General features: G+C 48.9%; 12 protein-coding genes across 31 annotated transcripts; 5 read left to right on the top strand and 7 right to left on the bottom strand.

Annotated features, from left to right (window-relative positions):
- The first annotated feature begins 3981 nt into the window (after positions 1-3981).
- Positions 3982-6215, top strand: ORMDL3 (ORMDL sphingolipid biosynthesis regulator 3). Its single transcript, XM_022557993.3, has 3 exons — positions 3982-4168; positions 4884-5035; positions 5461-6215. The coding sequence occupies exons 1-3, from the start codon at positions 3995-3997 to the stop codon at positions 5594-5596; spliced, it is 462 nt and encodes a 153-aa protein (XP_022413701.1). The 5' UTR covers positions 3982-3994; the 3' UTR covers positions 5597-6215.
- A 76-nt stretch (positions 6216-6291) lies between these two features.
- On the top strand, positions 6292-28217 carry GSDMB (gasdermin B). Its single transcript, XM_089901828.1, is given in 10 exon segments — positions 6292-9467; positions 12751-12914; positions 14719-14893; positions 15616-15714; positions 16422-16458; positions 17611-17636; positions 18367-18705; positions 19310-19347; positions 19455-19581; positions 20018-28217. Coding segments are annotated over 10 exon segments (1434 nt in total). The 5' UTR covers positions 6292-9182; the 3' UTR covers positions 20162-28217.
- Positions 23387-33031, bottom strand: ZPBP2 (zona pellucida binding protein 2). Its single transcript, XM_022558147.3, has 8 exons — positions 32650-33031; positions 32453-32518; positions 31092-31217; positions 30271-30432; positions 29388-29606; positions 28740-28822; positions 27347-27527; positions 23387-26311 (listed from the first exon to the last, which is right to left on the bottom strand). The coding sequence occupies exons 1-8, from the start codon at positions 32696-32698 to the stop codon at positions 26217-26219; spliced, it is 981 nt and encodes a 326-aa protein (XP_022413855.1). The 5' UTR covers positions 32699-33031; the 3' UTR covers positions 23387-26216.
- Positions 33032-36644: 3613 nt separating this feature from the next.
- On the top strand, positions 36645-123965 carry IKZF3 (IKAROS family zinc finger 3). Of its 5 annotated transcripts, XM_022557771.3 has the most exons (8): positions 36653-36808; positions 58609-58662; positions 61045-61146; positions 93506-93766; positions 94685-94852; positions 97581-97697; positions 107094-107210; positions 117035-123965. In XM_022557771.3, the coding sequence occupies exons 1-8, from the start codon at positions 36802-36804 to the stop codon at positions 117736-117738; spliced, it is 1530 nt and encodes a 509-aa protein (XP_022413479.1). In that variant the 5' UTR covers positions 36653-36801; the 3' UTR covers positions 117739-123965. The 5 variants fall into 5 exon arrangements, with proteins under 5 accessions (XP_022413481.1, XP_089757328.1, XP_022413479.1 ...); XM_022557773.3 differs by lacking the exon at positions 107094-107210 and having other exon boundaries at positions 36645-36808; XM_089901202.1 differs by lacking the exon at positions 97581-97697 and having other exon boundaries at positions 36650-36808.
- Positions 123966-132946: 8981 nt separating this feature from the next.
- GRB7 (growth factor receptor bound protein 7) lies at positions 132947-141674 on the bottom strand. Of its 2 annotated transcripts, XM_022558081.3 has the most exons (15): positions 141427-141672; positions 137145-137301; positions 136877-137030; positions 136537-136693; positions 136289-136410; positions 136119-136196; positions 135680-135817; positions 135233-135343; positions 134939-135037; positions 134562-134642; positions 134333-134449; positions 134107-134167; positions 133893-133980; positions 133695-133788; positions 132947-133473 (listed from the first exon to the last, which is right to left on the bottom strand). In XM_022558081.3, exons 1-15 carry the CDS (start codon positions 141488-141490, stop codon positions 133327-133329), a joined length of 1668 nt encoding a protein of 555 aa, XP_022413789.2. In that variant the 5' UTR covers positions 141491-141672; the 3' UTR covers positions 132947-133326. The 2 variants fall into 2 exon arrangements, with proteins under 2 accessions (XP_022413789.2, XP_089757327.1); XM_089901201.1 differs by having other exon boundaries at positions 132947-133788; positions 141427-141674.
- A 5121-nt stretch (positions 141675-146795) lies between these two features.
- ERBB2 (erb-b2 receptor tyrosine kinase 2) lies at positions 146796-171407 on the bottom strand. 10 transcript variants are annotated; one of them, XR_016389002.1, is made up of 29 exons: positions 168553-170263; positions 167973-168013; positions 164919-165070; positions 163793-164006; positions 162916-163050; positions 162563-162631; positions 162263-162378; positions 161996-162137; positions 161005-161124; positions 160613-160739; positions 158462-158535; positions 158282-158372; positions 157857-158056; positions 157373-157505; positions 157196-157286; positions 156345-156505; positions 154790-154837; positions 153314-153452; positions 153109-153231; positions 152741-152839; positions 152273-152458; positions 151983-152138; positions 151791-151866; positions 151345-151491; positions 150872-150969; positions 150485-150673; positions 149947-150199; positions 148972-149805; positions 146796-147469 (listed from the first exon to the last, which is right to left on the bottom strand). XR_016389002.1 is itself a non-coding variant. In XM_089901199.1 (28 exons), the coding sequence occupies exons 3-28, from the start codon at positions 165051-165053 to the stop codon at positions 149450-149452; spliced, it is 3678 nt and encodes a 1225-aa protein (XP_089757325.1). In that variant the 5' UTR covers positions 165054-165070; positions 167973-168013; positions 171100-171201; the 3' UTR covers positions 148791-149449. The 10 variants fall into 10 exon arrangements, 9 of the variants coding, with proteins under 9 accessions (XP_089757325.1, XP_089757320.1, XP_089757319.1 ...); XM_089901199.1 differs by lacking the exons at positions 146796-147469; positions 168553-170263 and adding an exon at positions 171100-171201 and having other exon boundaries at positions 148791-149805; XM_089901194.1 differs by lacking the exon at positions 146796-147469 and having other exon boundaries at positions 148791-149805; positions 153151-153231; positions 168553-170264.
- MIEN1 (migration and invasion enhancer 1) lies at positions 146981-148292 on the top strand. The gene is made up of 4 exons (XM_022557855.2): positions 146981-147114; positions 147218-147315; positions 147679-147755; positions 147843-148292. The coding sequence occupies exons 1-4, from the start codon at positions 147026-147028 to the stop codon at positions 147924-147926; spliced, it is 348 nt and encodes a 115-aa protein (XP_022413563.1). The 5' UTR covers positions 146981-147025; the 3' UTR covers positions 147927-148292.
- A 9452-nt stretch (positions 171408-180859) lies between the features above and the next one.
- Positions 180860-195548, top strand: PGAP3 (post-GPI attachment to proteins phospholipase 3). 4 transcript variants are annotated; one of them, XM_089901191.1, is made up of 9 exons: positions 180986-181096; positions 181640-181688; positions 182329-182426; positions 183227-183379; positions 191181-191243; positions 191926-191987; positions 192303-192439; positions 192714-192918; positions 193068-195548. In XM_089901191.1, the coding sequence occupies exons 2-9, from the start codon at positions 181640-181642 to the stop codon at positions 193129-193131; spliced, it is 831 nt and encodes a 276-aa protein (XP_089757317.1). In that variant the 5' UTR covers positions 180986-181096; the 3' UTR covers positions 193132-195548. The 4 variants fall into 4 exon arrangements, with proteins under 4 accessions (XP_022413937.1, XP_022413935.1, XP_022413936.1 ...); XM_022558227.2 differs by lacking the exon at positions 181640-181688 and having other exon boundaries at positions 180863-181096; XM_022558229.3 differs by lacking the exons at positions 181640-181688; positions 192303-192439 and having other exon boundaries at positions 180860-181096.
- On the bottom strand, positions 195193-197481 carry PNMT (phenylethanolamine N-methyltransferase). The gene is made up of 3 exons (XM_022558231.3): positions 196756-197481; positions 196031-196238; positions 195193-195906 (listed from the first exon to the last, which is right to left on the bottom strand). Exons 1-3 carry the CDS (start codon positions 196955-196957, stop codon positions 195465-195467), a joined length of 852 nt encoding a protein of 283 aa, XP_022413939.2. The 5' UTR covers positions 196958-197481; the 3' UTR covers positions 195193-195464.
- Positions 197482-198734: 1253 nt separating this feature from the next.
- TCAP (titin-cap) lies at positions 198735-201593 on the bottom strand. The gene is made up of 2 exons (XM_022558235.3): positions 199827-201593; positions 198735-199580 (listed from the first exon to the last, which is right to left on the bottom strand). The coding sequence occupies exons 1-2, from the start codon at positions 199934-199936 to the stop codon at positions 199187-199189; spliced, it is 504 nt and encodes a 167-aa protein (XP_022413943.1). The 5' UTR covers positions 199937-201593; the 3' UTR covers positions 198735-199186.
- Positions 201594-201756: 163 nt separating this feature from the next.
- Positions 201757-226333, bottom strand: STARD3 (StAR related lipid transfer domain containing 3). 3 transcript variants are annotated; one of them, XM_022558225.3, is made up of 15 exons: positions 226214-226333; positions 212063-212334; positions 209063-209140; positions 208603-208680; positions 208443-208496; positions 207927-208044; positions 207635-207733; positions 207360-207415; positions 206900-206992; positions 205113-205175; positions 204851-204946; positions 204390-204469; positions 204196-204300; positions 202972-203065; positions 202309-202525 (listed from the first exon to the last, which is right to left on the bottom strand). In XM_022558225.3, exons 2-15 carry the CDS (start codon positions 212282-212284, stop codon positions 202421-202423), a joined length of 1341 nt encoding a protein of 446 aa, XP_022413933.1. In that variant the 5' UTR covers positions 212285-212334; positions 226214-226333; the 3' UTR covers positions 202309-202420. The 3 variants fall into 3 exon arrangements, with proteins under 3 accessions (XP_022413930.1, XP_022413932.1, XP_022413933.1); XM_022558222.3 differs by lacking the exon at positions 202972-203065 and having other exon boundaries at positions 201757-202525; XM_022558224.3 differs by lacking the exons at positions 202972-203065; positions 226214-226333 and adding an exon at positions 214355-216303 and having other exon boundaries at positions 201757-202525.
- A 516-nt stretch (positions 226334-226849) lies between these two features.
- Positions 226850-235102, bottom strand: PPP1R1B (protein phosphatase 1 regulatory inhibitor subunit 1B). The gene is made up of 7 exons (XM_022558233.3): positions 234992-235102; positions 233270-233330; positions 232962-232984; positions 232431-232506; positions 229104-229301; positions 227714-227833; positions 226850-227621 (listed from the first exon to the last, which is right to left on the bottom strand). The coding sequence occupies exons 1-7, from the start codon at positions 235070-235072 to the stop codon at positions 227572-227574; spliced, it is 609 nt and encodes a 202-aa protein (XP_022413941.1). The 5' UTR covers positions 235073-235102; the 3' UTR covers positions 226850-227571.
- Positions 235103-243181: the final 8079 nt, after the last annotated feature.

The raw sequence follows: 243181 nt of genomic DNA, 5'->3' as shown, positions 1-243181 counted from the left end.
CAGCTGACCAGGGGCTGGGACTCAGAGTCTTGGCTATTCATCAGGTCGTCTTCCCAAGTCCTCTTCCAACTTCTAATGTGGGGAGGCCGAGGATGTGACCTGGCCCAGGCCAGCCTGGGTCAGGTGTAACTGAGGAGCAGACAGGCTGTGGACTGCATTCTCTGCCCTCCAGACTCTCATCCTAAGCAACGTTGTGAAAAACCCGCTTCCAGGAGGGCCCAGCACCGGCTGAGCCAGTCGATTTCTGGCAGCGAGGTGTAGATGAAAAACTCTGACTTGAGGTCAGAATTTCTGGGGAGGACCCAGCCGGGGGCTGTGGCAAGCTACTTAAAACTCCAAGTTTCCTCGCCAGCAAAACCGGGCAAGAGTAAACCCCACAAGCAGCGCGCAGACGCCGAAACAGGCCTTGCTATGCGCCAAAGCGATACCATCTGATCTTTGTTTCTCTTGCTATTGAAAGCTCCGTGCGGCCCCAGCGAGGCCTGGGCTGGAGCGGGGGTTAAAAAGAAAAACTACAACTCCCAGGAGGCGGCGGGCGGGCCGGCGCTGGGCGGTGACGTAATGGGGGCCGGCGCGGGTCGCTGATTCGGCCGGAGCTGCTAGCGGGGTGGCTGCCGCCGCGGCTTATTACAGCTGCTGGAGCAGCAGCGACCCTCGCCCCCGGGCACCCCTCCCGGGCCTCGAGCTCCGGCCGCGCACGGTGAGTTCGGACGGGCGGCTTCGGAGTGGCCAAACCGGGAGCCTCCTGGGGCTAGAGGCGGGACGGGAAAGGAGGTGGGGGCTGCTGGGGAGGCGCCCGTGGCTGGAGGGGACCGGGACAGGGTGAGCGGAGGTGGAGGGGGTGCGTCAGCCGAGCGGGGGGCGGGGGGGGCGTGCATCAGTCGAAGGGATGCCCAAAGGGGAAAGTGCGGGCGGAGGCCCGGGATGGGGCGTAGAGGAGGAGTGCTCGGTCTGGGGGTGGGGGGCGGGGAGAGGCTGGGCTTCGGGGATAAAGGTTTGTTCGCTTCCAGGGCTGGGTGAACGCGTGGGGGTGGGGGTGGGGCTCCGGACCGGGCCAGGCTCCGAGTGCGAGGTCCCAGGCTGGGGAACGGAGCGGAGGCTCCCCACTTCGGCTTGAAATCCCACTCAGAAAACCCAACAATAGTGAAAACTCCGCCTCCTCGCTTCACCCTCTTCCCGTGCTAGTGTGGGTTCCCTCCTGTACTCGCCGTTTTTCCATTCCCACCGCCACCCCGACTCCGGGAGGCAGAGCCGGAGCTGCGAGGTGAACGACTGTGGCCCTGCGGGTTGCGGGGTGGGCGGAATGAAAATGGCACTGTGGCGTGCTGCCAGGGACTCCCCGTTGGGGTCCAGGTTGCAGGCTTTGTGCTCCTCAACCCAGAAGGCGAAAGATTTGCTGCCCTTACTTGGGGGAGAGATTAGGAAGCGCTCACCTGGCTGCTGGCACTGTGGCTCGGCTTAGGTGTCTGACAGACTGGCTAGGCAGAGATATTTGTATACGGAGCCAGAGGGGAAGGGAGGGAATTAGTAGGAAAGAGTTACCAGCAAGAAAGTAGTTAACAGAACAAAGCTGCTGCAGGCTCTGGTTTGAGGCAGGTTGTGAAACCACATCAGGGACTGACACAGGCAGCCACCTGCCAGCTGCCAGCGGTGGCAGCAGAACTTTTCAGGCTCAGCGGCTGTGCGCCTACTCTATCTCCAACAGCTTCTTCTCTCCATTTCTCCCCTTCTGGGCCAGGGGCAGTTGGTTATTTCACTAGCAGTGGTTATCTGTATCCTTAGTCACACAAAAGTCTCAAGAGTGCTTCTTGCTTCCAGTCTTTTTCTTAGTTTATTGACCTCTTCTGTTTTTTTCTTTTTTTGGGGGGGCCTCTTTTGGGGGGGTGGGCTTCTGAGATGTTTTGTTCTCAGGGCACTTAGTGTTCAGGTTTCAGGAAGAAGCTTCCCAGGGTGTCATTTAAGTCATAGGTCTGGGCCCCTCCCAGACTCATCAGGCTTCGTTGGATGCCCTGATACAGCCAGAAAGGAGTGTAGGATGATCTGGAACTCAGCAAGGCTCTTAGCACTCCTGGACAAAACACTAGGGAGGGCTAGAGGTCTAGCTACTGCTACACCCTTGAGGGTCTAGGTTAGGGAGAAGTGGGGAGGGGTAGCAGTTTCTGGTCAACTTGGGGAATTCTTTCTCTCTCCTTCGTCAGTAATGAAGTCCTTCAGAGCCCTCACTTCCTAGCCAAGTCTCCCCGACCACCCTGTCCACCAGGTGGCGGCTTTTGTGCAGTAGGTGTCCCAGGAGCTCTGTTAGGGTAACTGAAGCCCTAAGGCCCTGGGAAGGTAAACACCTGAGTCACTCCTGGTTTTCTAGTTCCTTGGGTTTCTCTTAGGCCCAGTGATCCAGCCTAATGGGTTGAGCTGGTGGGCCCCAGGAGCATCGCTACTTTTGGATGCACCCTGGGCCATCTCATGTGTTTGTATGTTGGGAAAGTGTGTTGTGGGTCACATTTCCCCTGAGGTCTTTAAGCTTGGAGCCATCTGAAAGGAGGAAACTTGTTCCCATTACCCTGGAAGTAGGGATCTGATTCTTGAGAATCGGCTCCTTTGCAGACTCTGTGATCTTAGCCAGAGATAGAGGGCAACCGATTCTGAGGGGGTTTGTTGCAGCAGGGTGAGGGAGGTGACCTTCTGGGCACTTCCAGGATGCCCTCATCTGTATCCCCAGGAAAGATGGGGCTGTTATCATGGTGATGACCTTAGGGTCTTTATCAGGCAGGATCTTCCCTCAGCTAGGGAGGAGAGCCAGTACAAAGGTGCCATCTGTCCCTACCTCCTGCTGGTCACAGGGCCCTCAGGGATCTGGGGACAGCTCAGCTCTGGACATGGGGCTGCTCGTTCCCCTCCTTACCTGCATCCAGGAATGCAGCTGGGCTGCATTGTTTCATGGGCATCAAGGGCAGCCCTCCTGGTTCCTCCTGCTGCAGGGCTTCTGCCCTTAGAGCTGGGCAGGGGAAGGCATGGTGCTAACTTACACCTGGAAACAGGTGCTGGGAAAGGAGGCCCAGGTGACGATGGGTGGGCAGACAGAAAAGGGGGGGGGGTAGGAGAGAGGCCACAGGTGTGGTTTTGTATCCCTGGGAGAGGTACGTTGATGTGGGCTCCAGCCACCCGTGGGAGCTGTAGATGTTGGCTATGTTCTCTATCCTTGCCTCTCCTCTGGTGGGGAAAAGGGCCCTGGTAGTTTGGCAGCAAAATGGGTGGCATCACAAGGGTTAGCCTGAGTGGCTGCCAAATGGATAAAACATCTGGATGGGTTGTTTTGTGTCACCAAGAAGGCAGCTTCCAGGTCTGGGCAAAGTTTGTCTCTAGTCTGTTTTCTCTTTTCTTCCCTTTCCCTCTCTTTCTACCCTGCCAGTCATACCCAGGATTGGAGAATTAGGGGAGATGGGTAGAAGCAATGACCCCCAAATATTTTATCCACTACTGACTGTTCTCATCTCCTTTTATTCCTTGTAACGGGAGGGCGGGGGGCTCAGGGGTGGAGGTGTCTTAGACCCTCAGCAAGACGGAGTCCAGCAGGGGTTATGCTGAGTGATTCTTAGGGCACAGGCCTCTTCTCCCCTCCCCTGGGCTTCGTGGGAAGAGGACCCTCTGGAGGGTGAGATTGCGGGATGGGCAGTGGTTTCTTTACTCTGGGGCTCCATGCCTCTTGATGACCTATCCACCCAGGCAGTCCCAGTGCCTGGAAGGGCACTGTCCTGATTGGACTATGTGCGGAGCAGCCTGGTGTTTATCCCAACCCAGCAGTGAGAAATGAATAGAGTTAAGTCTGCATGGACTTTCTCTGGCCGTCTCGCTTGAGAATCAAAACGGTAGACCTGCTTGGAGTTCTTGGGGAGAGCAGAGCCTCCTTCCCTGCAGGATTTGGAGGGTGTGAGAGGGCAGGGAAAGTGGTGTGACCTGTCTTACCTGTGCTGCTTGTTTGCAGAACCGTGGCAGCAGGATGAATGTGGGAACAGCACACAGCGAGGTGAACCCCAACACGCGGGTGATGAACAGCCGTGGCATCTGGCTCTCCTACGTGCTGGCCATTGGGCTTCTCCACGTCGTGCTGCTCAGCATTCCCTTTGTGAGCGTCCCCGTCGTCTGGACCCTCACCAACCTCATCCACAACATGGTGAGGACCTGTTGCTGCCTGCCTTTGGTGGGGCTGGGGAGGATGGGAGCGCGCCAGACGTGGGCCAGACGTCAGGGTGACGTGCTGACGGCACGTGTCACCAGAGCCCAGACGCCCACCCTCTTCTTTCTGCCCCCCTCCTCTTTATTGGAATAAAATCTGCAGATATGTCCACTCCTCTAGGATGGGGTGACTTGTGGACCTGGAAGATGGGCCACGGAGAGCTGAACTAAGGGCCCTAAAGAGTCCAGGGGATCCAGGTCCTAGCCTGGGGCAGAAATGCCTCTTTCCCGAGTTAGGATCTCAGAGCATCTTTTCCTCTTGCCCCTCTCTGCTCCCTCGCTACCTGCTTGCTCCCTGGTATTCTTTTGGTGGGCAAGCAGGGGCCTCGTTCCTTCCCATCTGCTTGCCCCCTGCCAGCTGGCAGGCGCAGGGAGCCTAGCCCTGGGCTGGAGGGGTGGCGTCTCCATGCTGACTCTGTGGCTGACACCTCCCCGGGAGTTCTCCTCATGCCAGGCTTGCCCTCTCACCCGGTGGGTCCCCTTATTTTCTGGCCAGGCTCCCAGCTCCTCCCACCTGACCTCCAGCCCGCATCCCCCTGCCCAGCGGAGGGGGTTCCAGATCACCAGGAGCCCACGTCTGTGACTGGGGCGGAGGAGCTGAGCTGGAGGGCCTTTGGCCTTTTGCATCCTCTAACAAAGGCCCCTCCCTCCAGGGCATGTACATCTTCCTGCACACGGTGAAGGGGACCCCCTTTGAGACCCCAGACCAGGGCAAGGCGAGGCTGCTAACACACTGGGAGCAGATGGACTATGGAGTCCAGTTCACGGCATCTCGGAAATTCCTGACCATCACACCCATTGTGCTGTGAGTGCCTTAGGGAGAGGGGGACGCCAGCAGGAAGGCCAAGGCCTGGGGGACCCTGGGGCCCTGCAAGGCTTAAACCCCTCGCCAGCTGTGGCTCTTGGCATAGGAATGAGCAAAGGAAGGAAGGTTGGGGTGTGCCTGGGTCTTACACTGGGCTCAGGTTGTGCCTCCCTGGTCCTGTCTTTCCTCGGTTGGGGCTTTCTTCCTGCCATTGAGTTTGGCCCATGGGCTTGGGGTAGAGCAAGGGGACTGGGTCAGCAGGGGCTTCTTCAGCTGCGCGGATCTTGCCACCCTACTTCTGTTCTGGGGGGGTCTTTCCCATAACTCCTTGGCTGTCAGGAATCTGCCTCCCCCGACCAGGGAGTGAGGGAGAAAGGCATCTTCCAAACAGCGTCTTATACCTGCCCCCAACCTTCCCCACCCAGGTACTTCCTCACCAGCTTCTACACCAAGTACGACCAGATCCATTTCATCCTCAACACTGTGTCCTTGATGAGCGTGCTCATCCCCAAGCTGCCGCAGCTCCATGGAGTCCGGATTTTTGGAATCAATAAGTACTGAGGGTGCAGCCCCTTCCCCTGCGTGGGATGGCAGGGGAGGGGTAGAAGCCTGTGCTGTGACGCTGAAGACAGAAGGAGCCGCTGGGTACCGCCGGAGCTGGGGGTTGAGCCTCTGGGCCCTAGTTTCCCCCTCACTTCCCACAGTAGCAGACTTGAAGTAGTTTGGGGTGGGCCCCCCCCCGGGGCTCTGACCCCTCCTGATTCTTTTGATCTTTTCCTTTTGCCTCATGGGGGTGCTCCTGGAATGGGCTGGGCTCCTGGGCTGAACACAGACCTATGAGGTTGGGACAAGAGGCCAGGGAAGCCCCCTGCTCGCTTGCGCCTCCTTGACCTGCTAAAGCACTTTAACCCCTGTGAGCAGGGCAGAGGGAACGGTACAGCTTCTAGTTTGTTTCACTTTAATTCTTAAGTCTTTAGGATGACACTTAGTGTGTGCTTATATATACGAAAGCAGTTGTGTGAGAGTGCGTCATCCCTCTGGGTAGAGAATTGTCTAATTCAAGTCAGACAGCTCCCGTACAGCGCCCCCCAGGGTACTAGGTGCGGGTGGGGAGGGTAAGGAGATGTGGGGGGATGGGGCTGAGTGTGCATGGCCTGGTCCCAGAGGTGGGGGGCCAGGGCTGCAGCCTTCTGGCCCTGGTGGAGGTGGGGAGGGGGCTGGGGGCAGGGGTGGGGAGGGTGAATTGAGACTGAAAACAACGGGGCCGCAGAGCAGTGGGGGTTCGTGTAAGATGCGGGGTGGGGTGGGGGGGGAACAGACCCAACCTCATTCTTTGGGAAGCGGTCAGGGAAGGGGGCAGTCTTGGAGGGTCACTTACCCACAGCATGGTGGGGGTAATGGGAAGGGAGGCTGCTATGGGTTTGAAGCTCCTGGGTTGGCATGAGGGGGTGGAGATGGGTGGAAGGGGCCTGTGCGTCATTGTAAGCACAGGTCCAGTTTGACGCCCGTCTCTGCAGTGGTGTGAGGGCCGCGGGGACATGGGACAGACATGATGAATGGTGGAGCCCTTCTGCAGCCCTTCACCCGGTAACCTCCTTGTGCAGACTGCGCTGGGGCGGGGCCTCTCGTGTGGCATGCACCTTTGGGGCCATCAGGCCACCTCCAAAGGGGTTTGGTGGGCTGCAGAGTCCCGCATGGTCCCTCTCAAGCGGGACAGCGGCAGGTGCAGGGAGTGACCTGCAGGGGCAGGAAGGAGCCGCCTTCTCCCCTCCCCAGCCTGACTGGGGTCCGTGTTACTTCTGAGAAGGTGTGGGTGCCAGGGCGCTGAGGGAGCGGTGGCAGCGGAGGTGGTGGCGTCACTGGCCCTGTTTTCTGCATCCTGGTCCCCCCAACCCCCGCCCCACGTATCATAAGGAACTTTGACCTCAAAATCTTTCTAAGCAAAGTGTGAATAGGATTTTTACTCCCTTTGTACAGTATTCTGAGAAACACAAATAAAGGACAGTGTGTTCCTATTTCCCCTGAGTTTGGCCTCTGCTTCCTGGAGGGGGCGGAGACGGGGCAGTGTGGAGCATCAGTCTGACCCTCTGCCTGGATGGTGGGAGGGCCCCTGGGACCTCTGCTTTTCCTGCTGCCTCCAGCAGAGCAAGCTGGAGGGGCTGGCGGGGAACTGGCAGAGGCAGTAAGCTGGCCAGAGAGCAGCATTTTGCTCTGGGACTTCGCCTGGCTGGTCCTCAGACAGAACTTACACCTCTGGGCTTCAGCCAGGCTGGGCTGGCAGAGGGATAGCTTGTGACATGGCCAGGGAGGAGGTCAGTTCAGCAATGGCTTCATGTAGAAGGCAGAGCCCCAAGGGGTGCCCAGTCCTTTCCTCTGAATTCCTGCCCTGTTTCACTTCTCTTCCTTGCTTTGGAGGGCTGCATCTCCTCCTGGCCTTTGTGTCTTCAGAGGAATCTTCCTGCTTCCTTCTCCCCACCATAAGCATGAGTGGGAGGGAATAGGACTTACTGAGGCTCACATGGCCAGGAGAGGGAGGAGTCTTTACAGCACATTCAGTGCAGTGTCATCTGTGTATATCTGTCATCTGTGTATATCTGTCGTCTGTGTATATCTGTCGTCTGTGTATATCTGTCATCTGTATATCTGTCGTCTGTGTATATCTGTCACCTGTGTATATCTATCATCTGTGTATGTCTATCATCTATCTCCCACCTGCTCCCTGGGTCCAGGAGGAGGGAAGGGTTGGTTTCTTACCTTTGGCCTGTCTGCCTCCACCCTAGCTATAACGTGGCTTATCTAAAAGCCTGAGAGGTGGGGCACTTAGCTTTCCAGTTTTTTTTGTTTTTTTTTGTTTTTTTTTCAATTCCTGTATTATAATTTCCTGAGACACAGTGGCCAGGAACTGTGCAGAGATCTTACACAGAGGGGACTCTTTCAACCTCCATTTTTGGTGAGTAGCTGAGGACAAAAAAAGGTGGGTGGCCCCTGAGATGGACTGTGGGCCCTGGGCACAGCCTTTCCATATACCCAGATGAATTCCTAGGTGGGGAGTGAGTGGAGAGTTGGCCACCATGATGGGGGCAGGGGCAGAGAAGGGAGCATGGGTGAGTAGGTGCCTGGGCTAGCCAGAAGGGACTTAGGGGAAGGTGGCCAGGAAGACTGTGAGGGGTGATCTGGCCTCAGGAGGGTGACAGAGGAGCCTGAAGAAAGGGAAGGAGATGCGGAATGATTGATGGAAGGGGAAAGAGTAAGAAGGATTTGGAGGAAAGAGAGCCCGAAGGGTCCAATGTGGTGGGGACACAAGAGCTGCTGCTGAACAGAAATGGGGGAGGAGCAGCTGTGTCAGGCTGGCCCCGTGGTGGGCCCGTGGAGGGTCCCGCAGGGCAGGCAAGATGGAGACAAAAGTAGACCAGGAGAGGGTGAAGGGGAGAGTGGGTGGAGGGAGATGCCCCAGGCGGGGTTTTGGGATTCATTTTGTTTTACCAAGTATAAGCGGACCTTTCAGAAGTTGACCAGAAACTGAGGAGACAGGACTTGGGGGTGGGGGGCTGTCCAGAGCACCTAGCTCCAAGCCACTCTTGAGTACAAAGGTAGAGTACTACCTTTTCTCTTTTGTTTCCTTCTGAGGCCAGTTTATGACCATCTCACTGGGAAATGGTTGGTAGGGGCAACCATCCAACTGCCTTGCAGAACAGGCAAGTGGGGGTGGCCCAGGGGTCAGAGTGAAGCGAGTCGTCTGTTGGGGTTGGTAATGTGAGGTTCGGCAGTCATGCCCCTCATCTCTTCCTGGCTTCTCTTCATCAGCACTGGTGAGGGTCTGGCTGGGGATGGTGAGCCTACCTTCCCACCCATCGGCCCCTCTGAGCAAGGGGCAACTGCTGTGGGAGATGCAGAAAACAGATCTCGCTTTCCTTCTGGGCAATCGCCACTCCAGCTTTCCTCCAGAAAGTTTCCACAAGGGGCAGAGGAGAATCCAGCATTTGTGATGGCCATCCCACCTTAGTGTGTAGTGACCACCACACCTTCTGGAAACAGGGAAGGCAAACTGTTCTGGTTGGCCTAGAACTTTTGGATCTTTCTTGACCCCAAGCTGCCAAAGGTAGAAGATTTAAAAACCTGAACCAATATTTCCCTCCCCCAAACTGCAATGGGCTTCCTTTTCCCAGTTGGTCCAGGTACCATGCTCGTGGTATTTGAGAAAGTCGCAAGAGCTGTGGTCCAACACATGGACGCTGGTGGGGATATGATCGCTGTCAGAAGCCTCATTGATGCTGACAGATTCCACTGCTTCTATCTGGTGAAGGAGAGGAGACGTTTCTTTGGATACCAATATGATAAGAGAGACCTCACCCTGTAGGACATCCTGGAGATGGACAAGGGTGAAGGGCTGTTTGATAAGCTGGTTCCTGGGCTCCAAGTTCCTCCGTATGAGGTGGGTGAGAGACTTTGTCTATGCCTACGCTACCCCACTGTCAACACCCCATTGCTGTCAATGAGGTCAGCCAGTCAAAAAAGGAACCGTGGTATTTGTATGTACACGTCCATACACCTCAATTAAAGAAATGTACGGGAGAGCTGCATGGGGAGAAGGGAATAGGGGAAATGGAAATTTATTTTTATTGGAAACTCTTCTTTAATAGTCGTCTTTCCTATTTTTTTTCCTTTGTAAATAATTCTCTTTTAAATTAGCCGAGGTCTTCTCATGTGTTTATAATGTTTATCATTTAAATGGATAATTAAATGGAGGCAATTAGCTTAGTGGTTAGGAAAGGACTCAGGCTTTAGAATTGGGGGCATCTGCCTTCGAAACCTGGCTCTGCCACACTTACCAGCTGGGTGACCTCTGGACAAGTGGTTTTATCTAAGTTTGTTTCCTCGTCTGTCAACTCAAGAAGACTGTTGCAAGAATCAAAAGAGATAAATTACATAAATCATTTACCACAGTGCATGCAAGAAGGAGCATTCAATAAAAGTTCGCCTCAATCATTCTACTGGTGGCGGTTATTATTATTATCCCTTCCTGTTCCTGGAGATCATGGCTGAATGGGAAGTTGCTGGTGAGCAGAACTCTTATGGGCTCAAAGGCCTTAGTAGAGAAGTCTGTTCCATCCCCCTGCTTCCAAGCTCAGCGACTCCTGGGGTTTCTTGGGTTTCAGAAGCCCCAGGATAGGTGTTGATGAACCCTCACTTGGAGACTTATTGCAGCATCTCACGCCTCATGGTGAGGAGTTTTACAGCTCAGACATCTCTGCCAAAGCCCATTTGGATCTCACCAAGAGATGGAAAAGAATTCTCACGACACCAGTGTATAGTTTTAGAGCACCTGCCACGTGCCTGGTACTGCTGTTATGTGACCAAGAGCAGTGCACAGAATACTCTGAGGTGGTGGGCTTTTCCACAAGTGGGGTTTAAGTAAGCAAGGGACTTTAGGAAATTTTCAGATTAGTATTTTTCAAAGACTCTGAGTCAATTCGCTGAAACGAGAATTGCCAAGAGTCAATTTACTAAAAGCTAATTGTCAAAAAAAAAAAAAAGACAAGTTCACTGGAAACAGAAGAAAACTTTAAAGCAGGACTAGAATGTTTTGCAATGATCATCTTACTCCCCAGGGGGCAGGGGCAAGTTTAATTATGGAAAAAAAAATTTGACTAAGTCAGTTAACTTGCTTTAAGGGAAAGTCTATCTGTTTGCATAAAAAAATTCAGAGGGAGAGATGAAACCAAACTAAAAAAGTCCTTAAGAATGAGGTGAACTGGTCATTTAAATTGATTTTCAGCAACTTGGCCTGCTCCCTTTTCAAACAGATTATTATTTTTTTAACTAGATGGTGTACATCGTTGTTTTTTGTTTTTTTTTTTAATTAACTAAAGTCCATACTTTATTCAGATTTCCTTGATTTTTATGTAGTGTCCCTTTTCTGTTCCAGGATCCCATCCAGGACATCATGTTACATGTAGTTGTCACGTCTCCTTTGGCTCCTCTTTGACTTGCCTTGTTTTGGATGGCCTTGACAGTTTTGTTTTTTTTTTTTGCGGTACGCGGGCCTCTCACTGTTGTGGCCTCTCCCATTGCGGAGCACAGGCTCCGGACGCACAGGCTCAGCGGCCATGGCTCACGGGCCCAGCCTCTCCGCGGCATGTGGGATCTTCCCGGACCGGGGCACAAACCCGTGTCCCCTGCATCGGCAGGAGGACTCTCAACCACTGCGCCACCAGGGAAGCCGCCTTGACAGTTTTGAGCAGTAGTGGTCAGGCATATTGTAGGACACCCCTCTGATTGGAATTTGTCTGATTTTTTTCTTATGGATAGACCTAGGTAATGGGTTTGGGGGAGGAAGACTGCAGAGGTAAAGTGCTGTCCCCATCACATCATATCAAGGTTATGTACTATCAACATGACTTATCACTGTTGATGTTGACCTTGGTCAGCTGGCTGAGGTACTGCCTGTCAGGTTTCTCCACTGTCAAGTTACTCTTTCCCCCTGCCCCTCCTCCATACTGTTTTATTGATTGGTTGATTGATTGCTGCACCGTGTGGCTTGCAGGATCTTAGTTCCCTGACCCAAGGATTGAACCCATGCCCCCTGCAGTGGAAGCCCAGAGTCCTAACAACTGGACCGCCAGGGAATTCCCCCATACTGTATTCTTTGTGTGCATAAGGTTTGATTTTTCTTTCTCTCTGATAAAGTACCCACGAACTTTTACGTTACTCAAGAAACAATTGGGCCCTGAGACATTAGCGTCCCACACACAGGACTGATTTCAGGCACTATTTCTAGGTCTGTCATAGTTCCACCAGTTTCAAAATGCATTTCTTCTCTGTAAATCCGGCCCTGCCCCCCAAATCCAGCAGTAGAAGTTCTCCCTGCTCTGTAGGCTCAGAACTGGGAGGTCTGAGAGAAGGACACGCAGCCTGGCAGCATCTCCACATATGCTCCACTAGCTCCAGGGCAGCAACTGACTTGGAGTCCACGCCCTTATGCAAGGCCTTGTGCAAGGCCTTGTGCAAGGCTGGGCAGAGTCCACTTGGGTGGGCAACTTTCCAGACTTGCCTCACTTCACACCTGCACAGTGCACACAAACACAGAGACTGAACTCTGCTTAACTTTTATTTCCCGAAGGTCAGGGCCTCCTAATTCTTTCACTTTACTTTTCCTTGTCTCATTTCAGCCTCTCAAATAGTTATATAGGACTAGCTCACATTTACTGAACATTTAGTATGTGTGCCAGGCACTTTGTTAAGTGCTTAACTGCATTAGTTTATTAATTTCCTCAAGCACGGGAAGTAGTAGGTACTAATAATATTTCTCCTTCTATAGAGACTTCCCTGGTGGTCCAGTGGTTAAGACAACGAGCTTCCATTGCAGGGGGCACGGGGTCGATCCCTGGTTGGGGAACTAAGGTCCCACATGCTGCAGGCCATAGCCAAAAAAAAAAAAAATTCTCCTTCTATAGATGAGGAAACAGATTCAGAGGTGATGTGACTTATCCAAGGTCATTTGGTAAGAAGGTGGCAGAGTGGGCTCCAGGCATGATGACTTCTGGTGAGAACAGCATTGGCTGGAGAGCCACAGCTGGAAGAATTCCTCAGAAGGGAAGGGGATCGTGGAGGGGAGCCCAGGACGGGGTGCACCAGGGAGGATTTTCTAGAGAGAGATCTTTTGGGGTCAGCCTCAATGTGACGTTTACCTTTCTCTTTCCAGGTCAGAGGTTAAGTCCCAAGTTATGGACAGCGTAGACTCAAAGGGAAGTTTGACAGTGAAATTACCCAAAGAAAAAACACTTGACATGGGAATAACATTCTCCAGGTCCCTGGAGCAGGGCATCGAGTTATCAAAGACCCGGATACTCCAGAAATTCCTGGATTCCATTAAGAACAAGTGAGGCTGGATGCGGGCAGCAAGGGGGAGGGAGAGAGGGAGAAGCCCATTTTGGGCACCAAGAGCATCTGAGGTGGGGGGCCCCTGGCTGGTGCGGCCTCCCACTCCCTACTCCCAGCTCTCCCCATCCCACTCCTTCACTCAAGCATGCCCTCCTCTTCTCCACCCTCAGGAAGCCTTCTCATTCTTCCAGAATCAGCCTCCAGGAGCCCTTCTTCTGAGGTCCTCAATTCACTTATTTCCCTGTTGTCCTCCGGGGTGATTGATTACTTGGGCTTGGACCAAAACTGGCTGGTTTCAAGAGGCCACTGTCCTCTGTTTTCCTATACTGTGCTGCTCAAATCTGTGTTTTGTTCCTGTTTCACTCTGCCTTGCGGCAAGCCCGTGGTTTCCATGTTCCCTCCCCTCACTGCACTCAGAACAACTTGTGACCAGGGACTGACTTTACTAACCTCTCTGTTTATCCCCAGCACATGGTAAGTACTTGGTAAGAGAGCTGAAGTGAAGCCCAATGAAATCAAAGCACCCCCGTTGAACATTTCCTGCACAGGAAGTGCCACCGGCCCACCCCACCAGGGTGGCACCAATCAAGTGCCACAGAAGTTCTGATAGCTGAGGGCATGGTCCTTCCAAGGGACTTAGAGGGATATCACCAGCCTTCCTCCTCAGCAGTCATGTTGTGGTCGGTATTGGTGTCTCCTTCCCTAGCTGCAATTGTTGGAAAGTGTGGATGGGTCGGGGGAAGGGGCCCCACCGCTCTCCTGGGCTAGCCCTCCCTGAGCACGGTGGATGCCTTTTGTTTTTCCTTTTTAATTAAAAACTGAAAGCCTTGCAGTGAAATTGTACTGGTCCTTTGATCTACCCCTACCCATCACGGTATTGCTAGGGAGGGGGCTTCTGCAGTTTTTCTGAGGGAACTCAATTTTTCTAGCAAGCCTGTTGTTTCTAGAGTGAAGCTATGTGGAATGTGTAAATAGAGTTGTGGGGGGGAGGGTAGGTAGAGGAAGATCTGCTCAGGCAAGGATGTAGGACTTTCTTGGGGGTCTTTTGGTTGCAAATACCAGAAGTTCCATCAGGTAGGGAGGGAGGGAGGTTTATACATATATTTATATTTGGCTGCTTGGGGTCTAGTTGCGGCATGCATGCGGGATCTAGTTCCCTGACCAGGGATTGAACCCGGGCCCCCTGCATTGGGAGCGTGGAGTCTTAACTGCTGGACCACCAGGGAAGTCCCCCATCAGGCTGTTTTAAGTCACCAAATGAATTTCTTTATGGAATCAGAGATGCCTCATGGACCCCCAAGGGTGGACAATTCAACCAGGCCCCAGAGACCAGTGCAGGGAGCTGGAGCCCCTTCTCAGAGAAGGGGGTATTGTGGACTGGGCAGATACCTATCTCAGTGCCATGGGAAGGGCACAAGCTTTGGACTCATACACACTGGGGTTTGTATCCCAGTTATACACTTATTAGCTGTGTGAACTTGGACCATTCACGACCTGTCTCTAAGCCTCAATTTCGTCATATGAAAAACGGATGCAATCCTGCCTACATCATAGCGCGGCGGTGAGGGTTGAATGAAATGACGCGTGAAGTATCTCACAGTGCTGGTACACTGTAATCTTCAAGAAATGCTAGCGGGTTCCCTTCCCACTTTGCACCCCGTTCCCGCCCACAGTGGGTAAAGTGAACTGGGATGGTCTTCTGGCCTCAGAGGCACTTAATCTCAAATAGAAACGAGCTGCTGGAGAGGGAGAAATGTCCCTGGGAGGTGGGGCCCCTCTCATTGCCCCTTTACTCCCTCCAGAAAGCTGAAGAGGAGTAAAGAGCCCCCTATGTTCCAATCAGTCCAGGCGATGAGAGAAGACCTTTATCTAGTAACGGAAACTCTGAAGACGACAAAGACTGTAATCCTGAAAAGTGAAAAGCAATATATTTTTTGGGACCCGATGAAATGTTTTGGCCTCCGATATGAACACAAGGTTAGGATCCTGGGAGGTGGGGACTGTGGGAGAGCCAGCTCAGCTCACCCACTGCAGGTCAGGGGCTGCCAGCCCAGCCTCCGCACTCTTCAGCTCTTCCTTTAGACCTCTCTGAGCAGTCTTGCCTGCTCCTTGGCCTTCTTACGACTTCTCTTCTTGCCCCAACAAAGTCTGTGTGGCATCACTCAGCCTCTCCCCTGTTACTCTTTAGTGGTGCTCTGTCTTCATTTGCTTCATAGCGCTTCCCACGGTTCATAGTTACTCGGGTGTTTTTTGCTTGTTCATTGTCTTCCTCCCTTTCCAGGAGGCAGGAGGGCAGGAGCCATGATGCCTGGAACAAAACGGGCATGTTTTGTCCTCTATAAGTTTTTTTTTTTTGGTCACGCCACGCGGCTTGCAGGATCTTAGTTCTCTGACCAGGGATCGAACCCGGGCCCCTGGCAGTGAAAGCGCCAGGTCCTAACCACTGGATGGCCAGGGAATTCCCCATAAATATTTGTTGAATGAAGTGGAAACAACATGAGTTTTGGGGTCAGATGCGGGTTCAAATTTCAGCTCTACTGCTGTGAAACGGGCTCATCTGCTGACCCTCTCAGAGCCTCGGTTCTCTCATCTGTAAAATGAGGATAAAAATGTCTACCTCCCAGGATTGTTTGGGAGATCAGGCAAGATAACTATGTCAAGCACTTAGGGATCAATCAACCTGAGCTCGTTTTTCCTAGCACCAAACGGAAGTGACCATCACCCCTGAGAAGGTCCTGGGCTATCGAGTAAAGCAGCCAGTCTTCCCCAACGCAGAGATTATGGGTAAGCAAGGCCTGGTGGGGCGGGGTGGATGGGGGAGCCTGAACACATGAGTAGGGTGGGGGTTGATTCAGCTGGGGTCTATGTCAGCCTGGAGGGGCCCTGGTGAGCTAGAAGGTGGGGGGAAGTTCCAGGGAATGAGAAGAAGGGTGATGAAGGGTCCTTGCTCAGACACCACTGACCCAGGGTTTGCCCCAGCATGACACTAATTCTTCCCTAGAAGTGTTAACTCCCATCTCTCTCCTAGTATTTTTTTTTCTGTTGGAGGGCAGAGTGGGAAGGTTGGGGAGAAAGAGGACCTTACAGAGAGAGAACTGAGCTTTATTTTTTAAAAACAATTTTTTATTTTTTAATTTAATTTTTAAAATTATTTTTGGCTGCATTGGGTCTTCATTGCTGCACGCGGGCCCTCTCTAGTTGCTGAGAGCGGGGGCTGCTCTTCGTTGTGGTGCGTGAGCTTCTTATTACAGATCACAGGCTCTAGGCATGGGGGCCCCAGTAGTTGTGGCTCGTGGCTCTAGAGCGCAGGCTCAGTAGTTGTGGTGCATGGGGCTTAGTTGCTCTGCGGCAGGTGGGATCCTCCCAGACCAGTGTTATGAACCTGTGTCCCCTGCATTGGCAGGTGGATTCTTAACCACTGTGCCACCGGGGAAGTCCCAGAACGGAGCTTTTTGATAACTGGTCTTTCTCTCTTTCTCTTTTTACAAACTGGTTTAGGTATTAGGTTTTCTCGGGCAGAAAAGAAAAATCCTTTCCAGAAGGTGAGTGAGCTTCTGGGCCTCCTGTTCATCATTCCAGAATGGGCAAGGATACTATTTTTAAAAAGAGGATAACAAATGGCCTGGGATTATAGAGTTCTTAGTGCTAAGAATGTAATAGGATGCACCCAGGTGGGAACTGTGGTAAGGGCAGGAGAAAAATCTGCCTGTTGGAGAAGTAGGTTGGATTGCATGTTGACCTAGGGTTTCCAGGCTCCGCCAACTTTGACTTGCTCTGTGCAGGTCAGTGTGCTGGTTCCTGGGCTCACAGCCCTTACTGAAGGGTTACTGGCCTAGGAAGCACACTTGAATTGCCTGGTCAGTTCTCACACAATAGCACTAGCACTGAAAGGAGCACTGGACTAGGAGTCAGACGGTCTCAGGGCCTAGTCCTGGCTCTGCCACTCACTAGCTCTACAGCCTCCTGAGCCATGGTTATGCTGACATTAAAATGAACTAGGGGGCTTCCCTGGTGGCGCAGTGGTTGAGAGTCCGCCTGCCGATGCAGGGGACACGGGTTCGTGCCCTGGTCTGGGAAGGTCCCACATGCCGCAGAGCGGCTGGGCCTGTGAGCCGTGGCCGCTGAGCCTGTGCGTCCGGAGCCTGTGCTCTGTGGTGGGAGAGGCCGCAGCAGTGAGAGGCCCGCGTACCGCGTGGCTTCCTCTGGAATTTCAGAGTCTTTCCCTGAATCCAGTAAGGGTTGTTACTGCCTAAAAGGCCTTGTGAAGGAGTAGAGAGAAGTCTAGATGGAGCAGAAAATTCAAGAAAAATTTCTGGAAGTTGTAGAAGTTGCAGTTTCAGTCCTGGCAAGGTCTTGCTAGCTCAGAAGAGACTAAAGTGCCATAACAGAGGAGTCAGGGGATAGATTCCAGTTCCTGCCCTGATCCAAACTTGCTGAGCGGCCCTCTCTGGGCTTCCATTTCTCCTTCAATCATCTAGGTATAATCCTATACCTGCTATCTCTGAGGGTGTAGGAAGGGGTCTGTAAATATAGTGCTTTGTCATTTACACACAATGATGAGGATGCAGGCTCCCTGGCATGGGCAGTGAGGGCTCAGAGTCCAGAATTGAAAACTTCCACCACTGGGACAAGAAGGTCCACAGGTGGGTGGAGGTAACCTGAAGACTCTCTGAGATTATTCTTCCTCTTTGCAGAGAAAGATGGCGGTTCATCTTGGTTAGGTAAGGATGGAAGCCAGCTGTGTTCAGGGTAGCTACACTCCTCACTCTTGAGCCCTCTGGCCTCAAGAAGTGCAGCTCAGGTGGGGCAGCTGAGTGCGTGTGAGTGTGTGTGCATATGTGTGTGTGGCAGTGGAGCTTGTTGGGAGGAGAGGGGTAGGACAGTGCCCAAAGCAGGTTTCAACTTCAGTCTGGAGAGTGCATCTGTCTCCTCTAAACACAGTGATTCTCATGAGTTGTAGACATCACCTGGGGGGAACTTTAAAAGTAGTGATACCTGAGTCCCACCTCTAGAAATTCTGACTTAAGTGATCTGGGGGTGTGGCCTGGTCTGGGCATCGGGTCTGGGCACTCCCCAGGGGATTCTCATGCACAGTCGAGGCTGAGAACCACTGCTCTAACTTCCTCTAAATCCTCACTACTCCTGCTGGGGCCCAAAGCTTGCACTTTGAATGGAAAGGACGGCATAAGCTTTGATTTCCTGCAGATGGAGAAGAATTGGGGGTTGGTATAAGACTGAGGGTGAGTTGGGGAGGTGGAAGTGGGGTCAGCGGGAGGCAATGCTGGTGGGCGTCTGGGAAGAAGGATGTTTTAACAGGAAAAGACTAGAAGAAGGGAATATACAGAGAGGTGGTCTCCAGAAGAAAGATAGATAAAGAATGGCGTCTGGGGAGCCTTGGTAATGGAGATTGCTAGGCTAGGTGGGTGGGGTTCTTAATTTCTGCCTCTACTGGGAAGTCCTTGAGTCTGGAGGATTTCCCAAGCGTGAAGGAGAGGATGCAGGACATGGTGCGAGTCCTCCAGAATCCGACTGAGGAGCGAAAAGAGGTGCTAAGCTGCTTCACCAAGTGCCTCAGCAAGGATGAAGAGCTGCAGGATCTAGAGCGAAGAGTAAGAGGCCCAAGGAAGAACTGGGGCAGAGAGAGGGAGGAGCCAGTGCGGAGACAACCTGCTATAATGGGACTGGGCTTATCTCCCCCATCTCCCGGTCCTAGGTGTCTGAGGTCCGGCGCTCCGGGGAGCTACAGATGGAAGGCCCAGCAGGTTCTGTCATGCAGCCTTTTTAACGCTGCTGGGATCTTTTTTTTTTTTTGAAACAATGAATTTTATTTTTTTTATACAGCGGTTTCTTATTGGTTATCTACTTTATACATATTAGTGTATACATGTCAATCCCGATCTCCCAATTCATCCCCCCACCCCCCCACCCCCGCTTTCCCCTCTTGGTGTCCATATGTTTGTTCTCTACGTCTGTGTCTTGATTTCTGCCTTGTAAACAGATTCATCTGTACCATTTTTCTAGATTACACATTTATGCGTTAATATACGATATTTGTTTTTCTCTTTCTGACTTACTTCACTCTGTATGACAGTCTCTAGGTCCATCCACGTCTCTACAAATGACCCAATTTCGTTCCTTTTTATGGCTGAGTAATATTCCATTGTATATACGCTGCTGGGATCTTGATGGAGGAGCACACAGAAGCCATTTCGGATTTCTTGGATGACTTGATGGGTGAGGAGGGGTTTGGATGTAAGCTGGTGTGGAGGAAATGCTGAGCAGAGGGGCCTGTAGGGAATCAAATCTTGGGAGGAAGGGGGTATACACTGCCTTTTACATTTTGTGAGGCATAGAACTTCACACTTCAGACACTAGCCATCTTTCCCAGGCCAGGGATTGAGGGACAGCCTCCTCTTCCCCTACGACCTCCTGCAGGCTAAGAGGAAAGCAGGAGCCCTTTGGAAGAACCTCCATCTAGCACTCCTTGGGGCTCTCTGGAACTTCTGATGCTTGTCCCAGCTCTCACCAGACAGTGAAGCCCCGTCCCACTATGTGCCTCGCCTCTCTACCAGCCACCCTCCTTTTTGCCCCCTGAGCTGTCTGAGGAGGGGCAGCTTGTTGCTGAGGCCCTAGTTAAGGGGACCCCGCCCTTTTTGAAGGACAAGGTAAGACAGCCTGGGCTGAGGGCCCAGGTCCTAGTGGAAGTGAATGCCCGTGCTCTCAAGGATCCAGAAGTCCCAGTGACCAGTCCCTTCCTACTTCATAGTCCTCTGCCAGCTGTCTGTGCAGCTGGTTTGTGGCAATTCCCCGGATATATAGTTTCCAGGACAACTTAGGATGGGCTTTTTAGGCTCTGTTGCTTGCCTATGGGCAAGAAAGGGGGTTGGAAAACTGTTAGTCCCAGGAGGGCAGTTGGCCCCAGCTTGACAGATCAGCAGTGCCTGTCACTATGTTGAGAGTTTGAGGGTCTCCAGGCAAGAGTGCCGTGGTGGATTGCTACGTCTGCCATGGGCTCAGGATTAAGGAGTGCGGCCAAATATTTGCCATTTCTGGCATATTTCCTTGTTTCTAGATTTTACAGTCTGGTGGGTTTCCTTCCAGGTGGAGCCTATCCTGGAGCAGAACCAGGGTGAGCAGCCCCGTGACGTGGGCTGTGACCCTGAGGCACGGACTCTCTGTGCCCTCTACATTGTTGTCTCCATCCTGCTGCAGCTGGGTGAGAAGCCTACCTCTGTGTCTTCCTAATACCATGTCAGCTCTTTTTTTAAAAATAACTTTATTTATTTATTTATTATTTATTTTTGGCTGCGTTGGGTCTTCGTTGCTGTGCGCGGGCTTTCTCTAGTTGGGGCGAGCGGGGGTACCCTTCGTTGCGGTGCACGAGCTTCTCACTGCGGTGGCTTCTCTTGTTGCGAAGCACGGGCTCTAGACGTGCAGGCTTCAGTAGTTGTGGCACACGGGCTCAGTAGTTGTGGCTCGCGGGCTCTAGGGCTCAGGCTCAGTAGTTGTGGCGCACGGGCTTAGTTGCTCCGCGGCATGTGGGATCTTTCCAGACCAGGGCTCGAACCCGTGTCCCCTGCATTGGCACGCGGATTCTTAACCACTGTGCCACCAGGGAAGTCCCTCCTGTCAGCTCTTTAAGCATTCTCCCCACAAGCCTCTGGGTGCTCCCCTCCCCAGTCCATTCTCACCATCCCTATTCCCAATCACCAGAATGATGTCTTTAAAACAAGCCGCTATTTTTTGATACATCCCATTCACCATGATAATGTCCAAAACTCAGCCTGGATTGTATGATTAAAAGTGGCAGATTGATCATATTAATTTCCTCTCCCTCTTGAAATCTCACTAAATGACAATAAAGCGATGGAAAAGATAGAAACCCACAGAATAAAGAGAATTGGGCAGCAGATAAGGGATTTCAACACATCTTTGGAAGCAAGGAAGCAATTATAGGAGTGTAAGCTAGGAGACATGGGACTGAGGGATGCGTAGGAGTGTAGGAGGAGACTGCTGGTTTTCATCATAAGCCTTTTAGTTCTATGTAACATTTTTCAAGACAATGTAATTAAAAGCAAAAGAAATATATATTTGTTGTAAAGCATTTCAGATATTTCTCAAAGTCAAAGGTAAAGGCACCCTGTGATCTCCCTTCTCCCTTTAATATAACCACTATTAACACTTTGGGGTATGTGAACATTTTTTCTATGCAGCAGTTTTAAAAATGGTAACTTAAACATTAAACTAGGAATGATATAGCATACATTTGTTTTGTATCTATCTTTTGAACTAGTCGCTTTCACATTTAAATTTGTAAAAATATTATATGCAACAGGAACTCTCATAAGTGCTGTCGGAGTGTAGCTTGGTCCACCACTCTGGAAAACTGTTTACCAGTATCTACTAAAGCTAAACATATACCTATGACTCAGCAACTCCACTTCCTTGGCATATACCCAAGAGAAATGAATGCACGTGTTCACCATAAGATTGCATGTACAGAAACGTTAAAATAAGAGCCCCAAGCTGAAAACTATTCAAATGTCCAATAATATTAGTATGGATACATATATTGAGGTACACGTATGCAATAAAAGAGAACAAATTACTGCTACACATAACAACATGGATGGTTCTCACAGACAGAATGCTGAGCAAGTGAAGCCAACACAAAAACACATGGGTCTTCTGAGAAGTAGGTGCCAAAATGGAATCAGATATGCAAGGGACTTAATAGGGGGAAAGCCCGTGAAGAATAAAGGGAGGGAGCAGGAATCGGCATGGCAAACCTTCAAATCACAATGACGGTCTAAAACTTGGGAATGGAGAGGAGGAGGGAAAGACTAAGTAGAAAGGGTCTCAGGTGGCAGCACAGTCTGAGGGTCTCAGCCAAGCCAACCTGAGCAAAGGTGGTCTGCCGGAGGGCCCCCCATCAGGCAGAAGGGCCAGGCTCCAGTACCTCATACTCAGCTTGTGGCTGGATGTAGCCCCGGGGAGCTGGGGCTCAGAAGACAGATCTACAGCGGGGTAGGCTAGAGGTTCTCAGTCAACTCTGCTTCCCACAGCAGGTTCTCCTAAAGAAAATCCGGGTGGTACCCTCCGTGGCCACTACAATACTGTATGATTCCATTTATATGAGGCTCAAGAACAGGCAAAACCAAGCAATAGGGGTAGAAGTCACAATAGTGGTTATCTTAGTGGGGACAGTAGTGACTGGGAAGGGGCATGAGGGAATCTTCTGGAGTGCTGGAAATATATCAAGATTCACTGAGCTAACATTTAAGATCAGTATATGTTACTATAAGTGTATTATATTCAATACATCAATAAAAGTCTTAAAAAAACACACAGTATATAACTCCATGTAAATGAAGTGAAAAACAAGCAAAACTACATGATGGTGGTAGATGTCAGAATAGTGGTTATCTCTGGGGCTTCCCTGGTGGCACAGTAGTTAAGACTCTGTGCTCCCAATGCTGGGGGCCCGGGTTTGATCCCTGGTCAGGGAACTAGATCCCACATGCATGCTGCAGCCAAGAGTTCACATGCCACAAATAAGGAGTCCACATGCCATAACTAAGGAGCCCTCGAGCTGCAACTAAGGAGCCTGCCTGCCACAACTAAGACCCAGTGCAGCCAAAAAAAAAGAAAAAAAAATAGTGGTTATCTCAGTGGGTGCAGTATTGCCTGGCAAGGGGCATGAGGGAATTTTCTGGGGCACTGGACATATTTTATATCTTGATCTGGATAGTGGTTACATGGATGTGTAACCACGTTTACATGTGTAAACATTTATTAAGCTAAACATTTAAGATCTGCGCACTTTACTGTGAGTTTTTATCTCAATAAAAACTTTAAAAACATAATATATGCACATGAGGACATATTTGAACAGTACAGAAGAATATAAACAAATTAAGTAAAAGTTTCCTTTCAAACCCCTGAACCCTATAACCTAGTCCCACTTCCTTGAGACACCCATATTAACAGTTTTAGTTTTTATTACAACTAAACATGATATTCTTATATTTATTCTTGATTTATTAATTTTATTTATTTTTTAAAGGTTTTTTTTTCTTTTTTTGGTTGCATTGGGTCTTTTTTTTATTTTTATTTTTTAATTTTTTTTTATTTTTTGCGGTAAGCGGGCCTCTCACTGTTGTGGCCCCTCCCGCTGCGAAGCACAGGCTCTGGACACACAGGCCCAGCGGCCATGGCTCACGGGCCCAGCCGCTCTGCGGCATGTGGGATCTTCCCGGACCAGGGCACGAACCCGTGTCCCCTGCATTGGCAGACGTACTCTCAACCACTGCACCACCAGGGAAGCCCTTTAATTTTTAAAAATTTGTTTTTTGACGTAAGGTAGATAGCTAGTGGGAAGCAGCCGCACAGCGCAGGGAGATCAGCTCGGTGCTTTGTGACCCCCTGCAGGGGTGGGATAGGGAGGGTGGGAGGGAGGGAGACGCAAGAGGGAAGAGATATGGGAACATATGTATATATATAACTGATTCATTTTGTTGTAAAGCAGAAACTAACACACCATTGTAAAGCAATTATACTCCAATAAAGATGTAAGAAAGAAATTTTGTTTTTTGGCTGTGTTGGGTCTTTGTTGCTGCACGTGGGCTTTCTCTAGTTGCAGCGAATGGGGGCTACTCTTCGTTGTGGTGTGCAGGCTTCTCCTTGCCATGGCTTCTCTTGTTGCAGAGCACAGGCTCTAGGGGCGTGGGCTTCAGTAGTTGTGGCACACAGGCTCAGCAGTTGCAGCGTGCGGGCTCCAGTAGTTGTGGCGTGCAGGCTCAGTAGTTGTGGCTCGCGGGCTTAGTTGCTCCATGGCATGTGGGATCTTCCTGGACCAGGGATCAAACCCGTGTCCCCTGCATTAGTAGGCGGATTCTTAACCACTGCACCATCAGGGAATTCCCTGCATCAGGTCTTAGTTGCGGCATGCAGGATCTTCCTTGAGGCATGCAGGATCTTTCGTTGTGTCGTGCGGGCTTCTCTCTAGTTGTGGTGTGCAGGTTTTCTCTATCTAGTTGTGGTGTGTGGGCTCCAGGGCACGTGGGCTCTGTAGTTGTGGCACACAGGCTTAGTTGCCCCACGGCATGTGGGATCTTAGTTCCCCGAGCAGGGATGGAACCTGAGTCCCCTGCAATGGAAGGTGGATCTTTACCACTGGACCATGAGGGAAGTCCCTTGATTTATTAATTTTATTTTATTTATTGTTTTTTTTAAGATTTTTTTTTTGATGTGGACTTTTTTTTTTTTTTGCGGTACGCGGGCCTCTCACTGTTGTGGCCTCTCCTGTTGCGGAGCACAGGCTCCGGACGTGCAGGCTCAGCGGCCATGGCTCACAGGCCCAGCTGCTCCGCGGCATGTGGGATCTTCCCGGACTGGGGCACGAACCCGCGTCCCCTGCATCGACAGGCGGACTCTCAACCACTGCGCCACCAGGGGAGCCCGGTCAACTGATTTTTGACAAAGGAGCAAAGGCAATTCAATGGAGGAAGGATAGTCTTTTCAACAAATGGTGCTGGAACCATCCATATGCAAAGAACATGAAACTATATAATTTCTAGAATACAACAGGAGCAAACCTAGATGACCTTGGGCTTGGTAATGAGTTTTTAGGTATGACACCAAAAGCATGATCCATGGGGAAAAAATTGGTAAATTGAATTTTACTAAAATTAAAAACTTCTGCTTAGTGAAAGACACTGTGAGAAGAATAAAGAGACAAGCCACAAAATGGGAGAAAATATTTGCAAAACACATATCCGATAAAGAACTTGTATCTAAAATATACAAAGAACTCTTAGAACTCAACAATAAGAATGACTAATCCAATAAAAAAAATGGAGAAAGATCTGAACAGTAGATATACACATGACAAATAACATATGAAAAGATGCTCAGACCAGATGTCACTAGGGGATGTAAAACTAAAATGACAATGAAATATCACTATATACCTGTTAGAACGGCCAAAATCAAAAACACTGAAAATACCAAAAGCTGGTGAGGATGAGGAACAACAAGAAACACATCCATTGCTGGTGGAAATATAAAATGGGAGACCAAGTGGGGACACGGTTTGGCAATTTCTTACAAAACTAAACATAATTTTACTATACAATCCAGTAGACATGCTCCTTCGTATTTACGCAATTGATTTGAAAACTTAGGCCCATACAAAAACCTGTACACAAATATTTATAGCAACTTTATTCATAATCACCAAAAACTGGAAGCAACCAAGATGTCCTTGACACACCCATATGATGGAATATTATTCAGCAATAAAAAATGATCTATTAAGTCACAAAAAGACATGGAGGAACCTTAAATGAATATTGGTAAGTGAAAGAAGCCAGTCTGGAAAGTCTACATACTGTACAATTCCAAGTTTATGACACTTTGGAAAAGGCAAAACTATAGAGGCAGTAAAAAGATTACTGGTTGTCAATGGCTCTGGGGTAAGGGAGAGAGATGAATAGGTGAAGCATAGGGCATTTTAAGGGTGGTGAAACTATTCTGTATGAAACTTTAAGGGTGGACACATGTCATTATGCAGTTGTCAAAACCCATAGAACTGCAGAACACAAAGAATGAACCTTAATATAAACTATGAACTATAGTTGATAATAATGTATCAACATTGGTTCATTAATTGTAACAAATGCATCACACTAATGCAAGATGTTAATAATAGGGGAAACTGGGGAGGGATGAGGGTGTGGGCTGGAGTGGGTATATGGAATTCTGTATAATATCTGCTCAATTATTCTGTAAACCTAAAACTATACTAATAAATTCTATTATTCTAAAAACAAACTGAAAGCAAAGACACCAAAAGAAATAACTTTTTTGGTTCTAATTATAAAGGTAATATATATGCCTTTATATAAGAGTGATATCAAACAAAATAATACATGGAAAGTACAACGTTTTTATTATATTATACTTTGCTACTTTTCTTTACCTTAATATAGTCTTAGGTACACGGAAACAGATTGTTTGTAAACAACAAAACATATTTCAATAAAACTCATCCACTCATACTTACACTTTCCTTTGCACACTGGAGATATTAAATGCCTTCTTAGAAATGCCATGTCAACTACCTTTTTAGGGTTTCTAAAAGGTATGTTTTCCAATGTTTTGGTCTTACTGATCTTACTTACTGGAACTATCTATGACACTCTGGGATGTGAACAAATCATCTTATGTTCGCCACCTCCACAAGCAAGTAACAATGCTTTCACCTCTAGTCTTCACGTTGCAGTTTTTGTTTGAAGTTTTATGGGCAAGATGTAGCTCCGTAGATTTGGATAGAAACGCAGGTCTGACATGTAACATCAACATCAGGACTGAAAGTCCCAGGACCACAAACCACTGCAGAGGAAAACACAATGGAGTAGATCATGATAATTTCAGTTAGAGGCATCTTATACCAATAATACAAATTGCCATTAATGTCACACCATTGACATTCTATATCTATGTTATACTATGAGTAATGTTCAGCCAGTTAAGGTGTGGAAGATTATTATGAGGTTTTTTCCTTGGCTGCACTGAGCGTGTTGCAGGATCTTAGTTCCCTAACCAGGGATTGAACCCGGGATTTCACGGAAGTGAAATCGCAGAGTCCTAACCACAGGACCGCCAGGGAACTCCCCATTTATAAGTTTTAAACATTGTTATCTGATCATCTTAAAGACAGAAAAGAGTTAGAATCTTATCTTTTTCCTTTAGCATCAGCATTTTACAGTGTCTTCTGCATTGCTTCATTTATGAGTTCCTATTTCTTGTTTTCTAGTTCCTATTTACAATTTCTAGGCAGGACCATTTTGTTTTCTTTCATAGTATAGTAGCTTAAGTCAGAAGGGCTTCCTTGGTGGCGCAGTGGTTAAGAATCCACCTGCCAATACAGGGGACACGGGTTCGAGCCCTGGTCTGGGAAGATCCCACATGCTGCGGAGCAACTAAGTCCGTGCGCCACAACTACTGAGCCCGCGAGCCACAACTACTGAGCCCGTGCACCACAACTACTGAAGCCCACACCTAGAGCCCGTGCTCCACAACAAGAGAAGCCACTGCAATGAGAAGTCCGCGCACCTCAACAAAGAGTAGCCCCCACGCACCACAACTAGAGAAAGCCTGCACGCAGCAACGAAGACCCAACGCAGCCAAAAAAAAAAAAAAAAAAAAAAAACTACAGAAATATTTTGTAATACAAAAGATTACATTAGCAGAATTCATATACATGAAGATAAGTATATTTAGAAATTTGGGCTTTGAATTTTTACTTCCCTTTAACTAAACATATTTTTTTGGTAAAGAGAACCACTATAAATATTCAACTGAATTATGCTAAGTGAATTCTGACTATATAACCTAAATAATTAGATATTTATATTTTATAATTACCACAACAGGTAGCGCAATTGCTGTGGAGACCTTCATTTTTTCCAAAGCCTGGACGACAGCTATCTATTCGTACTATCTGAAAACTGTGGTCCACAAAATGCATAGCTGGTAGAGTTTTATTAAAATCATGGTTGAAAATATATGCTTGGCTCTGGAAAAATTCTTCTATTCGATTTCTTGCCTAAGATTAAAAACACCAGAGAGAAGTACAATTACTAAACTATGAACCAAATTTCTCCTCCTGTATCAGAGGCAATGAAACGTAATACAAACATGCCATTGCTTTACACAACAGATGAATTCCCGAAAAGTTGCATGTTAATACTAAAATTAGTTTAGCCTTGACCTTATAGATTATTGTCAATTTTTATGCACAACAGTTAAGAAAAACTAAATTGAGGTTAAAAAGCACTTGTTTTGAATTATTTGCATCATGTCTATTCCATATGTAGATAACCGGGAGTTCATTATTTCTAATTCCAAAAAGCCAAGCAAGGGGCTTCCCTGGTGGCGCAGTGCTTAAGAATCCGCCTGCCAATGCAGGGGACACGGGTTCGAGCCCTGGTCTGGGAAGATCCCACATGCTGCGGAGCAACTAAGCCCGTGTGCCACGTCTACTGAGCCTGTGCTCTAGAGCCCGCGTGCCCCAACTACTGAAGCCCACGCACCTAGAGCCTGTGCTCCGCAGCAAGAGAAGCCACCGCAATGATAAGCCCGCACACTGCAACAAAGAGTAGCCCCCGCTCATCGCAACTAAAGAAAGACCACGCGCAGCAATTAGGACCCAACACTACCATAAATAAATAAATAAATAAATAAAATTAAAAAAAAAAAAAAGCCAAGCAAAATGGAAACCAAAACTTTTCTCTAATCAGCATTACAGACTAATGGTGTAAATTTTGTTTTATTTTTTGAGCATGGGGCTTAAATAATAACTAATAATAACCCATAAACCATGCACAATATTAAGGGTATGCGCTCAGGGATAGAGGGGGAGAGTGAAAGGATTTTTTAGACTATGTCCTTAGCCTCTAAGGAGGCAGAGGAGAGAGCAACTGTTTTGATCAGTACAGATACAATTTTGGAAGAACCACTGTTTTAACCTAGGTTGACATGATTGTAAGGTGGTTCTTCAAGCTGCTGCTTAGTTACATTTGGAGAACAAAGACCAGTGATCCATCCTTCTGTCATAGGAAAAATACATAATATTAACCTGGGGAGCTATATAACATTCCAGATGTACTCTTCCACAACAAAACATTTTTAAATAGCCAAGATTGCAACAATCTCAGTTTATAAAACTGAAACCAAAAATCAATAATACTTCATATTTCAGTTTTTAAATAGCTTTGTATACTATTCAAATACTTTCCCCTTACACTGAAATTCTCACCTGGAGGATATTATGGTTAGTGTTATCTTGACAGTCAACAGACTCATTGCATTTACCTTTCCACCCTGGTGCAAAAGGATTAACTGGAGGGGGAAAAATAACATTTTCACAGAAAGATTCCAAAAAGTTCCAAACATTCCAATAAAGCTCCAAATGCTGAATTCAGTATGCATGTGTGCATGTGTTTAATCTATGTAATTCTAGTGATAAAGTAAAGGTGCACAATTTGAATGATTTATACATTATGATTTCACTCCATCTGGGGGCTAATGGAGGTAACTACAAGGCTTTAAAATGAATAGTAATAATTCTGGGTTGGTTTGGTTTGGTTTCTCCCTTTTGTTAAGTTCTCAAAAATACAATTTAAAATTCTATAAGAAGTTATAAGTTAAATATTAGCTGCATAATTAAAGCCCATATTTATAAAATGATATTAAGTTCTAAAAGACAGGCAACAATATATCATAGTTGAAGGCAAATAATGTGTTAATTTTTAAAACCACAACCAGGTTAAGACCAACAACATACTTTAGTGCTTAACAAACATTTAAGACCTACTATTTATAAGCTTTCTATAATCATATGGCAATTAATTTTGTAATTAAGATTAAACACATAAAATTAAAGAAATATTAAAACTTTTTTTACCTTGAAAGGCTATAAATAGCTCAGGAATGAGGCCATGTTTTGGGACTTTAACAAAATGGCATTTATATGATGGTTCTATGATATGGCATGACAAATCAGAGATTAAATTATCCAAGATTTTCTTCAGCAGTCTAAAAAGCAGATCATTATACTTTCCTACACAAGATTTTGTGGTAAAACGTACAGCCATCTGATATGAATAGTCAGGTTCCCGGTAGGCTTTAAAAAAGATGAGAATAAAACAATTGTGCCTAGCATTAATTTCCAAATAACATGTAATAGTTAATCCCATCAATCTTGCAAACCAGCACAGAAACTTAATTTATCTAATAAAATGGGTTTTTGGGGGGTATTTTATTTTTTCTAATAAAATGTTTTAACAGTTTGTCCTCACAAAAGGATATAAAACGAATAACTTTAATGAAAAAGGTTATTTTCATCTGATATATTACCCACTCAGTACAAGAGATTGTATGGTTTCTGTGGGCTGGCTATATATGTAAGTTAAAAGGATCAAGAAAAAAATAAGACTTTGATGGTGAGGGTCTTAATTTACAGAAGTGTTGCTGTCAGCACAGTCCAATGAAAAGGATCATTAATTTGCTTTTATGGAATTAAACATAAGTTTTTAAATTACCTGGCAAAGTTGTGATAATGTAGATTGTGCCTGCATACCTACAGTGGGAAGTGGGAGGCTGAAAAAGGATTATTTAGGACACACTATTTTGATGTCAGTTTAAGAGTTTGCCTAGTCAAATACACCCAAAATACTCTATAAGTCATAATGATTATATATAAGACTCATTTTCACTAAATGAAGAAACCATATACTTAATTCTGATCCATATTAAATGTTTAAGTTAAAATGTGCCTATATTCTTACCAAAGATCATAAAGTCATATCTCTGCTTTACTACCTTTTCTTCTTGGGTTTCTGCTTTGACAGTCTTATAAGAAAGAGTGCATGTGTAAAGTCCAGACAAAGGCTCCAGAAAGTCTTTCACCATCAGCTTTCCTGTTTTGGTTATATTTATTTTATTATTTCCTAAACAGAAAGAGTAAATTGCTTGGTATTTAACATGTAACAATTCAAACATTATTTAGTAAACTTGGCGTTACAAATAAATACAAAAATTTAAAAATTAATGGACTATTTTAACTTCAAGAATTCAGCAAAATCGTAACTCTGTCATATTACTCAATGGAAAACCACATGAGATAAGTACACTTTTGAAATATATTTTGGTTTTCTTTAATTCATTTCTTGGCATCTAATTTCAATTGATTTATGCCAGTAATTCTGTAAGTGAGATCACACTGCCTTATAGTTCTATGCAATTTCTTCACATAAGACAGAAATTAACAATGCTCATATTATAAGATACCCTCCTAACATCGTGAAAAATTACATTATTAGTTACCTCATCTCCTATCACAGGTGCTGCAAGGATAAATTTTAGGTTTTATAAGAACTTCTGAACTAATACAGCTTTGGGAAGTAAGGTACAAAAATTACTGCTTCAGTTTTTGCCTAAGGAGAAAATAAGGCACAGACCAAGATATAATATGATTGTCTAAATATGGAGTAAGTGAATCTGTAGTTAAAATTAAATTTCAATTTGTTCATTCCAATAAATGACAGCGCTTTTCTTAAAAAATGTTTGCATCATTAAGAAAAGAAGATATTAAAATCGAATAACTTACCTGTTAATGGCTTTTCATTAGGCCCAACCCATAAGTAGGTGGGGTCCACTGTTTCTTTTTCAGTGCGTTTCAAATCCATACAGACAAGGATTGGGCTATTGTGATGTAATTTTACATATAATTTCACTGTGACAAAAATAAAACAATATATAACTACATTATATAGCAAAATTAAATTAAGAAACACACTTCCTACCATTTTTTCCCAAAGTTACTTTGATTAGTTCTTTTTGGATTTCACTATTTTAAAAATCAGCATATCATTATAACATTTGGAATGCTAAAGTCCGTTCTGCTTCTCATAGATCTTAAAACTCTAGACTGCTACAGAGTCAATATTTTGTTTTCTGTTTTATTATAGTGTTGTTTATAAAAATGTACATAATACATTTTATTTTTTTAAATATTTATTTATCAATTTATTTTGGCTGTGCCACGTCTTAGTTGCTAAAATGTGCATAATACATCTTGATGTACGGATTCAGAACTAACTAGAATAAAAAAAATTTGAAGGGTTAGTGGAATCAAATTAAAGATCAGAAAAGGATCTTTTGGTTGCAAAACTGTTTTAAAGATGATCATTGTCATCCGCAAGGCAAACATGATATTTAACTATAAATTTCCTCTGTTAGGAACAATAATTAAATGGGACAGACAAGGAAGATTTTCTGCAATACCTATTCTGTTTCGGATTTGATGGAAGCAGCAACAATGTGCTTGGAACAAATACAGTCCCACAAGATATTAATTTTAAAGCCTACTGAATGCCAGGCTCTGAACATATAAAGAAGACAGCGTCCTACAATTTGGTGGTGGCAGGGAAGGGGAGGGCTGCCAAACACGGAGAGATTCCAAAGCAGACCAATGCTATGAACCGGCCCAAAGTTATCTAAAATGAGCCTTGTGACTAATTTTCCTTGGCGAGTGTGAGAAAGTTTCATCACAGTGACAAATGACATTTGAGCTGAGCCGTAAAGGATATGTAGGAGTTCTAGTTAACAAGGGAAGGGATAAGGGCATTCCAAACAGAGGGACTTCCAGCCCCGGAAATCACTCCTCTGAGGGGGCCTCGCATGTTGCAAAGCAGCGGGGACACCTGGAAGTGAGGTGGCATCAGAGAAAGAGATCTGAATGGAATCTTAGCTCCTACCGAGCTATGCAGCTTTAGGTAAGGTGATTCAACTGAGGCGTAGTGGCGTCGCTGTAAGGATGAAACGATGCAACAACCTTTGGGAAGTGCAGAGCACACAGTATACGTTCAATAAATGTTTGTTCCATTTCCCTCCTCGGGAAGAACCTTAGCAGAGCCACGGAACCCCGGCTCTTCGGGCAGACTCTGCGAGTGAAGAGGTCCTTATTACCTGGGTGTCCCGGCTTGCCATAAATGAAGCCTTTCTCAGTGCGCTCGGAATTACGCTGCCATCCAACTGCGGAGGAAAGAAACCACTGACTTTTTACGTAGAAGAGAAGCCAGGGCTCAGAGTGGGGCGGGGCGGGGCGGAGGAGGCAGGACGGAGAAGATGGGAGAGGCCAGGGGACCTGGCGGGAGGATCCCCACCTCCTGTGAGGTACCAGAGCACCGCGGAGAGCAGGACCCACGCTCGCATCACGGCTCAGGGCCTAGCGTCGTGGGAGGGTTAGGCGTCGAGGAGCGGGCTCCTTCCTACCTCAGCCCCAGCGCAACGCCTCCCCATCTCTCCTCCACCGAGAGGAGCAAACCGACGGGGGTCGACTCCCCTAACTGTCCGACGCTACAGCGGGAGCGGACGCGCAGAAGAACGCTCGCGTGAACCGGGGCCTCGCGCGCGTGGGCCGAGCTGGGCGCCTGGGCGGGGCTGGGGGCGGGGCGCGGGCAGAGGGCAGGGCCTTGGGCAGGTGCGCGGGAAGCGAGCGCCCCGCCCCCTCGCGCGCACGCGGCTGCCGTCGTGCGGATGGTTCTGATGCTTCGCGCCTGTAGTCTGGCGCCGTTCCCCCGCGCTGTCGGTGGCTCGGTTTTCTCTGAGCAATCCCTGAGAGAAGAAAAGAGTAGAAGAAGAAAGAACGTAAGGCTTCGCGTTTCGGTCACTTCCTTAGTCTAGGGGCTGAAGAGATCGACGAGAGGAACATGGTGGTCCCAGTGGGATAGGGCGGGTAGGAATGCGATTACATGAGGACCTGAGGAGGGAGAAGCTTGTGAAAATTTACACTTCACAGGAAGCAGAGAGCCCCACGTGGTAATTTCCTATGCCTTTCTTCTCATGAACTGTCTGAAACTGTGTGCACAGTCTTTTTCAAACTCTTAACACCCAATTTTTACCCAACTGTGTTCTACCCACAAAATGAAGAACCGCTAGTGCACCAATAAGGCGTCTCCAGGCCTTCACACTCTAGAGGAACGTTTAATCTTCATCTTCAACTTAGAGTATCACACGGTGTTGAGAGACCCCACTTGCAAATGTGTCCAGGGTTGTGAAGTAAGACTGTTTTAAAGAAAGGGCCCAATTGAAAGGCGAGATCCCCAAATGCTTTTCCTGAGGGGAGGGATGCTAAGTCAAGATGAGCGAGCTCCGAAGGGGACCATGCCAGCGTCTTTGATGGTTCCTTCTTGGCTACTAATTTGATGGCCTGGAATGCCCTGTGTGTTGTCTGTTTCTTAGCAGCGGGACACCCTCAGTTGTGGTTTTGAGTAGGCTGGTGGGTAGAGAGCCCAAGGTTCAGACAGGGTGCAGAATGATTATTTGGGGTGAGATCAAGAGTTTTCAGTTTTATTTCCTTTGAGCCGAGTCAGTACTTGGGCTATCTCAGATGGTCTGGGAGCAACCTTTGTCAGTGATTTCAGTTTTAGTCACTGTTAATTTTACCTACATAGCATAAGCCATGAAATGTGATTCGGTGAGTCAGATCCACCCATGTCAGTTACCATGTCTAGATTCATGGTTTAGTCTCAACTGTACCCTTCTTAAAGTGATGATAATGAAGACAAATTTAGGCATCATCTCTGATTCCCTGGAAGTTTATCATTTCAGTTTTAGTCAAAGTACATTATAAATCCACAGTGTTTTATTACCTTCCCAGTTATAAGTAATTGATCCTTGTAAGCGCTGTGTGATCAACTTTGAATACTATGAGAAGACACCTAACCAAGTGAGTAGTAATTTGTTCAAAGTATCCATCCACTCTTTTAGAATAGTTTTAGATTTAAGGAAAACTGTGAAGATAGTACAAAGAGTTCTCATGTACACCCACCTATTTCCTTGCTATTAACATCTTACATTAGTTATTGTACATTTCTCACAGTTAATGAACCAATACTGATACCTTACTAAATAAAGTCCATACTTGATTCAGATTTCCTTAGTTTTTACCTAATGGCCTTTTTCTGCTCCAGGATCCCAGTCAGGATCCCACATTACATTTAGTCATCAAGTCTCCTTAGGTTCCTCTTGGCTGTGACAGTCCCTCAGACATTTCTTAGTTTTGATGACCTTGACAGTTAATTACAGTTTTTATGACATTGACCTGACCTTAACTGGTCAGACACTTTGCAGAATGCCTGTCTATTGGACTTTTTCTGCTTTTCTTTTTTCATTATTAGACTGGGGCTACAGGTTTATGGGTGGAAAACTACAGAGGTGAAGTGCCATACTCACCACACTGTATCAAGGTACAAAACTATCGGCATGCCTTATATCATTGTGGATGTTACCTTGATCACCTGGCTGAGGTAGTGTTTGTCTGGTTTCTGTAATATAGAGTTACTCTCCGCCCTCTCCCTTTTCATACTGTGCTCTTTGGAAGGATGTCACTATGTGAATCCCACTTTTTTTAATCTTTTTTTTTTTGGCCACGCCACGTGACTTGCAGGGTCTCATTTCCCCGACCAGGGATTGAATCCGGGCCACAGCAGTGAAAGCCCAGAATCCTAACCACTAGGCCACCAGGGAACTCCCAGACGTGAATCCCACACTTGAGGAGTGGGGATTTATGCTCCACCTCCTTGAGGGCAAAATAGCTGCATAAATTATTTTACCTGTTTACTTTTTATCTATCCCGTTAAGTGTCATTCTCTTGAGTCTGAAATACTCAATACTGAACTAATTATTTACCAAGTAGTAACACATTCCATTGCTAAGCATAAAGAACATTGTAATGGAAACTAAACGTTTTCTAAAACTCTTTAATAACCAAATAACTATTCATCCTTACACCATCCCTGTGAAAATTTACAGTTCCTCTTCTGCTACTTTTGATGTGCTATTTTTGCTTTTAGAAACTAACAAACAACAAATTTCCCCTTTCAATACTAAAATTAGACCTAGTGTTTAGAGTATTTCTCTGAAATTGATATTATCCTGTAGAACTCCAACCCATACGAGCTATAGAGATGCTATCGTGGTGCCATGATCTTAAAACAAAGCCAATACAAGTTATTAACTCATTTAAAAATTATATACCTATATCTATATCTATACATATCTCCTATACCAAGGCATATTTAAAATAAACTAAAATTCATAAAATTACAACATGCGTTCTTTAACTGGTAAGTGTGGCTTTATTCTGATATGGCCTGCTGACGCACAAACTCCCAACCTTAAGTCTCAAATATATTTATATATATCAACAACGTAAGTTTCTAACAAGGGTGAAAGTGGTCTTTCTGAGGATCATTTACATGTTGTCCAGTTCAGCACACTGGGTAACTTTGAGGACTCACCTGAACAATGTCCCTTCGACCTCAGTGTGAAGAAAAATTCTGTTTTTGAAAAATTATGTGGTCACTTCCCCTTTCCTCTCCCTATAGTCAAGTGCGTGCTTGACCTCTATAAAGTGGGAAGGATGTTGGGAAAAGATGTTGACTCTGTGTACTAACATCTTTGAGTTAATTTTACTCTTATTGTGTCTCCCCAACCCCAACCCCTTAGCGCTGATACATTATATACGTAGTTTTGTAAGCTGTTTCAGATCCTATTTGGAGGAAGGCAAGGTAGCAGAAAATAAACACACATAAATAGAGTGTGTAGTATTTTGTGAGTGGTGGCAAATAAACCAAGCAGTTCCCAGAAGGGAAAACAAAGTGAGAGAATTGCTTCCAAAAATGAAAACGTTGAGCTGATGAAAGTGCCAAAATACTCTGGAACTGTCTCAGAAGTTTCTGAAAACTTGGACCAAGAACTTTTATTATGTGAAATGAAAAACTGAAGAAGTAAAACATAATACATCGAATGAAGTGAATTCTCATCGATGGCACTCATGGCTATCATCCCTGAATCTAGACCCAAAGTTCCAGATTTTGCTCAATTTAAGACAAACCTCTTTTATACTTGAAAGGAATCAATCCAGATCCTCCCTTCCGCCATGTGATATTACTCTCCCATCCATTATCCTTCCAAAATAGACATTCTGAGACAATTTACAGTCGCACCGTTTCCATCCTATCGGGGTTCTTGGCTTTGACATTCAAAAGGAGGCTGGAGGCGCGGTAGGTACCTCCGGCGCTCCGCGGTGAGCGTCCTTTAAAGCCGCCGCCAGCCAGCGCCGCTGTAACCCCGCGCACCGGCCGGTCGCCGGCTCCTGTCCCTTTCAATCTGCGCCGAAGCGGCGGCCGGATCCCGGGGACTCCCCGCGCTGGGAATCTCCCGCCAGCTGCGCGCTGCGCCCCGGCGACTGCAGGAGCACGTGGAGAGGCCGGGTAGCCAGACCGGCAGCTCCAGCCCAGCCCCGCGGCGAGATGGAAGGTGAGCCTCCAGCCCGCTTCTTTTCTAAAGGGTCTTTAAAATGCTCTACCGGTGCACGCAGCAGAGAGAGTTCCTTCTGAATCTCGGTTTTGCTTCTATTTATTTCTTTTGTCAAAAGTAAATATGAGGCATTTCGGAGGGCAAAGCGTGTCGGTTCTCATACATCTCTCATTTGCTCCCCTTCCCCCACCCCCCAGCTTTGGACAGTGATAAAATTCTCCACAATTTTATTTCTTAGGGGTTGTCAGGGGTCGACTCTAAGTCTGCAGAGGAAGAGTACTTATGGGGTGTCCCTGAAATGGCAGCAAACCTGAGTTGGAATAACTAATCCTTTTGCATGATTTTTTCGTCCATGGTTTCACTGTCTATTGGAACTAGGCTAACCTGAGTAACTTCTTTAGAATGAAAGGTGACTTTTTTCTTCTAAGGGTAAAGGCTGTCATATGGGAAGGTAAATTTTACAGTGTTGGCGCTTGTGGTTCCCTTGGAACTCGATCTTCTAATGATAACTTCTTTACTCAAAGCAAAAATCAGGCTCACATTGTTTCATTTGAATTAATTTTGAAAGTCATAAAACTATCCTCGCTTCTTAAAAATTATTCACTATGTACTTCCTTGGGATAATTAAAATTTCACACTACTATTGTAAACTTTCCAGTGGTCTGTCTTTTCAACAAGTGTTTCTAAAACCTTGAAAATGGCAGACGCATCTCAAGTTGGGGGGAGGTGGTGACAGAAAATCAGAATTTGTGAGAAATGTATTCATTCTATTATTAAATGAGATACTGACACGTGATTAAAATGTTAACTTGATAAATATTACGAATAGCATGGACATTTTCTTCATAATAATCGAAGGCTCTCTTATTGCCAATGAACCTTCATCTTTGGCAGCTTTAGGTCTAGGGTATATGAAGTTATTAAAACTTGACTGAATGCTTTAGGACATGAGATAAATATTGTTTCGCAGTATAATTGAGTGCAATACTGTGGTCTTAAATCCTCAATTTGCACGTGGGTATGTTTATAATTTTTTAAAACTGACTTGGCCCTTATGTACATTTTTTTCCCTCTAAGTAGAATGCCAAATGATAAGTCAATGAACAGTATGTATGTAGAAAATTTTAAATGACCATTATTGAATAATACTTCATGTTTTCTCTTATGCAAAACTCTCTCTGTTTTAAGTTTTTAAAAATTATCAAGGTTTAAAAATAACTCTGAAAAATTTGCACTTTGACTATTTGAAAAATGGTTTATGATGTGTAATTTTTAACCTGTAAAGATTTCATTGGCCAAGAACAGGAAAAAAATTAGGTTGCTGTACAGTATGAAAAAATAATTTAAAAAATTCTCATGCTTTAATTATTACAAATGAATTGCTGAATTTGTTTTTGTGAAGTTATAGATCAATACTTTAACACTATTTTTTCCTAGTCTTAATCATTTCACTTCTCAAGAATAACATACAGAATACTGTAAGACAGTGGAAACTGGAATGTTTCTCTGTAAATGTTAAGACTTCCGAATTCATTTATTTAATGTGAAATAAAGAAATTATTAACTAAATAGCATAATTTAAGATATTAAAGCCCTAACAAAGGCTTTTAGATAAGTCTGAATAAGAAGGGAGTGAAAACTTGTATAGAATTTGATTTGAAATGAACAGACTATAAATGGAAACATGTAGAATATAGAATTGGATCAGTGATAAGTTGTGAGTTTAGATGAGGAGATTATATTAATAGGTCCATACAGATAGATGTTATATGGTATGCTTAATGCAAAAACTTCAACACAAATCAAAAAATAAAATTAACAAAAAGGTTAGTGATGTGAATTTGGCTATTCTAATCAGGTCCTTGAGGACCAGAGTATTTGATGTAGCAAAATATCTGGTCCATTATAGCCACCCAAGATGGGCTAATCTGGCTCATGTATTTGATACTTAAATAAAGTACTTTCATATTATCTTGATATTTTGGTCTTAATCTAGAATTTGACCTATAGTGTATACCTCTCATTTCTTGGCAATATAAGCAAGTAGAGCACTTTATGGAATACTTTTATTTTCTGCCTAATTTGGGGGCCAAATTAATATGCTATAGTTTATTGTGAAATGTGAGGCTATATAGTCAGTCATTCCTTCAGCATATAAAATCCTTTTTAAAAATTCATTCATTTTTTCATTCATTACCAGACATTTATTGAGAGTTTTATGTGTGACGATGTCAGATGAAATAAGCTTTTGAAATAGAAAGCTTGTCATGTAAAAATGAAAAGACAATGCATATAATAAATCAAAACTATAATTTTTTTCTTTTCTCACAATTTGTGATCCTAAATATTTTCTATCCAGAGATTCTTTATGTTACTAAATTTTGTTATTTGTGCTGTAATAATACCCCTTCTGTCTGATATGGTTGAGAAATGGGTGGTTCACAAATAATGAATTTTACAGGTATTGGCATATTTCTCATTTAATATGTGACCTTTTATTTCAACAATATTGGATAGAAGTCTTTCTAAGAGTATTTATTACACAGCCCCCTGCTTTGTAAACAAGGTCCACAAGAGAAAACTTTATCTTGGTGACCCAGGCTCACTATTTTGACCATCAGGTAATGTATTGTTCTATAGTATTTTCTCACGGGGTTTTGAACTGTGTAGAGCTGAATGCCCCTACACTAAATATTCCCAGGTTACTGTGTAATTTTTGTTTCCTTCTTGATGTCAGCTTCTCACCACATGACTTTCGTGGTAGCCATTTTTCATTTCTGGGTTTCTTTCTATGCTCTGGATGGTTGGGATTTACAGAGATATAGCCTCCAGATGGTAGAGTTTACTAGCCCTGTATTATGAACATGTGAACGTTGAAATGGTAAAATTCAAAGGAACAAAAGCCCCAGAAAGGCCATGGGGTCCACGTAGAACATAATTTTATAAAATTCCCATTTGTGCTTCCTATAATCCAATATGCTATTTCACACTTCCATGTCTTTGCTAAAAATTTCACCCCATTCTTTACCTAGTTATGCCTACTCATCTCTCGAGACTCTTCTGAAGCATTATCACTGTGAAGGACCTCCTTCTCATGACTTTCCCTGGTGGTCATTTTTTTGAAAAGTGGTCACCACTTCTTCTGGTGGTCATTCTACTCAGTCCTGTCACCTCCCTCCAGCTAGGCTAAGGACCTTTCCTTACTGTGCATACTTCTGCCAATTGTATTGAAATTATTTATTAATTTAAGTGTTTATTCCCCCACTGGTCTTTAAGCTTCTGAGGGCAGAAACTGTGTCTTATTTTTGTATGCTCAGTGCTAAGAACAGTTTCTGGTTCATAAAAGACCTTCAGAGTTTGTTGCATTCAGGTTTTAAAATGGTGCTGAAAAGTAATTTTCATGTTTATTGTGATGCCTTTTATTTAATTAATTTTTGTGAGTAAGGGATTGGTGCTAGCAATTCTTTGTTAGAACTCAGAAAAATTTTAAAGTACTTAAGTGGTATAACAAAAAGAGAAAACTTAGAAAAAAAATGTTATTGGTTTTTAGGCTAGAATATCACTTAATGCTAAATCTTATCTTTACATCAGCCGGTTTCAGGATCACATATTAGTCCATTAAAATATGGATCAGATATGAGGGGAAACTTTCTTTCTCAATCAATAAGATATATAGATGGTGCTATAAAATTAGCATACACTTTTCCAGTGATACCTTTTTTTTTTTTTTTTAAATAAATTATTTATTTATTTTTGGCTGTGTTGGGACCCTGCTGCTGTGCGGGGCTTTCTCTAGTCGCGGCAAGCGGGCGCTACCCTTCATTGCAGTGTGAGGGCTTCTCATTGTGGTGGCTTCTCTTGCTGCAGAGCATGGGCTCTAGGCACACGGACTTCAGCAGTTGTGGCACGTGGGCTCAGCAGTTGTGGCTTGTGGGCTCTAGAGCGCAGGCTCAGTAGCTGTGGCGCACGGGCTTAGTTGCTCCGCGGCATGTGGGCTCTTCCTGGACCAGGGCTCGAACCTGTGACTCCTGCATTGGCAGGCGGATTCCCAACCACTGCGCCACCAGGGAAGCCCCCTCCAGTGATACCTTTATTAATACATTGTTATAAGCTTGTCATCAGTGTATAAATGTATATATTTACACTTACTTAGGACTAAAAGATTATTGGTAGATCTTTTATCAGACACCCGATATTAATAGGCTGCTGACTCAAGCTGTAGTTCTAGACCATGTATGAGAAGAGCTGAGTGATTAACACAGAAACCGGCCTGTAGTAAGTGCCCAAGAAATGCTTCTTGGGTGTGCTAAATACTCATTAATTATTGTGAAAAGAGACTCTAAACATCACAAGGACATAGAGTATACTCTGCTATCAAGCCTTTTAAAAATACAGCTCTCTCATTAACTGGTACATTCATAGTAATTAGAAATCATAAGGATGACCCTAAGGCCTTTTGAATCACTTTTTAAAAAGGATGAAATGATGGAACAATAATCATATTTCTGTTATATGTGGATTATTTGAAAAGTGATCTATATATAACTATTAATTATTATTGCTATATAATCTATCAAAATATTTTAATCCCCAGTGATCCTGAATGAGATCATTTTTTCAGCCTTAATTGAAAACTGCTTTTTGCATCCAAAATTAAAGTTCTTAGAGTCCAGAGTGGTGTAGGGTAAATCGAAATAATTTGGAGTTGATACCATTATTATATTGGATATGTGTCCCATCTAGGAAATATAAAAAACTAAGTGTTTAATAAGGGATATGAAACAGAATAAAAGCATTTTTGGAGCAGTACTTTTTACTCATTGTCAAAAATTCAAAATCAGCTTACCTGGCAGCATATCACAAATTGTATTTATTAACAAGTGTTCTTAGAGATGACATTTTTGGCACATCAGGTTATTTGTAGGTTTATAAAAGAAACTTTTGTAAAATAAGAGAAATGGAAAACACTTCAATAGCATCACTGATGAAATAGCACGTAACAGTATTTTCTACTCTTAACTCTTAATTATCTAAGGATTATTTATCTAGGTTTCTTGCTTATTTTGGTCATTAGTACACCTGTAGCCCCATCTAGACTGTGAAGTTCCAAAGTGTAGGGATCTTTTTATCACCAGTGATAACTAGTACCCAGCCTGGTCCCTAGCACATAGTAGGACTGTAGTCATATTTATTGAATAAATTAATGAATGAGTTGCCTGTGTGTTTGGTCATTTGACTATTTATTTGTTCAGCTTTTATGGTAAAGATAGTGAAGAAAATAGTGACATGGAAACTAGTTAATTTTGCTGGTTAATTCGTCAGAGGTGCTGTTAAAGGTTTGATAGAAGAGTTTGGAATGTTGGATAAATCCCACAGGATGAACACTGTTATCTTTTTCTAATCCAATATTGGCTCTACTCTGGGCAAAATGATGTAGTGAAATCTAACTTTTGGGTTTGTTTAAAAATTTTGCTACATTCTTTGCAGTGTTACAGTGAAGCACTGCAATTCCTACAGTAAACTATTTCTTCACAACAGATGTGTTGCTTCTTAAAGTTGAGCATAACATATTTTACTTAACTTGAGTTCTGTATCACAGCACTATCAGTTTATTTGCAAAGTATTATCTATTTGAGAGACTATTGACATAACAGAATATTTGGCACATCTGAACAATTTTACAAGGGCAAGTAAGCACAGGAAAAAATATACCAGTGCAGAGCCACAGTCTTACTCATGTCACACTTATAAATTTTTAGTATTTTCAAAGCCTTGGTTAAAAAGTTTTATTTTTAGGTCAGAATATAAATTTTTATTATTTTTTAAAACTTTTTTATTTTTTATTTTTTTGCGGTACGCGGGCCTCTCACTGTTGTGGCCTCTCCTGTTGCAGAGCACAGGCTCAGCGGCCATGGCTCACGGGCCCAGCCGCTCCGCGGCATGTGGGATCTTCCCGGACCGGTGCACGAACCCGTGTCCCCTGCATCGGCAGGCGGACTCTCGACCACTGCGCCACCAGGGAAGCCCAGAATATAAATTTTTATATGGATAATCCTCAGTGCATTAATATTTGCACTGATACGTAATGCGTAAATGATACGCATGAAAGTCAAATGAAATTTAAATCAAGCCTCTGATGTACATTTGTGGTGCTATCTACACTGTATACAAGCATATAATCAACTATTAATAAGCATTACCAAATGGTTCTTTAATTACAGAAATAAAGGCAGATGATGGGAAAAATGATTAGTTGTTAAATATTAGAAAAATTAGTTTTTCAGACTGTAGCTATTATATTTTACATCAGCTATGATACAACTCCACGTCTATAAAAAATATTTATAGGTTGGTGAGCATGATCTTTTTTTCCTGTCCACAGAGTCTATTTTTTTCCTGTACATATTTGCTCATGTAAAATTATTTAGGTAAGAATATCACTAGAGAGACACAAGAGGGAAGAGATATGGGAACATATGTATATGTATAACTGATTCACTTTGTTATAAAACAGAAACTAACACACCATTGTAAAGCAGTTATACCCCAATAAAGATGTTAAAAAAAAAAGAATATCGCTAGAGAGACCACTGCTAGGTCTACCTAGCTGTTGACCCTTTCCTTCCTTTGCCTCAGATCAGTACCTGGCAGCCTTTTAGGAAGCTGTTCCTCATTCTAGGTTGGAATCTCTCTCTTTTCTGAAACTTAATAATATTTTATGTCATCTAATGACTGCTAGAACCTAACTGCATTTTATGTACAAACATAAAGTATTCTTGCATGGTTTTAATACAATCTAAATTATTTAAGAATGCAACTACTATATAAATTAAGAGAAGATGATTCTTTCTTTAGTTCGGAGCCGAGACTTTTGCCATCATTGATGCTGCCTGTATCTTGCATTTTTTGTCTCTTGCATTCATGATGATTCTATAAACATATCTGACCACCTTCTTATTATGTCTTCTAGAATAATTGTTCTGGTACATTTACATATTAAAATAAAGATTATTTTATTATCATTTATTTCACCTTTATGTTACAGTTAGGGCTTTATTTTTAGAAAACTTGGATAGGTTATATTTAATTTACGATAGTAAAGAGGTATTATAAAGTATTTTTTCTAAAAGAGGGGGCACTTGGTCTTGGTAAGGCTGAGAACTACTCTAAGTTTATTATACTACGAGAGCCAGCCACAGCCTGAATAAGATAATGTGTACGAAAATCACCTTGTATCTATCTACTAGACACAAAGTTAGGGTCTGTTTAATTCATAACTTATTTACAAGGATCTTTTAGACCCTTGCTAATCTGTAAGTATGGTCTATGGACCAGCAGCATTGGCAACATCTGGAACATGTTACAAATGCAGAATCTCAGGCCAGACTTGCTGAATCAGAATCTGCATTTTAACAAGATTCCTAGGGCATTCTTGTGCACACTGACGTCTGATAAGCATTGCCCACAGTTTGAAAAGTATTAGTGAAACTTATTATCACTCTCATAGCACATGTTGGATTAGTAGTGCATCATCTTTATATATGTATTTAGAATATATTTTTTATTGTTTAAATGCTGGTTTTAAAAGATAGCTGAGCAATGAAGTTTTAGAACATTCAATTTTGACTTACCTTGTAATACAACATTTATAACACAATATAATTCAAAAGCCAGAAATCTTTATTCATTCATTCCTCATTCAAAAATATTTATTGAATGCCTGTTATGTGTCATGTATGCAAAATACTGGCAATACAATGGTGAACAAGACAGCAGTGCTTTTGCCCTCATGGAATTTACAGTCAGTTGAAGAAGATAGGTTCCCAAACAAATAAATCTCCAATGAAATAATTAAAATTATTTGAAGTGCTATGAAGGAAATTAAAAAGTGCTAAAATGGAGAATAATGGTTGGTGCAGGGTTGGTGAACCTCTCCTCTGAATAAAAGGTCTGGCTAGAGTTAGAAACTTGGTTATCCTCAGCCCATAGATGATATTTAGTGCCATGGGAATGATTAGGATCACCTAAAGAGAGAATGTATTGTGAGAAGGGGGCTCGGGCTTGAGCCCTGAGAAGCATCTTACTCAGGTGGCCAGATAGAGGAGGAGGGGCTAGCATGAGAGGAACAGCACAGCAAGACCGGTGAAAAACCAGCAGAGTGTGGTGTAACAGAAATTCAGGAGAGGAGAGTGTTTCATGAAGGAGTGGGTGGTTAGCTATGTTGAATGTTGCTGGAAAATCAAGTAAGGTGAGGACAAAAAGTGGGGGTTGGTTTTGGCAACATAAAACTTGCTAGTGACCTTAACAAAAGTGTTTTTTTGTGTAGTTGTGGGGATGGAAACCTAATTGAAAGTGGGAATGGGAATAGAGGAAGTAGAAACATTGTTACAGACCATTTCCCCAGAAGTTTAGCTAGAAAGTAAAGCGGAGAAATAAGTGGGACTGTTGCTGGAGAGAAATATGGATGTGGATCGAGAGATTTTGTTTGTTTGTTTTTGTTTTCCAAAGATGAATGGCACAAACTATCTGTAGTCTAAGTTTAGTGAAAAAAAAAATCAAAGATCAAAATTGAAACATCTTTTTTTAAATAAATAAATACATTTATTTATTTATTTTTGTCTGTGTTGGGTCCTTGTTGCCTCGCGTGGGCTTTCTCTAGTTGCGGCGAGCGGGGGCTACTCTTCGTTGCGGTGCACGGGCTTCTCATTGCGGTGCCTTCTCTTGTTGCAGAGCATGGGCTCTAGGCGCACAGGCTTCAGTAGTTGTGGCACGTGGGCTCAGTAGTTGTGGCTTGCGGGTTCTAGATCACAGTCTCAGTAGTTGTGGCGCACGGGCTTAGTTACCCCGCGGCATGTGGGATCTTTCCAGACCAGGGCTCGAACCCGTGTCTCCTGCATTGGAAGGCAAATTCTTAACCACTGCGCCACCAGGGAAGTCCTGAAACAGATCTTGAAATCTCAATTATCAGGAAAATTTGATTGAAGAATTATATATCACTGAAGATATCTTCATATTTATTTGGTACATAACATGTAAATAAATTTCCTGTCAGAATTTTTACATGGCAACCATTCAGTGGATGGTTGGTATAGATATAAGGTATAAAGACGCTATAGAAGACTCATGAGAAACCCTTGAAATTCAGACTTTTTTTTTTAAGTGGGAAGATACTGCTATAATTGCAATTCTAAGGTTTGGGATTTTTTTTTTTTTTGGCCGTGCTGTGTGGCTTGCAGGATCTTAGTTCCCCGATCAGGGATTGAACCCCGGGCCTCAGCAGTGAAAGCACCGAGTCCTAACCACTGGACTACCAAGGAACTCCCCTGGGATTTTAGATATTTGAAAATGTTTGTGTTCAATAGATTTTTTTAAATTAAGGAGTAACATATGATGAAGTATACCTTTCTTACATATATAGGTTGATTAATTTTTACCTATATATATTTTTACCTATACTCCTTCTAGGTCAAGATATGAAACATTTTACACCAGAAACTAACACAGCATTGTAAATCAACTGTGCTCCAATAAAATAAATTTTTAAAAAAGCTATGGAACATTTGCATCACCCCAGAAGATTCCCTTGTGCCCATTTATAAAACCTCCCTTGGGCTTCCCTGGTGGCACAGTGGTTGGGAGTCCGCCTGCCGATGCAGGAGACGCAGGTTCGTGCCCCGGTCCGGGAGGATCCCATGTGCCGGAGAGCGGCTGGGCCCGTGGGCCATGGCCGCTGGGCCTGCGCATCCGGAGCCTGTGCTCCGCAGCGGGAAAGGCCACAGCAGTGAGAAGCCTGCGTACCACACACACACACACACAAAACAAAAAAACCTCCGTTTACCCTAAGTAAAACACTATTCACACTTCTGTCGTCATAGATCAGTCTTCCTGTTCTTGAATTCCATATAAATCATACAGTAGGTACTTTTTTGGTGTCCGGCTTCTTTTGCTCAAGATACCTTTGAGATCCATCCATATTGTTACATTTATTAGTAGTTCATTCTCTTTTATTATTGAATAGTATGAATATACCACAATTTGTTTATACATAGTACTGTTGATGGCCAGTCGATTGTTTCCAGTGTTTATCTATATGATGAACATTCTTATACATGTCTTTTGGTGGACATATACATTCATTTCTCTTGGATGTGTATCTAGGACTAGCATTTCTGGGTCATAGGGTAGGTGTGTATTTAGCTTTGATACATACTGCCAAACAGTTTCCAAAGTGTTTAGAGACAGTTTACCCTCACACTGGCACTGTCTGAGAGTTCCAGTTGTTCCACATCTTGTCAACACTTGCTATTGTCAGTCTTTTTAATTTTAGCCATTCTGGTGGTATTTCATTGTTTTAATTTGTATTTTCCTGGTGAATAATGATGTTGAGTACCTCTTCGTATGTTTATTGGCTATTTAGATATTCTCTTTCCTGAAGTGCTGCAAGTCTTCTGTACATTTTTTTAAAAGTTGGATTGTTTGTATTTTTCATACTGATTTTGTAGGCATTTTAAAAAAATTTTAGAAACGTAAACTTTATCAGATGTGTATTGCAGATATTTTCTCTTATTTATTTTCTCAATCTATTTGATAAATAGAATTCTTGATTTTTTTTTTTTTTTTTTGCGGTACACGGGTCTCTCACTGCTGTGGCCTCTCCCGTTGCGGAGCACAGGCTCCGGACACGCAGGCTCAGTGGCCATGGCTCACAGGCCCAGCCACTCCGCGCACGTGGGATCTTCCCAGACCGGGGCACGAACCCGTGTCCCCTGCATCGGCAGGCGGACTCTCAACCACTGCGTCACCAGGGAAGCCCAGAATTCTTGATTTTAATGAAGACTAACTTATCACTTTTTTTTCTTTTGGGATTAAGTGTACCTTATGTCCTGCTTAAGAAATCTTTGCCTATCCAAAGCCATGAAAATATTCTCTTGTATTTTCCTCTAGAAATTTGATTGTTTTAAGTTTCACATTTAAGTCTATTACCCACTTCAAATTGATGATTCTTGACATCATAATAAGAACATCATAACTGTTTTTGACATCAGTTATTTTTTATCAGAAACTAGGCATTTTACAGTTACAAAATGAAAATCTTACTTGGAATATGTTGGATTCAACCACTTATGCACAGTTTTTCAAAGTATCAATGACATGAAATGCCCATTCTTCCTTTTCTCTCTACATGTTCATTTGCTGGCATGTGATATCCATGCTAAATATAAATATACTTATTTTTCTACAACTTTAGAGTAACTGACCTTTCAAGGAAAGTAACACTAGATATTGAATTTGCTGTTTTAGACCTGTGCCCCACAGTCTATAATTTCTTCACTAGAATTTAATCTAGGGAAAAAATGGAATATTTTGTAAAAAAGGGTAAGGTAGGAAGTATTGAAATGGTAACGTGGGCTGTATTTGATTTGATGCTCTTAGACAAGTAGTCTTGATGTTTCTTAACCTTTACCTTAATCCAAGAAGGAAGGGAAGGAAGTATTTCATGGCTGGAGAGACTACTCTCATTTTAAGGCATGCCCCCCTTTTTCTTTTTCTTTTTAAAATTATTTATTTATTTAGCCCCCCTTTTTAATATCTTCCTTTCCTCTCAGTCATAGTCACTTGATGTGTTTGAAATTAATTGGGTCTAAAATTTCTTCTAGTTCTGACTTTCTTCTAAGATTTATAATCTGTATAGGAAAGCACCTTAAAACATTATTTAAATTCTTTGAAACAAAGGTGAAACTCAAGAAAGGAATCCTGCTTCTCTTCATAATGTGCCGCTGACATTGTACCTTTGGACACTTACATGATTTTATATTTTTTGTCATTCTTTGTGTCTTAAATTTTGTTTGTAAAATGGGGAGAATAATAAATGCCATTGCACGTGTTTATCTTCCAGAGATGCTATGAGATAATACGAAATCTCATTTGCACTCCTGGGCTAAGTGCTTGATGCCACATTTTTGGAGGACCACAGGCAAACAAAACCAGGTTCAGAAGAAAGCTGTCACCATGGTTAGGGAACTGAGTGGTAGCATTTGCGTAATAACTTATTCTGGATGTTCCCAGAAAGCTGAACTAGGACCTGAAATGGACAGTTTAAGAAATTTGAGTTTCACTACATTTAAGGAGGAACTTTTTAAACCATTAGAGTTTTTCTGAAATGGAAAGGTATAACTTCTGTACACTTGGAAGTGTCTAAGCAGAGACTTTACAACCCAAATAGGGAGATATTGGAGGAAATTCAAGTATCAAATGGCAGAGGAAGGAGAGGTAAGGTAGTTAAGTTACCTACTCCAATTCTAATATTCTAATTTCATTGGTTATATGGATCATTTTTTTAAATTATTATACAGAACTGTTCTTGTGACGGTAAGATTCCAGGTATGATTGTATGTGGTAGTAATAAAGGGAACTCATGAAGGATCTTTCAGAAATAGTAGCTAACACTTCTGTGCCACATTTGTCATCCTGAATGTGCATGTTTCAATTATGAATACATTTTTGTAGTCAGCGACTCAGTTTCCAAAGCTTTTTGTTAAAAAGTAAAAGTGGACATTTTAGGTTTTAAAAAGAGGTATGGGGATAGAGGAATCAGTTTATTGTTATGAAGGTAAAGGAGAATGTCAACATTCAGAGACGGCTTTCTGGCAGCTGTCAGGCACCAGTGCTGCTGACAGCTGGCAAACTCAGTACATGATTCTTTCTGAGATTGACATTTTGCTCTCCTTTAGCATCTACACTTCCTACTGGGAAAACAGACCCACAAGTGGAAATCTGATCTCTGAAATTAAGAGTAGAATTGTATTAGCTGGTATTCTTAATTGAATGATGATTTCTTAAAGTATCAAAATAAAGACAAGTTTATAACCATTTGAATTAAAAATATGGTTGCCAATTTTGTTGCTAATGTAAATATTTGATTTTGTTGGTAGATAACATATTATTCACATGTGAATTTTGACAAAATCTCAATTAACCAGACTCCTGCCATTTCCAAGTTTAAATTTTGTTCGTAATCTACCCCTTTTCATTTTGCAACACATAAAATACTAGAATCTCAGAGAAAAATCTTGGTATCTTTTAAAAAGAATTCTAACTAGTGAATTTTTAAAAATAGCATCTTTGTTGAAGGAAAGAGAATCTGAAGGAATAAAAACAAATTTGTAATTGTCATCTCTCAGTAAGCATGTCATGAGGATTGTTTTCAATTCTGGAAGAAAACAATTTGAGATTGCTAGTAAAGCTTTGAATTTACAGAGTGCTTGGGATACAACAAAAGAAATAACCTTTAACTTTTACAGTCTAATATATTTGTGAGCTGTGTCAGTAAGAGACTAGTTATACCTTTCACAAGATTTGTTATTTAAGAGGTAAAGTGAAAAAAAAAAAAAAGAGGTAAAGTGTCAGTGGAAAACACTAATGATTTAATTAAACCAAAAATATATCAGGAGTTAGTTATTTAGTTACGGGAAGAGCAGGGGGGCAATTGATATGAAAGAGTGTTAACTAGGGTTTTCTGCTTGATTGTAATGTTGGCTTTTAAATGAGGTAAGAAAAATGATTTTACCTAATGATATCAAAAAATCCCAATGTATATGCTGAGTTTATATTTGTACACATACAAAGATACATTTTAAAATATTTTATCTGGATGTTTGGCATCATGTGGGGTTTTTTTTAACCCTCTGAAAAGTCACATTAATTTTTTAATCAGTGAAATTTGTAAAATGCTTTGTATGAAGGGTGCTGTTTAGATCCTTTATCTTTTTGATTACTGCATTAATGGAAAATGCTTTTGCCTGAAATTCCAATTGCAGGAGTTTTGGAAATATTGATAGAAGATGGTCATTGTTAAGCTGTTTCCTAGTATAATATCTTTAGAATTTTGGTTGATATTTAGTTTTTATACATGGTTTGATCTACTTGTTTTTTCCTGATCCAGAGTTTTAATGTTTGTTTTAAATAAATAGCTTTGCAGTGAGTGGTAACCCAAGCAGCAATGAGATATCCTAAAATCTAGAGCTGTGCTATTCAGTAGAACTTTCTACAGTGATGGAAATATTCTTTATCTGTGTTTTCCAATATGAAAGCCCCTAGCTACGTGCTCTGTTGAGTACTTAAAATATGGTTGGGGGGACTTCCCTAGTGGCGCAGTGGTTAAGAATCCGCATGCCAATGCAGGGGAGCCGGGTTCGAGCCTTGGAACGGGAAGATCCCACATGCCGCGGAGCAACCAGGCCCGTGAGCCACAACTACTGAGCCTGCGCCCTAGAGCACGCGAGCCACAACTACTGAGCTCGTGTGCCACAACTACTGAAGCCCGCACGCCTAGAGCCCGTGCTCTGCAAAAAGAGAAGCCACCACAATGAGAAGCCCACGCACTGCAAGGAAGAGTAGCCCCCGCTCGCTGCAACTAGAGAAAACCCGCGCGCAGCAATGAAGACCCAACGCAGCCAAAAATAAATAAATAACTAAAAGACTTAACCTTTAAAAAAAAAAAATCTTAAAAAAAAAAATGTGGTTGGGTAACTGAGAAACTAAATTTTTAATTTTTATTAACTTAAATTTAAACTCAAATTGGCACATGTAGCTAGAGGCTATTATATTGGACAGTTCAGTATTAGTGCTAGTATTAATAATAGATTTAGAGCAGGTCTTGGTAAACTTTTTCTGTAAAGTACCAGATAGTGAATGTTTTAGGCTTTGCAAGTCATATAGTCTCTGTTACAAGTACTCAACTCTGCTGTTGGAATACAAAAGCAGTCATAGACAACGGGTAAATGAACGGATTTGGCTGTGTTCCAATAAAACTTTATTAACACTGAAATTTGAATTCCATCTAATTTTCAAGTTGCATGAAACAGTATTCTTCTGATTTTTTTCAACCATTAAAAAATGTAAAAATCATTCTTAGTTCACAGGCCATACAAAAGCAGGTGATAAGCTATAGTTTGCAGAACCTTGACCTAGAGTGTTTATAAGTAGCAAGGATAGAGATATAAAAATTCATGTGTTAATTCAACAAATTTATTGAGTGACTATCACAAATGGGCACTATTTTGAGAGCTGAAGATACAGCAAAATAGCAATAAAAATTACAATCAACATCCATGTTTTCATGGAGTTTACATTCTGGTGGGGGGAGACAGATTTTAAAAATGAACAAATGTATGTCAGGTGGTGAAAATGAAATTTTTTAAAATAAATTTATTTATTCATTTTTATTTTTGGCTGCCTTGGGTCTTCGATGCTGTGCAGGGGCTTTCTCTAGGTGCAGTGAGTGGGGGCTACTCCTCATTGAAGTGCACGGGCTTCTCATTGTGGTGGCTTCTCCTGTTGCAGAGCTCGGGCTCTAGGCGTGCGGGCTTCAGCAGTTGTGGCATGTGGGCTCAGTAGTTGTGCGTCACAGGCTCCAGAGCGCAGGCTCAGTAGCTGTGGTGCACGGGCTTAGTTGCTCTGCGGCATGTGGGATCTTCCCTGACCAGGCCTTGAACCCGTGTCCCCTGCACTGGCAGGTGGATTCCCAACCACTGCGCCATCAGGGAAGTCCGAAAATGAAATTTTATGAAGAAAAATAAAGAGAAAAGAAAGTGCCAATGGAGGATGACATTTTATTATAGGGTAGTCAGGTAAAGCTTGTTCAATAGGGTGACTTTTGAGCACACACCTGAATGAAGAAAGGAAGTGGGCCACGTGGCTATCTAAGGGAAGAACATTTTGGTCAGAGGGAAGGGTAAAAGCAAAGGTCCTGAGGCAGGAGCATGCTTTACCAATTCAAGTAAAAGGAGAGATGTAGAAAATTGACAATAATTGTATTTCAACAAAATTAACCCACTTTGGAATTCTTCCATCATTTGCATCAGATATGTATAAATACCAGTAAAGGGAACTATATTTCTATCAAAAGCAATATAGGGACCTTTCCTTCTTAGCTTTCTAGAGCATTCTTTTTGGAAAATAGTTTAAAACTATGTAGACTGCCAACACATTAAAAAAGACCCCAGTAGACCCCATCATGGAAACTTTTTGAAGTTGTTTTTGGACTGAAGTATGAAGGAATTACAAAATGATCCATTAAAAACTGTAAAACTTTTGCTGCACTTAGAAATGTTTAACAGGTTTCTGGTCTTCAGATAGGAATTCCTTTACCATCTGTTCACTACTGGACTTCATATGTTTATAAAGACCTTTGAGTTCAAGGGGGGAAATGCACTTCAGTCTATTTTGTCCTTGTCTTTTAAGTATTTTTTAGCACCTAAGAAGAACATCCATGTAGCCTGATTATAGATGGCTTTAATGTCTCCTTCAAGTTCTGAATACTCAGATAGTCAAATCTTTTTCTCTTGGAAACTGTACTCAGTTCCTTCTGGTGTTATTTACAGCACACAAAGACTGCTTGAAAAAATATTGAGAGATACTTAAATGTCACAGTCAGAGTTTAAAAGGTTCAGGGGACCAGGACCTTTTTCCTTTAGGTCACCAAGTCAAAAGCCATCTTGCTCTGTAGTAACTAAAAGGTGTTTTCACATGAAGGTTGTTCATGTGAAACTTTTGAGCTAGTTTTCTTTCTTTTTTTTTTTTTTCTGTTCAGAATCCCTTTAGTGTGCAGTTAAAGGTTTCACAGTTAGCTTTAAAAAAAAAAAACTTAAAAAAACCCACTATCAAACTTACAGAAAAGTTGCAATACTGTACAAAAAACTATTTTTTTCCGGAAATTTTGAGAGTAAGTTGCTGACATGAAGCTCTGTTACCCTTGAATACTTTAGTGTGTGTTCTACCTTCTCCCACATAACCACAAAACAACCATCAAAATCAGGAAATTAGCATTGATCTATGACTACTATTTTAAAAAAACATTTATTTATTTATTTGGCTGTGCCGGATCTTAGTTGCGGAATGGGGGATCTTTGTTGCTGGGTGCGGGATCTTTTAGTTGTGGCATGTGAAATCTTAGCTGCGGCATGTGGGATCTAGTTCCCTGACCAGGGACTGAACCTGGGCCCCCTGCGTTGGGAGCATGGAGTCTTAGCCGTTGGACTACCAGGGAAGTCCCCATGACTACCATTTAATCCTCAGACCCCATTCAGATTTCTCCAGTTACTTCTATAACGTCCTTTACTTCAGGAGGATTCAGCTCAGAATCATACATTGCATTTAGTTGCTACGTCTCTTTACTCTCCTTCAGTCTGGAATAGTTTCTCAGTCTGTCACAACCTTGACACTTTGAGGATTACAAGCCAGTTATTTTGTAAAGTACCCTCAGTTAGTTTGTTTTCTCACGTTTAGATTCATGTTGTGCATATTTGACAGGAATATCACAGAAGTGATGCTGTGGGGGTTTTTTATATATAAATTTATTTATTTATTTTAGGCTGCGTGGCGGCTTCGTTGCTGCGCGCGGGCTTCGTTGCGGCGAGCAGGGGCAACTCTTCGTTGCGGTGCGCGGGCTTCTCATTGCGGTGGCTTTTCTTGTTACGGAGCATGGGCTCTAGGCGTGCGGGCTCAGTAGTTGTGGTGCAGGGGCTTAGTTGCTCTGCAGCACGTGAGATCTTCCTGGACCAGGGCTTGAACCCGTGCCCCCTGCATTGGCAGGCAGATTCTTAACGACTGCGCTACCAGGGAAGTATGATGCTGTGTTCTTTTCATTATCAGTGGGCACATAATTTTCATTTGTCCCATTACTGATGATGATCACTTTGCTCAGTTACAGTGGTGTCTACAGGGCTCTCCACTATATAGTTTCTCTTTTCATGTTTGTAATAATAAGTATTTTGAGGAGAAGCACTTTGAATCTATATAAATATTCCATTTGTTACTAGGCTTTCAACTTACTAACTTTCTTATTAATGTCAATATGGACTCATGAATTTCTGTTTTTCTTCAATGAGTTATAATCTAGTACTATCATAATAATTTTGATGCTTCCTTGTCTCAGATTTGGCGAGTGGAAACCCCTTCAGAATGATTTCTATATCCTTTTAACATATCCTCTTCGTTCTGTGAGCACTTCCTTGCTTTCTGGCACAACAAAATGTTCCAGTCTCACCTGTACTTTCCCTGCCCCAGGCTTGGAGTCAGCCATTTTTCCAAGGAATCTGGTTATTTTAAGTTGAGAATGATATTTAGAAGTTAATATCTATATGCTAGAAGCTGTTGTGGTGTCACTGCTCCCAGGTGCTCTCAGTGGACAGGGCTAGAGACTATGTGTATGTATGCCATACATATACACACATTTACATCTATATTTTGTATCAATTGATATACAGTAGAAGCCATGTGTTCCTGCCAATACTTGCATTTCCAATATAGGACCACAGGTTTCCATATTTGTAACTCCCTTCTCTGACAGAGAAAACCTGGGTCTCATTATCTGTTATTATATTTTTCTTATTTGATCAATCCTCCTTTATATAACCAGTCATCCATCGCCACTGCCATCTCCTCTTCAGTGAAGATGCTTTCCTTGCCTCATTTGGGTTTTGACATTCTGTCCTACAGCCACTGATCTATGTGGACACCCTTTTCAGCTGTTGGTGTCTGACATCCCAGTGCAAGGCTGCACCTAATATGTGGATGCCCTCTTCACCCCACTCAAGTTTGGACACTTTGCACTGGACCGCATCCATGCACACAAACTCTCCTCACTCCATTTGGGCTCCTTGGTGCCAGCCCCCACTGCCCCTGTGCAGGTACCTTGCTCACCCTGTTTACTCTCTGAAACCGGAGCACCCCCAGGCATAGATGTCCTCTTCACTATGCTCAGGCTGTGACTCTTCATGCCAGGCCATCACTTACTTGGATATCCTCTTCATGCCTCTCAGACTGTAACACTCCAGGCCACGTAATTCTCCCGCCCTTCTTATCTGTCTCAGGCTCTGACTTCCCATGCTGTCTGCCCTTCATATAGAATCCCTCCTCATTTCATTCTGAATGCCCACCACACACAGGCACATTCTTCATGCTGGTTGGTCTCCAGCAGCCTGCCTAGCCTGTCCGCATTCCTTGTATAGATGTTTCTTTCACCCATCTTGGGTTTTGACCCCACATAGCAGGCTGCCCCTTTGCTCACTTTAAAAATATTTGTATTTTCCCTGCCCTTATGCTTTGCTGCTAACATTTAATGGGTGGTGTGTTAAACTTTTAAAATTAGATAGAATGTAAGTACAGTGACTACATTTTTCAAAACAATAATTGGAATATGTCTGAAATATAGTATAGAATATTTGAAATCAGTGCTATCCGGAGCAGTTTTGGGTATATGATCACCATTAAAATAAAGAGCAGGGACTTCCCTGATGGTCCAGAGGTTAAGACTCCGGGCTCCCAATGCAGGGAGCCCAGGTTCGATCCCTGGTCAGGGAACTAAATCCCGCATGCCGCAATTAAGAGCCCACATGCTGCAACCAAAGATTCTGCATACCACAACTAAAGATCCTGCACGTGGCAACGAAGGTCCTGCATGCCGCAACTAAAGACCTGGTGCAGCCAAATAAATAAATAAATATTTTTTTAAAAAAAAGAACAAAGGAGAGTTTCAATTTCTTTCTTTCTTTCTTTCTTTCTTTTCTTTCTTCCACTAAGGTCAGTAGTTGCAGTGCATGGGCTCAGTTGCCCTGTGGCATGTGGGATCTTAGTTCCCTGACCAGGGATTGAACCCATATCCCTTGAATTGGAAGGTGGATTCTAAACCACTGTGCCACCAGGGAAGTCCCAAGAGTTTCAATTTCTAGTAATAGAAGAGTACCTCCTATTGAACCAAACTTCCAACAGATAACAATTATAGGTTCTGGACAAAATATGAAAAAAATCTGTTACCTGTTACCAACTTGTTTTTATGGCTTTTTTGCCCAAGGGCAGGCCCCAGTTTTAGCATCAGGGTGACCAAAACTTGAGTAGATAATCCACAGTTTTACTAGCTTAAAAAACGATAGCAATCACAACAGTTGGGAGGCAAAGAGGGAAATCCTAGAATGGAGAGGGCAGAGAGGGCTTTTTGTGTATAAATTCTCTGGCTGGACCAAATCTTTAGCTAATCCTTGAACTACACATGTATGGGTCATACCCTGAGCAATCCATCAGAGGTGAAAGTAACTGAGTAGAGATTTACACTTCTGCAAGAGTGACCAACTTGTCCCAGGTTCCCTGAGGCTGTGAAAGTTCTGGGGTCTGGGAAAATCCTCAATCCCAAGTATACTGGGACAATTGGTTATGCTAGCTGCTGCCCACCACAAATGAAACAGAATTTGAGTTTAACTACATGCTTTAAAAAGTAAAATAAACAAAGAAAAGATCCTATATGCTTCAAAAGAACATAACAGACTCCAGAAATTCTGTAATATCTTTATAATGTCCAGGGTACAATCCAAAATTATTAGGTTATATGAAGAAACAAGAAAATGTGACCCATACTCAAGAGAAAAGGAAACCAAAGATGACTGAGCCCAAAGTGACAGGTATTGGACAAGGATCTTAAACAAGTATAATAATTATACTCAAAGATGCAAAGGAGGGCTTCCCTGGTGGTGCAGTGGTTGAGAGTCCGCCTGCTGATGCAGGGGACGCGGGGTCATGCTCCGGTCCGGGAGGATCCCACATGCCGCAGAGCGGCTAGACCCATGAGCCATGGCCGCTGAGTCTGCGCATCCGGAGCCTGTGCTCCGCAATGGGAGAGGCCACAGTGGTGAGAGGCCTGCGTACCACAAAAAAAAAAAAAAAAAGATGCAAAGGAAAATATGCTTGTAATGAATTAACAAAAAGGAAATCTAGCAGAGAGACTAGAAAAAAGAACAAAATGGAAATTCTAGAACTAAAAATTACAATATCTGAAATAGAAAACTCACTGGATAGGCTTGACAGCACATTAAGATGAGATAAGAAAGAGTAAGTGAACTTGAAGATTTATCAATAAAAATATTCAATCTGAGCAACAGAGGAAAGAATTTTGGGGGGGGAAAGAATAGAATCTCAGGGAACTGTGGGAAAATATGAAAAAATCTAACATACATGTAAATGAAGTCCTAGAAGAAAAGGGGCAAGAGAATGGAGGAGAAAAAGTATTTGAAGAAATAATGGCTGAAAATTTCTCAGGTTTGGTAAAAAACATAATTTTACACATAAAAAGTTCGGTGGACCCAAGTGGGATAAATGCGGATAAAACCACACCTAGACATATCACAGTCAAACTGCTAAAAACCAAAAGTCAGGAGAAAATCTTGAAAGCATTCAGAGAGAAAGAATACGTATATATAGGAAGACAACAATACAAAATATCACTGACTTCTCATCAGAAACAACAGAGGATAGAAGATAGTGGAATGCCATCTTTAAAGTGCCAGAAGAAAACTGTCAACCCATAATTCTATGTCAAGTAAAAACAACCTTTAAAGTTGAAGGCAAAATAAAGATATTTCCAAATAAATGAAAACTAAGAAAAGTTGTCATTCATACAGCTGCCCTACTAGAAATGCTAAAGGAAGCTCTTTAGACTGAAGAGAGACAATACCAGAAAGGAACTCAGGTCTTTATGAAAAAATGAAAAGCACCAGAAATGGTAAGTATGTGGGTAAATACAAAGTACTAATTTGTTCCACTTAATCTCTTTAAAGTATAATTGCTGCATGGATTCCTTTTATTCTCCTTGAGGCATATTTTAGGGAGGATATAGAGAAAGGATTAGTCCTGCTCTGAAGAGGAAATCAGCAATTAAGTCTTCCAAAATAGTATCCTTATTAAATTTAGAGTGCCCAAATCTGAAAAAATTTACTCTAAGTAGCTAATATTTGTAATCCTTTTCTTTTCAGATATAAAACCAAATGTGGAACTGAAAAGCACTCAAGAGCAGTCTGTGCCCACAGGTAACATCAGGTCTTTCCACTCTGAAAATATACCGTTACTGAATAGACCAAAGGAAGAGGAATATTCTGATTGCAATAAAAATGCTATGGAAATGTGTTGGGGGAAAAATGTGGTTGTCTCTTCCTGATACAAAAATAACATATCCATTTAGATCATATAAGTTCTTTGGCATCACAGAGCCAAACCATCTACCTAACGTTAATCACTGGTTTTTTATTTTCTTTTCACATTTTTTCAACTGATTGGTTTGAATAAAGACAGTTTTTGTTGAACAATATAGTAGCTGTTATTTGAACAACTTGTGCTTTTCACTCAGGAACAGTGGTCAGCAAACTTTTTGTAAAGGGCCGGAGAGTAAATATTTTAGACTTTGTGGGCCATATATGGTCTCTGTTGCCTATTCCTCTTTATGTTATTTACAATCCTTTAAAACTGTAAAAACCATTCTTACCTCCTGGGTCCATACAAAAACAGACCATGGCTAGATTTGGCCTCAGGCCACAGTTTGCTGACCCCTGCTCCAGAATAAACTATAAACATTTAAAGTAATCTATCTCCTAACAATAACTTCTGTGTTTTCTCCATTGATTAACTCACTTTGTTTGAATCAAAGCTTTTGCTCTATTACAAAATTTACCACCTAAGTGCCTTGTTATATTACTGTGAGTTGTAACCTTATGTTTTTGGGGTTTTGGCTTTTTAAATTTTATTTATTTATTCACTTATTTTTGGCTGCATTGGGTCTTTGTTGCTGCTCACAGGCTTTCTCTAGCTGCGGCGAGCAGGGGCTACTCTTCGTTGTGGTGTGCGGGCTTCTCATTGCAGAGGCTTCTCTTGTTGTGGAGCACGGGCTCTAGGCACGTGGGCTCGGTAGTTGTGGCACGTGGGCTCAGTAGTTGTGGCTTGCGGGCTCTAGAGCGCAGGCTCAGTAGTTGGGGCGCATGGGCTTAGTTGCTCTGTGGCATGTAGGATCTTCCTAGACCAGGGCTTGAACCCGTGTCCCCTGCATTGGCAGGTGGATTCTTAACCACTGCACCGCCAGGGAAGCCCTAACCTTATGTTTTAATTGAACCTGTACCTCATATTAGTTGTTCAGGCGTGCACTTTACGTCCGTTATTTCAGGCTTGAGAAAAGTAAACTATTTAGAGTCTTACTGTCTAAGAGTATATGTTATAATATGCAGAAAAGATAAATTTTACCTATAAATCAAAACCTGAGTCCACGATGACCACATTTTCAGGACCTCTCAGTCATGGATTTTATGTAATATGTTTCCATTTTACTCCTACATGCCAGTAAAATGTCCTGCTCCATGTGTTCAGTCATGCCTGCAGCTGAAAGGAAGCCCCTGCAGTTTCTAATCACCTCTCTTATTTCAGCCCCTCCTTAGTGCCACAGGATTCAGTGTCTTTATTTGTTGTATGTAATAGATTCTCAGCAAATATTTTATTGAAAATTGGGAAGGAGTTTGATAGCAAGCGGGTGTATTTTCTGTTCATTTCTTTTATCATCTTTTTGTTAAGCTACCATGCTTATATGTGAAATAATTCCAGCTACGTCATGCCTTCTTCCTTACTTCTAATATTATCAATATTTATTGTACAAAATTATATTTTTGTTAAACTTGATTTTTAGTAAGTTTGCTGTTTATTTAACCATGCTTTTATTATGTCTACTGCCTTTTATGTAGGACCTCCCATAACACGTTTTTTCCCCCTTAATCTCATGTCCAAGTCTACATTATAGGCCTGAGTCTTGCATTATAGTTGTGCATTTGTTTTATCTACATCTGTAGTGTATAAGCTCCTTGAAGACAGGAATTATAACCTATTCATATCTGTAGCCTTGTCAACATTTAGTAAATGTTTGATGAAATACAGGAATTTGGGGGCCAATATGCTTTCCACAGAATCATATTTATAATGTGAACAGAAAGGGAAAATAGGATTTGGTACAGAAGCTTACAGCCTTCCTCTCAGGAAAGCATCTTTCCCAAATTGAGTTATGCCAGTAGTTTCAGACTCAGTATTTCTCATCACTATATGTTAATATTTCTTGGTCTTAACTAGCAATAGCATCCTACTGAATATTGTGAGATATACCAAAGGAGAGAGAATTTCAATCCAAAGGAACTTGAGTGCATTTTAACTCAGGTGAAAGAAATAGTCAAGAAAATGATGTCTAATGGAAAGGCACATGAACCTTGGGCATCTTTCTAAACCTCAAGAGTTTTCACATTTATCTTACTTGGGTGTATGTGAAAGCGATATTGTCTATCACTAAGGGATTGGGTGAAGCTGAAATAGGAGTCTTACTTAATACATGTTTATAAAAATCCTTTAAAGTTGACTGCATAGTTAAAATTCTTCTTATCTCCTAGAAGGTTCGGTGCTTTTGCATGACTACGATTTAACCAAACCTCATGAAACAGAAAATGTGGATGGTACAGAAGGCCCAGCCAATCAAGATGAAGACATAGGAGGTGAGCCGTAGTGTATAGACCAGAAACTAAAGATATCGTTCAGGCTCAACATGGAGAAGAAATCAGGAAATCTCCGAGGAAAACTTGCATTTGTGGGTTGAGTTGGAAGGAATTCAGTTTTGTTCACTTTACAAATATTTACATTTAATAATTTGCTACAGGATATCAGCAAATTTTGAGAATTTAAGGTGCTTATTCAGTGTTCAAGTTATACTAACTTCTTTTTTTAATTTTTTTAAAATTAATTTTTATTGGAGTATAGTTGATTTACAATGTTGTGTTAGTTTCTGCTGTACGGCAAAGTGAATCAGTTATACATACACATATATCCACTCTTTTTTAGATTCTTTCATTACAGATTACTGAGTAGAGTTCCCTGTGTTATACAGTAGCTTCTTATTATCTATTTTATATATAGTAGTGTGTATATGTCAATCCGAATCTCCCAGTTTATTCCTCCCCCTCCTTCCTCCTCGGTAACGATGTTTGTTTTCTACATTTGTGACTCTATTTCTGTTTTGTAAATAAGTTCATTTGTACCATTCTTCTTTAGGTTCCACATATAAGTGATATCATATGATATTTGTTTTTCTCTGTCTGACTTACTTCACTCAGTACGACAACCTCTAGGCCCATCCTTGTTGCTGCAAATGGCATTATTTCATTCTTTTTTATGGCTAATATTCCATTGTATATACATACCACATCTTTTTTTTCTTCATCTTTATTGGAGTATAATTGCTCTACAATGCTGTGTTAGTTTCCGTTGTACAACAAAGTGAATCAGCTGTTTGTACACATATGTCCCCATATCCCCTCCCTCTTGAGCTTCCCTCCCACCCTCCCTATCCCACCCCTCTGGGTCATCACAAAGCATCGAGCTGATCACCCTGTGCTGTGCAGCACCTTCCCACCAGCCATCCATTTTACATTTGGTAGTGCATACATGTCAATGGCACTCTCCCACTTTGTCCCAGCTTCCTCTTCCCCCACTGTGTCCTCAAGTCCATTCTCTATGTCTGCATCTCCATTCCTGCCCTACCACTAGGTTCATCAGTACCTTTTTTTAGATTCCACATACATTCGTCAGCATATGGTATTTTTCTCTTTCTGACTTACTTCACTCTGTATGACAGACTCTAGGTCCATCCACCTCATTACAAATAACTCAGTTTTGTTCTTTTATGAGTGAATAATATTCCATTGTATATATGTGCCACATCTTCTTTATCCATTCATCTGTTGATGGACATTTAGGTCGTTTCCATGTCCTGGCTATTGTAAATAATGCTGCAGTGAGCATTGGGGTGCATGTATCTTTTCGAATTATGATTTTCTCTGGGTATATGCCCAGGAGTGGGGTTGCTGGATCATATGGTAGCTCTATTTTTAGTTTTTTAAGGAACCACCATACTGTTCTCCATAGTGACTGTACCAATTAATACTCCCATCAACAGTGTAGGAGGGTTCCCTTTTCTCCACACCCTCTCCAGCATTTATTGTTTGTAGACTTTTTTATGATGGCCATTCTGACCAGTGTGAGGTGGTACCTCATCATAATTTTGATTTGCGTTTCTCTAATAATTAGTGATGTTGAGCATCTTTTCATGTGCTTTTTGACCATCTTTATGTCTTCTTTGGAAAAATGTCTATTTCGACCTTCTGCCCATTTTTTGATTGGGTTGTTTGTCTTTTTGGTATTGAGCTGCATGAGCTGTTTGTATATTTTGGAGATTAATCTCTTGTAGGTCGCTTCATCTGCAAATATTTTCTCCCATTCTGTGGGTTGTCTTTCATTTTTTAAATAATATGTTTATTTTACTCTTTTCCATCATAAAAATAATACATGTTCATGATAGAAAGTTTGTCTGGGATATTTTCCACGAATTCTCCAATTCTCTGGACACCAACTGGGCATCCAGCAATTCAATTCAATTCAATTCTTATGCTAACTTCTAGAATTAGTGCAGAACCCACAGGTTAAGGGCTCAGTCCCACAAGACTGCCCTCACTTTAGACACCACTTAAAAGTACCAGGTCCCCAAGTTACCTGAACTTCTGTCCAACTTGACTCCAAATTCGGGATTTCCCACAACCACCTCCGCCCTCAGGTTTGATAATTCCCTAGAATGACTCACAGAACTTAGGAAAGCACTTTACATACCATTACTGGTTTATCATAAAGGACACAACTCAGGAACAGACAAATGGAAGAGGTGCATTGGGCAAGCTATGGGATGGGAGGGTGCAGAGCTTCCATGCCCTTTCTGGGCACACCACCTTCTAAGCAGCTTGATGTCTTCACCAGATGCTCTCTAAATCTTACAGTTCAAGAGTTTTTATAGAGCTCAATCTCCAGTGCCTTTCCTGGAGGCTGGTGGGTGAAAGTTCCAGCCCTCTAATCACTTGGTCTTTCTGGTGACCAACCCATCCTGAGGCTATCTAGGGGCTGCACCTTAAGTCACCCCAGTAGCATAAACTCAGGTGTGATTGAAAGGGGCTTGTTATGAATAAGAAAAGACACTCTTATCACTCAGGAAATTTCAAGGGTTTTAGGAACTTCGTACCAGGAACCTGGGACAAAGACCAAATGTAGTCTTTGACCATGAATTTCTTATAGCAAATGCATCACAGAAGTCAAAACATACTGGCACATTACGAGAGTCACACTCAGTCACTAATTAGTCCAGTGCATCGTCAGCATATGAAAATGTCTTCTAGGGTGAGAGCACTCAGATTTGCAGGCTTCCATTTGATCTTGTCAGGCTCCAAATGCAGGAGTGTCTCAGCAATACATGGCTTCATCTTTTCAAGCATCTGGTATAACTAAGCTAAAACACAATATTATTCCCTTGCCCTGAGTCTCTATTGAGATTGTAATATAATATTGGCTTTCCTTCATTGCATAGCCCATTGATTCATTCCTTTGCCCTCAACTACTATTCCTCCTTCTCTCCATTTATTTATACTTAAACTTTTCCACCTTTGGAAGGAACTTTAGATTCAGCTACTGTCATGTTCTAGATTTCAGGCAACAATACTAGTCTAGTAAGTGCCTCCCCTTCAGTTCACTTCTATTCATATAGGGTAGAGTTACTTAGGTACGGAACTAGTGGGCTATTTTTACCACCAGGCAGTGGCTACTTTCAGTGTTAACCTTGATTTTGCTAAATGGAATGAAGACATAACCTGCCTTATCAGGCCTTTAGGAATTCTGACATAAAGGTTTAAAACTATAGTTACAGTTTCTTGCTTAGAAATCATCCCTGTTTCTGGCACTTGTAGTTGTATCCCTGGTCCTGTGACTACAGGGCATCAGATAGGAAAGAGAAAGTTGAGGTATGTGGAGAAGAAAAAAAAGTATAGTTATCATACCAGTGTCCTCTCTCCTTGGAAAGAATCATATAATCATACCATGATCTTCCTCCCATGGAAAAAATTGCATAGTCATACTAGCAGCCTCTCCCCACCGTCTCTTCCCCAGATCCACCAGAAAAACAGAGGAGTCTATCTAGTGGGGACAACACTGCCTTAGCTCCTCTAATGTTGAGTGTGGACACACACTCTTTTTCTTTTTTTTTTTTAAAATTAATTAATTAATTTATTTTTGGTTGCGTTAGGTCTTCGTTGCTGTGCGCGGGCTATCTCTAGTTGCGTTGCTGTGCGTGGGCTTCTCATTGCGGTGGCTTCTCCTGTTGTGGAGCACCGGCTCTAGGCGTGTGGGCTCAGTAGTTGTGGCACATGGGCTTAGTTGCTCCGTGGCATGTGGGATCTTCCCAGACCAGGACTCGAACGTGTCCCCTGCATTGGCATGCGGATTCTTAACCACTGCGCCACCAGGGAAGTCCCTGAACACACACTCTTGAAGACATATAAACCAACCTTTCATGCCTACATTTCCCCCTGTTTTAAACAACCCACGTTTCAACTGCTTGTTCCAATTCTCTATGAAACTATTATTCTGAGGAGAGTATCTCTCTGCCTACTCATTATTTGATATTATTAGCTGTAAAGTGTGCCCCTTGCTCTGAATAAATGTGATTTGGTGGTCCAGATGGGTACAATATCTTCTGTTCTGGTTCTTTTATAGTAGTTGTACCATTTGCCTCTACCACCAGGTAAGCAAAGCCCAGTCCAGAGTCAACGCCTATTCTATCAAAACCCATTTGTAGCCCCACTGGGGCTACTGACATTGGTTCAGAGTAACCCACTTGCAAGCTGTGTGTGGGGTCTTCCCCCTGAGGAATCCCCCCCATAGCCATCTGCACCCTCTGTTTTTCTTGTTGGCATAATGAACAGTTCTTGTTGGCATTTTGAGCCTCAGAGGGTACAAAAGGAATATGTGCAGATTCAGCCCTCTGCACTGCTTTGGTCCCCAAATGTCCACTTATTTCATGGACCCAAGTGGCCGCCTCAAGCTGATACCCCATAATATCCATGGATGATTGGTCATCATCTAATCATGGAAGGGGTTTCTTCTGTTAGGCATCAACCTGTCCTACTTTAATGTACCCGTCCAATTCCCATAGTGATTTCCATAGGGCTATGGTCCATATGGACATCCTTTTAGTAGACCAGACTTCCATAGCCCTCTGCTTATCGGTATGGCCAGACCATTGGCCATCACTTATGAGTCAGGTAAAAAACAAAACATAGAGGCTTTCATTGTTGTTCGATTCTTCCATCCCTGTTAGGTAAACAGCATGTAATTCATCCCACCAAACTGATTGGTTTTTACCTTCTTCAGTCAGAGTGGTAGTCTTCCAAACAGGATATTGGCCATTTACCTTGGAACTGCCATCCATAAACCAAGCAGCGTTTTGTTGGTCAGTCAAGAGCTGTTTATAGGGCACTGTCCAAGTGACAATAGAATCTGGCAGCTCCTTACACAGTTCAAAAGTCAGTCCTAGGAGAAAAGAGGCTTCCTGCTTGTGAGTATCTCCTGCTTACATTCCCCTTGTAGCACAATCCTGTATAAACCATTGCGTTTTATTATGGAACTCTTCTGGGCATTGCCCTCCCCATTAGAGCATTTTTCTGACATCTCCTAAGACGTCATGGGTGTTTCAGATATTAAGATTATTTTTTGTCCTGCAATCATAGGGGCAGTTTCAATTAATGTCTGATATCAGCCTACTAATTGTCCCTCAGATAGAAATTCTCTATTCCATCCTCCCCATAGTTGTCACTGGGAAGCACTCCCAGGCTTTTGCCGTAAGCCCCAACCTATGTTCTACGTAGAGCTATGGCACAGAATTTGTCCGCACCAGCACTCCTGCTTCTCTTCTACACTGCGTGGACTTGGGCAATCTTATCCATCCTCATTTAGCATGTCCAATGAATATCGCTTGAAGGATAGATTTACATGCCTCCTGTTTTACACAGTAGTTCCCCAGTCAGACACAATATCCATACCCATAATACATTCAGGTAAAAGAGGTACAACCACTTCGCATGTACCAGTTTTCCTCCAAACTTTCACCTTAATCAACCAACCCTTATATTCCTTTTGTAAAAAACTGAAGTATAGGGCTTCCCTGGTGGCGCAGTGGTTGAGAGTCCGCCTGTCGATGTAGGGGACACGGGTTCGTGCCCCGGTCCGGGAGGATCCCACATGCCGCGGAGCGGCTGGGCCCGTGGGAAAAAAAAAAAAAAAGTAGAGGAACTAGCAGGGAGTCCTTTTGGTCCACCCAACTTTCTATATGGTCCACCCAACTTTCTATAGTGCTGTATTAAGACCGTTGTTTCAACTCTATCACTGTCCATTTTATTTATCCTATTTCTTGATAACTATCTAAAGATTTTCATCCTGCTGAAATGAGTCCCTTAACTCTCCCCATTCTTTTTCTTCTTTATTTTGGCCCTATCAATGTTTCCTTTATTCATCTTACTTCTTGATAACCATTTACAGTTTTCCACCTTGATGGGACAAGTCCCTTGACTCTCCCTTCTGCCTCTCCTCATTTTCTTGTTAATTAACCTAATGTTTTTATTAGCATCTGAAAGACCCAAGAGAGGAAGCTGAGACAGCAGATTCAATAAGGCTTCTCAGACTGTTGCTTGATTTTGAAGCAGTAATATTAAATGGGATGCCCATGCAAAAGAGGTCCCCTGTTCTGTGTTTTCTTAGATTCTGTATTTGTCTTTTTGGCATCTATTCATTCACCTATATTTGATGCTTTGATGTTTGGGGACCTTACAGACCCAGGGAAAGACTGTCCTTCCCAGGGATAGCCAGTTCTTAGAGACAGTAAAGGACTTGGCCAGGAGCATGCTTTTCCTATATAAACCAACCAATCCAGACAGAGTCCATACCCCCCAACCATCTCCTTATCTAAATCTCATGAACTGAACTAATATTTCCCCTGTCTGAAATCAATCCAGGGCCAAGTAGCAGACAACTAGAGACCACTCCTGTGTCCCAAAGCCTGCTGGAATTATTCAAACCAGGCAGTCCTAAACTGTTTATCCTGCCTGCCTTGCCTTTTCTCGGAAACTCCAGTGAAGGCTCTAGCCTAGGATTTTCCTTCCTCTTTTCTGCATCCTGACTGACATTGGTGCTTCACCCTGTGGCCCTGTGTGGTATAATAAAGTTCTTATACCACCTGTGTGGTGACCCCCCTCTATGGACCCTGTGAGTATAATAAACTTCTTCCTTCCAGACCTTGTTCCCATTTCCTCCTGTGGCTGCACCAACTTTACCATACTATATACCACATGTACACGCTTAGAACACCCCCTGAATGCACAGCATTTACCAAGACCTGGGTAAGAGGCATATTTAGTGAGTGACTATCTTGGCTATCATAAAGCCAGTCCCATATGGCTTACATATGAAACATATCAGCCACTTCATCTGGGTTGTTTTACTTGGCACTTATAGAGGGAGTTGGACAGTCCTCTTTCTCGGGTAAACAGACCTCACAGTGGCTTTTATCCAGTCAACTAGGCTGGCCATTCCCTCAGGAGAAACGTGCTGTGTTTGTGGATCATGTATAGTCATCTGCCATTGTTCCATAGTGAGCTGTGGGTCCTGGGCCAACCCAGACATGCTCTTCCGCTCTGCAGCGTCCCAGACCAAAGACAACGCCCCTCAGTTAGTCACTCTCACAATCCGTGTTAGTAAAGCTTCTTCAGGAAGCTGATGATACTGATTGAAAAAATAAGACAACTCCTTCACACCCTACCCCCTGGTTTCAGTAGTTTCTTGGTTTTGCCTTCCCTCCACATGAACCACCTTCCTGGTGACCAGAAGTCTTAGAGATACTCTCTACTGTTCTCACATAATTTTTCCTTTTGGGGGAATCTTTGAGCCTAGTATCTGAAGCACAAACCAACTGAAATCTGACCTTGGTTTATCATCAAGGTCTGACTCAGAACTCTCTTTTCATTTCATTTTGGCTTTGCAGATAACAGTAACCAAGGAATTGTACATTTCGCTTTTCTCTTAGTAGTTTGCATTTCTACACATATCCAGTGAGTCAACTTCCCAAGAGTTGGATCCACCTCTGAATACCCTTGGTAACTTTACTTTTAGTAACTGATCAAAGCACAACTGCTGCTCCATAACACGGGTGACCATGTAGCCAGGGATCAGAGGTTCTTCATCCCTTGCTTTTTCTTCCTTTTTCTTCCCAAACCATATGTTTCCATGAGCCAGGACTGCTCTAGCAAATCCCATTCATGACACCTATTGTGGGATGTTTCCAACACCAACAACTGATTCTTCAGACACCAATTCACCATCAATTCAATTCTGCTGCTAACTTCTGGAGTTAGCGCAGAACCCACAGGTTAAGGGCTCAGTCCCACAAAACTGCCCTCACTTCAGACACCACTTGAAAGTACCAGGTCCCCAGGTTTCCTGTACTTCTGTCCACCTTGACTACAAATTCAGGTTTTCACACAACCCCCACTCAGATTTGATAATTTGCTAGAATGACTCACAGAACTTAGGAAAGCACTTTACATACTATTACTGGTTTATCATAAAGGACACAACTCAGGAACAGGCAAATGGAAGAGGTGCATTGGGCAAGCTATGGGATGGGAGGGTGCAGAGCTTCCATGTCCTCTCTGGGCACACCACATTTTCAGCAGCTTTGTGTCTTCACCAGAAGCTCTCTGAATCTTACAGTTCAAGAGTTTTTATAGAGCTCAATCTCTAGTCCCTTTCCTGGAGGTTGGTGGGTGGGGCTGAAAGTTCCAACCCTCTAATCACTTGGTCTTTCTGGTGACCAACCCATCCTGAGGCTTTCTAGGGGCTGCACCCTAAGTCACCTCAGTAGCATAAACTCAGGTGTGATTGAAAGGGGCTTGTTATGAATAACAAAAGACACTCTTATAACTCAGGAAATTTCAAGGGTTTTAGGAACTCTGTGTAAGGAATTGGGGACAAAGACTAAATACATTTTTGTGTTTTACCACAGCTTGGAAAGTTCATAGAAGTAGAAAGAAAAAAGAAAAACCCACTTCTATCCTACCACCCAAATATAGTCTGTATTAGCATTATGGAATACTTCCAGGCTTTTTTTTGGAATTTTGAGCACTATATTTATATTAGCATTGCAAACATTTTATACTAATATTTATGTTGCTAAAACTTATCACTATTGCTTTGTGAATATCACTCAGATCTCATCTTAATGTCATTTCTTCAGAGAGAATTTCCTTGACAACTCAGTTATTTTAATGCAGTAGGCTATTGTAATTCTCTGCATGGCACTTTGCAACGGGTAATTTTGGAGTTTTATTTGTTTATTGTGTCTCTCCCTCCACCCTTCATGAGCCAGGATCTTGAGTTTTCTTTTTCTCTCTAGGTATTTGCAACACCTAGAATAGTACTTGGCCCATAGTAGATGTGCAGTAAATATGTGTTTCGTTAAAAAAAAATACACACACACACACACACACAAACATTTTTTTCCTTAAAGGAAGAAAAGAAGAAGACAAAAATTGTTTCTCCAGATCTTCTTCTTTTGTCTTAGATCCTTAAGGACCAAGAAACGGAGTTCTATGTCTAAAACTTCTGAGACTCAAATCACAGCTTCAACTAATATTCCAACTCTGCCTAGCTATACATTAATTTGTACCAGTTCTCAACCACAGAGACTGAAAAATGCTGCCTGGCACAGGATGTGGTCATTTGTGCTGAGGAAAGGCATATGGTGTTCTACCAGCTTCGTGAAACTTTTTGAAAGTGACATCCATGGAGTCACACTCAGAAAGAGGCAAAAGATAACTGTGCCTTTGGCTGGCATTCTTCTGAGTTTAGGGTTTCTGAGTTCTACTAGTAAACACCATGAAGTTTAGGTTTGAGATGATGATCCCTATACAACTTTTGGTCTGGGAATTTATAATTTATGTTAGAATTTGTTCTGAGTTCAGAAGTAGCCTATGAGTTTTATGTTTTCAGGTAGTCGGGGGAAAAAACAGATGAAATACTCAAGTATAAACAAGAAACCAAATAATTACACTCAACAATAGGAATTTGAAACAGATATTATTAAAAGCCATGTGGTACAGCACTACTCTAGGAATCCATACAATAAATTCCTGGCCTCTGTGTTTTGACCCTGCTCCAGAAGTGCTTCCAAAGGTCATCTTCAACTGCTGTGATGCCTATGCCGTTTCTATCACCTTACCTCCAACTACATGTCATTGGATTAATGGGATACCTGTGTATTTTTCTCAGTTGTTAGGGGTCTGGTAGTGTCATGTAGTTCCTGGTAGAGACTAGACGATACAATCAATCATCCTAAATAATTTGGAAAAGAGAAGAAACAGTTCTTTCTGCTAAGCCTGACTTAGAAAAAAGTGAATAGGCTAACTTTAGCATTGAAAGATTAATTCACCATTTCATGATTAAGCTCCAAACTGATTACTGTACGGTACTGTAATGCTCGCACTTAATCTGGGTCATATATCTGGGGAAAGGTTGTTACCAGGCCCCTGCTTTTTCAAAAGAGATAATATGATCAGTATATACAAATTATATATGCTAAATTATGAAATAACAGAACTGAAAAGTAGCATTACCTGGTAAAAGTTATATAATAATGTATCTTAATATGTATTAAGGCACTTCTGCCATATTCAGCATAGGGAAACATTAAGACTAGAATTAGGATTATACTTTTAAAGGTAGTTAGGGAAATTTAGGTATAATATAATAGTGATCATAAGTAACTTTAAAGTATGCTTTAGAGGATCTTAGTCTGTTTAAATTTAATGGAAGCATTTTTTTTTTTTTTTTTTTGCTGTACGCGGGCCTCTCACTGTTGTGGCCTCTCCCGCTGCGGAGCACAGGCTCCGGACGCGCAGGCCCAGCAGCCATGACTCACGGGCCCAGCCGCTCCGCGGCATGTGGGATATTCCCCGGACCGGGACACGAACCCGTGTCCCCTGCATCGGCACGCGGACTCCCAACCACTGCGCCACCAGGGAAGCCCTAATGGAAGCATTTTTTTTTTTTTTTTGGAAGCATTTTTTAATGTCCTCTAAAACGTTTTAGAAACTAAGACCAGTCTTGGAATGTTTTAAATTCAGAATAATTGCCGTCATGTTTAATTTACATATTTAAACATATTATGTGCATCTTTGTAATTTTTCAACTCTTAGAAAATTATCTTATAGAAAAATTAGAAACACTCACTTAATTTTTCTCTAGTGCAAAGGCAGACTAACTTTTTAGAGGGAAAAATCTTTACCCAACTAGAATTGTTGTTTGAGAAGCAAAATAAAATATTTGGAAAAAAACTTTTTAAAGGTATAAACATTTAAGTTAAATTTACTTGTTTCCCATAAGATAAAAAGATATTTTTGGACTTCCCTGGTGGCGCAGTGGTTAAGAATCCGCCTGCCAATGCAGGGGACACGAGTTCGAGCCCTGGTCCGGGAAGATCCCACATGCCGCAGGGCAACTAAGTCCGTGTGCCACAGTTACTGAGCCTGAGCTCTAGAGCCCGTGAGCCACAACTACTGAGCCCGCATGCTGCAACTACTGAAGCCCGTGCGCCTAGAGCCCGGGCTCCACAACAAGAGAAGCCACCGCAATGAGAAGCCCACACACCACAATGAAGAGTAGCCCCTGCTCGCTGCAACTAGAGAAAGCCCACGTGCAGCAATGAAGACCCAGTGCAGCCATAAATAAATAATTAATTTTTTAAAAAAAGATATTTTTATCTTTTTTTTTTTAACAATATATTCCTAGGAACCTAGTGCAGGAGTTGGCAACTCTTTTTGCAAAGCGCCAGGTAGTAAATATCTTGGACTTTGCAGGCAACACGATCTCTGTTGCAGCTTCTCAACTCTGCTGTTGTAGTGTAAAGCAGCTGTAGCAGATCCAGAAATGAATGCATATGGCATTCAATAACTTTATTTATAAAGACTGGCATTAGTGGTAGAATGCAGGGGTGATTAAATGGTTGTTCACTGTAAAATTCATTCAACTTCTCTGTATTTCTGAAAATTTCATAATAAAATCTTGAAGGGGGTGAAAAAAGCAGAAAAAAAAAAAAAGACTGGCAGTAAGTGGGTCAGATTTGGCCTGCAAACTGTAGTTTGCCGACTCCTGGCCTAGAGTATACATTTATTGTGTGATGACTTAAGAAAGCTTTTGGTCCTTGAAAGGAACAAAGTTCATGTAAGCATATCAAAAGGGCATCAATGGGGAGTCTAACACTATTATTATTTTTTTAAGATTTATTTATTTTTAGCTGCATTGGGTCTTAGTTGCGGCATGCGGGCTCTTCATTGCGGCGCATGGACTTCACTCTAGTTGTGACGGGCAGGCTCCAGAGCACGTGGGCTCTGTAGTTTGTGGCACGCAAGCTCTCTAGTTGAGGTATGCCAGCCCAGTAGTTGTGGCGCACGTGCTTAGTTGCCCCGCGGCATGTGGGATCTTAGTTCCTTGACCAGGGATCGAACCCGCGTCCCCTGCATTGGAAGGCAGATTCTTTACACTGGACCACCGGGGAAGTCCCTAACACTGTTATTTTTAAAATTAGAAAAATATACATCACTAACAGCCCTGTTTATCACACACATATACTGTGGGTATATCTCTGTGCCACTATAACATATAAATTAATTGGTCACAAATAAAACCATATGTGGATTCAATGTTGTGTTTACCACTTAGTTGGTTCCTCCTTTCTTCCTGAAAATTTAAACCTAGTAGACTGATGCACTGGAGATATTTAAATCAACTCCAGTTTGTTTCCTCCATGAGGCCTGCTTGCACTGTCCCAGCTCCCCCAAGTGTGGTATTAGAGCTGAGTTTTTGGAGTGTGTTTAATTAATACTTACTTAAGCCTAATTATACTCTATCCATCTGGAATTATTTGTGCATGACAAACTTTCACCCCATTACATTACAAACTTTTTGAAAAAAAGAGCCCTAGTAGCCCACATTCACATCTTTCTAAAAATACCTACCTAAGAAGTGATATAACCCACCTAGATTTTTGAAGAGGTTGAGAGTTCTTTTTCCAGCCTGGTCATTGACTCCTATGAACAATTATTATTTCTCTTCTTAGTAACGACCAACTCTAACTGTTGTCAGGCGGGTCTTGAGCAGTAGGAGATAACCCAGGGTTCTCCAAGCCTTTATGTTTGTTTAGCATTGAGTGAGTGCTGAGAGTATCATAGGCACCTCACTGAATACGGAGGATATTGGGACTTTCCTGTGGGATGCAAAATGTCACTGAGATCCTGTAATGTCAAAAGCAGGTGTTAAAGCAATTTTAAAACATATCATGAGAGGGAATATCTTTATGGCTTGTATCTGGCCTGTGTTCACAGAGGAACAGAATAAAATAAAGCCTCTGGAGATCAGGGTTAGAGGTAAGATGTGTTTTAACAGTAGTGTACCCAGGGATATAACTAGATAGAGATGACACACCAGATGGTGGAATATCATCCCAGCGGGGCCCTGTGAAAAAAGAAATGCAGTTAAAGGCAGAATGACTGAGGTAGAACCTCACAGCTTTTTGTTTCAGTCCTTCTTCCTCTGAAATTGGATCCCCATCTTTGCCATTTCCCACTTAAAATAAGGAAGGAAAGATTCTGTCATTTGCATGTATGTTTTGAGTTTTTGATTCGCCATGAATATGCTGATGGCATTGCTTTTCTTCTTTGAATAATTAGGGAATATGAATTTGGCTATCAACACCCTGCGTTTAACATGATACTGGCTTCCATCTTTCAGCATTCCTAACAACCAACCACCATCTTTTTCTACTTACACTGGCAGTTTTTTCTGGAGCTACTACTGGGCAAAAAGTACACAATATATCTCAATATCCATCAGCTTCAGCTGTTTACCCTGCTTAAGTTGCACATTTACCCTTTGTATTCGTTTTCTAGGGCTTCTATAACAAATTACCACAAACCGGGTGACTTAAGCAGCAGAAATATATTCTTTCACAGTTTGGGAGCGTAGAAGTCCCCAATCAAGGTGTCAGCACCACCACGCTCCCTCTAAAAGTCTCTAGGAAAGAACCCTCCTTTGCCTCTTTCTAGCTTCTGGTGGCCCCCAGCAATCCTGGGTGTTCCTTGGCTTGTAACAGCACAACTCTAATCTCTGCCTCTGTCAACACATGGCCTTCTTCCCTGAGTATATCTCTGTATGTCTTCTCCTCTTCTTATAAGAGCACTAGTCATTGGGTTAAAGGCCCGCCCTCATCCAGGGTGACCTCCTCTTAACTTATTACATCTACAATGATCTGATTTACAAATAAAGTCACATTCTGAAGTTCTTGACAGACGTGAACTTTGGGGATACATTCAGCGCACTGCACCCTTCATCTTCAAAATCTTTACAATCGAATATCAGATATACCTGATTCTCAATGTGAAATAGATTTCTTTTTAATTAATTGTACAGTGGTGATCAATTAGTGTATTTATTTAATTACTCCTTGTGTAAGAGTTAGGATTGTGACTGATTCCATGAAAAAAGTTGAATCTGATAATTTTTTGAAAGGAAGGCCTTAAATTTTCTCTATGCTGATACCTTGTGTGATGCTTAGGTCAAAGATAAGAACTTTAATTAGAAAGTTTGCTGAAAAAATAATTCTCCCCCCCTCAGGAGCTAGAGCCCCCATCCCCAGTAGTTTTCCGTGTCAGGGTCTCAATATCTTTTGAGGTGTACAACTTTTTTGCACTCATGAGAAATACAAACTATTTTGGTGCTTCTGAAAGTGGGGGGAAAAAAACCAAGCCACATTTGTGGTTTATGGATGCTAATTACTGCTACATTTAGATATGTGAAGGAGGGTCTATGTCTGGAGGGAGCTGGGAGAGACTGTCAGCCTTGCCTAGGCGCTCACTGAGGTTCCAGCGGTACTGCTCAACACACGCAAATACATGCTTCAAAAGGAAGTGCCGTTTTTTATCAAAATATTACATCTCTCAAGCCCAGATCAAGACCTGTCGCTCATGGGATGCAGGGGTTATCTTACAAAATCAGCAGTGCTTTGCTGCAGAAGTTCACTCACAGGGGATTTCTGTAAATGCTCACAATGGGCAGAGAGGCTTCACGGCTCATACTGTGTCAAACGAGTAAGTTCTGTTGGTGATGAAACCCAGACACCTCTCCTTGACTTTTTTTTTTTAAACGAAAAACACCCGGATTCTTTTTTTTTTTTTTAAACCAAGCTAAGTGGCACAGTGAACTAAAAGGAACTTATAGGAAGATATTTGGCATCTGCGAAAAAGGAATGTACAGTTGTAACAGTTGACAGAAAAATAGGTCTGCCTACTGTCCTTAGTGGGTCCTCCAAGATTCTTTCCCTTTCCTTTGGCTTTCTTTTAACCATGGAGCAATAGTACTGGTGCCTCCTTGGGGTGGAAGCAAGATGAATGAAATTTTAAAAAATGTAGATTCCAGTCCAGTTGGTTAGCAGTACGTGTGAAACACCCATTTGTGCCTGCTAACTCTCATAGCATCTACTCTTGCCCAGTGAGTTTGGCCACTCAAACTAAGTTTGGCACCCAGTATGGTGAACCGGGCCATTGTGTACCCTGGTACAGTTTGGTAACCACGTGAATGCACCCTGCTGAGGGGTAAATGAGGAGTTCCAGTGGTGTGCCAGAGTCAGCTCATAACCACTTGTTAAATTTTCAGTGAGCTGGCTGACTTCACATTGATGGCTTGGAACGGGCCGTGGTATTTATACCACTGACATTAGCAAATGCTACGGAGAAGAACTTCCTCACTTCTGAGTGGGTTTTTAAGCATTTACCAGCATACCACTGGACTGAAGACTGAATGAAATCCTGTTCTGGCTCACTAGGTCACCATTTTTCATGATTCGTCAGAGGGTTTTTTTTTTTTTTTTTTTTTTTGGTAATTTGCACAAAGGAGAATAGTGTTGGAGAAGAGTAAGTGAGATATCTCTACAACATAGTAGGCACAATCCAGAAATTTTATCCTTAAGGTATGGGGGGTCACATTATTACAAAGTTAATGAAATATAGGAGGTTTTTGGTAGCTACTGTTACAAAAAGCACAAAGCAACAACAGTGAAATTTAGACTAGACACAACTGACCACACATTAAACTTTAAAAGTCTCAAATAATCATGAGGCAGTTACTTCCTACCTAATCCCATAACATAAGAATTTTAGCTTGCTCCTATCAGAGAAGGGAAGAAGAGTGAACAGCTGGAGGCAATCACCAATCCTGTTATATTCAAATTGATATCAATACATATTGCATTGTGGTGAAGTCTTACTCTACTTCATTGATCCCAAAGAGTTGATGACATGGCAAGGACAGTCTTTTTTAATCTCATTCTTCTTTTATGCTAAAGTTTGGGGTATACGGTAAATGCTAAATATTTACCCATTTTTCTTTCTGCCTTTCCATCCAACCATCCATTTATCCATTCATCCCCTGCACTGTTCCCACGTGCTCACTAAATAATTGTCAATTGATTAAGTAAAGTGAAAAAGAACATGTGAGTACATTTTGGCCTTGAGGTCTTCTTTAGCAGTGTTCTTCAAACTGGGATATGGGGAGACTTTCCAAGGATTACATGGATGTGGATAATTTTAAGAGAATCAATCTCCAGGTCTTCACCTTCATTATGTTCCCTTTCCTGAAGCAGGTCTCCCCTATAAGGCTGTTGTCTTTGATGTTCTTCTTTCCCACCTCCCTTTTCACAGTGATCCTTTTCCACTTTGTAAAAGAAAGGGACCTCTCTCTCCCATCCCAAATTTTACTTCTTTGCCCTAAAGTGTAACTACTTCCAGGATGCCAAATAAAGGGTCAATTAGATAATTCCTCTTATCAAAGTTTCATAAATGCTTGCCCCCCTCCATCCATCTCATTTAGAGGTGCATTCCCAGCAAGTTTTACTTTTTATATTTAATAAGTATTGATCCAGATTTATAGCATACATATATTGTTTTCATCAGTTGTACGCTAATAATTGTAATGATAACTCAATCCCAAAGAATTTTTAACACATAGCACTTCATAAAAATATTTTTATTTATAGTTGTTTTTCTTGTAGAGACATATGATAGGATGAGCAATAGAAGACTCAAGCATAAAAGACTAGCACATAAAGGTAAAATTCTATGGGAAAAGAGAAATGGAAATAGAAGTTCAAGGAGAAATTTTCTCACTTTTTAAAGCTTATTTATGTATTTTTAAATTTATGAGGGAGTAAATCAAATCACTATTATTTATATTCCATATGCACCCATTTGAAAGGGTGCAATAACAGTTTTCACCATCATTATTTACAATGAACAAAAATGTGTTTTTGTTTTAAAAACTTTTAACTTATGATAAGAAATTATAGATGTCAACTTAATAGCCACTTAATGTCCACTATATACAAGGGAGAAATATAATTTTTCAAAATTCTTTTGAGAGTACTCAAGCAAAAAATTTGAAGACCAGCCACTGTCATGTACAGTATATAAAATGTAACATAAGGAGCCTTCAATTTAAGCCTGAACCTATTTAACGGCCTAATACAAACTTGATACTTCAAGGTTTGAGAAACCTCTCAAAACTATGTGAAATTTTGTGTTTATTGTTATGTGTGCATTTTTCTACGTACAGTATAGTTCTCAAAGAGGTAGGTCCACAACCCAGAAAAGACGAAAAAGCCCTGACCAAAGTGTATAAAGTCTTAAGGCTTCTTGACTTCGCTGTTTTTGTTATAGTTTATTTGTAATGGTCTCTATGCTTTTAACAGAAACAATTTTGGTTCATTTCTGTATGTGTATAAAATAATATATACTAATTATGAAAAATCATGAAATGGGCACAATCCCCCTTACTTCACCACCAGCCTGAACCCTACCCTAGGCAACCTTTTAATTGTATTCCTTGTTGATTCAAAAGCCTTTCCTTTTTTCTTAATTTTGATAGGGAATGTTGGAAGTGCTTCATCCATAGAAAAATGCTGGGTGGCGATTTGGAATAGACATCATTTGCCCCTGACAATTCTATGTGGTTTCTTCCAGCATTTGACACCCAGCCATCTAGCAAATAGGCTGACATAGTATTCAGGCTTAGAATTAGGAAAATTACATTTGGAAGTGACTGACAGCGCAGTAGTTTTAAAGCTTCGGATTTTAAAGTGTCACACACAGAGCAGATGAATGAAGATGTCAGAGCCAGGGCTAAAGGAGGACTCTGGTAATCCAGCCCTTGGTGTATAACCTTCAAACACCAATAAACAAGATTATCTGTATTTAACATGTGACCTTTCTCATTCTGACTGGTAGGTCCAGATGTTTTCTCATTCAGCTGCCTGGTTGAAATCTGCTTTTTAACCGACTGCATTTCGATCTAGATTCGAGGTTGCAGAAATGACAGTCTTGAAAACTATATTCTTCAGTGAGTGATGCTGTCTAAACAGTAACATATGGAAATCCATGTTTTAATAATTAAAAATAATTTGCGACCTTACCCTTAATAGATTTGTTAATTATGTCAACTGAATAAGTAAAAATGGGATCGCAGTAGATAGTTCACTATATTAGTCAGTCTGGTGGCATTAAAAACGTTGACAGGATTTGTTAGAACCAGGCTTTTCTGCACCTGCATCTGCAGAGGCAGAATTCCCAGTCATGCCTTTGTTACCCTTTGTTATTCCTCAAAGAAGTTCATAGCAGCCCTAGAGAAAATAGGAAAGGCTCTTTATTAGCTTCTCTTAAGTCACTCTAGGCTTCTGGCCATACTTCTCACCCACTTTAATGTACCTTTATTACCTTTTTTCGTTGCTTGGAGCCCAGAACTATTTCTGGCATTTTTGTATGAACTCTTACTCACCATTAACTTGATTTTCCGGTTCTAGTCCTTCAGGTTGTACTAGTTCTGTCTCTTAGACTATATAGAAAAGATAACTCTTTATTTCCTTCTTTTCTTATGGGAGAACTAAACTCTCACATTCTTGAGTGAACCCTCAGAGAGCTTCCCCATGTGCTTTGTACCACTGCTAACCTGTAGGTCAGGGACAAGTGCTCATTAATTAAGTAATAGTCATAGCCTAGTAAAGCACGCTAAACCATTAACAGAATAGAAAGTGAGACATAAAAACACATAAAAAGACATAAAAGCACAAAATATGACAAAGAACTAATACAATTAGAAAATCTGGATCTTTATGGATTTTAGTACAATTTAGAAAGAGAGCAAAAATCAGTAGTTACTTAGGTGTTCTCTGAAGTGGATAACTATAGGAGATGTCCTGTGAGGCCAACTCTTACATTGATTGTTTTAGCCTCTTTCCTACTGCCAAGTAGCAGATACAACTTGTGTTTTTAACAAAAAATTTATTTAATTCTTTGAAAAGGGCATGGAATTAGTTACATAAGAACAAAAGGAGTTAAAGATAGTCTTATGAGGATTTGTCATATGAGTTTAATCATAGCTCAAAAGCTACACTTGTCACGATGCTTCTTGTAACAGTTGGTGAATGAGCTGCTAAACTCTCCCCTCTTGAGACAGTCAGTATCAGTGTAGCTGGCTATCAGTTGTTGGGTTGTTTTTTTTAATCCTTATAGTGTTCTTTAAAAAAAAAAAAAACAGCTTTAGTGTGGTTATGATTTACATACCTTTAAGTGTCCAATTCAACGATTTTTAGTAAATTTACAGAGTTGGGCAACTAGCACCATGTTTTAGAACATTTCTGTCACCCTAAGAAAATTCCTTGTACCTGTTTGCAGTCAATCCCCATTATTACTCCCAGCATCAGGCAACCACTAATTTGATTTTTGTCTCTATAGACTTACCATTTCTGGACATCTCATGTAAAAGGAGTAATAAAATATGTACTCTTTTGTTCTGGCTTCTTTTACTTAGCATAATGTTTTTGTTTAAGTTTCTCTATATTGTTGCATGTACCATTACTTTGTTCCTCTTTATTTCTGAATAGTATTCTATTGTATTGATAAAGTACATTTTGTTTATTAGTTCACCAATTGATGGATGTTCTGATTGTTTCCATTTTTTTTGGCTTTTATGAATAATCCTGCTATGAGAATTTGTGTACAAATCTTTTTTTTTTTTTTTTTTTTTTTGCGGTACGCGGGCCTCTCACTGTTGTGGCCTCTCCCATTGTGGAGCACAGGCTCCGGACATGCAGGCTCAGCAGCCATGGCTCATGGGCCCAGCCGCTCCGCGGCATGTGGGATCTTCCCGGACCGGGGCACGAACCCGCATCCCCTGCATCGGCAGACGGACTGTCAACCACTGCACCACCAGGGAAGCCCTGTGTACAAATCTTTGTGTGGACATAGGTTTTCATTTCTTTTGGGTAGATGCCTAAGAGTGGGATTGCTGGGCTGTATGGTAAATTTATGTTTAATTTTATAAGAAACAGTCTATATTAGTTATTGATTGCAATATAACAAATTACCCCAAAACGTAACAGCTTAAAACATTACAAAGCTATTATCTCAAGAATAGAGGCACAGCTTATCTTGGTCCTCTGCTTCAGAGTCTCTCATAGGCTGCAATCAAGGTATTGACCCAGACTGTGGTCTCATCTGAAGGCTTTAGTAGGGAAGGATCAGCTACCAAATTCACTCATGTGCTTGTCAGAATTCAGTTCCTTGAAGGTTTTTGGACTGAGGGACTCATTTCCTCACTGTAGCTTGGCCAGAAACTGCCTTCAGTTCCTTGCCATGTGAACTGTCTAGCTTACTTCATCAGAGAAGCTCATGAGAAGCATGAGCGTGCATGCAAGAGAATGAGAAAAAGATGGAAGTCATATTCTTTTATAGTATAATAACAGAAGTGATTTCCCATCACTTCTGCCATGTTCTTTCAATTAGAAGCAAATCACCTAGGTCCAACCCACATGCAAGGGGAGATTACACAAGGATATGAATACTAGGAGTCAGGGATTATTGGGAGCCATTTCAGAAGGCTGCCTACTGTATTGCCAAACTTTTCTTCCAAATGACTGTACCATTTTTCATTTCCACCAGCAATGTATTAGGTAGAGCTCCATTTCTCCACATACTCGCCAACACTCATTATTGTCTGTCTTTTTGCTGATAGCCATTCTAGTGGGTGTGAAGCGGCATCTCACTGTGGTTTTAATTTACATTTCTCTAATAACTAATGATGTTGAATATCTTTGCCTATTGTTCATTTGGTTAATTTCTTTGGTGAAATGTCAATTCAGATCTTTTTAACATTTTCAGTTTAGGTTATTTGTCTCATTATTGATTGTAAGAAATTTTCATTTATGAATCATGCCTTTGGTGTCGAATCTAGATTCCAAGGTCACAAAGATATCATGTCTCAGCTAATATGCTAGGCCTTTATATACATTATTTTGCCTAATTTAATTACAGTAACAACCTTGTTAGGCGTAGATGTTATCACTGTTGCACAAATAAGAAAATTCACGGAAGTCAAGTGACTTGCTGAGATCACACAATTAGTTAGCACAGCTTGAACCTAGATTCTGTCTTATACTCCAAAGTTCATGCTCCTTCATCAGAACTTTTCTTTAAAAAGATATTCAAACCTATTTTCTGTGGGCAAAATAAGAGTGAAATATGATATTGTTCCTTTCTTATAATTACTAGTACCCATTCTGGTGCTATTTGAATACTGTTATTAGAAACCTCTATTTGTGATCATTGGAAGTTGCCTTTTTAAATAGAAAGGGGCATGTACTGCAGTTTGTTGCCTAGATTCCATCCTCGTTTCATTCTGCCAGACAATATTCCCTCCACAGTTTCTGGTGGAGCTAGGATGCGGTTTTGCTTGCATTCTTGAAGTGTGTCACTGGGCAGCTGTTAAGCAGTTAACTTTACCCCCAGGGACGAGCATGTTCCAGTGACAAGATAGCTCATTCCCTTATGTGCTTTTAACGTTGTACATTCACCTAGGACAAGTCAGTGCTGAGTTCCTTCCATTGTTTCTTAGTGCTCTAATTCCATTATTTGAAAAACAGAGAGAGGGGAATGGAGGAAGCAGAGAAGAAGAAAAGTCCAAAGAATATATAGCAGATGGTAAATTTTATATTATTTTGTACATATTTTGTTTTAATTAATTTAATGTTTAAAAGAGCAAGAATCTTCTAATTCTTAAGCCTTATATTCATTTTCCTCTCTTCCAAGAATCCTTTATACCCTTTGAGTCTGGTTGATATACTTTAAGTTAGAAATACAATTTATTATTTTCTTCTGCTGTGGCCTAAGATGCTAGCCTTAGGCAAAATTACAACCCGTGCAATATTTTGGAAACATCTCCAACCTTAATTTTGTACTTGAAGCAAAGAACAAATAATTGTTTACTCCTTCCTTCCTCCTTGCCTTCTTTCTTTCTTCCTTCTGTTCATTTGGTAAGCAGTCGCTGAACTATGTGCCCAACAGAGTGCTAAATATTAAGGGCGCCAGTGGAATGATACACAGACATTGACATCAAGGAGTGGCTACACAGAGAAGAAAATGGGAACTACCATAGGAGGAGCAGACGTGGAAAGGAAGTACAGAAGATAGAAACAGTGAGCTAGGTTGAGTATGAAACAAGTATAAGAAATCCAAGAGGTGATTGGAAGTACCTGTTGGGCTCAGCAGGGAGGACTGGCTGGAAATAAAGATTTGGGAGTCATTAGCAACAAAAAGTTGGATCAGGAGAATATGTAAAGTGAAAAAACAAAAGGTTCAAGAAACAGACCCCTGGAGACCATTCACACCTAGGAGGCAGAGAAAGAGGAGTAAACATGGAAAATAAATTAGGTAGGAATAGAACCAGGAATGAATAGAGTGAGGGAAGAGGTTCAAGAATCCGGGACTGGTCAGTGGCATTCTGTTCTAAAGTAGCAGAGTAGGAGGGGCTGAAGCCAGACCACACCAGGCAAAGAAATCATCTGGAAAACTGATCATCACTGTAGGCTTGGGACTTTCTCTAATGTATCATGAGGAGAAACTCTACGTACTACAGCTCATCTTCAGACTGTTGTAGACAAGTTGGGGGGTGATACAGCAAACTGACTGACTTCTTCCTTGGCTGGCCTTCTTGTTATCATTAAATTGGTCCAGGCTGCCCAAGGAGTTCATTCATTTATTCATTTATTCATTTATTCATTCAATACCTACGATAAGTGGGCCCTCTGGAAGGTTCTAGGGAACACAAAAGTTCTAGGTTCTGGCCCCTGCCTTGATGATGCTTCTGATCTATATGGGAAATAAACATGTTACTGTTGTACAGTTGACATAACACATACGTGTACTATGTATACCAAGAACTACTTATGCTCTGCATATATATAGAAGACATTTTCATTCCTTCCCTTACCCATGATCCTGAGTTTGGTGTTGTGACAGTCAGAATGTTTTCAACCAATTTAACTGTATTTGGATGACAATTTTTGAATTTTTCTAAGAATTATGTTTTAATATGCCTGAAATTTTTTAAAAAATTTATTTATTTTATTTTGGGCTGTATTGGGTCTTCATTGCTGCCCATGGGCTTTCTCTCTAGTTGAGGCGAGTGGGGGCTACTCTTCGTTGCGGCACATGGGCTTCTCATTGCGGTGGCTTGTCTTGTTGCAGAGCACGGGCTCTAGGTGCGCGGGCTTCAGTAGTTGTGGCTCACGGGCTCAGTAGTTTTGGTGCACAGGCTTATTTGCTCCGCGGCATGTGGGATCTTCCCGGACCAGGGATCGAACCCATGGCCCCTGCATTGGCAGGCGGATTCTTAACCACTGCGCCACCAGGGAAGCCCTATGCCTTAAATTTTTAAAATTGAACTCTGTTAAGAGAAAGATAGAGTGAATATTCTATACAAGAAAATTATGAATGAGAAGAAAGTCTTTTCTTCTAGATTTATAAATGAAATATCTACCAGGTACATATTTTAGTCTATCTCTAGTATGTTTAGGCAACATCCAAAACCTTAACCTCTTTAAACGTATTTTCAGTCAATATTTTTCAATGGATAACAGTTCTTTCTCAGAAATATAAAATAATAAATACACAGGTCGATCAATAGAAAAATTCATAGCTATAATGGACAAAAATGAAAAAATATACTTGTATACTTTTTTATAGTTTAGAAGGAACTTCCACACATCATGTTTTTCAGTCCTCACAACTCAAAGAATTCACCTGGCCTGATGATAGCTGAAGAGCTTAGCCCAGCTGATCAGCTGCAACCATACCTACTGCTGATATGTAGTGTATTCCTGTTGTTAAAAGTAATAAATCTCCTCTTGTTCTAATGGAGAAGCAAAGAATCGCACTGAAATTATTAAGCAAAATGATTTTTACTATTATGGCAATCAATGAGCTATTTGATAGTCAGATAATAAGACAAAGATTAATGTCAGTAAAATTGAGGGTGGTTTCTTTGCAGCTGAAACTTTCTTCATGTTTTCATGCTAATGCTCTTGAATTTGAAGTGACATGATTTACTGATTACCAGTTTAGCTTCTTTAAGGGCAAGTTTAAAAGTCTGATAAGAATACATTTTAATAAGAACTTAAACCAAATCAAATATTGTCCAAACTGCTACCTCTTATTTCATCGCTATTGAGATATCAATATTTTATCTCTTATTAGTCTGATTCACATTTTCCAATTTTTTCCTAATTTTAAAATAGTTGTGTTAAAGTTACTAGATGTCTATCATTTTAAGTTTTAAAAGAAGAGAAAAATGAAAACATAATGGATACTATAAATCAATGACAAAAAGTTTTGTTTTCATTGAAACTTTATAATTTTACTGATTAGAAAATACTAAAACTTCATATTCTTTAGTTCTCAAAATATCATTGGTTTTTCTCCCTTCTCACTTTACACAGAAAAATGTAAATTAGAAAATGAAAATGACCCATAATTTCAGTGTTCTTGTTCGTAATACAAAGAAGGCATTGTGGGAAAGGAGTACAGACATTAATTTTATAAGAAAAACTGTTCTAGATAATCTGTCTGTGCTATATTGGGTGATAGCAACAAACTCTGTAGACTAAATACCTACAATACATATATCTCCCATTTTGCTCTTTAGTGCTTCAAGCTTCTAAATCCTATTAACAGCTGTCAAAACTTGGTAAACTATTTAGATGCTTTCACAATTTGTTTAATTGGTTACTTAGAAAATGACATGCTAGAAAAGCCCATTCCCCCACCCTTTCTTTTAGCCTGGCTGAACATCTGTAGCATTAGGGCCTCATTATCTCTGAATTGGCATAGCAAATCGGTGGCATCATTAAAATGCCACATTAAGATGATTAAGCTTCTTTGTTATCCAGTTGACTTTTGCTTGTGCTGAGGATTTCATGGTTATGACCCCCAATCCTTGTAAAACACTTAAACAACATCACCGTTTTGTGTCTTCCCTGTCTAACAGTCGCTACCTGGTTTTGTCCCTTCTCACAGTATCTTTGGCAAACTTGAAGCTATTACTCCAGACTTTGTCCTGATTTAAATTGGATTCTGAGATCTCATAGTTCAGAGTGGAAATTCAGAACCTGCTTTTTACACTGGGAAGTTCATACTAAAAACATGTTATCCGAGACACCCAAGTTGCCTGTTCTGTTTGCCATCTTTGATAGGTTCTTCTCTCCAACTGAGCATTTTATGTGCCTGTAAAACAAACTGAGGCACAGTTGGCTGAGACTGCTATTGCCCCTGAAGGATTTAGCTGTTGGATCCTTTCCAAGACCCATTGTTTTTGCAATGTCTCAGGTGAAACCAAAAATGTCTACTCTGGAGTGCAAACCTTTCATGTGATAAGCATCACCCCAGGAAATGAGACCATGTGCCTCAGCCCCGGTGAGCCAAGCCTTTGTTCTTTTCAGCCTACAAAATTCTCTCTGGGGTGTGTGTGTGTGTGTTAGTGTGTCATCTTCCTAAGAGGCCTCCAGAACATAGACAAAGATGGGAGCAATTGTACCCCAGAGTAGCTCTTTTAGAAAGAAGTTCAGCTTAATCTAATTTTCTGTGGGTTAGATGCAATTTAGACATCTTTTCCCCCCTCTGGGAATGTTTAGCAATTACCTTTATCAGCAATTTGTGGTTTGGTATGTTCTTTTCTCCACAAACTCAGTTATAAAAAATTTACTCAGGAAGCCTTTAACATTTTTTGTTATGAAGTATATCATACATAAAAAAGGCAAATATAATTACATGTATAAAGAATAATAGCAAAACAAGTATCCATGGACCCACCACCTGGCTTAAGAAATAAAATATTGCTAGTGCCTGTGAAGATTCTTGAGAGTCAAGTGGCAATTTAAGCCATGTGTCTAAGAAACCTAATATATTTAATAAGAGACTGGAATTTACAAAACTGAAATGGGAGATTATTCACATTACAAAAGGTCTGTTCACTGTACAGAAGACTTCAGGATGCTGTGGGGGGCCTCTCCTCAAGTATATTCAAGTATTTCTTGCCAGATCTTTAAGACTTTCTGCCTTTATTAACAGTTCAGGTGTTGCCAGTCACTGACAACTGAAAAATTGAGTAAAAATGAAGATAAACATCTCTGAATGTATAATGTAAATCTGTGGAACAATATTATTGGTTTTACATGTAATGTTTTATGAAGACAGAAACAGGAGAATTTTTTGCTAGTTTAAGGTATCTAGGAAGACTTCATGGAAGAAATGGCATTTAAACAGCATCTGGAAGTTTGAATAGAATGTTGATGTGGGGAAGGGCATTTTAGGTAAAGGAAAGACTGGAGAAGAGGTTTGGAAAACTGCAGTTAGTAAGATGGCTACTGTGCTTCTCAAACTTTAATGTGTATAAGAATCCTTGAGGATTTGTTGAAATGCAAAATCTGATCCAGTAAGTCTAGGGTGAGGCCTGAGAGTCTGCATTCCTAACAAGCTCCCAGGGGATGCTGGAACTGCTGATTCAAGGACCTTACTTTGAGTAGCAAGGTTCTAGTCTAGAGAGAAGGATGATTCAAGGAGTCTAGTGAGAAATGAGATGATCAGGTCGGCTTGGGGCAGATTCTAGACAGGTCCTTGAATGTCTCACTGAGTTTGGACTTTATTCAAAGTAAACAAAATGAAATCCTTGAAAGTTTCTGAACAAGAGTTTTACTACTATAGGATGATTAATCTGGCAATAGGATATAATCTAAAAGAGAGGTCACATATACCGTGGACCAGTTAGGAAGTTAATGTAGTGGTATATTCATGTATTAAGTATTTATTGTGTATGTACTTTATGCAGAGCACTGTGTCAGATTCTAGAGCAGCAGTTCTCAAACTCCATTGTGCATAAGATTTGCCTAGAAAACATATATATTTTTTAACATCTTTATTGGAGTATAATTGCTTTACAATGGTGTGTTAGTTTCCGCTTTATAACAAAGTGAATCAGCTATACATATACATATATCCCCATATCTCCTCCCTCTTGCGTCTCCCTCCCACCCTCCCTATCCCACCCCTCTAGGTGGTCACAAAGCACCGAGCTGATCTCCCCGTGCTATGCAGCTGCTTCCCACTAGCTATCTATTTTACATTTGGTAGTGTATATATAAGTCCATGCCACTCTCTCACTTTGTCCCAGCTTACCCTTCCCCCTCCCCGTGTCCTCCAGTCCATTCTCTACGTCTGCGTCTTTATTCCTGTCCTGCCCCTAGGTTCTTCAGAACCTTTTATTTTTTTTAGATTCCATATATATGTGTTAGCATACGGTATTTGTTTTTCTCTTTCTCTTTCTGACTTACTTCACTCTGTATGACAAACTCTAGGTCCATCCACCTCACTACAAATAACTCAATTTCGTTTCTTTTTATGGCTGAGTAATATTCCATTGTATATATATGCCACATCTTTATCCATTCATCTGTTGATGGACACTTAGGTTTCTTCCATGTCCTGGCTATTGTAAATAGAGCTGCAATGAACGTTGTGGTACATGACTCTTTTTAAATTATGGTTTTCTCAGGGTATATGCCCAGTAGTGGGATTGCTGGGTCGTATGTAGTTCTATTTTTAGTTTTTTAAGGAACCTCCATACTGTTCTCCATAGTAGCTGTATCAATTTACATTCCCACCAACAGTGCAAGAGGGTTCCCTTTTCTCCACACCCCCTCCGGCATTTATTGTTTGTAGATTTTTTGATGATGGCCATTCTGACTGGTGTGAGGTGATACCTTATTGCATTTCTCTAATGATTAGTGATGTTGAGCATCCTCTCATGTGTTTGTTGGCAATCTGTATATCTTCCTTGGAGAAATGTCTATTTAGGTCTTCTGCCCATTTTTGGATTGGCTTGTTTGTGTTTTTGATATTGAGCTGCTTGTAAATTTTGGAGATTAATCCTTTGTCAGTTGCTTCATTTGCAAATATTTTCTCCCATTCTGAGGGTTGTCTTTTTGTCTTATTTATGGTTTCCTTTGCTGTGCAAAAGCTTTTAAGCTTCATTGGGTCCCATTTGTTTATTTTTGTTTTTATTTCCATTTCTCTAGGAGGTGGGTCAAAAAGGATCTCGCTGTGATTTATGTCATAGAGTGTTCTGCCTATGTTTTCCTCTAAGAGTTTTATAGTGTCTGGCCTTACATTTAGGTCTTTAATCCATTTTGAGTAGAAAACATATTTTTAATGCATGTTTCCAGCCCCCACACCCCCAATTTTGGGACCCCCAAAATTTCTATTTTAAAACCCCACAACCTCTCGTCTTACAGATACAGGTGAAGCAGTGTCATAGGGGATACTGAGTTGAAAACAAAACAAAAAGCAAATAACAAACCTGTGTAGCTTCTGACCTCAGATAGCTTACATGTCCATATGGGAGATGAGGTGCACTTACAAGTAACTCAAAGAACGAAGGAGCCGATTATTTTGCAGCCAGGGGGATCAGGGAAGGCATAGTAGGGGGAAATGGCACATTAGTTTTGCCTTAAAAGATGTGTAGGATTTGGACCCGTGGTGATGTTGGGGTAAGACCTTTAGGGCAGTGGAAATAATAAAAGGAAGGATACTTAGAAGTTGTTTAGTTTGGTTAAAGATATCTCAGTATTCAGAATCAACATTACAAAAATTGTTGGGGCCAGATATTGAAAGGTCTTTTAAATTCTTTGTTTCTGAGTTTGGATTTTATTTTGTTGGCAGCAGAGGATATTGGAGAATTTGGACAGGGTCATGATATGACCAGAGCTACAGTTTACAAGAACCATCTGGTGGCAGAGTATAGCATGAGCTGGAAAGGAAAAAGAAAGGAGACAGGGAGAACAATGTAGAGGCTACCACAATAGGAGAGCAATCAGGGTCTGAGATTTGGGATAATGAGTGTGTAAAATAGTGGGGAGGAGAAGCAGATTGGAGAGAGGGTACAAAAATAAAACCAATGGGTGATTAAACGTGGGGTGCAAACAAGAGGAAGGAAAGATGACTGTAAAGATTCTAACCTGAATAACTATGAAGATACCTAGGAGGCCTTTGGGAACAGAGGACTGAAGAAGGGGAGAGAGATTACACCTGGAGATACATATTTGGTGATTAATCATGTAAAAGGCTAGTTGAAGCCTTAAGAGTGGATGAAATTGCCATAGGGGAGGGGGTATAGAGGGAAGAAAAAAGGGGGTTAAGGACAGTATTTGGGAGGCAGAGCTGGGGGAAGAGCTAGAAAGAGGCAATCAGAAAGGTGAGGAAAGAAGGTACAGTTTCACTGAAGAAGTAGAAATACAGAAGAACAAGGAGTGGAGGTCAACAGTATCAAGGGCTACAGAGAAGCTGGGGAGAATGGCACACAAAAGGCCATTAGATTTAAGAATCAGGAGTTTATTGATGATCTTCAAGGGAGCAGATTCAGTGAATTATGGAGGCAGAAGCCAGATTACAGGGAATTTTATATCAGTTTTGAGATCGTAGAGACAGTAAGCACAGATTACTTCTGTATGAAATCTATCTAGAAAGGAATGTTGAGAGAGGATGAGTTTAGGTATGATGGGATGAGAGGCTAAACTAAATTGCAAAGGGAATAGAAAAGAGGAGTTGGCATCTAGAGAACCTGAGGACGTAGAATCTATAGGACTTGGAGACTGACTTGATGTGGAGATTGGACAGAAAAGGATTCCAGTTTCAAGACTTGGAGAATGCAAGAAGGAAGATGCCATGTGTGACTATAAAGACATCATAAGTTAGCAGCAATTTTGGGTTCAAAGATGACAAGTTTGATTTTAGATATGTTTCTTAATGTTTTCAAGGGATACTAAGTAGAATGCCCCCACCTTTCCTCTGCTCCAATAAATTTTCCTCCCAAGGAAGAGAATGAGTCTCTCAGTCCTTAGAGCAGACTAGTGTCGTTTCTGGTAGTTTTGGTGGACTATATTTGGAGACTGGGTGCTAAGCCCAATAATCTCTCAGGAATCCCTTTTGTATCTTAGATACTAATGTATTCTAATATTCAGCTCTGTTTATTTTCACATGGTAAACCATAATGAATTGTTGATCCCCAGTAACCATGAAGAGAGGACATCCAGTTCTTTTATCTAAAACTGGTAGGACTCCAAGGGCAAACCAATAACTATACCAGGAGCTCTTTTGGTCCGCTAAGTCCCAGGGACTTCCTTAATGCCCTGTCCATGTGTCTGTATGCGTTCCCTTAGAACCCTGGGTCTCAAATACTGTCTTCCTTGTTCTATGGCTAAGTCCCAAATGACAAAAGCCAAGAATTTGTTTTGAGCCAGGTCGGGGTAGTATTGAGTTCTAGGTCAAGCCCATTAAAGCCAAAATCCTGAGAGAAGGAGCAACCCTCTCATGTCCTGTGTTTTCAGAAAGACCCGAAACATTGATCTTACTAGTTTTTAATTGTCACTGACCACAGAATGGCCTGAGTCTGTTCATATTAACATTTACAACGAAAATGAAAAGGATCCTTCTCTGCCGGCCCTTTCTGTATGCTGTTTCTGGTTTTCAGTAGCTGAAGTTTTCCGTTGAGTTTCTTTTAAACGCCTACATGCAAACTAAAGAGCATTCAAGCTTTGGTGGGATATCACCCACAGCTGGAGTGATGGAGGAAGGGAGGAGGGTACAAGCCTCAGGTGCATCCTTCTCTTTCAAAAAAAAAATTGTTTTTAAAGCAAAAACCACTTAAGAAAACAAATTCCATCTGAAAGAGGCAAGATGTGTCCAGAGAAAGAAGGGAATGAATCTCTCTCCATTCCCTTCTCATCCGTTTCCCGTAGGAAACGTATATCAATTCATGTATAATCCAGATGCATAGGATGGGCAAATTTGAAACACGTTGGATGTTTCCTGTAGCCCTACATTTCTTATAATCACAGAGTGAAAGATTGTGAACCATGAACCGTGATGAGAAGCAGTGGAACAGTGTTGCAGCAATGGCTCCTCTGTTGGTGGTTAGGCCCTGTCTTGCTCTATTAAGCAAACACAGTTAATATAGATGAAAGGTAACCTTGATAGAAGTGAAAATTGAAACTTGAGTGGAAGGTAGCAAGCCAGGCACAGCTGCAGTTATACTTCCTCCTATGTGGCAACAGGAGCTGCACTTACTGGTGTTGTTTGGAAGGGATGTCGTTTTTTAAAATATCTTTTCTTCAGCGTGTTTTGGCTTTTAAAGTCTAACCCCATTGATGGGGGAGTGTGGAATATGATGGTAAGGGGCATATTAGACTTGATGTGTCAGACTGTGAGGCCAAATCCAAGCTCAGTGTTCTAAGCACAGTTAATCTGCTATTAACCGGCTGTGTAACTTTGGACTACTCACCAAAAACGTCTCTGATCCTGGATTTCCTTACCTGAAAATCAAGGGTTGGATTAGATGATCTCTAAATTCCCTTCGAGCCCTGAAATTCCATTGGTTTGTGATTCCTCATGGAGCATTACAATTTCCAGTTTCTAAGAATGAATTTTTTTTAAGTAAGCATTTATGCAGCGTTATACATATATGAAAAAATCCCCTGTAAATATTTACTGTTATTATATCAGGCAAATATTTAGGTTTTCTTGGTATCAGTACATAAATTTACCTTCTTCATTTCTTATGTTCTTCAGCTTAAGAGTGCTGCACCTCTTTTTGAGATAGTACCTGATCAGCCAACTCACTTTGACCAGCCCCACCTCTCCTATCCCGTCCTACAATTCTAGGACCTCGAGTTTAGCCCTCCCTAACTTGGGTATAGGTGCCCTTCCCCTTGCTTAGGTTGAGCTTCATTTACCTGTGTCAATGAAAATGACTCCTTAGAAGGTTATGTTAAAGGATTACTTCTCCTTTTATCTTTCTCAACACTATTTCACTAGTACTGCCAGCTTCCTCTACATTCAGTGCTCTCTCTTTATCGGTTCCGAGAGAGAGAGAGATAAGACTCATTTTAGCAGTTGGTATACATGGAAGGGGAAGAGGCAAAGCATGGCTTAAAATCAGAAAAAAACATGTTAACTATTCAACTCTCAGTCTTAGTGGCATAAATTGGATGCAATTGAAGAATTAAAGCAGCATTTTCTTCTTGAAGCCAAGGAGAACATCACCTTGCCTTGTAACTGCAACCACCAAAAAAGTACTAAATCTGAGAACCTTTCTCCTCCCCCGGTACTGGAGAAGAATTGCTCAAAATGTTTTTTTCATAGTCGCTTTGAAGAGTCATAGCTAAAATCTATTCTCTCTAATTTTCTGGATGGCCTAAAACACTGTCATCTCTTTGTGTGCGCGCGTGCGTGCGCGTGTGCGCATGCGCGTGCACGTGTCTGTGTTTTCCCCTGACTATGGTTCTGAATTCAAATAACGCGTGATCATCCTAATGGTATTTTCTTGTTTTGTGGATGTACAATATTGTTAGCTTCATTTGGTATTTAATTGTCAGTTGTGGGTCTCTGCTCTCTGAGCTGCTTTGATAGCTCCAAAACCAATCATTGTTCATTTCTTGCATTTTCCTCCCTGCAGATGATTCAATGAAAGTGAAAGATGAATACAGTGAAGGGGATGAGAATGTTTTAAAGCCAGAACCCTTGGGAAATGCAGAAGAGCCTGAAGTTCCTTACAGCTATTCAAGAGAATATAATGAATATGAAAACATTAAGTTGGAGAGACACGTTGTCTCATACGATAGCAGCAGGCCGACCAGTGGCAAGATGAACTGCGATGTGTGTGGATTATCCTGCATTAGCTTCAATGTCTTAATGGTTCATAAGCGGAGCCATACTGGTAAATAGTCTCCTTTATCCATTGTTCTGAAAACTGTCCTAATTCAACCACATGAGAAAAGAAGTGGTGGTATTTAAGACTTACTTTTGATTACTTTCATTGATTTTTGCTAAAATTCTGATGTATCTCTCCCTCTCTGTATTTCCATTTACCCAGTGATTTTTATTCCTGCTTCATGGTGCATTTGGCAAACATATTGCAAATGCTATGAATAAAAGAAGACTGTAGAGAGCACTGTGTTCTAGGTCAGCCACATATTTTTCTTCAGTTAATAAGTGGGAGTTAAATCGTGTGATATGCTTTTTAGGCGTCTTTCATATATTTTTGCATAACTTTTAAAAAAGCAGATCTCACTGTATTGAGTTCAAATTTGGTAGATGAAGGGACATAGCTTTTATTAACAATTTTAAAAAATTTATTTTCGGACAACAAAAAGGCAGTCAACAGAAATGCATACAAACATAACACTCCCAGTGAGCCCAATAGATTTCATCTGACATCGGATATGACGACTTTAAAAAGCATTTCTTGAATTAAAGAAAAAAAACGCTTCTGGCTCTTTATACCTTGTTAGGACTTCAGTCTGTGACTCTTTTTACAGATTGAGATTACATTCAAAAGGAATGCTAAGTAATGTAAAAACTTAAATCTAGAAAGCACTTCTAAAGCTACTCTTATTTTTTTGCTCTGATCCAAGACAAGATGCCTCAAGTAGCCTTGCTAGGTGAGTGATTTTTCTCTTCTGGAGAGAAGATTCCATAAGTAAGTCTTAGGCTTGCCTTGAAATACAGCTCCCATCTTATCCCAATATGAACAGAAACTATCTAAAAAATGAGCTTTTGCCATAGGCATCTAATCTGTGCATATGTTCCGCCACTTGCTGGGTGATCAGAAATCTCTTTTTTGTCCTTTTTAAAGGTGAACGCCCATTCCAGTGTAATCAGTGTGGGGCATCTTTTACTCAGAAAGGTAACCTCCTCCGCCACATTAAACTGCACACAGGGGAAAAACCTTTTAAGTGTCACCTCTGCAACTATGCATGCCAGAGAAGAGATGCACTCACAGGTCATCTTAGGACACATTCTGGTAAGTGAGAGCAGTGAGCATTCCATATCTAGTAAATGTGTGTTCCTCAGTGCCCATTGCGGAAACTAGAAAGAGTTAAGTGTGGAGGTTTTAATCCGTCACTCCGGTTCTGAAGGGTTACAACAGCAGAGACCTCTAGGGCTAATTGCACTTCCATTAAGGCATTAATTGCTCTCCGTCTGGCTCAATGGGGTTGATCATCTCCGTACCATCTTTGCGCCCCTAGAGAACATCACAGTCAGACAGGAAGAGCCTGCCCTATAAAAATGCTTTTTTAATTTTTGCAAAAAAAATTATAGCCATCAGTATTTTTATGGTAAACTTTATTAAAATATTATTTTCCTAAAAATATACACACATACTTTTCATTCAAAAGTCTGGATAAAGCAAATGATGTACTGTTTGTAAATTATGTAAAACTGTAAACTGGGTATGACTCATTGTTGGGGGTTAGTTTTGGCTAGTCTGGGCTAAATTGGGGAGTTTTGGCCATTCTGGTCTAGATTTCTTTTTTTGCATTGAGATATAATTGACAATATAACATAGTATTAGTTTTAGGTATATACGAGCTAAATTTCTTAAACCCAACTTTCTTCTTCATCAGCCTATTTATTTTTAGTCTCTAAAAGATGAGCAGCAGTAAGAATTCATAAAAAGCTATGTTCTGTCTTGATGTTTTCGCTCCTATTTTAACCACGGAAGATACATTTTTTTCAACATTTAGAATTTCCCTCCTAGAAAAATAAAACTGAGTTTATTTTCAAATTTGGGACCTCATGTTCTTGATGTTATCTGACAAAATTTTAATTGAAGAAAAAAAAAGCTTTGTTTTTATGTCAATCCACATTCTGCTTTGACGAAAACCCAGCCCCAAACCCGCAACTGGTCACAATGCAGAGACTAAGGATTAAACAAATCAGCCCCAACGAAACCCACCATGAGAGATCATAAGTGGCAAAAGAAGGGTTTCTTTTACAGCTCATTGTTCAAAGTAATGAATTACGACTGAGTTTGGTCCAAAAACTTAGAGTAGTTCTTTTCTGTTGCTTTTTCCAAGTAAGATCCAACAATAATAGTCATTTTTAAGACAGATTCTAGAAGACCCCAATTTATGCAGAAACTTAACATTCTTAGCCCTAACAGAGCTGCATTTATTTTAACTTGGGATTCCATAAGGATCTTTTAGTGCTTTAAGTCCCAAAGGCACTATTTTAAACCGAGCAAGAGGATTAGAAAATAAAAAAATCTCAGTCCCTAAAACTCTGAAAAATTCATGGGGTACATTTCATCGACAAGTCAGAAAGGCTAGCCCCGCACACAGAATTGAAGTTATTACTTACATAATTTAAAAAATAACTCATTTGGAGGAGTTAGGAGGTTAAAGGTGGCCTGAATTGTATGGATGAACTTTTGAGGAAACTTTTGCTTTATCTTAGAAGTTAAGATGAAGTCATTTTGGCAATTCCTTCTTATTTCTATTATTCAAAACTATCCTCAGGGGCTTCCCTGGTGGCGCAGTGATTGAGAATCCGCCTGCCAATGCAGGGGACACGGGTTCGAGCCCTGGTCTGGGAAGATCCCACATGCCACGGAGCAACTAAGCCCATGCGCCACAACTACTGAGCCTGTACTCTAGAGCCCGTGAGCCACAGCTGCTGAGCCCACGTGCTGCAACTGCTGAAGCCCGCGTGCCTAGAGCCCGTGCTCCGCAACAAGAGAAGCCACCACAATGAGAAGCCCGCGCACCGCAACAAAGAGTAGCACCTGCTCGCCGCAATTAGAGAAAGCCCGTGCGCAGCAACGAAGACGCAACACAGCCAAAAATAAGTAAATAAATTTAAAAAAAGAAAACAAAAACTATCCTTAGCTGGTTGGGTCAGTTTTTATTGATTGAGCCCAGACTTTGCTATAGCCACTGAGCAAGGACAAGCTACATTTATCGAAATATGCCAGTGCTCTAAAAAGACTGAATGACTAACTCCCACAAACTACAGCATTCTTTACTTACAGCCAGCTGGATGTCGCAGAATGTGGGATTTCTTCCTACTTCATTCTTTTTTTTTAAAAATATTTATTTATTTATTTATTTATTTATTTATGGCTGTGTTGGGTCTTCACTTCTGTGCGAGGGCTTTCTCCAGTTGCGGCAGGCGGGGGCCACTCTTCATTGCGGTGCGCGGGCCTCTCACTGTCGCAGCCTCTCTTGTTGCAGAGCAGAGGCTCCAGACGCGCAGGCTCAGTAGTTGTGGCTCACGGGCCCAGTTGCTCCGCGGCACGTGGGATCCTCCCAGACCAGGGCTCGAACCCGTGTCCCCTGCACTAGCAGGCAGACTCTCAACCACTGCGCCACCAGGGAAGCCCCCTACTTCATTCTTAAACCACACTAACCTCCTTGAAAAATAAAAAGTTCCTATTTTTATTTTTTTCCTGAAGAAGCAAGATTGGATCGGGAGCCAAAACACTATGCTCCATGATAGTCATTAAATCCAAATCCTTTCATTTGTGAAAAGACCCTATCCTTTCAAAGAATAACATGATAGTCAATCATAGGCCATAACCTTATTTCAGTTGACTAAATTTAAAAGTAATTGTAAGTGCACAAGTATCCAAATACTCTGGCTTCTCTCAGCAGTCTCATTCCTAGTGGACAGTTTTCACAGGGCCCCAATACACCATTTGTTCTATAACCCCTGAGGGTCACTGAGTACCCCTTGTGCTCTCCTTATAGTTGAGAAACCCTATAAATGTGAGTTTTGCGGCAGGAGTTACAAGCAGAGAAGTTCCCTTGAGGAGCACAAGGAGCGCTGCCGTACATTTCTTCAGAGCACTGACCTGGCTGAGACTGGTGAGTTCATGCAACACCCGTTCTGCACATGTTTAGTGAGCATCCGCTGTTCTAGGTGATAGGATACAATAGTAGACAAAAATACAAAAAATCCTGCCCTCCTGGAGTTTATATTTTCATAGGGAAAGACAGACTAGAAACAAAGAGAATAAGTACCCTACACAATAGAAGGTCGTAATTGCTACTGAGAAAAATAATGCAGGTACTGGGGGCTGATGGTAAATCAGGAAAAACATCAAGGAGCTGACGTTTTAACAGACTTAAAAGCATAAGGAGAGAGCCCTGCAGATAACTTGGAAATAGCAAGTGCAAAGGACCTGGGCCTTGAATTTGAAGAAGTATAGCTAGCCCTTTGTGGCTGGAACAGAGTGAGTGGTGGGACATGAGGCCAGAGAGGAAATAGGAAACCAGCTCTTATCAGGCCTTGTAGGCCATTGTAAAGACTTGGATTTTTCTCTGAGTGAAATTAAAAATCTTCAGAGGATTTTGAACAGAGAGGTGACGTGATTGGACTTCTCATTTGAAAAAAAAATCACTCTACTTACTACTGAGGATAGGTTGTATTTGGGATAAGACTAGAAATTGGGGAGTCCAGTTAGAAGGCCATTGCAAGAATTCAAGCAAGGAAAAATTGTGTCTTGGTAATGGTAGAGGTGGTACAAAGTGTTTTAACTCTATACAGTATAGTTTAAAGATAGAACCAACAGGATTTCTTAACAGATTGTTGTGGGATGTGATGAAGAATGCAGTTGCCGTTAACTGAAATGGTAAAGATTGAGGGTAAAGGCAGTGTGAGGGGTGGCTAAGGCAGAGTCCATTAAAACCAAAAGGATTTTCTTTGCGCAAGGCCGCCAGATCATGTACTTGTCAACTCATATGATTTATTGTGATGCTTATGTTTTGTTCTGGGAATTTCATATTTTATTCAGTGTTTTGAATTACATGCCTAGTGACAATTGGTTGAAACACTGGATGTCTTTCCATGTATCAGTTGTGGTTTTATTTCCTTTCATTCTTGAGTTGAAATAACCTGGAACTTTTTTGTGTCACATCTCTGCAGTTGTCCTTTGACCCATATAGTTGACCATCAGCCTGGTTCTGCAGCTTGGATTGCCTGATATTTTTATTTGTTTACTCGAACCAGTTGCTTATTTAGAGTAGGTATAAACCCTCGTGGGATTTGGTGTTTGACAGCAGTAGTTGCAATTGAATAGTTTGAACATTCTAAAACAGAAACATTACAAAAAAGTGACAGAAACAATGTGAAACTCAGGAAAAATGCAGTGCAAATCATGAGTAGTTTAACTGTACCCGTTTTGAGTGAGAGGAAACTTTTGTTTTAGATAAAGCCTATTTTATGGTGTTAGGAGCTGGCCAACTGAATTCTGTTGGTTTGCACTGCTTCTGCTTTTTATCCTGATGGCATCTTTAGTTTTATCAAGGAGTTGGATTTCCTCCTTATTTCTAAAAAGAAATGTTTACTCTTAAAAAAAAAAAACTTGGGTTTTGACGTCTTAAAGCAACATGCTTAAGGTTAGTCAGGCAATACCTGGGCATCTTTACTTGACGTTCCATTTCAGACAATAGACAAAGCTCTTAATGTGAGAAATTCTCAAGTTATGAAAATCTATTATATTCCAAATAGAATCATCGGTATTTAAAGCAAGAAGGATTAAAGAGAGCATTTAATCCCACCTGTTCATTTTATTTTATTTTTTGACATCTTTATTGGAGTATAATTGCTTTACTATGTTGTGTTAATTTCTGCTGTATAACAAAGTGAATCAGCTGTATGTATACATATATCCCCATATCCCCTCCGTCTTGTGCCTCCCTCCCGCCCTCCCTGTCACCTGTTCATTTTAGAGGTGAGGATATTGAGACTCATCAAAAATTCAGTGACTTACTTAAAAATCACTAGAACTTTTGTTGTTTTCATGATTAGCTATTTTTTTTATTTTCAAAGACATATTGGGACATAATTCACATACCATTAAACTCACCCTTTTAAAGTGTACAATTCAGTAGTTTTTAACATATTCACAAAGTTATACAACCATCACCACTCTAATTTCATAACATTTTTGTCACTCCCAAAAGAAGCCCTGTACCTATTAGCAGCCACTCCTGTTCCCCCTCTCTCCAGCCCCCAGCAACCATTAATCTACTTTCTGTCTCTGTGGATTTGCCTATTCTGAACATGTCACGTGAATAGAATCATATAATGTGTAGCCTTTTATGTCTGCCTTCTTTCACTCAGCATAATGTTTTCAGGGTTCATCCACGTGGTAGTACTTCATTCCTTTTTATGGCTGAATAATATTCCATTATATGGATTCATTGCATTTTATCTATCCATTTATCAGTTAATGGACATTTGGTTTTTTTCCCACTTTTGGAAAAATGGCTTAATTAGCTATATATATTTTAAAGGTTATGTATTATCTAGTTAGCAAAAGTAGAGTAACACACATACTAATAGGCACATACATATGCATATATGTCTTGATTGTCCTGGAAGCAGGGGAAAAATTGAGTAAAATATCCTCTATGAACAGTAAGTTCAAAATTACTGATTTTGAAGTAAGGTTACCACCTTCCTTCCCATTCCCATGACCTTTTTTAGGAATTTCATATTAGAAAAGTATCAAAAGAAATGTTTTCACTATCTTCAGTGGTATAAGGCGATTCAGGAAATACTGAAATACGGAGGTTGAGTTAATTTGCATTTCATAGGCTGGTTTGATGGATCCATGCAACACACTTCAAGTCTCAGCAAAAAAATAAAGGGTCAACTAAGTCAGCAACTTTTGATTTTTTAAAAAAACAAATATGTCGTTATGGTGGTTTCAGGTTAGAAAATGTATAAAGTCACAGCTTAATCAAATATAATAAATACTGCATGTCCTGTCTATCTTTGATATTTCAAATAGTTCTCATGATTTTTCCTGAAATCCAAAATATAAAGAATGTTTACTCAAACACAAGCCAATCCTTTAATTATTGCCACAGCTCCCTACGTGGTTTCCATTTCTGTTTCCTTCTTAAAATTGGGAGTCCCAGTCTGGACACAGTGCTCCATTTTGAGCCTGACCAATATAGTGTCACCAGCGGTACCTCCCTAGCTTTTATTTTATTTTTAAATTTATTTATTTTATTTATTTATTTTTAGCTGCGTTGGTTCTTCATTGCTGTGCCCGGGCTTTCTCTAGTTGCAGCGAGTGGGGCCCACTCTTCGTTGCAGTGCATGGGCTTCTCATTGTGGTGGCTTCTCTTGTTGCAGAGCACGGGCTCTAGGTGTGCAGCCTTCAGTAGTTGTGGCATGTGGGCTTAGTAGTTGTGGCTCACGGGCTCTAGAGCGCAGGCTCAGTAGTTGTGGCACACGGGCTTAGTTGTTCCAAGGCATGTGGGATCTTCCCGGACCAGGGCTCGAACCCGTGTCCCCTGCATTGGCAGGCGGATTCCTAACCACTGCGCCACCAGGGAAGCCCCATCCCTAGATTTTAAAGTGATGATGCTGCACTGTGGATGTGGCACTTATTCATCAAGGGCTTATTGTAAATTGAAGTGCAGCCTAGAGTGAGAGCCAAGCCTTGGGACAAACCTGCCCCAGTCAGGAAGCAGGTCTTTATGGAAGCAGAACAAATGAATAGGCCTTGGACTGGAGACCAATCTGCAAAAGAAGGTCGTGTTGGGCAACAGGACTTCTGGCCTTGCTAATCATTTTCTTTTGTTCAGATAGCATGCGTTGGATTCTCATGTGCCAGGCTGTGTGTCAGAGCTGTTTATAAAGATGAGTGAAGGTTAAGCCCCTACCCTTAAAGTATTCACAGTCCAACAAGGGACCGGGTACTTGATCTGTTAATATAAAGATCTAATAGAGATACATGTGATAGTGTTACTTCAGTCCAAGTTTTTATACCAGACATCATCAAGATACTCTAATCCTGTCTTAATGGAGTATATATGAAAAGAAGAATGAATATAGACGATCACAGATTTCATTTTCTCATTAGCTTGATCCTTATTCCAGAAAGGGACTAACAGCTGGTATAGAGATTCATTTAGCCTCATTTCACACAAATTATGAATACTTGGAGTGGGACATATTTTTGTATGACAATGAGTTCTAGTAATAACAAGATTTTTAAACTAATTGAATAATTATATTTATTTATGAATCTAGGAGTCAAAACCTTTTATCTTCATTCTCATTGTTGCGGTTGAGATAATACAAGTATGAGAGTTTCAGAATAAATTTATATTTTTACCAAATAGCAGTCCAAAGAAAAAGCTTAAAGTGTTTTAAACGTCTCTTTTCCCAACAGATTATTAGAAAATCAATACTAACTCAACAAGTAGTATTCATTCTACTTGCTCAAAAAGGCAACAGTTTTATGTAACTTTTTTGTTAGAACCTGCCTTGCTCTTTGATAGCAGTCTCTTGTTAGACAATTCTTATTGCATAATAACACCCCTTTGTTCCACTCTCCATCAGTTACTGGCTGACCACACCATAGAAGAAACAGGAAGAAATGCCTCTTATTTGAGATCCATTTAACACTTCAAGATCTAATGAAGGATTTTGAACAAAAACAAAAACACAACGAATTATATAGTTAAATCTGCAATCACTTTGAAATAGAAATGGCATCATGCAGTTAGCTAAAACCCAGACAAACTATTAATATTTTTGCAGAGATTAAAGGTAGTAACCTATTTTGTAATTTTGACTTCGTATGAGTTTTATTATTTATTTTTTCAACATGTCATTAAAATCATTTTGCTAATGAAAATGGGTATATCCACTATATACTAGTAGGCACGTAACATGAAGGGGAATTGACCCCGAATTATAGTCCTACTCCCACTGTGCTCACTCATGAACCAAGTGTGCAAATTGTCCCTTGCCACCGTCCCATATTCCCCACACCCACCCCTTGCAACACTAAACTGCCAAACACCACCCAGGAACGGATTTCCTATTTCGTCATTTAAACCCATTATCTTGTTCCCTTACTATCTTGCCAAACTGGTTTCCCTCCACTTACATTCTGAGATGTGATGTGGCAAGATAACAAGTCTAGACTATTTGTATAAATAGACAGTTGGGTCTTAAAGTTGAAGCAGAGGACCAAACGCCAAGTCCTCTTTTTTCTTTTCCCCCTTTCAGTGTACTGCCTAAACTCCTTGTAATCCCAAAGAGATTGGCTTGACTCCAAAGCATTTCTTTGTGTTTTAAAGGGTGTTCGTTTAGTACAGCAGCTGTCCAACAACTGCAAGGCACAAGACTGAGAGTTTGGGAAAGAAAATGAGAGTATACCATAGTCAGTTGAAACTTTAGCCTTTGCCTAACTTGCCAATTAGAAAACACAGTTAACTCAGTAAAGATGAACTTAATCTCTAGAGTGTGTTCACATGTACAATGAGGATTGGGATCTTGGAGCTGATATTTTGCATGAATGACCCTGTGGGTGGGTGTGGGTAGATGGCAGCCCTCTAGATTAGTAGTTTCAGAGGATTCCTTTCAATCCAACCAGAGTTGTGGAATATGGGAAAGTCTCCACCCTTGCCTCAAATTATCAGTCTCTCCATAAACACTCCAGAATTTTATCTTTTTAAATGTCAGGCATTTGGTCACTGATTTCCAGAGTAAGATTTACCTAGAAATGACTGTCATGACAAGCTTGGTGAGTAACCAGGGATAAAAGATGATGTTATCTCTGAAGGTTGCCATTTAGTGACATGCCCCAATTATGTTATTTAGGTCAGTGTATCCCCGCTTTAGCCTCCTTCCAAATATAGTGTGTATAGAGTATGTGTCCTCAGAAAGATGCTTGTGGTAATTGATGGTGGCTTTGGTAAAATGTAGGGAGATGCTGAGAGCCGAATGGGAAAACTAAACTGGCAGCATAATGCTTGCAGCAAGTACTGGGACTGACGAACAGATCTCCGGGTAATGATGGGGCCGTTGGCGGAGTAACTAAAAGACTTAATAAGAGCAGTGGTAAAATGGGGATAAAGTTAAAAATTCCCAAAGTACTGTTTTTCATTCTTGTTTTACTATAAATCTTTTTTGATAATAACTACATGGGGTAGGCATGGGGGTGGGGGAGGACCTTACCTGGCTTTAATGCTCTCAAAGTTGCTGGAACCAGAATGAATGTTCCTAGTCAACGCACAAACTTAGCTGCCTCTCTGATGCTTCTAAGAAAAAGCCTCCTTCTAACAGCCTCAGGAACTTATTTCAAATCCCAGGCCTTTGTCTTTCATCTCTCTGCTCTTGGGGCTCTGGGTAGTGCCACATCTGGTGGTGGTTTGTGTGAAAGGAAATAATATGTATAATAGTTTCCTGTTTGGTCATTTAAACCTATCCCTGTGCTGGACAGAATTTAACCCACTTCACTCAACAGCAGTGTTCTGTCACTAAAGTGCCCGTTATTTACAACGATTGGTCAGCTAAAGTCGCAGTGCTTTACCACTGGCCCCAAAGCTGCCCAGTTCCCTTATTCGGACCCTTATTGTTTTCATTTACACAAATAGTGTTGTTATAGCTTAAACTGAAGGCTGGGATTTATTTCTTTAGAGCATAGAATTATTTTTGATAAGAAACTCACAAAGTCTAGTAAATATGGTCATTGTCATCATTCTCTTCTCTTATTCATTTTTGGAGCCATTATTCTTGAATTTTTAAAACACTGAGCTTTATAATTTATTGTGTAATGACTGTCAAGGAGTTTTAAAAAAAACAGAACCAAAACCGTGCCAATAATAAAATGAAAAATATTTAATACTTTGAATTCTCTCTTTCTGATTTGGCTTTGGTCTCCCACCCTGGCCATTCTTGATAGTCTTGCCCTTGAGGTCTTTCTTTCTATCTATCTATTTATTTATTTATTTTTGGCTGCGTTGGGTCTTCATTGCTGCTCATGAGCTTTCTCTAGTTGTGGCGAGTGGGGGCTACTCTTCGTTGCAGTGCACGGGCTTCTCATTGCGGTGGCTTCTCTTGTTGCAAAGTACAGGCTCCAGACACGTGGGCTCAGTAGTTGTGACTCACAGGCTTTAGAGCACAGTCTCAGTAGTTGTGGCGCACGGGCTTAGCTGTTCCGCGGCATGTGGGATCTTCCTGGACCAGGGATTGAACCCCGTCCCCTGCATTGACAGGTGGATTCTTAACCAGTGTGCCACCAGGGAAGTCCCTTCCTTGAGGTCTTTTTTTGTCTTTCATTTACTTCAGAGATGGCCAGTTTTATTCTCTCTGGGCATGTCCATTTACGATACTGAATATCTGAGAGACCATGGAACTTGTGACATTTTTTCTGTATATCGGAATCTCTTCACACAGCAAACTCTTCAGCTACAGAATGAGCACTGACAATTCCTAAATCTGTGTATGTATTTGGGGGAAAAAAGTCCATTCTGTAAAAGTCATCACTTGCTTTTTACTCTAGTCACTTAAGCTGATTTTTCAATTTCTTCTTCCTTAGAGACATTAGGAATGTACAGATACTTCATTTTAGCTTGGACACCCTGAAATGCTTATGATAAAACAGAGGGAAATGTTGGTAGCATCACGACATGTTTGCTTAGGGCAGGGGTGAACAAAACTATGACCCTCAGGCCAAATGTAGCCAGCGGCCTATTTGTGCACAGGGGTTTTTACATTTTTAAAGGTCAAGGAAGAACCAAAGAATATGGAACAGAGACTGTACATGTCCCACAAAGTTTAAAATACTTACTATCTATCTGACCCTTTACAGAAAAAGTTTACTGATCCCTAGCTTTGGCTAGCATCATGTGTTAACATTTAAAGCCTTGTATTTAGAGCAGCTGGTATCTCTTTGAACTTCAGACATAAACTCTTATTGGGTATTGCCTGATGTACCAGACTAAATTGTACTATATTTATTCCAATTTACTATTTAGTTGATTCGATGTTGGCACTATTTATATATTCTTCTAGCGGTTCTCAATTCTTGCAGCATCTTAAAAATCATCTGGAGAGGGGCTTCCCTGGTGGCGCAGTGGTTGAGCGTCCGCCTGCCGATGCAGGGGACGCGGGTTCATGCCCCGGTCCGGGAAAATCCCACATGCCGCGGAGCGGCTAGGCCCGTGAGCCATGGCTGCTGAGCCTGCGCGTCCGGAGCCTGTGCTCCGCAAGGGGAGAGGCCACAACAGTGAGAGGCCCGCGTACCGCAAAAAAAAAAAAAAAAAAAAAAAAATCAATCATCTGGAGAGCTTTAAAAGTGCTGTTGCCGGCCTTCCCTGGTGGCGCAGTGGTTGAGAGTCCGCCTGCCGATGCAGGGGACGCGGGTTCGTGCCCCGGTCCAGGAAGATCCCACATGCCGCGGAGCGGCTGGGCCCGTGAGCCATGGCCGCTGAGCCTGCGCGTACGGAGCCTGTGCTCCGCAATGGGAGAGGCCACAACAGTAAGAGGCCCGCGTAACGCAAAAAAAAAAAAAAAAAAAAAAAAATGCTGTTGCCTAGGCCCCTACACCAGAGATCCTGATTTAATTGATCTGAAGGGGGGCCTGGGCATGTGTGTCTTCTATGCTCTTAAGGTGATTCTAATGTTCAGGCAGGTCTGAGAACAACAGACCTATACCACTTAAAGGTCTATTTGTGGATTGACAATTGGACCATATTCTTAGGCGGTTTTTATTCACATTTTTCATTAGAAATATAATAAAGATGCATTATACAAATTGTTCTTTAATTTCAAGACAGAAGTGTTGCTCAGGGAAATTTTAACTGAGACAGTTTTGAAATGTGAAGAGCATATGAAACAGATAATGCAGAGACCAGAAAGATATAATTTAAAAGACAGGAACTGAAAGGAGCATGCTGGAAAAAAAAGAAAAAGAAAAAAACACTCAGAATTTCAATACACAAATCACTGAGTAGATTTCTCGCTGTCTGGGTAAGTGTATCTATTTTCAAAAGTGCTATTAACATAAACATAGCAGTAAATCTGGGGCACCGGCCTTTTTTTTTTCAAAGTTGTTAAGAAGAATTATATCAGTCTGCAGGTGTCACATGCAGTTACTCAGAATCAGAAAGAAGGCTGATCGGGGGTTAGAAGATCTCCATCTATCTATCTTTTTGCAACCAACCACGTCCAGGCTGTTTATTTAATACTTCCTCTTGCTAATGAAGGTACTGGTTGGGGATGGGTTGGGCTTTCCCATGTCGGCATAAGACTGCAAGATTTGAATGTGCCCTGGTGTTGGCTTCACTGACCACAGCAGGTAACCCAGGCAAGAATCTGAGCAGTAATAACAGGTAACAACAGAGTTTGCATCAGACCTCTGACACTTTTCCTTCCAGTTTATTTCTTTTTCTCTCCATTTGTCAACGTGTTCTTTTCCCTCTTCTTTTTTCATTTTTCCAAACCAGCAAGTGCGGAGGCAAGACACATCAAAGCAGAGATGGGAAGTGAAAGAGCTCTCGTTCTGGACAGATTAGCAAGCAATGTGGCAAAGCGAAAAAGCTCAATGCCTCAGAAATTCATTGGTAAGAATACAACCCTTTTTCCTGCTGCTGTTAGCAGGTAGTTTGAATGAGATAACATAGGATGCTTACTACACAGGCCCTTCCTAGTTTAACCTCTGTTAAAATAAGGTAATTGATTTTCCATTGTACAACTTTTACTCTTCAGGATTCATTGTGGTAACTAGAGCAAATGATAAAATATTTTAACTAAAGAATCTTAACTACTGAAGATGGGATTATTTGGTATCCAATTTCTTAAATGAAGTTGGTGTTAAAAATGCTGTTCCTTCCTCTTTATTCCGAATGACATATGTTCCATGGGAGAGTTTGTGCAATTGATACCAGTAAGATGTTCAAGATAGCATTTTTGTAATCTTTTGCAACTATGTTTTACAACTTGGTTCCCTTATCACGCTCAAACTTTTTTCATGCCCTAAAATGTATTGCCATATTTTCTTGAATTTGATTGAGAATTGGTTTTAAGAGAAAGTGGTTGGGAATGCATAGATTTAAATAACAAGGTTTGATTTAATCATTTGTCTTACTGGAGTTAATTTTTATACCATTGGTTTTCACATTGTCAAAAAATACAGCAAGAATGAGATGGCTAAGAAATAATTATGTCCATTAAAGTGTTAGGACTGCCAAATGGCAGAAATATTGTGTTGAATTCTCCCAGATGTTTACATAAATGTGACTATGATATTTTAAATAGATTTGTATTTGTGAAGTAGGCAGCTGAATTGAATGTATTGGTTTTGCTATAAATTGAAAGTCGGTGATATTGAACAAAAATAGTTATCACACGAAAATAGACCTCCCTCAACACCAGTAATATTTTAGAAACCTGTCAGTCTGTTTTTCCAAAGCTACTTGCTGCTGCTGTTGATTTCTTACTTCAGTCCTTTTGTGTTTATTCTTTTCAATAGCTTTTACAGATATCAGGTGCCTGCCTGGTTTTTAAATCTGGTTAAATTTTATTCTGGTCTAATTAGTTTTTTAATTTTATGTGAATTATAGAGATATATTGAAAGAACCCATATATTTCAAAGCTACCTAGCTTGTTTTTGTTTTTTTTAACATCTTTATTAGAGTATAATTACTTTACAATGGTGTGTTAGTTTCTGCTTTATAACAAAGTGAATCAGCTATACAAATACATATATCCCCATATCTCCTCCCTCTTGCGTCTCCCTCCCACCCTCCCTATCCCACCCCTCTAGGTGGTCACAAAGCACTGAGCTGATCTCCCTGTGCTATGCGGCTGCTTCCCACTAGCTATCTATTTTACATTTGGTAGTATTTATAAGTCCATGCCACTCTCTCACTTCGTCCCAGCTTACCCTTCCCCCTCCCCGTGTCCTCAAGTCCATTCTCTACGTCTGCGTCTTTATTCCTGTCTTCCTAGCTTGGTATTTATACTTATTTATTTTATGTTGTTTGACTGAGAAGTTATTGTATTCTTTTAGTCACTTTAAGAATAAACTGTGTCAGACTAAAGTTGGTGAATTTCATTTCAGAGAGACCCTATCCTCTTTACCATCTTCCCCCTCCTTGGTGAGAAATGTCAGGGGGCGTGTGGTGACTTCCATATGGGGTTTAGGCACAGTGGACCAATTGTGATTCCAAGACGTTATCTTAGAGCATTGCTCATACCTCTTTTGAGCTGTACTTATGTGAAGAGGTTCTGACTGGCGTACAAAAGGAAGCTTGGATTGTTATTCTATGCCATGAGTGTAATTTAATTTGGGGGATGTTTTGGCTGTAGAAATGGCTGCAGCTGATATGGGTGGGGAGAAACATGGGGAGAAATGGGAAAGAAAAAAAATGTAAAGTGACTTAATTTCAATCCAGTTATGGTCAATGCATGTTGGTCTAAGAGAACTAAAATATGAGAGAAGGTACTTAGTCCACATAGTTGCCCTAAACCTGTCCTTGAGCTAAAGCCCTACTTAATAAGATAAAAGTTGCTTCGGTATCTTCATGGGTTTAAAAACACATGTTTCACATGTCCAAGTCCATGCCATTTTGCTTATTGCATAGGGGATCCATTCCATTTGTTTATTACCATTGTGACCAGAGGATTTTCACTCTTTCATTTCCAGACTCAGGAGAGGTGCTGATCTTGTAGGTACTGATCTCTGTCATCTTCTGAACCATCATGTTCTCTCTGAGATGGAATCAGGAAACCCAGTAGAGTTAGCTCTTGATTTGAGCTGAGGTAGCAACTTCTGGACTTTGGGGCCCTGAATAGCTGGGGGAATTTTTGTTTTTTTTATAAATTGTGGTAAAGTGCAGTAGGAAGAGCACTGGATTAGAAGCCAAAAGACTGAGGTTGTGATTCCAGTTCAGTCATTTCTTAACTGTGTATGTTTAGACAAATCACGTAACCTTTCTGGGCCTCTGTTTACTCACCTGTGAAATGAGTAGACCGAACAGGTGATGAAGTGATCGAGAAGGTCCCTCGCAGCTCTACCATTCTGTAAGTCTGCAAGATGAATTATAAAAGGCAGCAATAATGAGCACCACTTTTTGTTTATAAACCTATATGTATAACTTCAGATAACTTTTTTCTCAAGGTTGTACAGATATGGTATGTTATTTTATGTTATAAACCATGGTATATAATTTAGGAGGTTTTTTTTTAGGAAGATGTCATTTAATCTGAGAATCTATAAAACAGCTGCATTAGTTCAACATTTATGTATTTTACTTAGTACATTACTACTTATTCATTTGCTCTTTCGTCCATTCATTTATCATGCAAATGGTTACAGAGCTCCTGCCATGTACGTGATATTCTTGTTCCTGAGCACTGTTCTAATCCTCTAGCATTAGCTTATTCCCTGAACCTTAAGAGATTTTTTCAAAACTAAAAGAAACCCCTTCAATCATTTAACTGAATCCACCTTTTGATAGAAAATAGTAATATCAAGGGGAAAATAAAGGAACATTATGACACTGTGCAGTATATGGGATGAAGTGATATAAAACATATGGGGCTAATGTCTCCCCTCCTTCTCTTCTCTCTCCTATATTTCCTTTCCAAGGCATCATTTTCTGAAAAGATTCAGCTGCCAGGGAAATGGCAATGGGTAAAGTGTGAAGGAAGAATGAGTCACTCCCTTTAATCCTTGTTGACAGTTGCACAGCTTGGCTTCCCTGACCTCTTGAACTATGAGGGTAAAGGTGAAATTATACCATCAGGTCAGCCTGTTACTTTCCTAACAGGCTTGAGATAATTACCAGTAGATAGCATTTTTCATCCATTAGAGATGAACTGAGGACGAGGGATGGATTGGATTAAGTCTAAATGCATTTAGAAACACAAAAACATGCCTCTGTTGAAGAGTAGGAGAAAAATGAAATCTCTTTTTTCCTAGTTCTCCAAGAAATTTTGAATCACTTTCTATAAAATAGGAAATAAACTGACACACATTCATTAGAAATCAGCACCTTTACGTCATCAAAATAATTCTTTTTAGTTGTTCTTTCCAAAGGACAAGAAGACCTTACTTTTAGCACCTAAGCCCTTTAGGGATTGTCTTTTTTCTGAATCTTATTCTCCTGTTACAAACTTGCTTGACTATGCTTCTAACTAGGCCATCTTCAAATACTTGGCTCAAAATAGAGGCCAGATTTCTCTCCTGAAGGGAGGAGGAAAATGACTACATTTCTGCATATTTCTTTCTCTGATTTTCATTCTTTCTCCAAAAACAGATGTGTTATTTAGACCAAAGTGGTTACCATAGCATCTCCCTATTTTTTTTAATTTCATGTATTACTTTATTAAAGGAAGTTTTCATGTTGAAAAGAACATGAAAAAAGATCTCGCTCACCCCCCCGGTAAACATGTTGTGAGGTTTTGACACTTCAGCAAACACTGTCGGTTCTCCCTGTGAAGTAACTAATGAGAAATTGTCTGCTTTGGTTAACAGAGCAACAGGAAGCAGTTTTAATACCTGTTTCTAAAAGCAAAAAGTATCTTCTCCCATCCCTTCCCAAAGGGCCAAAATCCCTAATCCTATAAGCATCAAAAGTCATAACGTTTTTGAGCTTGAAGGGATATTAGGAACCACCCAGTGAAGTTCTTTTACTAAGGAGGGAAGGGGGAAGGGAAAGATGGAGAGATGCAGCTAGTAGGTGACAGAGCAGGGCCAGAGCCTGGGTCTATAAAGTGCTGCAGTCCAAGGCCCTCCTCCCCCAGAAAGTCACCCAGAGCAGTGCATGTCATGTGTGCTACACAGGAGCTTTGGAAAGGGAAGGGTCTAGTCATTGAAAGCTGGTGGAAGAAAAAGCCTTGAAGAAGGGCAGTCATTCTCTCTTAAGGGTGTGTTTTTTTCTTGAGAAAAGATCTGTGGTGACTCCATCAGGGCAGATGACAACCAAATAGCACTTCACGGTGACTCACAGAGGACAAAGGCTTCTGCAGCAACAAAATGTGGTTTCCAGCTCAGTTTTCCTCTCTGCCACCCCCATGGCTCTCTCTGTTCTCTCTCCTCCTTCCTGCTTCTCGTTCTGTGGCTTCCTACCCTCTGCCTTCCTCCTCCTGGAAGAGGTGTTATAGCCACTTCAGTCTCATTTAGATTGAGATCAGAGCCATTGTCATCATCAGATATTCCATTTACCCTGATTACCTGCCCTTTTTTGGGGGGAGGATATGTGCTTGGAGTACGAGTAATCGATGATACATGGGAAATTGTATGAAGGCATCAGCAGATACAGTTAAATGACTTGAAGAAATTTAAAGGCTTAAAGAAAACCCCAGTATTTCACATTATCCCATCATGATGACTGTAACCTCAGAATTGTTATTTTTCTAATGTTCAAATAATTTCTCCTCCTCTTCAAAAAATCTTTCAATGGCTCCCCATCAGAATAAAATCCAAACCACCCAGGCGTTCTGAGTCTCTCACAATCTGTCTCTAAGTTATCTTTTCTGAATGTATCATTTCAGCCGACTAATCTTTTAATTCAGCCAATAATGAACTACTCCCACTTCTTTGTAATCCTTCTTTCCATGCTCACTGTCTGGAATGCCCTCCCTCCCATCTGCCCCCTAAACCTCCACGTGGTCTACATTCCCATACGTGCCTGAATTCTCTCTCTTCTCTGTTCTCCCTCTGCACTCAAGGCGAGTTTAACAGTCTGCTTTTTGTGATGTGTGTAACTGTCCCCACCACCACCACTACTACCACCTCAGATTTCAAGGAGACTTTAGAGGAGAGGATAGATTAATATTTGTCCCATGTTACGTGGCATATTTGAGACATGGTCCGTATTTTTCTCTCTCCACTCTCTTGGCTACTCTATACTTTGTTCCACCACATAGTATTAAGGATACTAATTTGTAATGAAATTGTGTACATACTACATCTCCTCCTGGATTGCAATGAAGTTTGTATTCTTCAAAACACTTAACATGGTGTGAGGCAAATAACAATAATAATGACAATAATAATAATAATAGATCTACCACTTATTGAGTGCTTACATGTGCCAGTACTCTGTTAAGCACTTTATGGACATCATGACAACTCTGTTCATCACAGAAATTTCTTGAATGCATGCTACTGGTCCATATGCAACAAAGCACAGTTGCGTTTCTACTGCCTATGGGAACCATCCCAGCAGAGAATCTGAAGTCATTGCTAGTGGTGGGGTTGTGCAGCCATGGGCGAGGTAGCAGCCAGGAAACAGCAGTTAATGCTCAACCATATCCTGAGGTATATGGGCCCTTGGATCACATCCTGGTTCTCCATTTACCAGCTGAGCAACCTGAGCAAGTTAATCAACCCGTTTGTGCTTTAGGTCCTTCGTCTGACTAAGAGATGATAATTCATCTTAGGTAAAGTGAGACAATATGCAAAGTACCTAGGACAGCACTGGGTATATAGTAGTGGCTCAATAAATAGTAGCTATTCTTCTTGGTATTATATATAAGGCACAGTGCTCGGTACTGTGAAGTAGAGAAGTAAACAGGTTAGAGTAGTGGATCTTGTCCCTCCATCCCAAAGGCAGAGGTCTAAATCCACATGCTCAGCTAAGGTCCCTTTTAGCTTTAGGCTATGATTCTGTACTTTCAAGTTGGCACTTAGAAGCCAACAACCATATGCCCTCACCACATTGCAGCAATTCAGGTCAGGCAGTTGCTCAGTTCAGAGTTACCAAAGCCCAGATGGTAGGGATGGACACCTTTAAAAGGGATCACAGGTAGGGAACGGCCCAACCAAGTAGCCTTGGTTTCTAAACTTAGGACCTGTTGTCGCCATTTGTATTATCATTGGAAGAAAACCTCTAATTCAGCCCGAAGCTTCTCTCATTAATCACTCAGACGTGTGTGGTACGATTTTGACTAGAAGCTGGACTAGAAGCTCTGTGCAGGTTTGGGAGCAGTTACACTTTTGTGGTTTGAGTAACCTTTCTTATGAGTGTATTACTAAAGAAACGTGAGCTGTTGGCTTTTCAATTACTGTAGCTTACCCCTTCTGAGTTTCACACACATTGAGTCATCGTGTCTACAGGTGACTGATAGTCATCTGCACTAATCAAGTTACCGTAACTCGGAGATGAGGGGACCTGATGAGTGCAGGTTGCGTGCACGTGAAGATCTGAGGCTCTCCCATCTTCTTAACAATGAACAGTGGTCTGCGTTAACCACAGAACTCAGTCACATATTTCCACTCATCCAGGGGTTGATTTTCCTCTTATTGTTTTGCCTCTTACGACTTCAGCACTCAGCTGTTTTCTGACATGTGCTGCAGGTGGATAGATTATGAAATTGTAGGCCTAGTTAAGTAAAACCAACTCTTGGGAGAAGAGAGAAAAGCAGAGCTTGTGATGTGCCTGCCCCACCTCGGAAGCTTTCTGGAGTCTCTCTGTTAGGCGAAAAGATTAAAAAGATTTCCAGGGACCCCCGGTATTTGGGGAACTGAGTAGAGCCAACCACACTGGAAAATCATCAGTAACCTTGAAAAGGCCAGGGAACAAAGTTCATCACTTCTGTGTCACTTTCAGGGGAATGAATATTTGTGACTTTAGACAGCTTTCATGTCCTCAGTCTCGTTCTTCCAAACAGCTCTAATCAGAGACTTATCCAATCTGGCAGTTGAAAAGAAGAACCGTTGATTACTTTGGCAAAGGTCTACGTTTCTGTTCCTTTTTATTGAGTTGCCAAGGTACGGTGATTTTCTGTGCATATTTTTTCTCTCAGGTATTTGTCTGGAAACTGTCAGGTTGGCCTTAAGGTAGTGGGGATACAGGACAAATCTATCTGATTAGATTGGATCTTTTAGCAGGTCTTCTTGTCTCCAGTTTCTCACTGTTCTGGTCCATCTTACACATTGCTGTTACATTAATATCCTGAAAATAACATTTTGACCACAAGCATCTCTTGCTCAATGCGGTTTGTAGAGGTTTGCCGTTTGTCCAAATCTAAACCCTACGGTTGGTTATTCAGAATGTCCATCATTTGGTCCCACCACGTGTTATCTTTTTTCAGTATCTCCTAAAATGTTGGAGGCAAAGTGCCAGGAGGCTCACAGAGCATTTGAAAACCTTGATCCACATGGCAAGAAAGTTATTTTCTTTTTAGTTCTCTTTCAATCTTCCTGATTATACCAAGGAGAAAGATTTAGACGTAATTAGATGTTAATTGTCTTCAACACTAATCACACACTTGGTAATCTCTATTTTTAGCAAAGAGAGAGGGGATCTTTGTCTCCAGGTACTTACAGTATCTGATCAAACTTTAATTTAATTGTCTTTATTTTTCATGGTTACCTTATATTTGTGGCAAGTGATTCTGGTTTTCTGTTTATGTTAGTGATATAAAGTTTCCTTAAAAAAACAAATTTCTTCAGCAAAAAAAGAAAGGAAGGAAATGCGAGCTGATTCAAACAAAATTAAAAACCCTAACATTTACCAAGTGCTTTCTATGTGCCAGGCACTGTTCTAAGCGCTTACCAATTGAGGTAGGTACAATTATTACCCCCATTTTACGTGAGGACATGGAGCCATAGACAGGTTAAGTAACTTACCCAAGGTCACACAACTAGTCATGATGAGGCAGCATCGAATCCACACCATCTGACTCTAGAGTTCGTGCTCTCAACCACCACACCACCCTGGGGTATGAATATTGCGGAATGTGGAGGGCTGAGTGAAGTTTGAGAAATATTTTCTTCCACACTTCTTGATATTTTGCTCTAACCAGACTCTCTTACCCCTCCCAGCCCATGTCTTGGACGGTCCCACGTGTCTGTCTTGATTCATGCTCATCCCTCAATTAGGATATCTCTTCTACGTCTCTGAAAATCTAAGTCCTACCAGTTCATCAAGACCCTTCTCAAAATTTAGGTTTTCCAAGAATGTTTTCCCTTCCACAAGTACTCCTGAATTTTTTGCGTTCCCATAACACTTAAATATACAGTTTGTATATTTACAAACCACCCTGCCCTTCCCTTTTAATTCTTTTTACAGAAGACACGTCACCCTCCCTGCTTAAACGCCTCAAACATGGCATTTAAAATAAAATCAAAAGCTTCCATAGAGCAAGGCAGCCCTTTCTCAACTTTTAGCATTTATTTTTCTCCAATTCCATCTAGCCAAGTCTTATTTCTCTCCCACTAGGTTGGAGATACCTCAAGAACAGAAACTGGTTCTTCCAATCCTTTTTGTTTTCTTCTGTTTTGTCTTCCCCGAAGCCTTTACTGTATGGCAGTGATACGTTCTGGAACCACAACATGCCTAGGAAATGTTAGGGAAGAGAGGATACGGTTTAGCAAATCTCTCAGAATCAATGTCTACAGAATGAAAAAGCATCAGCAATAATGTTAGCCTCACCTCCAGCCCTTGACACATCTTCCCCGCTTTCTCTTGCCTCTACCAGCCACTCACCATTGAGCACATCTGCCATCATTGAAGATCCCGCTCCTGCCTTCCCTGTGGCCAGAGAGCCTCTGTTTTCTAACACACAACACCCACACGCCCTGAAGGTGGCTAAACTCTGTTTTCAAAATTTCTCAGCAGTTTGACATGAGAAGTAGGAGAGGGTGACCACAAGTAAATTTTTCAGTTAAGTGTGAGATAAGTACTAATGATCACACATGTATCAATGATACATCTTTTCAAGCAAAAGAAGAATAACACACTTTATGAAGAGGGTGAAGATCATGATGATCTTTCATCAAGAGAAAGCCTTTTCTAAAACTCTCTACATTTGAAGCTCTTTTATTTAAATCTCAGTCAGTCTGATAACTGACGTGTCTGGGAAGTGGTAAGTTGGAGTTTGGGGGGCTATTTTTTCTGCCTCTGCAGCTATTTAAAAAGCTGCCGAGGCCAGAGCATCCCCACTTTTTGCAGCACTTCCGGCCCCCGGCTCCCTAGTATTACAAGCAGAAAAGGACAAGCAAACTAAGAGTTCGGGGATTGACTGCGTCTTCAGAGTTCATGGACAATAGAAGTGCAGAGGTCCCCATGCTCCTGCACACTGTCAGCTGCCTTGCCCCCTCTTAAGCCCCCTCCTGGTGTTCTCTTGCTTCTTTTCTCCAGGGTTCCCTTCTGACATGAGCAGTGGAAACAACTCACATTGTAGCCTCAACTTAGTGACATCTCTGACTCTCCCTTTTGCCTGCTGGTTTCAGGTATTTTGACTGTCCAAGCATGTGCTGTCAATCACTGTCCCCTGAGGCTTCAACACCCGTGTGGGACCATTCTGCCTGGGCTGAGTGTTCTTGAACAGGCCACTTGTCCTTCCTCACTTTTCAAGGACTCCAGAAAATAATTTTACAAACTCTCTGCCTTTGTGTTGTTCCTTTTGTCACTCTTTCCTTCCCTTGTTCTAGGTGAGAAGCGCCACTGCTTTGACGTCAGCTATAATCCCAGCTATGTGTATGAGAAAGAGAGTGAGATGATCCAGACCCGAATGATGGACCAGGCCATCAATAACGCCATCAGCTATCTTGGTGCCGAAGCCCTGCGCCCCTTGGTCCAGACACCGCCTGCTCCCACCTCAGAGATGGTCCCAGTTATCAGCAGCATGTACCCCATAGCCCTCACCCGTGCCGAGATGCCGAACGGTGCCCCCCAGGACCTGGAAAAGAAGAACGTCCAGCTGCCAGAGAAGAGCCTGCCTTCTGAAAGAGGCCTCTCCCCCAACAACAGTGGCCACGACTCCACGGACACTGACAGCAACCATGAGGAACGCCAGAATCACATCTACCAGCAAAATCACATGGTCCCTTCTCGGGCCCGCAATGGGATGCCACTTCTGAAGGAGGTCCCCCGCTCTTATGAACTCCTCAAGCCCCCACCCATCTGCCCAAGAGACTCCATCAAAGTGATCAACAAAGAAGGGGAGGTGATGGATGTGTACCGGTGTGACCACTGTCGAGTCCTCTTCCTGGATTACGTGATGTTCACTATTCACATGGGTTGCCACGGCTTTCGTGACCCTTTTGAGTGTAACATGTGTGGCTATCGAAGCCACGATCGCTATGAGTTCTCATCTCACATAGCCAGAGGAGAGCACAGAGCCATGCTGAAGTGAAGATCTGGGCCCAGAGATGATTTGCACCTGAGCATTCAACATCATTTTTAAAAGCTGATAATACCCCTCGCCTAACAAATCACTCTCAAAACAAACTCAGTTCCAATCCCCTTTTCATGCCATTTTAGTGTCCAAAGGATCACGTTCACATGGGCAGCAGAGAAATGCTGTCCCCATTCAGAAATTGTTTGCAGATATATCATGTTACTACTTTTGTGAAACCTTTGTTTTCCCATCAGGGACTTGAATTTTATGATATTTAAAAGCCAATGAAGCATTTGGTCATTGTCTTTTGCAGCAATAGACAGGCATTCTTTGGAGTCTGTTGCCAACCAGAAGAGTCCCCTGGTTGTGCTGCATGAGACATTGTTTCTGAGATACATCAGCCACATGTGGAAAAAGACTTTTAGCCATATGCCCAGGTCCACAGAGAAGAACTGCTGGCCAGCTGACCTTGCTGGGAAGGCTTGCCCTTCTGCACTTCACACAAGACTAAAGGGTTAGGATATAAACCTTCCATCGCAAATTATAGTCTAACAATAAGGAAGAGAACAGCCATAAAATGTTACCAATAACTGAAGCCCCTAGTCTCCAAGCATCAGATCCACTTCTTATCACACAAGCAAAAATAACCCAAGTTTTCTGATGGTACTTCTGCTTCTACTCTTTACCCTCCCGTCTCCAATTAAAAGCTGCTTTGAGTCAAACCATTCATGCACAGGAGAAACTGTCTCTCAGAAGAACTAATGGCTTCAGTATAGACTGTCATGGGAACTCCAGGAGGTTGTCCACCGTGGGTGATGGCATCCATTTCCTGCTATCTTGAGTGGCAGGCTTGGTTCTGAGGCGGGGAGTTGTTTAGCAGCAGCACCCAGGGATGGAGGGAAGGAGGAACAACCACCTGAAAGTTTTTCATCTCCTTCATGGAATATTGGTGGACAAACCCAAAGCACACTGGCCAATGATTTTTTGACCAAAAAAATACCAAAGAATCCTGAAAGTATGACTTAGCCTCCCCCTCCCCACAGGAAAGGAACCGAGGATGACCAGGATCAGAGCTGAACTTCAGGATGGAGTGAGAGGGGAGCACCTCTGCTGGCAGGATATCCTCGATCAGGCAGGTCGGAGTGCGGGGGGTGGTTTCCCAACCCCCATTTTAAATGGAGCTGTTGTATTCCACAAGGATTCCCGAAAGTCTGACCTCGGTTCTGCAGATGTGTCGGTCATCTTTATCATTAATTATGGGAGACATGCTATCAAGGAAAAGTGATGTAATAATTGTAAAAGTAGGGCTTCCCTGGTGGCGCAGTGGTTGAGAGTCCGCCTGCCGATGCAGGGGACACGGGTTCGTGCCCCGGTCTGGGAGGATCCCACATGCCGCGGAGCGGCTGGGCCCGTGAGCCATGGCCGCTGAGCCTGTGTGTCCGGAGCCTGTGCTCCGCAACGGGAGAGGCCCGCGTAACGCAAAAAAAAATAAAAAAATAAAAATAAAAAATAAAAAGTAAAAGTAGCACTGGAATGAGGGTCACAAAATCTGCTGATTCCATATTTGCCACTACTTAGCCAAATGACTTTGGGCAAATCACTTAACTCTTAAAACTAAGTTTCCTCAACCATAGAACTAGGAATTGGATTCAGATGTTCTCGAAGGTCCTTTACAGCTTTAAATTTATGTGATTATGCAGGAACCACAATTATTTTTTTAAACCTCTTAATGTATGGGTATTAAGCAGAAGAGTATGTATATGAATATACGTTTCACATTTCTTTGGTGTGAAAATGGAAGTATTGTTAAGTTTTTCCTTTAACCACTGAGTTGTGGTGTGAAGAGGATGGTGGAGAGGAACAAAAAACAGGAAGGGATTTTGATCTTGCCCCAGAGTGTACACACAAACGGGCACCTGCAGCTGCTTGCCAAAGCCTTTTTTTTTTCTTTTTTCTCCTTTTAAAGAACCTATGTTAGGGAAAATAAATTCGCTTCCAGGAACAACTTCATGGAGCCTGTTTACAAATTAAGAGTCAGCTGTGTGAACATTTCTACCGGAGCCAAGAATCCACAATTCCTGGTGGATTAGCGTTTTATGTATCTGCCTTGATATTTCGAAAGGGCTTTATGCATTAGGCTCAAACTCAACTCGTTTATGTGCTGCCAGTAATTAAAATGTTCCACCACAGACTGCACAAATGGTTTATCCTTCTTTGTAGCATGGCGTCTGTCTCAGGAAAAAAGATCTTGTGAAATTCCATGGCAACAGTCCCAACACGTTTGAGATTTCAGCTAAAAGACTAGATGTATTTCGGTGTGTAGTCTTCAGTACCTCACTGTGTTTCCGTAATCCTGGACTCCAAGCTACACCACGTTGCTTATACCCATTGTGAAAGAAGAGCTGCTTATTATATTCTTGAAATATCACACATCATGTTGACTCTTCAGGGGACAAAAGAAAGAGCGTTTGGAAGCAAGGATTAGTAGGAGAGAAAGCTAGGGAAAGCAAGCGTGTCTACCAGATTAGTGGGAAAGTCTTTAGTGAAGAGACCAACTCCTGCACCTTAAAATAGTGAAACTAAGGCCCATCCCACCAACCTGGGAACTCTGTAAGTATAACCCTCCTTTTCTCTGTGAGTAATGGATTTTCTGAATGATTTCCATTCTTCTGAGGTCAGTTTTCTGAGTGGGGCGACCACTCACACAGGCTGCACTTTCGTTGTCGCATTCTGAGCCTGGACTGGGACATGTCAAGTCCAGAGAAAATGTATATGTGGAAACTCCACATTCTTAAATCTTGAAGTTGAAACAGGTGGTATGTAGTGGTTCCCACAACACAGGTAAACACTTACTTCTGCAGGCAATCCTTATTCTACTTAACCCCCTTGCTGGGGGTGGGAAAGAAGGTAAAGGAGAACCTTAGCAAGATGCCTAGAAAGGAGGACCGAGGAGGATTCACATCTGACCCTGCTGGACGGTGAGGTCCCCTGGCCCCTTCCGACAGCACGTTTCCTTTCTCAGCCAGAGTCCCTGTGAACGTGAGCCTCATAGGTCTTCTCTCTCCATTTCCCACCAACCCTCTTATTAGCCAGGCCCCCACCACACACCCAGGAGATCAAAACCTGAGGAACAACCAAACCCGTGAAAAGTTCCCTTACAGCCAAGGTGGCAGAATTGGGATGAGGGTGGAAAAGGCCGAGAGCTGGCTCTCCAAATGTTCCTTATCGCTCTTTGAATTGTTGCATAGGTGTTCCTCCTGGCAGAGAACCAAACAGAGGTGTCTCCCCCATTACCCTCCACCAACACCACCAGGAAAAAGAGAGATGTTAATAAATCCACCAGGCTTTAGATTCCCTAAGTCATTCTCCCAAAAAGATGTATTAGCCTTGACACAGAGAAGCTAGCTAATCAGATGCCTTGTTACCCGTTCTGAACTGTTCCTGACTCAGCTTCTGACCTCGCCAGCGACAAAATGTCTCACCTTTTAAATGCAAGGCTTAACATCTTGCCAGACCCAGAAGTAAAGCGACCTCAGATTTCTTTTGCAAAGATAAATGTTTAAAAACACAAAATTTTACTCAGTTGAAACGCTGTGTTATTAACAAATCTCACGTCAACATAACATGTTTTCCAGGTAGCCTCTGTATCACTTTTCTTACCCTCTGCTTTTTTTCCTCCTGCTACATGTGAGATTTAGAATGTTTTCAGGGGAAAAGCAGTACTTCTGATATATATCCCAGGACAGCCAGTAAGACTGTAATGGAAATGTTAAATGTTTAGTGTTTGAAGTCCTAACTTTAAAGTGTACTCCACTACGAGTAGGTACGTTGGTCTCTAGTGGAGATTTGGAAACTCTGTGATACTTAAGGTTTGAGTTCTCAGAGTGCCCCGGCTCTTTGACAAAGACTCAGAATTAGGAGTTTGAGCTCAAGAAGAGAAAAGAAAGTGGAGTGATGAAACTTCTGTCCTAGAAAATAGAATTAGGCTGTGCAGAAGACAAGAGATACACAGTGATCTCTCTTATCTTTTAAAGAATTAGGAGCTATTTTTGTGCTCAGACAGAAAGTATAGTTCAGAGAATCTCTATAGGCAGAGTTCAGAAAAGCAGAATGATTTGGGATTTAAGTGCCTGTAAAGAGGACAATTTTGACCTGAAACCAAATGCTAAACCTGGGTCATCCCAGGGAAAGGACTCTGTTCTCTAAGCCTAACAGACTGAACAGTTCTGAGAATGAGTGAACCCAGGGTCGGAGACTGTGGACTTGGAAGAGCCTAGAAGAGAGGTGTAGGCTTTCGACTTGTATGAGCTCATAGCACAAGACTGTACCTCTGTTTACCCAAGCTGTATATAGCGTGTCCCACATCATGCCAGCAACATGAGAAACAGGGGCTTCCCTGGTGGCACAGTCATTGAGGATCCGCCTGCCAATGCAGGGGACATGGGCTTGAGCCCTGGTCCGGGAAGATCCCACATGCCGCAGAGCAACTAAGCCCATGTGCCACAACTACTGAGTCCGTACGCCACAACTACTGAGCCTGCGTGCCACAACTACCAAAGCCCGTGCGCCTACAGCCCGTGTTCCACAACAAGAGAAGCCACTGCAATGAGAAGCCTGCGCACCACAAGGAAGAGTAGCCCCCACTCGCTGCAACTAGAGGAAGCCCGCACGCAGCAACGAAGACCCAATGCAGCCAAAAATAAATAAATAAAATAAATAAATTTATAAATAAATAATGAATTTTTAAAAATTAAAAAAAAAACATGAGAAACAGGTCTTTGAAGAAGCTGGAGGCAAGTTTCCTCTGAATATTACAATATTGGAGTGTCTTATAGGCTGATATTGTTATTTGAAACTGGAATGTTAATGTTTTGATTTTTAAAAATGTAAGGACATAACAATATCTACCTCCCAAGGACGTTGTGAGGTTTCATGTAATTTTGTCTATTAGGTAAAGTTACTCTTGTTTTTTGTGTGCGTGGGGGCAGATTTTGTTGGATGGTTGCAAATTTTCCACTATATGTACTGTATCTGGATTTAAAGACATGGAAAATATTCAAAGACCATACTAGGACCATGATAGTAATTCACTTGCCAATGAAGGCAACTGATCTCTAACACACATGTTTCCTTCATGTTGTTTTAATGCCTAAGAGTAAAGAATATGCCGAGCCTTAGAACCAATGTTTGTGAACCACATAGTACAGATACTTCATGGCTTTGAAGCCAGGGAAGTAGCCTAGCTTTGCTCCCTCACCGTCTTACGAGCCCTCAACCATTAATTCTTCAAGCAATTTAGAGTTTCCTCAAATGGTTCTCACTGTCCATCTCTCCATCCACCCCACTCTAGCAGCCTGGAGAGCAGTCCCATGATGCCACCCGCCTTCTCCCAAGCCCATGCCATGCATCTGGGGGGCCTAGTTCATTTTCTGAATATGGGTGCAGCTTTGCTTCACCCTCTCCTAAAAAGACTGAGAACAGACATTTTGACATGTTAGGAAAATGGGGCAGCCTTAAAAATGACTGATCCCATTGCCAATGACTCATTTACACAAGGACTTTTCCAGGTTAGCAGACAAGGTCCTTTTCGGTGGGCCTGCTTCTGTGGGTTCACAGAAACCAAATTACTGTGGGTTGCAAAGAATTAGCAGGTCATTTGAAAAGCAGACATCCCTTCACCCAGACTGTGGTTTTGCATGCTCAGGTTCTCAGTCTGTGAGCTTTGGTGAGGGATCATTTTGGCTACTGGAAAAACCATAGTTTATTTTAAATTTCTGGTTGCCAAAGCCAACACACGTGTGGTCTGTGGATGACCCTTGTCTGCAGAATGAGGGGGCGGGGGCGGCGCAGAGAAGGGAACATGGTTTGGGGCTCAGGGTGGCCTTCCCACCAGGAGTGAGGGAGAGAGAACTTGCCTAGTGGTTTTGACACAGCCTGTGCTCACAGCACGCTCATCTGGGTTTCTCAGAAATGCCCTCCCTGCCCAGCAGTGACCTTCTCTCTTGACTCCTCTCGGATTTTACCTGGAGTCTGACCCCTTGGAGCCCTGTAGTGCCCTACTCCTCTGTAAAGACTGTGTAAAGAAGCAGCTTCTGAAATGTAGCAATGCTAACCTTGCCAGAACCGTAATGAATGCATTCCCGCATCACAAACAACCCTGCTGATAGTTTTCAAAGTTTCTTTGTTATGTTTGATTTTTACACTGAAAAATAAAAAAAAAAATACTGGTGTGTTTAAAATTAGTCATTGTGCATGCCTATCATTTGTCGTTGCTGCTGTCAGAAAATGGAATTAATTCTGCCCCTCGGAATAGTTTCTTAATTTAGCCCCTCTGGCTCTTTCTTAAAGTTCAGATACCTAGATAAAGAGAATTATCATTGAAATAAAACATCTTGCCTGATGCCTTGCCGAACCTGCCGTTGGTATCCTGCCGCTGGCCCCCATGTCCCCATGGTCGGGTTCTGGTTCCACTGGCCCTTAGTTCACTAAGGGGATCTGAGGAGGTCGGGGCCTGGACGTGACAAGCTCGACAGGTTTGGCACGGTGTCTCCCAGTTCCAAGACACCAGCCCGCCTCCCTCCCAGCTGGGATCCTTCCTGAAAGATAGGCAAGTCCTGATTTTTCCATCTCTGGGGTCTCAGAAACATCCACACTGGGAAACTCAACTTGCAGGTGAACTGGGCCACATTGGAATGTAGTCTGTAGATACTTGGAGGCCCAAGCCTCAGGCGCTGGGGGGAACTCCTAGGAGAATGGCATCGGGATCACGTGGCTCTCTTCCTGTCTTGATATCCTCTGTTCTCTCTCAGAAGAGGTCGGAAAAGAGTGTGGGGGGTGGTCTGGCCTTCTGCTTAGCCTCATCCAGAACACCTTACCTTTCCCCTCCTCTGTGGAAGAGGCAGGAGGAAGACGTTCCTGAAGTTAGGGTCTAGCAGATGCGGGGCTAGGTCGGTGGCAGCTTTCACTGGCTCTGTCTTCAGCACGATCCCTCCCTTCAGCACCACTAGACGGCCCTGAGACTCTCCAGCAGGTTTTCCAGTCTCAGCGCTAAGGCCAGGGAGAGAGGAATGGCTCTGCAGCCTGCCTGTGTACTGGAGCATTAAATACATTCGAAAATAGCCCCTCAGGAGCTGATTTTCAGCCTTGGAGAGGATGGTCTGTGGCCTTCCCCATCCTCCCTCCCTTCCCAAAGCAGAAGCAGCTCAGAAAAGAGGGAAGCAGGGAGACTCCTCTGCTGAGGAGAGAGCTCGGCAGCTGGCTGGGTCTGGGATTGGGGCTGAATGGGCTTCCAGCTTGACGATAGCTTCCTTTACTAGTTCTTGGCAACTAAGTGGATGCTTTGGGGGTGGGGGTGGGGCTGGCGTTGGAGGCCTCCCTACACCTGCACCCTCCTCCTCCCCCATCCCTCAACACAAGCAGGCCATTCACCCAGGCTGCGCTGCAAACCTCCACCTGCAGGCAACTTCCACCCGAGGGCAGGCAGGGGGACAAGACCTAGCTCCCTTCCCTCCCTCCCATCTCCTAGAATCCAGAGTCTGAGGAAGAGTGGCGGGGGGCGGGGGGGGGGGGTAGTTCTGGGAAGGCCGGGAACGCTGAGGACTGGTAGAGGAGGTCCTGCAGCCAGGACAGACACAAGGTCGGGCTGCAGAGCATTCCCGGTCAGACAGTTGTTTGCATAAAAGCCAAAAGCCACTGCACCTGGGGTGGGGAGGCCCTCTGGGGAGGTACTCCCTGGCTTGGGGGAGAGGGGGGAAGGAAGGTGTCATGGAAAGTCCCTGAAGGACACGGGGTGTTGAATTTGCTGCGGTTTTGTTTTTAACTCTGTCTTGACCTGTGAAGTAGGCAGCTGCCTCCCTTCCCCCCAAATAACAGAGCTTCCCCCAGAATAACAGGAACATACCCAGGGAAAGAGCCTGCAGTGGAAAGAATGGAGGTTAGAGGGCCTGCGGGTGATGTAAATTGCCCCCCTTCCCCAGGACTGAGGGGGCAGGAAGCCCCAGAGCAGCCTTTTCCCATCACCTCGCCTTTCCCCTCAACCCCCAGCCCCCCAGGCCCCCTGGCCCAGAAGAACTGCCTAGTCAAATAAACCACAGCCCCGGGGGTGGATGGGAACTAGGGGGGCAGATGCCGCCTCCTCCCCCAGGCTCATCCTTCCGTTGTCTCAGTCCCTGTGTTGCCCCCACTGGAATCACATTCTCAGCACCTCCACCTCCCTCTCACAAACCTTATCTGCCCTCCCTTAGACTCCTGTGTGTGTGTGTGTGTGTGTGTCTGTCTGTCTGTCTGCATTGGGGGAAAACAGGCAGAGTCAGTGAATCCAGCAAAGCTCTGTAGTCTCCGTAAAGCAAATGCTGGCCTTGTGCAGACTCCAGCTGAGTACTTGGACTCCTGGGTGCCAGTCCCAGCCCTGCCACTCTCTGGGTGACCCTGGGCACTCTGCTTTCCCTCTCTGCGCCTTGATTTTTTCCCTGGAGTCAGGGATTTCTGAAGTTCTTTCCACCAGAGACAGCCTGGCCTCAACCCCACTGCTCCAGCCAGACCTTTCCCATCATCCAGAAACAAGAATAGGAGAGAAAGAAGGTTCTGTCCCCTCTTCCTTCCCTCTTTGGGAGGGAGGTGGGGCGCTGAAGCCAGGGTGATGGCGGCCTATGATTTTCCCAAGTGGTCGTAGAAAACCGTTCTATAAAATTCCAATCCCGGCCCACAAGCTGGGGGTGGGGAGTGGGGACAGGGACGGACAGTGGAAGGGTGGGAGACTCTGAATATGGGCAGTGAGGTTGGGTCTGAGCCCCGGGCCCCTGTCCTCTGTCAGGACGTCCTCTTCGCTCTTCGTGGACTCAGACGCCAGATTCCCTGGTTGGGGGTGCCTGGGAGAGGAAAGAGAAGGCCGGGTGGAGGGGGGGAAGGAGTGCGGTGCGCGGTGGGAGTTGAGGGGTGTGTGAGGGGAGGGGCAGCGGCACTTCTGAGAAACAGCTCGGCGTCTCAGCAGCCCGCAGCCTAACCCCCTGCCTGCGGCTTCACAGCTCGCTCCTCCTGCCGCCCACGCCGCTCGGGGCCTCTCCGGGGGTCGGCAGCCCCCGCGGAGGCGGCTGCTGCTGGGGAGGAGCGGTAGCTCCGGGGACAGCGGAGTGTAACCCATGGGGCGGGGAGGGGGGACGGAAAATGAAGGAAGGCGTGGGTCGCGTGACACCCCAGGAGTAAAAACCCATCCTTTACTCGGGGTCCTGAGCGCTGGACCTCGGCGAGCCGTGTGTCCCCCCTCCTCCCCCAGCCCAGGTACTCTCCCTTCACACCCCGAGCAGGATCCAGAAGTGAAACTGCTCAGGGTCACAGCCCAGCGCCGCCGCTGCGCCCCGCCCCGCCCTTCCGGGCACTGAAGCCTTGCAGGATCTCCTAGCGCTCGGGCGACTGCAGGGGAGGAAACTGGGGGAGGGGAAGGGGAAGTGCCCCGCCGGGCAGTCTGCAAAGCGAGGCCTTCTCCCCTGGGGGTGCCCGCTCGTAACCACGAGTGGGAACCTCGAGAGGCGCGGACCTTAACAACGGGAGCCGAGGGAGAGGCGCTTGCACTTCCCGCCACCGCCACTGGGTGTCACTGCAGCCGCGCGGCTGAGCCGGCTCGGGGCGGCCGGGAGGCGGGGGAGAGGGTCCCAGGGAGCTGGACCACCGCGCCCGCGAGGTCTTCCCTGGCCTTCGCCCCCGGAGGCCCCGCGGTGCTTGGATGAGGCGCTCAGACCTCCCTCCACCCGCCTGGTCTCTAGAGGCCTTCGCCCAGCCCACCGACTCGCAATGAAGAGCAAACTAATCCCCTTGCCCCGCGACGGATGGGCTCGTTGCTGTGGCGCCGCGCGAGCCTACTCCCGCTGGCCCGGGGATCGACGGCGCATGTTCGGCGGCTTCGGCGGGGCCGGGTCAGCTGAAAGTCAGGCACCGCCCCCCTAAGCGCACCCGCTGGCGAAGCCAGCGGGCCTTTCAGCCTCAGAGGCGGAGGGGGCTCTGTCCAGACAGGTGCCCGCAGCTCCGCGACAGCTCGAGCCCGTCGGCGCCGGCGACCGCGTGCAGGCCGGGTCGTTCCTGGGGGGAGAGGAGAAAGGAAGGGCTTGCGGAAGGTGCAGATCACCTTGCGCACGTGTTGCGGAGCCAGAGCGACTGTGGGATGGGTCTCCAGCTGCATCCTCACTCCTACTCACCCAGCCGCCCCTTCCCACCCCCAACTCATCCCTTAGATGTCTGGGACGGATGGCTCAGCTTGGGAGAAGGGAACCAAAAGGTGGGAACCTGTATCGGACTGATGGATGTAAGAGGAGAGGGAAGAAAAGAGATAGCCTGGAATGTCTGGTAGGAATGTGCACTTCTACACTGTCTTGGATCTAACTCAGGGTGCGCGTTGGGCAAGTAAATGCAGAGGAACACGTCCATCGGCTGCGGGTCTGTGGGGGTACAGGTGGCCCGTTCTGTCCCCGTGTACAGCTTCCCCTCACACTCCAAGGTCACAGGGCCCAGCGCCACTACAGAGACCTTAGAGGGATCCACGTGGCGGCCCTAACAGAGTGGCATTGGCTTACCACTCTCCCTCAGTCTCCCCAGAACCACAAGATAAACCCAATCCGAGTAAAAACAAACTGCTTACCATGAAAACACAGCTCCGGCTAAACAGCCCTCCAGGTGCCTGGGAAAGAAAAACCTGCCCCTTCCTTGGGGTGGACGCGGCCCTGCAAGAGGACGCTAGAAGCCATCATAGCTCAACCCACATGAGATTGAATTTCAGGCCTCATTAGGGCCTGGTACAACACAACCCTTCTCAGCCCAAATGGTACCACTTCCCAACACCCCTCCCTTCCTGTATGGAGATCATGAGGGACCCCTGAGCACCAGCCTCAGCCCCCAGGATCACCCACTCCCCTGTGGTTCTTGATGCCAGTCTGCAACATCAAACTCCCCCAAGATACGATTCTCTCTTTTGCCTCCTCTCCCAACTCCCTGCCCCAGCTGAAAGCTCTGTCTGAAGAGACTGCTGCACACCTCATGCCCAAGCCCCAAAGCTGAGGTTCTGCTACAGACCCCCACCACTCCCCAACCTCTGTGCAAGTTGGACCAACCCCTGACCTCTCTGGCTCCTCTTTTCTGCCTGCTGGACCAGAGAGGTGGTTCAGTAGTGGAAGCCTTTTTTTTTTTTCAAATACACCATGAAGCCGAACTCCCAGATATAAAGGCAGTGCTCCCTCCAAATCTCCCCAACCTGCCCCCAAACCCCTGCAGAACACTTGAAAAGTGCTCATGTAGACATGAGCAAAGATCCAGAAGAAAGGATCTTTCTGAGTGTCCTTGGGCTCCCCTGCCTCTCTCCTTTCCTCCCTCCCTCCCTCCTCGGTGTGTCTGGCACTGGAGCAAGAGGAAGGAGCCAGACAGGGTCACTGACCTGAGGTGGAACCCTCAGGCCTGCACCAGGAGGTCCTCCGCTCATGAACTTGGAGGCTGCATAGATTTCATTGACCAGGATGTCTGGGGAGCAGGGAGAGAATGAACTGGCCAGAGTTTGTCTGTCTGGATGACCCTCCCAGGACATCCTAGGAGAGAAGGGCTCCCCTAGAATCATGCCCACCTTTTCCCAGAGTCCAGAAAGTTGGCACCAGCCCTCCCTGCCCTCCATACCTGAGCAGGCAGGGAGGCCAACCCTGTGGCCACACCCTCCTACAGGCCCAGTTGCTGCCAAGGACAGCTCTGCACCTTGGTGCCAGGCTCATAGCAGCCACACTAGCTCCAGGAGCCGGTGTCTATGACGTACTACAGGCCTTTTAGGGCCAGCTCCCTGCGTATGGCCCTGCATCACCCTCTCTCAATGCTTGCGTCCTCAGCAGGGGGAGATATGGGGAATTTCCTTTTCTTTCCCAAAGTCTTTTACCGGTTTCTGAAATGTTCTTTAACAAGGACATTTTTTTAAGATAATCAAACCCAATAACAATATCGAAAAGATATTATCTGAGGCACTAGCCCCTACTTCCTCTACCTGCCCCGCCTCCTCCCACCAGCCCAGATTTCCTCATAACCACAGGCCTCCGCTATCTAGCACTGCAGCTCTCCTTGTCAGTCCCTTCCGCTGTCTGGCCTCTGCGGGTCACGCTGCGTCCTCAGAGCTGGGGAATCTTGCCCTGGTCTCTCTGTGAGCTGAGGGGCCCTTGTCTCCCGCATTCTCAACTGCTGCCTCTCCTCCAGGAAGCCAGCAATCTCAGCCACTCACCAAGGATGTCCAGCTGCCGATTTCCAGTATCCAGCTCAGGGCTGAGCCAGCTGCTGCCTCTAAAGGTCCCCAGCAGTCCAGGTCCCTCATAGTGACACTGAGAAGGAAGGGGGCAGAGAAAAAAGGACAGGGCAAGGAAGGACTGTGTTCACCACTTGCAAGATGGGCTGAGTCTGACCTCTGTCCCTAACTGTATCTATGACCTCGGGGTGGGGGAGACTCTCTTTGAACCTCAGTTTCCCATTTATAAAATGGGAATGATCTCTGTCTCACATCCTCCAATTAGCTGATTGACATAGAAGGGCTTTGTCTCCTGCCCTGTGTCTTAGGCTGTGAGGGGACACTGTGTCCTGTTTTTTGTTTGTTTGTTTTTAAATAGAGCTTTTTTTTTTTTTTTAACATTTATTTATTTTTTGGCTGTGCTGGGTCTTCATTGCTGCACCGGGCTTTGTCTAGTTGCCGTGAGTGGGGGCTACTCTTCATTGTGGTGCGCGGGCTTCTAGTTGCGGTGGCTTCTCTTGTCGCAGAGCACGGACTCGAGGCATGCGGGCTTCAGTAGTTGTGGCTTGAGGGCTCTAGAGCGCAGGCTCAGTAGTTGTGGCACACGGACTTAGTTGCTTCGTGGCATGTAGGATCTTCCCAGACCAGGGATCGAATCCGTGTCCCCTGCATTGGCAGGCGGATTCTTAACCACTGCGCCACCAGGGAAGTCCTGTGTCCTGTTTTTATGCAGCCTAAATCCCTGGACATGCTTAAGAGGTGACTCATTGTAACCCCTTTACTCTCACCCTGGCCTGGACCCCTTGCACCCATGCTTCGGAAGTGGCCCTGGGCATCCATGGCCAGCACACGGCCAGTACCAGCCAGCTCGAGCCCGAGGGGCAGCCACTGATAGGATGGTTCTGGGAACCGTGGCAGGTAGCAGGTGGCAGGCAGCAGGTTGCACTGGTCCCTGCCTCCTTAAATCCTGCTAAAAAGAAACAAAATCTGCACCCCTCTCACACCTGGGCTGCAGTAAGTTCTTCAGGGTAAACCCCGGAAGGTTCCAGGCTGAGGATGGATGAGGCCTTTCTGCCCACCTCTGTCTGACAGGCCTGGCTCCCCAGCCTGGGATTAGCCAGGGTTGGGGATGCTTCGGTCACGAGTGGCTGCTGGAGCTGCCAAGCCTGGCCCAAGGGCTGGCTGTGGAGGTTGGTCCTTCTCAAGGTCACCTCAGGACAACACCTCCCATCAGCCAGAGGGCTGCAGAGAAGGGAGGGGGCTCTCCAGGGGAGGACCCCCTACAGGCCACTTGGGAATTCCACCTGGAAGTCAGCCTGGCAGGGGCAGGGGAACGGCCCAGACCTGGCTCTCCCACTGATTTGGGGCAGTTCTCCTCGAGGAGGAGTCAGTTTCCTCACCTGACAAATGGGATCCCACCACCTCATGCCCAGCCAATCTCAAAGATTTGGGGAGAGATCCTACATTAAAATTTTTTTTAATTATTCTAGATTTTCAAGCTTATACAAAATTAAAGAATAATTACCCAGCTTCAATGTCAACTCATGGTCAACCTATGACTATACTCACACTCTCTCCCCTAACCTCTGGGTTATTTAAAAAACAAAGCTGAGACATCATTTCACCCATAAATACTTCAGAATGAATCTCTTAAACGTATAGACTTAAAAAAAAACAAAAATACCACAATACCACTATCACCCTTTAAAAAGTTAACCATAGTTCCTTAATATTACCAAATATCTCATCAGAGTTCAAATTTCCCCCAATTGCTCATAAATGCTTCTTCCAGTTCTCTAGTTTGGATTTGAATCAAATAGGTCAACACATTACATCTGCTTGATAGATGTCTAAATTTCTTGAAACCTAGAGAGTCCCCATCTTTTCTCTTGTAATTTTTTGTTGTTGAAGAAGAAACTGGGTTATCTGTTCTGTAGTTCCCCAATCTGGATTTTGGTAATTGTATCCCCATGTGTCATTTCACGTGTTCCTCTCTTCCTTTTATTTCCGATAAACTAGTCATTGGATTCAGGGAGCTTGATTTCTTGGCAAAAATAATGACCCGTTGAGGTTCACACGTGTGGAGGGAGGGTCTATCTCTTTGCGATCTGAAGATTGAGCAGGAGTTCAGGTGTTACCAGTCTGATACCTTTCTTATAAAGCTCCCCCATCATGTAAGAGCTGAAACTATAAAACTCTTCGACAAAAACATAGGCTGGTATGGGCAGTGGGCAGAGGCCAGACCCTGCAGGGTCCATCGGGGCTTAAGTGGAGGCCCGGGGAACAGGCGGAGTGATATTCTGGAAAGATCACTGGATGTTGAAGGACAGACTGGAGAGGGAAGCCAGACCCAGAGGGCTGAGTGCTGTGGGATTCCATTTATAGGACTTTCTGGAGGGCGTAGAACCAACTGTAAGGACAGGCAGCAGACCTGGGGTTGGGGAGGAGGGAGAGGGTTGACAGGGCGGGGGGTGGGGGGTGCGTCACAGGGACCTGTTGGAGGTAAGGTAACAGAGCCATTGTGTGACTTGGTGGTGGTAGATCGTGCGTTTCTCAGGATTCCTTATCTCGCCAGGTAGCCCAGGACTTGCCAAGGACACGGATGCTGTCTGACTCATCTCCAGCTCCCAGGCCCTGTTAGAGTGACCTCCATAGCTTTAGGTCCTGTCAGGAAACCTCACCTGGATGACAGTCCCCTGTCCATTCATTCATTTAACAAGCAATCCTTGGGCACCCACTATGCGCCGGGCTCCATGCTGGGCACCGGAAACTCTCAGATGACCAAAAGAGGACCTCAAGAAAAATCCAGGTTTCTAAGCAAGGACTGGGGGATTAGTGGGGAGATGGGATATACAAAAAAAAAAAGAAACATCCAGGCTTGGCCAGCATGTGGCCTCGATCCATCCGACACATTCTCAAGGCCTTGACTGGTGCCCACCTCTCCTCTCTACTCCACCTAACCGTGCCTTGCCAGACAGAACTCACCCCTGTGAGTACCAAAAAATAATCTTTATTGTCACTAGTATAAAACAGAGATCAACTGGCCTCTCAGTCTGTACAAAGTGTGGAGTGTAAAGACCACCGGGGCTGCCCCCATTTCTCCCATAATGCCCTGCCCCAGAGCAGCGCCATGAAGGGGAGATGCCCACCCAAGTGCCTTCCCTTAAGGAGAAGTTAAGGGTGGACCGGGCGGGGAGCACTTTCGGCCTGAGGGAGGCCAGGAGCAGAGGAGGAAACCGGGGTGGGGGAGCCCCCAGCCATTCACGATGACCCTGGCCCCACCTTCTGCCCCCTCTGCGTCCACCCTAGGAGCGGAGGTGGGTGGGCAGCGCGGAGTGGGCTGAGACGCAGGCCTGCCTGTGTGGTGGTCAGAGGGCCACGCGGGTGCAGCAGTGGCGCAGCAAGCAGGGCAGGATGCCACGGTTCAGCTGGTGGAATTCCACAAGCTGCAGCAGGTCGGTGAAGCGAGTCTGGCCCTCGTCCATGCTGAAGTACAGGCGCCCCTCCTCCTCGCTCTGGGGTGTGGCCATAGGGGGTGGGAGGTCAGGGAGGGGCCCGGGGCCGAATGAGCTCCCTCCTGGGCCAGGGCTGAGGTCCCCACAGCTTGAGCAGGAGGAAGGAAAGAGCGGGAGACCCCAGGCACACTGGGGGCCAGCGTGGGGAGGGGGCCTGGCGAGGAAGGCAGGTTGCTGGGACTCCTGCATCTCCACTGCAGCAGGAACCTGGGACTACTCACCGGCATGATGAGGTAATGTTTGACTTTCTGCACATGGCACAGCGAGAGGACAAAGCCCTGCGGGTTCCGCTGGCTCTCTCGCACGAGGAACACGCTGCCAGGAGACAGGGCAATATTACCCGAGGACACACGGCTGCCACCTTGACCCACGTCTCTCTTGTCCCCGGCGCTGCTGCCCTGCCCAGCCCTGCCCCTTACCCGTCTACCAGGCCCTGCTGCCCGATGAGCCGCTGGCTCTCCTCGCGGGAAATGCGTCCGTGGAACCAGGGTTGGGTGCGGTGGATGGCTGGGGTGAGGAGAGGCAGAGGGGCGGTCACTCCAGGGCGGGGACCCTCATTCTAACCCCCCCGTGAGGAATGCGCAGAGAACCCATGGCAGTCCCCACTCCTGGGGACGGCGGGCCCTCACCCACCTGCACTGAGGCTCGTGCCAGAGCTCGGGGTGGGCAGGCTTAGTCGGTGGTTCGTCTTCTTCTGCAGAGCAAGTGAGGGACACGGGGGGTCAGGGCGTGGCTGGGGTATTACCAGCCCCTGAAGAATACAGAGCCTCTTTCCGCAGCTGGGGGCCTCCCCTCTCCCCTCGCTTTCCTCTTCCCACTCCATGGAAACCCATGTGGAGAGTAGGTCCCCAGAACAAACCCTCCAGGCCTGGGCCTCCTCCAGGGCGGCACTCAGAGCTTCCCGGGGGTTCTCGATGACACGCCCGGCGTGGCCAGAGAAGTCCATGGCCACCAGGGTGTTGTCTGAGACACTCCTCTGCAGATTGGACAGGGTGGGGGGATGGGTCAAAGCAGGACCCAAGTATCCCCAGCACGGGGCCTGGGTGCCTCCCCCGTCTCCCCACACTAACACCCCTGGGCACACTCACCAAGGGCGGGGAACCCACACAGGGTGGGCGCAGGTGGCGGCACAGTGCCTGCTGGTAATTCTTATACAGCTGCACCCCATACTGGGAGGTGGAGAGAGAAAGGAGGCCGGAGGTCAAGCAGGTGCTGGGAGCTGGGCGGTGGCACCGCCCCCTACCCAGACCAGAGCTCCCCAAGAGCAGGGCTACATCTCTGCCCCTGGATAAGGGGCTTTCCTGAAGCCAGAGCTGAGACTCCAGCCTTGGACCAAGGATTCTGAGAGCAAGGTTGTGATGCCCCCTCATTCTGGAGCCTTCCTGAGGGCAGAGCTATAACTCCTCCCTCACCCCAGGGACCCCCAGGGCTGGGCCAGCCCCCCAAGCCAGTGCCAGGACCTCACCTTGAAGAGGCGGAAGGCGGCTAACCAGCAGGTGCGACTCTGTTCATCCTCACTGCAGAAGATGCGAAGCCCCTTGTGGCCATTTCGAAGCTTGTTTGGCTGCGGGGAGAGGAAACTTGCTGGTCCTATATCTGCCTTTAGGACCAGAGATCGTCTCCCGTCTCCCGTCTCCGTGGGGCAGGGCAGGGTGCAGGGAGAGGAGTCTGGAGGTCCCAGAGGGAGCTTAGAAGCCCCAGGTAGGATCCTGGTGCTTAGAAGCTCCTGCTGTCTCCCAGACCAGGCCAGGCTCTTCACCTTGATACAGAAGCCAAAGTCCGTGGGCATCCCGTAGAGCTTGCGGCCCTGGGTCACCACGTACACGTTGGACTCGTTCACATCCGCTACACACTGCAGGTGCCTCGGATCCTGCACAGCACAAGTGAGCAACACTCGGTAAAGGCAGGCCCCATCCCCACCACTGCCCCGTAAGCCAGCTGGGGAGAATTCTGGCCCAGAGAGGAGCAGAGAAGTGCCCCAAGTCACACAGCACACAGAAGTAGAGCCAGGACTTGAACTCAGTTCACCTGCCTCTCCCACTGCTAACTCCTGAGGTAGGTAAGTTGGGAGGGAAAGAAGAGCAGCTGTGGGTCTCAGGGCCTAGAGGGGGGAAGGTCCAGGAGTTCCAACAGAGAAGGGGCAGCTCCTAGAAGGACCAGGGATGGGGTATCTGAGGGGCTGGGGCTGTCACCCTCAAGACCTCACCTTGGAGGTGCCCTTGGTGGAGTAATAGAGGCCAGACCGGCGTAGGAAGCAGAAGAAGCGTTTCCAAAGCTTGCGTCCTGACCCCCGTAGCTGCAGGAAGCCCTGGATCTCTGGGAAGCTGCCTGCATTCAGGAAGTTCTGAGGCCAGAGGAGAGCAGGGTGAGAGGCCTAGAGGTGGACAGACACACACACACAGACACACACACACACAGGGCTTCCCAGGACCTGCCTTTATGGCAGGAGGTGCATCACATACATTTATTGTCTTCATTTAACAAAGAAACTGATGCTCAGGCAGAGAAAGTGACTTGTCCACGGTCACTTAGGGCTGCGCTGGGCTTTCCACCCCAAAGACGGAAGGCACAGGCTTAAGGGCCAAGAAGCACTGGGCATTCCTGCGGAGTCATGGACATGCCGTGAAATGGGGGTGTCCCCTCACCTGGATGAGGTCTTCGTGGGATATGCCCGTGTGTGCGTCCAGACAGCTGGAGACCATCTTTTCTGGGAACAGGGAGTGCTGGGGGAGAAAGGAGCCAGGAGTCAGGGACTGAGGGTCCAGGGTGGGGATCGGGGTGTCCCAGTGCCCAGACCCCACACACACACACTCACTGGGGTGTTCTTGAACAGCTCGTACTTGGCAAAGTTCTTCCGGAAGAGAAAGCGGCTGTCTCCGCCGATGGGCCAGGCAGCCTGCACTTCCGCCACCGACTCATGGTCCTCCAAGACCCGCTCTAGGGTCAAGGGCAAAGAGCAGGGGTCAGTGGAGACCAACGAGGCCTCCCGGATGGGCCACCGGCCTAGCCCAAGGTGTGAAGCATTGACTCCTGGGCCAGGCAGCCCCCTGCACCCCAACTCACCCAGTGCTAGGTGGGGGTGGCCCTCCACCAGCCCCCAGTTCTCGTCACTCAGGGCATGAGATCGCTGCACCAGCATCTCACACACGTAGCGAGCCGTGGCGCCCGCTGCCACCTCCACTGACCGGCAGGCCCCATCTTCACTGTACACCTTTATGACCTGTGCCCCAGGAACGGCAGAAGACTCGGGGAAGGGCAAAGGATGGTTCTTTCCCGTCCCCCGTCTGCTCTACCCTCAGGGATCCCTGACCAAATCCCCCCACCTCCTCCGGGGCGGCACTGTGTCCACCCCTGTCCCATAGCACCCCACGCTCCCTGCCTTCTTTTTCCCAGGACAACTCACATGGGGGCAGCTGGTGTCTCGAGGGAGCAGCCCCCTTGCACTGGAGGGCCCCCCAAGAATGGGGGTCTGTGAAGGAGGACTGCAGAGCTCGGGGAAGGGGTTGGGGATGGAGGGTAGAGAGGTTGACCGCAGCTCCTCCTGTCGAAGAAGTTTCCTGGGCGGTGTAGGGGGAAGGAGTGGGGAGTGAGGAGTTGACTGCAAGCTTCTGTGCGTTACCCCGGCGCTGACCACTCCCCCCCGCCCCCCCTCAGCCGTCACCCCATTTTACCTGCCGGTCGGAATGGACAGAGGCTGGGACCTCTTCACCTCCCCAGACAGAGGAACATCGGGAGGTGGGGGAGTCCCAGGAGGGGTCCCAGGGGCCAGGTACAGGTCTTCTGAGGAGCTGCTGAGATGAGGTGGAGACAGACCCAGCTCCATGACATCTGAGGGAGAAGAGGGGGCTGACACAGCTGCTCCTGTGCCCTTGTCCTGGGGAGAGGGGCCAAGAGGACCCAGACCTCCTGACTTCACCCTGCTGTCAAGGTGCCCCCCAGAGTTTACACAGCACCTCCTTGCTCCCCCCTAACTGGCATTCCCTGGAGCCTTTGAGGAAGGGTAGATTGTGCCCATTTTAACACAGGGGACACTGAGTTCCTGAGAAGGAAGCATCGTTGCCCCATCACAGGCAAGCCAGGGAGTGGAACCCGGTGTTTGGGCTCCAAGTCCAGTGCTCTTCCTTAGGCCCAGGTTGTCCAGGGGAAGAGCTGTGAGGGTCCCCCACCACAAGACAGGCAGCGGCAACAGACTCCATGACGCACGGACGGTCTGGGGCTCAGCGTCTCGGCGTCACCCTTTCTGAACGTGGGGCACTCACTCCTCTGGGCTCTGCCCCAGGTTTTTCCAGCGCTTTGTTGTCAGAGCCTGGTGTGGCAACGCCTTCCCAAGTGCCGAGTGATGCACGGAAGGGGAGAAGGAGGTGCGGAAGGACGGGAGCCAGGAGGGCAGGAGGCGGGCTCAGCTGCTGTGGGAGGGAGGAAGCTAGCCTGGGGGCCCTCGCCCTAGCAGCCCCCAAACCTTGTGTGCCTTCCCCAGGCCCCTCCTCCTGCCTAAATTTCTTAAGGCCTCAATGCCAAGCCACTTCCTCTGAGAAGCCTTCCTGGATTTTCCACATTCAGACTGAAGGGCTCCCTCTCCACACTGTGCTGGGGCCTCTGCGCCAATTACTGTGCACCTGTCTTATCCACCCACTGGTCTGAAGATGCCCGGCCACCCCAGGCAAGGCCAGGGTCTTACCCGTGTCTTATCACCCACAGGCATCCAGGACGAGTAAGGAGAGAAGAGATGAGGCAAAGGTGCCCACTAGCGGGTAGAGGCATTGCAGGCCCCTCCTCCACAGGAACCAAGACCCTTTTGACTGGGCTGAGACCTGGGAGGACCTGGGAGGACTCACAGTTCAGCCCCCTACTTGCTCTCCAGACACTGGGCCGGTGCCGTTTGGTGCCTAAGGTACCTGGGATTGACCCCCCGCCCCCAGGATGAGGCAGGTCCCCAACCCTTAAGTGAGGGCGTTAGGAGATCTGGGGGACAGGTGAGTCAGGGTGGGGTGGGACAGCACTGCCTGGGGCTCTCCATTCAACCTTGACTCACCTGCACAGCTTCCTGACTTAGGAGAAACACAAACAACCCTGCCTCTACCCACCCCCTCCACTCCCCCCCCAACCTACTGGCCTGGGAGGAACGGGGGAGGGGCCGGGAACAGGACGGGGGAGGAGGAGGATGTGGGGAGGGGGGCGCTGAGGCTCCTCTGACATCATCTCCTCCTCCCACCCTTGGCCTAACTCCAACTCCTCCAGCACAGGTGGCACCTGCAATGGGCCTCAGTAGCCACCACCCAGCCCAGGAGCCCCCTCACCCAGGAGGAAGAGAAGAAAGGCCTGGCCTGGATTCAGAAGCCCATCTGGAGTGGAGCTGACCTCTCAGGGGTGCCCCTAGTGCACCCAAAGTAACCCAAAGAAACATGCAGCGCTCCCTCTCCTGTCTGGGGCCCTCAAGACTTTCATTCTGCTGCTGCTGCCCACCCTTAGCACCCAGGACTCAGCTGGCCCATGGGGCTCATCCTCATCAGCCCTGGGGGATGAGGGTCCTTCTAATTAATACACTCTCCTGGCTGTCCTGGCCAGAAGTGTACTCAGGAACAGGAGTAGAAAGTCAAGACACACAAGAGGACAGACACAGACAGGCAGACAGGGGAAGGCCAGGAGAGAGAGAGCCAGGGGGGTCCTGCCAGGAAGGGGAAGACACACCCACCATCGAACATCCAGAGACGCCGGCACATCAACACTCCACTCGCACCCGTCTAACCTCTGGCAGCCAGCCCTGGTGACTTCGTTCTGAGGAGGACTAGGGGAGGGGCTGCAGGGGCTACCTCCACCAGGAAGCCAGAGACCAACAGTGCGGTGGTCTGGGGCCCAGAGGACTGGGTCCTCCCCCATCCCAGGGGGAAGGGGAATCTGGGCAGCATTTGGAAGGGAAGAGGGTAGATTTAAGTCAGACTAGAGTCTGGCCTCTGTGGGCAGGAAGGCTGACTCAGGATGGGTTTAGCCTTCAGATTCCTCCATCCTGCTCTCCAGACCCTTCTAAGGCAAGACAGGAATGGGGCAGTGGGGACCAAAGAGAAAAGGGAGCAGAAACGGGGTCCTAGCTGTCCGGCTTGGGCAGCCTCCACCCCCATCGCCAAGAGAGCTGAAGCTTTCAAACTGGGGCCCTGGGAAGGTTATATTGAAGAAATCGACCCCCCAAATCAATCTGTCCCCTCATTACTGCGAATCCCATTGGTGGCTTCCCCAGTAGCCTCTCCGGCCCTGGCGGCTCCGGCCCCACCCTCCTTCCCGTCCTCCAGGCCTTCAGCCTCCTTGTTTACTTCCTGAATCTTGCCCCACCTGGCTGGCCCCGAGGGCGGGTGGCAGGGCCCAGTAAGAGGCCCGTAGAAAACAAGGCCACCTTCGGTACTTCCCAGGGTAGGGGGAGGGGTTGGAAGCGCCGGGAGGTGGCGGGAAGGCCCCGGCCTGGCCCAGGACCCCACGCCCCGCCCCCATCGGGTTTTAGTGGGGGGGGGGGGGAAGGCTTTACCCGTGGGGGAGCCCTTAGGGTGAAGGCCCAGGTGAGGAGGCGGGAAACCCCTAGATGACCCGGAGCTGGGGGGAGGGCCACGGACCCTGAGGCCCCGCCCACTCCCTAACTAGGGAAAAAACGCCCAATGGGAGTCCGGGGGGCAGCTCTTTTAAAGTTTAATTTGGGAAGAATGCTGGAGTGTCTGTGGAGTTAATCATTACAGGCTGCTAGCCTTCACGGGGGGCCTCCCCAGCAGGATATCAGGGGGAGAGGGGAGAGCAGAGTCCAGGACAGGCAGACCAAGAGGGGGGCATTCTTGAGGGGCAGTGGGGTTGCAAGGCCTGACAATGGCGGGCAGGTGCATTCTCCATCCCCAACGTGCCAGGGAGACCCAGACTCGGACCGGGTCTTTCCTCAGCCTATTCAGACAGACGAGGCAGCCCTCCCCGCCCCGCACGCACACCCACTCTTCCCAGGCCCCCCCGAGCTGCAGATGCCCCAACATCTAGACCTCCAGCCTGCCAAGACCACTTCTTTCTGAAGCCAGAAGAGACCACCCCACGTCCCCCGGGACTGCCCCACCCCCACCTTCCCACCCGAGGGCAGGACCCCCGTGTTCCTGAGTCAGGATACAATCCAGAGAGACGGAGCTCTAGCAATTAAGAGAATCCCTCTCCTTTACTGCCCTCCAAATTGGTGGGTGCTCCGCTGCCCCCGCGGGGACGTCTGTCTTTAATAAAGACTTGGGGGAACTCAAACTGGGGTCAAGTCAGACTGAGCTAGGGAGAGACTTGGGGCAGCTCCCTCGGTATTCGGACTCCTCTCCTAGCTCTCTTTCTGGGAATGTGGGGAGGGGCTAGTTTCAGCAGGAAAGCCGCGTCTCCAAGGGGAGAGAATCTGGTATCTTGCTTCCCCGACCCCATCAGCTGGTTCCTGAGTGTGTCTGGGGTAGGGGAGGTTAGGGAGAGGGAGATGCGGAGAAGGACGAAGGACCAGGCAGAACGGGAAATGAGCATAGGGAGAGACTGGGGGTAGATGGTGAGGAGGGGGCGGGATGGGAGACTGGAGAGAAAGAGAAAGCGAGGCCGCTAGAGCGACACAGCAGGAGGCCAGATCTTTTTCCTTATTGATCCTGCATCTGCCGGTGCTCCCCGACCCCAAGATGAAGTGCCCGCTCTGGTCCTTACCTGGACCCTGGGTGTTGGTACACCTGGCTGGGGCCACCGGTTTAGGGAGGGAGACTCCAAGCCCTTAATTACCTGTCCCCCTCCTGTCCCCGCCCTTGGCCTGACATCACTGAGGGGGGAAGGGGAGGGGGAGCCAGGCGGCCGCCCGTCCTGTCCACCTGGGCATCCGGCCAGCCAGCTCCTGGCCCTGAGACTGGCACAGCCTGGGGCCCTGGTGCGGCTGGGGGGTGGGAGCAGGTTGTCGTCTGGGACCGATCTCGGTCCCCTTACCTGGAGAAGCCCCAGCAAGAGTAGCAGGACACAGCGTTCGAAGTCCGGCTCTATCTAGGAACATCAGATACCTGAACTTGATTTCAAATCTGCTCCCTCTTCTCTACAGGTGGTATGAGGGTGTCCTGACTGGACAGGGCAGAAGTGGGGGCAGGCTGAGCTCTGTTGTCCAGGCTCCTGGCCCAAGGAAACAAATTATCCTGGGCAGGTGGGGGCGGGGCCTGAAGGAGGGGCAGGGGAGGAGGAAGCACAGGAGGAGGGGCGGGGACTCCCTGACACTCTACACTGGCTGGGATTGTTTTTGTCCTTCTTAGCAGGTGCCAGGGGAGAGACAGTCGAACTGAACTGCCTCGAGAGCGAAGATCTAGTATTCTCATGACCTGGGAGGGAGAGGCTGGGGCCTGGAAAGTCAGGGAAAATGGCCCAGCCCACTCTTCCCCATGCCCCTCCCCAGACCTGGTCTGTTCATTGGCCAATTTAGGGGGCCTGTCTGCTGCTCAGGGTCCTACCCCCCTGGAGCAAAGGGCACTCTGCGAAAGAGGGAAGCCAGCCAGAGGGAGTCCAGCAACATGGCCTGTCCCTTGACCTCCAGCCACAGTCTGGCCACCCAGACTGCACCCTGGCCCCTCAGAGGCACCCAGCATATATCTTCCCTTCTAAGCAAAGTCCAGGGTCTCAGCTTCCCCTTCTAAAATCGAAGGGGTTAGGCAAGGTCTCATAGCGGGAGGAGTGATTTGGGGAAAGGTCTGGCCAGGTGCCAGGGGATTCCCCTTAGCGCTCTCCTTCTGCACTAGGCAAACACAAGGGTGGAGAGAGGGCCTGGAAGGCCGAGATCAAAGGCAGCAGCCGCCTTCCAGCCCAAGTGGGTGACAGTGGGTTAACCAACAATTCATAGGGGTGATAAGAGGTCTGCCCTGGGGGACCAAGAAGGAGTGGCTCCAGGCTCAACTTTCTCCAAACTGTGTTTGCCTTGGAAAAACCAGTACGAGCGGACTAAGCAAAGATGTGGGGGAGGGTCACCCGGGCCACTAGACAGCTTGTGCAAAACATAGTAGACAACTCACTCAATCATTCCTTCAACCACTCAACTAATATTTGTTAAGTACCTAGTATATGCCAACCCCATGCTTGGCACTGGGGATACAGTGAGCAACAAAACAGACCCCACCCTTATCTTCATGCAGCCCAATCAGGGAGACTGGTGTTAATCAAAGAATCACACAAATAATAAGAAATGACAGGAGAGGGCTTCCCTGGTGGCACAGTCGTTAAGAATCCGCCTTCCAATGCAGGAGACACGGGTTCGAGCCCTGGTCCGGGAAGATCCCCCATGCCGCGGAGCAACTAAGCCCGCGAGCCACAACTACTAAGCCTGCGTGCCACAACTACTGAGCCTGTGCTCTAGAGCCCACGAGCCACGACTACTGAAGCCTGAGCACGTAGAGCCTGTGCTTCGCAACAAGAGAAACCACTGCAATGAGAACCCCACGCACAGCTACAAAGAGTAGCCCCTGCTCGCCGCAACTAGAGGAAGCCCGTTCGCAGCAACAAAGACCCAACGCAGCCAAAAATAAATAAATTAACTTTAAAAAAAGAAAGAAAGAAATGACAGGAGACAACTATGCTGGGAGAATGGCTTACCCAGGGAGTTAGGGAAGACTTCTCTGTAGAAGTGACAATTGAGCAGAGGGGAAGTTGTATGGGGCACAGAGATTTGGATTGGTGGATGGGAAGTGGGGGGGGGGCACCTTTCATGATGATGGAACAAATGTCAAAGCCCTTGACTAAACGGGACAGAGCATGCGTAGGCAGAGTGGGGTGGAGAAGGAAGGAGAGGAGGCCACACAGGGGCAGCTGGGCAGGTGTGGAAGGTGTGGGGAAAGGCTTTGTACTCAGCTCTGTTTCTCAAAGCATGGCCTGTGACCACGGCCTCCAAATCTCCCTAGGCTTGTATAAAAAAACAGATCCCTGGGCCCCTCCCCAACTACTGAATCTCGGTCTCTGGGGCCAAGACCCAGGAATGTGTGGTACTGACAAGCCCTTGGGTGGTTGTTCTGTAAACCGGGTTTACGAGCCATCCATCCTGTCTGTCCAGACCAGCAGGAACTATGGGCAGAGGCCAGACCCTGCAGGGTCCATCTGGGCTGAAGTAGAGGCACAGAGGAGCAGGCAGATTTATATTTTGGAAAAATCACTCTGGATGTTGGAGGATAGGTTGGAGAGGGAAGCCAACTCAGACTCGGAGGGCTGAGGGCTATAGGATTCTATTTATATGACTTTCTGGAGGGGGCAGAATGCTAAGGACAGAAAGCAGATCTGGAGTTGGGGAGGAGGGAGAGGGGTTGACAGCAGAGGAGCTTATGAGGAGGTAATGGAGATGCGTATATCTCAGGTGGACGTACAACAGGACTCACAGAACTGTACACTCAAGAGGATGTGTATTACTGTGTATAAATTATACCTGAATTTCTTAAATAAAAAAAGAAACAACAACAAAAAGGAATAGATTTATAGATCAGTAGAACAGAATCAAGAGTCCAAATAAAACCCCTTACATTTCTGGTCAATTGATTTTTTTTTTCTTAATATCAACTCTTTACTTATTTATTTATTTTTGCCTGCGTTGGGTCTTAGTTGCGGCACGCATGCTCTTCCTGGCAGAGCATAGGCTTCTCTCTAGTTGTGGCGTGCAGGCTCAGTTGCCCTGCAGCACATGGGATCTTAGTTCCCCGACCAGGGATCGAACCCAAGTTCCCTGGTTTGGAAGGTGGATTCTTAACCACGGGACCACCAGGGAAGTGCCTGGTCAATTGATTTTTTTTTTTTTTTGTGGTAAGCGGGCCTCTCACTGTTCTGGCCTCTCCGTTGCGGAGCACAGACTCCGGACGCGCAGGCTCAGCGGCCATGGCTCACGGGCCCAGCTGCTCCGCGGCATGTGGGATCTTCCCAGACCGGGGCACGAACCCGTGTCCCTTGCATCGGCAGGCGGACTCTCAACCACTGCGCCACCAGGGAAGCCCTGGTCAATTGATTTTTGACAAAGGTGCCAAGACAATTCAATGGGGAAAAGGATAGTCTTTTTGATAAATGGTTCTGGGACAACTGAATATCCACATGCCAAAAGATGTGTTTAGATCCTTCCTTTATACGATGTACAAATATTAACTCAAAATAGGCCATAGACCTAAATGTAAGAGCTAAAACTATAAAACTTCTAGAAGAAATTATGCAGGAAAATCTTCCTACCTTGTGTTAGGCAGAGATCTCAGATGCAACAGCAAAAGCACAAATGACAAAAGAAAAAATTTATAAATTATACTTTACCAAAATTTTTAAACTGTGCACTTCAAAAGACATCATTAAGAAAATTTAAAAAAAAAGAAAAAAAAACAAACCTGTGGAAGACTGGAGGAAAATAATTGCAAGTCGTATGTTTGATTAGGGACTTTGTATCCAGAATAGCGTTGACCCCTGAACAATACAGGGGTTAGGGGCAGCAACAACCCCTGAGCAGTTGAAAATCTGAGTATAACTTTACAACCAGCCCTCCCTATCCAGTTTCCATCTACAGATTCAATCAACCTTGGATCATGTAGTACTGTATTACGTACTTTTAAAAATCCACATATAGGGCTTCCCTGGTGGCAGAGTGGTTGAGAGTCTGCCTGCCGATGCAGGGGACACGGGTTCGTGCCCCGGTCCGGGAAGATCCCACATGCCATGGCTGGGCCCGTGAGCCATGGTCGCCGAGCCTGCGCGTCCAGAGCCTGTGCTCTGCAACGGGAGAAGCCACAACAGTGAGAGGCCCGCGTACCGCAAAAAAAAAAAAAAAAAAAAAGATTTGAATAAGTGTTTTTCCAAATAAGATATATGAGTGGCTCATAAGCACATGAAAAGGTGCTCAAGATCATTAGTTATTAGAGCGATGCAAATTAAAACCACCTCACTCCCATCAGGATGGCTATAATGAAAGAGACAGACAACAAGTCTTGACAAGGATATGAGGAAACAAATTGTCATATATTGCTGGTAGGAATGTAAAATGGTGCAGCCACTTTGAAAAACAGTTTGACCATTGCTTAAGATAAACATAAACTTTCCATACAACCTAGCAAGTCTACTCGTAGGAATCTACCCAAGTAAAAACACATGCACATACAAAGACACTTACATGAACATTCATAGCAGCATTACTCAAAACAGCCCCAAACTGGAAACTCAAAATGTCCATCAACTGGTATTGAACAGATAAATAAAACAGTACATCCATACATTGGGATATTACTCAGCAACTGAAAGGAACAGACTACTGGTACATGCTACAGCATGGATGAACCTCAAAAACTTTAAACGGAGTGGAAGAAGTCAGAAGCAAAAGACTGCATATTAGTTCATGTATAAGAATATCCAGAAGAGGCAAGTTTATAGACAGAAATCAGATCAGTGGTGGCTTAGGGCTGGAGCCGGGCGCTGGATTGACTGCAAGTACACAGGTGGGACTTTTTCATGTTGGTGGAAATGTGCGGTGATGGCTGCATAACTCTATAAGTCATCGAATTGTTTAAAAATGAATGTGAGGATATTATGGTGAGACTCCAAGGAGAGTAGAGGCAGGGAGACAGCCTCCATTTCTAGAGTTACAAGATGGGAATAAAGAAGCCAGCTCTGTAGCGGGGCTAGGATGAGACGGGGAGGTGCAGGAACTGGATGCATGCGATGGCAGCACAGAGCCTGCGAAATCGAAGCATCAAAGCCTAAGGTTCCAGAAGGCGGAAGGCTGGTGGCGACTGCCCAGACTGTGCCTGCAGTTTAGAGCTTAGGAGAAGTACCTGAGTGTGTAACTGTGGAGTGGTTTAAAATACCATCAGTGGGACTTCCCTGGTGGTGCAGTGGTTAAAAATCCGCCGGCCAATGCAGGGGACACAGGTTCGAGCCCTGGTCTGGGAAGATCCCACCAGCCGAGAAGCAGCTAAGCCCGTGCGCCACAACTACGAGCCTGCGCTCTAGAGTCCTTGGGCCACAACTATTGAGCCCACGTGCCACAACTACTGAAGCCCACGCGCCTACAGCCTGTGCTCCGCAACAAGAGAAGCCACTGCAATGAGAAGCCCACTTACTGCAACAAAGAGTAGCCCCCGCTCGCTGCAACTAGAGAAAGCCAGCGGGCAGCAACGAAGACCCAACGCTGCCAAAATAATTAATTAAAAATAAAATAAAATAAAATGCCATCAACTAGTGAGAAATGGCAACTACTCCATACCATCAGCCAACCCCAGGCCCTGGGTCCGCTTGCCCCACTTTCTCTTCCTTTTGTAAACTGGAAAGCGCTTTGCAGTCTAAGACACGTCATTAGATTAAATAAGACCGTGAAGTCCAGCGGACACTAGGTGCGGGTCAAGTCGGGCGCTGAGAACGCAGGCCAGGAAAGTTGGTCTGGTCCCGTCCTCGCAGCCTAGCTCTCCAGCTGGTGACAGTGTCAAAACAAAGCAGCAGCAGCCGCCTGAAGGGGGCGCCCGGATGTAACGCGCGGCCCCGCCCCGTCACGTGCCTGCGGCGTCGCGTCACACCCGGAAGCAGCTGCTGTGGGGAGCCGGCAGTAATGAGCGGGGAGACAGGGCCGGCGTCCGCAGCGCCCCCTCCCGGGGAGGTCGAACCGGGCAGTGGGGTCCGCATCGTGGTTGAGTACTGGTGAGGGGCTCCGGCCAGTGGGGGAATCCGGGCCGGAGGAGGGTGGGTCCACCGGAGGTACCGTCCCCGAAACCCAAGCGGACCTCAGGTATCTTCTCCCTAGTGAACCCTGCGGCTTCGAGGCGACCTACCTGGAGCTGGCGAGTGCCGTGAAGGAGCAGTATCCTGGCATCGAGATCGAGTCGCGCCTGGGGGGCACAGGTGAGGCCGCAGAACACCTGCTGAGTCAGTGTTCTAAACCCCAGCTCTACCACTTTCTAGCTCTGGCACTGGCTGTTTTATATAGCGCCCAGCAGTGTCTGGCACATAGTAAAATGTCCGTGTAACTTGAGTGGGGGGGGGTTACAGATGAAGCCTGTTGGGAAAAATGGGTGAGGCTGAAGTGTAGGGTTGGAGGGGAGGGAACCCTCTATTGAGTTAGGAAGCCAAGTTCAAAGGAAGCGGATGGGGCCCGTGAAGGACATGAAGGAGGAGCCTGTGTTAAGTCTAAGGAGTGTGGAGGGCCTCCCCTGACTTTTGCCTGTTCTCAGCATACAGTTCATTCATCCGTTTATTTAATACCAGGGGCCTTTGAGATCGAAATCAATGGACAGCTGGTGTTCTCCAAGCTGGAGAATGGAGGCTTTCCTTATGAGAAAGATGTGAGTACTTGCCATGCTGGGAAGACCCCTGGTTCACCCTGACCCTACAATGAACGCATCGTCCCATTCCACATCTCTGCCTTCTAGCTCATTGAGGCCATCCGAAGAGCCAGTAACGGAGAACCCCTAGAAAAGATCACCAATAGCCGCCCTCCCTGCACCATCCTGTGACTACACGTGATTCTGGGTTCCTGTTCTCTTCTGGGATCCAAGCCTTGGTCACCCCTTTGGTTCTGCTGAGGGCTCCCTACTGCCTCTTTCACCTCACTTAGCTCCCCATAGCTAAGAGACCCTGGCCTCCGCTTTGCCCCTTTGGGTACCAGGAGGGTTCTGCGGTCTTAGGGGTGAAAGAGAAGACCCTCTCCGTGGACATTTCTACAGCCACCTTATACCCCTTTCCCAGGATCAGTGCCCACAAAAACCTGCTCCCCTCTCTAGCTTAGCCATACCTGTCAGATGCTACCATAGTTCTAATTTATTTTCCACTGACCCCAGGCAATGTCAGCTGTTGGCAATAAAGTGGCACTGCAAACACCAGTGCCCACTAGTGTGTGTTTTTATGTCCAGTTTGGGACTGTGGGAAGGGAGGAGAGGGAGACAGAGGCCAGCCCAACCTTTATACCACCAACGTGATCGTGCTGTCTGGGTGGGTTTTTTCTGGATAGCTACTTCTAATTCAACGATTTCCTTGCCAAGGCAAGGAAAATGAGTCACACAGTAGGCACGGCCTCTTCTTTCCTCCATCCTTCCCCGACTACCCCTACCTACAGGGAGGAAATCACCCCATTCTGGTGGGTGGCCTTAGGAGTTTCTCTTTTTCTAAACAAGAATGATCTGGTCATCAAAGGGCTCTCAGGTCAGAATCCCAACCAGTTTCCCCCCAACCCAGGAGCCAGGAAACTGGCAGTAGGCTCCTCATTCAAGCTTTCTGAAGATTCCTAGCCAGTCCCTCCAGGCAAGATGAACTGAATGTAGGTTAAGAGGTGAGCAGTAAAGGGATGGCTCAGAGCCACCCCAGACATAGGCTTGTGTCCAGCTGTTTTCCAAAATATATTTGCAAATGGAGAAAGTGGGTATGGAGAAGGGACATTCCTCCCACAACCCCAGGGACTGCCCCCCCCAACCCCGCTTCCACAATACCCACTCTCCACCGAGTCCTTATTTCATCTTTAAAAAAATAATAAAACAACCAAAAAAACATAAGTAAACACAAAACCAGAAAAGCACTCTGTACAGGGACCGGATCTGGGCGCTGCCTTCCCCTTCTGTCCCCTTCTTCTTAGGGGCAGAGCTAGGTCTCAGGGAGTCTCTGCTCTGGTTCCTAGACACCCTCTTGGGGCCTCTTCCCTTCCTAGGCTCAGCTTCCCTGTCCTTCAGTGTCAGGTTCTGGAAGAAGTCAGGCTGGGCTGCTCCCGCAGGTAAGGAGACTGGCTGTGGCATCCAGTGGACCCTGGTGGCTGGGCCAGGGCTCCAGCATCAGTCAGGACTCCCCAGTGCCGCCCCCTCTTCCAGCCAGGCTGGGCGGCTCTCAGCCACCTACGAGTTGGAAGAGGAAGGAAGATTGCTGGCATGGCAGGCCGCCCTGGATGTGATCCAAGGGCCCTCTCCCTGCCTCGTCCCGACGCGGGCCGTAAGTCAGGCCTTCCACACTCCCTGAGGGGCCAGCAGGGCCTCAGCGGCCTGGGCCTTTTGGCTCATACTGGCATGTCCAGACCCAGGTACTCAGGGTTCTCTGCCGTAGGGGTCCCTTCAAAGGTGCTGGGTGGAGATCCCCGCTCTGATGGGTCCTGGTCCCAGTAATAGAGGTTGTCAAAGGCTGGGCTGAAGGCCGGAGAAGAGTGGGACTGAGGGGCAGCCCTGCCCCGGGGTGCCAAGTACTCGGGGTTCTCCACGGCAGCCCCAAAGGCAAAAATGTCTTTGACAACCCCATTCTTCCCAGGGGAGAGAGTCTTGGGCCTTTCCAGAGTGGAACCGGCAGGTCGAGGAGGAGGCCGAGGACCCTCTAGGGGTGAGGGGGGCTGTGGCCGAACCTCTGGCTGGTTCACGTATTCTGAAAGGACAAGAGAACGAGGCTTGTTAGGGGGAGGAGCCCGTGTGTTCTGGGTGCTGCCCCTGCCCCCATAGTGGGCCCTGGGCTGAGCACCCCCAATCCCCACCTCCCAACCTCTCAGCTCGGGCCTGGACTCCATACCGGGCTGGGGGCTGCAGGTCAGGGGGGCAACGTAGCCATCGGTCTCGGGAGGAAGCGGTACTGTGGGGTCCTCGCTGTACCGCTGTAGAGGGCTGGAGTCATGTTGGGGGAGGTTCTGCAGCCCCTTGGCTGCCCCCATTCCCAAGTCGCCGTCAAACACATCAGAGCCAGCCCCTTCGGAAGGTGCCAGTGGAGACCTGGGGGGCTCCTCCTCCGAGGGCTCCAGACCCAGCGTCAGCTCACCACCGCCACTCTGAGGACGAGAGAGAAGGTCATGATGGGGGTCATTCATGATGGAGACTCCACGGGAGGTGACAGGGTCACAAGAGATAAAAGGAAGTTGCCTTCGGGGTTTGACACAGTCACTGTGGCAAGAGTGGGGTCACAGTTGGAAAGCAGTAGGAATCCTTCTTGGGGATATTGGGGTCTCCTCCATGAGAGGTGATGGTTGGGGGACATTGGAGAAAGGGACTCTAGTCCACTGGGGTCGGGGGAAGTAACCAGACACACCCACCACACTGTGACAGGGGGCACTGACCCTGGTGGATGTGCTGCGGTGCCTGCGGTGGGCTGTGCCCCCAGAGCCCGGGGCAGGGTCTGGGCAGAAGAAGCCTTGCTGGGGTACCAGGTACTCCTCAGCATCCACCAGGTCCCCCATGTCATCATCCTCCAGCAGTGAGCGGTAGAAGGTGCTGTCCAAGGGGCTGGTAGGGCCCAAGTCTTCATTCTGGGGAGGCGGGAGACAGAGCGTGGCAGCCCCTCCCCAGCCCAGCCTCCCGAGGGAGGCTCAGGGAGTACCAGAGGTCTGACGAGTCAGGCAAGGGCTGGGCTTGGAAGCCTGGGACCCAGGAATCGTCTCCCTTTCCTCCCTCTAAGGGAGAGTGATCTTAGCCATAGGCAGGGATGGCGTGGAAAGGCCCAGTACCTGGATGACCACAAAGCGCTGGGGGTCCCTGGCCATGCGGGAGAATTCGGCCACCAACTCCCGGAACCTTGGCCGACATTCAGAGTCAATCATCCAACCTGGGGGTGGGCAGGAGTCCAGCATCTCAGTTCTGGCTGCAGCCTGTGTGCAGAGCCCCTCACCCCCACCCCCGGCCTAGACAACCCCAGTTACTAGAGTCCAAAGCCCTCAGGTGGTAGAGAAGAGGTACCAGACTCGGATCCTGAGGGAGAACCTTTGAGAATCTCTACTAGTTTCCCCTTTTTATTTTGCATTAAGTTTCTTTCTAGCTGGTCCTTGATAGCTCCTCTGGACTGGTACTGTAAAGGGAAGTGAGACCCTTTTGAGGCTGCATTAAACATATCCTGCTCTTGGCCCCCTCCCATGCCCCTTGTAGGCCCCTCCACCCAGGCCCTCCCACTCCTCCAAGCAGCCGACCCAGCTCAACCACGCACATTTGACCATGATCATGTAGACATCAATGGTGCAGATGGGGGGCTGGGGCAGCCGTTCCCCCTTCTCCAGGAGGTCAGGGATCTCCCGGGCTGGGATCCCATCGTAAGGTTTGGCCCCAAAAGTCATCAGCTCCCACACAGTCACACCTGGGGCAGAGACGGGGTCAAGAGGTGGGGGGACCAGAGGGAGCTTTAGTGTACTGAGCCCCAGAGGCTCTATCCAAGAGCCTGGCACCATGGGGGAAGGAGGGGAGGGATGCAGTGTCAAGGGCAGGAGATACCCAGTCTTTCCGCAGTCCCTGGCAGACTGAGGCACTGGCAGCCCCTTCCTTCCTTCATGCTAAAGTGTCCATTAATTCGCTCCATCCCAGCTCTCATCCTTCCACCCGCATCCCCCCCAGGGCCACGGCTCTGTGTCCACCCTTCCAACCCACCCCATCACACACCATAGCTCCACACATCACTCTGGTGGGTGAACCGCCGGCGGAGAATGGACTCCAACGCCATCCACTTGATGGGCACCTGGGAGAGCAGAGAAGGAAGTGCTCCAACCAGGTGTGGTGGGGAGGTGGCCGTTCTGAGTTCTCCCAGGGGCCAGACCCCACTCCCCCTTGCTTCACTCTGCTCCCTCCTCTGACCTTGCCCCCATCCGCATGGTACTCTGTCTCATCAATGTCCAGCAGCCGAGCCAGCCCAAAGTCTGTAATCTTGACATGGTTGGGACTCTTGACCAGCACATTCCGGGCAGCCAGGTCCCTGTGCACGAGCCGCACATCCTCCAAGTAGCTCATCCCCTGGGGTCAGAGGCATCTGTGTGGACCTCGCTCTGCCAGAACTCTCCCAGGAAACCTCCTCATCCTAGCTCTGAGTGGAGACAGAGGCTTGCTCCCAAGGGCACCCGCAGAGCCCCGGCCCCCAAAGTGCATACCTTGGCAATCTGCACACACCAGTTCAGCAGGTCCTGGGAGCCCAGGCGCCCGCGGTGCTCCCGGACGTGGTCTAGGAGGCAGCCATAGGGCATAAGCTGTGTCACCAGCTGCACCGTGGATGTCAGGCAGATGCCCAGAAGGCGGGACACATATGGGGACCCTACACCGGCCATCACATATGCTTCCTGGGAGCAAGGGTACACACTGAGAGGGTATGGGAAACCACTAGCCCCCAAACCACCACACACCCCTCCCGAGGGCTGAGCCGTGACTGGGGACCCTCACTCAATCCAACCCCATTCGTCACAAACCAGAACCATGGCCCACAGACTCAGGAGGTTAAGAGTAGAGATCTGGGGGATCACAAAGTGTCTCCTAAAACCCCAGTGAAAACAGAGCCCACAGCCCACACCTGCAGCCAGGGGGTCCCCACTGTGCTCCCAGCTGGAGAGGGTGTAAGGGCTTACGTCCAAGATTTCTTTGTTGGCTTTGGGGGATGTGTTTTCCCTCAACACTTTGATGGCCACTGGGATTTTCACATTTTCCCCATCGGGGATCCAGATGCCCTGGGCAGAGAGAGGAGGATGTGAGCAGGAAGAGGGTGGGCCAGATCCAACCTGCAGTCGTCCAAGGGGTCACTACTTGTGCTCCCAATCCTTCCCCACCCTTGGGCCAACCCCATTATTTAGCAACAAACTCGCCATTTCAGCCCACTCCCTATCCCCTTATACGTAACCGCCCCCAGCCCCTGGCTGTCTCCCAGACAGAACCCTCGTCCCCGCCCTGACCGCATCCTCTGGGACCGCCCACCCAGGACTTTGGCCCCACCCCTGACCTTGTAGACGGTACCAAAAGCTCCGGATCCAAGCACCTTCACCTTCCTCAGCTCTGTCTCTTTCAGGATCCGCATCTGAGCCTGATTTGGCATGGCTCCGCTCGGTGTCAGGGGCTCCACCAGCTGAGGTGAAGGGGTGGTGCGTCAGTGCCGCGGGCCGGGCTGCAGACCCCAAGCCACGCGAGAGGCCCTCTAACCGCCTCACCTCTGTCTCCTGCAGCAGCCTCCGCATCGTGTACTTCCGGATCTTCTGCCGCCGCCGCTTGACGAGGATGCCGAAGACCAGCCCCACGACGACGACCAGCAGAATGCCCACCACAGCGGCAATGATGGACGTCACAGGGCTGGGGGCAGGAGCCAGGGTCAGGGATTGGGGACCAGTCTGGGGCAGGAGGGATGGAGGGGTCCCATGGAGGGGCATGAAGGTCACTGGCGTTTGGAAAGGGAAGTTGGAAGGGTGACGTGCAGGCTCCCGTCCTGTTTCACCTACTCAGAAACCTCCCTCTGCTCCTTACTGCCTCCAGGATGAAGTCCAGACTCCTTGCTGGGCATTCAAAACCCTCTCCACCCACATCTCCAAATTCTCTATGCTCTTGCCCAGGATTCTCAAACTTCCTGACAAAAAATCACCAGGGAGCTTGTCAATATGCAAGAGTCTGGAGCCCTACCCTCCAGAGATTCTGATTGTGGTATGAGGTGGGGAATGTGCACCCAGTGATTCTGATATTCTAGCCAAATTTTCCACCCATAGGTCATGATTTCCACACCTCCCAGCCTTTGTTAATTCTACCTGGACCATCATTTCTGCATGAGGTCATCTTTCAAGACTCAGCTCATCCTGGGATAGAAGGATCTACTGGGTGCTGACCCTACATCATTGTCATCCTTGCCCCCTTCCCTTGCTTAGCCAAGGGCTGGCACATCACAGATCTCTAATGAACGCTTGTGTCATGGACAAGTGCTTACCTAGGACATACTCCAATCTGTTTTTCTCCCCAAAGCCCTTCCCGAAACACCCCACTGCCTAGAAATCAAGTCCAGTGATGGCAGTGATGGACATCACAGGGCTTGTGGCCTCATAGTGAGGGAGAGCCTATGCCCTCCAAGATTCTGCCCTAACCTGATTCGGACTTCACCCCTTACTCCCTCCTCTGAGCTTACTCAGTGGCCCACCACAGCAGAACCTTCAGCAAACACATCCTAGATTGTCCTGACCCCTCTCACCATGCTGCCTGGTTGCTTTCCTCCTAATGCAAGTGACATACCTGCCCCTCTTTCAAGACCTGGCTCCCATGCCACCTCCTCCTTGAAGCCTCCCACTGACCCCAGGTAAGAATTCATTGTCCCATCCTCAGTGCTGCAGTTGCGCTCTCTTCTCAACATGCCTTGAGTCCCAGGGAGTTGCAGGCTGCCTGTGTCCCTTAGGAGACCCCTACCTACTCGAGGGTGGGGAGGTGCTGGGTGTCTTCGCCATCTTTTCCTGTTCCCTGCCCCCCAAGCATCCCGAGCAGGTCCTCCGTCCACTGGTTGAAGCTAATTGAAAGGAGGGTCCTTAGTGGAAGAGTGGGCTGGGGAGGGACATGTGTCATGTCAGGAGACCCCCTCCCTACAGCAGTGACCACTCAGGGGCCGGAGGGGGACTGAGGGGCAACATGGGATGTGTCCTGGGGACCAGGCTGACCTGGCTCTCTGCTCAGTGGGGCAGCCCTTGTCATCCAGGTCCACACAGCTGCAGAAGAGAGAGTCCTGTCAACAAGGCTGGGAACCACCTCTTGCACTCACTCAGCCTCACAATATCCCCAGAGGTGGGTGTAGCTGGGTTATGATCCCTAATTGACAAAGGCAGAAACTGGGCTCAAGGTTACCAGGGCTCTTTCTACCACCCCACAGGGGAGGCCTTCTCCAATCTGCAAACCTGCATCCCCTGCACCTCCCTGTCTTGGGTAGGAAGTGGGGGGCACCCAGAGGAGCATCAAGTCCAAAAGCTTGGCTATCCCCTCTGTAGAGGATGCCAGGGTAGTAGTTGGGCACAACCTGCACCGAGGACAGTTTGACAATACTGTGACCCAGCAGTTCCACCTCTCAGGATAGACCCTAAAAATGCCAACACCTGTACACTAGGGGGCATGTACAAAATGCTCACTTGTACATGGAGCTCAAGTGCAATAAACTGCACGCCCCCCCACCAAAAAAAGGAGACAAGTTCAATGAATATCCCTCGAACAGGGACATGGTTAAATAATACTACATCCATATAGCAGATTGAGTAGTTAAAAAAAAAAAAAAAAAAAAGGAGGTAGGTTCATGTGCACTCACAAGAAAGAACCTCCAAGATACATAAAGTGCCGGGACGGAGGGGAAGCAAAGTGCAGAACTATATGTAGAGTACTATCCTGTTTACATTAAAAAATGCACACACACAAAAACCAAAACTGATTATATGTGAGTCAGATGAAATTGCTGAGAAATAGATGAGCTAGATGAAACTGCTGTTTCTTGATCATTTTTGACTTCCCAAAACAGCAATCTTCAACCTAACATAAATGTAAAATGCATTTATGTAAATGTGTAGAGCACACCAGAGTGATCTGGTGGTTCTCCCCAGGGAGGGGAGGGTGGGGGACTGGGTGGGTGGGGGAGTGGATGAAAGGGCACTTCTGCTTTACAGTGTTTATACTTTGATACTGCTGAAAATGTGTATCACAAGAATGTATGCATGTATTCCATGTGTAATTAACAACTAAGTGAAAAACATAAAAAGAACAGGGCAGATCACTGTGTTAGGACATGGAAAAACATTGCAAGCAAAATTGCAATGCTGAGTGAGAAAAAGCAATTTCCAAACAATATGTATGGTCTATGATCCCATTTTGGTAAAAAGAAGGATATACTAGAATGTGCACAGATAAAAACTGGAGAATAATAATAATAATATATAAACATATACTTTATGTTATAATAATAATACGTATGCTAGTGTGTGCATAGATTAAAAAACTGGAGGAAAAACATTGCAAGTTATTAACAGTGGATAGAATTGCTAATACTATTCACTTTCATGCTTTAATTAAAAAATTTTTAACCACGTGTTACTTTTGTGGTCAGAAAAAAAAGATATGAAAAATTAAGGGTCTTGGGGTAAGCAAAGGCAGAGTTGTCCCACTTTTAGAATAAGAGCCCCAGAGAGGGTCCTGGAACGAAGCCTTTCTTTCCGTGGAAAAGGCCCTCAGACTCACGAGTGGGTGCAGTTGATGGGGCATGGCTGGCACATGCCCTCCTCATCTGGGAACTTCCAGATGGGCATGAAGGAGAGGTCAGGCTTCACACCACTGGGGCAGCGAGCCACGCAGAAGGGAGGATCCTTGTAGTGGGTGCAAGCCACACACTGGTCAGCCTCCTGGGAGGGGAGGAAGGGTTTGTGGGGGGCTGGCACCGACACCCCCAGGGCAGCAGGATCAGGCCCTTGGGTCCCCTCTGTGCTTCCCTCAGTCACTCAGCAGCACTGTCCACCTTGCTCCTGGGACAGCCCCATACCTGCTGTGTCTGCTGCCCCTGTTCTGCACCCAGCTCCCCACCTTCAAAGCTTGATCCCCAGGCCTGGTGGGGTGGGGGGAGTGTATTACCTAAGGTATAACAGCAAGTAATAATAGTAGCTAACTTGTGAAGCCTTTTTCCTGTGCTCGGGCACTGTGCCAAACCCTATTTTGAGTTAATTCTCACTGCATCCCAATGGGGTAGGTACTAGTATAACGTTCATTTTACGAATGAGCCAGTGCAAGTGGGGCCTGGATTTGAATCCAGGTCACCTGATGTCTAAGCCCCCAGGTCTAACCACCTTAGCACAGCCACGGCCAAGGGCACAGGCTTCCCTGGGCCCTTTGCATGGTCTGAAGGGCCTCAGCGTCCGCAACTCTTGCTGTCCCCAGCATCCCAGCCACCTTCCACCCTCCTACCACCCTCCTACTGTTCAGGTCTGGGCTTGGAGTCCTCCCCAGGGGTATTTTACTGGACTTGGCCAGGTCCCTGGCAGCACCCCCAACCCTGCCCTGCTTCCCTCCACCCAGCTCTGAGCGCACCAGCACCTCACCGAGCCAAAGCAGGTCACTGAGCCATTCTGGGGCTGACACTCGGGGTGGCACGGAAGACAGTACCTGTCCTTCACGTACTCCCGGGGGAGCCTGAGGAGAGGACGGCCAGTGAAGGGGTCTGGAAGGAGCCCCTGTGCACCCCCCAGCCCGGCCGCCCCCTCCTCTGCCCCGCATACCCCTGCAGTACTCGGCATTCTTCCACGCACTGCTGGCCCCGAAGGAACTGGCTGCAGTTGACGCACTGGGTGGGCCCTGGACCCCAGCAGTGCCCGTGGGCACACAGCGGGTAGCAGGCCAGGCCCTCGCCCACTGCAGTGAGGAGGAAGGGGTCAGAGGGGACTCTCAAGGGAGACTCCAGGGAGCTGGGGGAAGAGTCTGTGGGCATGGCTCTGAGCTGGAGAGGTGGGGATAGGTGCCACGCAAAGCAGGGAGAGAAAGAGTTCTGAGGTTCCAGGAACAGAGAGGAAAGGGAAGGGAGGGATGCCAAGACAGTGTGGCAGGACCCTGCTAGAAGCCATGCCAAGAGGCCAGGCCAACCAGAGCTATGTCAAGGATGGTGCACCAGGGACGGGCAGTGCACACGCACAAGTAAGTCCCAGACTGCTGCTGCCAGAGGCCCGTGGGCACGCCTGAGCAGCAGTGCTGGGCTCCCTGTCTTACCGCACTCGACCTCTGGCCGGTTGGCACTGTGGAGCAGGGCCTGGTGGGGGTTCCGGAAGAGCTGGTCCCAGGGCACCGTGTGTACAAAGCAGAGGCGGGCGTTGCGGTGGATGAGGGCCAGCCCACTGCCCAGTTCCCGCAGCGAGCGCAGCCCCAGCCAGCGGATGCCCAGCCCTTGCAGGGTCAGCGAGTAGGCACCACTGTGGGAGGGGGAGTGCTCAAATGCAGGGGGGCAACGCACCACTGACCCTCCCCCCTCAGCAAGGGCTGCGCTCGCCTTCCTCCTGTCCCCATCACACGCTGCAAACTTCCATGGGAATGCTGCTGCTGGAAGAACCCCCATTCCCCCCCTACACGCTCAGAGCTTCTCCCGGGCCTCCCGGGGCAGCTCCTCCTCCGTCAGGCCTCCCTCCCCTGGTGCTCACTCATGCAGAACTCGTCCCCGGATTACTCGCAGATTCTGGAAGACGTGGAGGTCCGGCAGGCTGTCTGGCCACGCTGAGATGTACAGGTAACCTGCAGACACAGGGTGAGGCTAGGGGTGCGGGGACAGGACGAAGACCTCCCAGCCCCATCGAAGCAGGATTCAGAGAGACAGAGCTCACCTGTGATCTCCTCCAGAGACTCAAATACTCTGAGCTGCTCAGGCTGTAGGGGGGCAGTGTTGGAGGCTCGGTCCCTAGAAGGAGGATTAGGAGAGGGCCAAGAAGGGGGTGGGTAAGACCCCCCTCCACGAGCTGGCCCTGCCATCCTCCCCAGCCTCCCCTCCACTTAAACCCGTTGCCCATCGAGCCCGGCTGCTCCCATCCTGAACTTCAAAGCCCAGGCCCTGGCTTGGCAAATATCAAAACAATATTTATATCCTTTGATCTAGAAATTCTACTTCTAGGAATGTGGCCTAGAGAGACACTGGCCCCTGTTCCCAAAGGCATGTGCAAAGGAGAACTGTTTGTTCGAGGGAAAATAAAAAAACTAAGGAAATTTAAAAAATTTTTTTTAATTTAAAAAATTTTAAAAATTTTAAAAATTAAAAATTTTTTTAAATTAAAATTTTTTAATTTAAAAAAATTTTAATTAAATTAATTGATTCATTAATATTTTATTAATTAAATTTTAAAAATTTTAATTAAATACCTAAACATCAGTAAATGGGAGCTATTAAATATAATCCTGATCTATCCAGACTACACACGGAAAACTAACATTCAGGAGCGTGTAGTGTCTGCTGGGCACGGTTACAGCTTTACAAATATTAACTCATTTAAATTTTATAACACCTTATGAGGGCGGGACTATTTTTGCCCCCATTTAACGGATGAGGAAACTGAGACCCAGCAAGAAGGTCACATGATTAGTAAGTGGTAGAAGCCAGGTCTCAAACCCAGGCAGCCCGGGCTCTTAGCTGCTATTCTTTGCTGCCACCTCTTCCACAGCTGTGGAAAGAACAAGGCAGCTGGACATGAACTAACTGTCATAACCGGCTCTCCAAAGCCAGGGGCAGACAATATTCACAACAGGCTCCCATTTTAAATCAACCTTTCCCCCCAAATTACTAACACTACGTTTCTCTGTGCGTGTGTATCCGTATACGTATGAATGGTCTAGAAGAACACACACAAACTGTTAAGAGTGGTCTCCTCTAGAAAGGGGAGTAAAGGTGGAGAAAGTGTTGAAGGGAATGTTCTCCTTTTTTAATACATATTTTTATTGAAGTATAATTCACATACAATAAATTGCAGATTTTTAGTGTGGAGTTTAATGAGTTTCGTCAAATGCATTCACTCACCTATCCACCAGCCCAACTGGTATACAGAACATTTCCATCACCCCAGAAATTTCCTTTGTGTCCCTTTCCAGGCCCTCACCCTGGCGCAATCACTGTTCTGATTTCTCTCACCACACAGTGGTTTTGCCTATTCTAGAGCAGAGGGAATCATACAGTGTGGACTGTCTCTTGTCTGACTTATTTTGCTTAACATAATGTTTTTGAGACACATTCATGTTGTTTCACGCATCAGTAGGCCATTTCTTTTACTGCTGAGAATTTCACTGTATGGATATACCACCTTTTACAGTTGACCCTTGAACAACGCCTGGGTTACGGCACCAACCCCCCACAAGTCGAAAATCCAAGTATAACTTTACAGTCAGCCCTCTGCATCCATGGTTCCAGATTCAAGCAACCCCGGACTGTGTAGTACTGCCGTACGGATTTATTGAAAAAAAGTTCACATTTAAGTGGACCCACGCAGTTCAAACCCGTGATGTCCAAGGGTCAGCTTTATTGATTCCTTCAGCTATTGATATACATTTGCATTATTTCCAGTTTGGGGCCATTATGAATAAAGCTACTATGAACTCAAAGAGAATTTTACTTTATCTGGATGGTGTGACCTCCATACAAGTGCATGTTCATAGATAACATGTCATTTATGAGAAAAATCCCAGGAATTCCCTGGCAGTCCAGGGGTTAGGACTCCTCGCTTTCATTGTCAAGGGCCTGGGTTCAATCCCTGGTTGGTGAACTAAGATCCAGCAAGTCGCGCGGCGCGGCCAAAGACAAGCAAACAAAAAGAAAAACTCCCCCCTCCAAAGTCCCTGCTGGTCTTCCACCTGCTTCCTTTGCATCCCTGGCCTCCCACCTCTGTCTCCCGCCATCCCCGAGAAATGCTTCCACTTCTGGGGCCTCAGGATTCAGTGACTGCCCTGATGCTGCCTCAGGCCATGTGCCCACCCTTAACTCTGAGTATCCTTACCCCTCAAAGCTCTCCGGCAGAAACGCCAGGCTCCCAAAGATCTTCTTGCAGCCAGCAAACTCCTGGATGTTGGCACTGGTGACCGCCCTCACCTCCCGCAGGTGTTCCATGCCCAGACCATAGCACACTGTGGGGAGGGGGGCAGGGGGGCACCTCAGCCTCCACATGGAGCACCAGGAATTCAACCTCCTGGGTCCTGTCCACAGTCCCCTCCTGGGGCCCCATGCCCCCTCCTCACATTGGCAGAGACATGGGGGAGCTTGTGGGAGTGCTCAGGGGAGGGCCAGGGGCAGAGTCAGTGGGAGAACAGGACTGGGTCCCAGGAGGGTCTGAGGGAGGGTGGCACAGCGGGCTAGGCCAGGCTGGGTGTGCAGGGGGCGGCCACTGGGTACCTCGGGCACAGGGCTTGCTGCATTTCTCACACCGCTGGGTTCCATCCTCAGCTGTCACCTCTTGGTTGTTCAGGGGACAAACCAGGGTGCAGGATCCCACGTCCGTGGACAGGTAGTTGTCTGAGGAGATCAAGATCGTCTGTCCACGTGCCCTGGCCTTTCAGCACCGCCCCCCACCACCATAAGCTGTGTGACCATGCCCAGGGAGTACAATAAGAATGATATCAACCGATACCGAAATGCCCTTACACCATATCTGAGCCCTGGACACTCGTCCACTCCTCACGACAACCCTGTGCGGTAGGCACCGTTAGATTCCCATTTTGCCAAAAGGGAAACGAAAGCACAGAGTTTTCTGTTTAAATTCCTTAAGGTCCCTGTGCTAGTAAGTGGAGGAGCCAGGATGTGAACCCAAATGATCTAGCTCTACACTCCGTACTCTCACCCACCATGGGGAGGGTACAGCCAGGACCCGAGAGCCCACTGCTGTCTCCTGTGACAGGAGGAAAGAGGTCGCCAGGTCTGAGGCCAGTCCCTAAATGCCCATCAGTAAATAGGGGAGCTAGTAAATAAAACTCTGATCTATCTAAAAATCAACATTTAGGGGTGCTTAGTATTGGCTGGGCACAGTTATAAGAGCCTTGCAAATATTAACTCATTCAAACTTTATAACCACCTGGTGAGGATGGGACTATTTTGGCCCCCACTTAACAGATAAGGAAACCGAGACACAGCAAGAAGGTCACGTGACTAATAAGGGGCAGAGCCAGATCTCAGACCCAGGCAGTCTGGCTTCTGTGCGTGGGCTCTTAGCTGCTATTCTGTACTGCCACCTGCTCCACTGCTGTTGAAAGAACGAGGCAGCTCAGTACGAACTGCCGTGACCAGCTCTCCGAAGCCAGGGGCGGACAGTGCTCACAACATGCTTGCATTTACATAAACCAAAGTCCCCAGCAAAACTACTAAAAGTACGTCTCTCCCCGGCACTCACAAGGACAGGTGGTCACGCAGCTGGCGCCGAAGGTATAACGGCCCTCGGGGTTGGGCATGGACTCGAAGGTGTCCGTGTTGTAGGTGACCAGAGCTGGGCAGTGCAGCTCACAGATGCCACTGTGGTTGAAGTGGAGGCAGGCCTGGGGGACAGGCAGCTGGTGGGCACTGGGCTGTTTTGCCCTGGTGTGCCAGAGGGTTAAGGGCAGCACCAGGCGGGACGCCCCTCCCCTTGCACCCCGAGGGCTGGGGCGCCGGGGGCACGTACCAGACAGTCAGAGTGCTTGGGGCCCGTGCAGCCAGCAGCACACTGCTCGTGGCAGCAGTCGGTGGGCTGCGGGCCCTTACAGCGGGCACAGCCGCTGGCACAGACGGTTCGCGTCACTGTTGGGCAAAGGGCAGGATGAGGGCTGGGCGGCAGCCTAGGCACCGGGCCCCTTCACCAGCATCACCTTCTGGGGAGACTTCCTGCCTCAAGGAAGATGCCGAGGCCCGGCACCCACCCGCCATGTCACCTTTATTCCCACCCAGCCCCTGCCCCCAGATTCTGGGCCTCCCTATAACTCACAGCTCTGACAGTCCTTGGAACTTTCTCCCCAGCAGTGGGGAGCTTTACAAGCTGGAGAACAGGGTGGGCCTGGGGAGAGACACAGAACTGCAGTGAGAGAGACAGAGACCAGGAGACAGAACGCACAGTGAGCGAGAGACGCAGGCAGGAGGAGAGGACTCCAAAACCGGAGGCACGATCTGGAAGCAGAGGGAGACAGGGCAGAGAACCGCAGAGATGAAGAGACACAGAGAAAGAGGAAATGGGTGGTGTTAGTGCAGCGGGAGCGGGGGCGTGGAGTAAGCCAGGAGTTTGGGGTCGGTGCGCTGCGTGAGAAAGAGAGGCGGCTGCAGGCGGCGAGGGGCGTGGCTTACAGGCCCGTGAGCGGTTGGTGTCTATCAGCATGAGGGCCAGCTGGTTGTTCCTGTGGAAGATGTCCTTCCACACAATCGTGTCCTGGTGGCAGAGCTGGGGGTTCCGCTGGATCGAGACCCCTCCCTTCAGGATCTCTGTGGGGCGGGCAATAATCAGGTCACCTTCTGACCTCCCTCGGGGCCTGCCTGCCTTCTGAAAGGGGGGTGGGGCTCTTAAACACGCCCCAGGCTCCTCAGGGAGCCGAGGAGACTCCTTCAGCATCTTTTAGCCCTACCAACACCACCCCACACGTGAACAAACGGAGATCCGGGGCGGAGTGAGCTGTCCGTGTCACCGTCTCCTCTCCTCCACCTCTACTCTGTGCACATTGCCTAGCAGTTAAAAGAGAATGTGAAATCCAGCCTCACCACCACTAACTCGCTGTGTAACCTCAAGCAAGTCACTCATCCTCTGTAAACCTCAGTTTTCTCATCTGTAAAACGAGAATAACACTGATGCTTCCCTTGCAAGATTAAAGCACGACTGAAATGGGGTTATGCAGGTAAAGCACCAGGCACTCAGAGTCTGGGACACTGTCAGCTCCAAGGCTGCCACGTACAGTTACATAGGTTGTTCACTGTACGTGTGCATTCAGCCAAGAGGCGGGCAAAAACCCAGCCTGCGTCCTATCAAGCTATGTGGGCTGGCACAAGCTGTGACTTCCTGGGAAGAAGGGAAATCTTTTTCGAATCCTCACAAGGGCGCCTCCCCTAGCTCCACTTGCATCCATCCGGAAGGGACCCCAGTTCTTATTCACACGAAGCATCCCCGTGGCTGACAGGGGCCCTGGTCAGTTCTCAATAACCAGCAGAGAGTTTCAAGGATAAGGATGACCACCTGTGAGGCTTCGCAGCTGCAGCTCCTGCAGCCCTCCCGGAGCAGCGCGTGCAGCAGGGGTGGCACTTTCCAGAAGGCCTCCGTTGTCCAGCACGGCCAGGGCATAGTTGTCCTCAAACAGCTGGGTGCCTCGCACGATCCGCAGCCTCTGCAGGGGGACCTGACTCACTTGGTTGTGAGCGATGAGCACGTAGCCCTGCACCTCCTGGATCTCCTGGGAGGGAACAGGGTAGGGTAGGGCTAAGGCAGGTCCAGGCCCTGGACCACTACCACCCACCCCTCCCCCCAAGGCCTCCTCAAGGTTACCCTGTGCTCGGGGATCTTGGGCAAGGCCCCCAGCCACTGACCAGTCCTGCTCCCTCAGGCATAAAATGGAGATCAAGGCCACTCCCCACATCCCCGAACCAGATTCTAGTACGATCAAGAAAGAAAATGGCGGGGGGACACTCTAATCTGTAAGCAAGCGCCCCACCCTCTCTGCATCTCAGTTTCTTCATCTGTAAAGGAAAGGCCTGGACGAGGTGATGTTTGTGATCTGACAGACTAAGCATCGCACCTGAGGCCCCGCTCCAGGGCACCATGGACACAACGCAGAGGCTGGTTTCCATTCTCTCTCCTGCTCCTGACCCTTTCACATACATTTTCCATGTGATTTCAAAATGGGCCCCCCAGGGAGTTCAAGCATGTCTGTTGCTCCCAATATACAGATAGGGAAACTGAGATCCAGTGAAGCCAAGGGCCTAGACCACATTCACATGGCTTGTCAGTGGCAGAACTGGACCAGGAACCGGCCAGCCCTTGCATTACTCCGGGTAGGAGGGGGACAGTGGCTGGGGCAGTTGGACAATGGAAGGTGATCATGCTGGCAAGAGAGCAAAAAATTTAGCAGAGGAACGGGTGCATTCCACCCAGAGATGTCCACGGCCAGCCACGTTGTAGAGAAGGAGTCAACTGGTCTTGCAGTAGGATGGATGGGGGTTAGACAACAGAAAGGACTTCCCAGTTGAGGAGCCACAACAAAAGAGGAAATATAGGGTGGGGAACACTCTTCTACAACCCATCTGCAAGCAGAGGGCTCAGCCCAGCAGGAAACAGGGCCTGGCTGGGTTTTGCCCATGGGCCTCACCTGCAGGAAGGAGAGGCTAGCATTAGCGGGCAGGTAGGTGAGCTCCAGGTTACCCTGCACCACCTGACAGCCCTGGTAGAGGTGGCGGAGCATGTCCAGGTGGGTGTTGGGACTGGCCGGCAGCCGCAGCTTCATGTCTGTGCCAGTGCACACTGTCAGGAGAGAGAAGATGGGTCAGAGGGCGCTGCCCAGTGAGCTTTGCCAACCTGGCCACCTCTGCCAACCTACTCGCCAGAGTCATGCCACCGCAGACAGCGAGAAAGCACAACGGAAGGATCCCTCCTCCCGTGTCCCTTGTACCCACAGAACGTGCAACAGCAAAAGAAAGTTTGCAAATTTGGGAAGAGGAGGGACATCAGGGGAGAAGCTCCCCTGACTCGGCCCATCCTGAGCATCCAGAGGGTGTCTCGCTGTGCCAGCCTTAGGGAGCTTGCCTGTTCGATCCGGAGTGTTGGCTGGCAAAGAAAGCCTCCCTTTGTCCCAAAGGCACAACTCAGGGCCAACGGGTAAAAATCCCCCAAGAGAGGCAATGATGAATCATGAATCCTCTGGATACCCCTTGACCCTCTCCCGAACAAACAACGCCACCCACGTGCCAACCTCCTGGCAAGGGATATCCACCCCCGCAATGCCACCCAGAAAGTGGGGAAGGAGGGTCAGCTGGAGTCATAGCTGGGGCATGGGGACCACCAGGGTCCTGGTCACTGCAGGGACTTCTGGAATTCCCCCAGGCAGAGAAAAGGAACATCAGATGGGCATCCGGACCCGAGCTGCACATGCTGAGCCAGAGTGCCGCCTACTCCAAAGGCTCCTACGCTGGTACCTCACCCTTGCCACCTCCTCAGGGCAAGACTCCAGAACCAGCTGGCAGAATCTATGCCACGAAACTCCTGCCACAAGGGCATTACGTCAGCCCTGTGTACCTGCCTGGTGCCAACCGCCAGCCAAGGGGCGTCAAGATGAACTGCCGCCCAGTCCACCTGGACCCCAGCCCAGTGTCCCTGAGACCAGAAGTACTCACTAAGCCCAGGGATACTAGAAGGGGTAAACTACCCCGGGTAAGGGGGCGCTCTGGGCAACGGCCGGCACCATGCTTGCCAGCAGTGGGGGAGATTAAAGTGCCCAGTTAAACCCGTTTTTCTGCTCTGGTGAGAAGATGAATCACCTGGCACATCTTGCCCAGGAGGGTGTGCCAGGGGGAGGTGGGTGGGGTGCACCCCCAGATCCACAGGTGCCTCAGCTGCCCAGTTCCTGTTGGTCCCCACGCCACCTCCCACGGACCACGTGCAGATTCAGGGGGACAGCACAGTGGCTGACTTTGAGGTCTGATCCCCTGCTCTCCCAGCAGCTTGGAGCCTAAGGTCAAATCCTGGGGGGTAACAAGAGATACCCCCTGCCTCCAGAAATCGGGGGAAAGGCTGGTGGGACAAGCCCCCAGGGTTCTGGCCTGGGCCAATGGCCACTAGCTGGCAGCCTCCCAGGAGCACCTAGAGTGGTCTCTGTTCCCACCCCTCTGGCCAGATAGGGAAGGAAGCAAAGAGGGAGGAATGGGAGGACCCAGAAATAGAACTCAAGGGTCCCTCCCCCCAGACTCCCAAGAGAAACAGGAGCCGGGGATGGCAGGCCAGGCCCAAAATAACGCCCGCGGCCAGGACCTCCCCCAGCCTCAGCAGCTTCAGCTGCTTTGCAGGCACAGCTGTCTCCAGGCCCAGACCCCAAGGCCCTGGCCCAAGCCGGGGGCAGGGGCCCGTCTCCACGCCCTGTGCCCTCTGCCGCCTCGAAGGGACACCAGCTGCAGTAGCCAGGCAATAGGAAAACAACAAGGGAACGCTGGGCAGGCACTCCGGGTGGAGCCTCATCCTCCAGAGGCTGCGACTACAACCTCGGTCTTGCAAAGAAGGAAACTGAGGTTGCCAGGGGTTATTCTCCCAAGATCAGAAAGCCTGTGAGCAATAGAGGGGGGATTTGAACTCGAGTCTGCGCCGACTTCAAATCCCACATTCCTTCCACTAGACCTAACTGCACACACACCCCTCCCCACACCCTGTTCAGAGGTAAATACACACCAGCTCTGTTGATGCCACTGATTATATTATAGGCTTCGGGCAGGGCCGAGTGGCTGAGCTGGGTGGGTGGACCAGAAGGAGCAGCAGCCCCGCCCCACGAGTTTGTTTGTGTCTGTTTTTGAGTCTGATTCAGACTAAATGTTTGCAACAGGTGGTAAAGTTGGGACCCTGAGACCTACTCCCAGGGAGCTGGAGGCTTGGGGGCTAATACCCTCCAACCTGACACCTCCTCTACCTCCACACCTCCCTCCCCCTCCCATCTCCTCACTCATCTCCCCCTCCCCAGTCCTCGCCATGGTCCCCATATCCACTCTGCCCCTCACTGATTTTCTGGGGCGGGGGTAGGAGGTCCTGTTCCACACAGGGGAGCGCTTTGTCTCTGGAGCACCTGTCCCTCGGGAGCCTCGCCCTCCAGATCTCTGGGGCAGTCAGTGTGACCGGAGCCAGGGCCACAGTGAGCCCTGGATAAGTGTTTGCGGGATGAATGAATGAATGAATGAATAAATGAACTCCAATCAAGAGTCTCCAAACCAAAAGGGACCAGTTGAGGTCACCATGTCCAGCCCTCTCTTCAGAGGCTGGTCACGGCCGCCATGTCCCTCTAGCTGGGTGTTAGTGGTCAGGTCCCAGCTCTGGGGGGCTCTCAAGTGGGTTCTTTCTTCCCCACCAGGCTTCAGCCCCAGCTGCCTCTCTCGCTCACCAGCACGAAAGCCAACACTTCCTTTGGTTTCCATGAACACTACCTGCATCCCCAAAGCTCACCTCCCCCAGACCCGTGGGGCCAGAGCCCATTCCAGTGACACCAGGACTCACCCACCACACACGCCTGGGGCCGGGGCTCGGGTCATTAGGCCACAACCCTAGCTGGGCCACTCACGGTGTGACCTTGATCAAGTCCCTGGATCTCAAGGGCAGAGGTCAAATCAGATTCACCTCTACGTCCAGCAGTGCCGGTGACTTAGCAGGCACTCAATGAATATTTACTGACCTGACCTTGACTGTGAGTGGGGGATGATGACAACTCTTACTCTGCAGAGAAATTACATGAGAGTTAAATGAGGTAATGAATCAAGAAACAGTCTGTAAACGTGACAAGGCTTTGTAAACAGAGCTGGGGCAACACAACATTGGCTATAATAATTCTCCCACTCCTTAAGACAGCACGCACCCCTCACCCTGTCTCGGCTCTCTTCCCAGGGGTGGGGAGGAAAGGTGGCCTATTAAGAGATAGGGGTGTCACCCCAGAGGGGTTTCCCACAGGGCAGGGAGGGGGATCTCTTTCCAGGTCACCCCAGCACCCAGGGCCAGGCACAACCAGCCTGGCCCTACACCAGCTCCCCAGCCCCAGCCCGACACTGGTCCCTCCCTCACCCGTAGCCCTGTAGGTCCCACTGGCCTCTGGCCTGGTCCAGCCCTCAGTCCCCTGCCATGCCAGGAGGGCCCAAGAGGAAGGCAGACACGGGCTGGTACAGGGAAGGAGAGGACTCCAAAGCCAAGAGGGAACCTGGTGGGGGGCGAGGAGCAGCTCACCCTCATTTTCTAAAGCCTAGATAAGGGAGGTCATTCACCTAAATAACAAAATAGCACCTCTACCGGAGTCTGGCCACCTGACTGCCCCTGAGGCTTTGCTTAACCGATTCCTGTCGAAGGGAATAAGACTTTGATCAACTCTTAATGCCTCCTCGTCAGAGTCTAAAAATGCCCTGGACATTACTGGGTCGCTGGGAAGCCTTGGCTAAGTCACTTCGTTTCTTTGAACTTCAGTTTCCTCATCCATGCACCTACTTCACAGGATTGTCGCAGAGATGAAATGAAACTGTAATGGATGAGAACCAGGCAAATAGGAAGCACGCTGTACTTTTCTAAAAGTTAAGGCAAGAGAAGATCATAGAGCAGGAGTCCGGGTAATTCCAAACCCAGAGAAAATTAACAGTGCTCTGTGTTTGACTTTGTAATACAATGTATTTTCTCTTTCGGCATTTGATCCTATCTTTCAATTATTTTTTTTCTTAAATATTAAAATGAGGTTACTTTCCCTGAGTATAGCAAAAAGAAGGAGGCTGTTGGGAGAATCATTCAGGAATTAAACTATGAGCTCTGCAAGATGTGTTTGCTGCACTTTACAAAACCTTGACCTCTAAGAAAAGAAAATCCCAACCCTCTGGGCCTTCCCCATCTCCCTTTCCCCCACATGCCTGCACCAGCCCTCAGCCCTGGCATATACCGGGCGTGCTAGAGGCAGCTGAGTTGGGCTCTGCCGTTTTAGCCATTCCCCTGCACAACACACCCAACACCTCTCTCTGCACCCAGCACTGCAGGCCGAGGGGTGAGGAAGACCTGAGAAGCTCCCTGTCGATGGCGGGAGAACCGACCCCTCAGATCCCAGCACTGCAACAACCCGGCCACCCTCCCCCTGCTCGACTCCCAGGCCCAGGTGAGGAGGGCTGCGGCTCAGCCTGACAGCCCAGCCTCGCCTGCCTCACCTCACGCTTCTCAGAAGGTCAGGGGTGAAGACACCTGCCTGGGAAACAGGGAGGGGAAGGGGAGGCTCCTGGGAAAGAGGAGCCTCCTTCCTCAGAGAGAAGGCTGCGCGGGGGCACCTCCCGCTATTCACAGCAGCTCTTGAGGGAGTTCCTTGAGAGGGCAGAGTTCAGCAGGGAGACTGCCGTTTGGTCACACAAAGCCCAGACACACAAACACACAGACCACACAACTCAAGAACACCCTAGTATAGACATCCCTCAGATAACACAGCAGAGCTCTGACAGAGGGGGCCCTCGGGCAACACACAGACAGCCCGACACCCACCCCTTCTCCAGACTCCCTGATCCGTGAAGACCACCCACTACTCCTAGAACATTCTCATTCTGTCTTCTCCACAACCGGGCGATGTAGGGAGCAGCAGCGTCCCCCCAGTGTTCAGGGTAGATGAATATAGTGATTTTGAAGCTGTGGTTGGGGGTTGCACTGCCTGGGGTCCAATCTGGGACCCACCAATTACTTGCTGCTTACTTCACCTCTTGAAGCCCGGGTCTTCAAGCCTGGAAAATGGGCACGCTAGTTAGGACTTCTCTTACAGGGTTGTTCTGAGGATGAAAGCAGGGAACCCAGACAAAACACGCACAGCACCTGGTACACAGTGTATTTCTAGTACGCGTTAGCTTTCACCGTTATTGCACCCAGACGGACAGATGGGGCAAGACACACACTGCACCCCACCCCAGCACCCTTCCCCATACACAGCACAAAGGAAAAGGCAGGACAACCCGGCCCTCGGCATACCCGCATCTGGCCCCGTTCCTTACCCTCCCCCTCCCTCCAAGTGCCCAGGAATCCCTCAGAACCCTCCCACTTTATGCCCCAGACCAGGAAGCCCACCGCCACCCTCCGTGACCCACGCTCTCCAAGTCACAAAGCACAGAGTCCCTAAGTCGGCCCTAACGAGACTTGTTCAAAACAAACGTCTCCCCCTTCCCCCACGCCAGTCTCCGGCGTGAGGCAACTCTGCAGTCAGACTGGCCACCCTCTGCTCCCCGGCTCTGGCTGGACAGGTTGCTTTCCCCACCTCCCCCCTCCACACCCCGATCGTGCCAGAAGCTGGAGTAACTCAACCCAGTCGGCCGAAAGGGGGCGGGGAGGGGGCCGGGCAGAAGGGACCCCCAGGAATCCAGCCCAGTCCAGTCTGGAGGCGGAGGCTGCCAACTGGAAAGGCTTTGAGAGAGGCGCTTGAGGGGGCTCAAGAAAGGGGAAACACACACACACACACACACACACACACACACACACATACACCCTGCAATACACCCTTTGAGGGAAACTTTCTGAACAATTGCAGAGACCTCTTTTGACAAGTTCCGGAGCCGTCGCGGGGTCTGCAAAGCACAAGTCCCTCGAATGGGACGTCTAGAGCCGCTCCGGTGTAATCGCCCCCCTGCCCCACCTCCTCTGGTCCCTCCGAGCCCGAGGGCTGGCGGCTCTGAGCCCCCGGACTGTCCGAAACTTCGGGTCGGGAAGCTCCGATGGCCCCTCTGTTCCCGTCTGACCAGGGATTTAGACGGGGGTCCCAGGCTGCACGGGCCCGTCGCCGCTCCCTGCCCTCCCCACCCCAGACCCACCTTGGGTGCCCGCGTCTCCGGGGGGCAGGAGGGCGAGGAGGAGCCCCCAGCGGCACCAGGCCGCCAGCTCCATGGTGCTCACTGCGGCTCCGTCCCCATGGCTCCGGCTAGACCAGGCGGCGAGGGCGCCGGGCGGGCGAGGGGAGGGGGCCGGGCGCTCGCGCCGGAAAGAGCACCCAGTGCAGGGGCGGCCGGCGGCCTCGGGGGGTCTTCTCGGCTCTGTGGGCACGATGGAAGAGGAATCTCAGCTCCACAACTTCATTCCTGTACTTCCTCAAGGCAGCCCTCCTCCTCCACCCCCTCCTCCTCCCGTGATTGGGAGCCAGCGCACTCGCAGCTCGTCCCCCCCCCGCACCCCCTCCAACCGCATTCCAGCAAGTCCCTGGGAGTGGCAACTCCCAGCTTCACTTTCTCCCTCTCTCCGCGCAGGCCTGGGTGGCGTTGCTGCCAGCGCGCGGACTCCAGGGTTGCCCGCAGCAGTTCTCACCCGTTTCCATGGAGAACCCCCCAAAGCAGAGGAGGGTGATGGCGCCCCTCCCCCGGGAGTCCGGGGCAAACGCTTTGGCCTGCCATTCTTAACTTTCTTTTAAGTCGCAGGTTTTATCTTAAACATTCCTGGCCGTTTGCATCCTACTCCATCCCATGCCTATTTGTTTTAATATCAAATAATGGTTTTCCTACCGCATCCTCAGGTAAAAATGTTAGTTAAGTAGGGGGATGTGTTGCGTTTAACCTGTGGCTTCCAGGACTCCCTGACATACCTTCTCGAATCTTCTAGATATCTTTTCCAGTCTGAAAAGCATGCTTTTAAGGGGGTCTACAAGTTTGGGGAGAGAGTCAAATTGTAGAAACCTACATCTCAATCCTTCAAAGAACATCCTTGTTTCTTTACGGGGCACTCAGCACCCAATTCATCCAAGGTTCCTTCTCTGTCCCTGGCCTTTTATTAGTCTGCTTAATTCCACCTCCCCACCCTGCATTCCACCTTGAGCTCCTGACCCAGTTACTAAGACCCGGTCGGGGGTCTCGTGCGGGTGGGGATGGAAGGAAGGCGTGTTTTTGTTGGAAATGCCAACAAAATATTGCACGAGATACACTTATCCTAACAAATTATTTGTTGTTTATCTGAAATTCAAATTTAACTGGGCATCCTCATTTTTATTTGCTAAATCTGGCAACTCTAGTTGGAATGCTCAGCCCTGAGCATGTCTGTGCTGGTCAAGAGGGGATCAGAGGCACCTACTGGGGGCTGCAGAATGAAGGACATTAGCATCTCAAACTGCTTCCTTATTCCTAGCGTGGTTCTAGACAGGCACTTTCACAGTAGGGAACTTGAGAACACGGCACTCTGGGATCAGAATGACCTCGGTTCAAATCTCAACTCCACCACGGGTTAGCTGTGTGACCTTACACAAGCGACTGGGCCTCTCTGGGTCTCAGTTGGCTCACTTGTAAAATAGTATCTGGCACACTGTGCTAGGGGTTAAAGGAGATAATACTCCTGAAGCTCTAAGCACAGTACTTAGCACACAGTAATTGCTCGAAAAGTGGTCTCAGGTATAGTTATACCGGGACAGATCCAGGTTTTGTGAGACCTGAAGCTTATGAAATTTGGGGGACTCTCTTTAAGAAAAGGAAAACAAAGTTATAAATACAAAATTAGACACATAAATGCAAATGAGGGGCCTGAAGCTTACCCCTCTTTAACACCATGGTAAGCCCACCTCTGGCTCTAATCAGTGATGATCAAGCTGCAGGTCAGTATCCATTAGAAGGTTGGTTGTGAAACCAATTTCAATGATCAGGACAAGTCTGTCTTTCTTTCTTTTTTATTTTATTTATTTATTTAGTTAGGTTTTTTTGTTTTTTTAAATAAACTTATTTATTTTTATTTTTTATTTTTGTCTGTGTTGGGTCTTCGTTGCTGCACGCGGGCTTTCTCTAGTTGCGATGAGCAGAGGCTACTCTTTGTTGCGGTGCACGGGCTCTAGGTGCGTGGGCTTCAGTAGTTGTGGCACGCGGGCTCAGTAGTTGTGGCTCTCAGTAGTATGGCACATGGGTTAGTTGCTCCACGGTATGTGGGATCTTCCCGGACCAGGGCTCGAACCCGTGTCCCCTGCATTGGCAGGAGGATTCTTAACCACTGTGCCACCAGGGAAGTCCCAGTTAGTTAGTTTTTGAGAAATAGAATGGAATAGAAGATCGACTACAGGTAAGTGGGATAAGGACATGTGTGTCCTGGGTGATGAGGTACAATGGATTTATTCTTTGGATTATAGTCATAAACGTTCAAGAAATACTGCTGTGTATGGGGACACAGTGGCCCTTCAGGATGGGCATCAATATCTCTACTTTCTCTAGGGTTAGAGTTAGAGTTAGGATGAGGGTGAGGGGCAAGGAAACGGAGGCTCAAACATGTTAAACAATTTGCCCAAGACATTCTCAGAGCTAATGAGGGAAATAGGTGAAAAGCCAGCAAAGCCAGCCCCTCACCTTCACCCCATCACCCAGCCCAGGACCTAGTCAAGGTGCTGCTCAGACGCGCAGCCTCTCAGCCCTTCAGGGAGAGGAGACGCGCTCTGGCTCCAAGAGTCACTTGCTGGTCGCACACTGAAGGACTTGCACTGGGCACCCAAACTTGAGGCTTCAAGAGACCATCAGGGTCTTAGAGTCAGGGTTAGAGATGTCCTGTCTCCCCTGGGCCCCATGTTCCCTGCCATTGTGTTGGGAGGGCTTGTCCTGTCAGGAAAGCTGCTGTGATGGCATCCTTTCCTGAGTCCCTTACTTGGTGCCACCGTCTGTCCTAGAGCCGCACTCCTCATCTCACTGAGTCCTCTGGCGGGGTGTTATCTTTCCCCATCTTGCAGAAGAGGAACCCTTGGATCCCGAGGTAACTGAGCCATGAGACTTTGGCTTTATCCATTTGGCTCCAGAGCCCGGAATCAAGGGTGCATGAACCCACCCTCCCTGCGGGTCCCTGCACAGGAGTCAGAGGGGGGTCCTCCAAGAAATCCGGGCAACTACTGGTCCCTCCCTCCACAAAGATCCCGCCTCCCCACCCCCTACTCCTGCCTTGGCCAGACAAGCACACCCTCTCCCGCATCCCAGATCCCAGCAGGCAACTTGGTCTGGAGACAATGCTCAGTCCTAGATGGCTGCTTAGGGAGGGCGGAGCCAGTGGGCATGGGGGCTGGAGTGGGGATGGGGGAGGAGCGGGGTCAGAACTCACGCCCCTGGAGGAGGCTCCAGCGGGGCTGAGTTTCCCAAAGAGAATGAACCCATTCAGAGCCAGGAAGGAAGGGGAAAAAACCTTGTCTGGCATTTGACAAGAGGAGAGGAAGGGGGGCAAGGGTGGGAGCTGCTGATTCGCTTCTCCCCTCAACTGCCCCTCCAGCAGGGCCTGCCAGGAGAAGCCAAGGAAAGGGGATATCTGAGGGACAAAGGCGGGGGTGGGGTGGGGTGGGGGTGCCCTCAGGAGGAGAAGGGAGGGGGCCAGGGGACTGCCAGGGTTACTGGAGGAGCCTAAGAGTTTGCCTGAAGGGTCCGGTGAGGGACCCAGGGAGACAGAGACAACTGCAGAGGAAAGGGGTGGCAGGACATAGGGCAGCCCCCCAGAACTGCCTGAGACGGTCTTTGGGTGGCAGGTACTGGGTCTGCGGGCAGTGGAAGTGACTACTGGCACTGAAGAGGCAGGAAGGGGCTCTGGCTTAGGGAGGTGACCTCAAGGGGTCAACAGGCTGGGGTCTGGAACCAGCGACCTGTGAAATACCAGTCAATCATTGACCAGCCCCTGAGACTGGGGGCCCAGGAGGCCATGTGTGTGTGTGTGTGTGTGTGTGTGTGTGTGTGTGTGTTGGCACCAGAGTCTCCTCCTCTCTGCCTACCTCACCAGCCAGACTGCGGTCAGAGGATTGAAAACAAACAGAAAAAGGGAGGAGATGAGGTCCACAGTCCGAGGTCCAGGCCACAAACTGGGGCCTACCCCACAAGGCCTCTAGTCTGGGGCATAGTTTGTTGGGGAAGTGTCTGTATTAATTAGTTAGTTGGAAGGAATACCCTGAAAGTAGGCACAAGGCCTCTCTGGGGCCACCATAGAGTAATCTAGAAGTTTCTGATAAGAAAATCTGTCCTTCCTAAAGGTAGCCTTTTCAGAACACTTGCAACCTAACCTCTGGGAGGCCCCTCTGTGGGCCCAGGATTAGCCCCAGTCCCCAGAGTTTTACTATAATTCAAAAAGGAGCAGAGCCCAAAGGGCACACCAGACACGTTAGACCCTGAGCACGCTGGTTGCCCCCCTCAGCCCGTCACCCTCATCTCAGGAATGCAGGCCCAAGGCCTGCGTAGTTTGCCTTCCTCCCTCCCTAGGCCGCTTGTGCTCTTGCCTCACCTGGCTTTAATGCACGTGCATGAAGCACCGGGGCCGTCCATCTCGGCCTGTGCGCACACAGCTGTCACGGTTTGTGATCCCGTGTCCTGTGCTGTCGGTGTGTTTGTGCTGGCTGCTCACCATGTGTCCTTACTTTATCTGGGGGGTCTGTCCTCAGACAGTAGCTGGGCCGTGTGGCCTTCAATAAGGCTTCACCTTGCCATCTGAAATATGAGAGAGTTGGACTGAATGGTCCCTGGTCACAGTGTTTTAGGATTTGGTGTGGGGGTCGTGACCCTTTCAACCCCTACGCTTGTCTCTTGAAAGCCCCATTGAGTCATCTGTTAGGCAGATTCCAGATTCCTTGTTTCACAAGCACTGGGTCTTCCTGCTCCATTCAAGCCTTCAGGACCCCAAGCTCACCCCACTTGCTGCTGTAGATACAGACCACTGGGGTGTGAATGAGGACACTCTTGCCTCTGGCTTTTGGTTTGGGGACGAGGAGGCTAGGAAGCTTCCAGAAGCATAAAGCTAGGGCAATCATGAAATCCTGATTTGGGAGGACAATTCCAGTTTCAGATGATTTCATTCACGGAACCCACATTGTTTATGCCTCCCTTTCTTTGCCCTTTCCACCCAATCATCTTTAAGATCTATCAATTCCCGTTCTAATACATCTAAGCTTTTCCCACCACCAGTCTAAGCCTCTGTCAGTTCTCTAGGCGAAAGCGCTGGCCTTTGATCTTCGCTCTACAGCCCTTGCCCCCTTTCAACCTGCCCCCTTTTCCCCAACAATACCAAAGTAAAAGTTTTACTATAATTCAAAAAGATACACGCACCCCATGTTCATAGCAGCACTGTTCACAATAGCCAAGACATGGAAACAACCTAAATGTTCATCAACAGATGAATGGATAAAGAAGACGTGGTTGGGCATCCCTGGTGGCGCAGTGGTTGAGACTCTGCCTGCCAATGCAGGGGACATGGGTTCGAGCCCTGGTCTGGGAAAATCCCACATGCCGTGGAGCAACTACGCCCGTAAGCCACAACTACTGAGCCTGCGCGCCTGGAGCCTGTGCTCCGCAACAAGAGAAGCCGCGATAGTGAGAGGCCCGCGCACCGCGATGAAGAGTGGCCCCCGCTTGCCTCAACTAGAGAAAGCCCTTGCACAGAAACGAAGACCCAACACAGCCAAAAATAAAATAAATAAATAAATAATAAAATTAAAAAAAAAAAAAAAAGGCGTGGTACGTATATACAATGGAATTCTACTCGGCCATAAAAAAGAACGAAATAATGTCATTTGCAGCGACATGGATGCAACTACAGATGATCATGCTAAGTGAAGTAAGTCAGAAAGAGAAGGACAAATACCATATGATATCACTTCTATGTGGAATCTAAAATATGGCACAAATGAACCTACCTACAAAACAGAAACAGACTCATAGACATAGAGATCAGACTTGTGGTTGTCAAGGGGGAGGGGGAGAGGAGGGAGAGGGATGGACGGGGAGTTTGGGGTTGGTAGATACAAACTATTACATTTAGAATGGATAAACACCAAGGTCCTACTGTATAGCACAGGGAGCTATATTCAATACCCTGAGATAGACCATAATGGAAAAGAATAGTAAAAAAAGAATGTGTCTCTGTGTATAACTGAGTCACTTTGCTGTACAGCAGAGATTGCCACAACACTGTAAATCAACTACACTTCAATTAAAAAAATAATAATAAATAAATAAAAGTAATTTTTTTAAAAAGTAAATGTTTTAATCATAAATCAGATCATTTCATTCGCTTTGGTGCTAAAACACCTCCTAATGGCTTCCCATTGCCTAAACTCTTCCCTGTGACCTGAGACCTTCTAGAATCTGGTCTCTGGCCTTTGTTTCAGTCTCACAACCTTCCACCCATGCAGCCTTCTTTTCTATTTTTCAAAGATGACAAACTTGTTCCTGCCTTAGGGCCTTTGCACTGGCTGTTCCCTCAGCCTAGAACAATCTGCCCCCAGGTGTTAGCAGGGCTGGTTCCTTCTGGTCATGAGAGTTTCAGTTCAACTGTCACTTTCTCAAAAAGTCTCTGACCACCCAATCCAATGTAGCCTCTACCTCCCTCCCCACTCCCTTGCCCTCCCTCCCTCACTTACGTTATCCAATTATATAACTCAATGCTTGTGACTACATGAAATTTTTTTTTTTACATTTTCTCTTTCTTTTTAACTGATGACATACACAGATGGCACAAATTTTTCAAAGTACAAGAATAAAAAATGTCCCTCACTTCCCTGTCACCCAGACACACAATTCCCCTTCTCTGCAGAGGCAACAATTATTTCCACTTTCTTATATATCTTTCTAGATACAGTTTCTAAAATAACAAACATAATATATACTCTTATTTTTCCTCACATGAGGTGATGTGTAAACACACACACACACACACACAAACACACACACTGTTCTTATACTTACCAAAACTATCATGAAGGCTTTTCTATGTCAGGACATTATAAATCTGCCCCATTCTTTTTTATTTTTTTTGCTATTGAAAATAATGAACAATGCTACTATGGACAGCTTTGTACTTACCCCATTTTGCACTTGTGTAGGTATACCTAGAGATTGTGTAGATATACCTAGGAGAGAAATTGCTGGTTAGAGAGTCTATGTAAATTACCGGGTTACAGGGTATGTATATTTTACACAGTGCTAAATGATCCTACATAGTGATCATACCAATGTGCTCTTACATTAGCAGTGAAATTATCTTAGTCTTTTATTTGGTACTCATTTGTTGTCTGTCTCCCTCCTCTGACCATGAGAAGGATGGCACCTAGTTCATCACTGTCCCCAGAGACTTGCACATGGTAAACTGTAATACATATTTGACGAATTAGGAACCCTCATTGTAGCCTATCCTCCCATTTTTATTCTAAGAATACGGTCAGTTTGCCTATGAGCCCTCAGCACACTATAATGTTTGCTTTGTCTTTCTCCTCCCTGGACTGGGAAGTATTTCTGATTCACCCATTTTTTTCCTAGTGCAATGGCTGACACCCAGTAGGGCTCAATAATCCTGAGTTGAAGGAATGAATCAATGACTTTGCAGGCTGTGACTCACATAAGAAACCAAATGCAAGGTAGGAAGCAGATTAAGCTGAGGGGGCTCTGTGGGGAAGGAAAGGAGGGTCTCTGTGTTGAAAAGTGGGGAGATGGAGAAGCCTGGTAATTGTGTAGGGCTCTTCTGGCAGGCAAAACTCTCAAGAGATGTCCCAGAGAAACAACACCTCATCTCCCACCAAGACAACATGACAGATGTCTCCACCGCCCTCTCCACCTTTAACATAGGATTGTTTTCTCCATCAGGTAGCCATGAGTTTTCAAGGACCTATGAAATGTCTGAGACATGAACAAATTTTCAATGTTAGCTCCAAAATACGATAAGAAAACTACAAAAAAATTAATATTTATTAAAAATGTACGAAATGTAACACTATGTCAACTATTTACAGCAACTCAATTCAACTATATATAGTTACTTATAAATTTCTTTAATGTGGGTGTTGCCACATTTTAACATGTTTGATATAATATAGGATGAAGCTTCCAAAATTGGAATCTTAAAAGTTTTAAAAGAGCTCTATTTCTACCTTGGTGTTCTCTCAAAGGGAGAATTCCTGCTTTGTCCATATTTCATCCTCTTTAATTCTAAATTTCCTCATCTTTAAATGGGGATCCTCATAAAAAGGTTCATCCAAGCATTATAGTAAGGACAAAATAAAATAATGTATTATAAAAGGAATGATCTATCACACAAAATTGTAAATAAACTATACTTCAATTAAAAACTAAAAAATAAAATTTTAAGATTAAAAAAAAAAAATGAAACGATCCATCAGATGCAAAGTAGTATTAGCACTCTATTGTTTTCCATCAGCTCCTGGAGGGCTGAGTGGTTGTTTTGTTCATTTCAGCTTCCCAATCAGTATCAGCTGGGTGCCCAACTCCAGGGGACACTATTCATGTTATATTTAACTGGAAGAAACACCATTCACAGAAAATATAATGTGAATGAAGCACCCCTGAGCGCCATTCACAGAACATACAATATGAATGGTGCCTCCTGGAGTTGTGCCTTGCCACCTTGGTGCTAGGGCTAAGTGCTCAGGAAATGTTTGCCAAACGAGTGAATGAACAGAATCCAAATCCAATTTTACTTCCAGCTCATTCCACCTCCCAAGATAAAAAGTTGACCAGGGGTGAAGAGAGTGGAGAGGAGGAAAGGCAGTCATTAATCTACACACACACTAATTATGCATCTAGCTACAAGGCGTCAATGCGCCAATGAGACGGGTGTGTGTGTTTGTGCTGGTGGTAGTGTGGGGAGGAGGGGTGATATTAAAGCGAGTGTTCTATTCCCAAAGATCCTCCTGTTAATTTTTCTTGAAACAGGACACCTCTCCTATCTCAGCGTGGTCTGAATCACACTGGTGATTTGACAGCCCTGGTTTGGCGCCCAAATTCTTACGATGAATTACGTTGTTCATTTACTTAAAAAAAAACAACAAACACAAAAGCAAAAACAAACAAAAAAACAACGCGTTCTTAGCGAGTGCCTACCCTGAGGTAAATTCTGTACTAGTGCTGGTAGTAGAGTGGTAAACAAGACAAAGAGACCACTGTGTGTTATAGCACCCTCCAGGTGTTATCACCCCCAGAAGTAGTGTTTAAGTTGAGACTAAAAGAATCAGCAGGAGTGATAGCAAGAGTGATACAGACGAGGTAGAGCCACGGGGCTTGAGAGACATGACCCCTTGAGGGGAGTCTGGGGCAGACGAGTGAGGGAGACCAGTAGGCAGGGGCCGGATCGTGCAGGGCTTGTGGAGTTATGATTTTATCTTGAGGCAAGTGGGAGCCAGTATTTTATGAAGAAGGATGACATGGTCAAATTTGAATTTTTGGAAATAGAGCATGGGCTGGAGGGGTATAAGTAGAAGTAGGGGGATGTGTTAAGAGGCTAATGCGGCTGCCTCGGCGACAGACGATGATGTCTTTAACTAGGGTGGCGGTGCCAGTGAAGATGGAGATAAATGGACAGTTCCGGGTACATTAGGGAGTGGAAACCCGACAGGGCTGGGGACAGAAAACTAGCCCTACCTGAAATAAAGAGGCCCTGGAAAAGAAAGAAGACGGATGTTGATAAGATACCACTTTATTTTGTTTCTTAACCCACCTGGTGTCTCCCCTCCCCTAACCCTGACGTCTGTGACATGCAGATAACATTAAGGCGAGGGGCGGGGCAGGCGCCCAAAAAATTCCGGGAACGTTTATTTAAACTGCGTTGGACTTCAGCGGAGAGTAGATGAAAGAACACAAGGCACTTCCGGTTACTCCGGAAGTGAAGACTCCTAAGCTCCTCCGCCGGCGGAGGGCCAGGGTGAAGGGATGGCCGGGCGAACGGTGCGGCTGGTGCTGCTGGTTGGGGCAGCCGCACTAGCAAGCGGCTCCCAGGGCGATCGCGAGCCGGTGTACCGCGACTGCGTGCTGCGGTGCGAGGAGCGGAACTGTTCGGGGGTCGCACTGAAGCACTTCCGCTCCCGCCAGCCAATCTACATGAGTCTAGCAGGTAAGCCCCACCCCGCGATAGGCCCCGCCCATTGGACTTGCCCTGCCCCTTTCGACCCCGAAGACCACTCTGCAATCTGTACCTTAGTTCCTCCCCCGGGTCCGTTGAGAGTGTGAGTGGAACCCCAGAGTGATTAGATAGTCTGTCAACCAGGAGCTTCATTTACTTTTTATTTAGTCAGTCAAATGGGCATTTACTACCTCCTGGGTACAAAGACCTGGAAGGACACTGAAATCAGACCAGGGTCCTGACTTCGGGGCTCACAGTCCCCAAGGGGACTTTAGCCTTCTCAAGTGCAAGGGAGAGGATGATTTGAGCCCCAAAGGACTCTTAGACTAAGTAATAGGGAGGAAGGAATCGTTTCTGGCTTTGAGGAGGTGGGGGCAGTGATTACCTTGGAACATTCGAGAGGAAGGGCTTCTGGATGGATGCATTAAATCTAGGCCTGTGGCCATAGTGGGCACTTACTTTGTGGCAGGTGTCAAAATAGTTATTTTTCACAACAACCCTTTGAGGTCAATTCTCTTAACCTGATTTTTGCAGATGGGGAGACTCAGAGAGGTTAAGTGTCCTGCCCAAAATCATACAGCCAGTAAGTGGTAAAGTGGAGTTTTTAGTTCTGGCCTGTTTGACTACACGTTTCTTCTCTTTACTATCCCTTTGCATACCAGACAGAAAGAACAGAGAGTGGAGGCCCTGGACAGATATGGACACATCCAGCAGCTTGGTTTACTCAGCGAGCAGCGTGCATGAAAAGGAGTAGTGGGAAATAAAGTTAGAAAGGGAATATGGGGCCTTAAAAGTCAGACTGAAGAATCTGGGCTTCGTTTTCATAGATGGGGTGTAAAACGGCAAGGGTTTCTCCCTGGTGAGTGAGAGAAAATCCTGTGTTCAGGAAAGGCAAACGTAAACCCAGGTATCCACAGATGAGTCCGTCAGATGCCAAAGTCTCCGTCTTGGGTGAAAGGAAAAGAGAAGAAACATCTCCACTTGCTCACTGTACACTCCTATCCGCTAAAACACACACACACATGCACACACATGCCTTTCCCTTATGTATATTTTACACCATCTCTCATCCATCCAAGCGGGAAGCTAGAATTTTCCGATTTCTTCTGGTTCTCTCCAACCTGCAGGACCTCTTGGCCTGTGTTTGAGTTTGGGCCCCATTCGAGCTCTCTCTGTGCCTCCCTATGCTGGGGAGTTCACCAGGCCATATTTATCTGTTTCAGGCTGGACCTGTCAGGATGACTGTAAGTATGAGTGTATGTGGGTCACCGTTGGCCTCTACCTCCAGGAAGGTCACAAAGTGCCTCAGTTCCATGGCAAGGTGAGTTGGAGGGTCAGGGTTAGGTAGATGATGGGAGTAAGATGCCTCTAGTTGGACCACGCTGTCCAAGCAGGCCAGGGTGTGGGGTGATGAGTGTGTGTTTGGGGCAGGTACCTGTTTTTCTCAAAACATGCTGGTTATCATCAGATGGGAACAATGTGTCCTGCCTCTGGATTTGAGGTAACAGGATCTGGGAGGCTTTGGAGTCTCCCCAGGGAGTGGTCCTGGGCTGTTTAGGGTGGTTGAGATGCCCACCTTGCTACAAAGACAAATTCCCTGAGCATCCCCCTGGCACACTTTCTGTTGCTTCTTCAGTAGGAGTCTGGATTAAAATAATAATACCCCCTCAGATTGCCCAGCGAGACACAGCTTGCTGATGCCTTTTGATCCAATATGATCCTGTTCTAGAGTGTTGAGGTTGGCAAGAATTATTCTCCCCAGTTTGTCACAGAGTAAGCTGAGGCTCAGAGGGCTGTGGTTAGTGGTAGAGGAGGGATTAGGACCTGTGTCTTCTAGATGGCAGGTCTGTGCTATTTCCACCAGGCCATACTGAGCCATCCACACTGCCCGGCCTGGTCTTCCCAGTGCTGTGAGTGCTGGCCAGGACAGAGGGATAACGCTCAGCCAGGGACTGCAGGGGAGCTTGTTGATCTGAAGAGGGACTGCCCCTGAGGCTTTGGCCAAGGTCCAGAGCTGCGGAGCCGGCCGGGGGCCTGGTGATGCAGCAGGTCAAGCAGAGGTAGGTTGGACCAACTGGGCATTGCTTGCTCCTCAGGCCCCTCCGTATGTTCCTTTTTCAGTGGCCCTTCTTCCGGTTCCTGTGCTTCCAAGAACCAGCTTCTGCTGTGGCCTCTTTCCTCAATGGCCTGGCCAGCCTGGTTATGCTCTGTCGCTACCGCACCTCCGTGCCAGCCTCATCCCCTATGTACCCTACCTGCGTGGCCTTCGCTTGGGTAGGTAACCTGGCAGGATTCCTGCTCAACACCCTCACCCAGGAATGAGGAACTCTTAGATCCCCATTATCACCCACCTAGCTTCCCCTCTGTTTCCAGGGTTAAAGTTGCAGCTATGGGATGGTCGAGCCTGGGGAGAACATGGAAGGTACTGAATCAGGCCTTCCCTTTCTAGCAGAGTCCTAGGTCAGGCTGTTTGAGAGAGTGGGAGAGAGGAAAGAAACATTGTTCTTGTCCTGAAGCAGGAAGCTGCTGAAACACCCAGCAGGGCAATTTACAAACACAGAAGGGAGATGGGTGGTAGGGAGCAAGCGGGGACCACAGGTCTTTCCAAGGACCCCTCTGGAAGGTTCAAAGCACTGTCAACCCCAGCTGAGGCCTGGAGGCAGTAGCAGCCACAGCACTCCATCTAGAGTTCAGTCTGGTCTTAGACCATCCCTGGAGAAGCTGAAATATGTTCCATCTGAGTATCCAGAGAGGGCTGTGAGCTTCACAGAATGGCTGGTCAGAAGAGCCAGCATCCAGAGCGTGGAGCTGTGTGAGAAGCAGGGACTGTGGGGCAGGAGCCACAGCAACCTTGGGGGGAGGGTGTGGGAGGAGGAGGTGGCAGTGGATGTCTCTAGACCAGAGCTACCACTGGAAGCCTCAGGGAGACAGCCCACCCTCACTCACCTTCCTGCCATCAAAGCAGCCTCTTGTTCATATATCGAGCGCCTGCTCTGTGCCAGGCACTTTGTTGGGTGCAGGAGATCCACAAGGATATAAAAACAGACGGGTCCCTGCCCTCTGGCACTAATCACATAAGCACATGATTGAATGTAAAAGGACAGCTGTGAACAAGCGCAGTGGAGGATAGATGGGTGCTGCTGTCGGGGTGTGCGATGGGGTCTAGACCAGTACAGGGCAATCCAGGGAAGCCTTCCCTGAGGAAGGGGTATGTGAGGTCAAATCAGAATGATGAGTGAATGTGCACTGGCAGGACAGACTGCAGGTTATACGAGGACCTGAAAGGCCAGGAGACCGACCAGGCAGGAAGCTGGGAGGGGGTGTGAGGCGGGTGGGCAGGTGGGCAGCAGGTGGAGCCTGGGGATGGATGGGGATGGAGAGCCTGGAAGGCACAGTAACACTTTAGATCTCAACGGTCAAAGCCTCATGAAGCAATGAGGGTTGGAGAAAAGGGGCTTCGTGAATAGATCTGCTATTCTGGCTACTGTGTAGAGACCAGGTTGGAGCGGGCAGGAGTGGATGCGGGGCCTAGTTGGTAATTTTAGCATAGGGCACAGTAGCGAGACTAGAGAGGTGGCCTGGGTCTTGGGAAGGAAGGTATTAAAGAGAAGTATGTTTGAGCTATGTTTTGGAGGTGACATTAAAATTTTTAAAGTGTATTTATTTTACAAACAACTACATAGCTGTTACTGTGTGCCAGGCACCGTTCTAAGCGTTTTATAAATGTTAACCTTGTTAATACCATAACAAGTTTATGAGGTAGGTAGTATTATTGTCCCCAGTTTACAGATGAGGAAACCAAGGACTGGAAAGGTTAAGTAATCTGCCCCGGAGCCAGGGTTTGAATCTAGGCATCTGGCTCCAGAGTCTACACTCTTACCTTCTTGGCTGTGTTGATAACCTAAGATGGGAAGAGAGGAATCAAGGATGACCCCTGTGCTTCTTAGGAGACAGTGATAGAAACTGTGGATGCGGTCACCAGGGGGGGAACTTGGTGAGAAGAGAAGGGGTCTAGGATGGAGCCTCGAGGAACCCCAAAACTTAATGGCTGAATAGAGGAGGATGAGCCAGCAACAGAGACAGAAGGAGTGGCCAGAGGGGGAGGTGGAAAATGATCCATCGTGTGGTTGGGGGAGCCCTGGGACAAGGACAGGAAGGAGAGAGTAGGCCATACTCCTGAATTCTGCTTCAGTCAAATAAAATGAGACTGAAGGCCGCCCCTAGATCTGGCGACCCTGAGATCTCTGAGGACCTTGGGGAAACTGATAGTGCTGGGGTGCCGGAAGTCCAGGCCAAACCCCAGACTTGAGGGACGGGGATCGGAAGCAGGGCAGCAAGGAGGCTGCTGAGCCTCTGGGTGATGTAGCTCCTCCCTAACACTTCCCATTCAATAGACGTTAATAATTTTTATCAGTTATGGAACACAGATTACGTGACGGGCATGGTCCTCAGTTCTGTACATACATTTTCTCACTTAATCCTTGTAATACCACTGTGAGCTTTGTGGAAGGCTCAGGGGGGGAAAACCTGCCCCAAGTTAACAGCTAACAGGGTAGTGAATAGTGAAGACAGGCTGGCACCCAGGGCTGTCTGGCTCCAGGGCCTGAGCACCTAGTCCCTCTCTGGGCTCGCTCCACGTGCTGTGCGAAATGCTTATGGAGCATCTGCCGTGGGTGGAGAAAGAGGTTAGCACTTGTGGTAGCTGAAGTCCCCGCCCCAAGGAGCTAAGCCAAGTGGGAGGTCCAGGTCCTGCCAATCTGGGCGGCAGGATGGAGGCAGAGGTGAGGAGGGCTCAGGGAGAGAGCTTTGGGAGCTGTGAGGTGGGGAGATCATATCGTCTGGGGGAGAAGTCTTTCAGGGAAGCCCAGAGAGGAGGAGAGGCTTCATCCGGGATTCGTAGGCCTGGTCAGGCTTAGACGTGTGCACATGGCAGGAGAGGAGGTTAGATTCCAGCCTTCCAGGCTGGGGGCACAGCAGGAGCAAAGGTGCAGAAGCTGGTCAGTGTGGGGCCTGGACAGGCAACCTTGGGAAGGTCAGCCTGACCACAGCGTGGCTGGGTGAAAGGGAGTCGAAGGGGGTTAAGATGAAACAGAGAGGGCCCCAAGTGCCAGGCTGAGAGGCAAGGACTCTTGTGTAGGCAAGGGCCTGGCATCAGCCCAGCCTGTCACAGGCATGGGTGGGATAGAGCCACCACTTCCTGTTTTAGGCCTCACACAGAGAAGGGAATTTGGTCCTGGCCAAGAAAGCAGGAAGGGTGGGGAAACTGAGGACAGTACACCCGTCCCCTTTCCCTTGGGGTTCTTCCAGGGACACTGCTGCCTGGCTCACCACTTTACCGCCCCCTCGCCCCTGCCCCTGTTAGCACAGGACAGCCCCGCCTGATCTCTCCGAACTAAACTCAGAGCCTCCCTGGGTGGACATGCTGGTCTGAGGGTCCCAGCGTTTGTCTTCACGACACGTGCCAGAGGCCAGTGGTCACTTCACAGCTCTTGCCTTGATCTCCCTGTTTCTTGGGTCTTTCATCTCACTGGCATCTGCCACTCAGCTTCCTTCTTGGTGAGGATCATACCTCCCAGGTGTACCCTGCAGTCCAGCGTGACCAAGGACCCTTAGGAACAGATCAGGAGATGTTAGGTTGAGAGGGGACAGATACCTGGGGCCTGTGTCACAGGGCACCTTACGGGATGTGGTGTCCTGGGACATGGGACCCCCTTCACGCCACCAATAGGCCCTTGAGGGACAGAGTCTCAGTGCCCACACTCCCTTTGATGATCCAGTTTGGATTTTACACTTGATCTTTAGTCCTGTGTATGTTTGCAAGCGCGAAGGATCCCAAGCTCTGTGGAGGGTGTGGCAGTGGACTTTGTCCTGGGCTGGGTTTTCTGGAACAAGTGGGGCTCCTGATTTCTGGTGGGGTGGGGTGGGAAGGCCCACGCACCTGCTCCAGCTTAGGTCTCGGGGAGGGGAGTGGGTCTCAGTCTTTTTCTCCGGGAATTAGCAGAGCTAATGAAGCTTTGGCACAAGAAGTCAACCCCTGCCTTGGCATTTAGACCTGGACTTAGGCTGGGCAGCAGCCAGGCTTTGGAGGAGCCTCCAAAACTCTGCCCTCCACAGACCTTTGACTTCATGGAATCAGGGGCCCCTGCTCTGTGCCAAAGCTGCCAGGCCAGACCCGTGCTCTGCCCTTCGTCCAACAAGGAAAGGCCCTCAGGGATAGAGGTGCGGCTGAGGGTGCCGGGAAATCCCAGACTGCCTCTGCAGGATGATTCAGGGAGGTGGGCACTAACTGTACCCTACCTCTGCTGAGGGAACTGTGAGAAGAGACAGGGTAAGCCCACAGCAGAATGGTGGCTAGACTTCAGGAAGGACTTCCCTACGGTCAGACAAGAGCCAATGGAACAGGCAATGGCAAGAAATCAAGGGATTTTTTTTTTTTTTTGCGTTACGTGGGCCTCTCACTGCTGTGGCCTCTCCCGCCGCGGAGCACAGGCTCCGGACGCGCAGGCTCAGCGGCCATGGCTCACGGGCCCAGCCGCTCTGCAGCATGTGGGATCTTCCCGGACCGGGGCACGAACCCGCGTCCCCTGCATCGGCAGGCGGAGTCCCAACCACTGTGCCACCAGGGAAGCCCAAGGGATCCTTTTTGATGGTGGAAAAAGCCCCCCTTCTCTAGTCTCCATCCACTTCTTGCCCATTCCTTTCTCAGGAGTGAACTGGGGCCGGCTTGCCCTGCCTGAGGCCTCTGGGGGGGCCCAGGATGGCAGCAGGCATCATATTTAACATTCTGCCTCCCCCACTTCTGAGACACCGAGCTATTTAAAGACCCACTTGTCCCCACCTCAGTGGTGTCAATGACAGCCCCGAGCACTGGGGCTTAGTACTGGGGTCGAATTCCTGACAGATCTGGCTCACTTGGCATCCAACCAGTTTCACGGCTGTGATATTTTTGTCTCAATTTTCCTATTTTCCAACAGACTGAAACAGCCTCCTGCTCTCCCTCTGCCCAGCCTTCCTTGTCCCTCACCAGTTCCACCCTCGTTGGCAACCTGCCCCGCCTCCCCCTTTCCTCAGTGTTTACACAAAGCTCTTGGCGTCCATCGCCCTCCTGGCCTGTCTGATTGACCAGTTATCCCCCCGGCCCCCTCATTCTACTCAGGCTTGGCTGAGGAGTCTGGGAGCAGCCGTACACTTGGGCTGTCCCTTCCTTCCACGGCCCTCTGTCCCTTCGCTTGAGTCTTGATGACAAACTCAAGTGAAGAGAAGTAGCATCTTTTCGGTGCATCCTGGTGGGGTAGTGGCTCAGGAGCAGGGAGGAGGGGCCTCTTCCTACAGCTGAGGCATCTGCGTTCTGGAATCAAGAGACCCTGGGGCCCTGTGGTTTGCCCTGGAACATTGTGACCTTTGCGGGGGTTGGGGGGGTGTCAGGTGAAGGGAAGTGGTAAGGGGTCAGTCGCTGGACATGATGAAGGAAACTGACATTTCTGGGTCACCTAGCATGTGCCAGGCCACAGTAACAGCCACCACTTACTGAATGGCTTCTTTGTGCCCTGTATTTTGCAGACATCGTCCTCACAGCCCTCTTACGCAGTGGATGCTATTATGAACCCCGTTTTGTAGGTGAGGCAGCTGAGGCTCAGAGAAGCTGTTATTTGTTCAAGATCACACAGCTCTTTAGGGGCCGAGGCAGGACTTGAACCCAGAGTCCATCTCCTTATGGAGGCTGCAGACATCCTGCCCCCAGCCTGGAACTATGGGATGAGCCTAGGCAGTTGTGGGGAGACCACCCCTTCTTGGCCTAGACCTCCCTGGCCAGCAGGGAGAATGGGAGGCAGACTTGGGCTCTTTGGCCTCAAGTCTGTGAAGTGGTGTGAGGATCCCACACTGGTCAACTAGGTGGGGAGAAGTAACTCCTAATGTTTAACCCTGTTCCTGGGCGCTGTGCTGTACACTGTACTTGTATTGCTCATTAAATCCTTATCAATACTATGATTATTCCCATTTTACAGATGAGAAAACCGAGGCACAGCAAGGCTAAATAACTTGCCCAAGGACACACAGGAAATGCAGAGGCAGGATTTGAACCCTGGCAGTCTGGCCCTAGGGCCTACATTGTTAATGACACTATCTCCCAAATCTGTGGAGAGGGTCAGAAGAGGAGCCCCCCATAATGGGAAACTCCCCAGGGGAGAGGGGACTTTTCAGGGGTGCAGAGTCCAGGCTTCAGGTGGGTCTCTGTAAGTGGAAGGCCCCCTGGGGAGGCAGTTGGACAGGGAACCAAGCTGCCCCCAGCCCCAACCCATAGAGCTAAGCCCTAGCCCTGTGCATCCCCCCCAACCCCCAGCCACCACTTAGTTCAGTCCTCCTGTCACCTCCCCCTTCCTGCCATGGGTGACAAGGAGGCCTGGCTGGCCGCCATTCCCTGCTGCCTTCCCCACCACCTCCCCCTCACGTTGGCTCCAGGGCTACTCTTCCCCAAGGGTGTCCCTGTTCCTCGCCTGCCCAGGAGACCTCTCCTGGGCCCTGTCTCCAGCCCCGGGCCTGCTTCTCTCCCCACGCTGACCCTGAGTACCACAGACTCTGCAGAAGCAGAGTCTGAGAAACGACTCTGCTCTGGAAAACGACCCGTTTTCCAGCCTCCAGACCATGCCTCCATTGCTGTCTCTGGGGAAGGGGTAGCACCAGGGATGGGACAGGATGGCTGTCCTCAAAGGAGGAAGCAGCCTGACCTGGACTCATCACCTGACATCAGGGCTGGAAAGGGGACAAAGGATCACTTTGACCAGCCCCTGATTTGTCCCAGGGGGAAGCTCAGGCCCAGAAGGACAAAGCCTGTGCCCAGGTCATGAGAAGCATAAGCAGCGAGAGTTAGCCCTGGACCCAGGCCGGACAGGCTTACACCGGATCCCCGAGCCTCCAGAGACTTCCAGCTTTGCAGTAGGGCCCAGGCCTCCACCCCATTGCTCTTCCCGTTTCCTCATAAGCCCCCTCGAGCCTGCATTAGGGAACTCATCCTACCCTCTGACCTTCCTGCTGCATACTGGCTGGAGAGTGGCTTTTTACCCTGCTCCCTCTGTCCCCTGCCTGGCCAGTTTTCCTGGTATACTGGACCCCACTGAGCAGCTCCGGGCCTTTACCCATCTCCGGCAGGCCTGTACCACCCTAGTGCATCCGTCCCCACCTCCCGGGCGTTCCAGGCCAGACCTTGGCTGTTTCTCCCTTTGGCTGGTTTCCCAGCCCTCCAGTGTGTGTATCTCCACCCCAGCCCACCCTTCTTTCAGTATGTTGGGCTTCTGCTGTGGACACAGCAGTCCCTGAAAAAAATGTCAGCACCAGCTCCCACAAGAGGCAGGCCTCATTTGCAAGATGATCTGTGCTCTCTCCTCGCAGTTAATTTCCAGGAGAAAGGCCTCCAGCGTTCCCTTGGGCCCTTGCCCACCGCTGCCCCTCCAGCCCTGCTCCTCTACTCCTCCCAGAGCTTGGAGCAGCAGCCACTGGCCTGGGCCTGGAGGGTTGGGCCGGCCCAGCCGGGAGGAGGCTGGGCTCCGTTGGCCAGGCTCCTCCTCAGAGACTTGGCCCCAGCGGGACCTACTTGATCTCCCTCCCTTGCTTGCTTGCTCTGGACACACCCCAAGCTGGCTCGAGCCCCTGCACCCCACCCACTTCATTCCCGCCACCAGAGGCTGAGGTCACTGGCTCACCTGGCCCGGGTGGGGCTGTCATCATCACCTGCCAGTTGGGGGAGGAGGTGAGGTTCCCCGGGGGCTGTTGTCTTAGCCACTGAGTAACCAGGGAACTTGACTCTGCTGGAACTGGTTCCCAGGCCAGGCCGGAACCTGTGGCGGCTGCAGCCCCCGTGGCCTTGGGGGTTCAGGGTGGTGGGAAGCTGAGCCTGATGGCCCCGGGCTGGGTGGGGGTGGAGGGACACGGGTTTGTCCAGTCCATGGGCTCCAGGGCCCAGGGGAAGCATGTTTCTCAGCTCTGTAGATCCCTTTCCCCAAAGTGAGATGGATGTGAGCCCTCTGGGGGGTCTTCCCCACCTTGGGGCACCACACTCACCAGCCACTTCCCTCCTCAGGTCTCCCTCAATGCTTGGTTCTGGTCCACAGTCTTCCACACCAGGGACACCGACGTCACAGAGGTGAGCGCCCTCCCACTCCCGTTTCTGCTGGAGACAGTCCCCAGCGGAGCCAGGAGCGGTGGGGCAGAGCTGAGGAGCCAGGAGCGGTGGGGCAGAGCTGGCTCTTAATTCTCTCTTAGTTCTCGTACTGACTCGGTTTATGGAGCACTTGCTCTGTGCTGGGTGTTTTAAACCTATTCGTGCACTTGAGCCTCACTTGACCCTTGTGAGGCAGGTGTGATTATTGGCTCTTCTTAACCGATGCGGCAGCTGAGCCTTGGACGGGCTGAAATCACTTGTCCAGCATCATGCAGCCAGTGAAGGGGTGCAGTCCAGACTTGAGCCCACAGCTGCTGAACTCCAGACCACACTCATGCTCTTACGTTCTGGAGCCTTGGTGGGCACCCTCTACCGATACCTCTAAAGCCTCACTGCCGAGCACACATTTTTTTAAAAATTGTATGTGAATACAAGGGTCAGTCTATTGAATTCAGGCATGAAACAGCAATAGACAAAAGGAGCACGAGACACGTCCCCACCAGCCGTAGGCCTAGGACTCCCACGTTAGACTCTGGCTGGGCCTCTGCCACCCCTCCCTGCCCCCATCCCTAGTGGGTCCCCTCTGGAGCCTGCCCTCCATGAAGCCTTGTCCACCACCTGTTGCCCACACACTGGTCCTTCATCGAGCTCTCCTTGTCCTCAGAAAATGGACTACTTCTGTGCCTCCACTGTCATCCTACACTCGGTCTATCTGTGCTGTGTCAGGTGAGCCCGCCTTGGCTGCTGTGGGAGCAAAATCAGACCCTGGGGGCAGAAAGGGGTCGCCAGTCTCTCCGCTGGGGGTGCTGTCCCAGGGCTTTCATCTCGCACGTGCATACGCTCCAGACGGTTCTGGATAGGGACTCTGTGGTGGGACCAGGGGCCCTGGCTCTTTCCGAGGAGGTTGGCAAAGGCCCCCAGGAATTGGAGGCTTGCCCTGCTAGCCTGTTTTGATGGGGGTGGGGGCAGTGGCTCCCCTACGCTGCTGCTGCTGCGGGGACGGGTCACCCTGCATCTGAGCAGCTCTGGGTGGCGGGGCAGGACCGTGGGGCTGCAGCGCCCGGCCGTGGCCAGTGCCTTCCGGGCCCTCCTTCTGCTAATGCTGACGGCGCACGTCTCCTACCTGAGCTTCGTCCGCTTCGACTATGGCTACAACCTGGCGGCCAATGTGGCTATCGGTGAGGTGGGACAGGGTCTCTGGGGGGGCTGGACCATCTGCAGAGCTGCTGGCTTGGGGTGGAGGTGGGCATTGGTGCTGTTCCCAGAGAAGGAGCTTCTAGAGAGACCCTTAGGGGGAGGGAAGGGAAAAGAATTGGGGGTGGGAGAGGGGGGAGGTTGGGAGGAGCCCCTGAGGGGGGCCCTGGGGTCACAGAGCATGGGGGCTAGGAGAGACTTTGGGAGGAGAGAAGGAGGTCGGGGAATGAGTCTCTCCCCGCCCCCATCCACACCCAGGCCTGGTGAACGCGGCGTGGTGGCTGACCTGGTGCCTGCGGAATCGGCAGCGGCTGCCCCACGTGCACAAGTGCATCGTGGTGGTCCTGCTGCTGCAGGGGCTGTCCCTGCTCGAGCTGCTAGACTTCCCGCCTCTCTTCTGGGTCCTGGATGCCCACGCCATCTGGCACGTCAGCACCATCCCTGTCCACGTCCTCTTCTTCAGGTGGGTACTCCTCCCTGCCCGTCCTTGCCTGCTTCTTAGAGGCCTCTGTGCACTGGTCACCCACTGCCCGCTCGCCTGCAACACCCCACCCTGCCCCCAGGGGACGCTCTCAGAGCTGTGCCTCAGTGGGCTCCTCCCTTGGCCCACAGCTTTCTGGAAGATGACAGCCTCTACCTACTGAAGGAATCAGAGGCCAAGTTCAAACTGGACTGAAGGCCCTGGAAGCGGGTCTGCCCTCTTGGGGACTCTGTCCCTCCCTGCTGGCTCCCCTTCTTCCCCCCGTCCCCGCCCCAATCCTTGAGATGCCTTTTTTTCCTTTTAGCATCTTGTACTTGGACATGGAGGGTGTGGGACCAGAATCATGTAACCTGCCCACCCCCTTGCTCACCCCCACATGGCCCTCACAGTTTTTGGCGTCAGTTCAGACCTGGCCTCATAACATCTGGGGCTGGAAAATGGGCAACCCCTCTGGTCCCTGGAGCTGAACAGGGCTGTTCTTAGCTCCACCGAGAGGAGGGCTGCCTCTCCCTCCCCATCATCTTCCTCCTCCCATCCCCTCACTGCCTGGGTGGTTCCCAGAGCCATCTGTCTAGCTGGGAGACCAGGTACCACAGGCCTTTGGGGATACAGTGGGGTCCCCTTCTGTTACCCCCATGCCCTCCTCCGGGGCACCACTAGGTGGCACTAGATGCTTGCTCTTTGCCCAAGTTTCAAGGCAGGTCTCATTCTCCCCATGGGATCTAGAGGGACCAAGCTGTTGGGATTGGGGAGCAGCCTCACCCAGACTATTGTCCCAGTCAGACCCCCAGGAGGCCTCACCACACTCCCTCTTCGGGGCCAGGACCCCAGAGAACCCAGGACAGGAATCCCTCTGGCCCCTGTGCTGCTCTTCCGGTTGGGAGCCCGCATGTGAGTGCGTAAGGGAGACCAAGTGTGTAGGTGATGGGCTGGTGGGCACGGGCCTGGGGTGTCTGGGATGCTGGGTGGGGCAGTGTGTGTGAGCATTGGCCTTGTGCAGTGTGGAAAGCGGGGGTGTATGTGAGTGGTTTTGAAGTGTGGTGTTGGGGGGCAGGCGGGTTAGTGTGGGTTAGGGGAACGTGTAGAGACTGAGTGGAGGTGCAGGGCAGTGTGAATGCCACACAGTGGGCGGGGGGGAATCAAATCATGTCCACAGCCATTTACTGAGCACCAACCCTATACACAGCCCCAGGCCAGGCAGAAAGCCAGGATGTCCCCAAGATCTGGCAGGGGTAAGGGTGTCCAGGCTGCATGTGTGTATATGTGTTCCTTTCTTTTGCCGCCCTCTTTACGAACCTCATTGGGCTTCTGCACAACCCAAGATCTCCCCCAGAATCAGCCCCTTGGGAGGCAGAGGGAGGAAGAAAACTGGGGATCCTCCTTGCCTAGACATGGTTGGCCAGCCCCTACCCCAGTGTCCTGCCTGCTAAGCCCCTTTGCCACTGCCTGACCCAGGGGAGGGAGGGGGCAATCTGAGGCAGGAGGGGAGAAGGCTTTGGCTGGGTCTGGTTTCTGGTCTTCCCAGAGGCAGGCAGGGGCCGTGCTGTACCTACACCCTGGTAAAGGTGACCCCTGCCAGTTGCCAGCAGCCATAGCACATTCCTGCTCCACAAGGACAGAATATGGAGCTGCAGAAACTTTCCATCCAAAGGCAGTGTCTGTGACTGGAGCAAGGAGTCGGGATTCTCTGCCCTCTTGCCTCTCCCTGGGGGTAAGGGCGCTGAGCTAGGACTCCAACCTCAGGGACTTGGGTGACCTATAACTTCTTTTGATACTAAGAACTATTTTAAGGTAGGAGGGTGGCAAGGGACATTCTTAATAAACCAATTCTCAGACTCACCTACCCTTTTCCAGCTCATTTGTGTGAGTAGGATGGGCTGGAGGGAAGAAGACAGAGCTGGCTGGAGGCAACAGGCAGATGGCGTCTCTACCTAGGCCCATGGGAGTGGGGATGGCAAGGACCAGATTCAGGGCAACAGCAGATCTGGATGGAGCTCCCATCCCGCTCGTAGTGGGGGCTGGGAGAGGGAGCTGGTGCCTGTTCTTCCCCTCTGACTTCCCTTGGCCTTTGTGCCTGGGTTGTAGCACCACCGCCTCCAAGTTCTCCTAATTATCCCCCTTCACCTCCCCTTCTGGGCTCTGCTAAGCTCCTCTATTATTTATTTGTTCCTAACCTTTCTGAGCTTCACCTGCAAACAGGACAACAGGACCTGCTGCCGAGGGTGAGGACTGAATGGGCCTGGCAGGCGCCTGGCACACAGCACATGCTGACCCTGGCTTTCCTTAGTTTGGGAAGAATGAGTGTACGGAAACTTTCCTTCATGGAAGCTTCTGGGAAAAAGGCCAGGGTTGATGCCTCCCATATGCCCACAACACAAGAGAGAGCTCTGGGCCCTTGTTGCTTCCCAGGAGAGCCGCAGACTGCACTTAACACCAACCAGCATGGACTTATTTCTTTATTAGGTGCCACCTCAGATAACAGGGAATCTAGGTGGGTGAGGGCCGCCGACACTGTGTGCACTGGGGCCTCACACCCCCACCTTCTTCTGGGCCCAGGCGAAGAAGATGCCCTTGACATCATCTACGCCTGTCCGAAGGTGGGAAGGCATGATGTAGGTGCGCAGATCCCTCACTTCATAGCCGCTACGCACCAGGGCCTCCCTCACCTCCTCCTCACGCACTGGCACCACTGCCAGCCTGGCCTCCCCAGCCAGGTACCATGACTCCTCCAGGGCCCCGATGAGGAGGAGGTGCCCCCCAGGCCTCAGCAGTGTAGTGATGTGGTCCAGGGCCCGCTGGAAGCTGGCAAGGTCCGGACTCACAGCCTCTAGGCAGAAGGCGGAGACCAGGGCATCGGCAGGCAGGGGCGCCAGGCTCCCAGAGCCCAGGGGCTGGGGCTGGTGCACGTCGATGGGCAGGATCCGCTTCACCCTGGCTCGCAGCTGGCACTCCTTCTCTTGGCAGGATTCACTGTTTGACTCAGAAGGCAGAGTCAGGACCAGGGCTCTGGACTGCCCACACCCAGTTCTCTGTTGCCTCCCACCAGCCACTCTGTGGGAAACCCCCTGCCCAACCCGTACCCCCCAGCCCTTACCCCTTGCCCTCGATGAGACAGACATGCTGGCTGTACACGCTCCAGTCGAAGGCCCCAGGCTCGCCTCGCAGCCAGAGCCCCAGCTCCTGGCGGTTCACCTCCAAGAAATCTGTCATCGTGATGTCCTCAAAGTGGGCGCAGGCGCTGAGCAGCTGGTAGATAGTGGGGCCTGAACCAATGTCAATGAGGGTGCGTCCAGACACCTCACCTGGGTGGGGCAGAGGAAGCAGGTCCTGGTGCTAGGCCTGTGCCTGCAGCCCCTAGCCTCAGTCACGGCCTCCCTTACCTGGGGCTTCTTCCCCCTCTTTCTGTTCCTTCTCCCCCTGGAAGTGTGTCTCTGTCTAGAAGAAGCATTAGCTCTGGAGTTAGACTAACCAGGGTCTGAGTCTGGCTCTAACGTCCGCTGACTTTTACCTTGGGAAATGAACCTAACCTCTCTGTGACTCAGGTTCCGCAACTATAAACTCTAGTCACCTACCAGTGAGGATTAAGTGGGGGAACTCTCAGGTGCCTGGCAGCTTCTCTCCTCCGCCTTTGCCCCTCATTCTGCATTCCCCACCTCACTTCTCAATTCTGAGTGTTCTCCCTCCCGACCCCCCCGCCTCACGTGAAGGATGCTTGCTCCTCTTCTGTTTTCACCCCTTAACTACCTATCCCCATCTGGCTGTCGCGTGCGCGCCCCTTTGGCTCCCTGATGACTCCTTGTCCTGTTTCCCAGCGCTCACCGGTGGCGAAGGTCTGCGCCAAGCAGCGCAGCTTCCAAGGCCCGACGCCGTCGGGGCCGCTCAGGTCCCCCCGAGGGGGCGCGTAGTTGTTGCGGAGGTAGGCACGGGGCTCGAAGCGCTGGTAGGCCGAGGCGACTGCCGCCAGGCCCGGGTCTGAGTCGGGGGCCGCGCCCGCAGCGTGACTCAGGTCTGTCCCGCTCATGCTGCTGCCGCGGCCGCCCTTGTCCCCCGCTCGCCTTTATCTGCGGCCGGACCGCCGCCCCGACCTCTCCGCTGCGGGGGCGGCGGCTGAGCGATGAGCCGCCCGGGGCCGCGCGCGCTGCGTTTCCCCTACCCCATCCATCTCCTTTAGTGTCGGAGCAGCAGACACACGGGAGGAGCATCCGTCCCCGCCCCTGCTCCACGGTTGCTCCCGTCTGCCCTCCACCCTTTGCCTCACCTGCCCTGGTCCAAGGCCAGCTCCCGCGCCCTGCCCCTCAGCTTCGTGCCCCCAGACTCCTTAGACCCCTGCGTCCGCCAGCCCCAGCTCCTCCCTGTAGCTCTTCTCCATTCACCCCTTTTGCCTGGCATCCCTTCCCTTCTTTTTTGCCAGGGTTCAAGCTAGCCCTTTCCCCCATTCCCAGCTCCCAGCGCCAGGGACATCTCTGGGACACCCTGTCCAACATCCACCCCCCCCTTCCTTAGTGAGGTCACCCCAACTCCCTTTCTCCGCCTCTCCCCTAGGCCTCTTTCGTCCCTGTCCTCCAGCGTTCCCCCCGCCCCCCGCCCCGACTCCAGAAAGGACAGTCCGTTCTGGCCTCCGCCACGGTCGCCCCGGGGCCCCAGAGCGGAGCTCCAGCCCCGCCCGTCAGATGGCAGCGACGATAGGGCAGGCGAGCAGGGATAAAGCACTTAGCGGACGGAACAGCCCGGGCCTCCCCTGCGGGCCCTGCAGGCTCCCAGCCGCGTATCTGGGGGCTGCCGAGGGCGGAAGGCTCGGGACATTCCCGTCACGTCCGGGGCGAGGGACCCAGGTGAGGACGGAAGGGCGCGGGGCGCGTTCTCCAGGCTGCCAGGGGTACCAGGGGACGCGATCCGAGCCTTCGGGTGCCAAGGGATTAGGTGTGTCGCCTGGTCTGGAGTCTGACCCCTCTCATCTCCCAGCCCACACTCCAGCCCCCTCTGCGGGAGCAGGGCCAGGCCAGCCCTGCAGATTGCTTGGCACTCCAGGTACCAGGCTGTCAAGATGCCAGGGTCCCCCTTCTTATCCTCCCAAATGGGAAGTGGATTCTGCGGGGCCATCTCCGTGGTCTTCCTAGAGTGGGACCCTCCTCTGGCTAAGTCTAGTGCCTCTCGGCCCTGGGTAGGCTACCAGCCCCTGGCCTCCTGTACCACACCCTTACCCTCATCTTTTCCCAAAGGGAAAGTGTCTTCTTGTTGGACCAGGCAGCCAGGTTGGGACATGAGTCACCACAACAGCTGCAGGGGTCACACACAGGAACCTGACCACCCCCCTACACACCCTACCCCCAAGAACCCACCTTGGGCTCCCAGGGCAGGGAGGGTAGAACACCTGACCCCAGCCAAGGATTGATTCTGTCTGGATTCAGAACCAAGAGAGAGGTCAGCCTTGGGGTCACTGACCCCATCCACACCCTGAGGCACAGCTGAGGACAGTCCCGGTGCCAGCCCCTTCCATATTCTTCATGAGGTCATTTAAACAAACCCTGGATGCCAACTGGCCTCCTGGGCACTGCCCAGTGCCAGGGGACTCACACAGAGGCCAGGACTGCAGAGCAGAGTCAGGGGGACTGGACGGACAGCCACCCTGTTTATAGCTCTGTCCCTGCAACCCCCCCCCCCCCGCCCGGGAGCATGGGGTGACCCACTAACTCTGCCATATTTAGCTCAGATGCAGGGCCTGTTCCCAGAAGTGAGCATGGGGGGGGACAACAACGGGTGGGCCCCTCAACCACCAGGAAAGAGACGAAACTCTGGCATGTGACTGAGCATTTATTGCAGCGCTAACAGAGGGTGCTGGGGGCTCCACCCTGCCTCGGCCCTCTTCACGTCCCCCTCCCTCCGGTCTTCTCCAGGCCTCCTTCCCTGAGCATTCCTTATGCTTTTTCTTCATCCTTCTCTGAAGCTGAAATCTAGACTGGGGTCACTCCTCTCAGGGACCTCTTACCCTCACCAGCATTTTCTGCCTTTCCTCCTGGGGGTACTCGGCTGTGCTGGCCCCCAGCACTCCACCCTTAGTGCCCACCGTCTTTGCTCCCTCCCTGTGGGAACTCAGGAGACCCAGGCATCCTGGCCTCTGGCTCCCACCTCCCCTAGCCCCCAATTCTGGGCAAACTACAAAGCTTCCATGGCCAGCAGCTCCCCTCCGTGGTCCTAGCCAGGAAGGGCCCAGCCCAGGGCAGGCACTGTGGAGCCCAAGTCACCGTCCCTCTCAGCCTCTCTGTGCTTCCTGGGACGTGGAGCGAGACAGGGTGCGACACAGGGCGCCGGGCTTGCTGACAGGCACCACAGGGGGCAGCTGCTTGGTGATCTCGGCCACGTCCTGGCGGTCCACACACTGGCCACCCAGGGCTGCTTCCAGTGCCAGCAGCTCCTGCAGCTGGATGGGGGTGTCCTCGTGCTCCTCCTTGGTGGCGCCCACCTTGGCAGGGGTGAAGATGGGCAGCGGCAGCATCCGCTGGTAGGGCAGCTGGTACTCCTGCAGCCCGCGGCCCAGGATGCCCATCCGCATCACCAGCCAGGGGGAACGCTGCATCAACGCCTGGCACCGCCCCTGCCGGTGGTAGGTCTCCCGCCGCTGGGCATCCTCCTCATGCAGGGAGCAACTGGGAAGGAGAGGGGAAGGGGGCACTGAACTCCTGAGAGCTGTTGCCCTCCAGTCACACGCTGAGGACCTGGGGTGCCAGGACCTGGGGTGCTGGAGGGGTGACTCCACTTTGCTCCCCCCAGCGGGAACTCTCCTGGCCCCCACCCCCCGAAACTTCTCCTGGCCTTTGCGCTCTGGCTTCATAAGCCTCAGGAAGGGTGCTCTAGGGGAGGGGAGGAGGGACCCCCAGCTGGCCAGCACTCACCCCTCCTCAGGCCGTGTGGACAGCGTCAGATCCTTCCACTCAGCCCAGAAGGCCTCTCGGCGCTCACAGTTCTGCTCGGACACCTGGCAGCTCAGCTCTAAAGTGGCCATGATGACCGCTCACTCCCTCTGGGCTCTGTTCCTCCCATGCCCTTTAAATAGCCCCATCCTCCCCCTCCTCCAGGGGCTATTTTCAGGCCCTCTGGCGTCAGATGCTACAAGCAGAGCCAAGACTCACTGCTGGGGGATTCTGGGCCCAGGGCGGGGCTTGGGGTTCCTGGACTCTGGCTGCCCCCAGGTCAGAGGTCAGCTTCTGAAGAACTCAAGGTGCTCCTGTGGGGGCAGGGGTCCTCAGCGTGACACCTCCAGGTGTCTGACACTCCTCAGACACCGTCTGGGACCAGGCACGTGCCCAGCCTCGTGCCACCTTGGCACTTGCCCTCTGCCCCACCCCTTCCCCTAACCCAGGGAGGACAGCGGCTTGTCTGTAAACAGAGCAGGAAACAGCAGGAACCGAGGCCCCCTCTGGGCTCTGTACCAGGCCATCGTGTCCTTCCCCACTGCCTGGGCTCAAGGGCACATCCCCTGACTATCCCCTCAGCAAGAAGGGACAGTGCCGCCACGTCCTCGGGCATTCGCCCCTGAAGGCCTGGCTCCCGACCACCACCTCACCAGCAGGGGCAACGGAAGTTAATTCCACACGTGGGATCCTGGACGCCAACCTTTGGCAGGTGTCTTCCTTTCCCGTCGGGCCAGTAGGGTGGGGGGAGCAGATGTGGGAGGTGGCCCCAGCTCTACCCCAACACCTCAGGTGGGGTGAGGTGGGAATCCAGGGGCTCCAGGGAGTGGCAGCCAGATCTGGCTCTAGCCCCAAAGCAGCCATAAATAGGCTATGTGACTATGGGTCAGCTTCTACCCCTCTCTGGGCCTCATTTTGCCCCCTTTCTGTTCACAGTGGCCGTACCAGAAGACTTCTGGGTCCTGCCAGCTCCAGGGTGCCACTGGGCAGGACCTGGCTCTCATCCCCAGGGAGAAGGCCAGTAGGAGGGCTGCCAGGACAGCCCAGCACTGAGAGCAGTGGCACGTGCTGCTGGAAGCTGGCACACAGGGTGGAGGGCATGGGGGAGGAGGAGTGAGGGCGTCACTGAGTGGACAAAGCAAAGGGCGCCAAGAGAGGCAGGGACAGGAGCTGAGATGAGAGCTTAGTGGTAAGGCCTGTGGGCACCCACCTGGGGCAGAACTGCATCCTCTTGATTACTGAGCACTACACCTGATTCTTGGTATCTTCTAACCTTACAAAAGCTTTTATAAAGTAGGAAATGGAGGCTCAGAGAGGTAGATTTGCCCAGGGTCGCACACCTAGCCAGGACCAAGAGGAGACCCCGCCCCCACCCCTGGCTCTAAGTAAGTCAGCTCCTCCGGAAGCCTGAAGGCAGGGAGGGCGTAGGGCAGGTTTTCTGGCGGCCCCAGTGTGATGGGGCAGAGACGGGAGGTTAAGTGGAGCCCAGAGGCCCGGATCCCGGAGGTGCATCAGTGACCTGGAAGGCCAGGCCCCACGTCCAGGCTCCCCCCCGGCACCCCAGCCTTGGGACCCCAGTGGCAACCAAGGCCTGCTGTGGGTACTGCCAGGTCTCTCCCTACCTCTCTCCTCCCAATCCTGGGCTGGAGACCTTAACCTGACCTTCCCTCACCGGAGACCCAGAGACCCTGCAGGGAGGTGGGGAAGTTTTCTCTGACCAGTCATCTGCCCAGCTGAACCATTCAAGAAAGTTGGGGGTGGTTCCAGGAACTGGGTCTCCACTGGCTCCGTCCTGGCTCTGCGAGGCTCTGCGAGGGTGTGTCATGTGGTGGCTGCAGCAGTGGCTCCTTCCCCGCCTCCGCGGTGCTGCCCTTCTCTTCCCTCAAGAGGCCAGGCTGGAAGGACTGCTTATTTTTTTTTTTTTTTTTTTGAGTTCATGTTTTTAATTGGCTCAAATTACAAAGGTCCCCAACGAGGCCCTGGGCGGGAGGGAGGCAACCTGAAGAGAACCTGGGAGAGGCAGGCTCCCTGCCAGCACCCACCACTCCCACCTACAACCTACACCCCCACAAGTGCAAGTGGAAAAAGGTCCCAGACCCTTTAAGTAATCCTAAAACACCGTGATGAGAGAGCAGGCGGAAGAAGGGGGTCCTGCGCCTTCACACTGGTGACAAGGCTGCCCTGACTTCTGTCCTGCCCAGGGTCCTCCCCAACCAAGTCCGAGGTTCCCATTCCAGACCCCGGCCTGGCCAGGTGGGGACAGCAGATCTCCTCTTCCAGGAGGAGACGTTTACAGGGACGCCATGTAAACGTCGGCAGGATGGACCCCACTGGCCTCAGCGGCAGAGTCAGACGCTTGAGCTCTCAACCTGCCCACGGCCAGGGCTTCCAGGCACAGTGAAGCGCGTGGAGGGTGGCAGCTGGGGGCCGAGGGGCTGCTGTGGGAGGAAGCCCCTTCCTCCCCACTGTTTGAGGCCAGGTCCTCTGTGGGCAGCGGGAAGCCCAACCGGCCCCTCCTCTGGCTCTGGAGGCCGTGGCGACAGGACCCTGGCCCGCAGGGTGGTGAGGGGGCATGCTCATGCCCGTGCACCCAGCTCTCCGATGCGCTGCCGCAGATGAAAGGCAAATTCAAACATGGTGGCTGCAAGGCTCTGGTGGATGAGGTACCGGGGCAGGCGGCCCTGGGGGAGGCGAGAAGTTCCAGGAAGGCTTGCCCTGGGCAGGGGCTCCCCCTCAACAACTGGCACCAGCAGGGGCTGCTCTGGGCCAGAACACAGGTGCAGCTCTGGAATGCAGCCTAGGCCGCCCTCCCCCCTCCCCCCTCCCCCTGGCAGGAAGAACATGCCATGCCCGGGCCTGGCGTGAGTCACACAGAAAGACCTGGGAGGGGCTGGGCTGGCAGCCAGCCACCCTTCCTGGGGGCCTCGGGAGTCAGAGGTAAAAAGGGGAGGCACAAGCCCGCCGGCAACTCAAGGTGAGAAGACCACCTGGACCCTGCCCCCAGTATTAGAGTAAGAAAGGAGGCGGAGAGTAGGGGAGGCTCTGAGCAGAGCAGGGAGTGCCCAAGGTCACACAGCAGAGGCCCCTCCACTCCACAGAACCTGCCTCGCAGCCCCGGCACGCCCACCTTCAGATCTGCATTAAGGATCCAGATGAAGGTGCAGACTCCAGGGTTACTGGCTGACTTGAGCACAATGAAGCCCCCAGGACCATTCTCCCCCCTGAGGAGAGAGGTACCAGTGGGGGACCTTGGAGCCAGGCAGAACCCCTGACTCCACCCCCCCACCGCCCCATTCTTGGCCCACCCTGGACTGGGGTGGGAGAGGCAAGGGAGCTGCTGGTCCAGGAACCCCCTCGCTGCCTGAGCAGGGCCCAGGACGGGTGTCCCAGAGGCCACAGCATACAGCCCTCCACCCCCACCTGCCATGTGACGCTCGAATCCTCCTACAACCGCCTGCCGATGTTTGCATACCCCCAGTGGCAGGGAAGCCCCAGCTCACCACCTTCCCAGCCCTCATCTAGTCGGTCCAGGGATTCTAGGTCCGCTCTAGTCCTGAGGAGGTGGGCTGGGCGGGCACTTATCATCAGGGCCCAGCTCTGGGAGTGGTGCAGTGCCACTGGGCTCCAGGAGGGGGCGCCTTCTCAGGCGGCGTCAGGCCTGAGCTGTATGGTGCACATCCCATCTCCATTTAATTCGCCTACAGCTCCCCTGACTCCATATAAGGAAGCTGGCACCCAGAGGGGAAATGAGCTTGCCCATCACCCAGCAAGTCTGCGGTGGTGGCGAGACCAGAGCCCCAAGCTGACACTCAAAGAACAGTGCTCTCTGAGGAACCCCAGGACAGAAGGGGAAGAGTGGGGTATCTGGGAGGAGGTCACCTGCAGGGCTAGGATTAGACAGCAGGAGAACTGGAGGAGGCCCTGGAACAGGCCGCAGAGAGTAAGGCCTCTCCTTTGGAGGTACTTCCAAGCGCCGCGGGAGGAAGGCAAGGCCGCGGGGCAGGCAGAGGGGATGAAAGGGGCCCGAGTCTCCTCAGGCAGGAAGTTGATGGTTCAGAACACAGAGCCTCCTGCTCAGGTCCCCCAGACCAGTGCAACCTCATGGCTCCCAGCCCCCTTCCCCGGGCTGGTCCCTATTCATCCCCATTCACGGTCTATCCTGGAGCTGCCCTCCAGCCTGGTGGTGGGTTCAGCCTCCAGCAGATAAGCAGGATTAGGGGCAGCAGGACTGGGGACAGGAAGGCAGCCTCGGCAGGAGAAAGTGCCCAAACGTACACACCGACCCTGCCCTGTCCCCACAGCTACCAGGGGAGGGGCCGGCGCACACGACCCCAGGCAAGGCTCAGCTCACCTGACATATTTGTGTGTCGGGGGCTTGGCGCAGTGGGTGGTGGCGATGCCCGATGACAGGTATCGGTCTCTGCGCCGCTCGATGCGTCGGACGTTCACGAAGTCCCTGGAGGGGGTAGGGTTAGGTCAGGGGATGCCGAGAAGGTCCAAGGACAGGCGGCCTGGCTGAGAGGAGGGAGCTTGGGGGCCACTCACCTGGGGGAGACCACACCGCCCGCGGCCCCCGAAGACACATCGTAGGAGATGAGGGTGTTGTCTTCTACTCGCTGCAGGATCTGCGGGCGTCAGGGCAGACATGAGGTGTATCCACCCCAGGAAAACCCCAGGGAAGGGTCCCAGCATCTCAGGAAAGCCCCAGGCCAGCCTGCTCTCCGCTCAGGTCCCTTAATTAAGAGTCATTCCCATTCATGGGCACTGGCTGGGCCAGGCGCTTTGAGCATTTCCTCTTTCCATCTTCCCCACCCTCTCCAGGAGGCACTAGTACCACCATCCCCATTTTACAGATGGGGAAGCTGAGGCACAGGGCAGTCCAATGACATGACCTGGGTCCCCTGGGGGTCACTGGTCATGCTGGGGTACAACTGCGCCCTCATCTGCCATGTCGCTCTGCCTCTGCCCTGAGGGGTGACCAGGTCTGGCCCCCTGGCTCGGCTCACCTGGCAGGCTGTCACCGTCTTGTTCCACAGCACCATCCTCTCGGGCTGCAGGATCACCTCCTGGTACACCAGCTCCGCGGGGCAGGGCAGGAAGGTCTGGAGCAGGGCGGGCAGAGGGCTGGGTGGTGCCAGATGTACTCGGGCACACCAGCCCTTCCCTCCTGGTTGGGAGAAACCTGCCGGAGGGTCCCCCTACCCCCGGGCTCTTTCCTCGAGTCCCAGGCAGAGCAGGAGGCTCCAGAACACCTCTTCCCTCACTCACCTTCAGGATGAAGGTCTTGCCATGAAAGGGAACCTCGATGGTGTACACAGTGTCCCCATATTCCTGTGGCAGGGACAGAAGGGTGGCAGGGAGGTGAGCATAGGGCAGAGGGGAGCCGGGGGGGCAGGAATGGGTGACACGCAGGGCAGGTTTTTAACAGCTCAGGGTAGAAAACTCCAGGAGTTTTGGGATATCTGAGGAGCCATTAAAGAACAGTGGTTCTGGGACCTCCCTGGTGGCACAGTGATTAAGAATCCACCTGCCAATGCAGGGGACACAGGTTTGATCCCTGGTCCGGGAAGATCCCACATGCTGCAGAGCCACTAAGCCTGCGAGCCACAACTACTGAGCCCACACGTCACAACTACTGAAGCCCACATGCCCACACGCCTAGGGCCCATGCTCCACAACAAGAGAAGCCACCGCAATGAGAAGCCCATGCACTGCAACGAAGAGTAGCCCCCGCTCGCCGCAACTAGAGAGCCTGCACAAAGCTATCTATAAAGACCCAACGCAGCCAAAAAATAAAAAAGTGGTTCTGCCTCCTTGCCTCCTTCACTGTTGGTGGGAATGTAAGTTGGTGCAGCCACTATGGAAAACAGTATGGAGATTCCTCAGAAAACTAAAATTAGAATTACCATATGATCCAGCAATCCCACTCCTGGGAATATACCTGGACAAAACTATAATTCAAAAAGAATTCAGAAAGTCCCTATGTTCATAGCAGCACTATTTACAATAGCCAGGACATGGAAACAACCTAAATGTCCATCAACAGATGAATGGATAAAGAAGATGTGGTGCATATATACAATGGAATACTACTCGGCCATAAAAAAGAACGAAATAATGCCATTTGCAGCGACATGGATGCAACTAGAGATTATCATATAAGCGAAGTAAGTCAGAAAGAGAAAGACAAATACCATGTGATATCGCTTATATGTGGAATCTAAAATATGGCACAGATAAACCTATCTACAAAACAGAAACAGACTCACAGACATAGAGAACAGACTTGTGGTTGCCAAGGGGGGTAGGGGGAGGGAGAGGGATGGACGGGGAGTTTGGGGTTGGTAGATGCAAACTATTACATTTAGAATGGATAAACACCAAGGTCCTACTGTATAGCACAGGGAGCTATCTCCAATATCCTGAGATAAACCATAATGGAAAAGAATATAAAAAAAGAATGTGCATGTGTGTATAACTGAGTCACCCTGCTGTACAGCAGAGATTAACACAACATTGTAAATCAACTACACTTCAATAAAAAAAAAAAAACAGTGGTTCCGACAAATGTTCTGCAATGAGGAGAGAAAGGCTTGTGATATCAAGTTTAAAGGCAGGAGCACAGCTGCGGCTGCAACCACGAAGGACCGTGTCTCCAGGCCGACAAGGGCTGCCAGAGGAACTGGCCAGAGAAAGGGATGACGATGTTTTCCCTCTGTTTTCCAAGCTCTCTGCCATCTTTTTAGATAATACTGTTTTGACCCTGAAACAAAATACCAGACACAGGGCCGAAGCCTGGCTTCCCCTTCAAAGCTGGAGCCGAGGGAGCAGAGCAGCGGGGGGGGGAGGGGGGGTGGAAGCAGGGAGAGGGGCGGTGGGAATGTCCAATGCAGCCCAACCAAGTGGCTGACCCCAGGGCTCAGCTCCCTCTCCTGGGGTTAGGAATATGGTTCCAGCCCATGCAATCTTTGGGCTTATTTCTCAGGCCTCAGAAAAGGGAAGGAAAACTCCCCATAGGAAAACCCTCAGGATCAGGTGGGAGACAGGTTTCTTACATTATTCTTCTCAAACTTCCAGTTCTCCTCCTGGGCCAAGATCTGGTCCACCACCGCCATAGCCTCCTTCCCCTGGAGGATGTACTCCCGTTCCTGGCCAGGGATGGGAGTCAGGAAGGGGTCAGCCTGGGGTCTGCACCCCACCTGCTCTTTCTGCACTGGGCTGGGTGGGAAGCCTGACTCAGCCAGATGTCCAGATGCCGGGTCTGGGCTGGTCTCCTGGGCCCTGTAGGCTTCCTGGGACCAGGTGCCGTGGCTGCGGCTGCTACCCTCGGGCCCCAGGCAGGAAGCAGACCGGTGGGCCTGACCGGCAGTGGGGCACACACCCAGATGGACACGGACTGGCATTCAGGCTGCCTAAGGTCTGCCCTCCGCTGGGAAGCCCCTGCCCACCTGGCTGAGCGCATCACTGGCCCCTCCTCCAGGGTGCCCACCCGGGGCGGGGTAGGCAGCCAGATACCTGGGCAGAGAAGCCTTTCTTCCCAACAACTTCTTCATCTGATTCATTGTCAGACCCTGCAGAAAACAAGCAGAGGACAATGGGAAGAGGCGGAGAGAGCGGGGCAGCGGGGGTCGGGGAGGGGGTGGTCGGGGTACAAGGACAATGGTGTAGGGGTATGAAAGCGGGTGTGGCAGAGGGCTGCTCGCTTTCCCCGGGGAGCTGACACGAACAGAAAGAACAGACCCAGCCAAGGCCCCTCCCCGAAGGCAGTTCTCCCACCCACCAGCCCGCACCTGCAAAGGATTCTGGGGGTGAATAGAACTGGCCCTCGGACAGGGCGCCGGAGAAGAGCAAGGGTCCTCGGGCGACAGCAGCCTGGGCAGCGAGATACCCTGGGGGAGCAGACGTGGGCAGCCATCGCCCCAGACCAAGGACAGTCAGCCTGGGGTCCCCTAGCCCAGGCTCACCCTAAGGCTCCTAGAGGCAGAGCTGGCAAGAGAGCTCAGAACTGGCTCTCAGGCCCGAAACTCTCCTCTCCTGGGTGGGGCCGACCCTCACTGCACCCCCTCACCCCCCAGCACTCACATCGCTCCTCCTCAGCCTCCTGGGGTAGGACTCTGAAGTCAAGGAACCAGGTCTCCAACCAGGCGAGGACGAAGGAGACGATAGGGAGCAAGTAGCCGAAGGCCCCTTTGCTGAGCAGCTGTGGAGGGAGGGGGCTGGGCTCCACGGCAGGGAGTCACCTCAAACCCAGAGCCCCACACTGGGGCTACCAACTCTGGCCTACACCCCACTCCTGGTACCAGCTGTGGGGACCCTCTGTGGCACACGCCTTTGAGATGGATGGATTAATGGGTTCTGCAGCAGGATAAACTCAGGTTAGGCTAGAGGAGGAACTTTCCGTCCTTGGGGTTGCAGCAGGGCGAGTGCGGAAAGCCAGTGGAGATGACCCCTTAGAAATCTCAAAGGACAGGATTCCCCCTCACCCCAACCCCGACAACAGGGTCAGACACCCAAAATCAGAGGAGCGGCCCCTTCTTGGGAGAAGCCCACCCCTCAGGCCAGATGCCCACCAGACCAGCCAGACCCTGAGCCACTGACCTCAGAGAGGATGACCTTGACAATGAGGAATGCACTGGACACCAGCGTGGTGACCTGCCCAGGGGAGGGAAGGAGGAAGAGAGCGAACACAGAGGCTGGGGAGTGAGGCCTCCTCCATCCCATCTCTTGCGCCAGCCCCGCCAGGAAAGTGGCACCTTACCGCAATCACCCACCGGTGCCGGAGCCGCAGCACAGCATAGCCCAGGAGCAGTCCGGAGAAGCGGAAGAAGGCCAGGGCCTGGTGTGGGGGGCCGGGGAACCGTCACGGGCAAGCCAACGGCCCCACCCCTGCTGAAGGCTGGCCTCCCCCTCCAGTCCTGCTGCCTGAGGTTCCCTCCACATGGTGTGCACACCCCAGGAGAGGATGGCCGAGGCCAAGTCAGCGTTTCTTTGGGGACGATCTGGACGTGACCTTCTTGGATAGGGGTCTCTCGTCTTCCCCTCCCACTTGGGGCTCTCTGAAGGTGGGGCCTCATTTAGGAACCCGTTTGAATACTGAGGGTTCCCTGAAGATAGGAGCAAGTCTCCCTGATCAGATTAGGGTGTGTGTTGCGAGAAGAGAATCCAGCGAGAGTCGCGCTCCTATGCCCTCTGTCCCCAGGATCTCCAAGGCCACTCACCAAGATGTCAAAGAAGGAAGTTTCAAAGCTGTAGTGGATGATCTCCTGCTCCAGGTTCTTCTGGATGCCTGTGTTGGTCTGAAGAGAAAGATGTGGACAGCTCTGCAAGCAGAACCAAGTCCCCAGGGCTGCCCCTTGTTCTCCCAGAGGGGGAGGGGGCGGGAGGGGGAGAAAGTAGAACCAGGAGGAGAGGCTGTAAATGCTCAGCTACCACCCAAGAAGCCCCTGAGGCAGCAGGGGAGCTCAGCCAGGGACCTGAGACCCCAGCACTATTACTGTTTCTCTAAGGATCCAGGCAGCCCAGACAGGCGGGGCTAAGCTGAGGCTCAGACACTCACGGGCACACTGCCCAGGAAGAGGCAGGCCTGGAGGGCCTTGGGGCTGTGCAGGAGAGGCGATGAGCCCTATGCAGGTAGGCAGCGCTGGCACACAGGGTGCTGGGAGCATGCCTCTCACATAATTTCATCTCCCTCCCACCACTGCGGTGCTCTATCTTCCCAGCCAAGCATCCATCTGGGGTGATGGGGGCCAGGGGTGGGCAGTGGTGTCAGACGGAGCCCCAGGTGGCAAATCAATTGATTAGGTTTGTACTTAATGGGCAAAATCCATCATGCTGCTAGAGGGGATGGCATTCAGAGCGAGCAGACTGGTCCTTGCCCCTGCCCCTGCCCTAGCCACCCACACATTTTCAATGGGAACCCTGAGACCCTGGCTGGGGAGTGAGGGGTCTGGATGGACACTGAGAGCTAGAGCAGCCTGAGGCTTCAGGAGGAATGGGGTGGCAGGCTTACGCGTCTGCAGGTGGGGCGCCAGCCCCCGGAGAAGGGGGGCACAAGGGGACTCTCAGGAATGGGGCCTGGGAGCCCTGAAGGGGAAGACCCTTCACACCTAGACCGGGGCTTCTGATCTCCCACAGATGATATGAACTGGGGCAGTGGGGCTTGAGGGGGCTTGTTAAAGATACAGATGTTCAGACACTGGGTCTGAATCTCAGGCTGAGCTGAGCATCTAGAATGGTTATAAAACTCCCAGGTGATTCTGATGCTCGGGGCAGGAGCCAGCAATGTGGACAGCCCCTCACTGAACTTCGAGCCCCGGCACATCCCCACTGAATGCCTCAACCTCAAGACCGCTCTGAGCCCCGTGGAGTCTGACGCCTTGCTGCCCCTGGTCTGACACCCCACCCCGCCCCAGCTCGGTCCACCCCTTCCTCCTGACTGCTCCCTCTTGGGCTCCACAGCCCCTCCCACCCCTAACAGCCCCTGTCCCTCAAGCTCTGTCTTCCACCATTTTTCTCTTTACAGAGAACTCTCCCTCTGCCTGGGTACCCGCCTGCCCACTGCATGAGGACCCAGGACAGTGGAGTTCCAGCCCCTGCTTTGCCACGGGCTACAAGACTTTGGCACAGGTCTTATAACCCGGCCAGGGTCGTTGCATCCACTGGGCAACACACAGTCTGTTAGAAAATTTAAAAAATATATGCTCCAAAATATGAAAATAAGATGACAGAACTGAAAATTAATAAAATTTCAATTAAGTGTCTACTGAGTGAAACATTATGTTGATTCTATGAACTATTAAATCCAGCACTCTGCAATTTTTCATCACATTTGAAAACAATTTGGAGGTTAGATTTTCGCACTTTGCAAGAATTCCCAAGTCTGCATGATGACTGCTAAGCTATTACAGCCAATACAGCCAGAGAGTTTCAAAAGTAAAATTTTTTCAGCTCTTTTCTGGCAAGTAAATATATATACTGAATGAAGGATGCGGGTGAATTTTAGTGCCTGCTTTGAGATGCTGCACGGGACCTTCAAAAGCAAGAATGTCTAAGACCTCGGAAGCTCTTCAAGCGGCCCTGAACCTTGCTGGGCCTCAGCTCTCTCATCGGTAAGATGGTCCCAAAGGCCCCGTGGCTGTGGCTCCTCGCTGAAGGTGCCAGCTCATCCCTGTGCACAAAGGACAGTCACCCTCAGAGCCCTGCCTTGCTTTCCAGCTCAACACGTCTGGAATCAAACTTACCCTCTTCACCCCTAAACCAGCCCCTTCTCCAAATTCATTTCTAGCACCAGTCATTCTCCTGACACCTGAGCTTGCGATCTGGAGGAAGGGCACCTGCCATGCAGAACTCTGACCCACTTTGCACAAGGAGAACAGGGGGTCTCAAAGAGGCTGAGTCCCTTGCTGAGGTCACACAGTTACTACAGAGGAGAAGCTGGCACGAGACCAAGCCTGGGATGCCCTGTTCCACAGCTCCTGCCTCTATATCAGGTCTTGCTCTGCCCTGTTAGCACCCGGGGATCAGGCCCCACCACCAGCTGGCCAAGCACTGCACAGGGGGAAAAGGGGGCAGACCCTGCCCCGACAGGCAGCTCCGCCTCCAGACTGCTAGGTGGCATCTCACCAAACCCAAGAGGCCAAACTGGGGGGCACTGGAAGAATGCCCCAAGTGGGGAAGGAGAGCTGGGCGCCACGGGGAACTGGGAGTTTTTACTGGTTGCTCCCCACTGTACCCTCTGCTTTTAGCACAGTATCTAGGACACAGCAGGGGCTCAAAAATGTTTGTTGAATGAATGAATTAATTAATTAATTCATTGAGCCAGAGAGTAATGTAGAGCAGAAAGAAGACAAAGGTTTCAACAGCTCAACCAGAGTCCTCTGGGCTCCCTCCTCCTTTCTCAAGAGTGTCCGCTAGGGGGCAGTATGGCGCAGAGGTCAAGACTGCAAGCTCTGGAGCCAGAGAGTCTGGGTTCAAACCCTGCCGCCTTCACATACTTGCTGAGAGACTTCAGATAAACGACTCAGCCTCTCTGAGTTTCTTTCTCTGGAAGATGAGAACAGCTATTCTTATCATCTCATTCTTCCTTTTACCTGGAAATCAACAGTCCCCCCCAACACCCCCTGCCGCCGGAGGCAACCCTCCCATACCGCAGATGGAATAACTGAGGCCCAGACAACGCCCACAGCGCGGCTTGTGCCTCCAGCCTTTCCCCCACTCACGTTCAGCTCAATGATCCAGAGCAGGGAGATGAAAAGCAGGTCGAAGGTGACAAAGAGGCAGAAGGTGCGGCGGACGTCGGAGATGGACCGGCGCTTCTCGCGAGGCGGCGGGAGGAAATGCGAGGAGAGGCTCTGGCTGTGCGACAGCGACGAGCCGAGGGAGGCCACGGCTGGCAGGCTGCGCTCCAGGTCACGGGCCGGCTCCCCAGACAGCTTGCTCATCCTGGCGGCCCCCACCTCCAGGCAGAGAGGGCTGGGCCTCAGCAGCACGGCTGCAGGAAGACAGGGCGGCTGGCTCAGGTCCTGCATGTCAGGGTCCTGGAGGTCCTGGTCACCTCCCTCATCCCTTCCCACACAGCCCCCCGGGGACCCCGTTTGCTCCCAAACACATCTGCCCCTCAGCCCCAGCCTAACCCGGTGGCCCAGGGCCCTCTCTGCCTAATTTCCCACTGTGGCCTGCCGTTCAGGCTGGAGGGGTCTGAGTATCCCTCTCACTCTGTCGTGCTTCTACACCCGCCATCCCCGGCAAAGTCTTGCAGCCCCACGGTCACCCCTGGAGGCCTCTGGGATCCTCCCCGATGTCTGGGGGCACAGCCTGCTCCTGCCAAGCGCTGCCCTGTGGTTCAGCCTCTGGGCCTGCCCCCACCCCCAGGAGAAGTCAGTCCCAAGCTCTGTTCTTTGTTTTCCAAGCACAAAGCCACATTCCCTCCCAGCAGCCAGCCCTACCCTCCCACCCCCTAATCCATGGCGACTGGGAGGGACTTCCTAGAGCAGAGTGCTCTGTGCTGGGGGCGGGATGGCGGGATGACATCTTCATCTCCAGCTATGTCCCCACCACTGCCACCTCAGGCCCACCCAGCACGGCTCTCTCCCAGCGCTCCAACTTGCTCCTCATGGGCGCGTCTCCAGGCTTCCTCTCCTCCCTCCCACCCCGCCCCGCAGCAACCACCTCTCCACACAACAGCCAGAGAAAGCTCTTCAGAACATGAATCAGATCCTGCCGTTCCCCACTTACAGCCCTTTAAGGGCGCCCCCCAGGTCTGAGGATAACAGCACCCTCCTCATGATGCCCTTGCAGGACGTGGCTCTGCCTGGCTCCTCGCACCACTCCTCGCACAAGGCACGGGCCCCGTCTCACTACGACGGCCACCCGGGCCTTCTAGGTCCCTACACGTGGCAGCCCGGTCCTGCCTCGGGGGCCTTAGACCCAGCTCTCTGGGCTGGGTGGAATGTTCTCCCCAGTCCTTTCAACGGGCAGCTCCAAAGCCCTCTCCTCAGAGCCTCCCACCCTCCTGTCCCCAGTCCCAGTTAATTTACGGGGCTTTACCTTCTCCATTGAACTCTCACCATCTGAAACCATCTTACTGATTGTTCTGCAAACGCCACGGTGCAGGCCTTTACCTGACTTGGTCCCTGCTGTCTCCTAGGACCTAGCACAATGCTGGCACTTAACAGGCACTGCGTAACTAACTGTTGAATAAACGGATGACCCAGAGGGTCTCCTGGCCCTCAGCTCCATGCTACATGGTAGAGAGGACCAGGGCAAACCCAGCCACTACCCAAGGCTCGCCCAGAGCTCCAGTGCCGACAGAACACTGCGCCCATGGCCGTGTTTCAGGCCCACACAAAGCAGGATGGTTCCTCCTATTCTTCAGATAAGACGGCCAAGGCTCCGAAAGTGTGAATGGACTTACCCATCCCTTACCTGCCTGTGCAATCACGAGGCTGAAATCCTCACGAACCCTAGAGACAAAAGGGGCCCTGGAGCACCCCCTCCCTGCCGGGCAGGCCCCAGGCCTAAGGTCTCTGCTCTACCAGTTTGCTGGCGGGGGCCCTCAGAGGCCCTGTCCCCTGCGCGGGGGGAGGAAAGGTTTAGTCTAGAGCCAGAGAAGAGCTGATGCAGTGTAGTGGGGCCTGAGTTTCTGGGAGCCCATCAAGGGTCTCCCTGAGTGTTCTCACGCCAGCACCAGGGGGCAGGTTTGGGGGCCAGTGGAAGGGGAGCCCTAGGTCTTCGTGCTTGATCCTGGGAAGGCAAGATCTAACCAGTCTCCCCTCCAGATTCGCCGTCCCCTCCATACCTTTGCTATGTCTGCTACCTTCCACGCCCCACTCCATCTACTAAGTCCAAAACAAGCCCCCCGTATGTGGCCAGCAGGGGGTTCCGAGCAAGCCGGGTCACCCATCCCTCTGCCTCTGTGCCAGTGGACACAGAGCTGGCCGTTCTCAGCAGAGGCACCAGCCCAAGGCCATCCCCCCACTACCACACTCTTGGGGTCCCTGTGACAAGCTCACCTGAAGGAAGGCTGGGCCCAGCTCTGGAAGGCGGCAGTCAGAGGAGGGGATGTGACAGGCCGCAGGCAATGGGACCCCCCAACGTCCATCAGCTGGATCTCGTGCCAGACTGCACGTTCAGCGCATCCCTCACCGAGACAGGGCCGCAGCCCCAGGGCAGGTGACATTTGCTCGTCTCTAATAGCCCTCTTGTCTCCTGCCAGACCTGTCTCCATCTCTCCTCCCCCTTTCTGTCTCTCTCACAAGCTACCTCTCTACCTTTCTTTAGAAGTGTCTCTGTACCCTCTCCCACGTCCATCTTTATTTCACCCCCTCTCTGGGTCTTCCTCTCCATCTCTCTCCCATCTGTGAGTCTCTCTCCACCCCCATCGGATCAGTCTCTCTCATGTTTCCCTCTCTCTCCTCTTTTCTACCTGCCTTCCCCCTCTCCCTCTTCCCTATCTCATGGCAGGGCGCTGTGGCTTCCCCACTCCCAGTCTGCTCCAGGGTCTGTCTGTCTTTCCCCCTCCTTTCTGGGGACAGGACTTGGGTGGCAACAGCTTGGGTGTGAGACACACTCAGAGTGGCAATAGCACTGACACTCACACACCTAGATATCCCTGTGGAAGCGAGAGACAGACAGGGGCTGAGAGCAGAGGTGTTGGGGGAGCCCGGGTGAGCTGTGGACGCAGGGATGTGAGGGAGCCGACCCCGGGAGCTCTGAAGCAGGGGTGGGGGCGCCTGGCCAAGAGGCAGAGAGAGAAGGGTTCTACATTACCCTCCCCCAGGAAAGAAACTCCGGGTTCAAATAAGCAAGAGCTGGTAGGGTAGAATGGGCACTGGTCAGGAGTTAAGACCTGAGCCCCAGTTTGAGGGAAGCCACTAACCCTGAATAACTTTGGGCAAGTCCTTCTTAGCAAACCTCCATTTCTCTATGTGGGAAAAAGGTCCATGGTTTAACTTAAAACGAAACAGCAACAAGAAAACCTTACTTAGAATCTCAATATACGGGAATTCCCTGGTGGTCCAGTGGTTAGGACTCTGTGCTTTCACTGCCGAGGGCCTGGATTCAATCCCTGGGCGCAGCCAAAAAAAAGAACCTCAATATAGAAAACAGATAAAAGCAGGACTGTATGGGTCCTGCCACAAGACGCGGCCACAGAGAGCCCCACCGGTCAGCCCTTCCTCAGACTCCATCCATGGTCACCCCTGAGGCGCCTCCTTGGGTGTGGTTTGAAAATAACTCAAAAGGCTTTTGAGCTCCCTCCGACCACCTGCCAGTCTAAGAGGTGAAAGCCACCTTGGCCTGGAACGGCCCTGACCCTGGAGGATGGAAGGTGGCAGCTGCCAGCAGAGCAGCTTGGCCTGGCTTCTGCCCACCGCCCCCGCCAGGGCTGCCACCCAGCCCCCTGGGAGCAGCGCCCGCTGCCAAGCCCACCACCTGCTGTCACCGGCCCTTCCCAAGCGCCTTCAGAGGCGTCGGGAGTGGAGCAGCACGTGTGGCGTGAAGGAGTCCGCCTGGGCTGCCTGCAGACTAGACCCTTGATGTGTTTGCGGAAGCTGAGCGGCGGAAGCTGAGCGGCTGAAGCTTGGGGAGAGTGGCGGGGAGGGAGGGGAGACCGGAGGTTTTATCGTCCTCGGTCTGAAGGGAAAGAGGCGTGGGGAGGAGTGGGCAAGGCAGGTCTCTGGGCCCAGGGAAAGCTCAGCGGGCAAAGGGGAGGGGTGGGCCCTCACGCCCCCGCCCAGGCCTTCTCTTACTCGCCCCAGGAAGCACTAGCCCCGCCCGAGCGCAGCAGGAGCTCTGGGTGGGGCCCGACTCAGCGGACAGCAGCAGGCAGCTGTAGTGTGCAAAGAGAACTGGGCTCTGTGGCCAGGGCTCAAGTCTCAGCCTGCCCTTACCAGCCCAGCGAGCCACGGCAAAGAGAGCCAGGGCTCAAGTCTCAGCCTGCCCTTACCAGCCGTGCGAGCCACGGCAAAGAGAGCCAGGGCTCAAGTCTCAGCCTGCCCTTACCAGCCGTGCGAGCCACGGCAAAGAGAGCCAGGGCTCAAGTCTCAGCCTGCCCTTACCAGCCGTGCGAGCCACGGCAAAGAGAGCCAGGGCTCAAGTCTCAGCCTGCCCTTACCAGCCGTGCGAGCCACGGCAAAGAGATCTAGCCGACGACCACGGCAAAGGACCAGGCTCAAGTCTCAGCCTGCCCTTACCAGCCGTGTGAGCCACGGCAAAGGGCCAGGCTCAAGTCTCAGTGCCTTACCAGCCGAGCGAGCCACGGCAAAGGGCCAGGGCTCAAGTCTCAGCCTGCCCTTACCAGCCGTGCGAGCCACGGCAAAGAGAGCCAGGGCTCAAGTCTCAGCCTGCCCTTACCAGCCGAGCGAGCCACGGCAAAGAGAGCCAGGGCTCAAGTCTCAGCCTGCCCTTACCAGCCGTGCGAGCCACGGCAAAGAGAGCCAGGGCTCAAGTCTCAGCCTGCCCTTACCAGCCGTGCGAGCCACGGCAAAGAGAGCCAGGGCTCAAGTCTCAGCCTGCCCTTACCAGCCGTGCGAGCCACGGCAAAGAGAGCCAGGGCTCAAGTCTCAGTCTGCCCTTACCAGCCGAGCGAGCCACGGTAAAGAGAGCCAGGGCTCAAGTCTCAGCCTGCCCTTACCAGCCGAGCGAGCCACGGCAAAGAGAGCCAGGGCTCAAGTCTCAGTCTGTCTGCCCTTACCAGCCGAGCGAGCCACGGCAAAGAGAGCCAGGGCTCAAGTCTCAGCCTGCCCTTACCAGCCGAGCGAGCCACGGCAAAGAGAGCCAGGGCTCAAGTCTCAGCCTGCCCTTACCAGCCGTGCGAGCCACGGCAAAGAGAGCCAGGGCTCAAGTCTCAGTCTGCCCTTACCAGCCGAGCGAGCCACGGCAAAGAGAGCCAGGGCTCAAGTCTCAGCCTGCCCTTACCAGCCGAGCGAGCCACGGCAAAGAGAGCCAGGGCTCAAGTCTCAGTCTGCCCTTACCAGCCGTGCGAGCCACGGCAAAGAGAGCCAGGGCTCAAGTCTCAGCCTGCCCTTACCAGCCGTGCGAGCCACGGCAAAGAGAGCCAGGGCTCAAGTCTCAGCCTGCCCTTACCAGCCGTGCGAGCCACGGCAAAGAGAGCCAGGGCTCAAGTCTCAGCCTGCCCTTACCAGCCGAGCGAGCCACGGCAAAGAGAGCCAGGGCTCAAGTCTCAGCCTGCCCTTACCAGCCGTGCGAGCCACGGCAAAGAGAGCCAGGGCTCAAGTCTCAGCCTGCCCTTACCAGCCGTGCGAGCCACGGCAAAGAGAGCCAGGGCTCAAGTCTCAGCCTGCCCTTACCAGCCGTGCGAGCCACGGCAAAGAGAGCCAGGGCTCAAGTCTCAGCCTGCCCTTACCAGCCGTGCGAGCCACGGCAAAGAGAGCCAGGGCTCAAGTCTCAGCCTGCCCTTACCAGCCGAGCGAGCCACGGCAAAGAGAGCCAGGGCTCAAGTCTCAGCCTGCCCTTACCAGCCGTGCGAGCCACGGCAAAGAGAGCCAGGGCTCAAGTCTCAGTCTGTCTGCCCTTACCAGCCGTGCGAGCCACGGCAAAGAGAGCCAGGGCTCAAGTCTCAGCCTGCCCTTACCAGCCGTGCGAGCCACGGCAGAGAGAGCCGTTCTGAGACTCCGTTTCTTCAGCTGCATTAAGTAAAGGGAACGCTAATATACTTAATGCCATAGAACTGTCCACCTGAAAATGGCTGAAACGGTAAATGTTACGCTGTGGATGCTTTACCACAATAAAAAAGGCAGCAATAATTGCTACCGCCTCAGGCTGGCATTTATGTGCGGGTCGGGAGAAGGACGGCAGGTGCTTGGTCGGTAGGGGTGGAAATGGAACCAGCAACTGGTAAGGACGTCCAGGTGAGTGGGAGATTAAGTGGGGTGTGGGAGGGGGTGGGGCTTACACACCACAGTAGTAAAATCACCTCCAAAGGCCTGAGTTCAAATCTGAGCTCCACAGTTCACCCGCCTGGTGACCCACAGCAAGCTGTCCAAGCCTTCAGCCCAGGTTCCCTCACCTTGTGCACTAAGGGCCCAGCTACTGCAGCTCCAGGCAAATGTGTCTCCCCAGGGAGGGGCTGGGGCGGGAGGTGGGGGGCTGCCCTGGCTCCCGGCACAGGCTCTGGAGCGTGGGGCCTGGGACTGATCTCTGATACTACCCCTTCCCACTGGTGCCTGCTCCTCCCACCCCCACCTCCCCCAGGGTCCAATCTCCACGGTTCTTAGGTGGCAGGGGCACAGACAGGGTCCTTCCCAGGCCTCAGTCACACCCGAGGCCAGAAGCTCCCGGCCGGCGTTTCCTGGCCAAGGCAAGTCTGCAATGTGAGCAATGTCCCTCCCTCACTCACTCAGCAAGCCTCCAAGGCTGCACCTGGAAACGGGGGATACCTGTGTTGAGCCTGGGCCACCTGGCGGATCAGAGGAGACAGCGGTGCGTGGGGAGCGCGTAGGACAGCAGCTGGCACCACAGAGTAAGCACGCCATAGACGTCAACCACGGCCACCAGGCCACCACGGCTCCCTCTGAGGTCCTCTCACCCTCTCCTCTGCCCAGCTTCCCACAGAGGGCTGGGCCGAGCCGCACAAGTTCCAGCTAGTGTTCCCTCCACCAGCTGCGCTCTGTGACCCCGAGGGGACGCAACGAGTCTCATCTATATCCAGAAATGATTCTCACTTCGGAGCAGCACGGCTCCTCCAAACCCTCTCCCCAGGCTGAGGGGACAGGAGACACGGGCTCAAAACACATCCCCCACGCTGCATTGCTCAGGAAATGCTGGCACTAGCCACGGGGGCTTCCCTGAGGGGTCCCTAACTCAGCACAGATCAGGAGGAATCGGTGAAGCCAAGGACTGGATGTCAAGCCAGGAGAAGATTCAAACCCTGGATTCCCACCTTACTAGTCATTGAACCTCTCTGTGCCTCAGTTTTCTCCCTGTAAAATGGGGGTAACAGTAGTACCTACTTCTTGGAGGTATTATAAGGATTAAGTGACTTATTACACATAATGGACCCGAACAGTCCCTGACGCAGAGCGATCGCTGTGGAACAGTGAGCTAACATGACACCCCTGCCTCTTCTTTGGCGGAAACACAGCCTTGAGCTCTGACTGCCTCTGGGAGACAGCTTCAGGCCAGGGCTGGAGTTGCTCTGGATCAAGCCCCTGTTAATGCCCAGGTTAATGGAGAATCCACAGCGGGGCAGGAGGCAGAGGCTCTGCGTGCAGAAGAGGTCGGCCTTGGCTGTGTTCTGCTGCTGGCCGGTCTGGGTGGAAGCTGGCTCGGGGACGGAGGACAGCAGACCGAACAGGCCTGCAGACCATCCACAAGAAACAAATCTGGGCTGGCAGTGGCCCACGCTGGCCCCCTGCAGACATCCTCTCCTTTACTCACTGCACCCGCTACCAGGAGCTGTGGAGATGAGAAGACTGAAGCTCAGAGAGGCCTGCCTACAGCCCCCCAGCCTGGATGCGGCAGAGCTGACCCCAGGGACACGTGGGCTTCCCTCAGTGCTGGGCTGGGACCTGGTGAACCCAAACGTGGCTGCCCCCAGAGCCTGTGCTGGCTGGGGAGTGAGGTGTCAAAAGACCCCAAAGAGCTTAACAGCCACCCAGGCAGGGCCTGTGGAGAGCCTAGTGCCCTCCGCTCCACATCTGAACGATCAACAAATCCTTCAAAATCCAGCCAGTAGCGGCCACTGCTCACCATTACCATCACCTGCCCGAGCCACATCTCTCACCTGCTACAGCTTCCTGACGGCCTCCTGTCCTCGTCCCAAGTCTATTCTCAACGCAGCAGTCAGAGGGATCCCAGTAAAAGTCAGACCACACCTCCCAATGCCCCAAACCTCCAAGAGCTTCCAGCTGCCCCAGAGTAAAGGCCCAAGTCCCCACCCTGGCCTGTAAGCCTCCTCTTCCCCTGGCCTCCTCCCCTGGAACCCTCTGCTCCAGACACACCAGTCCCTCACTGTTCCCTGGACACATCAAGCATGTTCCCAGCCCTGGACCCTTGTTCCTGCTGTCCTGTCTGTTCCTCCCCTAGGTCTCTGTAATGTCCCCTCCCTCCATTCTGGTCCCTTTGAAGAGGCCTTCCGTGAACACCCTATTTAGCCCCAACCTCCACTCCCTTCCCCTGCTTTATTCGTCTTCACAGCACACATCACCCCAGACATATTATATGTTTGCTGGGCTGTTTCCTGCCTGCCTTCTTCCACTGGAACAGGGACTCCCATGCTCTGCTCACTGCTGCGTGCCCAGTTCCCAGAACGGTACCAGGCTCACAGTAAGTATTCACAAAATGCGCTGAACGACTACTTCCACCCTCTCCTGCAGCGTCACATGCACAGGTGCACGTTCACACCCAGCCCTGGAGGAGCGGCCCCACCTGTCCAGCCTCTCCTGGAGCTGGACTCCACCCTCTCTTGGTGTTTCGTGCTGCCCAGAGCCCCGGCACCTCCGCTACCAACGGGTAAGGGGGACTGGTTTCCTGGGCACCCTCGGGCAGGGTGGCAGCTCCCCTCTTCCCTGAGCCCCAACTCACAGAGAGAAGACCTGGTGAGGAGTTAAATTCCTCAGATAGCAAAAGGGTCCCCAGCACTCTTCTCTTGCTATGGGGTTGATACCCCTCCTCCAATACTCTCCAGATCACTGGCTGCTCCCAGGACACACCATGGCCAGCTGGTCTCCCTTCTGTGCCTCCAGTGCCTCTGTTTCCCCATTTTGGAATGACCTCCTCCCCCTGGGGGGAGCTCCAACTCTTCAGAGACCAGTTCACAAGGCACCTACTGGGCAAACCTCACCCTCAGCCTCAGGATTCCCCAAGCCCAGGTCTCGGGACTCTGCCTCAGCACTTCCCTCCCAACACGCTAGACTTGAGCCTAAAAGTCATCTCTCCTGAAGCCCCTGAGGCCCAGTCACAGTGTCTGGCCATACATGGCACATATCTAGTAGGTTCACTGGCCTGTGGATCTGTAATGCCTACCCTGGAACAAGGGAAAGGGTGTGGGTTTGGGGGTCGGTCAGCAGACCTGGAGTTGAAAGCCCAAGGCCATTCTTTATTAGGCTGTGTGCCCTTGACCAAATCACTGAGTCTCTCACCTGTAAAATGGGGATGGTAGAGTGCTCACTTCACAGAACTATTGAAAGGATTAGAAATAACACCTGCAATGTGCCTGTGTTTAAATAACAGTAGCTATTACTAATATTAGGGGCCATAATGTTAGAGGCAGGGCCCTGGGCCGGGCATATGTAGCATGGCACTCTGCCCAAACTGAGGGTCCATCAGTACTGCTAGATGGTAGGATGGGCCCTGACCTCAGGGAGCTGCTCGCCCAGGATGGTACACATTAGGCTCTCCTGTAGTTCAGGGCTCAGTGGTCCATGCCATCAGCCTCGACAAAGTTGGCTTACTGGCACCTACAGCACCTACTCTGCCCCACCCAGAGGGCTTGGGAAGTTCCCTGGAGAGGTAGGAATTTAAGGAGAGGAGGAAACGGCAGCAGTGACAAATAAGGTATCAAAGCCCAAGCCAGGCTCTGCTTCTCCCTTCCTTTCGGGGAAGTGGAGAGGGTACAGTCAAGCCAAGAAGCCATATTCATCACTGTGCACTCCCTACCCCTCCCCAGCCCAGAAGGCTCTGACGGTACAGTTTACTGGAAAATCCTAACAAACTGAGATCTACTCAGCCCTCCAGTTCCCTCTACATGCCAGGCCCTGTTAATGTTGGAGATGCCCCCTGCTCTGTGATTCTCTGACCCCCGGCCTACTCAAGGGCTGGTGAGTCAGGCCCCACCCGACCCCTTGGTGCTGTTGGATAAAAATGGGGGCTAATGAGGTCAAGTTCTCAAGGTCAGTCTGGAAACAGCCTGTCATGTTCCAGGGCGATCTCAGTCCTATCAGCCTACTTGAGGGAAGGGCTCTGCAGGGGTGGGGGTGATTCAGCACAGACTCCTCCCAGCACCAGCTCTGACCAGACAAAAGCCAGGATCAGCCTCTTCCCAGGCAGGAAAAGTTCAGAGGGACACACAACGGCCGGATGGGATGCCTTCCTTGTCCCTTATCCCACTGATGTGGCAGCTGCCCCTTTGAGGGCTGGGAGTCCGAGGCAGTTTCTGGGAGACAGCTGTGGACCTGGAGTCAGAGGATGGTTCCTTAAGTTCCTGCTGAGACACCTCCCAAGTCTCAGCTTCCTTGTCTGTAAAATGGGGCCAACCATCTCTACCGTTCAATGCAATAAGTGTGAGCTGTCAAACATACAGGATTTTTGGTCTCACCCACACCCCCCTCCTCCAAACAAGTCTAGGTGTGGGAGAGCTCAGTTTACCGCAGCACAAGAACTGAGAGCGTATGGTGTGCCAGACACTGTGCTGCTCCCTGGGGATATTCAGGGGCTCCGGGTCTGCTGAGGGAGGCTGATAGATAAATGTACAGTGCCATGCTGTCATCAGCACTTTCGGGGAGGAACGAACAAAGGACTGTGGGCTCCCAGAGAAGGGAGCATCTGACCCAGGCTAGAGTGGGTGAGGTCAGGAAAGCCACAGGGAGGAGAAGCCATTTGACTCGGGCCTCCACATCTACCAGCTGGATGCAAGGAAGATGGGCATTCCAGGCACTAACAAAAGCCCAGATTCAGGTTTAAAGCACAGGCCCAGCCCACAGGAGTGCATGCTGACCTTACCCCAGGGACCTGTCCCCAAACACGGGTACCAGGCCTCCAGACCTCCCCAGGGCATGGTCCCTGCAGGGGACACTTCTTCATGGCCAGGTGAGGAAAAGAATCCCCAGCCTTGACAGCGGAGACTGCCTCTGCCCTCCTGCCCACCTCAGCCCCCTCCCCTGCAAGAGCTCTCTATTCAGAGGACCCAGCTCTCCATTCTCTGAGCCCACCCTGGTCTCTACCTCCTTGTGGTAAACTCATTTTCTCGCTCTAAGGCCCCTCACTAATTGTCAGCTCCTCTGGAAAGCCATCCTTGGCCTTTTTCTTGCTTGGCTTCCCAAAGCTCTGTGTACATTTCTCTAGAATTAATGCTTGCCATGTAACATTTATTCATTTCCAGATTCATTTCTTGAGCAGAAATGACAAAGAGTCATATTCATTGACAAAGAGTCAGGCTTTGGGGCTCTGGGACAGAATGAGAAGCCACGTCAACTGTCCTCAAGCACTTTATAAAATTAAAAGTTATAGGCTTCCCTGGTGGCGCAGTGGTTGAGAGTCCACCTGCCGATGCACGGGACACGGGTTCGTGCCCTGGTCCAGGAAGATCCCACATGCCGCGGAGCGGCTAGGTCCGTGAGCCATGGCTGCCGAGCCTGCGCGTCCAGAGCCTGTGCTCCGCAATGGGAGAGGCCACAACAGTGAGAGGCTCGCGTACCGCAAAAAAAAAAAAAAAAAAGTTATACCCATTGGGACTTCCCTGGTGGCACAGTGGTTAAAACTCCACGCTCCCAAGGCAGGGGGCCGGAATTCGATCCCTGGTCAGGGAACTAGATCCCACATGCATGCTGCACCTAGGAGTTCACATGCTGCAACTAAGGAGCCCACCTCCCACAACTAAGACGGGGCCCAACCAAATAAAATAAATAAATAAAATATTTTTAAAAGTTATACCCACTGTTCTATATTATTCTTATGTAAAGAGTAATCGCTGGGCTTCCGTGGTGGCGCAGTGGTTGAGAGTCCGCCTGCCGATGCAGGGGACGCAGGTTTGCACCCTGGTCCAGGAAGATCCCACATGCCATGGAGCGGCTGGGCCCGTGAGCCGTGGCCGCTGAGCCTGCGCGTCCAGAGCCTGTGCTCCGCAACGGGAGAGGCCACAACAGTGAGGGACCCGCGTACCGCAAAAAAAAAAAAAAAAAAAAAAGAGTAATAGCTAACACTTATTTATTGAGCACGCATGCGCTCACTGTTTTAAGCCCTAAACATACACTATTTCATTTAATACTCACAAAAACTGTCAGGTAGGCACATGACTATCTCCATTTGACAAATGAGGAAACCGAGGCAGTGACTTCATCAAGATCACAAAACAGTATGAGAACGCAGGAAGTCTGATTCAGGAGTCTGTATTGTCAATCATCATGCTATTACGGACAGGTGCTGCAGGGACTCGGGGCAATACTTAGCCTTGGGGGTGGTGGGGGGAAGGTGGTCCAGAGGTGATGCTGCCTGAGCAGAGCACTGAAGGACAAGCAGAAGGTAGCCCAGCAGGTAAGAGGAGAAGGGGCTTTCAGGCAACGGGGCTGGTGCATGCAAAGGCATGGAGACACAAAAGGTGTGGACAAGCACATCCTGCAATGCCATATTATTGGACCTTAGGGTACACACAGGGTAGGGAAGAGGTAAGGTCATTGAGAGCTCTGTAAATTGTGCTAAAGATTCAGTCTTTCCCATAGGCAATGGGAAACCATCAAAGGGTTTTAAGCAAGGAAGTGACATTATGCGATGTGTTTCTAAAGGATCATAAGAGGCACTTCCTTGTGGTGCAGTGGTTGAGAATTCGCCTGCCAATGCAGGGGACATGGGTTTGATCCCTGGTCCGGGAAGATCCCACATACTGCGGAGGAGCTGAGCCGGTGCACCACAACTACTAGGCCTGCGCTCTAGAGCCTGTGTGCCTAGAGCCGGTGCTCTGCAACAAGAGAAGCCACGGCAATGCGAAGCCCTCGTACCGCAACGAAGAGTAGCCCCCACTCACCGCAACTAGAGAAGGCCCGCATGCAGCAATGAAGACCCAATGCAGCCATAAATTAATTAATTAATTAATTAAAAAAAAATAAAAGGATCACAAGAGTTACAGTTTGGAGGCTGGGTTGCAGGCAGCCATGACTGGAAGTTGCTGGGAAGTCACTGCAGTCATCCTGGTGAGAAACACATCAACAAGGGTGGTAACAAAAGAGAGGCACAGGACCAGGTGTGAAGCATGTTCCGGTCACCTCTTAGATATGGGAATTGAGAAAGAAGAGGAAGTATAATTCTCAGGTTTCTGGCTGGGATGGGGTGATAGAGAAAGAATGAAGCTGCAGGGGAGAAGAGCAGCAGTTCAAGTTCAGACGAAGTGAGTGGCAGCTGGAGTGGGGCTGTACAACTGGTAGCTGGATGGCCAAGTCTGAGGCTCCAGGGAGGGGCACTCCGCTGAAGATGTAGATCTGGGCGCGTTTCGGGTATTTAGGTGGTGTAAAGCTGAAGCCATGAGAGTTGACGAGACCACCCAAATTCAGTGTACAGAGTAAGGGAGTGGGCGAGAGAGGAGAATGTGAAACGGTATTTCTACAGTCAGAGAAGTAGGAAGAAAATAAGGGGATGCTGACGCGGAGGAAGCCAAAAAAGGGGGAGAGAGGCACGTATCAACTATTTCAATTACGAGTTAGTATGCACCTCTAAGAACTCAAGAAAGATACTAAAGGGCCCTTCTGATGTCAATTAGGAAGTCATTCACTGCCATTTCCAAAGGAAGTTGAGGGAGACCGGATGACAGTGAGACGCAGACCTACAGTAACTTGTAGATATATTCCTCCTCATTCTCAGGCCCTGACCCCTCCCTATATCCAACTCCTGCCCTTTAATACCCAGATACCGCCCCCTCGCTTCTCCGCTCACAAAGAAGAGATAGGCTTCGGAGGCCGATCCGGGACGCCCTTCCCGGGCTGTCTCGAGTGGGCGGGACCGCGGACGGTCAGCGCCCGAGACCCTCGAACCCGGCGCGGGGTGGAGCAAGGCCAAGCAGAGGAAGGGGGCGGAACCTGGGGCGCAGGGGGTGTGGGAAGGGTCGGACGGAACTATGAACGGACACCGGCTAGAGAAGCGGGATCTGCTGGCAAGACGTAGCCCTCGTACCACCACCCGGTCCCACTGACCTCTCGCGGACCCACCTGCTCCATGTCAGCCACGGCCCCAGTTCTTCTTAGCCCCAGCCGCAGCCCGTCTCCGCGGCCCCAGCAGCGCCTCGGAGAGGAAGGGGATCTCCCGGCGGCGCCACTTCCGCCACTGAGTCCGCCCCCGAGAGCGAACGTGCGTAGGACTGCAGCCCCGCCCCCAAGCCCTCGGGCCCCACCCCCAAGGGGCGGAAGTGGGGGCTGCAGCTAAAGTTAGGCCTGAAAGGATATTCCTAACGGTAGGGGTGTTGGAAAGAAGCCCAGGGGCATCATCCTTATTGGGCCACACAGGCCTGGCACTGTGGAGGAAAAAGGGGATCTTCCTGAGGGGAGGCCTGTGGGGCTGGGGGACAGGCCCTTTGGAGGAATCCAGTTACTCTTAAAGGACTCTTCTTTCCCCCTCTGCCTCTTTCAGCCATCCTCAGCAGGATCTAGAACTCCTGTGGTCCTTCCCAAGAGGGCTCGGAGCTTGTCAGCAGTCAAGTCTCCAAACTAGAGGACTGGACACTAGGGTCGAGGACCTGACCCTTGGATGACCACCACAGGGTTAACAGGGAAACCTGTTACCTCCTCCCTCTCCTTTCCCCCTGAAAGAGAAGTCTCAGCAGTTATTTACAAAGATTTATTACAGCATGGGAGCGGTTCAGTCCTGGAGTCAGGGAAGGAGGGAAGGGGGCAGAGCAGCTGGAGGACAAGGAGAGCCTGGCTCCCCCACCATGTGCCCCCCTAAGGACTTATACTAGGCGGCATTCCTGGCATCAAAGCACAAACAAAATGCAACAAAGCAGCCTCTGCCAGTCCATCTTCCAGGCACCCAGGCTGGGGAGCAGTTGATAAGGGGAAGAGTTCCAAAATGTTGAGGCTGTGGAAAGGATGCCTGAATCCTGGGCCCTGGTAGAAGCCAGTGAGAGGGGTGGTGACTTGGAATTCCCCAGGGGATGGAGAAGGATCTGTGGGCACTTAAAGTTCTCAGTACCCTCTTTCCCCAGATCTTAGGGTCCTGCCCTGTGGGTTTCCTGTGCCCAGGGGAGAGGGTCTGGGGAGTAGACTTGTGAAGGATGAACCTTTGTCCCCCATTTACTGGATTTCCCAATGCAAGCTCTCTCACATCCCACCACCCACTGGGTGAATGGGGGAATGACTGGCAGGGGTAGGCATCAGGCAGCAAGTGCCCAGGGACTCTGGGCATCAGCCAAAGGTGGGCAGACAAGCAAACACAGACCAGCCCTAGTCTTCTAAGTCAGAAGCCGCAGCCCTAGCAAGTGAGGGGAAGGGTACAAAATAGGGTGGGGACAGAGTGGGTTTCTGGGGAACAGCAATGCCCTCGCCACTTCTGGGAGATGCAGGGCTGGTGCCTATGTGCCAGGTTCAGGGTGAGCAGGGCGCTGTGGCTCCTCCCCAGGTTCTGCAAGGCAAGCAGATGGACTTAGGGTCTGGCCACGCCCACCAATATCCCAGCCCCGCCTCCCCAGCCCCACCCCACCCCCCAAACCTCACCATTTAATGCCGGATCTTCCACTTGGTCCTCAGAGCTTCCGTCTCTCTGGGGCTCATCCAGAGGAGGCGGACGCTCCCAGGGACCCTCCAGACCTTGACCAAAAGTAGTCTTCTGCCCAGCTGGGGACGGGAAAGAAGGGATAAAAGCACAGGCTCTGAGTATCCATCTGGCTGTCCTGGAACAGGAGCCGAGTCTCTCAGCCGGCTGTGGCTAAGCCTTCGGAGGGTATCGTGGTATAGTGGAGAGAGCACTGGACTAAGACAGCTCTTGCAATGACTAGCCATATGACTTAGATAGGTCCGTTGTTACCTCTTTGAAGGGGATGGTAAGAGGGAAATTGTGTAGACTGCCTTACATAAGATAATAGTTAATACCCTGCAGCCCAGCGCCGGCACTTAGGAGCTGCTCCAAGATTGGTCATCCTGTCATTTGACTCACTGCCCTGCTGCTTTCCTAAGGGAACAGTCTCCTCTCACCTCCTCTTCACCTGTTCCAGCTGGAGATTTTGCTCCCATGATCGATGCCCCCGCTGCCAAGGCAGAGAGGAGGCCCACGCCATTTTGGGGGGAGGTGCAAGGGATGGACACTTCAAGCAGGAGTGGTTGGCTAGTTTTCATCTCCATAAATAATGGCACCAAAACGTTTAAGGTGCACTGGGAGGGATAGATGTGGATGGCCTGGGCCTAGAAAGAACAGTCCTGGGAGGGCTGAGATCTTCCTGCCTAGGAATTCTCTGGGCCTTGGGACTCCCTGTGGAGATTTGGGGATTTGGGGTCTCTAGCTCTGAGGCCCTCTGTGTAGGTTTCATGCCCTCCCTGGCCCCTCTCTTCCAGGCAGCTGGGGTTGGAGCTGCAGCCAACGCAGTTGGTTCTTGAATCCTACATTCTCCATCTAGACACTAGAGGGCACCCTCTCACCTCCAGCCTAGGAAATACAAAAGGGGAAAAGAGCCACAGGTTCCTGGAGAGGACTTATCGACCAGCCCTGTGCCCCCCAGCAGAGACCACATCCTGTGTTCAGAAATGCAGGTGATGGGGCACTGGATACTCTTAGCCCACTATCCCCCATCTCCTTGCACCTCCCAACTGCCGTGGATGGGAAGTCCTTTCTTGGGTCTAGCCTCAAACCTCAGGTGGCCTTGCCTTAATTCTTAGGGAAGAGAGGAATTATTGGAGGAAACCTGATTGGGAGAAGGACTGAGTCAAGGATGGGAACAGCCCAGGTGTCAGGTAAGGCTGAGTGCAAGGCATCCTGTGGGATGAGAGAGTGGGGAGGCCCTTTACATGTGTGAGAAACTGTGAACCGGGAGGGGGTGTTCCAGGACACTCAGGGAGGATCCCACCTAATCTGTGGTGGTGGAACCCAGGCTTCACAGCCCGTTCAGCTTACCAGACCCCCTGCCGCCCTTCAGGATTTCAGCCTGGCTGTCCTCGTCCTCCTCCTCTTCTTCGTCCTCCTCCTCCTCGTCCTCCTCTCTTGGGTAGCCCAGCTCCCGCAGCTCCCCCAGCTCATCCTCCTCCTCTGAGGCCTGGTTCTCACCCAGGTTGCTGATGGACTGCAGGTGAGACTCAGCAATGCGCTGCACAGCTGGCACAGGGGGACCGGGAAGGCAGGGCTCAGCCAGGCCCAAGAAGCGGGAGAGGCATGTGGCCCAGTCCCCAGCCTCCTTCCTGTGGGCCTGGGGCAGAGCTAATCCCCCACAGGGGTCTAGTTCAAAAGCTAAAAGCTGCAGGTCAGCCTGCTGGGGGCCAGACCAGGGCAGAAGCAGCAGGGGGTAGCCTCTTGATCACGTCTGGCTCCTAAGCTGTCCAAAGGTGCTGCTCTCCCAGAGGCTGGCACCAGGCAGCTCCTGCCAAGCCGGACAAGACCAGGCGGGTACAGCAACAGCTTAACATTCCCTGGCTGGGGAGCTTGTCCACCAGCTACAGCCCCTGGAGAAGGCACAGGGCCCGTGGGCCAGGCCCTGGGGGATGTGTCCCTTTCAATTTCTAGGGGAGTGCCCAGCCTGCTTAGGGCTCACTGCTACCCCGATCCTGCCCACCACCCCATGCTGGGCTTGGTCCCCACTCCCCGGCACTGCCCCATCGTAGATGCTACTCCACACACCCCTGCCCTAGGCTCTAAGAGGTAGGAACAGTTCTGAGGCTGAGGACATAATAGTCTGCAGCCAGTGAAGTCCGTGCCTGGGGATGCGGCGTGCTCAGACGCGGCCCCCACAATCTTGACCCACATCCCCAAGCTTCAGCTCCCTCTGCGGTGACCTAGAAAGCAGTGAACGCCACCCACCCCCCCAACGCCACCAAGGCCTGCTGGGATAGGACCTAGCAAGGGAACAGTGTGGGCAGCTGGAGAGAAGTTTCTAAAAGATGGAAAGGACTAGGGGGTTAGGAGAAAGGGGCCAGGGCTGGGGGACTCTGGGAGAACGGCAGGGGTTGGGGGACCCTGGGAGGAGTGGCTGGGACAGAGGCAGCAGGGGGGCCAGGAGCTGGTGGGATTTTAGAGCATTTGGGTCACTAAAGTCAAGGCCCAGAGACCAGGTGCTGACGAGCTGGGCCCTGCAGTTGCTGCAGCTCCTCCTTGCTCCGCAGGCAGCCCCTCCCCTCAGAAAGCCCAGAGGGGGCAGATCCAGGCTGGAAACCTCCAGTGTAGGGAGCAGGGCACCGCTCTCCTGCCAACTCAGGGCCAGGCACAGAGGGTGCATTGTGCCTGCCCGCTGCCCTGCCTTGCCCCGAGCTCCACCCGGTGCCTCCTGCTGGCTCTGGGCAAGCTACCCAGGCAATAAAAGTGCGATAAATTATCCCGCCCTGTCCTTGGGGAAAGCTTCACCTTGAGGCAAGTGTGAGAGCTCGGCCTTGAAGACCCCCCTCAAGCCAAGACTCAGTGTCCACCCTTCCTTGGGGGCCCTGAGCTTCTCCACCTACAAGCCCCCCACCCTGCCAGATGCTTTCCCTGCCCAGAAAGGAGTCAAAGCCTATAACACAGTGCCCTGCAGGTTCAGAAGGGTCCTCTGAGCGTTGGGGAAGGGAGGAAGGGAGGAGAGGAGGTGGCAGCTCGAGCAGCCGGGGGCGGAGAGTTCAGTTCTTCAGTTCGTGAGCCACAGCATCAACAATAGGTGTGCGCAGCCCTGTGCTGGCGCCCCGTGAGCCTCCCGCGTGCCTCGCCTGCCTCGTGCCTCGCAGGGCTCTCTGGGGTCTCCCCCTCATCCTCCCAACTGTCTCCTAATCCCTCTGTCTCCAGCTCTGGGAACCTGAGTTCCCCCGACCCAAGAGGCCCTTTTTAAGCTCCAAGGTCCCCAGCACAGCCCCCGCACCCCTCTCCTGGCCCCTTTCCACCGCCCTGCCTCTCCCCACTCAGACCCTCCTTAAGTTGCAGCCCAAAGGGGCCACGGGGGCAGGGGCACATTTCTGGCATCTTTTTCACCCCAGCCCTCTGCCCCTCGCTCACAATCAAGAGTCCAAGGGTGGTTCTTCCCTCTCACACGCACTTGCCCCCAGCCCAGCCCAGGATGGGGAGGAGATAGATTTCTCATATTCTCTCCTGAGAAGATGCCACCTCCTCCCTCATGCCTGCTTCAGGGGCTGGCCTTCCCCACATCCCAACAGGTAGAAAGGCCTTCCAAAAGATGAACCCACTGCCCGCTTGCTGTCCCTGCCTCGTCCTGTCCTTGAGGAAGAGAAAGGGCTCCTGCCCTTCTGGACTCTCCTCCCAGTCTCTCTGCTCCCAACCTTGGCTGGCAGGCTGACAGGTGCACCTGTTGACTTGGCCGTTCACTGGGAAATCATTAAACCCACCCCAGAGGGAGCTCTCCGCACACCCTTCTGGTTCCCTCCCTCCCAGCCTCCGTGGGAGGAGGGGCTGGCCAGGCAGGAAGAGCCTCAGGTGGGAGCTGAGGTGGGTGTAGGAAGGCATCCTAAGGCTTAGCTGGGAAGAGACCCTCCTCACACCCCCACCTGTGCCACCTTCTCCTCCAGGTGTATCTCCCCCAGCTCCCCCCTGGAAGCCAAGTCTCCAGGCCGGCCCTGAAGACCCCTGTGATTTCACACCAGCTTCCCTTTGCACACCTTCCTCCCTCTCCCTGGAATGCCCCTCCATGCCTGGCCTGCCTGTTGAATTCTTATTCAGCCTTCCCATCCAAGCTTAAACACCCTCTCCTCTGTAACTCTCCCTGACTCTTTGAGGTGAAGGGCCCCAGGAGGGCTGAGGACAAATCTTACTCTTATTTTTGCCCAGCACCCACCAGGGGGGCCTGGCATACACTAGGTGTTTGATAAGTGAGTACTATAGGAATGACTTGCCTTTTGGTATAGAAAGGAGAAGCAGGAACATCGGTGTGCAGACCTGTGCAAATGGCACGGGAATGGGAGAGGAGAGCAAGGGGTGCAGCCCAAAGAAGGTGCCCTTCGGGGAGAAGGAGGGGGAGGTGGTCCAGTGCATGCTTGCAAAGGAGGTGCAGAGCCGATGCCTACTTGTTACGTACCTCTTTTCTTTCAACCCCACAACCTAATTTTAAGACCCATGCCACCCTTTTCAGCCCCTGGGCTGCTTCTTTTTACAAGGCCAAATTAAGAAAGAATTGGTCTCTAAGTAGGGCTTGGGGTGGGTACACAAGACTATCCATCCCCACCAACAAAAGCTCAACATGTCACACACACACCCAATGTCAGCCCAGTTGCAGGGGTCAAGGGGACAGCCCAACTGATGAGTGGGAGACAGTACCTTTCAGCGAGGGGGGTGTGTAGGCACAGGGGTTGGGTCTCTTCGACTTGAGGTGGTGCCCCTCTCCTGAGGCTCTCTGCTGGGGAAGTGCCAGGTTAAATGGGCTTACAGAGGCCCCTTTCCTTCACCCTCCCTCCATTCTATCCCACCAAGGCAACCCAGGCAGACTGGTCTAGCCTCTGTTCTCAGGTCCAGGCCCAGGCACTGCTGCCCCTCGGGTCCTGCACCTCCTGCACCGAGGCTGAGGCTAACTGGTGGCTTTGGGAGGGACTCCATAGCCATGGCCTGGCTCAGATCAGGACCCTGCGTTCTGGAGGCCCAGCCTGAGTCTGAGCAGAGGAAAGACAAGGGCAGAGGAAAGACAAGGGCAGGGTGTTGGCGGCACCCTGGCACCAGGCACTCTCACTGAGGTGCCAATTGATATGCTAATGTCCTCCTGGGTGGCACCGTGTGTTAGCTGGGAAGTAATCCCCTCCAGCCCATCACAAAGGGCCCTGGCATCCCTCCTTCCAGCTGCCCCTGGAAACTCACCTGGTGGGGTGAGGCCTCCTCCTCTGAGGGAGGCCACCAGTGAACCGAGCCAGGAAGAAGAGAGAAGAGGGAGAGAGAGAAGAGAGAAAGAATCTGAATTACTTTCCCCAAAGGCTCAGTCTCTGTGCCCTTTCCCTCCTGGTGTTGGGAGGTGCCTGGTCAATAAATGAACCCAATGGAGTTGGGCTCCCAGACCTTAACCCCCCCATCTTCTGCTCAGTCTCCTACTCATGGGACTTTGGCAGGGGCCCCAAGAAGGCATCAGGGTTAGGAAGGGGCCAGCACTAGGGGGCAGGGTAGGGGCCCACCTGGCGAGGAGTGCTCTGAGAGCCGAAACAGCATGGCAGGGGTTGGTCTCCTGCGCCGGATCTAAGAAGATAGAGAAAGAGATGGGGAGGAGGAGGGGCAGGACAGACACCTGCAGCCCACTCCCCACCCCCTACCCAGGCAGCAGGGAACAAACAGTGCTTTGGAGTCCCCAGGGAACCTTTGAATCAAAGCCTGTCAGAGCTGTAAGGAACTCCATAGCTCACCCAACCCCCTCATTTTACCAAGGTGAAACCCAAGGCTCAGAGAGGTTCAGCAAAGAGCTCAGAGTCACACAGCATGCCAAGGCAGGGAAGGGACAAGAAAAATGCATCACTGGCTCCCAGCTGACGCCCATCCCACTCCATGGCTACTCCAGAACTGCCACCTCCCTTTCTGCCTTCCCCTACCAAGGCCCTTCCTCTCTCATTTTTGAAGACATCAGACCTCAGGACCTGAAGCTGGCTGTGGAAGATGCCCCATGGGCCATGGCACCCACATGGCCCTGCCTACCTAAGGTCAGCTCAAAGGCTCCAGGGAAAGTGGATCCAGTTGCAGAGGGAGGCTGAGCCTGGTACTGCAGGCACCTCCAACCTCACACTGAGGCTCAGGTGTGGGTCTGACCCTCAGACCCACAGGGGCCTGGGTGTGGTCTCTGGGGGCCTGGCTCTGGGTCCCTCTAGCAGTATCTCTCAGGCTGCAGAACTCTTCACCCAGTCCTCATAAAAAACAAAAAGTTGCCCTCCTTGGTACATGAGCCAAGCTGCACCGGGGGGTGGGGGGCGCACTGAGCACTCCTAGTGACTCCCCCGCCTTCCCCCCAGCTTGGCAATCAGACCAACTGTCAGTTAATTAGGTCCCCTCTGAGCTCCAGGGAAATGCACAAAGAGAACCAGGTGAATTAAGCTGAAACCGCCGCCTCCCTCTGCCAAGCTCCCAACGCTGCCCTCCAGACCAAAAGCTGCTTGGGCCGGGGACCCAACCCGCCCCCATGGCCGCCTAGCTCTCCTCAAAATGACTTGGCTCCACTCTCACTGCGCTGTGGGGTGCCAGCTCCATCTCAGCAACAAGTGAATGGCTAAGTTGCGGGGTGTGGGGCAGAACCCTCTTCTCTCCCTCCGTCACATCCCACCCCCCACCCCCACCTCAAGCCGTTGGAGGCCTCCAGTCCCCAGAAAGGCTGTCCAGAGAACTCAGTTGTCTGTGGGAGGACTTCTGGCTTCTGTGATGACTGGTCATCATCCCCCCCACCCTTGTTGCCATGTTGTGGCTCTGTCTAGAGGTCAGAACAAGGTTCTGGCGACCCCAGCCCAGGCACGCAGGGTGGAACTAGACAGAAAGCCAGAGCGTGGGGCAGCTGGGCGGAGGCCTGCTCTGTGTAATAGGTCAGTGTACCATGTTTCTCACATCTGAGCGGCACCAGTGGTCCGCGTGGGAGTTTAGGGAAGGAGGACACTGTGCAGGGTCCGGAGGACCGTCTGCCCTCCCTGGGGCCGCCCGGGATTCTCCCGCCCCGGGATCAGGACCGAGGCCCCGGGGGGAAAAGTTGCACGAGTCTCCAGCGAACTTCACGCGCTGCCCCACGTCCCCGCCGCGTCCGAGGCGGGCCCGGGACTCCTTCGCCCCCGTCTCCCGGGCCAGTTCAGACCCCGGAGCGCAGAGGAGCCCGGGTGTTTAGCGGGGGTGAGGGGGGCGCCGCCGGGGCTGGGGCGCAGCCCCCTTACCATCTCCACCTGGCGGGGGTCGAGCTGGCTGGGGGGCGCGGGCACGGAGAACTGGATCTTCTTGCGGTCCTTGGGGTCCATGGCGGGCGGGTGGTCGGTGGGCGGGGCGCGCGCCGCGGGGTCCGGGGCTGCGGTCCAGGCGCGCTGCTCAGGGCGCCGCGGCGACAGCGGGCCGAGTGCGGCGGGGAGGAGCAGGAGGGCTGTTCACGCACAGATAAAAATACCGCGCCGGCGAGGGGAGGGGGCGCGGGGGCGGGGGGCGGCCGCCTGCTCGCCTACCCCGCCGGGCTCCGGGGCTCGCCCGTGCCTCGGTGCCTTCGCGCCCGCACCCCGGGCTCCCCGGCTCGCGGGTCTGGGTCCCTGTCTCTCCCCTCCTTCCCTCGCTCTCTCTCAGTGTCTCTCCGCCCTTCCTCTAGCTCCCTTGCTCCCTCTCCGCATGTCTGTCTCTGTCTCTGCCTCTGCCTCGCTCCGTCTCTCCGGGTCTCACCCTCCGGCCCCAGCCTTGGGGTGCCCAGCCCGTCCCCTCAGCCTGGGACTGGCGCCCGGGAGCTTGGTGGGAGGACTCAGGAGACAGGGGCCAATGAGCGCCGAGGAGCGTGTTCTCCCGGGGCCGGGAGGAGGGCGGGGAGTGTGAGCCAGGACGCGGGGAGCGGGCTGGGGGCCCCCTGCCGTCTCCCCAGAACTTGAAGCTGCATTATTGATGGAGTCCAGCAGGGAGGATAATGCGGGCAGGCCGAGGGGAGAGCAGCAGCGGGGACTCTGGCTTTAACCCCTTCCTGGTGTGGATACTTGGAGTTTCACGGGGAGGCCTGTGAGGTCGTGGAGAGAATACCACCAGCCTGCCACGCTGTGAATGGGGGTGTCCTAGAAAGCGAGTGTGCGTGGAGCGGGTTGTGCGTGGGAGGACACGTGTCAGTCATCATGGCAGGGAGTGTGTGAAAGTGAGTGCCAGGGGCCCTGTAGTGCCTATAGCTAGGGAGTGTGTGTGTGTGTGTGTGTGTGTGTGTGTGTGGGGTGGGGGGGTGTCGGTGTGGTGAGAGTGTGTGCGAGTCTATGTGAGTAAGTGTGTCAGAGTGTCAAGGATGCGGGTGTGAGTGGCAGGGTGTGGGAAGACTGTGTGTGTGCGGGGGAGGGGGTGAGGTGGGGGAGGATGTCAGAGGCTGTCAAGGTGATGGGCAGGCTGTGCCAGCTTGTGGGGGGGTGGGGGTGGGTGGGTACTGTATCCACAGCTCCAGCCTGTACAGTAGAAGGGGATGAGGCTGTGATCCTGGGAGCACTCCCGTGGGGGGCGGGGAATGTGTCCCTGCCGTGAAGTATCCTGGATTCAAGTGCCTCCCCAGATCTAACGTGGGGGAGACAGAACCAGCCTGGGGGAGATAGAGTTGGGGGTGTTGGGGGCCAGCCTGTACCAGTACACGTGCCATCACGTGTGTGAGTTTGGTGCAGGAATAGAGCAGGGGGGAGAGGTGTGTGTGTGCTCGCTTCTGAGGTGTGAACCTCTCTCTCTGCAGAGGCGTTTGTGTGTGTCTCTGGAGGGGAGAAAGGGGAGGAGATGGCCCTGTGGTTTGGAGTGTCCCTGTTTATCTGTCCAGGTCCTGGGTATCTTTGCAGGAACTGGTGTTTCCCTCTGTGGGCCTAGGGGCGAGGGACTGAATGCCCCTCTGCGGTGACGAGAGGGTGTGTGTGTAGACGTGTACATAGGCATGTGTCTTCTTGGGGCTCTGTTTGTGTTGGCTCTCTTTTCTCCTGGTCACCCTCGGGCCTGGAACAGTCAGGCGTCCCCCTCCCCCCACCCAGCAACTTTTCCACTCCCAGCCCCAGTGTGCTGGGTCCTTGGCAGAGCGAGAAGGAGCAAGAGGCCAGAGGAATCTTGTGAAAATGGGGTCAGGGGCACAATGCAGTGCCCCAGAGTCAGCGCTCACTCTGGGGGTGAGGAGAGGGTAGCAGGAGGGCAGAGCTTTGCCCATGGGCACTGGAAGCCCTGGCTGCTCAGTGCCACTCCCCCCAACCCCCAGGCCTGGCTCAAGTCCCGCTGTGTTTGTTGACTTTTATGCTTGTGGGGAAACAGCCAGATGCCAGGTTGCTGGCCCAGGGGTGTGGGCATCTCTGGCAGCCCCTGGATTGGCCCAGACCCCTCCTTCAGCTGGGTTACGGTGGGGGGCGGTAACGACCAATTTGGCACTGTACATGAGGAGGTCCTGGGAGTCGGAAGGGGCACAGGAAAGGCATGGCTCAGGCAGTAACCTGAGTGGCCACTGGGCTAAGATGAGGCTGAAAGGCCTGTGGCTTCCAGTGCTGGGGAGGTGGGAAGGTCCTGGTTGGGATGAAGGGGACAGAGGACAGCTGGATGGGTAATGAGAGGACAGGGACAAGGAGGCATCACTACCAGTGGAACCTCACAGCCCATCCGAGCTGAGAGGGCCTTGGGGAACACAGCGGCTGAGGCTCCTTTGACCAGGGAGGCTTGTTCATAGAGCTTCTGCCAAAAGGATTGGAGCTCTGGGTGGCCCAGGAAAAGTTCCCCTGACCCAAGCTGGGGCAGCTGGTAACGGAGACTCTCCTCTCTTGGCTAAGCTTGGAAGATGGGGTCTTCAGGGATAGAGGGGAGGGTCTTTGCCCTCTTCCCCCAACCTTTGCCCAGGCACCCACAGCTCTGGCTGCTAAACCCTGGAGCCAAGAGGGACGGGGGAACCTCACTGACAGAGGAACAGTCACAAGGGACAGACAGGAAGGAGGAGGAAGGGAAGGAAGGATGACAGAGACAGGAGGTGAGAGAAAGAGAGGAGGGGGAGGTAGGAAACATCGGAAAGAAAGAGCGAGAAAACACATGTGAGAGATGGAGAGACAAAGGGGGAGAGAGAAAGCCTCACGACAGAGAGAGGCAGGAGACAGAGATGGAGAGAGAGTAAAAATAGCTCAGCATTAAGATAATTGCAACTCACAGCTCTGCCCTCCGTTAGGAATTAAATGAGGTTTTATTACTTTGATTTTTCTCTCCTGGATCCTACGCGACTTCTCAAGAACTTGGGGAAAAGTTTTTCAGGTGGGCGGCCAGGTGGCGGGGGCTGCGTGGGTGACAGAGGAGGAAGGGAAAGGGACTTCTGGGGGGAGGGAGTTGTGGGCAGGGGCAAGGAGTGGGGAGGGGCTGGTGAGGATGGAGGAGCCCAACGGGCTGGGGGAGGTGGCCAGCGTCAGGCCCATCCCAGAGGGGTTGAGAAGCAAGGGGCCAGGGTGACCTCCATTTTCTCTGACTTAGAATTAATCATATGCAAATGAGATGTAAAAATAATATGCCACTCCTCGGTTACTCCTCGGTTATTATTCTTGAGTTAGAAACACAGGCGTTTGGGTCCAAGGAACAAATTCAAGACCTTGTTTGACTTAACTCCCATTGAACTATGGGTCTTCCTGCTTGGACTGACAAAGTTTGTCACAGAGTGTCTATTAATGTATAGTAGGTCTGAGCACAGTTATTTTGAGCACACCCTTTCTCCTCACATCATTGCCTCTTGCCTGCCACATTGTCCGGCATACAGGAGGCACGACATTCACCTTCCCTGGAAGTGTGAAGCCTTTGTTCTCTTTTGGGGAGGTGGGGAAAGAGTTCAATCGTGAATTTTCCCTCCTTTCTTCCAAGCAAGGTATAGCCTAGTGGACAACATAAACTGGGTAGATTGGACAGACCTGGGTAGGAATCTTAGCTCTGTAACTTACTGTGTGACCTTAGACAAATTCTTAGCCTCACCGTGCCTCAGGTTCCTCGTGTCTCAAAGCCCACCTTACATGGTACCTGTGACGATTCGAAAAAGTGAAACTAATGAAGTCCCCAGCCCAGTGCAGGGCTCCCCGGTCAGTATTCAATAAAGGTTCCAGCTTCTCTAGAGCGCTAGGAGTGCAGTTCCGAAAATAGCCAGAAGGTGGCGGAGTCGGCCAGTGTTTGGGCTGCTGCGCTGCTGGCACTGCGTGTCTGTACCTGGGCATCACAACCCTGACCTTGGCACCACGGAGCTGAGTCAAGCTGGCTGTGTTGGCATGTGGCAGCTGGAAGGGAGGCCCCCGGAAGCCCCTGGAAGCAACCTTAGAGAAGCCAGGGAGCGTTAGCTGGGCTCTCTGGGGCATCTTTCCCTGCCGCTGCTGATGGGGGGCGGGCGGGGGGGGGGCGGGATGGAGGGCGGGAGGGAGAGACTGGGGATTCCAAAGCCCGCCTCTGGGAAAACCCGTGGACACCGAGAGAAGAGGGCAAAGGCACCCTCAGACACCAGGACAGGTGGGCAATCATCTGAGACACTCATTGACACACATTCATTCATTCATCCATCATCCAGCCCTTTGCCCATTCAGGAAATTCACATTGGGTGCTTTTTTAAAAATCAATTCTATTGAGTTAGAGTTTATATACAATAAAATGTACCAAGTTTAAATATAAATTTCTATGAAACATTTCCATACAACTTGTGACCACTATCAATACAGATATAGAACGTTCTCATCACCCGCAAATGTTCTTTTGCCCCATCCAAGTCAATCTCCCTCCCCCCTCACTGGGTGTATCATAACTCTTAGCACACTATTTTGAGACATGTCCTACCCACTACCTGTCTTTGCATCATCACCTGCCTGCCATAGTGCCCGGAACACAGTAGCACTCCATGCTGTAGAGGGGATGGATGGAGGAATGAATGAATAGATAAATACACGAGTCGTAGAAATTGGCAACGCGTGACGTATATGGAGCATTTACTCTGTGCTGGACACGGGGCTAGGCCTTTTATATGTATTGTCTCATTTAATCCTCATTAGATTCACTCCGTTTTATAGATGGGGCAAATGAGGCTCAGAACTTCTGCCCAGAGCCTGCGTTCAAAGGCAAACCGTCTGACTTCAGAGTTAAGTACAAGATCGCTTGCATACACAGAACTGGGCTTCTCTCTTGCTCAGAATCGGACCGGGTTTCTCTCTCTCTCAGCCCAGTTTGGACCAACCTGGGTGGGAAGCAAAAAATCAATGTGCGGAGGCTGCCCTCTGGTGGCAGACATGAGTACAGCGGTATCTGTTCCCTCTGGCGCCCCCAGGTGGGATGCTGTTGAGAAGAATGAGCAGGCCGGCAGCCCACGGCGGGGGCAGCCTCAGCCCCGGGCACCTGGAGACCCCCTGCTCTGGCCACTGCCTGGTGCCCCCCGAGGTGCCAGCTGAGGCTGCCCCCGAAGAACGCCAGCTGCCGGAGCCTGCCGCCTCCCACCCCCTCCACCAGCCTCACACACACTCCAATCCTGGTCCAGTCGGCTGCTTCCATTCCCTGAAGAAGAGGCCCTAAAGTTAAAACAGCTGTTAATTTATAAACCAATTTTTCCGTGACTGCTTAATAAATCGCCAACAGCTGCTCTGCCCCCCTCCTGCCCAGGCACCCGGCCCCGAGGGCTGCACGGAGAAGCTCGGAGCCGCCAGCCTGCCCCTCCTGCCTCCTTCCCCCAACTCCCCAGCTTGCCCCCAATCTCCCAAGAACTGGACATGTGTGGGGGAAACCCCAATGAAACCCAGCTTCTGTGGGCTTCAGTGGAGTGGAGAGGGGAGGATGATTTTTCTACAGCCCAAAGGCCATCCCTCCCAACGCCCTAAAACCCCCAACCCAGGACTCCCAGGCCCAGAGCGTAGGTGTCAAAGGTTTTCTTAGTCCTGGGGGAGATGAGGTGTTCAGATTCCCTAGAGAAGTTCCCCTGAGCAACTGGGAGGCAAAGGGAACCTGGACTCATCCCTGAGTGCACTGGAATCTCAATTCGCATATCAGGGTGGTCCCCCTGACAGATGCTAACAGACTCACTGACCCTGTTGTTCTCTCAAGGGGGGTGGGAGGTGCTGGGAGGCGGCAAGGAATGCTGGGATAACATCCCCGCTCTGGGGAGATGCCCACACACACTCATCCCCAGGATAGTGAGAGGAGGGTTCTGGGCCTCCAGAACATTCACTTTGCCTAACTTCCACTAGCATATAAAAGGCACCATGAAAATCCACGCGGGGTGGGGGTCTTGTGAATGGCAGACATGAGACATGTTCTTTGCATCTGCAAGTTCCAAAGGCACCCAGGGTGAAAGGCCTGCTGCTACTGTGTTCCCTGACTCTGCTGGGCAAGAGTCAATCCAGCCATGCTGGACTTCCCTAGTGGCACAGTGGTTAAGAATACATCTGCAATGCAGGGGACACAGGTTCGATACCTGGTCCGGGAAGATCCTACATGCTGCGGAGTAAGTAAGCCCGTGTGCCACAACTACTGAACCTGTGCTCTAGAGCCCGCGAGCCATACCTACTGAGCTCGCGAGCCACAACTACTGAAGCCCGCGCGCCTAGAGCCCGTGCTCCGCAACAAGAGAAGCCACCATAATGAGAAGCCCTCGCACCAAAATGAAGAGCAGCCCCGGCCTTCCCTGGTGGCACAGTGGTTGGGAGTCCGCCTGCCGATGCAGGGGACAGGGGTTTGTGCCCCGGTCCGGGAAGATCCCACATGCCGCGGAGCAGCTAGGCCCGTGAGCCATGGCCACTGAAGAGTAGCCCCTGCTCGCTGCAACTAGAGAAAGCCCGCGCGCAGCGATGAAGACCCAGTGCAGCCAAAAATAAGTAAATAACTTATTTATTTTTAAAGAAAAATCCAGCCATGCCCCTGTAGACACAAGGAGCTCAGTAGGAAACGGGGAACAGTGTGGTAAAGCACACCAGGTCAGAAGTTCAAATCCCGGTCTCCCACCTACTAGCTGTGTGACCTTAGGCAAGTAACTTAACTTCTCTTTCCTTCCTCGGTGACTCCATTTATAAAATAGGGATAATAATTACAGAACTGTTGTGAAAATTAGACAAGCTGAGGCACAAAAAGTGCCTGGCACATCGTAGGTGCTTACGGTAATGTGACAGTATTATCTTTCCCATCCCCCTGCTGGAAAGAGCAGAGACTGGATCTCCTAGCTCCCCACAAGTAGCAAATCTTGGGGTGGGGTTGCTCAGGAGATTTCCACGGGTGGGGGCAGGTAGGTGTTCTGGGGACAAAACCAACCTGGATTTCTGAGTTATATGGTTCTGACTGGGTTCTCTCATTCTGGGCCCTTCTGTTCCCTCCCATTCCTCAAACCCCCAACCTCCTCCTGACTCAGGTAGCCATGGCCTTTCCCCAGCCTGCTTCTTGGAAAAGAAGGAAAAGCTTCCACCTGACTCCAGCTCTTCGGAGCCCCACCTCTCAAGAAGAAAGTTCTCCCCACATTCTGTCTAATTGAATTCCCTTCCATTTCTTCTCTTGTTCTATTAGCTGTCATGACCCTTTCCTGCCCCACACCCAGAGACCTGCTGGCCTCTACTGTCATTCAGGCCGAGCCTGAATGTGCTACATCCTCCCTGTGTGCCCAGAGCAACTTAGTCAACCTCTCTGAGCCTTGGGTTCCCCAGCTCTAGAACGGGGAGAATCCCAGAACCTACCTCCTGGGTTGTAATGAGGGTTGAATGAGACACTACCCATGAAGTTCTTATCCTTAGCATAGGGCCTGGCTCTCAGCCGGTGCTGAGGACATAGTGGTGGAGAGAGAGGTGGTAGAGTGTGGTGGAAAGAACCCGGATGCCAGAACTCGACTGTCTTGGTTCAAATCCCACTCCACTCCTCGCAGCTGAGTGACCTTGGGCAGGTTGCTTAACTGTCTAGTACCCGTGTTTCTCCATCCATAAAAGGGCCTGTGATAGAACCTACGTCACTGGGGGGTTGTGAGCCATCTAGAATTCTCGGAACAGGTCTCCAGCTAAATAAATGTTTCCCTTAATTAACAGTATTGTGAGTTGCTGTTACTATTATGGGCCCACTAGAGCACTGACTCCCTTTAGGCCTTGCCCCACTAGGGGCTTGTTGATGGCAGAAGGTTGCAGGGTGAGCAGAACCAGACTGGAGACCCTAGTATTGGGCTTCCTGGCTCAGGACAGACTCGCAGGCTCCACATCCTCAGTTTTCCCACCTCTGACATCCCCCTAGACCCTGGCTCGGGCTCAGTCAGGAGGCACAACCCTCTACCTCCCTGAGTCAATGCTCCTGCAAACTCTCCAGCCCCCTCCCTATGCCTAGGTCCTGACTACCTCCTAGAAGAAAAAAACCAGGTCCCGGGGGCCCACTCAAGCCTAGGACTTCTCTGCCAGGGTGCCAGCTGGTGCCCATGGAGGCGGTGTTGC

Source organism: Delphinapterus leucas, chromosome 19 (assembly GCF_059928025.1).
Source record: "Delphinapterus leucas isolate spDelLeu-1000000601 "Yukka" chromosome 19, BTC_Dleu_Yukka2, whole genome shotgun sequence".
Lineage (NCBI taxonomy): Eukaryota > Metazoa > Chordata > Mammalia > Artiodactyla > Monodontidae > Delphinapterus > Delphinapterus leucas.
Note: the sequence above shows the minus strand (reverse complement) of the source record. Positions and strands in the feature narration are given on the sequence as shown.

Coding starts and splice junctions, on each gene's coding strand:
- ORMDL3 (XM_022557993.3), top strand. CDS start 3,995: ATGAATGTGGGAACAGCACACAGCGAGGTGAACCCCAACACGCGGGTG. Junction 4,169..4,883: donor CCAACCTCATCCACAACATG/GTGAGGACCTGT, acceptor CCCTCCCTCCAG/GGCATGTACATCTTCCTGCA. Junction 5,036..5,460: donor ACCATCACACCCATTGTGCT/GTGAGTGCCTTA, acceptor TTCCCCACCCAG/GTACTTCCTCACCAGCTTCT.
- ZPBP2 (XM_022558147.3), bottom strand. CDS start 32,698: ATGCGAGCGTGGGTCCTGCTCTCCGCGGTGCTCTGGTACCTCACAGGA. Junction 30,433..31,091: donor TAATGAAAAGCCATTAACAG/GTAAGTTATTCG, acceptor CTTTCTGTTTAG/GAAATAATAAAATAAATATA. Junction 26,312..27,346: donor CAATTGCGCTACCTGTTGTG/GTAATTATAAAA, acceptor TTTCCTCTGCAG/TGGTTTGTGGTCCTGGGACT.
- IKZF3 (XM_022557771.3), top strand. Junction 61,147..93,505: donor TCAAGATGAAGACATAGGAG/GTGAGCCGTAGT, acceptor TCCTCCCTGCAG/ATGATTCAATGAAAGTGAAA. Junction 107,211..117,034: donor AATGCCTCAGAAATTCATTG/GTAAGAATACAA, acceptor CCCTTGTTCTAG/GTGAGAAGCGCCACTGCTTT.
- GRB7 (XM_089901201.1), bottom strand. CDS start 141,490: ATGTTCCTAGATAGAGCCGGACTTCGAACGCTGTGTCCTGCTACTCTT. Junction 136,694..136,876: donor GAGACACCAGCTGCCCCCAT/GTGAGTTGTCCT, acceptor CCTGGGGCACAG/GTCATAAAGGTGTACAGTGA. Junction 133,981..134,106: donor TGGCACGAGCCTCAGTGCAG/GTGGGTGAGGGC, acceptor TCCTCACCCCAG/CCATCCACCGCACCCAACCC.
- MIEN1 (XM_022557855.2), top strand. CDS start 147,026: ATGAGCGGGGAGACAGGGCCGGCGTCCGCAGCGCCCCCTCCCGGGGAG. Junction 147,115..147,217: donor CGCATCGTGGTTGAGTACTG/GTGAGGGGCTCC, acceptor TCTTCTCCCTAG/TGAACCCTGCGGCTTCGAGG. Junction 147,756..147,842: donor GCTTTCCTTATGAGAAAGAT/GTGAGTACTTGC, acceptor TCTGCCTTCTAG/CTCATTGAGGCCATCCGAAG.
- ERBB2 (XM_089901193.1), bottom strand. CDS start 168,695: ATGTCCAGGGCATTTTTAGACTCTGACGAGGAGGCATTAAGAGTTGAT. Junction 164,007..164,918: donor CTAGCCTCTCCTTCCTGCAG/GTGAGGCCCATG, acceptor GTTCCCTCCCAG/GAGATCCAGGAGGTGCAGGG. Junction 154,838..156,344: donor CCCATCAACTGCACCCACTC/GTGAGTCTGAGG, acceptor TCTCTTCTGCAG/CTGTGTGGACCTGGATGACA.
- PGAP3 (XM_022558227.2), top strand. CDS start 180,916: ATGGCCGGGCGAACGGTGCGGCTGGTGCTGCTGGTTGGGGCAGCCGCA. Junction 182,427..183,226: donor TGCCTCAGTTCCATGGCAAG/GTGAGTTGGAGG, acceptor TTCCTTTTTCAG/TGGCCCTTCTTCCGGTTCCT. Junction 191,244..191,925: donor GGGACACCGACGTCACAGAG/GTGAGCGCCCTC, acceptor CCTTGTCCTCAG/AAAATGGACTACTTCTGTGC.
- PNMT (XM_022558231.3), bottom strand. CDS start 196,957: ATGAGCGGGACAGACCTGAGTCACGCTGCGGGCGCGGCCCCCGACTCA. Junction 196,239..196,755: donor GGCGCAGACCTTCGCCACCG/GTGAGCGCTGGG, acceptor TGCCCCACCCAG/GTGAGGTGTCTGGACGCACC. Junction 195,907..196,030: donor TGTCTCATCGAGGGCAAGGG/GTAAGGGCTGGG, acceptor TGAGTCAAACAG/TGAATCCTGCCAAGAGAAGG.
- TCAP (XM_022558235.3), bottom strand. CDS start 199,936: ATGGCCACTTTAGAGCTGAGCTGCCAGGTGTCCGAGCAGAACTGTGAG. Junction 199,581..199,826: donor TCCACACGGCCTGAGGAGGG/GTGAGTGCTGGC, acceptor TCTCCTTCCCAG/TTGCTCCCTGCATGAGGAGG.
- STARD3 (XM_022558222.3), bottom strand. CDS start 212,284: ATGAGCAAGCTGTCTGGGGAGCCGGCCCGTGACCTGGAGCGCAGCCTG. Junction 207,734..207,926: donor GGAGGCTGAGGAGGAGCGAT/GTGAGTGCTGGG, acceptor CTGCTCCCCCAG/GGTATCTCGCTGCCCAGGCT. Junction 206,993..207,359: donor AGAAAGGCTTCTCTGCCCAG/GTATCTGGCTGC, acceptor ATCCCTGGCCAG/GAACGGGAGTACATCCTCCA.
- PPP1R1B (XM_022558233.3), bottom strand. CDS start 235,072: ATGGACCCCAAGGACCGCAAGAAGATCCAGTTCTCCGTGCCCGCGCCC. Junction 232,985..233,269: donor CTCAGAGCACTCCTCGCCAG/GTGGGCCCCTAC, acceptor GGCCTCCCTCAG/AGGAGGAGGCCTCACCCCAC. Junction 229,302..232,430: donor CACACCCCCCTCGCTGAAAG/GTACTGTCTCCC, acceptor CCCCTGTGCCAG/CTGTGCAGCGCATTGCTGAG.